This window comes from Mytilus edulis, chromosome 3, assembly GCF_963676685.1.
Source record: "Mytilus edulis chromosome 3, xbMytEdul2.2, whole genome shotgun sequence".
NCBI classification, from domain to species: domain Eukaryota; kingdom Metazoa; phylum Mollusca; class Bivalvia; order Mytilida; family Mytilidae; genus Mytilus; species Mytilus edulis.
The window spans coordinates 88,129,611-88,417,968 of record NC_092346.1 but is presented as its reverse complement, the minus strand read 5'-3'; the positions used below and the strand labels follow the sequence as shown (position 1 = coordinate 88,417,968).

At 31.9% G+C, this 288,358-nt stretch overlaps 9 protein-coding genes, 2 long non-coding RNA genes and 1 pseudogene across 14 annotated transcripts; 9 read left to right on the top strand and 3 right to left on the bottom strand.

Annotated features, from left to right (window-relative positions):
• Positions 1–11,462: 11,462 nt before the first annotated feature.
• On the top strand, positions 11,463–16,914 carry LOC139514660 (uncharacterized). Its single transcript, XR_011662657.1, has 3 exons — positions 11,463–11,536; positions 16,691–16,760; positions 16,804–16,914. It is a non-coding gene; the product is annotated as an uncharacterized lncRNA (long non-coding RNA).
• Positions 16,915–17,023: 109 nt separating this feature from the next.
• On the top strand, positions 17,024–20,017 carry LOC139514630 (zinc finger protein 852-like). Its single transcript, XM_071304078.1, has 2 exons — positions 17,024–17,821; positions 18,586–20,017. Exons 1-2 carry the CDS (start codon positions 17,161–17,163, stop codon positions 19,902–19,904), a joined length of 1,980 nt encoding a protein of 659 aa, XP_071160179.1. The 5' UTR covers positions 17,024–17,160; the 3' UTR covers positions 19,905–20,017.
• Positions 20,018–31,550: 11,533 nt separating this feature from the next.
• On the top strand, positions 31,551–56,461 carry LOC139514659 (uncharacterized; annotated as a pseudogene).
• A 6,473-nt stretch (positions 56,462–62,934) lies between these two features.
• Positions 62,935–69,315, top strand: LOC139514977 (gustatory receptor for bitter taste 93a-like). Its single transcript, XM_071304550.1, has 4 exons — positions 62,935–64,143; positions 67,345–67,413; positions 68,104–68,193; positions 69,035–69,315. Exons 1-4 carry the CDS (start codon positions 63,145–63,147, stop codon positions 69,131–69,133), a joined length of 1,257 nt encoding a protein of 418 aa, XP_071160651.1. The 5' UTR covers positions 62,935–63,144; the 3' UTR covers positions 69,134–69,315.
• Positions 69,316–108,556: 39,241 nt separating this feature from the next.
• Positions 108,557–113,060, top strand: LOC139514976 (uncharacterized). Its single transcript, XM_071304549.1, has 4 exons — positions 108,557–109,556; positions 109,911–109,979; positions 111,404–111,493; positions 112,705–113,060. The coding sequence occupies exons 1-4, from the start codon at positions 108,558–108,560 to the stop codon at positions 112,813–112,815; spliced, it is 1,269 nt and encodes a 422-aa protein (XP_071160650.1). The 5' UTR covers position 108,557; the 3' UTR covers positions 112,816–113,060.
• A 3,697-nt stretch (positions 113,061–116,757) lies between these two features.
• LOC139514643 (agmatinase, mitochondrial-like) lies at positions 116,758–125,866 on the bottom strand. Its single transcript, XM_071304096.1, has 8 exons — positions 125,676–125,866; positions 124,225–124,350; positions 122,536–122,720; positions 122,054–122,151; positions 120,875–120,977; positions 119,468–119,612; positions 118,770–118,864; positions 116,758–117,892 (listed from the first exon to the last, which is right to left on the bottom strand). Exons 1-8 carry the CDS (start codon positions 125,842–125,844, stop codon positions 117,794–117,796), a joined length of 1,020 nt encoding a protein of 339 aa, XP_071160197.1. The 5' UTR covers positions 125,845–125,866; the 3' UTR covers positions 116,758–117,793.
• On the top strand, positions 125,858–141,299 carry LOC139514631 (leucine-rich repeat-containing protein 63-like). 2 transcript variants are annotated; one of them, XM_071304080.1, is made up of 11 exons: positions 125,858–125,915; positions 129,261–129,960; positions 130,318–130,552; positions 131,084–131,172; positions 132,115–132,200; positions 132,837–132,920; positions 134,376–134,527; positions 135,038–135,124; positions 137,616–137,760; positions 138,104–138,198; positions 140,060–141,299. In XM_071304080.1, the coding sequence occupies exons 1-11, from the start codon at positions 125,895–125,897 to the stop codon at positions 140,289–140,291; spliced, it is 1,926 nt and encodes a 641-aa protein (XP_071160181.1). In that variant the 5' UTR covers positions 125,858–125,894; the 3' UTR covers positions 140,292–141,299. The 2 variants fall into 2 exon arrangements, with proteins under 2 accessions (XP_071160181.1, XP_071160180.1); XM_071304079.1 differs by lacking the exon at positions 125,858–125,915 and adding an exon at positions 126,522–126,608.
• A 21,966-nt stretch (positions 141,300–163,265) lies between these two features.
• On the bottom strand, positions 163,266–179,588 carry LOC139514632 (zinc metalloproteinase nas-13-like). The gene is made up of 15 exons (XM_071304081.1): positions 178,975–179,588; positions 173,337–173,448; positions 172,755–172,860; positions 171,829–171,911; positions 171,210–171,330; positions 170,745–170,814; positions 169,841–170,044; positions 169,144–169,288; positions 168,081–168,188; positions 167,178–167,318; positions 166,249–166,410; positions 164,994–165,245; positions 164,704–164,859; positions 164,254–164,385; positions 163,266–163,401 (listed from the first exon to the last, which is right to left on the bottom strand). The coding sequence occupies exons 1-15, from the start codon at positions 179,110–179,112 to the stop codon at positions 163,283–163,285; spliced, it is 2,049 nt and encodes a 682-aa protein (XP_071160182.1). The 5' UTR covers positions 179,113–179,588; the 3' UTR covers positions 163,266–163,282.
• A 4,985-nt stretch (positions 179,589–184,573) lies between these two features.
• On the bottom strand, positions 184,574–200,180 carry LOC139514657 (peroxynitrite isomerase THAP4-like). Of its 2 annotated transcripts, none has more exons than XM_071304113.1 (5): positions 200,067–200,180; positions 198,234–198,384; positions 197,529–197,638; positions 195,404–195,507; positions 184,574–185,595 (listed from the first exon to the last, which is right to left on the bottom strand). In XM_071304113.1, the coding sequence occupies exons 1-5, from the start codon at positions 200,080–200,082 to the stop codon at positions 185,485–185,487; spliced, it is 492 nt and encodes a 163-aa protein (XP_071160214.1). In that variant the 5' UTR covers positions 200,083–200,180; the 3' UTR covers positions 184,574–185,484. The 2 variants fall into 2 exon arrangements, with proteins under 2 accessions (XP_071160214.1, XP_071160215.1); XM_071304114.1 differs by lacking the exon at positions 200,067–200,180 and adding an exon at positions 199,964–199,985 and having other exon boundaries at positions 185,403–185,595.
• Positions 200,181–201,882: 1,702 nt separating this feature from the next.
• On the top strand, positions 201,883–218,510 carry LOC139514649 (sialate:O-sulfotransferase 2-like). Of its 2 annotated transcripts, none has more exons than XM_071304103.1 (4): positions 201,883–202,081; positions 208,630–208,769; positions 212,933–213,069; positions 217,799–217,934. In XM_071304103.1, exons 1-4 carry the CDS (start codon positions 201,973–201,975, stop codon positions 217,800–217,802), a joined length of 390 nt encoding a protein of 129 aa, XP_071160204.1. In that variant the 5' UTR covers positions 201,883–201,972; the 3' UTR covers positions 217,803–217,934. The 2 variants fall into 2 exon arrangements, with proteins under 2 accessions (XP_071160204.1, XP_071160203.1); XM_071304102.1 differs by having other exon boundaries at positions 201,885–202,081; positions 212,933–213,065; positions 217,799–218,510.
• A 16,895-nt stretch (positions 218,511–235,405) lies between these two features.
• On the top strand, positions 235,406–240,033 carry LOC139517716 (uncharacterized). The gene is made up of 2 exons (XR_011663190.1): positions 235,406–235,544; positions 239,240–240,033. It is a non-coding gene; the product is annotated as an uncharacterized lncRNA (long non-coding RNA).
• Positions 240,034–278,838: 38,805 nt separating this feature from the next.
• On the top strand, positions 278,839–283,256 carry LOC139515482 (uncharacterized). The gene is made up of 3 exons (XM_071305055.1): positions 278,839–278,964; positions 279,362–279,497; positions 282,133–283,256. Exons 1-3 carry the CDS (start codon positions 278,839–278,841, stop codon positions 282,960–282,962), a joined length of 1,092 nt encoding a protein of 363 aa, XP_071161156.1. The 3' UTR covers positions 282,963–283,256.
• Positions 283,257–288,358: the final 5,102 nt, after the last annotated feature.

The following is a 288,358-nucleotide window of genomic DNA, read 5'->3' as shown; positions in this document are numbered from 1 at the left end:
AGGTAAATCCATAAACATAGAAATACAATTTGTAAAGACATTTTAACTCTTTGAATAAGGCATTCATTAAGAATGTGGTACACAATTTTTCTGTTTTATTTATTAGAAAACATTAGTCTTGTTGATAACTTTAATAAAATTAAACATTTTAATTCCAGGGAAAGATAATCAAACTGGATATGATTCAATTTTGCCAGATTTTACATTTTTGTGAAATCTTTACCCTTATGGCATTGTCATTTTTAAAGTTAACTTGTTTACATACAACATTGGATTTATTTTCATAACAGTAGTAATACATGACAAATCACAAGTGTATGATTTAATGGCATATAGCCCATATAGTTTCATTAAGTAGAAGTAGCATAGCATGGTCAAGCATGGTCACATATGTTGGGTAAAAAGGGGGGGTACTGTCAGTCACCCAAGGGAGCAGAAGATTTTTTTTTTTCAAATTTGATATAATTCATAATAATTTGCCTTCTAAATTTGTTCTTTAAAATTAAGAAATTTAATAATTAAGATAGGTTTCATAGTAGTAATTCACTTAAATGTTAGTTAGTTGTTTAAGACTTTAGCTAATGGACCATTTTATTTCAATTTTTTAGATTCTAAAAGGGTATAGCATTAATGTTTAAAAAGTTACTTTGTGTAAGAATAACATATTAATAAATCTCAAATACAAATACTTTTTATTCAATTCCTTCAGAATAAAAAAATGAAAATATGTAAAATAGCAATCAAATGAAAAGCAAAACCCCTTGCTTTTATGTAAGTAAAACCTGTTTGTTTTTTTTTTCTTTCAATTTTCAGTAAATAGTATTAGCATTTTGTGTTCGTTCGTCAGATGATCTCATAAAAAAAAACCTATCTTAACGCCAAAGCAAAATGATTTTTAATTCTATCTCGGTTGTGATAAAAGTCCATTTATAAGGCAGGACATCAATGAAAAGCATTGACATTTGGAAATAATTATTAAAGCTATTAAAGGAGTAGGGCCGACAAGGGCCAATTTTGGCCTCAAATTTCAAGTTCATCTGACGAAAGATTTTAGACACTTTTTAAACACTAAAGTGTCTATTTCAGTTGATTCAATTAGTGTTTGTGAAAGACTTTAACTGATTTACTTATTAAAAATGCTCCGATTCTAGCAAATATGAAAAATCTATCAAATATGCCTAAAAATGTCACTTTTCAGATGGTTTTTGTCAAAAATGAAAGTGGCTGCATCCGTGTTCATCCACAATCTTTATGTATGTTATGTCATCAAATACAACTTACATTTCAATATTAAAAATGAACACAAATGCGGCCACTTTCATTTAAGACAGAAACTGCCTAAAATTTAACTAAAATTGTGAAGATTTCAATAATTTAGCATGACTTAATGATGCTAGTACCCAATATATGCGCATTGTATTGTCAAACACAGCCCATATTTATGTAGCAGAAGCTTTCTTCTTTCAAAAAAATATCTAAAAGATTACATTTTAACAATTTTGTAAAATGCTGTATTTTGGGGCCAAAAAAGGGTCTTACTGAACCTACTCCTTTCCGAATTTCATTTGGCTATCTCAAATTAATATTGAGGTTGCTAATAAATTTTTGTCACTTGACCTTGACCTCATTTTAAAACTAATGATCTTGTAAAGATTTCAGAATTATTTCTGTTCTTCACTCACTTTCATTAATTGGATAATAATAGTTGATATGTGCATGTGCAACAAATATATGCTCATTTGACATGTCTAAATTACAACATGGTCTTGGCTTCATTTTAAGACTATATATCTTGTTTATTTTTTCTGGATCAAGTTAGTTCATTAGGTATTGCTTACCTAATTTGGTCTATTCTTAAGGATGTACTAAGATGAAATTAAATAAAATCGAGAATGTTAAATTGATACTATAAGTTAAAAGAGCATTAGTTAAGGATCAAAATAAGCTAAAAATATTGATTTTGTATGGAGCTCCTTTTCAAGATATTGATATTTTTTAAATGGTGAGTAAAAGTTTGACTCTGACTTTAACGTTATTTGCACTGGTATTATTTTCTAAAATCCAAATAAACGAATTAAAGAATCTGCTTAAATTTTGGTAAATAATCTTTTATGAGAAATTAAAGTCTTATATGAAAAGAAAATGGGAGTTATGGGGCAAAATATTTAACCTTGTATTGAAGGAAGAAAAATTTATTTTGTTTAGCTAAAAAATATTATAAAGTACAGGAATAGTATATGGAAATTGTATATGTATGTTATAACTAAGTATACAATATATATGCCAGTAATTTTATATTAAATACCATATGGTCTAAGTAAAGTCATCTTCACTCATCTTCAATTGTTAGATCAAACTCATCCTTTTTAATTATACATGACATATTTTACATATTCAAAGGGCATTTCAGAAATATTTTATGTATTGAATATGAATCAATAAATGCTACATGAATAAAAAGAAATTTCTGCTAGTCATAATAGAGGAATAAAGAATCACAAATTGTTCCTTCTTTTATGTACAAGACATAGTTCTGATGATTTTTCAACGAATTCATTGTTTTTTCATACAATAAATGAATATCAGGAGAGATTATGTCAATTCATAAACACAACAAGAAAAACCCTGATCAAGCATCTTTTATTGATCAAGCATCTATTATAGGTCAACATTTAGTTTTCATGGATGAAGACAAGTGTCCATATGTCAAGCTCTGAATACATGTGGTTCTAAACAAGTTGTTAAGAAGAAGGTTTGAAAAAACTACATTATGTTTTCTTTATTATGTTCATGAAAATTACAGTATAGTTTGTTTTTTTAATAGTCAGATTCGTTAGACTCAAAATTAAACCTATTTATAAAGTTTTCCTATTTATTGTGAAGCTACATTAAATGGTTAATCCAAAGACCTAGTCCTACTCCTAGTACTGTTGCCTTGGTTGGTCATATTTTTAAGAACCCTAGATCAACTAGAGCAACTGCTCTGTTAAAATGAACTTAAAGAATCAGAAAGATGTAACTTGCAAACTATGAACATATTGAAATATCATAAATGTTTATTGTATCCATTTGATAACTTTGATTTTTATGCTCTAAAAGGGAATTCATAAAACTTCTAGATCTATTTACCACATTTTAAAGATATAAAGCAAATTGAAGAATTCATGATTTTACTTTCAGATAAATATATTTTTCATGAAACATAAAATTTTGTCTGACCAAAAAGTAACATAGCACACCAATACCAAACTCCAAGGAAAATACAAAACGGACAAGTGGCAAAGTGAAAAGCTCAAATATATATACTAAATTTAGTCCTGGTATCGATGATGAGTTTATTTATGTACATCATACAAATGGTGAACAACTGTCCTTATGTAGAAAGTGGTGGGTTACATCTGATTTTATAGCTAGCTCAACCATTCACTTGACAGTTGCAAAGAATTCCATTATATTGACAACAAGGTATGAACAAAACAAAGACATAATAGGTAAAAATGTATGTGTTATAATCTTAATCACTATAAAAACTGGAAATAGATAATAAAGAAACAGAAAAAGGCATATAGATAAAGCACAAAAAACAAAATGAAATACAAGAATACAAAAAGACCATAGCACAATAATACAATGAAGGGACGTGCAAGTACCGAGCCATGTCAAATGGATATCACAAATCATAAAGGCTAAACAGTAAAAATATTCAAATAGACAAATAAAAGAATACACATTATTAAGACAATAAGCAATGTTAGTACCCGTAATCTATACTTTAAGACCAGCATGTATTATTTGTAAAGTTAAAACAAACTATTTATCAATAAGGTCTTGATATCTTCTAATGATTTTTTTTTTTTAGAAAAGACAAGTCATTCTTTGATATACCCCCGGTTCAGACCCTGGTGACGTCAGATATTGTTATCTGACAATTGAATAATTTGATGAGCTTTTTTGTCTTATTGATGTGAATAAATCCTTACTTTCTTCCAGGAGTGGATCCAGCCATTTTAAAAAGGGGGGTTCCAGCCAAAAAGGGGGGTATAACTACATGACCCCATTCAAATGCATTGATCATCCAAAAAAATTCAAGAAAGACTTGTGTATTTTGCTCTCCAACTTGAAAGCCTATGATGGTTAAATGAGTTATTTGGAGTATAGCTTGGGGTTGATTCATTAGGTTGGGAAAAGTGTATCAGCTCCCAACTTTACCAAAAATATATATATAGTGTTTGCTATGCCCTGAAATATTTGCAACTGGAAATTAAGCAAACACCAATTGCACAATCATTTGCTTGTAGAGCATTCATTTACCTGAAGTGGTAGATCGCTGGCTTATGGTTTCTAGAAAACCGTTTTTAGTGGAAGAAGACGTCAAGTCTTCTGAAGACTTAAGGGGCCGACCATTGGCTTTGAGTCTCCGTATGCCGCATTCATTTCGTGTATTACAATTTCAAAACAACTTAGATTCCTGACACCGATTTTTACACATGATTGGGCATCTGAATCATTTAATTTGTAAATTATGATTGTAAAACAATCACTATCGTAAATATGACCCTTTTATTTATGGAAATTATTAGATTTCATCTCATCCACATGAACGTAATTTGTTTACTTGTAACAGGATGTTTTAACTGTAGATATTTGTATTACGCATGCGTGAATTTGGTATCGGTACAACTCGCCCTGTTTACAAGTTCGCCCTTGAAGTTACGAATTTGCAATCCTGCAGACAAGAAGATTTTATTTTTATATAAATAAAAAGGATATATAAAGTGTTATCTTTATTCATGGGTTTCCTTTGTCATGTGAATTAGATGCCCTTCGTAACATACATGTGAACCTCCCGTTTAGGAGAAAAAACTCCCGTGTATGAAATTTTTCAGACGCCATATTTGATCATTTCTTACTACTGTACGGGTGTAATTGACACCTGTGTTAAATTTTACCTGAACATCAAAGAAGATGTATAAGTATTATCTATACTTCATATGCCTATACATAAAACAAGACAAACACAAATATCAATTTGTCGACAGCCCGCCGTATTTGATGGACGCCGGATGTAATTTTATTATAACACATACAATATTGTTTCAAACAACAAATAATAAACATGTCGCAACTCCATGCTTCTATACACTCTCTCTTAAATTTTTCTCAACATTTCCCTCACGGATAGTCGATGCCGTCCAGGAAAAACCAATTTTTAAAAAATGGAAACCTGTATCCGACAACAATGCACACGCCTATCTCAGGAAAAAGGTAGTCAGACCTTACCTTATATAACGAGAGAGATGACAAACAAACAATTTTGAACAAAAATAAAATACTTCAAAATATATATATATATACATTATGACTTAAGTTTAAGTCATGCACGTACGAACGACGGCTAGAAAGTGACAAACAAATCAAACATACCTACATACCCGGATCTAAATCAACCCCTCTGATTGGACCATACGCATATTACCCATAACGTCAATACAATATTTTCCCGCTTTACTTCGAACCGCGAGAAAATATTATTATATGGCTTCACTTGACAGCTTGGGTGTCAAACATACTGGTAATCAACGATGTTTACCTCCGGCTAACTGCCGTTGTGTTATCAAAACGATGTGTATTGGGAATATTGAAATACTTTTTTGTTACTTCCCTTTGTTTTATCCTGTTTTCAGTTATTTTGCTTTTAAAAATGTAAATGGTAAAAAGACTATAAATGATTAATATTTTAATCAAATAATCATAAAAGGATGTTAATTAAATGAATTTAAATGATTTTGGACAAATAAAAAAATTAAAATTTATAAATTATTTTATTAATTTAGACCTCCTTTCAAGGATTAAATTGAAGTTTATATATTAAATTTGTTTAGTTAGAAGGCAACATACAATATTAGCAACTAGGCTGACAGTCTAACTTCTGCTAGCTTCATGTATAATTTTTCTACCGATTTAATATATAACTAGAATTATGCAAACAGACTTAAGGAAAAGGCATGTAAGTCATGTAAGTTCATACAAATATGACACTTTTTCTAGACAATCCAGATCTTGCAAAATACATCGCTAAAAATTGTAACCTTTAATTTTGTTGTTGTGCAGTAAAAACCCATATGGGAACTTTCAAAAGTTGGCAGGTATGTAACAAGTCTTACTATTTTTATGCTCCATTTATGGGCAATATGTTTTCTAGTCTGTTCGTCCGTCCTGCTTCTGGTTATAAAGTTTATGGTCGAGGTAGTTTTTGATGAAGTTGAAATCCAATCAACTTGAAACTTAGTACACATGTGTTCCTCTTGATATGATCTTCTTAATTACTGCCAAATTAAAGATTTTACCTAATTTTCATAGTCAACTGAACATAGAAAATGATTGTACGGATGGGAAATCCATGTACTTATGACCTTTTCTTGTTTGAAGAAAAAAAATACATTTTAACGATAATGGAACAAAGCAGCCTGGGTAAGTGGGGCTGCTTTTATGGTAATCCAAGTTACCTTTTATTCACCTTCTTCCACTTCAGAGCTATCAGCTCTTTGATTAATCCTGGCGCTGAATGCATTTGAATGGGAGCATATTGTTGGATCCCCTTTTAACTCTGGTTTGGGACCCCCCCCCTTTTTAAAATGGCTGGATCCGCCCCTGCTGGCGTGCAGTGTAAACACACTGGAGGGAAGTTGGGACCTATGCTTCACCACAGAAGAAAAATTACACTGTTGAGTAAAGAACCACTGTATAGCTAAACCATTTATTCCATTTATACTTTATACCAGCAGGCATTAAACAATACATGCAACCTCTACAAGCTTCTGAACGAATCTGAAATCTCAGAGCTCTGTGTATATTTGGGTTTGTATACTGTTGCCCTGAAAAGTGCACAAGTTAGAATACATAAATATTTGGAGAAATGAAGCATGAAATATACACAGTAATTGTATTCCCTATGAATATTTTCTAGAGAAAATATGCTATTAAAGTTTCCTAACTATATAGATTTTCGTTCAACACTTTTTCGCCTTTTGATTTTGGCGGTGGCATATTTTACACAGGTATGAAGTAAATATTGAAAGCTATGGAATTTGCCAACATTGTGTAATTAAACAGAAAAGCATGAAGGAAAAAGGATACATTCTAACGGATGGACAATTTCCACTATTTCCGTACTGTATTAAGTAAACTAGCCCAAAGTTTAATTCAAGAAAATGTTGAGCGGTTGTATTAAGATGTGTCTTTGAATTCTTTAATAATACTTTTAGATATTTGGATGATATTTTGGCTCTCAATAATGACGACTTCAGTATGTATATTAATGAAATTTATCCTGTTGAACTTACTTTAAATAAAGCTAATACTAACAATGACCACTGCCCTTTTCTTGATCTTGATATCTATATCACTAATGGAAAGCTGAATACTAAAATTTATGATAAAATTTAGTAAATGTTTTGACTAGTTTGTGATGATTTTTCATTTCCTATCGTTAATTATCCGTTTTTAGATGGTGACGTTCCCTTGTCACCATCTTACGGTGTTTATATATCTCAACTTGTACGATTCGCTCGTGTATGTAACAATGTTTTCGATTTTAACGAGAGAAATTTATGTATTACTGAAAAATTATTACACCAGGGTTTTCGATATCACAAACTAGTCAAAACATTTACTAAATTTTATCATCGGTATAAAGACATCATTCGTAAATATAGCTCAACATGCAGACTTCTAATACGTTCAGGTATTTCACATCCAATTTTTTATGGTAATATTCTTTATAAAGCACAAAGGTGTCAGTATTCACCTCAGAAACTTACAAAACCTTTGAATAGACTTATTAAGAAGGGATATAATTACGATACTGTTGTCAAGTCAGTAAAGATTGCATATTTTGGCGTTAATATTGAGTCACTGATAAGGTCTTTGCATCGGAACTAAACACATTTATTCTAAAATACAGTTGTTGGCATGACACGGGTTATGTACATGTTCTTCTCATATATGTTATGATGGTATGATACTAAACCCCTAACGGGAAGGATTGTGCCTGATGTTCATATGATGAAATCATAATCTTTCAGTCAGTTTAATTGAAGTCTGGAGCTGGCATGTCCGTTAACTGCTAGTAGTCTGTTGTTATTTATGTATTATTGTCATTTTGTTTATTTTCTTTGGTTACATCTTCTGACATCAGACTCGGATTTCTCTTGAACTGAATTTTAATGTGCGTATTGTTATGCGTTTACTTTACTACATTGGTTAGAGGTATAGGGGGAGGGTTGAGATCTCACAAACATGTTTAACCCCGCCGCATTTTTGCGCCTGTCCCAAGTCAGGAGCCTCTGGCCTTTGTTAGTCTTGTATTATTTTAATTTTAGTTTCTTGTGTACAATTTGGAAATTAGTATGGCGTTCATTATCACTGGACTAGTATATATTTGTTTAGGGGCCAGCTGAAGGACGCCTCCGGGTGCGGGAATTTCTCGCTACATTGAAGACCTGTTGGTGACCCTCTGCTGTTGTTGTTTTTTTATTTGGTCGGGTTGTTGTCTCTTTGACACATTCCCCATTTCCATTCTCAATTTTATTCTTAAAAATATAAAGACAAATAAAGCACCATATTAAAGAAAGGGTAGCCCTGGAGTCTTTCCAAAAGAGATTGGAACATCAATGTCCAATACCGTGACATGACGTTTCTCAATATACGAGTCTAAATTGAAAACTACGTTCAAACCTATGATTGTGTTGGATAAAGACCGCAGTTTTTATACGTGTGCATGTAAAACAAATTTCGTTGTAGAAGGGTCTAAAAACAGCACAAACAACATTTTCCAAAAGACCAAAAAAGTGAAAAAGTATGTTAAACAAAACGCATTTGACTAACAGGTCGAACAACTGATGTTCTTTAACCCTGCTGACTGTCATTGACGATTGCCAAATAAAATGATCACAAGATGTAACAAAATGGATCTTAATATAAATTTAATACTAAACAGAAAAAAATTAACTTGTGGCCACGATGTTATGCATATATACAACTCGTCTGAACATCAACCCAACAATGTTAGATCTGTAAATTTGCTTTCGCAAATTTTTTGTTCTTCCCTCGTCGGGAGTCGAACCCATGCTACTGAGATATTGTGACACCAAATCGCCTGCACTGTAGCCCTCCCGCTAGACCACACGACCAGCTGGACTTCATAAAAATGAAGCTTTCGGTGGCCGGGTGTTACCTTTCCACGTCAAATCTGAACTAGCGTCGTACTACAGTACATGATATATAAGGCATGAAGATGTTATTCTTACAGATCGGCTAAATTATCTATAGTAAAGGATCCTACAAATTTATGTAAGATACAGTCACAGAAAATAATTATATTTATAAGTACGTCTGAGCCAGTGACAACTCTACAACATATTTATCCATCGGATCACCAGCAGTGATGGTGATACATGGCTGTGTACATTATGTATATACAACTCGTCTAAACATCAACCCAACAATGTTAGATCTGTAAATTTGCTTCAGTTTGCAAATTTTTTGTTCTTCCCTCGCCGGGATTCAAACTCATGCTACTAAGATATCGTGACACCAAATCGCCTGCACTGTAGCCGTTCCGCTAGACCACACGACCACCTGGAGTTCATAAAAATGAAGCTTTCGGTGGCCGGGTGTTTACCATTCCACGTCAGTTTTGATCCAGCGTCGTACTACAGTACATGATATATAAGGCATGAAGATGTTATTCTTACAGATCGGCTAAATTATCTATATTAAAGGATCCTACAAATTTATGTAAGATACAGTCACAGAAAATAATTATATTTATAAGTACGTCTGAGCCAGTGACAACTCTACAACATATTTATCTATCGGATCACCAGCAGTGATGGTGATACATGGCTGTGTACATTATGTATATACAACTCGTCTAAACATCAACCCAACAATGTTAGATCTGTAAATTTGCTTCAGTTTGCAAATTTTTTGTTCTTCCCTCGTCGGGATTCAAACTCATGCTACTAAGATATCGTGACACCAAATCGCCTGCACTGTAGCCGTTCCGCTAGACCACACGACCACCTGGAGTTCATAAAAATGAAGCTTTCGGTGGCCGGGTGTTTACCATTCCACGTCAGTTTTGATCCAGCGTCGTACTACAGTACATGATATATAAGGCATGAAGATGTTATTCTTACAGATCGGCTAAATTATCTATAGTAAAGGATCCTACAAATTTATGTAAGATACAGTCACAGAAAATAATTATATTTATAAGTACGTCTGAGCCAGTGACAACTCTACAACATATTTATCTATCGGATCACCAGCAGTGATGGTGATACATGGCTGTGTACGTTATGTATATACAACTCGTCTAAACATCAACCCAACAATGTTAGATCTGTAAATTTGCTTCAGTTTGCAAATTTTTTGTTCTTCCCTCGTCGGGATTCAAACTCATGCTACTAAGATATCGTGACACCAAATCGCCTGCACTGTAGCCGTTCCGCTAGACCACACGACCACCTGGAGTTCATAAAAATGAAGCTTTCGGTGGCCGGGTGTTTACCATTCCACGTCAGTTTTGATCCAGCGTCGTACTACAGTACATGATATATAAGGCATGAAGATGTTATTCTTACAGATCGGCTAAATTATCTATAGTAAAGGATCCTACAAATTTATGTAAGATACAGTCACAGAAAATAATTATATTTATAAGTACGTCTGAGCCAGTGACAATATATATATAAGAAGATGTGGTATGAGTGTCAATGATCGAGACAACTCGCCATCCAAGTGACGATTTATAAAAGTAAACCTCAAGGAACGTATTTGGAAGGAAAATGAGGGGAAAAACACCACACCTCATGTGCTTATTTTTAAATAAGTGTTTTTGTTAGAAGAGATATACTAAATGTAATGATACTACGTTGTTGTTTTTTTTTCAGGATGGATACTCGAAATTTGTCTAAAAATTGGGAATTGTGTTTATATAGTATACACACATGAGGCTATTCTACTACGTTTTTTGTTTGTTTTGGGTAAATTAAGATTAAAAGACTTAATTTTGAATGATGAGCCTGCTGTGAAATAAATACAGTAGACATTGGTCCTTCCTCTTTCGCAGAAACTACAGTAAAAGTGCTAAATTCGAAAATACGGAAAGTTACGAAAAATATTATAAGACAAAAATTTGTATTTTATGATACTCAATGGGATTTTGGGCGAATAAAAAACAGGTAATCGTTATTTTCTCTTATCTCCATTGTTAAGGGCATTATTCTTTAATCATTTAACCCCATCCAAACCCTCCTATATTCAGAAATTTAAGATTTTTTATGTAGATCAATGTACAAACAAACGTGATAACTGACGAAAATTTAGACGTTTCCAATCCGAAGACCGAATAGATTTTATTTACATCTTCACAACTTCCGGATATTTTTTTCTCACAGAAACACAAGAACCAAAATTGTGAATCCATTATTTCAATAGTTGCATGTCAGGAAATTCAAAGATGTCATGCGTAAGAAAACTAGTGGCAGTCTATATATTGATATTATTGTTATTCCTTACATTACAGGAAATGGGACCCATGAATTTGAACGTAAATTATACTGATACTGAAAGATGTACTTGCATGTATCATGTGTATAGATTAATATGAGGCAGGCATTGCCTGTGAATGGGGATGAAGTCTGTATTATTTTTTTTTTAATTCAAACATGTTGATAAAAGAAACGGAAATACCGTAACGATTCCGATATTGGTTCTGTTGTTAGGGATTTAGTTGTGACGTTATTTAGGTTATGACGTTATATTCAATGTAAACAAAAAAACGCTGTTATCCAGGTAACGTCTTTTTCATATCAAACAATTATTAAAAATGATTGGGTGTTGATTGTTGATATGTTGATAAATATACATTTTATTCAAAGTCTCATGCAAACAAGACCGGAAACAGAAGTAGATCTGAATAAAAAAGTTAACGATTTTGAGTTCATTAGTAGAATGAAAAATTCGGGAAATTTTCCCGATTTTTTTTTTTAATTGATTTTTCTACCGTAATTGGGGACTCTGTCCCCATATTACATGGCATTATCCATATTGGCCCTGGTATCAGCCCAATCTCCTTACAGCGCTCGTTTCCTTTCCGTATACTTAGTACACTACAATACAACTATTTCTTTCTTCCCATCTAAAATTTCTATTTCAGTATTTGCTTTTCTTTATGTACTAGATTTCATGTAATCTTGAGCGTATTTTAGCGTTGTAAATCAGTTTGGAGACAAGTCCCACACAACGTGTGGCAGAGGTCATATTAAGTGTAGTGATATGAAGGAAGTACGAAACGGATGTGAGCTCTACGCCGGAGATTGGTATCAGCCCTAGACTCCCATATCAAGCCAGAAGGCTTACGGGAAGTTAAACTTAAGGGCTCGATATGGATTACATGGACTGATATGGATATTGTCCCCAAGGACTGATAACCAACCTAGACTTCTGGCTATTATTGGCCATACAAAAACGTACATAATGTATCAGTACAAAATATGTGATAAAAAGTTATAGTTTATTATTTTGAATTTTAGTTATAATAGTATGATTGCCAATGATACAACTCTCCAACAGACCCCCAAATGGCATACAAGTAAACAACTACAGATCACTGTATGGCTTTCAACAATGAGCTAAGCTCATTTCACATAGTTGGTTATTAAAAAGGATTGGGACAAACCCTTGGGGGGAGGGGGGGGGGGGTCCACTTCCTATATAGAAGGTGATAAGATGTGCAGCTGGAATAGGTCACCTTTTTCAAGCTTGAAAATATTTGAATCAATGTAAATAGGTAGAGAAAACTATCAGAAATATATGAAAATGTCCATAAAGTTACTACAACTTCATCTGTCATTTTTCTTGGTGTTTCAGGCTGTGTTTATCAATCTTTTTTCTCTCTCTTGACAATTTGGTATTCCACTTTTACATTACACACCACACGAATCCCAAACAATAAACAGTATGGGAAAAGGTATACATTTTTATACGACCGCAAATTTTGAAAAAATTTTCGTCGTATATTGCTATCACGTTGGCGTCGTCGGCGTCGGCGGCGTCGTCGTCCGGCGTCCGAATACTTTTAGTTTTCGCACTCTAACTTTAGTAAAAGTGAATGGAAATCTATGAAATTTTAACACAAGGTTTATTACCACAAAAGGAAGGTTGGTATTGATTTTGGGAGTTTTGGTCCCAACATTTTAGGAATTAGGGGCCAAAAAGGGCCCAAATAAGCATTTTCTTGGTTTTCGCACTATAACTTTAGTTTAAGTTAATAGAAATCTATGAAATTTTGACACAAGGTTTATGACCACAAAAGAACGGTTGGGATTGATTTTGGGAGTTTTGGTCTCAACAGTTTAGGAATTAGGGGCCAAAAAGGGGCCCAAATAAGCATTATTCTTGGTTTTCGCACAATAACATTAGTTTAAGTAAATAGAAATCAATGAAATTTAAACACAATGTTAATGACTACAAAAGGAAGGTTGGTATTGATTTTGGGAGTTTAGGTCCCAACAGTTAAGAATTAGGGGCCAAAAAGGGACCCAAATAAGCATTTTTCTTGGTTTTCGCACCATAACGTTAGTATAAGTAAATAGAAATCTATGAAATTTAAACACAAGGTTTATGACCATAAAAGAAAGGTTGGGTTTGATTTTGGGAGTTTTGGTCCCAACATAATAAGGGGCCCAAAGGGTCCAAAATTAAACTTTTGTTTGATTTCATCAAAATTGAATAATTGGGGTTCTTTGATATGCTGAATCTAACTGTCATGACTGTGTATGTAGATTCTTAACTTTTGGTCCCGTTTTCAAATTGGTCTACATTAAGGTCCAAAGGGTCCAAAATTAAACTTAGTTTGATTTTGACAAAAAATGAATCAGTTAGGTTCTTTGATATGCTGAATCTAAAAATGTACTTAGATTCTTGATTATTGGCCCAGTTTTCAAGTTGGTCCAAATCGGGGTCCAAAATTAAACTTTGTTTGATTTCATCAAAAATTGAATAAATGGGGTTCTTTGATATACCAAATCTAACTGTGTATGTAGATTCTTCATTTTTGGTCCTGTTTTCAAATTGGTCTACACTAAAGTCCAAAGGGTCCAAATTAAACTTAGTCTGATTTTAACAAAAATTGAAATCTTGAAGTTCTTTGATATGCTGAATCCAAAAATGTACTTAGATTTTTTATTATGGGCCCAGTTTTCAAGTTGGTCCAAATCAGGATCTAAAATTATTATATTAAGTATTGTGCAATAGCAAGTCTTTTCAATTGCACAGTATTGCGCAATGGCAAGAAATATCTAATTGCACAATATTGTGAAATATCAAATTTTTTTTTAATTAGAGTTATCTTTCTTTGTCCAGAATAGTAAGCAAGAAATATCTAATTGCAAAATATTGTGCAATAGCAAGATTTTTTTTTAATTGGAGTTATCTTTCTTTGTCCAGAATCAACTTAAATCTTTGTTATATACAATATACAATGTATATTCACTTTTTACTACCAACTGATAAATTAAAATAATCTTTACCATTCAGTGATAACAAGCAGTTTTTTTACATCTTAATATTTTATGATGTATTTAAATGAGTAGTTATTGTTGCAAACTCCATTAGAAATTTTAATTGAGATTAGTTTTGGAATAAGGGAAAGGGGGATGTGATTAAAAAAATTGGGTTCAATTTTTCTCATTTGAAATTTCATAAATAAAAAAGAAAATTTCTTCAAACATTTTTTTGAGAGGATTAATATTCAACAGCATAGTGAATTGCTCTAAGAGAAACAAAAATTTTAAGTTCATTAGAACACATTCATTCTGTGTCAGAAACCTATGCTGTGTCAACTATTTAATCACAATCCAAATTTAGAGCTGAATCCAGCTTGAATGTTGTGTCCATACTTGCCCTAACCGTTCAGGGTTCAACCTCTGCGGTCGTATAAAGCTACGCCCTGCGGAGCATCTGGTTGAAATCTAAATTACATGTATATGAAAAGGGTAACGGCCCCGGTTACAGGGTTGGGTAACAGAACCCCAGCAGCACCCTATCTACAACTAAGTATGGAAGTGCCCCCCTTTTCCTGGGGGTGTTTATACATGTATAGAGGGATAAGATTACCCTTCTATGGGAGGATATATTTCTTTAGACCAGATTTATATCAAAACAGGACAAATAAGCATTTTCTACTTATCATGACAGTAACCTGTACCAATTGATGTTAAATCCTGTCTAAACAAATATAAATGTATCTCTTTAGTTTAATAATATAGAAGGATTATCCCTCTATACAGGTATAAACACCATATAGAAAGTTTGTTCCCAACCTTTTAAATGACTATCCCTTTTATGAGGGGAACTTTTCAAGTGATTAAAAGATATTTTGTTTGTTAAAACACCTTTTAGTACAAAATGGCACATATTTATATTATTTGAAGAAGAACTATATACCGGTACATTTATGTACATATATATCTGGTATCATATGGTCAAAACATGTCCAATAATTTTGTATTATTCTATTACCTGTATATATGAATATTCTTAAAAATAAGTGGATCCCTCTTTTAGAAAAGTTGTTCCAAATATAATAAATTTTTCCCCTATTTTGTTAAAAAATTAATCTTTTATACAACAGCAAATTTAATTAAAATGACCCCTTGTCTGGGGACAGTCTCTCATTTCAGGGATATCCCTCATTTGGGCGGTTGTTCCCAACCTGTTAAAGGCTAGATATGACAAATATAAAACAATTCAAACTAGAAAATTAACCGCTTGACTTTTGTACAAAACAAGAAAAAAAATTGATATACTTGTACAGCAACAAACAGCAACCACTGAATTAAAGCACATACATGTACATTGTACATGTTGTGGGATTAAATTAGTTTGCTTGCGCCCCTTCTTACCTAGGACAGTGATGTAACAGCTAGTATAACAAAAGAAAAAACTATAAAAATCCAGAAAAAGACAACTTTCTAGGGGTAATGATATTGCATTCTCTAGATATTTATATAATTATATACATTTAATTACTAATCAATAGTTTTCATAATTTTACACTACATTCCCCCATTACATGTACTTCATTGCAATTTTATCGTTTTATATTATAGAGAAGTGATTTTTTTTCTGTTTTTTTTTACTTTCAATTACTTTCTCATACTTGTAGCCCCCTTCAAGGCTTCTGAAAGATTCCCTGCAGGGTCATGACCAGCATTTGAGAGAGAAATTAATACTGTTTACTTGTTTAAGTAATAATATGGCCATTTAATTATTTCCAGATTAAAATGGAAAATAAAACTTGGACCATTTACTCAAGACATATATCCATCCTATACAGTTCAGAAATACTTAACAGTTAATTTGATTCATTCAAAGTTTAATAAATAGCTTTTGATTATGTTACAAATTTTAGCATCTTTACATATCTCGGAAAAATATCATATTTGAAAGATGGTAGATTTATTACGAGACTTCTTTTGTGGGTACTAGACAACTGGGAACCTATACTATACCCGTAATTGCAAAGGTGACAATATAAGTTATAGGAATCAAATATTGCCATTCCAGTATCTACTCTTAAACATAATTAAAATCAATTAAACTTCATTTTATATTTCAGACACAAAATGCACAATCTACAACTTTAACACAGGTCTTATCAGAATGATTGTGTAGTATAATTAAAGGAGGTCCATTCGTTATCAGAATGATTGTGTAGTATTATTAAAGGAGGTCCATTCGTTGAGAAAATCATAATTGGATCGAAGAAGATTATATCTGTTGAAATTTTTATAATTAAGTATGACTTCATCAGTATTTCAAGACTTATAAACAACAATATAAGTGTGCTGCAATTATAAAGGTCCAATAGGAATAAACTGTATTTCAATCGCTCCATATATATTGACTACAGAGCCAGAGGTGAAATATTGAAAAATGGACAAAAGAGGAATACAAAATTTTCATGCTTTTGATTTAGAAAGGGACAATGATCCAGAATTAAATGGCATGAAATAGGAAAATGTGCCTATACTTTTAAGAAAGGCGATCCAAATCAAAAACTTTAAGGAAGATTGCTCAAAGTTAGAGATGTCTAATGATAATTCTAAGAGAAAATCAAAAAGAAAGAACCAACCTAGTCGAAGTATTGTGAAATATCATTGCTATGAAAATAGCACAGACTTTGAAAATGGACAACTACTCAAAGTACACAATCATGACAGTGTAACATGTAGCTATAGTGACCCTACTGATTCAGTATTGGAAATTAAACAGGAACCTGAAAGTGACAATGAATCTAAACTTCATTCCATTGACATAATTAATGATCAAAATGATAAAGTACCTGTAGATAAATATGGAAAAAAATCCGATTTCCATTCCATTGATCAAAATGATAAAGTGGATAAAATATATGGAAAAAAGTTCAAATGTAGTATGTGTGGTAAAAGATTTAAATGGGAAAATGGTTTAAAAGGACATTTGAAAACTCAACATGATCAGAATTTGTTTACTTGTGGCAAATGTCCAAAATCTTTTATCACAAAGGCTGATTGTATCGAGCATGGAAAGATTCATAGTGAAGAGAAACCTTATGTATGTGATGTGTGTGGAAGACGATATAAATTGAGAGAGTCATTGACAAGGCACTGCAGAGTACATGATACAAAGACAGCATATACTTGTCACGTTTGTGGTAAAGCATTTGCTGAAAATATTAGTTTTAAAAGACACCAGACTATTCATACAGGTAAATGAAATATGTACATGTACATTGTATTTTGTACATTGTATTTTAAGCAAAATAGCTGAATGAGCATGCTATTTTTAGATTCAATGTCATACTGTATTTAAAATATTTACAAATATAATACATGTGTATAAGGATGCTTATAAGTTCAAATATACTCTTGTAAAGCACTGACTGAATTAATATATTGTGAACTGTTGCTTGTCTTTTGACCTTTTTCTTTCCATAGATCTATAAATTATCCTAATTACTTGTAACTGATTTAGATCATATAATGTGTGCCATACATGTATCTAAGTTTTTATTGATATTAAGTTCAATTCCCTGGCCAAGGACTGAGTCACTCTATATATATTATAGAATAAGGAAAATATTAATATCTCTGATATTACTATTTATGAGTTAATGTGAAAAGATAAGATTAAGATATATCTAATTAGAGCAGCTGTTTAGAATTATGATAGAAGTTATAGAATAAATTTGGTACTGTGCATTGATATCAAAGTGAATTTCCACCCTTTTTTTTCAAACACATTTATTATACAATGTTAACTGTTCTATTTCTTTTCTAATTAGGCATCAGCTGTCTACATGTATTTGTACCTTACTGATGATGTAGCTTGGTCAGCCAATATCTATATGGAATGTAATTAAAAATATTTTTTGGGTAGAAATTTCTTTATTTAAATACAAATATAAGAAATAATATAAAATGTACTAAAATTATTAATTTAGTTTATGTTTCTATCAATATCTCATTATAGGAGAGAAGCCCTATGCCTGCACTGTATGTGGAATTGGTTTCCGTGATCCCAGTACAATGAGGAAACATCAGAAACGTCATGATACCGAAAAACCATTTAAATGTGAAACTTGTCAAAAGAAATTCACCAGCGAGTATGACAAACGAAAACATATCAAAATACATATTAAAAATGACGATCGGCAGTTCAAATGTGAATATTGTGGTAAAGGGTTTTATTTAGTCACAGCCTACAAAATACATCTCAAAATTCACACTGGCGATAAATCTTATATTTGTGATATATGTCATAAAGGGTTCGCAGACCCAGGGAACTTAGTGGCACATACACAGATACATACTGAAACCAAAGGTCTCCAGTGTGAGCATTGTGGACAGACATTCCGATGGCATTGCAATCTAAAACGTCATATGAATGAGGTATGTCTAGGAGGAAAACCTCTCAAATGCAATACTTGTTCTGAAGAATTTAACAACAAAGCAGCTCTTATTGATCATTCAGAAACACATCGAAAGGAGAAACCTTATAAATGTGAAATCTGTAATATTAGGTTTGCCTATCGTAGATCATTGGTCTTTCATGAACAAACTCATATCAATTATAAACCGTACAAGTGTCTTTTATGTGATCATGTCTTTGCACACAAAAAATCAGTAACAAGACATATGAAGGTCCACAATAAAGGGCAAGAGAATAAAGTAGTTGTAGCACATAGTAATGATAAAAATATATCAAACATTAAAGACATGATGAAGAAGAACATTGAAAAAGACCTGAATGAGTGTGAAAAGGATAAACAAGACCTGAATGAGTGTGAGAAGGATGAACAAGACCTGAATGAGTGTGTGAAGGATGAAGAATACATGAATGACTGTCAGAAGGATAAACAAGACCTGAATGAGTGTCAGAATGGTGAGGAATACATGAATGAGTGTCATAATGGTGAAGAATACATGAATGAGTGTCAGAAGGATGAACAAGACCTGAATGAGTGTCAGAATGGTGAAGAATACATGAATGAGTGTCATAATGGTGAAGAATACATGAATGACTGTCAGAAGGATGAACAAGACCTGAATGAGTGTCAGAATGGTGAAGAATACATGAATGACTGTCAGAATGGGGAAGAATACATGAATGAGTGTCAGAAGGATAAAGAATACATGAATAAGTGCCAGAAGGATAAAAAATACATGAATGAGTGTCAGAATGGTGAAGAATACATGAATGAGTATCAGAAGGATAGAAAATACATCAAAGACGAAAATAATGGTTTTGATGGTGAACAAACAATGTACATTTTGAATATTAAAAGTTAGGACATGAAGATAATGAAGTGATAAGGAAACTGTTTGATCAAAATGACATGGACAAAGAAATTTCACACCATAATATTGTTCATGAAGTAAGCACCTTTTTTTGATATTTATAAATGATATTGTAGAAGACATTCAAGCTCAAATTAAGCTATTCGCAGATGACACTTCATTATATATTATGGTTGACAATCCAACAGAAACAGCTACAATTTTAAATGACGATCTAGATAAGATTTATAATTGGTCAAAAAAATGGCTTGTGAATTTTAATGCCCAAAAAACTAAAAGTATGATAATTTCAAAAAAAGTAAATAGACCCTTTCATCCTCCATTAAATATGAATACCCAAGAGCTACAAACAGTTAGCAAACACAAACATCTAGGTGTCTTTTTTTCTAACAACGGATCCTGGAACGACCATATTGAATATATAGTTTCTAAAGCTTACAAAAGAATAAATATAATGAGAAAAATGAAAAATGTTCTTGATAGATTTTCACTTGAAAAAGTTTACATATCATTTGTTCGCCCAATTCTCGAATATGCCGATGTCGTTTGGGACTCCCAAAATCAGAATTTGATTGCTAAACTTGAAAATATCCAGCTTGACGCAGCGCGTATCGTCACGGGGGGTACTAAACTTACCAGTATAAACAATTTATATATTGAAACTCGATGGGAAAAATTATCTGAAAGACGACGCAATCATAGACTAATTCATTATCACAAAATTTTGAATAATAAAACTCCAGAGTATTTAAGAGACTTATTGCCTGATTCAGTAGGAAGTAGGCATGATCATAATACAAGACAAAGAAATAATATTACCCAAGTCAACACACGGACCCCTCTCATTTCATCCCTGCAACAACAAAACTATGGAACACTCTTAACTTAAACATAAGAAAATGTGAATCTCTATCATTATTCAAAAAACAAATTAGTACCCAAAATAGTAAGGTCCCAACGTATTATTATATAGGACATCGTTTTGGTCAAATTCTTCATGCTCGCTTAAGAATGGATTCAAGTTCTTTGAATTCTCACCTTTTCGTTCGTAATTTAGTAGACTCCAAATTGTCGTTGTGGTGATGTAGAAACAAATACTCACTTTCTGTTATCTTGTCCTATATACATTAATTTAAGACATGAACTATTAGATTCTATTTCAGTTCTTCCTGTCCAAGTAAACACAAAAACTTTGCTTTTTGGATCAACGGTACTCTCAGATGAGCAAAATAGTATTTTATTCAGTTTGGTGCAAAACTATATTATTAAAAGTAAACGTTTTTAAAACCCTTGATGTTAATGCCTCATCGCTCAATAGGAACCCAAGCATTTCACACTGTATAAATTACAATTATTCACGTTTATTTATTATTATTTTTATTTTATTTTTCTCATGAATTTTTTTTTTTTCTTCCTTTTTCACCTTTTTCATATTCATATATTTATTACAGAGCATGCCAGTACTTATATTTATGTATTGTTCAATAAGTGTATTATGTCTGTAAAGGGAGACAGATTTGTAAAAGCAAATTGCTTGTTTCTGAATCCCTAATATTATTTCATTGTATAATATGTTTAATGTTGATTTATCTGAATAAATATTGTTTAAACTAAGCACCAGTAAGTAATTATCAGTAAGAGATTTCTCTGAATATTTGCCCTCCTTATAAACAGCCAACCAGACTCATTGAAGATCATTGAAATCAGCCACGGAAATCATTGTAATTGGACACCAGATTACTGTCTTGCTAAGCAATAAGAAAGAGGGACAAACTTTTTTTGGTCACAATGAATATTGAATTATGCAGTTTAATGCAATCACAATAATATTCAAGCATATATACATAAAAAGGAAACATTCATTTTTAAAAAATCCCTGAATTATTTTATAATTATTTAATTTCATTTGAGGTGACTTATAGGTCCATTGGGCCTGGTGTATTAATATTTATCGTATATTATATGTTTATGATCTGTACATATTTACACATGTCACTATAATAAATAATTTACTTACTTTACTTTCTAATACAAGAAGAGAACTCAGCTGTATATAGAGATTATGTTTGTATCTCAGCCTTTAATATAATGGGAAATAACTCTATATTTTCATTGGTATAGTTTTGAAATACTACTAAATGACTTGAAATGACTTTAACTCTGCCAGAGAAAAATGTCATTCCTAATTCCAGACCAAAGTTAAATGTCATTCTTATTCCAGGCCAGAGTAAAATGTAATTCCTAATTCCACACCAAAGTTAAATGTCATTCTTATTCCAGGCCAGAGTAAAATGTCATTCCTAATTCAAGAAAAAAGAGGAAGGGAAGAAAAATGACATTAGATTGTGACTTTGAAAAAAAGCAGAATGTAAATATGAAATAAAAAACAGACACAAAATGACCAAAAGAAAAAGCCAATCAAAAACATTGTAGATAAACTGAAGAATAAACACAAATCCAACATAAAATCCAAATTAAACTCGGATGCTACAGAAGGGTTTCCAGATCATTTAATTTTACACCTAGTAAGGCTAGTTATGAATTACTGATTGATTGTTGGTTGATTAACGTCCAAATTTCAAATATTGGATGGTCACAGAAATTAAGCCATGCGACATGCCACCTGATGAATGTGGACATGCAGTATAAGTGATGGATTTAGGTAAAAGTAGAGTCAGAAACAGTTATAGCGGATGCTGGGAGGCAATGTAAGCAATGAATTCAAGTAAAAATAAAGTAGTTATAGTGAATACAGGCGACACAATAGCTTCTAGAAGTGCTAAACGCCATAGTGTTTTACTGTTTTACATTGGATAGTTACTTTAGTGTATTAAAAACTGAAACAAAGTAGATAAATGCAGTTCTGTTGTAGTTAAATGGTAAATAGTATAGTAAAAGGTTTTTATGACACCTATTACTTTTCTTCAGATGATATACGTCATATACTAATCGTCTTGTAGTCTTTTAAAAATAAGAATACAGACGTCACTATTTTGAAAATAAACTAAAGCTCACCATTAGGAATTTCAGTATCCAGCCATGAATATTAAATTGTTTTCCATTCGTTCAATGTGTTTGACATTTTGCCATTTGGCAAGGGACTGTCGGTTTTCAAGTTTACCTTGGAGTTCTTTTTTTTCTTCCTATGATTTTTCAAATCTTCACTTTGACTTTGGTTACGTTGATTTGAATTTTTGATAGACTATTTTTTATTACAGTTTTAAATCAAATTCATATAATTGAGAACAGGAACGGGAAATGTGTCAAACTGAAAGAAACAACACGACCAAAGAGTATTATTTGGCTTCTAAACAATAACATAAACTAGTTCATGGTGAAATTGCCGTCACACTTACCTCTAAACTTATAAATGAAGCACAATTTAAAAACCCACATGTCATTCCAAATTCAAGAAAAAAGAGGAAGGGAAGAAAAATGACATTGTATTGTGACGTTGAAAGAAACCAGAAGATAAATATGAAAGAAAGAACGGACACAAAATGACCAAAAGAAAAACGCCAATCAAAAAACATTGTAAGAAAACTGAGGAATAAACACAAGTCCAACATAAAAATCCAAAATGAACTCGAATGCTACAGAGGAGGGGGAGGACAGGGGTAAGGGAGACAGGGAGAAAGGGTGTAGGAGAAAGGAGAAAGGGGGTGGGAGAAAGGAGAAAGGGGGTTGGAGAAAGGAGAGGAAGGCTGGGAGAAAGGAGAAAAAGTTGGAGAAAGGAGAAAAATAAAATATCTCCTTTTAAAAAAGGATCTAATATTTCAAGAAAAAATATCTCAAAAGGAGGTGTTTTATTCTAATGGGAGAAAGGAGAACGGGGGTATGAGAAAGGAGAAGAGGGGTGGGAGAAGGGAGAAGGGTACCCCCTGTCCTCCCCCTCACAGAGGGGTAGTTCCAGGTCATTTAATTTTACACCTTTTTATGAATAACTGATTGATTAGTGTCCAAATTTCATATATTGGATAGGCACAGTAATTAAGTCATGCGATATGCCACCTGTTGAATGGAGATGTGCAGTATAAGTGATGGATTAGGTAAAAGTATTGACAGAAGCAGTTATAGAATTCAAGTAAAAATAAAGTAGGTATAGTGAATACAGGCGACACAATACCTTCTAGAAGTGCTAAACACCATAGTGTTTTACTGTTTTACATTGGATAGTTACTTTAGTGTATTAAAATCTGTAAAATAAAGTAGATAAATGCAGTTCTGTTGTAGTTAAATGGTAAATAGTATAGTAAAAGGATTGTTATGACACCTATTACTTTTCTTCAGATGATATACTTGTAGTCTTAAAAATAAGAATACAGACGTCACTATATTGAAAATAAACTAAAACTGAATCCACCATTTTCACCATAAGGAATTTCAGTATCAAGCCAAGAATATGATTTTTTTTTCATTCGTTCAATTTGTTTGATATTTTGCCATTTGGCGAGGGACTGTCGGTTTTCAAGTTTACCTAGGAGTTCGTTTTTTCTCTCCATGATTTTGCAAATCTTCACTTTGCCTTTGGTTACAATAAATTGAATTTTTGATAGACTATTTTTGATTCTATTCGTTTAAAGAGAGTTAAGTTTTAAATCAAATTCATATAATTGAGAACAGGAACGGGAAATGTGTCAAACTGAAAGAAACAACAACACGACCAAAGAGTATTATTTGACCGCTAAACAATGATATATACTAGTTCGTGCTGAACAACACACTTACCCATAAACATATAAATGAAACACAATTTAAAACCCAACTAGAATAACAAAGGCTTGATGTTTCCGACTTTGGACAGGCGCTTAAAAGAAAATCCGGTTGGGGGTAAAAATGTTTTCGCAACCCTCCCCTTTTCCTCTATCAAGTGTGGAACGTTTAAAACACACACACACATCAATACGCACAGTAAAACTCAGTGTAAAAGAAGTCCGAATCCGATGTTAGAACAGGTAAGAGACGTATAGCAGTTAAGTATACTGCACCGGAGGTCGTGTATCTTACTGACTATCCTTTCGGGTATAACTGTGCCGACATCACTTGCTAAATCATGCCCTGTTCTAACCAGTAAACATTAATAAACATTCCCTGTTCTACTGTACGTGCTGATATGAATTATCATTGATATGGTCATATTTATAAATTAAGTGTTTACAAAACTTTTAGAATTTTTGAAATACTAAGGCTTTTCTATCTCAGGAATTATAGAGTACCTTAGTTGTAATTGGCAAAACTTTTAGGAATTATGGTCCTCAATGCTCTTCAACTGCGTACTTTATTAGGCGTTTTTAACTTTTTTGGTCTTTTATAGAAGAAACGCGCGTCTGGCATAAATACAAAATTTAATCCTGGTTATTTATCTAAACAGATATATCGAAATAGTTATCAAAGGTCTACATTACAGACTCATCAGTGACGCTCAGTTCAAAAAAGTTATAAAGCCAAGCAAGTACAAAGTTGAAGAGCATTAACCCAAAGTTTCAAAAAGTTGTGTCAAATACGGCTCAGGTAATCTATTCATGGGATAAGAAAATCGAGAAAAAAAAAAGTTTAGTAACAGGTAATTTAAAAAAAATGACCATATTATAATTGATACCCATTTCAACACCGAAGTGCTGACTACTGGGATTGTACTCTGTTCTAGACACGCTCAGAATATATATACCCGATTCTAGACACGCTCAGAATATATATACCCAATTCTAGACACGCTCAGAATATATATACCCAATTCTAGACACGCTCAGAATATATATAACCGGTTCTAGACACGCTCAGAATATATATACCCAATTCTAGACACGCTCAGAATATATATAACCGGTTCTAGACACGCTCAGAATATATATAACCGGTTCTAGACACGCTCAGAAAATGTATCATCCTGTTTTAGACCGTATAAAATAGAATAGATGTGGTTCTTGACTGTATCTTAAACAGTTAAATAAACGATCCTATTCTAGACAAATACTTTGTTTAAAAAAGTTCCTGTTCTTACAAGCAGGGTATGATAAAGCGATCCTGTTCTAACCAGCAGGACATGAAAAAGGGACCCTGTTCTAGCCAGCAGGGCATAAAAAATTGACCCTGTTTTGCGGCGCACTCCTCGTTCCACTAAAAATATAGGAAGTAACCTCCGGGTTAATGACATCTTTTGAACATTAATCAAAATCTCTCCTGCAATTGTAAGTAGTTAAGTATCATGCGCTTTACAAGCAGACCCAAATACAATGAAAGTCCCAACTATGTACTGGCTTCCGAAGCTACACAAAACACCTTACAAATATAGATTTATTTCGTCTTCAAGCCATTGTTCCACTACTAAATTGTCTATTCTTCTTACCAGCACACTTGGTACAATTATAAATCTGATAATAAATTGTTCAAATAAGGCCTTCGAAAATAGTGGAATTAATTACTTTTGGAGTGTCAAGAACTCGTTGGAAGTACTTGATAAATTGCATGCTTATATTGGTGATTTTGAATCTGTTCAAAGTTTTGATTTTTCTACCCTGTATACCACATTGCCTCACATTCTCATTAAGAAAAAATTCACACACCTAATTAAATGGGCATTTAAAAAGTCATAATGTGAATATATATGTTCAAACTCTTTTAGGTCATTTTTTAGTAGCAATAAACAAAAAAACTATGTCAATTGGACATGCTTTGATACTATATATGCCCTTGAATTTTTACTAGATAACATTTTTGTTCGCTTTGGGAATTCCGTATATCGTTATCATGCTTATACATGTTATACCATCGTAATTGTCGTTCTCTATTTGGTAATTGTACAGACGTTATCATGCTTATACATGTTATACCATCGTAATTGTCGAAAATATTTAATGCTATTGTGACGGTAACGTGTATCAGTTTGATTTTTATAATACTTGATATTTTTTTTTGTGTTTTGTACTTCATAATCAGCGCCTACTGAATCTTAAAAAAATTGTTCTATTGAATTAACGATATTCTAATAGTTTGGTTGAGCATTGCTTGGTCAAAGCCCTGTCAATTTCTAAAGTATTTTGTTTTCATGACAAACATGATTATATATGATCATACATGGTGCATGACGGCCATCCGATATAGAATATATGTAAACTTGTCCTACAAATGATGACTTTTAACGTTTAGTTATGGTTGGTTAAGTTGTAAGGGTAGATTATATAAGATAAGATTTAAATAAAAAGCGAATGAATTGCATATACTATAGATGTTTTGTGTGATATCCACATATTATTTCATATTCGGTAAGTTTTAAGTTAATATAAATCATTTTAGTATGAATAAAATACGTTGTTTTCAAGTTGAGTTCGTTTCAGCTAAATGCAACTTTTGAATATCAATAGTACAGAAAGTAGATAATACAGATAGATGTTGAGTTCATCTGTGGAAAATTTTCAATCAAAATATCAAAATGATCAGAATATTAATCTAAAGGGTTTTTTTTCACAGTGACTCAGGTTTTTTCTTTATAACTTTGAAATTTGACTTTTTAATTAATTGTAAAAATCCTAGGATACAGATGTTGATTGTAAACTGCATATTGCTGCCAAACATACAAAGCCAAGTACTAGGTTTAATAGACAGAAGATACAACAAACATCAATTGAGAACGCGTATATATATTAATCCTTCGGCTAAATATGTCCTTGTGAGTTTGTTACCGCCATGCGCTTACATCGTCCGCAAAGAACAAGCATGTACTTTAACTGTACTACAGTTTGTCGATACGTATATTAAGGCATTGCACATCTACTAAATTTTATCATCGGTATAAGGACATCATTCGTAAATATAGCTCAACATGCAGACTTCTTATACGTTCAGGTATTTCACATCCAATTTTTCATAGAAATATTCTTTATAAAGCACAAAGGTGTCAGTATTCACCTAAAAAACTAACAAAACCTTTAAATAGACTTATTAAGAAGGGATATAGTTACGATACTGTTGTCAGGTCATTAAAGATTGCATATTTTGGCGTTAATATTGATTCACTTATAGGGTCTTTGCATCGGAACTAAACACATTTATTCAAAAACCAGTTGTTGGCATGACACGGGTTATGTTCTTCTCATATATATTATGATGGTATTATACTAAACCCCTACGGGAAGGATTGTGCCTGATGTTCATATGATGAAATCATAATCTTTCAGTCCGTTTAATTGAAGTCTGGAGCTGGCATGTCAGTTTACTGCTAGTAGTCTGTTGTTATTTGTGTATTAGAAGAGGAGAAATTGTCATTTTATTTATTTTCTTTGGTTACATCTTCTGACATCAGACTCGGACTTCTCTTGGACTGAATTTTAATGTGCGTATTGTTATGCGTTTACTTTTCTACATTGGCTAGAGGTATAGGGGGAGGGTTGAGATCTCACAAACATGTTTAACCCCGCCGCATTTTTGCGCCTGTCCCAAGTCAGAAGCCTCTGGCCTTTGTTATTATTTTAATTTTAGTTTCTTGTGTACAATTTGGAAATTAGTATGGCGTTCATTATCACTGAACTAGTATATATTTGTTTAGGGGCCAGCTGAAGGACGCCTCCGGGTGCGGGAATTTCTCGCTACATTGAAGACCTGTTGGCGACCTTCTGCTGTTGTTTTTTCAATGGTCGGGTTGTTGTCTCTTTGGCACATTCCTCATTTCCATTCTCAATTTTATCATAATAAATGATACGAGAAGAACATACTTTATTCTTACAGATTTAACTTTTTGTATTTGGATTCAACAAAAATATTTATATCAAAAAGCCAATATATATTATAACCATGCAACAGAAAAGTGAAAATTTTCAAATTCAAAGTGAGCCAGCATACAGAAACTTGGGTGCACGATTTTGAACTTATTGTGATGACCATGGTTCACCTGTTTTATTTTATTAGGGTTCAATTTATTATTATAAAGATTAAATAGATTCTGAATAAGAATATATCTGCGTACCTGAATAAGGTTGCAGGAGGATATAAGTGGAACATACGCATCGGGTAACAGGTGCATAGGCGACTGTGCGGTTAGAGTGCACAGGTAAACAAGTGCAAAGTAGTGTACAGCCGGAACAGACAGATGGTGCACAGGCCATGACAGTAGTGCATAGGTAGAATTCAGCAAAGTTTGGAATAGTGCACTATTTCAAACTTTGCTGAATTCTAACTATGCACTACTATCCTACTGGGCTGGTGATACCCTCGGTGACGAAACGTCCACCAGCAGTGGCATCGACCCAGTGGTGTAAATAGCTATCAAAGGTACCAGGATTATAATCTAGTACGCCAGGCGCGCGTTTCGTCTACATACAACTCATCAGTGACGCTCATATCAAAATATTTATAAAGCCAAACAAGTACAAAGTTGAAGAGTATTGAGGATCCAAAATTCCCAAAAAGTTGTGCCAAATACGGCTAAGGTAATCTATGCCTGGGGTAAGAATATTCTTATTTTTTTTCGAAAAATCAAAGTTTTGTTCTTTTGTGAGCAGGAAATTTATCAAAATGACCACATTATTGATATTCATGTCAACACCGAAGTGTTGTCTACTGGGTTGGTGATACCCTCGGGGACGAAACGTCCACGAGCAGTGGCATCGACCCAGTGGTGTGAATAGTTATCAAAGGTAACAGGATTATAATTTAGTACGCCAGACGCGCGTTTCGTCTACATAAGACTCATCAGTGACGCTCATATCAAAATATTTATAAAGCCAAACAAGTACAAAGTTGAAGAGTATTGAGGATCCAAAATTCCCAAAAAGTTGTGCCAAATACGGCTAAGGTAATCTATGCCTGGGATAAGAATATCCTTATTTTTTTTCTCGAAAAATCAAAGTTTTGTTCTTTTGTGAGCAGGAAATTTATCAAAATGACCACATTATTGATATTCATGTCAACACCGAAGTGTTGTCTACTGGGTTGGTGATACCCTCGGGGACGAAACGTCCACGAGCAGTGGCATCGACCCAGTGGTGTGAATAGTTATCAAAAGTTCCAGGATTATAATTTAGTACGCCAGACGCGCGTTTCGTCTACATAAGACTCATCAGTGACGCTCATATCAAAATATTTATAAAGCCAAACAAGTACAAAGTTGAAGACAATTGAGGATCCAAAATTCCCAAAAAGTTATGCCAAATACGGCTAAGGTAATCTATGCCTGGGATAAGAAAATCCTTAGTTTTTTCGAAAAATTCAAAGTTTTGTGAGCAGGCAATTTATAAAAATGACCACATTATTGATATTCATGTCAACACCGATGTGTTGTCTACTGAGATGGTGATACCCTCGGGGACGAAACGTCCACCAGCAGTGGCATCGCCCCAGTGGTGTAAATAGTTATCAAAGGTACCAGGATTTAATTTAGTACGCCAGACGCGCGTTTCGTCTACATAAGACTCATCAGTGACGCTCATACCAAAATATTTATAATGCCAAACAAGTACAAAGTTGAAGAGCATTGAGGATCCAAAATTCCAAAAAAGTTGTGCCAAATACGGCTAAGGTAATCTATACCTTGGAAAAGAAAATCCTTAGTTTTTTCGAAAAATTCAAAGTTTTTTGAGCAGGCAATTTATAAAAATTACCACATTATTGATATTCATGTCAACACCGAAGTGTTATCGACTGGGCTGGTGATACCCTCGGGGACGAAACGTCCACCAAGCAGTGGCATCGACCCAGTGGTGTAAATAGTTATCAAAGGTACCAGGATTATAATTTAGTACGCCAGACGCACGTTTCGTCTACATAAGACTCATCAGTGACGCTCATATCAAAATATTTATAAAGCCAAACAAGTACAAAGTTGAAGAGCATTGAGGATCCAAAATTCCAAAAAAGTTGCGCCAAATACGGCTAAGGTAATCTATGCCTTGGATAAGAAAATCCTTAGATTTTTCGAAAAATTTAAAGTTTTGTGACCAGGAAATTTATAGAAATGACCACAGTATTGATATTCATGTCAACACCGAAGTGTTGTCTACTGGGCTGGTGATACCCTCGGGGACGAAACGTCCATTAGCAGTGGCATCGACCAAAGATGAACTTGTGGAGAATCTGGTGCCATCTCATATGAAAAAAATTATAAAATATCGACGAAATACCACTTACCTTGTGTAACGTATACCACTTGTCAATAATTATTGATATAATTACACAAAGGTTTTTTTCTTCTAATACTTGCTTATAGGATTGACCATATCATATCATTTTGAAATAAGCACTCGAAGATAAAGATATTATCAAAATATTGATGTTACATTTCAATTTTTTAAATTGAAAAAAAAAATCCAATTTATAAAAATGATTACCAGAACAGATACATAATAATCTTGATACAAATATCCCGTAACATTGATATTGATGGTGACCATTAACGTTCAAAATTGTTACATCTTTCCTGCTCGGAATCATCTTCGCTAGCCAAGAGCTACGATCCATTCCCCTCCTCTCCTGAGGAGAGAGGAGTGGTTCGTTACCCTTGGCTAGCGAAGATGGCTCAGAATCTTTTCAGTCAAAAGCTTTTATCAGAGGAGTATCACCTTCATGTACTGGTTGTGCTGAAAAGTTAATATGTATATATACATTTTACATTCTAAAGAAATTATTCATATAATTTTTCTCACAGATATTCAGGAGCCACCATGACGACCAATAAATACGACTTATTATTACCAGATATTCCTTACAGTGGTGACAAAGTAATTATTGAATATGTATATGCCAATCATACTGGATATGAGTTTTGCTCTAAAACCAGAATTGTTGATGCAGTACCCGCGGCTGTTGAAGGTATGTTACCTACATGTTAACTGATAACAAAAATCTTACTGTAAAATTAGCCCTTTTTCTTCAGGTTTATCTGATCTGTTCCATTTGTTTATATAACTACATATTCTTTCAGCAACTATACTGACATTCCGTTAGTTATAAATGTAGAAAGTAGTTTTGTCGACTTGATACGACTTTTTGATAACTTTTAAAGGAAAGCTATTGTGAGCATTACAATCGTTAATCATTGTTATTTTGTCAGTGTACATTAATTTTACTGATATCCAAGACTATAAATTATCTAGTTTGTTTAATTATTATAGTTCAACGGTCAGTATCGCGACCAGCAGATATTAAATGTGGTTTCCAGGTCCTAATCGATTGTTCAATACTAATCTAATCATATGCATGCGACAAGAAGTCATCATTTACTAGTCAGAGTCAGAACCGGTTGGAAACCCACATAATGTCTTTTTGTAGCAATTTGTGAAAAACAATAGCCGTTTAGACACATACCAAATATTAATTATTTTTAAAACGTCATGGACAGTCAAAGAAGACATGACTTGTGCAATGCCAAAAAAAAAAAAAAAAAAAAAAAACCATGACAGGCGGTAGGATAGTTAGGAGTTAACCTCTATATAGAAAATGAACGTGGATGTGTATTTATCTGTTTGAAAAAAATATATTATATATGTTACAGTGCATTTGTATAACTAGGGATTAAGTAGAATCCCTGATTTTTTCAGGGAATATGTAGAATCTCTAAAATAATTAGTTACTATATATGATAAGGGTACCTTCAGATGTTTTTACTTCACACTTTATTTCTCTTTGGTTAGTCTTAACATCTGATAAATCAAATAATTAATTGGTGTAAATTCCTATACAGAAATGATACCAACCGACATTTACAAAATACAAATACAAAAATAAACAAACAAACAAACACAAAAAAAAACAACCATATTTTCTCAATGATAAGAGATACATATTTTATCTTTACATTGCGTGGAGGTGTTATTCACACAATATTATTAATTCAAGCTATTTACAATAAGCTTTAATACTATAAAAGCTCTGATACAATATGTGAAGGACAAGGTTATTAAAAATGTGGATAGTGTGGTAAAACAAATGTGAAGCATGTTGTTTTAATATATTGTGTTTAACATTTTATTATATTGTGCCTAACGTTTTAAAAGTTGGGGTTCTCATTTTGATATATTGTGCATAACATTTTACAATTTATGTTTATAATGTTATATGATTCATAGAATACATTCATTATTTGACTTGTATTCATTTTCTTTATAAATAAAAATTTTTCTTCATTTCAGGTATTATGTATAATCCCTGACGTTTTTTTTCTAGTGGTTATACATAATCCCTGAAATTTTAGTAATTATATATATAATCACACACTAGCCAGTGATTCTACATTATCCCTGAAAATTTCAGGGATTCTAAACAGATATATCATGTTATGGAGGGGTATTTGCGAAAAATACCAGTCAAGGGACTGGAAAATTCTGTCAAGGGACTGTAAAATTCTGTCCCAAGACTGGTATTTTTCGCAAATACCCCTCCATAACATGATATATCTGTTTAATTACACCGAATAGATTTGGATTGAAACTCTCTGTACATGTGCAGATAAATACTATGCAATTCATAAACATGTTTATGCATAATTTAGGGTATAAGTGAATATTATCATAGAACCGCGGGAATTATACATGTTCTAATACGCGTTAGCTCGCTTTCATTATGTAACGTCATATCCGAAATCTTTTGGCGGGAAGCTGCTCGCGAGGGTAAAAAAGGAATATCCAAAATGGCAAATACCATGGTATTTGAGGCAAATTCACCGGCAGTGGTGAAAAACAGGCAAATTCGTTTGAAATGAGGAAAACATATTAGAATATGCGAAAAATACACTGGCTATCAACCAATCAAAATCTTGCTTTCTTATATAAGGTGTAATTATACATAATCACTGATTATACAAATTCACTGTAACATATGAACATTTAGTTATGTTTTAATTTGCTTATGACAAAATCGATATTTGTACCAATGTAAACTATATTCAAAGTTCTGATTACCAACATTGGTAAGATAACCTTTACTAATGATTTGTTTAATAAAAGTTTGATGGATTTCTGCCCTTTTAGTACAATATTATCGTAAAATTTAGAATGTAAAATACTGTTTTTAATAAGTTTTCTTCATATGAAGCCAAATTTACTAATCAATTCTTTGTATCTATAAAAGAATTTAGTAAAAGCTTTAAGTAATTTATGGTAACGAAATCCCTGACTTAAAAGTTTACCAGTGAGGTATTGATTTCTTTCGTTAATATTTAAGACATCACTACACACTCTAGCATAACGAACAATTTGGGATATATAAACACCGTATGATTGATTCAAAGGAACATCGCCGTCTAAAAAAGGAAAATTAACAATAGAGGATGAAAAATTGTCTCTTAGTATAGAGTATTCCTTTAGAAATTGAGATGTCTTAATCTAGAAAAGGACAACTACTGCTGTTTATGTTAGATTTAGTTAAAGTAAGTTCCTTTGGGTAAATTTCTGTAGTATATTTAAAGCTTCACTCATATCTTCATATTTCCAGTAAGTATATCTAGTATGCTTTCCTTTTTCGTTACAGAAAACGGTTTAGAACTAGTTGCAGCAAAACATTTGCAAAGAGACTTTTCAAAAGTCCATTTAATTAGATATTGTGAGAAAAAAAGAAGATTGTGTGAAAGTATATAGAGTAGAGAGTAGAAAAATTATAACTGTCAACATAATTAAAAGGACCATCAAAAGCATGTATTTTGTCATAAACCTCTAAACGAATTTTTAACACTCCAAAATAATTAATACCATTATTTTCATAAGCCTTATATATTACAAAAGTTAATAACAAGTTCCTCGGTTGTAACGCAAACATTTGCGATATAACGCAAACCTTTGCGTTAAAACGCAAACATCTTGATTTCAATTATTCATTAAGTTTTGTATATATGGTCGTCTGTCATTAATTTCGGTTGTGATTTACTAGTAGATAAGTAAATAACCATAAATACAAGGCTAAATCATTATAATAAATATGCATAGGCATAAGGAAATACTTGAAGTGCAATTATACATAAATTAAGAATGATTTGTGCATCAATAAAGTATATAATTTAACAAGAAAATAGATATGGTAAAGGCATATTTTAATTGAAAGAGCAAATATAATATCATACAATTGTGAAACTTTCAAGTCAAATAGACAAAATGATCGTTCTGCTTTAAAATGAATTATTAATAAAGAATCCTTTTGTTTTTAAGTTTGATGGAAGATTTTTTTTTAAAATTTCAGAATATGATAACGATTCTTTGATAGAAAGTCATTGAATTTTCATTTAAATATAGTGAAGTATTTTTAAGATGCTTGGGTAGCAATTTGTACGGAGAGACAGATCATAATTCATTCTATACATTCATTGCTAAAGGGAAGCTTGTTTGAATCTAACTAACTTTACACAGTTCTCAAACGAGAGCTTACTTTGGAAGTATATTTATATTCGGTTATAGCTATATTCGCAGGGTTGATTTTTTTTCCGGTATAACCTCCATTTACTCAATGTTCTTTGTAACATATACACTAGTAGTAACATGGATACAGTTTTCGGGGGCCTTTATAGTTTGCTGTTCGGTGTGAGCCAATGCTCCGTGTTGAAGACCGTACTTTGGCTTATCATGGTTTACTTTTTACAAATAGTGACTTAGATTGAGAGTTTTCTTATTGGCTCTCATACCGAATCTACTTATTTTGTTCTGCTCATTATTAGTCAATGATATGTTCTAATTATTTAAGAATTTTACTTTAAAATGACTACAAAGGTGATAAATTTTAATATATTCAGCCTCCTCTATCAATAACTGTTGTTTCCTTTGAATCTTAAATAAGAAATAAGATAAAACAAATATTTGCGTTAAAACGCCAAGGTTTGCGTTATGTATCGCAAAGGTTTGCGTTTAACCCAAAAGTTTGCGTTGTAACGCAAATGTTTGCGTTATATATCGCAAAGGTTTGCGTTATAACGCAAATGTTTGCGTTATATATCGCAAAGATAGGAAGAAAAAATATGTGTGGCGCTAATACGCTTCCGTAAATATCAACAGTATTCATAATTTTAATCAAATAACTGTCTAGTTAATTTTCATCAGATTTTGCATGTTTACCCTATTTGTTTGCAGTAGGCTGACATAGCATTTTTAATTACCTGACGACACTATTTTAAATATATTATAGATGGAGGACGATATTTTGATACTTTCGTAAGAAAAGTTTTAACCTCACGGTCTTTGACGAAGTCTCCTGTCATGCCAAAACCATAGAGAACATATATAAAACTAGAAGTTTCACATTCACAATTGGAAGGAACATTGTTTTCTATACTGACATCTGATGTTACCGACGTATAGTTAAAAATCAAAATTCTGCTGGTTATTTTTATTATAAGAATACGAAATAATAGTAGGGGAGATATTTCGCTATGGGTGGTAGAGTCATTGAATATACTAGATAAGTTAATAAAATTAATAACTCTTTTAATATATTTTAATGTAAGAAAATGTCGTTTATTTTCATGTTTATCGATACTAGGCAACAGCCTGTTTATACCTTGTTAATTGTAGATTGTCCTTTATGGGATAATTACATGTGGGATGACGTTGAAGGAAAGCCTGATAATTTTAAGGAAATGATCCTCAAGCCAGTTGCCATGTTTGAAAATCCTTTTTTTCGAAGTCCACACAAGATAGTATTATGCGAGTTCTGGCTTAATATGGAGACACCATCAAGTAAGCCCTTATGAGATAACTAATATGTAATGACTGCTTTAATCGAAAGGATTTTTGGTAGTTTCAAAAATGATCTCTGCGTTTTTTCACGCTTTTTTACACGCCAAAAATATGAATTCGGAAATGTCATCTCATTCACATGAAACTTGAGTAACATAAAATTTTATATAACTTTTCGATTGAAAGCTTTGAAATGTTATGTAGAAGCTATGATATCACAACTGAATGAAAATGTTTGTTCAAATGTTATAAAAGTATTGTACTACAAAGTAAAACATAGACCAAGGACTAAGTATGATGATAAGAAATGTGAGATACATCTCCATGAAACAGAAACACAAAAACCTTTAACATAGTCTTCAATGATAGACTAATAAATAAAATTAAGAATGGAAATGGGGAATGTGTCAAAGAGACAACAACCCGACCATAGAGCAGACAACAGCAGAAGGTCACCGACAGGTCTTCGATGCAACCAGAAATTCTCGCACCCGGAGGCGTCCTTCAGCTGGCCCCTTAACAAATATATACTGGTTTAGTGATAATGAACACCATACTAAACTACAAATTGTACACAAGCACCGAACTTCAATTGAACTGATTGAAAAATAATGTCTTGATTATAGGAAATGCGATATACGTCTCCATGAAACAGAAACATAAAACACTTAGCGTAGTCTTCAATGATAGACTTAGTATGATTATAGGAATGTGAGACACGCCTCAATGACACAGAAACACAAAAACACTTAGCATAATCTTCAATGATTGACTTAATATTATTATAGGAAATGTGAGACACGCCTCCATGAAACAGAAACACAAAAACACTTAGCATAGTCTTCAATGATTGACTTATTATTATTAGAGGAAATGTGAGACACGCCTCAATGACACAGAAACACAAAAACACTTAGCATAATCTTCAATGATTGACTTAATATTATTATAGGAAATGTGAGACACGCCTCCATGAAACAGAAACACAAAAACACTTAGCATAGTCTTCAATGATTGACTTAATATTATTAGAGGAAATGTGAGACACGCCTCCATGACACAGAAACACAAAAACACTTAGCATAATCTTCAATGATTGACTTAATATTATTATAGGAAATGTGAGACACGCCTCCATGAAACAGAAACACAAAAACACTTAGCATAGTCTTCAATGATTGACTTATTATTATTAGAGGAAATGTGAGACACGCCTCCATGACACAGAAACACAAAAACACTTAGCATAATCTTCAATGATTGACTTAATATTATTATAGGAAATGTGAGACACGCCTCCATGAAACAGAAACACAAAAACACTTAGCATAGTCTTCAATGATTGACTTAATGTTATTAGAGGAAATGTGAGATGTGCCTCCATGAAACGGAAACACAAAAACACTTAGCATAGTCTTCAATGATTGACTTAATATTATTATTGGAAATGTGAGACACGCCTCCATGACACAGAAACACAAAAACACTTAGCGTAGTCTTCAATGATTGACTTAATATTATTATGCAACATATCAAGCATATCGATATGAGTCTATAAAAGAAGTAAATGAATTTAACAGATTATGCTAAGATCTGCAAAAATAAAAACAAAAACAAAAACAACGACTTTCCTTAATATATAAAAAAAGAATTTAAATATAAAAAAGACTTCTACTAACACGGCTAGATATTTGTATTATTTCTTTTATACAGCTATCAATACAAGGTATACGTGTAAGAAGACCATGGAGAGATTAAACTTTGATCCTATTTCTGGATATCGACCAAAACAACCTCATGATCCATGGTTTGGAATAGAACAAGAATATTTTGTCACTAGAGACGACGGTGTGCCTGTCAGCTATGATCCAAAAAAATATAACTACGAAAAATTAAGTAGGCATTTCTCCATGTACTTTTGTAAAAACTGAAGAATATGTATTTACACAGATAAATCATTGAGCAATTTCAGTTGTATGAACGCCATCAAAATATTACACGAACTGTGTTTTTAATCATAATTGGGAAAATGAAATTAATATTTATATTCGTAATCATAAGCTTTTAATTTTTCTAGTCAGTAGGAAAAATTAAATTATCACATAAGTTCATTGCAGATAATACTTATTTTCCTGTGAATATGTGTCTGTGCTGTGCAATGATACTAAACACCTAACGGGAAGGATTGTGCCTGATGTTCATATGATGAAATCATAATCTTTCAGTCAGTTTAATTGAAGTCTGGAGCTGGCATGTCAGTTAACTGCTAGTAGTCTGTTGTTATTTATGTATTATTGTCATTTGGTTTATTTTCTTTGGTTACATCTTCTGACATCAGACTCGGACTTCTCTTGAACTGAATTTTAATGTGCGTATTGTTATGCGTTTACTTTTCTGCATTGGCTAGAGGTATAGGGGGAGGGTTGAGATCTCACAAACATGTTTAACCCCGCCGCATTTTTGCGCCTGTCCCAAGTCAGGAGCCTCTGGCCTTTGTTAGTCTTGTATTATTTTAATTTTAGTTTCTTGTGTACAATTTGGAAATTAGTATGGCGTTCATTATCACTGAACTAGTATATATTTGTTTAGGGGCAAGCTGAAGGACGCCTCCGGGTGCGGGAATTTTTCGCTACATTGAAGACCTGTTGGTGACCTTCTGCTGTTGTTTATTTCTATGGTCGGGTTGTTGTCTCTTTGGCATTTTCCCCATTTCCAATCTCAATTTTAATGTGCAGATACAGTTATTTGACATTTTTCTCTATTCAGTAATTTACACAAAAATTGGACACCGTCACGATAAGAACATAGGAATAGAAAGGGAGCTATCTAACCGACATATGACTGCATGCTTGAATGCTGGAATAAAATTTGGTGGACTCGTAAGAGAAAATGGTCCTTCGCAGGTAATACTAGCATGCTATCATACTAAACATCATTTGTTAAAAGATGCCGAGTTGTCTGTATTCAGTGTTAATCCTATCGTCTTATTTCTCTACACTGATACTCTTTCCCAATATTTGGTTGATTTTAATACCTCCTATTTCATTCACACGGGAAAGAATATCATCGAATATATAAAAAAGAAGATGTGGTATGATTGCCAATGAGACAACTATCCACAAAAGACCAAAATGACACAGACATTAACAACTATAGGTCACCGTACGGCCTTCAACAATGAGCAAAGCCCATACCGCTTGGTGAGCTATAAAAGGCCCTGATAAGACAATGTAAAACAATTCAAACGAGAAAACTAACGGCCTTATTTATGTAAAAAAAATGAACGAAAAACAAATATGTAACACATAAACAAACGACAACCACTGAATTACAGGCTCCTGACTTGGGACAGGCACATATAAATGATGTGGCGGGGTTAAACGTGTTAGCGGGATCCCAATACTCCCCCTAACCTGGGACAGTGATATGACAGTACAACATAAGAACGAACTATAAAAATCAGTTGAAAAAGGCTTAACTCATCAGATGGACAAAAATACAAGTGGACGTAGCCCGGTACTAATACATCCCGACACAAAAAGACACAATGAACAGATCTGAGAGTACTCGCAGTTATCTGACAGCTAGTTCAAAGCCACTAAAAACTAATAAAAAAAATCATGCAACTAAGACTATTTAAAAATTGAATTCTTCTTTTTGTACATTCATTTGGGTGTTAAAGCGTTGACCGAAGTACATTTTGTTTGAAGCGCTTCATACTAAAAATGTGCGCCAAGTCAATGCTTTTACAACCCTGTGAAATTACTAAAAGAAGCATATTTATAATTAAAATTTTCAACGAGTTTTTTTTTTTTTATTTATTGTGCACTTTATTGTAGAAGCTCTTGTCAACATAAATGTTACAATTTATTTTTAAATGAAGGTTGATTTCAGAATAACGCGAGATTGCTGTTAGCCAATAAAAATAACGTATTATAATAAAAATTATATATAGTGTAATAATAAGTCGAGGAAACACGAACCACACAAAAAGCATTCAATTCTTAAATGAATAATGAACTTCATTATGCTTTAAATTTTCAGTGGGAGTATCAAATTGGACCATGTCCCGGGGAGACCATTGGTGACCATCTCAATATGTCAAGGTACATATTGCAACGTTTGGCTGAAATATTTGGTCTTCGTGTAACGTTCCATCCTGTGCCAGTACATGGATCACCACTCACATCCAGTGGCCATCTTAATTTCAGTACAAATAAAATGAGAGCTAAAGGAGGAATAACGTACGTATTAACAGACTGGTTTATAATTTCGTTAGTTCATTATGACAACAAATATGTAGCTGAAGAACAGGAATAATATCCCTAACATTAGACAATATAGACATGCTGGATAAGAGTAGACATTTTGCAAGGGTTTTTAACATCACTCCGATTCATTTTTCGCAATGTATTTATAAATCACATGCAGACAAGGGACACAATCATCAGATTGACATGTACATAAGGTAGTAAAAGAACGTAGCTGACGCTGTTTGTTATCTTTATCACGTGTTATAGTATTCTTTTATTTTTATTTTTGAATACTAATTTTTCTATTTAGTGTATGTTTTTGTGATACCGATTTTACGTGGCTTATTACTTGTACATCCCGTTATAGTGTTATGGTAAAATACTGTATTTTGGTCTTTTAGTTTTGTTTATATGCTTTGTCATTATGCCCTTTTGTGAATCTGTGTTACATATTTGTTTGTTTTTATAGTGACTAAGATTATAACACAATATTGACTGTTATACCCCTATTTTTTGATATTTTAAACAAGAGGCTTAATTGTTTTTTTGTTTGGTTTGTTCACGCATCTTTGTCAATGTATTGACATTTCATCCGACTGCCATACAAGTGAGAGGTTTAGCTAGCTACACAACCAGGTTTCATCCACCATTTTCGACATACGAAAATGTCTGTCCAAAGTCTATAACATGAAAGTTGTTATCCATTCGTTTGATGTGTTAGAGCTTTTGATTTTGCAATTTGTTCAGGGACTTTCCGTTTAGAATTTTCCTCAGAGTTCGATATTTTTGTGATTGTTTCTTTTCAGTACTTCGTTTGTTTGAATTAATCAGTTTATTAGCAGCTAACGTGACGATAATGAAAAATATACCATGTCAGGGATGCCACTGTAGAAATAAGAACAATCAAGAAAATAATACCTTCCCAATTCATCAGTACGATGAGGTGAAAACATTATGTAGTCTTTATTAATACATGTTACTGAGTTTTAATGGAACAAAATAGTGTACAGCGTTTACAATATTCTGTCATTATCATTCTTTAGTCAAGTTTGATTTTGTTTCAGGTTCATTCGACATGCCATAAACCTGCTTGCAAATTCAGAGCAGGATCCTCTGCTAAAAATGTATGATCCAACACTTAACCAAGAAAACAACGAGAGGCTTTCAAATACGAGTGGACATTGGCATCCACAGCTGCACAAATTTGTCTGTGATGTAGCTAACAAAGTTTTTACAACCGTCAGAATCCCACCGCTTGTTAATATTAATGGCTATGGCTACTTCGAAGATCGACGACCATCCTCTGCTCTCGATCCTTATGCAGCAGCAGATGGCATTGTGAGGTCATCAATATTCGGTGACTTTCTTAATCCTGGATTTGATTCTCTAAAAGATCTTTCAGTATGGGACTCCAATCCTTGATGGATGCCATTACAGTATGCCATAGCAACTGAACTTTCCATTTATTATATTATTATAATCATTATAAGAACATTGATATATATATATATATATATATATATATATATATATATATATATATATATATATATATATATATATATATATATATATATATATATATATATATTTACTTATACTTATGTACATCAATAAAAAAATATACCAAAAAAAGTAAGAAAGAAATTATCAAATCTGAACTTGATTGAAGATCATTGAAAATACTATTCAACTTTAGGTTGTAAATAAACTAAAATCAAACTATTATACTTATAAAAACGCAGAACTCTATATAACTCTATTTCGAGGTATAGTGCAAGCGGACAATCTTTTGTTTTTAATCTATTGAAAATTTCCTGATAGTATACCAATATATCATTATTCCAGGTGATAAAATATGTCCATCAATTGATTTCAGTCTACACCAGCCAAAATATATGAATTATTTTATATGAGAATATTACTTTACATTCTACAGTGGTAGGAAGAACTTTAGAATAAATGCAAAATTATTTCCCATAAAAGTTTCAAAATATTGTATATCTCAAAGGTTAATTTGGATGATGAAGCGACTTCCTCTTTCTAAACAAAGAGAGGCGTCTGATTCGCTCTGCGGAATGTATGATACAGATATTAGAATGTTAAATTCGGTGCCTCGTGTGATAGTGTCAGGATATCTGTAATTTTTAAATAACCCTCGCAACAACTATTTGTGTGATCTCTAAATAGTACAATGCAAGGCCAAAAGTTACGCATTATCTAACATACATCCTTTTCAAGAGTCAGTATAAAATTCTTGTCTTTACTTCCGGTCAGCCCAGTTTATAGCAAAGATAACAGTAGTATACCGGTGGTCATACGTCACAAATCGATTGAGAGAAAATAAATCTGGGTTACAAACCAAAACCGAGGGAAACACATTGATTATAAGAGGAAAACAAATGAACAGCAAAGAAAAAAAAACCGAAATGCAACAATAAAAAACATTTATGGCATGCAAAACCTTATGCTTTATGACAAAACATATCGCTGAACACTACGTCACAGTCGTGACATATATACAGCACAAACACACGCAATATAACATACAGAAATTAAAATTAAAAAAAAAGTCGACACAACATGCATACCACAGAACAACAAAGAACATATTCCATCAACGAAAAGCACCACAGGATATCAAAAACTGTGATGCGCTTTCGTAACTAACATATGCGATCTCGATTTTAATACAATAATTTTCACAATAGTCGTCCAAACAATTATCACGACAATGAGACATGGAAAGTCAATTTTATAATTATTTAGACTACAACCAATAAGATATAACAGAATATCCAACTAAAACCACAACAGAATCATAAACAATAAATCCGTTAATGTTGGGTGTACAAAACTTTCAGACACGCCACAAACCAATGCAAATTCACATGTATAACATTCATATTACGGAATATGACAATGATGGCATTCAAAGGCAATTTATAATTATTTGAACAACAAACGATAGGACATAACACATAATTCAACCGAAACCATTACAAAAACATCTAAATTAAAAACATGAATATTGGATGTACAAAATATCGAGACATATCATATAGCAATGTAAATTCACTCTCAGTATAACGGTCATATTCGTGAACAGAGCACGTTCGGAACTTAGCAGACATACGACATTGATGTTAAACCACAATCTAATAGATGGTAAAAAATTTTACGATCCACAGCTGTCACTGATATATTAAATAGAGATATCAGTGACCGCCCTGGATAGTAAACTTGGAATTAATAGTAAATAATGAAAATGAGTTATTTGTAGTGTATTTATGTTCTTCAACTTCATACTTTATTTGGTCTTTTAATTTTTTTTGATTCGAGAGCGTCAATGGTGAGTCTTTTGTAGACGAAACGCGCTTCTGGCGTAAGTGTAAAAGTTTAGTCCTGGTATCTATGATGAGTTTATTCTGATAATAAAAAGAAACGCGAAAATAATTGGAAATGAATGGAAAACGAAAAAAATTACGGATTTTGGAAATAAAGGTGGAGGGCAAAAAATTTTTAAAAAAAATGTCACTGATGTTGACCATCAATGTTCAAAACTGTTATTTCAGATTTCCGGCTTGAATCTTCCCAGTCTAATCCTGTTATTGTAATAAGAAATACTAGTAGTTTGGTATTCGCGTAATGTAAGATAGTTTGCTTACTCCCCTCTGACTCTGAGAGCTGATTCTGGGTTTTGCATGTTAGGGAAAACAAGCTGTGATCGATGCCTTGGATGGTGCATGACTATGCGGCCAATGTTAAGACAGGCTGGACTTTGTTGCCAATGAAGGGGCATGCGACTGACACCGATGAGATTCCAAATTCAAACTTTTTAATAATATATATATATAAAAAGAGAATTATAAACAGTTACAAACACCAATAAAATAAAATAAATATTTTTACCTTATTAATTATAGAATATTCTCTATGGGATAATTTCATGTGGGATGATCTTGCATGAAAACTTCAAGGAAATGATCCGCAAGCCAGTTGCCATGTTTGAAAATTCTTTTTTTTCGAAGTCCACACAAGATAGTATTAGGCCATTTCTGGCTTAATCGTTGTAAAAATAATTGAATTTGATGCGACTGTGAGAGGTTTAGCTGTCTGTAACACCAGGTTCATTCCACTATTTTCTACCTAAGAAAATGTCAGGAATATGACAGTTGTTACCCATTTGTTTGAGCTTTTGATTTTGCCATTTGATGAGGGACTTTCCTCTTTGAATTTTCCTCGGAATTCAGTATCTTTGCGATTTTACTTTTTAATATGAGTTTTCCATTAATAGCTTTCAAAAGTTATGTAGGAGCTGATTAATTATAAAAGTGTTCTCAGCCTGAGTATGTATAAAATACTAACCACTCATGGACGTGCAATTAATTTACCAAAACATTGTATATGTTCTAGACCATACGAGTATTTGGACATTACGTGTACGGACCAGACCATATGCGTAAACTCGTACGGTCCGACCATACGACTTTACGCATATGAGTATTCTGTACGGTCTAGTACGAGCTAGACCAAACATGTATTTGGACAACATGAGTTACTTTTAGACAAATATTTATCGAAATCTTTTATTGAGTTTTACAAATTTATGGTAAAACAATTAATTGAATAAATTGAAATTTAATATTTATTTGCATGATTGTCTATCTGAATCCTAATTTGGCACTCTCGAAATTTTCTGGTAACAAGTGCACAGTTTTGGAGTATAACACAAAATTTTGTCTTCTTTTGCTACTGGTTGGTATACAAAATTTAAGCTTAAAAAAATTGGTAAATAGTTTCAAAAGCGATAACCTCATCACAACGGTAGGAATAGTCTTAATTAAAGGAATTCTTAACTTATTCATTTATTTTTTCCTTTCTATCCGCTTCGTTGGGACTCAATTTTTGGTGGCGATGATACACAGTGATTATATTATACAGTGTATACTTAATGTACCGTAAAAACGTTGTAACAATGGACAGTGCGTGAAGCTCTACAGGACTACAAAACAAGGTCAATGTATACACACACTTTTTATACAATATACACATTATGTGATGAACTTTGCAAAAAGCGATCTGTTTTCAATTGATTTTAAATAATTACGAACTTTAACAGTTCGCTTTCTATAAAATTACATAGCACGATTGATCCTTGATCAATTCTCAATTCGCAATGCATTCAAATCACTATCTTATTTAATATGAATGTAAACAATCCGTTATAAGCATTATAAGGTAAACTGTCAATGAACTTGTACCCTTTTGTACATTTACATTGTACTTGAATAACTGGGTCGTCTTATATGAAGTTACCAACTGATAAGGTAAGCTTTTTTACGAGCATTCTAAGTACAAACATTGATATTTTGAATAATATTTACGCATTTAACTTGTTTTCACTTTCGAAAGTTGAGGTTTGTGATAGACTTTAATAATGAAAACTATTTATATACTGATGTCCATCGAACACAATGACGACATTAACTTATTTCTGACCTATATCGTGTTTATATTGTGTGTATCTGTCAAATACTTCAACTTTGTATTTGTTTGGCTTTTTAACTGTTTTGATCAGAGCGTCACTGATGAGTCTTATGTAGACGAAACGCGCGTCTGGCGTATTAAATTATAATCCTGGTACCTTTGATAACTATTTATCATGCTTCCCACAACAAGTGAGTGTTACGCTAAGCTATTAAACGAAGGACTCTATAAAAAGAGAGACGAAAGATGCCAAAGGGACAAAAGTAAAAAATATCATGACAACTCCATGGCTAAAAAAAACCCCACACAATATAAAAAACTATAGATCGAGCACCACGAATCCCACCAAAAAATGAAGGTGATCTCAGGTGCACAGGAAGGGTAAGCAGATCCTGCTCCGGATGTGGTATTCGCCGTGTATCTTATGTTAGTACAAATCCTTTGATAAGTATTATTCGGTAGTTCACATTCGAGGAAAATGGAACGGGATTGTAATTACTCCGATTGAAACATATCCCTTGTCATCCGTGAAACAGAAATTCTGTAAAAAGTCGACCAACTCTTGATTGTAAAATTTACAAAGGAACGATTTTGACATCACTACTTGGATGAGTAGCAACCTTCTATAAAGGAATTCGTGATAGGAAAAAACTTGCCCTGGTATATCATATTAAATGGGAAATACACATTACGTATGCAGGCAGTGCAAAAATATTGCTACATATCAATTGAAAAAAACGTTTTATATACACCAAAAGTTACGGTTCGTTTCGTTAATGCCTGGTTTTATTTTAATTGAGAACTGGGAATATAGAGTAATTGACAAGATTACTTGACTGCCATGGAATCGCTTTACAGTCGTTCTTTGTTAATTCGTCTCGAAAGAAGTATGTAAAAATACACAGCCTTATTGTGTGTAATGGAGACGCTTTATCCGGCATTCTATGACGAAAGAGTAATACGCATTAATTCAGCCTGTATATTCACAGTTTTTAACAGCTCTTTGTGAAAATTCTTTTTTTCAAGGAAATTTGAAAAAAAAATCTTTATAGCAAGCCATCATTATTTTTCAGCGGCTGTAATAGTTTCCTTCTCATCCCCCTAATTTTCAGAACATTACATAATTGATTATCATCCTTTAGTTGATGTCACTGCATGGATGTTAGGGAAACAAATCAATATAATCATTCATTTCATTAATTCACATCAAAATGTACTCCGGTAACAAAAACGAACACTGTAAACCATATATCGTCAGAGCTGTCCGATTTATAACGTTGTTTCTCTGAAAACATTACAACAAATATAATACGATATGAGACAATGAATTAAATGAAGAATACAACTGAACTACACAATTTTAAAATCTCATTTATAGAGAAAATTTATTTTCAAATTTCTTTTCAGGACATAAAGTAGTATCATGACAACTCACAAGTATGATTTGATGATTCCAGAAATCCCATACAGAGGGAATCGCGTTGTCTTAGAATATGTTTTTGTTAATCACACTGGTTTTGAGTTGTGCTCTAAAACAAGAGTTGTAGAAAAAGAGCCTAAAAGTGTTGAAGGTAAGCCGAAGATTTATTAAATGATTCGAACTTTTTTAAATACTCGTTGTAATAAATGTTGAAAAAAAGAGGGTTTGAAAGATGCTTATTTATCATTGTTTATATCACTCCAACCAGCTAAAATCAAATAAGGGCAAAAGGCCGAACTGTTCAACAATTTCTCTACACTGTCTAAATTGATCATGCTAGTTTTTTCATAGCATAATACAATGGGTGTGTTGTTATGCTAACCGTTTTAAGAATATAAAAAAAGTTAAATCACAAAAATACTGAACTCCAAGGAAAATTCAAAAAGGAAAGTCCCCAATCAAACGGCAAAATCAAAAGTTCAAACACATCAAACTCATGGATAACAACTGTCATATTCCTGACTTCGTACAGGTATTTTCTTATGTAGAAAATGGTGGATTGAACCTGGTTTTCTAGCTAGCTAAACCTCTCACTTGTATGACAGTCGCATCAAATTCCATTATATTGTCACCGATGCGTGAACAAAACAAACAGACACACAATAGGTAAAAATATCAAAATTAGGAGTACAGCAGTAAACATTGTATTTATCTTAATCATTATAAAAACAACAAATGTAACGAAGAAGCACAAAAAAGGCATGCATAAAAATTAACATCCTCTTTTTGCTTATATTTTACGATTTTATTTATCTATGTAAAATGCACCCATAAAGTTTTAAGTACTGGTGTAACCAATAAAACACTAAATACACAAATGACATAGATTTCACTTTTCAAACCTGACGTCAAATATACCTGTACCAAGTCAGAAATATGACAGTTCTTGTCCATTCGTTTTTGGTGTGTTTTGTAATTTGATTTTGCCATGTGATTATGGACTTTCCGATTAGATTTTCCTTTTTATACACATGAAAACCATGAACACGCCTTCTTAAGATGTCTGCCCCGCCCACTGATTGCAACAGATTTTTATGCAATTACTGGTTGGCTACAGACATAATTATAGTTTTATAAGACATTTTCCTTTTTGAGACAATTTCATTGGGTTGTGTACAGCGAACAATGTTATTTAGCAGATTACGAAGCAGCCAGTAGAATCCACGTTTACATCTGCATAACGGCTCAATTTTAATTGTGGTATTGTCAGGTTTCGGTTTTTTTCATAGTTTGAGGAAGAAAGACAACGAGGTCCAATGTGTTAGCCGGTACCAATAGTATATGTCACTTGTTACCTGCACTTACTTTGTATGTTCCGCCCTATTCAGGCGCACACCTAAACTGTATACTTGATTGACAGGACATAATCACACATAAACATTGTCACATGAAATAGCTGGTGTAGTAAGAACACCAGGACTGGCTCTAACAGCATAAAAAACCGAATCAACACGACATAAAAAAATACAGGGTTAAAATTATAAAGGCGTAAATACTCATAGTTACTTTTTGTGTATTCAGCACAGTTAACATATATCTATAAACTTCTGAACTGAATTCTTAGAATGTCCACTATGGGATAATTACATGTGGAATGATGTTCGTGGCAGACTTGAAGATTTGAAAGATATGATAGTGAAACCGGTGGCAATGTTCGAGAATCCGTTTTACAAGAGTCCACACAAGCTAGTATTATGTGACTTCTGGATATCAAAGGATCAACCTGCAGGTAATAACACATTAATGATATTCAGTAAAGCTTATACCCTAAATGAGGTCTCATATATATGGATTATAACATGGCATTTTTCATATCAGACCCCTTATAAGCCCTAGAGCCGACAGGCTCGAGGGATGATTTTGACCAAGGGCTGATAAGGTACAAAGAAGTTTTATCATGGGGTACAATGATACCATTATTTTCTATAACTATATAATATAAATATATATTCTCACATTTTGCTATAATGTAAAAGATTTTCTATATTTAAAAACCTATTATATACCCGTACAAGTTAATGATAGTGTAGAGTTAAAACAGCATAAAATTGAAAATTGAACATTCTATTTTAAACTTTTTTTCCCATATCCAATTTGAATATAAAACCCACTCTCCGAACATCAAGTTATTTCACCAGAATGTATTATTTTTTGTGAAACTATTTTTGAAAAGTAAATGTGAATTCTAGAAAAATTCTTTAAGGAGCATAATGAAAGAATCCGCATTTTCTTATGCAAATAACAATTGAATTTTCTACCATTTACACAAGCCTACCAATCGTTCCTGATTCTAAATTAAAAGAAAGATTTCATTTGCGTCATATGAAGGAGATACAAAAACATTGATTTATGAAAACATTTTTAAAAAAATACTCTTCAAAATATATTCTCTTAACACATTATCAAAATTTCGAATTTTATATTGACAGCAAATTTACGTTTGTATTTAATTTTAGTTTTGATTTCCCACTTGTTTCTTGAAGGCATAAATACAAGATATACCTGCCAGAAAACAATGGAGAAGCTTGATTATGACCAAGCTACTGGTTACAGATCCAAACAACCTTTTGAACCATGGTTTGGTATTGAACAAGAATACTTCGTGACTACAGACGATGGAATTCCTGTCAGTTACGAACCTAAAAAGTTTGATTATGAATCATTGGGTAAATGCTATTAACTATGTATGTTCTTAAAGCAAATCTATTGCTGTCCAGCAAATTCTCATTTAAATCATTTTTTTTTAATAGTCCTTGATCAGTGATTATTTTGGTACTGACTTATTAGACAGTTTAAACATTTTAACGATTACTTAAATCATTTGGACTTTAATTAATCAAAAATGTCATACGGAAACGAAAGAGGCAGTCGATATCAAAAGCATAATTAGGACTAACACTGACGACACTATGGAAAAAAACCTGCAACAACAACAACAACAACAACAACAACAACAACAAAAAAACGACGAGAAGACAGACAACAGTCTACAAAACATTTCAAAACCAACGCATGTGAAAACTAAGTTTGATTGTTTACCCTTAATATAAAACGGTAGTAGACAATTTTTAGTAATTTTCTGTTGAATCACACAATTCCTTTGCTGTTATTTTGAAAATAAGTAAATCAAATAAATCTTTGTGAAGTACCATATAGTAATTTCAAACTTATTCGACCGTCTTATTCGAGAATATTTTTTTTTTTATTAAATCTGGTTTGTTAACATTGGTAAAAACATTTCTAAGCCAGTTGCAAATAAGCAACGTAAAACCAAAAGAAATCCCTTACAACTTCAAATTTACAAAGTTTAAAAAATCAATTTTGAATTTTTGATTTTTTGGAAAATTTCAAAAGTATACAAAAGAAAAATTTTGTTATAAACGTCAAAAAGTAATAGTCTAATGATAATCCATAAGGTTCATAATGCATTTTATCGCGTTTTTGTTCATGGAACAATATGAAAAAGAAGATTTGGTATGACAAATTGCCAATACGACAACTCTCCACAAGAATCCAAATGACACAGAAATTTACAGCTTTAGGTCAGCTAAAGAAGGCTTCGATATATTAGTCCAACAATTTGCTGCTTTCTTTATAACACTGAACTTTGTTGGACTGTCAGACCATGTTATTATGAACTAAATAGTGCACGTTTCACGTGCATGTAAAAACTTCGTCTAAGTGAGAAAAACAACATATTCTAATGAGGCTACAGAAAATCAATTAGACCCTTACAGAAAAGTCGAAAGAATTATAAGGTTGATCACGTTTTATAAACCAGTTACATTAAGCCTGGACAGAAGCTTTAAGATACAACTGGCATATAAGAATCAAAAATTGCTATTTGGATAAATTAATCGGTTTTCAAGAGCTAAATTGGCAGCGCGTCATCACTATAATGCCTTCCATTATTACGATTGTAGGTTAAAATACACCATTAGATTGTATGGGTACATCCATTTTATAAGCATAACATGGTATTCAGAATTAAGAACATGGCTAATCCTGATTGGTTGATATGTGTGCCCGTTATTTTTTCAATATCATTAGAGATTTCGTGCATTCTGCATTATATCATAAGCCAAACAAATTATTTTCCTTAACCCTAACGGAAATGAGATGTCAACGCTAGGACGAGACACGTATTTTTAAGTGCAAAATTGATAGGCATGGGTGAATGGCATAAGTACAAAATACGTTATAAAAAGCAACGCGAACCTATATTTTTGGACTAAAAAATACTGTCCGAATAACTTTTCTGTAATTCTAGCAAGATTTCGTTAAAAAATCAACTTTCAAAAAGGCTAGCATTGTCGCCTATGGGGAAATGAATTCTTTATTCCAATCTGTAAAAATATAACTGGCTTAATGGGGAGATAATGTTGACGAAGTAGGATCCTGACTGTATACACCCGATTCTGCATTGACTTTCATAAATAATTTAGAAATCTTCCTGTTAATCTGTTATCATTGTAGTACTCGTCACGAAAATTGGTCATCAACATTCCAAAAATGTCGGCATAGAGCGGGAGTTGTCGAACCGTCATCTAATGGCATGTCTATATGCTGGTGTTAATATAGGTGGAAATATTAGAGAAAATGATGCATCACAGGTAATAGTAGTTCATATATTTTATTTGTCTTCTTCTTTAGCTTGACGAATGATGAATCACAGGTAATTACATTTTATACGTTTTATGTGTATTCTTCTTTAGCTTGACGAATGATGAATCACAGGTAATTACATTTTATACGTTTTATTTGTCTTCTTCTTCAGCTTGACGAATGATGAATCACAGGTAATTACATTTTATACGTTTTATGTGTATTCTTCTTTAGCTTGACGAATGATGAATCACAGGTAATTACATTTTATACGTTTTATGTGTATTCTTCTTTAGCTTGACGAATGATGAATCACAGGTAATTAGTTTTCATTTTTCAATTGTCTCCTTTAGCTTAACGAATGATGACAATTTCTGGAAAGATAAAAGAAATATTTCCTACAACCAATAGGTTGAATAAGTCTGACTTTCTACTTGTCTTTTTTGATACTGCATTATATCATATGTAAAAATCATGTTGAATTTGAGAATTTTTAAACTGATATAAAAAGCGATGACAATGGATAGGGTTAGCGTTATTCAAAATTAGGTTTAACCCAACGAACGTTCTATTTAATATTAAGTAAGTAATCAAGTTATTGACTTTGACGATCTTTTCATTTGCATTATCTGTTGAGATATTTGTTTGACTTTTTGGTCCGCAATATATATTTATATGTGTCTACATAAGTTTATTATGTAGTTTTTGATAGGATGTTGGCTCTTGTCCTTTATTGTTGTCTATATATTTATTTCAATCAATTGATTAATTAGTTATTGTAGCTGTATATTGCTAATTTCTTTACACTTCATGTACATTTATCTTTAAATTTTTCTCGGTTTCTTTAAATCATATTATTATGAATGTTGTCTAATTTTCAGTGGGAGTATCAAATTGGGCCTTGCTCCGGTGTATCTATTGGCGACCATCTCAACATGTCAAGGTATATACTACATCGTCTTGCTGAGATGTTTGGACTCAAAGTAACTCTTCATCCAGTTCCTGTACATGGATCACCGTTTACCTCGAGTGGACATCTGAACTTCAGCACCAGTCAAATGAGAGCTAAAGGAGGAATTAAGTAATATAAAATAATATCAAAATTTAGGGGATTTAAATAAACGCAGGTGTAAAAGTTACCCAATTAAACATGACATTTTGAATGTAACAAAAGTAGTACTAGTATTTATGGTATGTTCTCGAACAGTTCTTAATTTGCTTATACATAAATAGAACTTTGCTCAACAATGCACATTTAGTCAACTTAATAATTACAAATATATTATAGTTATTGACCAAGCAAGTCGGTATATACGATTTAATTTGCACGGCTTGGTGAGCCTTATTAACCTGAACGACGTAGGAGTTCGTGTTAAAGAGTCACACGAGCCGTGCAAATTAAATCGTATATACCGATTTTATTGGCCAATAACTGTTATAACACATGACGTCATCAATTTACGTGAACGTTGTAGAAATGTGGGCGATTTCCGCAATCCACGGATCCTTTGTAGGTCAAAGAAAGGGGGAAATATGACCTTTGTAAGTTTTAGATTAACTTTTTATTATGTTAAGACTAATTCTAAAATTGCGGTTTGATGGTAGATTTTTTTTAACGTTTCTGTTTAATCTATTCTCAATTTTTATTTAATTATTGACGATTAAGTCTTGACAAATTGTGTACTTTCAAAATCGGTGTATGAAAAAATCATAACTGAAAGGCCAATGTTATTGAGTTTGGATTAATTGCTTTTGAAATTCTTTCCTTCAATGATATGCTCAGAGAAAGATGAACCGAAGAAGATGTGATATTAACTAAATTTGAAATGTTAGATAAACAAAAAATACGTTTCTCTTTTTCAAATCTTTTACTCCCGAACCCCAAAAATTTCTACTTCTACTGTATTAATTTTAAAGACACGTCTATCTAAATGAAGTCTGATTGATCTCTAGCTAATCCCCCCTGTTTTGAAACAAACTTAAATATGATCCGGCCGATTCTCATTAAAAAGTGAAAATAGATTTTAACTGTGCAGTTCATCTGAGGTAGTTAATGCACACCTTTGCTGTGCATTATCCAGATTATAGCACAGTAAGAACAAAGATATTTTACCCAAATCATGCGTTAATGGGTTATTATGTTTGAATGAATGTTTATTAAGTTTATATCGTGCTGCAACCTTATAGCCTGTATGTGTTATTAAACAACAATTGTATGAACGGAAGATAATGTAATTCTTGGTTCCATCCCATATTCTGAAAGGTACACATAAGGGTTATGACCCCAACTGTAGAACTGTGTATGACGGCATTTTCAAAGTGTAATAATATAAAAAAAAAGAAGCAAAAGATGCACATTATTTTGTTTAAGTACAAAAATGGAATGTCGTTCACAGAAATTGTATTTATTGTCTAGTTACATTTGATAGAAAATGTGGATATTTTATCAACTCGAGTCTTTTTCTCACAGAAAATCCACGGAGACGTTCTTTGTAAACTTTTGAAACTTAAATTTTATCACTAGTTTTTCAATAATATAATATAGATTAGTGGTTTTAAAAAGTCCTAAACAACTTTTAAATTAAAAAAAAAATCCCACTCATGCAGAGTCATTAAATTCGTATGCACCCTAGAAGGTGTACATGAATTAATCCATATTTGTACATTTGTAATTAATTAAAACTAATATTGTGATTTATTGTGATATTGTTAAAAAGGAAAATCATTGCTAGCACTGCATAGAGTAATCCTGTTTCTATTTAGCACACAAATGTCATATATAAGTATACACAAGAATATGCTGTAGATTTTCTAAATAAAATTCATATGTTTTACTTTTTTGTTTCAATGCTAATTATTCAATCAATAAAGGATACATACTCATTAAACTTTGCTTGAAGATCCCTTAAAACATTTTGAGTCGTCATAATGTTCAGGTAGAAAAAAATAGTAGATCCCCCCTGTATTTGCCACACTAGTTTTGCAATTTCATTTAAACTTCCATTATAGAGTGTCAACTTACAATGGTTACCCTTCCGGAGCACCTGATATCACCCCTAGTTTTTGGTGGGGTTCGTGTTGTTTATTCTTTAGTTTTCTATGTTGTGTCATGTATACTATTGTTTGTCTGTTTGTCTTTTACATTTTAAGTCACTGTGTTTTCAGTTTATTTTCGATTTATGAGTTTGACTGTCCCTGTGGTATCTTTCATCCCTCTTTTAGAGGCAACAATAGTTAATCGATGTTCAAATCTCATAAATCTACCACGAAGATACAAATTAAAGTAAAACAAAAACTGACGGAGTCGCATGAACTTCAAAAGAATCGAGATCTGGTGCCGCGAAAGAGCAAACTTCTTCTATTTTAAATGCAATATCCAACAAGCGACTCAAAACCAGGAATATAGATAAACTGTTAACTACGTCAGATATTCATTAAAATGAAGGTGTGGGATATATGAAAGGTTTAGCATTTTATTAGTAAAACGAAGACTGCTGAAATGCTGCATCAATTAACAAATTTATAATCGTGACTGAAAACCTTATTCTGATATTAATGTCACAACTACAGACAGGGACAGTGATACGCATTATAAGTGTTTTGTGTTCTTGTCATGCGTTGGTCTATGGAATACGTACATTTATACTTACCAATGAAAAAACATTACTAGTTTATATAATAATATTCATAATTACGTTAGTGGCTTGTTTTCTTTTCAGATTTATTCGTCATGCAATAGACATGTTATCAAAATCAGATGAAGATGCTCTTCTTAAAATGTACGACCCTACACTGACTCAAGAGAACAAAGAAAGATTGACAAATACATCAAGCCCTTGGCATCCACAGCTCCACAAATTTACGTGTGATGCTACCAACAAAGCCAAATCATCTGTTAGAATTCCACCGCTCGTCATCGTGAATGAGTGTGGATACTTAGAAGATCGACGCCCATCGTCCACAATAGATCCGTATGCAGCTTCTGAGGGTATTGTGAAAGCATGTATTTTTGGGGATTTTCTAAATCCTGGCTGTGAATCTCTTAAAGATGTTTCTATTTGGGATAGCAATCCATGAAATAAAATATTTAAATGACGCGTGATTCAGGAACAATATGTATTACTCGTGAAGGAATCAATGAGTTGAAAAATGACACTAAGAAAAATAAATTTGAAATTTTTAATAGTTGTCGTTTGTAAAGCTCCACGATACTAGTATTTTAAATTTGTGACAACGTTTTGTTAGCATACTGTTTGAACAACCCATTTTTGTAAAAAAAAAATCCAATAGTAAGACGCATGCAAGAGGGGGGAACAGTTGATTTTGAAATAATAAGCCATGTTATTTCCGGATAAGGGGCGTTTAAGTTAAGAACCTTTTCTTTTCTTTCCCAAAGTACATTCTTTTCCTAGTGGTCCAAATGTTTTTCGTTCATAACAATACACGGAGTTTCAAAACCTACCTCATGACAAAGCATGTATTGTTTACATTTTGAAGGCAGTGCTATTACTAAATTTCATTGCAAATTTAATGAAATTTACATTTATTTTGCAAGTATGAGAAAATAAAAAAAATAACATTTCATAAATTTTTGGCGATCGACGCGTTTTTTCTGGATTTTACATTCACCAGGAACGCTTTAACCTTATGTTTTGAACGCAACGGATTTAAAAAAAAACGTTGCCGCGTTACTTATATACAAAATGTTAAAGGGGCACTAGCTACGAGATATATAAAAAAATCTAACATATTATTTTTTTTTGCTCAGTCATTAGTGAAATGCAAATAGTGAAATAAGAATTCGCTTTTAGCAGCCAGTATGGTTCAATTTTGTCAAAATAAGCTAAAAAACATTGATTATGAATTATTCACTTGCAAGTGAATAATTCGACCTCATTGAATCTGTTTTCATGTGAACTTTAATTTAACCCCATACCTTGAGATGGATAACACGTGAATTGTATGGGTATAGTTATTTAAAGGAAAAGAATGTCAACATTGAAAGTGAAACAAAGGTAAATCATTTGATTGACTGATTCGATCAACAAAATATCATTCTTAAACAGGTAAAAACTACGATAAACATTTATTTTTCATCTATAATACATGGATAATATGAAATTAAATAGACCTAGAAAATTCCAACAACACGAGATTGCTTAATTTATTTATATCTATATGGTCATCGTTTGACTTTAGAGGTCAACTCGATAGTTAATTAGATGGCAGCTAGACTAAAATACACACGAAACGAAGCTACGTGTGTTCATGCCTGTGCCTTGTTAATTGTTTATTTTAGACTTTTAATAATATGGATAAATGTTTTATATTGTTATAATTAATTATGAGAATTTGATTAAAATCGGTGAACATGCATTCGACAGCTTTAAGGAGAGGTGCGTTTTTCATGTTAATGAATTGAAATCTACCCACCACTGCCAGAAAGTGTATTCAGTAGACGTGTCCATTAGGTTAAATAAAATAATTCAATTTGTTGTATAAACCTATTGCGCAATACAAATTAATAATATATAGTTGCTTGATAAACGATTCACAAAATTCAGAAGTAGAAATGCATAAGTCTCAGGAAATCTGTGTTACTAGTACTTTAAATAGTTTAGCAATTAATGTCCATTAACAGTATTTCTCCGCACCTTGACAATCAATCCTATGGGGTTAGAATACTACATTGGTGTTTTTTTTATTCAATGCTTTCAAAAACATCAATTTGTCAACGCAAATAAACGAAAATTGACAACACATTACGAATGAGAGATATTGTTTTAATGTACGTTTTGTGTTTGTGCTTCCACTCACCATGTAATGACATTTATTGATCAAAACATTAGAAAAGTAAGCTTTTTATCGCGATATTGATATCTATTTGTGCATTGCGTTTAAGTTTACCACATCATTCTATATTTTCAACTTCAGTTTTACTGGTGCTTGATTTGGCTGTTAATGCCTTAAATGAGATACGTTATTTCAAGTATTAGGAATTGATTATAAACAACTCTTAACAAAATCAATATAAAATATTTATGTGAATGATAAGCGTTAGGAATATTTTTTTCAAGTCATGTTCCACATTTTAAATATATATAAAACAAATCATGTCTTATATTAAAAAGAAGCAAATTGGAATATTCTTTTGTTATAGTACCTGTATGTTTGCCCATTTATATGAAAGGATTTATATAAGGAAATCTAGTATTAAAAAAGTTTGAAGACACGTCAACAAAACAAAAGTTCAAGTAGCACAACCAATGTTTGATGTATCCAGTACGAAATTGTTGATTAATCTTAGAGTCTTAAATTATCAACAGAGTATTATATTAAAATACATTACAAATCATGTTCATTACCGAAATTGGTAGCTCACAAAATAAATAATTAAACACAAACGAAAGTTTAACAATACACACCAAATGAAATAGAAAAGAAAAAGAGAATTACAATACTACTAGTCACGTCACTTACAGTACAAATATAAATCTGTACTTTTACTGCGAAAGTTAGTCAAAGAATGTGTGAAAATGTTTAAGATTACAAAACCATTCAGTCATTGTTTAAAAGGTAGATGTCTTTAAGACAATGTGTCTATTGTGAAGGTTTTGCTTGGAGATTTTGCATCCTAATATTTGTATTCCATTGTTGTGTATAAAGTAAAATAACAAACATACAGAACCCGACGGAAAAATCAAATCGGAAAGTCCCATCTCAAATTGCATTATCAAAAGCTCAAGCGAATGGGAAACAATTGTCATATTCCTGACTTGGTACAGGCATTTCCTCGTGTAGAAAATAATTAAGCCTATGTTAATAGCTAACTAAACCTTTCACTTGTATGACATTCGCATATAATGCAATTATATATTGACAACAATGTGTGAACAAAACAAAACATACATAATAGGTACACATATAAAAAAAGGTACATAGGTCAATAGTTATCATAGGTACCAGGCTTATAATTTGATACGTCAGTCGCGCGTTTAGTTATAAAATTCATCTGTGAGGCTCATGTCAAAATAGTTAGAAAACCAAACAAGTATAATCTTGAAGAGCATTGAGGACCCTTTTTTTAAATTGTGCCAAATATGGCTGCACAGCTACTTGCATAGGTACAATTTTCGGTACCAAACAGCTGTAGTATTGGAAATCGTCTTTTAATATTCAGTCCTATTTTGTTACTTTTAAATCATTGTTGTTTTTAGGTGCCTGTATTTTAAAGTACTTGATTTGTACTTTAAATTTGAGTATTACAGTGTTTTGGTTACAACGTTACATTTTCAGCATTTTGAAAGTTTGTCTAATTCATTATGTTATGATTATCAACACATAGGATATTGTGAACACTGTTGCTATTATTTCCGTATCAAACTTTGTAGTAATTTTTAGTACAAACCAAGTACTGTAAAATACAGGTACCTTAATAATATATTTTTTCAAAGTCAAGAAATAGTACTAAATATTAAAAGTAAATTTCCAGTACTACATATGTTTAGTACATAAGTAGTACCTATGCAAAAGTAACAGTGTAAGGTAAACTTTGGCTGCTATAAGAAAATCCTTAACATTTCTTATAATTCATACGTTTGCAAAGGGAATTTGATAAGTTACAACATTAGGATCATATCTGCTATCAACCGTTGAACGCGGTACCAATTTTCTATATTCTCGTATGACAACAAAGTCACGAAATCAAATATCTACGAAAAACAGTTTTCCTCAATCTACGAAAATTATTATCCAAGAATTATTTTTGAATTCTCAGTTTCAAAAGTACACACAATAATTACATGGGTCTATTATTTTCAAGAAAATCAAAAGTCATTAATTTTTAGTTTCAATACATGAAAAGAGCTGTTTACCATAATTTATATAGCCAATTTTCAAGAAAAGAATGCATCAAATACACACATGTATGTTGAAGTAGAGATATGAGTGCAGTGGAATAAAGTTTGATATAGAACGGAATAAAGTTTGATATAGAACGGTCTTGACGTTTCAATTCGACGACAATGCTATTCCAATTTCATCATACCAATAATCCAAGGAGGGGGGATCTACGTCATCACACAGGGTGTCGGCGATAGAAATTGGACCACCATCATGTCGCTTCAAGGTAAGAATTTTACTTATTATGCCAGTTATATAAGGTTTTTGATTATACAAAATAGTCCACCAAAGACTATATAAAGTAGGAAAATAAATGAGCCATCACTCAATATTATTGGTTATCTCAATTTTTCAAACACTTCGATACTAGTTTTGGGAATTAAATCAAACATGCAGGATATCGGCAAAATTTTTCATTACAACATTTTGATTATCAAGAACCGCCTACTTTATCAACAAATGAACATGTCCGAATTCTTTATTGTACTCGGGAAAATACTTGTTACTCACAAATATCCGTCATTATGGTCGAAAAACGTCTTATTTTTTTAAAAATGGAAAAAGGATGTCGGCAACACATCGAATATCGAAGGATGTCGGGGACACATCATATACTATTTTTAACACATATGTTATTCAACATGTCGCTAGATCTAATTGCTTATTTTTTTCAGATAAAAACGTTGATTTGTTTTTGAACACTTAGCCACAGTGTTTGCACAGTTGGGGTTCATAAGATGATGACATTTCTAAAATAAAAAAAATAATCAAAGGTCATTTATTAAAGGATTTCGATTCAATTATTAAAGTAACATGAACGTTCATATCAAATTATTAATATTTAGTTGATGCAACGTATTCTAATGTGTAGTTGAACAACGTGTAGTTAAATAAGATTGTTTTTTTTTAATCTGGTGTCTGGGATGACTTTGCATAATTGTCTGGGTGGAATGCCTTTACCAGCATAGTTCCCCATGAGATCTTTTTGAACTGTAGAGACACGAAAGTTCGATTAAAAAGCCAAATTAACTATGGTATCATCTGAAAGTAAAAATGTAACGAAACGCACGTCTAGCGTATAACATATTAAACCTGGTACTTTTTGTTAGCTGTTATTAGTATATTTCTCTGTCCTATATTTTCTCCCATTTTTTTGTATTGTAATCCTGTCAGGTAAAGTTGTAATTTTAATGCTATTGCCATTAAAGCGGAAGGTTTGGCATGTCACAAAACCAGGTTCAATTCACTATTCTTTTTCTTAAAATGTTCTGTACCAAGTCAGGAAGATTGCCAATGTTATATAATAGTTCGTTTCTGTGTTTGTTACAATTTAATGTTGTATTTCTGTTGTGTCGTAGTTTTCCTCTTATATTTGATGCGTTTCCCTCAGTTTAAGTTTGTAACCCAGATATGTTTTTATTTCTCGATTTATGAATTTCCAACAGCGGTATACTACTGTTGCCTTTATTGAACACCTGGTAGATGCAGGGCCAGATGAAATGTCATATATATAGCGCACCAGATACATTTTTGGGTTGATGTTTAGACGAGTTGTATATATATATATATATATATATATATATATATATATATATATATATATATATATATATATATATATATATATATATATATATAGTATCAAAAAGAATTGGTCCAATAATTGACCCCTGTGGAACCCCTGGCTCAACTGAAACGAAATCTGATTTTCACCTACTAAAACTATTTTTTTCCCGAATATTTACCAAAAATGAATCCTTAAATTGAGTGCATAAAATGGAAGCAAGCAAGGAACACTAATCCGGTTTTTTTTATCGTATCTTTATAATCGTTGATAAAATCAAAGGACAATTACATTGTTAATATATTAGTGTGTCCCGACATCCTTCGATATTCGATGTGTTTCCGACATCCTTTTTCCATTTAAAAAAAATAAGACGTTTTTCGACCATAATGACGGATATTTGTGAGTAACAAGTATTTTCCCGAGTACAATAAAGAATTCGGACATGTTCATTTGTTGATAAAGTAGGCGGTTATTGATAATCAAGATGTTGTTATGAAAAATTTTGCCGATATCCTGCATGTTTGACCTAATTCCCAAAACTAGTATCGAAGTGTTTGAAAAATTGAGATAACCAATAATATTGAGTGATGGCTCATTTATTTTCCTACTTTATATAGTCTTTGGTGGACTATTTTGTATAATCATAAACCTCATTAAACTGGCATAATAAGTAAAATTCTTACCTTGAAGCGACAAGATGGTGGTCCAATTGTAATCGCCGACACCCTGCGTGATGACGTAGATCCCCCTTGTAATCGAGTCGGCTGCTATAACGATGAACATAAAATTCCTTGTACAATGTTTACATTATTCTACACAATTTCGACGTCTCTCTTAAGAATAAAAACTCATCCTAACTGTCAATTTTAAAGGATGTGATGATAACTTAGAAAACCGATTTTGAACATAATTTCTTTAATTATGTATGACATATATTGTTAAGACTTTATTTCTATAACCACAATGATGTTTAGACATAATTATACTAATCATTGATACCAGATTTTGTTTTACGACAGACGTGCAATCAAATCATTATAGGAATTAAAACAGTTCTAATGTTGACTTTTTGCTATTCATTATTGGATAGTTTATTAAGGTAAATAATTCCCTTTTTTATTGGAGATTAATTGTTTTTACAATTTTCGAAGATTATTTCATGGCCATTGTTTTCACGAGAGCACATAGGAAGAAGTTAAAATGAGTTAAACGTAATTGCTATATTACACATTTTTTTTTAAAGAAGTGAGGATTTATACTGTAGGACTGTGTACATAATATTTCCTTCACGATGAATGATATAACCAGAATAAAGCCTCTACACGATCCTAGTGTGCAATCTACAGGTATGGACGGAACAAAGAAAGAAATTGAAGAAGAAAGGGCAAGTGATGCATTCAAACCATTAATTCGATTTTTAGAAATTTTTGGATCTTATTCACAACGTCAGAAAAGGGGTAGAAAATATGCATTTACAAATCACTTTACATACTGTATACTGGTACAGGTATTAATTTTTGTTTTGTCCGCCAGATATTTAACAGTTTTTAGGAATGACTCAAGACAGTTGTACAAGACGATTGGTCTGATCGCATACCTTTATTATTATGCCAACGTTACGGTTTTCTCTTTCATATATTTCTATTCAAACTGTAAGTATTTGCAAACTTTTCTATCCACACTTAACAAATATAATGTGGACTATGGAGTAAGTTTTAATATTTCACATAAAAGAAAGGTGATCCGGAGAATTCTTTTGATCATTTGTGGGCTTTTACTGATTTATGCACTCATTTTCATTTGGAGCGTGCTCTACCTTGAATTGAAAGGTTTGCTTGTGACTTCAAATTTTACACCGTTCGATCAATCAAATGGAATAACGTTTTACATTGTTACAGTAGCCTTTGGTGTGTTAGGAATTCTCCATAATGGGATTGCGATATCAAACACTGTACTTTTACTTTTAAACACTAGCTTACTAAAACAAGAATTTAAGAACGTGACACGACGGATTCGTGATATTATCAATGTCCAGCAACTTGACGATCTAGAAAGCTTACGACTTCAACATGAATGTATAGTAGAACTAGTCAAAGTTGGGAACCTCATGTTTAGACATATCGGTGGAATGACGTATGTGTATGGAATACCAATGGTATGTCTCACTCTATATGGTGCAACCATGCGCAGTCTTGATACTGTTGATATTTGTGCTTTGGCTGGTGTTATGATGGTTGTAGTCATTGTTATGTTTGTCATCACTTTCATGGGAGCGTATATGTGTCAGGCGGTAAGCATATTGTTGCATAAGAAATTCGTTCTACCTATAAGGTCGCCATAACCTCTAACATACTGAACAGCATCTCCAAGTGGAAAATAATCAGATCTGAAAACCTAAAATAGCAAACACTATGAAGATACAATCTTAAATCAATATCTAGCAAAAATCCCTTTTACTTAGTATGTATATAGTATAACAATATTCATTCATTTTATAAAATACCTGTGTTTTCAAAGTTGGAATTTCAAATATTGTGTGATCCAAAGTGTATTTGGATTGATTTTTTAGTATAACGGGTAAGACTGAAAGAACATACATACAATGTGAGATTGTTTAGGTCCAGAATATAAAGAATCAAAATGAACAAATTTAAGTAAACTATGCGGTATGGGCTTTGCTCATTGTTGAAGGCCGTACGGTGACCTATAGTTGTTAATGTCTGTGTCATTTTGGTCTTTTGTGGATAGTTGTCTCATTGGCAATCATACCACATCTTCTTTTTTTATATTAAGAATCTTATCCCAACATACATATAAACGAACTATATGATTACAACTGCCATATTCCTGATTTGGTACAGGACATTTTGAAAAAAAAAATGGTGAGTTGAACCTAGTTTTATGGCTAGTTAAAACTCCCGATTATATGGCAATGTTAAAAATACCGCTAAAATGACAACATCATGTTACATGTTTACAGTAATACATAAATGAATAATACATAAGTGCACTTCAACATGTAAACCGCAGAATAACAACAAAGACCTTAAATTAATCTACTATAGAACACAAATACAGCACAATAGAATAATGAACTGTGTCTTACTTTCTACAAAGAATAATTGTATTTATTCTGGATTTTTAAGGGTACAGGTACCTAAATGGATAATCTCGCGGAATTTTACGGAATTTATATACAACTATAGCACGAGGAATTGCGCATGAACATCGAAACAGTTCTTTATATATATATAATTCGTCTAAACATCAGCCCAACAAATTTGGATTTGTAAATTTGCTTTCGCATTTTTTTGTTCTTCCATCACTAGGATTCGAACTCATAATACTGAGATATCGTGGCTTCGAATCGACTTGTACTATGCTCGACGCGCTAGACAACCTAGGCTCTACAATAATAAATAAATAAATTAAATAAATAATCTTTATTTCAAGAGGATGATCCCATTAGTTAAAACTAATCTTCCTGAGAATACTCAAAATAATAATAATAACATATTTATAAGTACATATAGTATCATAATGATATATTATACACAATATACAATTGTATCTAAATAATAATGAAAAAGCATATTAATTTGCACAATTGATGAAATATTTGTAACATTTTGTTTTAAAAGATACAAGTGTATTACTTACTCATTTTTATTTTATTTGGTTAACTGTTCCATATTTGAGAACCTGAATATGTAAATGTTTTCTTTAAAAAAAATGTTTTTGGTTTTGGAAGATTTAATAGTTTTTCATCAGCTGAACGTAAGTTATGATTTTGATATATAAAACAAATACCAGAGGGCCTAGAATAGAGCCTTGTGGTACACCAGTTGTTATGCATTTAGTATTAGACATGACGTTATTGACCTTAACTTGTTGGCTTCGTTCAAACAAGTATGACTTAAACCAGTCTAGTGCTTTCGGTGGCCGGGTATTACCTTTCCTCGTCAGTTTTTAATCTAGCGTCGTAACACAGTACATGATATATAAGGCATGAAGATGGAAGTGTTACAGATCAGCAGAATTATCTATTGTAAATAATACTACAAATTAATGCAAGATGCAGCCACACAAATAATTATATTATAAGTAAGTGTAAACCATTTCGACTCTACAACAGATTTATATATATAACGTTTATTTTCTCTGAGATATATAAAAAAAATATTCGAAAAAGATTTGTCCAAATGTATAGAATAAGCCACCGAATTATATTTTGGAGTATGAATAGTTGAATACAGCGTGGAAAAAGTGCAGAAAAGGCAAAAATATTCGTGACGTCATCGCTACAAATGTTTTTTTCTGATGTTTTTATATTTTACAAGGAGACTTGACTGATTTTCCAGCAACACAAACTCGTTTACCCCTTATGATTTTCATATTAATAAAACGTAAATTTTAGTGGCAATTACTTTAAAAAATAATAATAGAAGGACACGTTTTTGAGAAAAGGCAACTGCAACTATTTTTTTCAATTTCCCCAATCTTTAATAGTAACGTGCATCCTTTAGGTTTGCACTCATCCCTAACGAATGTTTTATTTGCTGTATATCGGAAAATTTGAAAGTAACTTCAATAAGTTCTCAATGTTCATATACAGTTCCAATAACTCAAATTGTGTGCAAAATTTCACAAAAATCCATGAGATTTCCCATTCGCTTACCTGTTACCTTAAATGTATTTCTGTGTTCGCAACAAAAAGTGATGTATAAATATAATATTCTATTATATGAGTATTGACTTTCCCACTTCTATAAGTGAACGATGAAGTGATGAAAACTTCATTCATGTTAAACAAATATTTTTAGAAGTGTCATCTTATGATAGGATTTTAACAAAAAATTATTATGTAGGAATATTCTACTATTCTAGATTGTTCCTTGGTATCAAATATGAGGTATACAGTTTTTTTATGAGAAAAAAAACAAAAAATGTTGGATAATATATGAAAAGGAAGATGTCGTATAATTGACATTGAGACAACTCTTCACAAAAGACCAAATGAAAAAAAAAGAAATAAACAGCTATAGGTCAGCATACTGCCTTAAACAATTAACAAAGCCAATCCCGCTTAGTCAGCAATAAAAGGCCCCGAAATCACAAATGTAAAACAATTCAAACGACGGCTTTACATTGTAAAAAGAGAGAAGGATTACTTGTAAAACAAACTCGGGTCATGTTTGACTCAAACGTAAAGGATTTGGTCTAGCTGAAGAAGGTACAAAATTATTATGTCTAAAGCTGTGCTGCTGAAGATAATACTACACGCACTTGCGTCCGTGTAGATAAAGTGACATGCACATTGCAATGGCCGGACAAATATTCATGCCACTATTCGTCCGGCTAGCCGGACAAAAAGTCACTCCGAGCTAAAATATGTGAAATCTTTTGTTCATTTCTGAAACTGTCCACTAACATTTTAAGCCTACAACAATACATTATATGTCTACAAAATTGATTTCAATTAACGTTTTAGGCACACGAGCCATTGGATGACCTATATCAAATAAATATGTCCAAACAATCTCCACAGATCATCAGTCAGGTAAGTTTTTGTTTCTACAAATAGTTTAAATGTATGTTTGAACTTTGATTCCAGTATGTATGTATATAAATAAAGTAATGAATAGTGAATACAAAGTTATAATAAAAAGTATATTATTGGTTTCTGATCTATTAAGGATATCTATATCCTAATTGACGTATGTTTCAGTTATGAATATCAAGTCAGTAACATTAATAACCAAACAACACAGAGTTATGGACAACGTGAAAAAAGTAAATAGAAAGAGCATATAAGTTTTATACATATTTCCCCTGCGTTCATTTGTGTTAATTAAACCTTTTCATAACAATTGTTAAATTAATTGGTATTTTTAATTTGTTGTTTGATATTTAAATTATCACTATTTACCTTTTAAATTCTTTCATCTCGGTTTCCCCTCGCAGTTGCGCTGTGAGGTGACCCAATTATGACGAGATATGTCATTGTTAAGGTCGCTGCATCCAAAAAAATATTAAAATAATAATATTGGATGACTAAATTTATTAGCAGTACATGTTTAATGTTTCTTCTACGATAAACGAGTTTCATTCACAAGAAAATTCACGTATGGTTCTTGTATGATAAAATCTAGCAATTCAGTTATTTTAAACCTATATCTAACATTTTAAGATTTAGAGTATTATATGACTATACTTTAAACGGTAATTTGTTGTCTATATTCATCCACAGATTCAAATATTCATATCCAGACTAACAGGTACAAACATAGGTATTAATGTGTATGGCTTATTTGTAATCGACCATTCAACAATACTTATGGTAAGTAACTGAGTATTGAACATAATTCCTCTCCTATAAAAATGAAAAAAAAAAAAAAAACATTACCTATAGAGCTATGCAAAGCAGACTATAAACTTAATGGTATGGTGACAATGACAACGCCGATTCTAGTAACTCCTTCTTCTAATACCAGCATATTGTTAATCTGCAATCAAATAATTCTGCAGTTTCATATGAAGGCAAAATATATATTATAAAGGTTTTAAGGATTAATAATAGAGAATATGTTAAAATATTTGAAGAATTCTTATGGTAATCGAGATAAAAACAGACTAAAATTTAATTTCAAATTCTTGATTTCATCATATCCTTCCCCGATAGGACATCACTGACGTCTTACTATTTCTCATATTATTGGGATTGAAACTCGTAACTCTACTTCAAGCTTGGTTTGAATTCAATTTTCGACAAAAAAAAAAAATCTTGATTCTCAATTTTAAATATACATGCTGTTTAATTTACCGTTTTGGATATTCAAGAAGGTAAAATTGAGTCTAAAATTGAGATTCGGGGTTTTCCTCCAACAGAATGCTTAAGACACATATAAACATAGAGCTAACTATGTTTTGACTTACTTGAACATTGAATAAGTTCAAGTTCAAAAAGTTTTCTTGTCCGGATTTGACTACACGTTTTAGATTTTTCGGTTTGATCAGCTCTTAAAAAATAATTTTCAAAAAAGAATTAATTGCATTTTTTCCTTAACAATATTATGAATATTTGAAATGTTTATTGTAATAACATGTCTAGTAGATAGTACAAATAAAAAGTATACATTTAAGTTATTCACTCTTATAAATGTATTCTTGTTTTATTTCAGGTGTTTGGGACAATAGTTTCGTATGCTGTAATTGTCGTTCAATTTTCTCTAACCCCAAGCTGTCAAACTGTCTCTATAAATTCAACATATGAATCATAATTCAATTTAACTTAAAAGCATATGTTTTTAGTTTCAAGTTTATTATGTTTGTTTTAATTTCAATGAAAGATGAGTATGATTGATTTCTTATCATTGTCAATGGAAATGTTGTACTTAATATTACAGTATTTTGATATAAAGAAGAAATTGTATTCAGTAAACTTTAAAATTAAATATGTAATTAACAGTTATCAAATGTACAAGGATTATTTAATACGCCAGACGCGCGTTTCTTCTACATGAATGAATGCAATTCAATGATCTTTATTCTCATAAACCAAATACATATTTAGAATACATACAATCTAACTCTCTTCATCTTGTAACAGTATTAAAACATTTGACTTTTTTACTCTTTACACTAGTATTCCACATTCCAAACTAAAAGACAAATTGAAAGAGTTGGTATTGCTTTGCTTCGTAAAAAAGAATGGCCAACGTAGATACAAGTATCTTGTTTTAGGGAGAAATAAATCCTACATTGTAAAGGATCACTCTGATTTCAACAAAAAAATCTCTGAAACTGATATTATCAAGATGCCTGATTTCTTGATTGACAACATATTTGTTACGTTCGGAGGACGTGTTTTTCAACAGACTGTCGGCATTCCAATGGGAACAAACTGTGCTCCTCTACTTGCCGACTTGTTTCTTTATTATTATGAGGCTGACTTCATACAGGAACTTCTTAGGAAGAAAGATAAAAAGTTAGCAATATCCTTTAACTCCACTTTTCGCTATATAGATGATGTTCTTTCACTAAATAATTCAAAATTTGGTGACTATGTGGAACGCATCTATCCAATCGAGCTAGAGATAAAGGATACTACAGATACAGTTAAGTCGGCCTCATATCTTGACTTACATCTAGAAATTGACATTGAGGGTCGGTTGAAAACAAAACTTTACGACAAAATAGATGATTTCAGCTTTCCAATTGTGAACTTTCTATTTCTAAGTAGCAACATTCCAGCAGCACCTGCATACGGGGTATATATCTCCCAATTGATACGATATTCCCGTGCTTGCATTTCCTATCATGATTTTCTTGATAGAGGGTTGCTGTTCACAAGGAAGCTATTAAACCAAGAGTTCAAAATGGTGAAGTTGAAATCATCCCTTCGTAAATTTTACGGACGCCATCACGAGTTGGTTGACCGTTATGGAATAACCGTTTCACAAATGATATCGGATATGTTCCTTTCGTCGTAACTTCAATCCCCTTCCCTTTCATGAATGTGACCTACCGAATTAGACTATTTACCGGATTTGTTATCACATCAGCAACACGACGGGTGCCACATGTGGAGCAGGATCTGCTTACCCTTCCGAAGCACCTGAGATCACCCCTATTTTTTTGGTGGAGTTCGTGTTGTTTATTCTTTAGTTTTCTATGTTGTGTCGTGTGTGCTGTTGTTTGTTTGTCTTTTTCATTTTTAGTCATGGCGTTGTCAGTTGTTTTAGATTGATGAGTTTGACTGTCCCTTTGGTATCTTTCGTCCCTCTTTTACAGAGAAGATATTACAATAATATGTATAAAATATATAAGATATAGCATGTGTGAAATACAAATTAATATGATAAATATTTACACAAATGATAAATAATCATATAGTTGTATTAACCAGGTGTATAGACTTTCACAGATCTTTCAGATTTTGGGATATTGCGCTACCTTCCCGTCTCAATGGGCAAACGGTTATTTCCACATCTAAATTTACATAAGGTTATTAATAGATTAAATGGTAGTACTGATTAATAGTGTTCAAATTTAAAAACATTGTTGTACTAAACATGATATTTTGCTCTCTTTCCCTTCTTGTAAACGACACCAGAAATTAATCACACGTGACTTGACGTTAACTAAAATCGGATATCTTTCCAATTCCCCATAGACCATAAAATTGGGGGTTGAATTTTTTAACCTCAATATATGTTTGCAAAACCGCAAATGAACTCTCTCAAGAATATCTAAATTTTCAAATCCCCATATCCCACACCAATAAGTTAGTATACGAACAATAGCCTTACCAAACATATCAAGTTGGCAGTCGATCGACAAGTTATTTAATCTGATTTTTTTTATTAAAGCATACATTGCTTTAATAGCCTGGTCACGTAGAAATTTTCTGGTGGAAAGAAATGAGCCACTTCTAGAAAATATAATACCAAGATATTTATAGCTACTGACTATCTCAATTTCATTTCCATCTATATTAAATAACAAGTTTCTAGGTATTCTACCTTTTGAAAATATCATAATTATCGTTTTATTTATAGTAATTTTCAATTTCCATTGTTTACAATATTCAGAAAATTTGTCCAACATACATGGTAAAGTATGGCTAGATTCAACAAGTAGTATTGTGTCATCAGCATACAATAACAGAAAAAATTAAAATATACAAAAAGTTCATTTCAATATCTTTTGTTACAGACTGAATTCCTTTAATATTAGAATTTATTCTAAAAATTCTACCAGACACAAGTTGGTTCCTTTTTCCTTTTTCCTTTTTCGATATTCAAATTTTGAAAAATATTACAAGTCCAAACTAAAAATTTGTTTTCCTTCAAAAAATATTTTCCTCAGAATTTTTTTTTCCTCAAATTTTTTTTTCCTCAAATTTTTTTTTTCCTCAAATTTTTTTTCCCTCAAAATTTTTTTTTCCTCAAAATTTTTTTTCCTCAAAATTTTTTTTCCTCAAATTTTTTTTTTCTCAAATTTTTTTTCCTCAAAATTTTTTTTCCTCAAATTCTTTTTTCCTCAAAAAGTTTTTCAAATTTTTTTTTCGTTTCCTTATTCGGTTTCTTTTTCCTAATTCGGTTTTCATTTCCTTATACAGTTTCTATTTCCTTATTCGATTTCCATTTCCTTATTCGATTTTCATTTCCTTATTCGGTTTCTTTTTCCTTTTTCAATGTTTATTTCCTTTTTCAGTTTCTATTTCCTTATTCGGTTTCTATTTCCTAATTGGATTTTCATTTCCTTATTCGATTTCCATTTCCTTATTCGATTTCCATTTCCTTATTCGGTTTCTATTTCCTTATTGGGTTTCTATTTCCTTATTGGGTTTCTATTTCCTTATTGGATTTTCGTTTCCTTATTCGATTTCCATTTCCTTATTCGATTTCCATTTCCTAATTCGGTTTCTTTTTCCTTTTTCAATCTTCATTTCCTTTTTCGGTTTCGATTTCCTTATTCGGTTTCTATTTCCTTATTCAGTTTCCATTTCCTTATTGGATTTTCATTTCCTTATTGGATTTTCATTTCCTTATTCGGTTTCTTTTTCCTAATTCGGTTTCTATTTCCTTATTCAGTTTCCATTTCCTTATTGGATTTTCATTTCCTTATTGGATTTTCATTTCCTTATTCGATTTCCTTTTTCGATATTCAAATTTTGAAAAATATTACAAGTCCAAACTGAATTTTTTTTTTTCCTTCAAAATTTTTTTCCTCAAATTTTTTTTTCCTCAAAATGTTTTTTTCCTCAAAATTTTTTTTCCTCAAATTTTTTTTTTCCTCAAATTTTTTTTTCCTGAAAAAGTTTTTCAAATTTTTGTTTTCGTTTCCTTATTCGGTTTCTCTTTCCTTATTCGATTTTCATTTCCTTATACAGTTTCTATTTCCTTATTCGATTTCTTTTTCCTTATTCGATTTTCATTTCCTTATTCGGTTTCTTTTTCCTTTTTCAGTGTTCATTTCCTTATTCGGTGTCTATTTCCTTATTCGATTTCCATTTCCTGATTCGATTTTCATTTCCTTATTCGGTTTCTTTTTCCTTTTTCAATATTCATTTCCTTTTTCGGTTTCTATTTCCTTATTTGGTTTCTATTTCCTTATTCAGTTTCCATTTCCTTATTGGATTTTCATTTCCTTATTGGATTTTCATTTCCTTATTCGGTTTCTTTTTCCTTATTATGTTTCTATTTCCTTATTCAGTTTCAATTTCCTTATTGGATTTTCATTTCCTTATTGGATTTTCATTTCCTTATTCGGTTTCCATTTCCTTTTTCGATATTCAAATTTTGAAAAATATTACAAGTCCAAACTGAAATTTATTTTTCCTTCAAATTTTTTTTCCTCAAATTTTTTTTCCTCAAAAATTTTTTTTCCTCAAATTTTTTTTTCCTCAAAAAGTTTTTTCCTCAAATTTTTTTTTTCCTCAAATTTTTTTTTTCTCAAAATTTTTTTTTCCTCAAAATTTTTTTTCCTCAAAATTTTTTTTTCTTCAAATTTTTTTTTCCTCAAAAAGTTTTTCAAAATTTTTTTTTCGTTTCCTTATTCGGTCACTCTTTCCTTATTCGATTTTCATTTCCTTATACAGTTTCTATTTCCTTATTCGATTTCCATTTCCTTATTCGATTTTCATTTCCTTATTCGGTTTCTTTTTCCTTTTTCAATGTTCATTTCCTTTTTCGGTTTCTATTTCCTTATTCGATTTCTATTTCCTTATTGGATTTTCATTTCCTTATTCGATTTCCATTTCCTTATTCAATTTCAATTTCCTTATTCGGTTTCTTTTTCCTTTTTCAATGTTCATTTCCTTTTTCGGTTTCTATTTCCTTATTGGGTTTCTGTTTTCTTATTGGGTTTCTATTTCCTTATTGGGTTTCTATTTCCTTATTGGATTTTCGTTTCCTTATTCGATTTCCATTTCCTTATTCGATTTCCATTTCCTAATTTGGTTTCTTTTTCCTTTTTCAATATTCATTTCCTTTTTCGGTTTCTATTTCCTTATTCGGTTTCTATTTCCTTATTCAGTTTCCATTTCCTTATTGGATTTTCATTTCCTTATTGGATTTTCATTTCCTTATTGGATTTTCATTTCCTTATTGGATTTTCATTTCCTTATTCGATTTCCTTTTTCCTTATTCTGTTTCTATTTCCTTATTCAGTTTCCATTTCCTTATTGGATTTTCATTTCCTTATAGGATTTTCATTTCCTTATTCGGTTTCCATTTCCTTTTTCGATATTCAAATTTTGAAAAATAGTCCAAACTGAATTTTTTTTTTCCTTCAAAATTTTTTTCCTCAAATTTTTTTTTCCTCAAAAAGTTTTTCAAATTTTTTTTTTCGTTTCCTTATTCGGTTTCTTTTTCCTTATTCGATTTTCATTTCCTTATTCGGTGTCTATTTCCTTATTCGATTTCCATTTCCTGATTCGATTTTCATTTCCTTATTCGGTTTCTTTTTCCTTTTTCAATATTCATTTCCTTTTTTAGGTTTCTATTTCCTTATTCGGTTTCTATTTCCTTATTGGATTTTCATTTGCTTATTCGATTTCCATTTCCTTATTCGATTTCTGTTTCCTTATTCGGTTTCTATTTCCATATTCGGTTTCTATTTCCTTAGGTAGCACTCCACAGTTAAAAAATAAAATTAAAAATGAGCCACAAAATGTTTTATCATCTCCTATTCCTGGATTTCTAATACATTAACCTAACTGTTTGTGTTGTACATGTGCATATGTATGTAATCAGTATCTTCCATAGATTAGATTTTTAAAAGTGAAAAGGGTGAAAATTAATTCCTTTTATGTGTATCCATGGCAACATTCTGCATTTATTTCCCATAAAATATTGCAAAAAGGGGGGTGAACATGTCACATTTCACCCAAAAATTTGGATCAAACTAGAATTTCAATGCCTTTGAGTGATACCTTTTCAGAAACTGTTTCCCTAAATCTTCCTAATGATCAAATAAAAAATGGGTGTCTTTCGCCTCATTTTTTCGTAAAATCCAATCACAAAGTTCGTGCGATAAAAAGTTGGAAAAAAACATTGCAATAATTGCCGGACCAGTGTATGGTAGGGACATGCAAATACGGACTGTCATACAGAAAACAGCCTATATTACATACATTACATAACCTTGATGTTCATATAAACCCAATACAAAGATTATCTTAATACTCAGCTATCCAAAAATGAATTTTATTGCACACTAGCTCTCATATTTGAAAAATTCACAGGGGCCAAAATGCGAAACTACACATCTAACTGTGGAGTGCTACCTTATTCGGTTTCTATTTCCTTATTCGGTTTCTTTTTCCTTATTAGGTTCCTGTTTCCTTATTTGATTTCTTTTTCCTTATTAAATTTTCATTTCCTTATTCGGTTACTATTTCCTTATATTTACAACTATCAAACATCAACACACACCAAACTGGATGTAATTGAAAGATATCTAGAGGTCAATATACAGTCTCGAACAAAAGACAAAAAAGGAAAAATATAGCGAGCTTTTTTGGGATGAAGATGTAGTAAAGACCGAACGTCAGTTTTAGTGGGATATACTTTAATGTTAGTCTTACATGTTGTTCTGGAACTCATTCCTCATTTATTCGTCAAGTGATCATCATTTTATATTGTTAACGTTTCATTGCGTACATCGCTTAATGTGCGCCAGTTTTAGGAGTTTTATACAGGACAGTGTAGGAATCCATGTTACTTTCCCCTTTCTCTGAATAACGAAAACTGCACAACTACAAGGAACATTCAGCGGACACGTTCTTCTTCTTCTTCCGGTAAGCGGCCACCGTCAACTGGTTGTCCAAAGGAACAATTCATGGCTAACCACAGCGTGAGTTACATTTAAAACATTACAAATTTTGTATTTACATCAGCCATGAACTGTTCTAATATCTTTTCTTATGTTATAAAGAAATTATGAACATTTTACCGTTCAAACTGTTCGTATCTGAGATGTTACAACTTAATTCCAGACAGAACCCGACGTGTGCAAGAATATTTATCTATTTATTATTATAAAGAACTTTAACGGCTTTATATATCTACGAACTGTTTATCCGTATATTTTATGGACTTAAATTATCATTGAACACATTGTAAAATTGTATTTATATTTGTATTTTCAGTTTTTCATCTTTTGGATTGGTAGTAAAATAAAAGTCAGCTCCTGATTGTTTTATCCTTACATTAACCCAGTCATCTTGGTTACACTCACTGGTCCGGCCAGTACACATGTATAGATGTGTATATATATCATTGATTCAGTGGCGATGGCAAATAGACACTGATAAGTCTTAAATAAAATTTTATAGTTTTGAATGTTTCTTCATCAGTTGACTAAAATTAAGTGGAGGTATGTTCTTATTGCCGACAAGAGAGGCGCTCTACCTATATTAATTTGTGCATAAAGCGATTGAAAGTTGTTAGATACTGAATGCTTTTACCACAAATGCGCCTAAGTTTTAATCTGTGTATATATACTTAAAATACGATGATAAAATTCATGTCTTGTTCAGGATTTCTGTCAGATCCAACCATGTAGAAGTCATGTTTGTGAGCTATGGTTTTAGTCGATGATGTTCATGAAGGACCTGTAGTACAAAGTATATCACTGGATTGAGCTCTCTGTCTAAGTGTATCATTAAAGTGCTTTGCTTTGAGCTGAGTTCATTGCGGTGCAATTCATTTTTTGTGAAATAAAGATTTGACAGACAACTCTCATGTACAAGGATTTGTCAAAGTAGTATTCATTCTATGTACAATGTATGTAATCACTGTGCTTAAACGGCCGTGGGTAACTTGTGTAACTTAAGTTACCCACAGCCCAAGATGGCGGACTCTAAACTTGTTGAGATGATAGTTGATACGAAATCTACTTTTTGCAACGTTTTTCATGATCTATGTAAATATTGAGAAGACTTTTGAATCAAGAAATCACTTGCCATCACTACATATGCGTTAATTTTGACTTCATTTTTGCGCAAGGCCAACTTTTAAAAAAAGCATAAGATGTCCGTAACTTATAAATCAAAAATAATCAGACTGTCCGTAACTTTATTTTCGGATGTGGGTAACTTTGTTTTCAAAACTGTAAGATTAACAATTTCAACACTTAAAGGACAATAAACACTATCAAACCCTTTAATTATTACATAGATTTATACAATAACGATATGCTTCAAAAAGAAAACAAGAGTGTCACGGATTTTCCGTTAAATTAAAAAAAAAATATTCCTGGGATAAAACGGGATTTTACGGTACGGCGAAATTGATCTAACATTCTTCTAGCTTTAAAGATTGTTCACTGATGAGTCCTTGGTCGGTGTAGCCGCGGAAAAATTGATATCCTTTCCTTTAAATCATGATATTCTGAATTGTTAGTCTCTTCACTATATCTAGTGTGATGTGTTGTTGATTTCGAGAAAAAAAAATGCCAATATCTAGGAATAGATGGAAGGCTATATTGTTAAACAGGATTTAGTTTATTATAGCAATAAAAGTAGATTTAAAAGCTTCTAAAAGTTTCATTGACCTCAGGGATTCAATAAGATCGGGTATCAAATCATACATATCTTCTTTAGAGGTTTGGACTGATATATCTATGTATTTCTGCTAAGGATTGTCCTCCGAAATTGTTCTTCTAATGTCATTTGCATATGTTCACTATTAATTGATTGATCGATTTTTGGTTGCTTAACGTCCAGTGGCAAATATTTCATGCACATCCAGACGGTAACAAGTTCACAATAAATACTATAGGTAGGTCTTGAAATAATAGAAGCCATCTGGGATGAAGATCGGGGAAATATGGACTGCCACTGGAAATTAATGGTATATCGGATAGGGACAGAAATTTTGCCTAGCTACAGGCCACCTACGGACCCATCAAAGAAGTGTTGCAAGGGTTCTTAACGTGCCCTCCTTACACGAGGCATCGGATTTAACGTCCCAAATCTGACCGGATGTGACTGCGTAGTTGATACATCCCGCACAGCCAAACGGACGCCTCACTTCGGCAAGCGTTTTACTGCCGGTCGGGAGAAGACCAAGTGACCATATTTCTATTCCCCAGTCACCCTTTGGGGTGTTCACTATTAATGTAATTTCTACAGTTGGAAATGGTGAGATTTATAACCTGCATGTCATGATTTATCATCTAAAACTTAAGCAGTAAACAATCTATAAAGTCAGTAGAATGTATGATTATACATTAATTTTGCCGTACAATTTTCTACATAAGAAAATGCCTGTACCTAGTCAGGAAAATGGCAGTTGTTATCCATTCGGTTGAGTTTTGGATTTTTCCATTTGATAAGGGACTTTCCTTTTTGAATTTTCTTCAGAGTTTAGTATTTTTGTAATTTTAGTTTTTAATGCCTGTACCAAGGCAGGAATATGGCCGTTGTTTTCTATTCGTTTGGTGTGTTAAATTGAGCTTTTGTCTTTGCAATTCCATAAAGGACTTTCCGTTTGAATATTCCTAGGAGTTCGGTATTTTTGTTATTTATCATTTCTTTTTTTTATAATTACATCTACGAATAAAGATTCTTTGAAAATTACTGACATCATGCTAAAGTTACGGACAGCCCTATTGGTATAAGGAAAAAAGTTACGGACGAGCTGTTTTGAAGTTACGGACATCATAAGTGTTTTGGAAAATCGTGCTGTAATCAATTATTTTGTAGTAATAAACCACGTTTCACATTGCAGAGTTTTCTTAAAAGATTTATATAACTTTTTAATTACTGAACATTTCTTTTGTATTCATTGTATTATTATCATATAGGAGCAAACTTCCTAACCGAAGCCAGGCGGCTCCATTTTGGGATGTAGGTAACTTAAGTTACCCACGGCCGTTTAAGCACAGTGATTACATACATTGTACATAGAATTAATACTACTTTGACAAATCCTTGTACATGAGAGTTGTCTGTCAAATCTTTATTTCACAAAAAATGAATTGCACCGCAATGAACTCAGCTCAAAGCAAAGCACTTTAATGATACACTTAGACAGAGAGCTCAATCCAGTGATATACTTTGTACTACAGATCCTTCATGAACATCATCGACTAAAACCATATCTCACAAACATGACTTACTTCATGGTTGGATCTGACAGAAAACCTGAAAAAGACATGAATTTTATCATCGTATTTTAAGTATATATACACAGATTAAAACTTAGGCGCATTTGTGGTAAAAGCATTCAGTATCTAACAACTTTCAATCGCTTTATGCACAAATTAATATAGGTAGAGTGCCTCTCTTGTCGGCAATAAGAACATACCTCCACTTATTTTTAGTCAACTAATGAAGAAACATTCAAAACTATAAAATTTCATTCAAGACTTATCAGTGTCTATTTGCCATCGCCACTGAATCAATGATATATATATACACATCTATACATGTGTACTGGCCGGACCAGTGAGTGTAACCAAGATGACTGGGTTAATGTAAGGATAAAACAATCAGGAGCTGACTTTTATTTTACTACCAATCCAAAAGATGAAAAACTGAAAATACAAATATAAATACAATTTTACAATGTGTTCAATGATAATTTAAGTCCATAAAATATACGGATAAACAGTTCGTAGATATATAAAGCCGTTAAAGTTCTTTATAATAATAAATAGATAAATATTCTTTCACACGTCGGGTTCTGTCTGGAATTAAGTTGTCTCATCGCAGATACGAACAGTTTGAACGGTAAAATGTTCATAATTTCTTTATAACATAAGAAAAGATATTAAAACAGTTCATGGCTGATGTAAATACAAAATTTGTAATGTTTTAAATGTAACTCACGCTGTGGTTAGCCATGAATTGTTCCTTTGGACAACGTGTCCGCTGAATGTTCCTTGTAGTTGTGCACATGACACGCTGAGCAGTTTTCGTTATTCAGAGAAAGGGGAAAGTATCATGGATTCCTACACTGTCCTGTATAAAACTCCTAAAACTGGCGCACATTAAGCGATGTACGCAATTGAATGTTAACAATATAAAATGATGATCACTTGACGAATAAATGAGGAATGAGTTCGAGAACAACATGTAAGACTAACATTAAAGTATATCCGACTAAAACTGACGTTCGGTCTTTACTACATCTTCATCCCAAAAAAGCTCGCTATATTTTTCCTTTTCTGTCTTTTGTTCGAGCCTGTATATTGACCTCTAGATATCTTTCAATTACATCCAGTTTGGTGTGTGTTGATGTTTGATAGTTGAAAATATAAGGAAATAGTAACCGAATAAGGAAATGAAAATTTAATAAGGAAAAAGAAATCAAATAAGGAAACAGAAACCGAATAAGGAAAAAAAACGAATAAGGAAATAGAAACCGAATAAGGAAATAGAAACCGAATAAGGAAATAGAAACTGAATAAGGAAACAGAAATCGAATAAGGAAATGGAAATCGAATAAGGAAATGAAAATCCAATAAGGAAATAGAAACCGAATAAGGGAATAGAAACCGAAAAAGGAAATAAACATTGAAAAAGGAAAAAGAAACCGAATAAGGAAATGAAAATCAAATCAGGAAATGGAAATCGAATAAGGAAATAGGAACTGTATAAGGAAATGAAATCGAATAAGGAAAAATAAACCGAATAAGGAAACGAAAAAAAAAATTGAAAAACTTTTTGAGGAAAAAAAATTTGAGGAAAAAAAAATTCAGTTTGGACTTGTAATATTTTTCAAAATTTGAATATCGAAAAAGGAAATGGAAACCGAATAAGGAAATGAAAATCCAATAAGGAAATGAAAATCCAATAAGGAAATGGAAACTGAATAAGGAAATAGAAACAGAATAAGGAAAAAGAAACCGAATAAGGAAATGAAAATCCAATAAGGAAATGAAAATCCAATAAGGAAATGGAAACTGAATAAGAAAATAGAAACCAAAAAAGGAAATAGAAACTGAAAAAGGAACTGAATATTGAAAAAGGAAAAAGAAACCGAATAAGAAATGGAAATCGAATAAGGAAATGGAAATCGAATAAGGAAACGAAAATGCAATAAGGAAATAAAAACCCAATAAGGAAATAGAAACCCAATAAGGAAATAGAAACCGAAAAAAGGAAATGAACATTGAAAAAGGAAAAAGAAACCAAATAAGGAAATTGAAATCAAATAAGGAAATGGAAATCGAATAAGGAAATGAAAATCCAATAAGGAAATAGAAACCAAATAAGGAAATAGAAACCGAAAAAGGAAATAAACATTGAAAAAGGAAAAAGAAACCGAATAAGGAAATGAAAATCAAATAAGGAAATGGAAATCGAATAAGGAAATAGGAACTGTATAAGGAAATGAAATCGAATAAGGAAAAAAAAACGAAAAAGGAAACGAAAAAAAAAAATTGAAAAACTTTTTGAGGAAAAAAAATTTGAGGAAAAAAAAAATTCTGAGGAAAAAAAATTTTGAGGAAAAAAAAATTTGAGGAAAAAAAAATTTGAGGAAAAAAATTTTGAAGGAAAAAAAAATTCAGTTTGGACTAGTAATATTTTTCAAAATTTGAATATCGAAAAAGGAAATGGAAACCGAATAAGGAAATGAAAATCCAATAAGGAAATGGAAATCCAATAAGGAAATGGAAACTGAATAAGGAAATAGAAACCAAATAAGGAAATAGAAACCGAAAAAGGAAATGAATATTGAGAAAGGAAAAAGAAACCGAATAAGAAATGGAAATCGAATAAGGAAATGGAAATCGAATAAGGAAATAGAAACCGCAAAAGGAAATGAACATTGAAAAAGGAAAAAGAAACCGTATAAGGAAATGGAAATTAAATAAGGAAATGGAAATCGAATAAGGAAATGAAAATCCAATAAGGAAATAGAAACCGAATAAGGAAATAGAAACCGAAAAAGGAAATGAACATTGAAAAAGGAAAAAGAAACCAAATAAGGAAATGAAAATCGAATAAGGAAATGGAAATCGAATAAGGAAATAGAAACTGTATAAGGAAATGAAAATTGAATAAGGAAAAAGAAACCGAATAAGGAAACGAAAAAAAATTTGAAAAAACTTTTTGAGGAAAAAAAAAATTTGAGGAAAAAAAAATTTGAGGAAAAAATATTTTTAAGGAAAAAAAATTTGAGAAAAAAAAATTGAGGAAAAAAATGTTTTGAGGAAAAAAAATTTTGAGGAAAAAAAAATTTGAGGAAAAAAAATTTTGAGGAAAAAAAATTTTAAGGAAAAAAAATTTTCAAGGAAAAAAAAATTTGAGGAAAAAAATTTTGAAGGAAAAAAAAATTTCAGTTTGGAATTAGGAAATGAAAATCCAATAAGGAAATGAAAATCCAATAAGGAAATGGAAACTGAATAAGGAAATAGAAACCGAATAAGGAAAAAGTAGCCGAATAAGGAAATGAAAATCCAATAAGGAAATGAAAATCCAATAAGGAAATGGAAACTGAATAAGGAAATAGAAACCGAATAAGGAAATAGAAACCGAAAAAGGAAATGAATATTGAAAAAGGAAAAAGAAACCGAATTAGGAAATGGAAATCGAATAAGGAAATGGAAATCAAATAAGGAAACGAAAATCCAATAAGGAAATAGAAACCGAAAAAGGAAATGAACATTGAAAAAGGAAAAAGAAACCGAATAAGGAAATAAAAATCGAATAAGGAAATGGAAATCGAATAAGGAAATAGACACTGTATAAGGAAATGAAAATCGAATCAGGAAAAAAAAACCGAATAAGGAAACGAAAAAAAATTTTGAAAACACTTTTTGAGGAAAAAAAAAATTTGATGAAAAAATATTTTTAGGAAAAAAAAATTGAGAAAAAAAAATTTTGAGTAAAAAAAATTTTGAGGAAAAAAAAATTCTGAGGAAAAAAATTTTGAAGGAAAATTTTTTTTTAGTTTGGACTTGTAATATTTTTTAAAATTTGAATATCGAAAAAGGAAAAAGGAAAAAGGAACCAACTTGTGTCTGGTAAAAATTCTTGTAAATCATTTAGATATAAGGAGAAAAGTAAAGGAGAAAGGTTTTCCCCTTTACTAACTCCTGATTCACAAGTAAAGATTTCAGAAACTTCTGAATTATGAACAATTCTAGATTTTACATCATCATACATATTTTTAATAATTCTTAGAAATTTTCCGTTCACATGATTTCATATCAGTTTGAAAAATAATGAGTTTCGATGAATAAAATCAAAAGCTTTTTCGAAGTCGACAAATACACAAAATAATTTCTTCTTTTTGCTCTTAAACTTCGTACATCATTTGGCCTTTTTAACGTTTTTAGATTCGAGCGTCACTGATGAGTCTTTTGTGGACGAGACGCGTGTCTGGCGTAAATACTAAATTTAGTCCTGGTATCTATGGTGAGTTGTTTTACAACCACTGGGTCGATGCCACTGCTGATGGAGATTTATTTCCCTGAGGGTATCACAAGCCCAGTAGTCAGCACTTTTTGTGCTGACATGAATTGTCATTGATATGGGTATATTTATAAATTTACTGTTTACAAATTTTTGATTTTTTTTTAAATGTTAAGGCTCTTCTGCCTCAGGCATAGCTGTATTTGGCAAAACTTTTAGGAATTTTCGTCTTCAATGCTCTTAAACTTGGCCTTTTTAACTTTTTTGGTTCGAGCGTCACTGATGAGTCTTTTGTGGACGAAACGCGCGTCTGGCGTATATACTAAATTTAGTCCTGGTATGAGTTTATTTACAACCACTGGGTCGAAGCCACTGCTGGTGGAGATTTATTTCCTCGAGGGTATCACAAGCCCAGTAGTCAGCACTTTTTGTGCTGACATGAATTGTCATTGATATGGGTATATTTATAAATTTACTGTTTACAATTTTTGAATTTTTTGAAATACTAAGGCTTTTCTATCTCAGGCATAGATTACCTTAGCTGTATTTGGCAAAACTTTTAGGAAATTTTGTCCTCAATGCTCTTAAACTTCGTACTTCATTTGGCCTTTTTATCTTTTTTTTTGGATTCGAGCGTCACTGATGAGTCTTTTGTGGACGAAACGCGCGTCTGGCATATATACTAAATTTAGTCCTGGTATCTATGATGAGTTTATTTTTACCCGTAATAATTCTAATAAAGCATATAATGCAAAAACATGATCTGTTGTGGAATAACGTTGTCGGAAAACCTGCTTGGTTTTCATTTAAGATGTTATAATTTTCAATAAAATTCCCAAGTCTGTCGTTAAGAATTGATGTGAAAACTTTCCCTAGACAAGACAAAAGTGTAATCGGCCTATAATTTTTTGCGTCTAATTTACTCCCCTTGTTTTTGAAAATATGTATTATATTTCCAATAAGCCAAGCCTCAGGCAAGATTCCCGTATCAAATACATAAAGGCAATCGCTGTTCAAAACGCGTAAATCTATGGACAAAAAACAAAATCGGGGTAACAAACTAAAACTGAAGGAAACGCATTACATATAAGAGGAGAACAACGACACAACATTAAAATGTAACACACACAGCAACAGACTAAGTATTAGACAAAATTCGATGAGAATAACAAATATAACATCAAAACCAAATACATGAATTTAGGATAGAAAAGTACCGTGACACGTCTTATAGTAATGTGAATTCACATTCAAATATAGGAGAAATCAAACGACACAACGGAAACACAACGTAAAAATGTTTCAGAAATTCAAATGAAACAGCTAAAACATGACGCCATATTTGAAAAACTATATCTCAAAAATAAGATAGAAATAGGATTGATTTAAGATTATAAAAGAACTAAATAATGATATTACATTTAAACACAATGCACATTGCAATACTAATTAATAGCAATTAACTGTATTAAATATATGTCCGGTTTGTTTCGTTAAATACAATATTAAATAAATGTACATAAATATCAACCATACAATCAAGAGAAGAAGCAATATACACATTAATAACTTGGTATTCACCCGGTGATTTATTATTTTTTAGTATTTTTACACTTTCAAAATTTCATCCCGGGTTATTTTACAATTCAAATTTTCATTTACTGTATCAGAATTTACATCGTTTTCTATCTAAAACTCATTTGCGACCTTATTTTTGTTTAAGTCCTTGAAAAATTCAAATAAGTTTTGCAGTGAAATATTGCTTTTTTCTCTTTTTCTACCTCTATTAAACAATTTCCAAAATTCTTTTGGATTTTTTGTTTTTAATCCCTTCATCTTTTTACTCATTTCAGTATTATGATTCTTAATATTAACATCCACCAGATGCGCATTTCCACAATACATGTCTCTTCAATGATGCTCGTGGCCAAAATATTTGAAATCCAAAGCTTATATAAAAGATAAACTCTGAGATTTTCTAAATTCTCGTCGCGCGTTTTTACAATCTTTATTGTACCAGTCTTTACTAAACTGGTTCTTTGAGCAAACATGGTTTTATCAAATGTTGATGTTCCGAATGTTGCCTTGGCAGATTCGGTTAAAGTATCACAAATATCAGTAACAATGTTATTCATATCATATTTCGCAACATCATTTACATCATTTACATAATTATGCACACAATCTATTACATATATTATCAACTTTATTTCTATCTATATTGTTCTTATACTCATTACATTTTTCATTTTTCCATTCATTAACTCTTTCGTCACCACAAAAAAAAATGTTTCTCTTTTATTTCATCATTTGTATACAATTGTAAAGACAAAGGAGAGTGTACATCTGAAAAAAAAAGTTTACAAAAATTTAACACTTCAAGTTTACAAATGTTGTATAGAAAGTGAGTAGAACTCAACGCATAGTAAATAACGCTAGAATTTCTACTAGTTGGACTACCTGTTATGTTGCTTCCATTCTACCGTCAAGAATAAACATTCTGTTATTTTTACAATAATCAATAAATGTTCTTCCATACCCATTTACTACAGTATCTATACTATTTCGAAGCCTTGGTATACCAAGGTCATCTAAAATATCAACACAACTTTATTCATTATAACCTGTGAAATTATTTTCAAAAGAATTATCCTTATCAATGATATAAAAATCAGACAAATTTCCCGTGCGACTATTAAAATCGCCAAGCATAATAATATAGTTTGTTTTACTACAAAAAATTCAAATTCGATTTCAGTAAATGCATCTTCTGATGTATATGAAGTATTTACCGGTGGGATATATAATTCCAAAAATAGCATTTTTTGGTAAATCTAAAACTTTTTTTGTCTATACTAAACCAAAGTACAAATTGGAAGTCTGACTGAATATATTTAATGTACTTGTCTAAATATTTTTTAAAACCCAAAGCAATACCACCAGATTTGTGATTTTCTAGCTTTTTTCTGTTTTTATAGTGAAAAATAAAATTATCACAATCGATTTCGTCTACATCATCTAGTTTTGTTTCTGTTAAACAAATAATGTCATGTTTATCTAATAATGACTTAAATTCCGGATACAAAAGTTTCGTTTTAAAACCACATACATTTAATGAAAGGATTTCAATAGTTTTATTGTGAACATCATTTTTTTTTATTTACAGGTAATGAACACGAGTGAAGGTCGCTAGTTTGTTTATACTGGTCATTAAGACTCATCAGTGACGCGCGTTTCGACTACATAAGACTCATCAATGACGCTCAGAACAAAATAGTTGTAAAGCCAAACAAGTACAAAGTTGAAAAGCATTGAGGACCCAAAATTCCCAAAAAGTTGTGCCAAATACGGCTAAGGGTAATTTATTCCTGGGATAAGAAAATCCTTAGTTATTTGAAAAATTCAAAGTTTTGTAACAGGAAATTTATTAAAATAACCATTTAATTGATATTCATGTGAACACAGAGGTGCTGAATATTGGGTTGGTGATACCCCAGTAAAGAGTAACTTGACACATTATTTTATGTGCGTATATTAATACTCTTCAGAATCTAAGCTGTCTGTTCGTCTGCTTCTCTGGTCATGTTGTCCTTCGTTTTCTTAATGTGTTTGATTAAACAATTGGTATCTTCTTTCTTTATTTTCAGCCCATGAAAACGTCAAAAATAAACAGAAAACACTACAGGGTGGTAATTATCGTCTTTGACTACACACGAGGGTCTCTCCCAGTCGATTTATTATTAGTGAAAAAGAATATGTTAAATATAAAACCGCTTCATAATTTTTTTCTAACAACTGTATTATTTTTGCACCTACATAATGAGCATATATATATATATATATATAACTGATACGCTATTGTAAAGCTTGTATTTCCTATCATGATTTCCTTCAAAGTGGGTTGCTGCTCTCAAGGAAGCAATTGAGTCAAGAGTTCCAAATTGTGAAGTTGATACCATTTCTTCGAAAATTTATCATCATTTGATAGACCGTTAAGGAATATCTGTTTCACAGATGACGACGGATATGTTCCAATTGTCGTAACCACAATATCGGTCTCTTTTCTGTCGAATGTATCCTACCGAAGTAGACTTATTACCGGGTTTGGTTACGCGCAATGCGACAGATGCCACATGTGGAGCAAGATCTGCTTACTCTTTTGGAGCACATGAGATCATCTCCGATATTTTTCGTGTTACTCAATATTAAGTTTTGTTGTGTTTTGAACTGTTGTTTGTTTTTTTGTCTTTTTTTCTTTTTTGTGATAGCATAGTCAGTTTGCTATCGACTGAAGAATTCGAAAGTCCCTTTGGTACACGATCCGTCTTAAAGCGGAGGTCAAATTGTATACATATCTTCCGGTATTTACCTTTTGGATACTATAACGAAGTTAATCATCAAATTATGCATGGGAACCGTTCGTTTGATTATTTTTTTAGCGTCAAGGATGAGTCTTATTAGAGGCATTCAACACGAAGCCTTGGCTCACACCGAACAACAAGCTATAAAGGGTCCCAAAATTACTAGTGTAAAACCATTCAAACGGGAAAACCAACGGTCTAATGTATATAAAATAAAAAAACGAGAAACGAGAAACACGTATAAATTACATAAACAAACGGCAACTACTGTACATCAGATTCCTGACTTAGGACAGGTGCAAACATTTGCAGCAGGATTAAACGTTTTAATGGATCCATACCGTCTCCCTTTTTCTGAAACAATAGCATAACATCACATCATAGAAAAACACACAAAAAAATCAATTGGCAGGCTTAACTCAATCAAAAACGTACATTAAAACACTATAAACGAATAAATTTGATCTGTGATAGTGCATGAATCAAACAGACCTTTTAACGCACTGGGTTAACACGGCCTTAATAGATTCTAAATATATAGATTTGCGTTTCTCTTTGTTATTGGTATTGTCAGAAAAATAAAGATTGGGTTTTTACAGAGTGAGACTTTTGAATAATTAAAATAATAGATTACTTTCTAAAAAACATGACACTGGTGTTGGTTATATTTATTAACGTGAAAAATTTACTTAGTTTTTGTATCATAATAAGTTTTTGCATGGTTTTGAAATTAGTTTTTATTATTTAAGTAATCTATTTCGATCATTGCAGAAGAAGATGTTTTTTAAGATAAAACAAGGATTCTGAGAGTTCATTTTGAGAGACAAAATGGAATTCTCCTTTACATTTTTTTTTCTAGAAATGCATTCTAGAGAGTAAAATTGAAAATATATTGATAAATCAGTATGCACTATTCGGTTGCCAATGAAAAAATCATTTCTTGAATCATTGAATGTAATTGACTAGAATATTTTTCATGTTATTATACTTAAATATAATTGTACGGACACTTGTGTCCAATGTATATTTTATTAGAAAAAAATAAGAATGTAAATTGGGAATATGTCAAAGAGACAACAACCCGACCAAATAGCAGATAACAGCCGAAGGTCACCAATGGGTCTTCAATGCGGTGAAAAAAAAACCGCACCCGAATGTGGACCTTAGCTGGCCCTCGAGCAGAAATGTGTACTAGTTCAGTAAAATGGACGTCATACTATTTATCCCATAGAACATATAATTAAACTAAAAGTTAAAAAAAAAACCAAAACATGCAAGACTAACAAAGGCTTAGGACTAATTAATAGTTATATAAAACACATGTGTTAGGATGAAGAATCACACTGAATCTTCCAGAAAGTATACTGAAGATGATATTATCAAAATGCTGGACTTATTGATCGATAATATATTTGTTTAGTTTGGAGGATTTATATTTCAACAGACAGTCGGTATTCCAATGGGTACTAATTGTGCACCCCTGCTAGCCAATTTGTTTTTGTACTCGTATGAAGCAGAATTCATTCAGAACCTTCTAAAAGACAAAAAGAAAAACCACCTTGCGAAATTCTTTAATTTTACTTTCCAATATATTGATGATGTTCTATCATTGAATAACTCATATTTCAGCCAATACTTACATCTCATATATCCCAGTGAACTTGAAATTAAGGATACTACTGATACTAGAAAGACTGCTTCATACCTTGATCTTTTCCTCAATATTGACGCAGATGGACGACTTCTCACGAAAATTTATGATAAACGGGACGATTTCAACTTCCCAATTATCAATTTCCCATTTCTCAGCAGTAACATACCCCCCCCCCCCATTCGTATGGTGTTTACATATCACAATTGATACGTTATTCTCGTGCTTATTCACACTATACGGACTTCATATACAGGAGTGTGCTCCTTACGCAGAAACTGCTCCAACAAAGTTATGAGGAGGACAGATTAAAATTGACACTCCGTAAATTTTATGGACACCATCACCAATTGGTGGATTCATACGATGTGTCTTTGACCAAACTAGCTAAGGACATTTTTACTACATGGTAGATTGTGGTTTGTCATTACGTCGTCTAATCTTTTAATTACCAAACGTGACTTATTCCCGATTGTGACTGTTTTGCTGAGTGTGAATTCGCATTACCATAAGACGTGTTACGGTACTTATCGATCCCAAATACACGTATTTAGTTTAAATGTTATATTTGTAATTCTCATCGGATTTTGTCAAATGTGTTGACGTCTTTTCTATTTTATTCATGTGTTATGGTAAAGAAAAAAGAAAAGAGAATCACCGCCTTCATTTATTAGATTTGATTTTGTTCAACGTAATCTGTACGATGTTTTACGTTTGAAGTTAGATTAAAAACAAACCGGACATAGCTACATAATACAGTTAATAGCTACCTTAGTTTGCTATTAATAAGTATTGAAATGTGCATTGTTATTAAATGTAATATCAGTATTTAGTTCAAATATAATCTTAAATCAATCCTAATTCTATCTTATTCATTCAAATGTGACGTCGTTTTTCATTTTTTGATATCTGTTTTACTAATTCAAATGTGACGTCATTTTTTGTTATTTTTTTACAATTTCGTTGAGGTTTAAACTTATTCGGATGTGTTGCATTTTGTCGGGTTATGTAATGAATTTCGGTTGTTTGCTGTAATTAGCTAATACTTCAGTTTTATCATGTAAATTTTTTGTATAGTCATTTTATAAAATTTACTGTTTGCAAAAGTATAAATTATTCTTAATGATAGGGATGTTCTGGTACCTAACAGAAATCCCTGGCCGTTTTTGGCACAACTTTTTGGAACTTTTGGTCTTTGGTCCTCGATGCTGTTCAACTTTTTCTTGTTTCGGCTTTCAAACTTTTGTATCTGGGCGTCACTAGTAAGTCTTGTTTGGACAAAATGCACTTCTGGCGTATTTAAAATTTTAAACTTGTTGCCTTTTGTTAGCTATTATTCGTGTGTTTCTTTGTCAATTGTGTTCTCCTATTCATTTATATTGTAGTCCTGTATTGTTGTGTTGTCATTTTAATGTTATATTTCACATGGCCATAAAAGAGGGAGGTTTGGCATGCCACAAAACCATGTTCAACGCACCATTTTTTCCTTTAAAAATGTCCTGTACCAAGTCAGGAATATGGCCATTGTTATATTATGTTTTGTTTCTGTGTGTGTTACATTTTAACGTTGTGTTTCCGTTGTGTCGTTTGTTTTCTCTTATTTTTGAGTGTGAATTCGCATTGCTTTAAGACGTGTCACGGTACTTATCTATCCAAAATTCATGTATTTGGTTTTCATGTTATATTTGTTATTCTCATAGGATTTTGTCTAATGCTTAGGTCGTTTCTCTGTGTGTGTTACATTGCAATGTTGTGTCGTTGTTCTCTTATATCAATTCGTTTCCCTCAGTTTTAGTTTGTTACCCCGATTTTGTTTTTTGTCCATGGATTTATGAGTTTTGAACAGCGGTATACTACTGTTGCCTTTATTTAGGCTCTAATCCTGGCCATAACATGATATAACTTGTAATTATTTTTTCAAATCATAGTGTGCATATATAAGGGTTCTTGATTAGATTCTTACCTGTCATATCTCATCTACTTGTTGTATACCTTCAGACTTGCTCACTCGTGTTTATGTTCATTTACTGTACAGAGAATTCGAATACGCTGTGTAAAGACTAAAGAGTAAACTACGACAGGGGAGATATTTTGGATTTACCTTTTACATTTTATATTTTCAATGAGGTCAAATTTGTATTTTAAAATAGCTCTTTTTTATTATCTTTTCTAAAAGCATACCCCTCAAAAATGCTAATTTTTCTATTTTAAATTATTATATCAGTTTAACAGGCAAACATAAGATAAAGTATAAATGAGCTTTTTGTTTAGTTTCTTTTTGTCGATGCAATTTCAGGGGAAATAAATCTTAATTTACAACCGTTCGTTGCAACGGTTACTTGAAACGGTTGGTTGTACGCATAATCGAGTACACACAATATCGTTTGATATGAATAGGTACATATTTACATGAAAGTATGCCAAATTGTAGCTAAAAATCATCTAAATACGTTTAATAATGATTCTTGTACGACTTTGCCCCCCGCAGAGCTATAGAAAAACAGTACATTAACGGGTGTTACACGGACTCTATTTAGACGATACACGGACTCTTTTTAGTTGTTACACGGACACTTTTTATGAATAGAATCCCTCGTGCATGAACAATGAGTTCATGGGCACTTTAACTTTCAATTAGATTTGAACTTTTTGGTTCACCGACATATTTCCTGTCTTTTTTTAATAAAATATTTACGTTATCATCAATATATTTTTTTAAAAACATTTCCAGTAAAATACTATTCATATCAATATACTAAGAGATTCGTACATTTCACTTCAAAAGGGGGTATGTTTTTTCTCCTAATAAAAAGAGATATTTTGATCCCAAATTTTATGAGAAAAAAATAACTATGGTCAAGCAGATAACAAATTATTGATCTACATGATTCCTGATTTTTCAAATACCGTATATCAGAGACATATAATATAATTGTATTATATGTCTCTGCGTATATATATAACAGTGCTAATTTAAATAAATAAATAATATATATATATATATTTGGTGATGGTGTTGTAAAGGTAAATAGTTAATATATTCAGAAAAGTACACACCCTCCCCCCTTTTTATGGAGCATGGACATGAATAGTAATTTTGGATAATGCCGAAAGTGAAGAAATGATGATACCGACGTTTATATTTCAATTAAAAAAGACAGGAAATATGTAAATCAAAATCAAATCTCATCAAAAGATAAAATCCCTATCAACTCACCAATGCACGATTGATCCTATAAATAAAAAATGTTCGTGTAATACATGTCCAAATAAGCAGCAACTCTTGAAGAAAATCATTCAACTTATGTCAGGCCTTAATTTTGGACGGTTGGCTGCGATTGGTCATATAGTAACACGTGTCAGTCAATTAATCGCGATCAACACTTGCAGAGACCGAGAATGATTATTTTTTTGTATTTGTCTTAATATATACAATAACAGAACAAAATCCTTTTTTCATAACATTTCACTCACTAATGAACTAGAAAATTCATTCTTTTGATACATTTATATTGTTATTGCATTTCATTATAAGTTGAATTCAAATCTATCAGGGGCGGATCCAGTCATTTTAAGAAAGGGGTTCCGAACCCAGGAAAAAAGGGGGTTTCAACTATTTGTCCACATTCAAATGCATTGATCATCCAAAAAAAAGGATTCCAACCCCCGGTACCCCTCCCCCCACTGAATATTAAATTCATGTATTTGACAGCAAACGTGCGATTTTCACAGAATGTTTAAAGGGGGAATGGGGAAATGAAATGGCACATCCTGCATTTTTTCATCAAAGTAAAGATCACAGCCTGTTTATTTCAAATCAATTAAGGCCCCTCCCGCTTTCCGTTTCACCCATAAAATTAAACATAAGCTTACTTGCCACTAAATATTTCTTTAGTATATTACATTTCAACGAAGATGCATTTTAAAAAAGTCTCAAACTTGATAACATTAACCTTATACTTTAAATGATTCCTTTGTTTTTATCAAATTATTAGATTCCTGATTTTTTTTCTTGAAAAAAAAATCCGTTGAAGGAAAATAAAAAAAAAAGTGTTTATTCTATAACTTACATTTACTGATTTGAGGCCATTTAAGTTTCTCAATGTTCAGTCTTGCAAAATGTAATACTTCTTCCTTGAAACGTCGTACAAGTCAGATACAAAACAAAAGTAACAAAAAAAAACAGACCGGAAACAACCTGCCGTATAGTTTTTCTGCACTTGTAGTCAGGTCAAGGTCCTCGGCTAGCGCCTGGGACCTTGACCTGACTACTCGTGCAGAAAAACTATCCGGCAACGGTTGTTACCGGCCTGTTTCTTTGTTACCTTTGTATTGTATCTAATACATAAAACATACATTAACATAAAGGGCATATATAAATTAATTTCAAAAGTTCAATGACGGATCCCAGTTCGTACTACGGTTGGTACCGTAGCAAATCGAAAAACCTCTATTAGAGGTTTCACGATTTGCCACGTATCAGGTACGGTTGGTACGTAACGCATCCGTTGGTGCTACTTTTGATGTATCATTTAAGGTTCATGTGGACCCGATGGCTAAAATGGCCGTATTTTCACCTCAAAATTACAGACTTACCTGCACGTCTGTAAAATATTTAAGGCATAGCATGCCCTAGATAAATAAAATTTAAATATGTTTCATGCTTTAGAAAAATAAAAACTTACTAGGATTTTGCAGTGCACTTTTTTTCATTCCTCCAGAAATTGCCAAAATAAACTAAGTTGGGAAAACAGGTTTGAGAACTTTCCCACAGGTAATAATTGAAGTGAACTGTATTGATTGATATGGACAATAGATACCTGACATTAATTGGTGATTTAAACTGTGTACCTGAGTGGACCATATAAAGGGAAACCCAACTGTTTGTTAATTTTATCATCTTCTGCACAGACGAAAAAAAAGTGCACGGCAAAATCCAATTAAGTTATGAATTTTCTAAATTATACAATGCATTTGAATGCTATTTATCTAGGGCATGCTATGCCTTGAAACTTTTCTAGATGCACAGGTTTGTCTGTACTCAGAGTAAATTTTGAGGTGAAAATACGGCCATTTTAGCCAAAGGGTCCACATGAACCTTAATTAATGCATGAAATTATTTTATTCATCATGATGAAATTTAAAGAATTGTTTTGCGTATCACCAAAAAACTAGCTTAACGATTTATTTGATAGCGATTTTAACGTTTCTAGAACACTATGTACATGATTCGTTATGGGATAACTTGGTTATGCATAAGTGTATGAATCAAACAGACCATAAACGAACTGAGTTGGAATTGACACGACCTTTAGTCATAGATTCTTAATATAGATTTGCAATTCTGTTTGTTATAGGTATTTTGTTTCGTTTATTTATAGAAAAAAGATTGTTTTCATACAGACGTATGAATAATTAAAACAAAATATATATATACACTACGTTTTAAAATACATGATACTGGCATTGGTTATATTTGTTGACGTGTCAAAATTGCGTAGTTTTCGTATCATAGTTAGTTCGTGCATGATTTAGAAATTAGTTTTTATTATTCATTACAAGTTATTTATTTCGATCAATGCAGCAGAAGATTTTTTTTGAGAGGATGAGGGGGTTGAGTTTTCCTTTTGAGTGAGAAAAGCGAATTCTTCGATATTTCTTTTCTAGAAATGCATTCTAGAAAGTATATTGAAAAACATATTGAAAAATCAGTATTCCCTATTCGGTTGGCTTGCCAATGAAAAAACCCACACATTTCTTGAATCATTTAATAAATTTAATTGACTTGAATAATTGTCATATAACTATACTAAAATACAATTGTATTGTTGAATATTTTATGTGTATCTTTTATTTGATATTTAATATGTACTTTTAATTTCTCATACTTCTAAATGATGATGTTTGCCAAATTGCAGAAAAAAAATTATAAAGGTTCCGCGGAACCCAGTGTCTCGCCTACTTTTGTCGAAGGCTCAACAAAAACGAGGAAAAAAAATAATAAAAATATTCCTCTTAATACTATTTTGATTGTAAGAAGCTTCTGTCCAAGTTTGGTAAAAATCCAGGGTAATTTATGAATCAAATAAATGTCTTAAAAATTTAACTGCAGACTGACTGCATGTAATGTTAACTGGAAGAAATAATAAGTCCATTTATAAGTAAAATACGAAAAACAGGTATAAAATTTGAACAAAATTCCTTCAAGATACTAGCTTTTGATCATAATCAAGCTTTTGTCCAAGTTTGGTACAAATCCAGAATAGTTTAACCACAGAGTGAATGTTATGTTTCCTGGTAGAAAAAACTAATTCTATTTATAAGTAAAGTACGGAAAAAACCTATTTTTGTTTTTTTAAGTTTAAGAAAATTAAAATTTCAAAAACGTTAACCACAAAGTGAATATTTGTGGACGACGCCGCCGCCGACGCCGGAATGTAGGATCGCTATGTCTCGCTTTTTCGACAAAAGCCAAAGGCTCGACTGAAATATAAGAATGGTATTAGGATGATAATTTGAACAACTAAAATAACCTATCAAAGAATGCCAGGAAATCTTCCTGATTATCTATTTCAAACAAGTTAGTTGATGAACGGTATTGTATATTGTTATGCATATTCTTAAATAATTGCTCAGTCGTGTTTGTACAATAAGTTGCATAAGCTGTTTTAAGTTTGAGAAGTCTCCATATTTGAACAGGTTTCGTATTTACATTTAGCATTATAGCATTATGCATTTTTAATGAGATCAATTTTGAATGTATAGCTCTTATTCTATTATCTTTTCTATAAGCCTATCCACAAAAAATGCCAAATTTTCAATTTTACACTATTAAATCAATATATCAGGCAAATATAAGATAAAGTATGCATATGCTATATGTTTAGCTTCTTTTTGGTCTGTGCAATTTCAGGGGAAATAAATCTTAACTACAAACCGTTCGTTGCAATGTGTCGGTAGAGACATGTATTGTCGAAATGCGCATCTGGTGCAGAAAAATTGGTACCGTTATTGTTATTACTTGCAACGGTTTGTTGAAAGCATAATCGAGTACACACAATATCGTTTGTTATGAATAGGTAACATATCTACATGAAAATGATACTAAAGTTGTAGCTAAAAATCATTGAAATACTTAAGATAATGTTTCATAAAACATACATTGACATTAAAGGCATATATGAATTAATTCAAAAAGTTCAATGACGGCTCCCAGTTCGTACTACGGTTGGTACGGTAGCAAATCGGGAAACCTCTATTTAGATGAAACGCACGTCTGGTGTATCAATTTATAAGCCTGATACTTTTGATAACTATCTACAAAACATTTTCCTTAAAGTCTAGGTTATGTCTATATTATAACATTCAGCATGTTTGAGAAATTACACATAAAAAAGATTTAATTTATGTTGACCTTTATCTTGTGAAAGGTAATGTATAAGTTTATCGAATATAATCATCGTATACTAATATTTTCATTGTTTATGTTGCAAAATTGTCTGTCTGATGGTGACTTTAGAAATAATAATGCATAGATTTCACCTTTGAGTTAAACTATTGGCATAGATTTCACCATTGTGTTAAACGTATTGATGTCATTCTTTCATCTCGATGACACATTTTACTAATGGAATTGTTAACAAAGAACAAATAACTATGTGGAGTAATAAATTGACTAGGTGAACTGAATCGTTTATCTTCAGTTGCACAACATATTTTTTATATGATAGTGTTCAATTGATAATTTTTCTTTTTGGAAATAGTTAAAACAATTCATAGAATTTTCACTTGATATTCACACTATTAAAAAAAAAGACATTTTAGATTATGTCCAGTCCTCACAATTCAGCTGTAAATGTCCAGCCTGCCGTGATTACATCTTCTCGGAATACCAGCCAAACAATGCTAAAAGCATCTGACATATACAGACCAATTCTAAGTATTCTAAGGTTTATTGGATCGTTTTATTTCTGTTCAACGAAAAGTGAGTTTACCTTGAATAGAGCTCTCCAGATTTTTTGCTACTTTGTACAGCTCATTGTGGTTTCTGGAACTATAAGATACCTTTCCGTTTTTCGAACTGCAACAAATGAAATGTACGAAATGGTTGGACTTGTTGCTTTCACGTGGTATTATTTGTGTGAGACTTCAAGTTCAATTGGACTGCTTTACCTTAATAACAAGCACATCAAGACTGTATGTAACTCTATTGATAAATATTGGGAAAAGTACGGGATGGAAACAAACGTACACAAGACATGTAAATTAGTTCGAATGTTGTCGATTTTTAGTGTTATATTCTCCATTATTTATCAAGTTATGTTTGTGTCGTCTTATTTAATTAACGGTGCAAATAACTCTTCTTTGGTATCATCACTGTTTACACCTTTCGAAGAAGAAAGAGGTGCAACTTATATCATAGTCTTTGTAATCATTACTGTGGTCAATATTCTCTATCACGAGATTATTTTTTCAAACATTCTATTTGTACTTATAAATATGTATATATTCACGACAGAGTTCAAAGGAATAAGAAACAAAGTCCGTTGTGCAATTGAAGAAAACAATCTAAAAAAGTTGACACAATTACGAATCCAGCATCAACATATAGCTAGTGTTCAGGATACAGCTAATTTAATCTTCCGTTTTACTGTTTTGAATGTGTATTGTTTTGGGTTACCCATAGTTTGTTTGATGCTTTATGGGGCAACTTCACAGAGTTTTGAATCTGCAGATGTCATTGCAATGTTATCTACACTAATTGGAGCAGTCATCGGTATGTTTGTATTGACATTTATGGGAGCACAGTTGAACCAAACAGTAAGTATATTTCCTAAATCCAGAATTCGAGAGAAGGGAATTGTTTTATTTTTATATCAGTATCTCAGTATTTAAGTTGAAATTGTTTTATTCTAAAACTCCCACATAATTACTTTTATAATCCATTCGTCTATGGTGACATTTGAGTTATTTAATAACCATTTTGCATCTACTAAGTTTCAACGACACTAGTTATATTCATCGCAATTTCATTTATTTCAGAAAAACATGATTTCACCTCATGCTTTGTAAAATTAGGGTACATATATTTTTGGAAAATTTGAGTATAAGCAATTAAGTAAGTTATAGGAGTTCAGTATTTTTGTGATTTTAATTTTGTTTCATAGATGATCCTCACACAACTTTTGTAACCAATTATAATCTGAGTTTATTAAATTTGAAGATTAAATGATATTCAAATGCTTAGGATATGATTGGACAACAGCTGTAAAGCTCGAGAACGTATGCGCCACATTAATTGAATTTAGAAGTACTATGCATAAAATATGTGGACGAAAACAATAGGTCGGTTTTCTGTTTCAGGCTCATGAACCTTTACAAGACTTATACCAGGTTGACACGAGTAAATGTTCAGACCGAACAGTAGCAGAGGTACACTGTTTCTGATATCTGTAGACATATAAAATCTGTAACGTGTTTGAAAACGTGTTCGAATATTTTGCATGCTTTCTTATGTTGTTTTTCAATGATAATTATACACGTTTAAAAGAGGGCAAACAGATATCAGAGGAACAGTCAAACTCATAAATCAAAAATAAACTGACAACGCCATGGCTAAAATGAAAAAGACAAACAGACAAATAAAAGTATACAAGAAACAACATAGAAAACTTAAGACCGAGCAACAAAAAACCACCAAAAGCTGGCTGTTAATCGTGATTCTGTGCAGTCCAATTCCTTGAGGATTAGACATAATATATAAAAATTAGCATTGTTTACTGAATTTTGTATACATGAGATCTTCATCGAATGAATTGTAATTAAATTCTATTGGCATAACGAGTAAAAAACTCTGCAAAGTGCGTCAAATACAACTAATATGAATTATAAACATTTTCTTGTAACTTATTAATTTCCAATTGATTCATTCTACTCAGTAACAATCAGTAATCAGGACTTTAAGGAAAATCCTTACATTAAATTGTTCTGTTATATTTTATCCATGTTTTTGGATTTAGTTACAGCTGTTTATATCAAGGTTAACAGGATCATCCATTGGAATCAACGTGTATGGTCTGTTTGTGATTGATCATAATGCAATACTTATGGTATGTTTTTAATCTTTACTACCAATTTGTTCTAATATATAACGTATGGAGTAAATCTGGATTTTATATAAAACATAAATATGTATGGAAAATTGCTCACACAGTTATAATTTGAATCAAATTTTAACTATTCTTAGACGAAATATAAAACAAGTTTAGTGAACACCAACAGTTATTTTTAGGGGATTTATGTTTCTTTTTCTTTCTACTCTTCTTTGTTTTTAACGGGTACAATGCCAATTCATATACGTCAACTGTAAACGGGTTAAATTATTGTTTACAAGATTGAATGATGAAAGAATTCAGAGTGTCTGTGAAAAAAATTATATTTACTTTCTTCGATATATTAGGTTCACGGTATATCTTAGTTTCTTAATGTAATGATGAATAGTGAAGGTACACATATGGCCTATCAAATCATCTTGGTTTTTTTTATTGTAGGTATTTGGTACAATAATATCCTATGCTGTTATTGTCGTCCAATTTAACCAGACAACTATATCCTGTCAGTGCGTTATGTTCAATTCTACAAAAGTGTTATAATGTCATGAATCAATAATAGTAAACGGTACTGTTTGCATTAAAAATTGAATGCAATGGTATAGATGCGATTAGTATAGACACTAAAAATTGCATTATTGAGTGGAAAGACATCATCTGACTTTGTAATGAATAAACTCATCATAGATACCAGGATTACAATTGTGTATGCCAGAAGCCCACTTCAGACTCAGAAGTTATGCTCGAATAAAAAAAAGTTTAAAAGGTCTAAAAAAGATTACATCTGATATGTATATTTACAGAATAATAATTATATTAAACATAATTGTTCATTCCAATTATAATCTTTTTTTTTGAGCAGATAAACAATTGGTTTTCTCCGGACACTCTGGCTTCCTCTACCAATAAAAAATAGCCGCCACGAAATAGCTTAAATGCGGTGCTTTAAAGTGGTGGCGTTAAAACACCAAAAATCAAATCAATTGATTTTGTGATTATCATGAAATTGAACTTAAGGTGATGGCAGATATCAATGGACGATAAGAAATTAAAAAAAAAAAACACTATCTACAAACAAAAAATAAAACCAACCCAAGACAAACAAGAGCCTACGAAACATTACGCAGAAAACTTATGATAAAGTCTTCTGATTGCGGTTGAGTGCTGATAAATTGGTATTTTAACCATCATTTTTCTTAAAATGTCCTGTATCGAGTTAAGAATATGGCTGTTATTATCTAAACAGTCTTTTTCTATGCTCGTAGTTCAGCTTTCTGTTGTCTCATTGTTTCCTCTTATAAATAATGTGTTTCTTTTCGGGTTTAGTTTGTTACCCGGATTTGTTATTCCTTAATAAAATGATGACTTTTTAACAGCGGTTTACTACAATTGCCTTTATTTTTATTCCTGTCGATCTCATTATAATTTGCCGAAAAAGCACGAACGTACACTGCATGACAACTTTGCTATATATTGAAATTATTTGAAATCAACGTAGTTATATTTGGTTCGACGTGTTTAACCTTACAGAATATTCGGGTCCTCAATCCTCTTCACATTAGTTTTTGATTCGACCTTTTCACTTTTTTTGTTTTAAGCGTCACTTATGAGGCTTTTGCAAATGAACCTCGCTCTCTGACGTACCATATACAGTCCTGGGCTGGTATGTATAAAACCACTGAAATTAAGATATTCAATCGTAATACTAATTTAGTGTAGGACATGTAGAAAAATTCGTCCGTTCGGAACAAATCTTGAGTAGCTTTATGCATAGGCCCAGGTATCTATGATGACTCTTTTAGTAACAATCTTATTTTCACAGATCTTTGTGAGTTATTTGAATGAAAGTCTGAAATGATTGTGTTATATTGTTTATTGTTTTTAAGTTGTTATTTGCGATTTTAATGCAAATATTATGCAAACAGGTAGAGTAAGATATTTGTTGATGGTTTTTATCTCCGATTCCCCCTGATATCATACTATTTACTTCCCTAAAAGGGCGAATAAAGATTGTTCCATCTGAAATGTAAACAATAACTATTTTGAAAGAAACACAAATAGCAGTAATAAACAGTATTTTGAAATTACAATTTATTAGACCCTTTTCTTAAGTGCAATCCCATCATTTGGTCAATTCCCAATTGTTGTTTAAATGGAAATGTCTGCAATTAACAGCATCACGATGATAGCAATGTAAACATCAATCAAAAACAGAATATTAGAGATATGGCCTATATTATTCTGTACTTGTAGTTAGCAAGGATTGATAATTAAAACCTTTTATTGGATTATTTATTTATTAAATACGAGTAACTTTGAGTAAAACATTAATTCAAAAGTTAGATATTTCTAGATTAAAAAAGTGCATTAGCAAATATAATTTTATGTTTATTTATCTCAGGTTGACATAATAATTACATTTTTTGTACGACATAAAAACATATTCAACGTATGATCAAAAAGCTTTTATTTTAAAAAATTGTCATTGTTTTAATTTGAAAGGTATGATGGATTTTTTGCTTTGTTTTATAAAAAAATTGAAAATCAATGCATATTTTTTGGTGAAAACAGACAAACTAATTAAACAGATAAATGTTTTAATTAATTGTCTAACATACGGAAGCGTATTAGTGCCACACATTTGTTTTTAATATTTCTTGCGTTAAAACGCAAACATTTGCGAAATATCGCAATCCTTTGCGATATAACCCAAACATTTGGTTTATCTTATTTCTGATTTAAGGTTCAAAGGGAGCAGCAGTTATAAATGGAGGATGCTGCATATATTAAAATTTATCTCCTGCTAATACAGCTCAATATAAATATACTTCCAAAGTAAGCTCTCGTTTGAGGAATGTATAAGGTGGTTAGATCTCAACAAGCTATCTTTTTGCAATAAAATAAATATGTTTTATTATTAAAATTATGTTCTCTCCTTTCAAATTGCTACCCAAGCATCTTGAAGTTACTTCACTAGATTGACAGACTGACATATACACAAAACTATATGAATAATCGAAATCAAGATGTTTGCGAAATAACGCAAAGGTTTGTGTTATTTCGCAAATGTTTGCGTTATATCGCAAATGTTTGCGTTTAACGCAAAGGTCTGCGTTATTTCGCTAAGGTTTGCGTTGTAACGCAAACATAGGAAGAAATATTTAAAAAAATGTGTGGCGCTAATACGCTTCCGTATAAAAACGCCAAAAATAATTGCATGCCATTGTTTATTACATATTTTTGGCTGATCTTTAGTATTCTTATGGACACAAATCATTTTCATACAGCTAGATGATTTGTCCCTTGATTCACATGAGGCATACTTTAGGCAGAGAGTTCCAAAGAACATTTAAAATAAGCTCTCTCTCAATACCACATTCCGTCTTATATATATACTATTTTTTATCAGAATAAATCAAAGTGAGGTGACTTTATTGATCATATCTACTTTCCGATATATCTACAAAAACGGACATATTAGATACAATCAACTCTGCTTCATATTTAGATATTAACAGTAAGCATTTTTTTAAATTTTCATGTGACTTTCAATTCTCTAGTTTCTATATTCATGAAGAAACATTTCAATATTTCACTGACAAATTGAGTCTATCTGCATTTATATCTATATCATTTCCGGATGATAGATATAAAAAAGCTTCAGGCAATAAATATTTCATTGAAAGATCTGCTGGCGTAGAAGTACATGAACAAAGTGTTCTTAATTGTGAAATAAGAGTCATACAATCCGTCGTAGAAAATGTGACAATTGCCACAGAATTTTTTTTTTTTTTTGTTTCACTTTTAACACGAATAATTCCACTTATGAGGCGAGAATAGTTGATATTGTTTGTGTTGTTTGTTTTCTCCTATATTTGAGTGTGAATTCACATTACTATAAGACGTGTCACGGTACTTTTCTATCCCAAATTCATATATTTGGTTTTGATGTCATATTGGTTATTCTCATCGGATTTTGTCTTAGTCTGTTGCTATGTGTGTTACATTTGAATGTTGTGTCGTTGTTCTCCTCTTATATTTAATGCGTTTCCCTCAGTTTTAGTTTGTTTCCCCGATTTTGTTTTTTGTCCATAGATTTACGATTTTTGAACAGCGGTATACTACTGTTGCCTTTGTTTATTCAGTTTATTTGCGTTCGGAGTGCTTTTATGGTTAAACCTTCATCAGGAAAGCTCACTTCTTAACCCTTTAAGCCAGTAATATCGAATTAGGTAGCATTAGAAAACAGCAAGACATAACTAATATCATCTAATGCTATTTTTGACTAAGGGAATTAAAAAAATAACTGGCCTAAAAGAATGATGGCTAACATCCAGTAAAGCAAAAAGTAAAATCACAAAAACAAATTAAAAACGGAAAGTCCCTAATCAAATGTCAAATCAAAAACTCAAACACATCAAACGAATGGACAACAACTGTCAAATTCCTGACTTGGTACAGGCATTTTCTTTTGTAGTCAATGGTGGATTTGACCTGGTTTTATAGTTAGCTTCACCTCTCACTTGTATGACAGTCGATCAACCTCCATTAAATTGACTACGATTTGTGAACAAAACAAACGGACATAGTAGGTAAAAATGTCAAAAAGGGGTACATCAGTTAACATTGTGTTATAATCTTAATAACTATAAAAAAACCTCCAACCATATGTAACAGAGAACCACAAAAAGGCATATAGACAAACCACATAAGCAACAATGAAAGACAAGAATACAAAAATTTACCACAGTAAAATAACACAATGACGGGGTTATAAGAACAGAGCCACGTCAAATGTATCAAAGGAACACAAAAAGACATATAGACAAAGAACATAACCAAGAATACAAAGTTATATCATTATTCCTCAGTTATCATTTTCTATATAAAATAAGTGCACAATATTTTCACTATTTTTCAAATTGAAAGCTTTGAACTATTGGACCGGTCAAAAATTTCAAACTATTTCACCTCGGTGAAACTATATGACCGCAAGCGTCATTATATTTCGCGGAATGTTAAATGCAGCTACGCGATTGGAGGATTTTGAAAATAACGCGGAGTAACGACGACGTGTTTTACGTATTGTATCTAGTATACGGTTGACGTCAGTGCAAGACGTAGCCTTATCATTTGAACATATCTATGAGGTTAACGTTATGGTTTGGTTTCTTCTTTTTAATATTACGATAGTTGATTTATCACAGCCATTTATTGTCTGTTGTCCTTTTCGATATAATAAAACACTTACTGACTAGATATTCGTGGAATAGTAAGTGTATTGTCACGCCTCAGAACAATAGTTGCTGCTCGGGACAATTAACTTACTACTCCACTCATAACCAGTCAATAAGTATACACTATAACCCCAAAACACAATAACGGGATGTATAAGTACAGAACCACGTTATATGTACCAAAAGAACACAAAAAGGCATATAAACAAAGGATATAAACTAAAAGGAAAGACAATAATATTACCATAGAACAATAAAACAATGACGGGATGTATAAGAACAGAGTCACTTCAAATAGATATCACCAAAAACAGACTAAAAACTATTATTCATAAGTACACATAAGTATAAGTAAAAGATTACTATATCACATTATTAAGATAATAAACAAAGTGAGTACCAAGAATCTATACATCAAGACAGTCGTGTATTATTTGTGAAGTTGATGCGGAATATTTATCATCAAGGTCTTGGTACCTTCAAATGAACTTGTTTAGAAAACAGACGAAACGTTCTTTGACATAACCTTGGTTCTTCAACTTTCTTCCAAAGCACTAGTGACTTTTTACAAAGTCTGAGGATTTGCAAGCTCTTGATTTCCGAATAAGTTGGGAAATGTATATTTAAAGTGGTGGAAATTGATAATTTCTAAATTAAAGTCGTCTCGTTTGTCATAGATGCTGGTACTCAGATGACCATGTATGTCAAATTCGAGGTGTAGGTAAAAAAAATGAGCAGGAGGACGTTGTGCCTATTGTTTCTGTAATTTCTAGATTTTGGGGATATATTAATTAGCTGTGTTTAGCAAGACTTTTAGGAATTGTGGTACTCAATGCTCTTCAACTTTGTACTTTATTTGGCTTTTTGACGTTTTTTGAATTCGAGCGTCACAGTAGTCTTTTGTAGAGGACACGCGCATCTGGCGTAAATACAAAATTTAATCTTGGTATCTATGATGAGTTTATTTAATGGAAACCCATCCGAGAAGTTAGGATTGTTAATGGAAAAAGCATCATAAATGTAGGATTGTTAATGGAAAAAGCATCATAAATGTGTCTGAATGTGAAATTAAATAACCTGGCTTCTTTGATCTTGTTTTCACAAGTGTATGAGGAAACTCTGATTCATGTGAAAATAAGAAGAGGTCGGCCAACAAATATGTAGTCGATAAGAAACTTTAGCATACTGATCACTTGTTCTCCTTAAAAGCATACTTTACCTTTATGTTCACTTTTACCAAAATATGACGTATGTTATCCCAAAGTCATAAATTTATACCGAATATGCTACCATTCGTATGCTGAAAAGCAATGTTGTACCAAATTAAATTATGATCCTGGTACCTTTGATTACTATTGACTACTTAATTAAGACGAATTTTTAATTTTAAATTGAAAATAGTGGTTCTTTTAAGTGTTTTTTATAATCCACATATGGTCAATACCACTACGCAAAAACTGTAGCATCAATATCTACTTTAAAACTGTTGACACAGGGGTATATCTCGCCTGTCGGCATAAAATTCAAAGAGAGATAATTTGATGGACAGCACTGATGTTGATCAGTTCAAAGTTATTAGCTATATAGTGTCAACATACTGGAATGTACAGTCAGTATTCTAACTTTATGGAATTTATCGTTACCTATTGTAAGTAGTTTCTATCAGACTCATTTAAGCATTGAAATTTGATTACTAAAAGAAAGTGACTATACCAAACCTACAGGGACAAGGAGTTTAGATAGCGGTCAAACTGTTATGTACCGATAGTTCTGCAACTTTATAGACAATTTCATTGATCTATCACATGGAGTTCATATCAAGATTACTTTAGCAAAAAAATAAACATTGATAATTGCTGATTAATTCAAACCGCTGGACCGTGACCTAAGGGCGGAGAATCAAAATAGTAATCAAACTTAAATGTCCTGATAGTAATGCAACTCATACAAACCATTGATCTTTCACAAGTTGTTCTTTTTAAACGACGTAGCTGGACAAGTAACATCTATGTCGAGCCTTCGCCGACTTTCGTCTCAGGCGAAATAAAAAGTAATATATGTTGTTTTAGATAAAAGTATTTGACAAAAGATGTTCAAATTCGAATTGAAGTTAGTTCATTAATTATAAAACGCCTTTCGTTAAAAAGCACCAAATTTATTTAAAAAAAAAAAAAAAAAAACACTTGAAAAATGTATATCTATCTTCATCAGAAACTCTAAGAACCAAAACACTTAATCAATTTCTTGTTCGAGTATATTTATTTTTCATTTAAACATGTTTTTTTGACTGATGTTCAATTAATTCCATGTTATAGTCTATAGTCAAACCTTTCCATAAAATCAAAAAAATATACACAAGTCAGATAACGTTGATAACTGAACATTCTTGTTCTTAATCTATTGTTATTGATGGCAATGACTTTGTACAAACCCTAATTTGTTTGTAATTCCGTATTTTAAACGACAGTATATAACTTCGGGTTCAATACTTTTTTGGGGTTATACTATGATTGTCGTAAACACATTTCGTAGAAAAGACGAAAACACTTCATGCTGAAAATGTGTTCACGGTCGACGCTTATTGTTACAATTCTATAGAATGACATAAAACAACTGTTTTATAACAGCGAAATTACGCGTTATATCAAGCTTTCCTTTGTATACCTATAAAGTTTAGAAACAGTGTCATGGAAATTATGAACATTGATCGTTGATGCATTTTTTGGGGAAAATAAGAAATAAATTTGATTGTTGTCTGCCAATCAAAAATACATAATCGTTCTGCAGCATCTTTGTAGTATTATTATTGATCCGACAAAGCTATGTTTACCTCTGTTCTGATCTTTATTATTGACATTTAAGGTAACCATAAAAGTCTTATCGATATATTAATTGGATCCTGACTCAGTTTTCGCCTTCAAGAACATTGCTTATCAGGTAAGACAATTTCCAAATAATTTGTCTTTATTGTTTCGGTGGCTTTTATTCATATTGATATTAATTTGTAAAATATGTGTTAAATAATTAAATGAAATGAAAAAAGATCTTAAGGTGGATCGGGACTATTCGAATGCGCATAATTTCACGCATAAATTACCATGCAAACGTAAAGTTTGTGTCGTATATTCCGTATTATTTTTTTGATTATTTTGATTGATTGAAAATGTTAAATTATTGTACTTTTGTCACTAAAAAACTATTATCGTTATTATGTGAAACTGTGAAAGACTCAAAATGACATCTCATCCAATTTCACAATTTTCCCGCCAAAATTTTGGGTTTCAAGGCAAAATATTTATTTATTTTTATCGGTTACCTATGTTTTTTATTTGCTCATTCTTTGAAGCTATACTTCAGCTTTTTATATAACAATTTTGGAGCAAGTGATGCAGAACGTTTTCTTTGATATTCTGATAAAACTTTGTCAACCTCTCTTTTTTCCCTATTATTTCATTGTAAAACGGTCCCTTTTACATACCTCTTTAAAAGTAATATTTTGATCTTAAATGGTCCGGGACCCTCTATTATTTTGGACCAATTTGATTCACCCTGTGTAAAGATTAAAATAACAAATACAGCAATTCTGATAGAAAGTTCGAATAGGCCCGAGCCACCGTAAGCTATTATTTAAGGCAATTTGATGTTTTCGAGCTTTTGATTTTGCCATTTGATTAGAGACTTTCCTTTTTGAATTTTCCTCGGAGTTCAGTGTTTTTGTGATTTTACTTTTTAACTTCATGCAAAAAATTAACCCAATTTCAACATATATTTTTGAATACTAGTTCGTGTCATTTGATTAGCATAGATAGCCAATAAATTCAACTTATTGATTTATGTGATGTGCACTATTTTACAGGAAGTTTGTTCGTAAACGACAATTGATTTCATGAATGGAATCACCATATGACGTTGATTATTTTTAATCTCAATATTTTATGTCAATTTTGTAGCTATGCAATAGGATTACATGGCTCTTTTCAAAAAGTCACAGGTTTATGACCAGAATCGACAGAAAACAGATGATGAGGATGTTCGTAGATCCAAAAATAAAGTATCAACTATGTTTACCTCAGTTTTAACCGTAATGAAGATAAGCGGTACTGTGCTGTCAACTGATAGATATTGTGGGAGCAAAGTCAAGTACATGTTGCATGTAATATTCTGCTGTATAATGCAGCTGATTCCGATATTCAATGCGTTTCGTTTTATTGGAGCATTTTTGTCGGCTACAGGTGAACTGAAATACCATATTGGAATTTTCTCATTTGTTTGGTTCTTTTTTCTCATCGAGTATATGGCTATTATGTTTCTGTATAGTTCTAAACAACTGATGACTTTCCTTGTAACATTTGACGAGTACCAGTGTGAGTATGGAATTCACTTCAAAAGAAAAAAATACAAACGTATCATAGATGTCATAACGATTGTGTTTTTTGTTGAAGTGTTAATAACAAACGGTCTTATTTCTGCATCATTTTCCTTTAATTGGATAAACCGAAGTTCACTATATGGAATGTTTTTATGGCCTCTTCAAAACTCAACAGGTTCAACACTCTATTTTGCTAGTGTTATGTACGGAATTTTGATGATCGAACCTATGGTTATTTGTAGCTCTGTCTTTTTGTTTTACTTTTTTGTTCTACAATGTATTAAAAAAGAATTCGAGCATATTTCAATCCGTTTGGTCCAGTTACGTAAACGGCCAACGACCCTTTCAACAGAGATGGAAGATATTCGTCAACAGCATCAAGTTATTGTTAACATTTTGTCTTCAGTAAACCCCGTATTACGTCACATTGCTGGAGGGTTTTATGCTATGGGTACGCCAGTTATATGTTTCATGATATATGGAATTTCATCCGGTACCTTATTATGGGAAGATGGTTTTAAGATGATTGGTACTATTGTTATTAACCTTGTTGCAATGTTTGCAATAACATTTAAAGGAGCTTCTATTAACAGCATGGTAAGTACTACTTGAAATCATTTTCCACAAGCCAATTCCAAAGCATAGTTCAACTTTTTCTTATCATTATAAAGAAAACTTTAGCAATTTAAACGAAGATTGTAATATTGATTAGTCAAATTATTCGTGTTAATCCGTGTCTACTTATCATGAATTGCGATCATCAGAAAAACGAACTATGAATGTATATTATTAATCTGCATTTTGATCATTTATATATATGTAATTAAACATTTCTTAGCTTCTATTTATATTTCTGCAGTTAAACATTATTAGCGTCTATTTACATATTTGAATGAAATGAAATTAATACTGTATAATATTTAGTTTTCTTTGAAACATATAATATTCTAGGCTCACCAACCACTCGAAGAACTTCATAACTTCGATATGTCGGTACTACCAGACAAGACAGTTCATCAAGTAAGTCATTTTAAACATTAATGAAAATCAAGAGAAAAGTGGTTTTTTTTGCAATCCAAAAAAAATCTGAAATCTGAACAAGGCAAAAAACGGATTTTGGCTTATTAGGTTATTGATTTCGTGTATTGGCAGTAGGTTCCATGTGTATCCATAAAATAACACATAAACCGTTCACCAATCTTTAACAATTGCAAAATTGTGTAAGTAAATAAAAAGAAGGTGAAGCTCGATATTGACAATGTTCACATTAGTTGTTCAGGAGTAGTGGTTCTTGAATTATTGGAAAATTCCATTATTGCAGCAAGTGAAGAACAGGTAGTACTTCTAATGATATTACAATTCTAATATGTTGTCGCTATTATATTATGACCATTTTCCTTTACCGTTCAAGTGTAATGGTCTTTCAAATCTCTTTAACAATATTATGACACGGATAAATTTAAACTAATGAAAGTCCGGTTTTCTGTCGTTTTGATAGCGTCTTGTTTTCGATTGAAGGTTGCATTTGTTGACATTGAATATAATTTGCTTAACGATATTTTTAACTGCGATGTTATAGTTCACTGTTGTGATTTCTATGTTATATCAACACACCTTTTTTATAAATTTCTTTGTCAAATGAAAGAATGTCCCGTTGGGTCTAATATGTTTGACAGATCAATAATTACTACTAGTTTATATGTTACCATGACGAAATGGCACCCGTTAATATATTTGATATACCAAAATAGTGACCCATTCAAGTACTTGTCAGTGTAATATCTTCATTAAGTAAGAGGCGCCAGACGTGATTTTAACAAAAGAGACAAATAAAACGTTTAAAATACTGTCCATGAAAATGCCAGGTAAAATCCATCAGTGACAAATATAGCGTCAGAAATAAATCTGTATTTTTTCTTCTCTACAAAATAGAATAGTTAAAAAATAAATAAATTTACCCTAAATGGTAACCTATTTGGGTAATTTCTAATTACTGTTATCTTTCTTGCATATTGGTATGTACCATGTTTATTATTGTCATATATATCATATACAAAATAATAGTATTAAACACTATAGATCTTTCACGCAATATAAGGAAAAAGGTAAAAAAAAAACATATTTGTAAATTGTTGCCTCTGACGTTTTATAGTATAGCTTATTGTTTAATTATGCATCAGCTTAAGAGTAATAGCATTGTAATGTTTTATACTGTTACGCTTTATATACATTGATTTGTGTGCTCCAAGAATTCTTTCAGGATATAAGATACGGAGTATCTTTAGCAGGAGATTGGCATCAGCCATATGCTGTTTCTTTTATTTTCATTTTGAGGTTCTTTTCTACTGGTAATATAAGATACTGGTGTTTCGAAAGATAAATTTTCCATTTTCTTTTTTTTTGTATCATAAATCTGAAATCAAATTTTTTCTTTTGTCTTTCAGATTGTAATTTTCACAAACAGGTTGACTGGTCCTCCAATTGGCGTCAGTGTTTACGGATTATTTGTAATAGACTACTCTACAGTTTTAATGGTAAGTAGGAGAACAATAATCTCAGTGTAATTGCTAGTACTTTAAGTGTCGACTATAGTTAGAATATCTATTCATTGACATTGTTATACTATCAACGTTTATGTCCGGCTCAGAAATCTGAATTTAACATTAGTTGTACCCCCAATATTTGCTTTAATGCATAACAGTATTTTCATATTTGTGCAATAATTTAATAATGTGAGCAAGGATCGGTGTCTGTTAGACATTTCTCAAAACTCAAAATTAAACAACCTTATGTCTAACACCTTTTTGTTTTTCTTTTCTCCTAAGGAAAATTCAAAACGGAAACTCTGTTATCAAATTGCACAATCAAAGGTTCAAACACATCGAAAGAATGGAAAATTAAATCTGATTTTGTAGCTAGTCTAACTTCTCACTTGTACGATAGTCGCATAGAAATCCATTATATTGACAACAATGTGTAGTAAAAAGGTTTTGTAGCTAGTCTAACTTCTCACTTGTACGATAGTCGCATAGAAATCCATTATATTGACAACAATGTGTAGTAAAAAGGTATAATAACAAAAATACCGAACTCCAAGGTAGTTGAAAAGAGAAAATAATTATATAAATTGGCAAAATCAAAAGCTCAAAACACATCAAACGAATGGAAAACCACTGTCATATTCGCATATCGCATATGTAGAAAATGGTCTTTAAATCTTTTTATTGCAAACTAGCTAAACCTCTCATTTGTATGAAAGTCGCATATTATTCCATTAGATTTGTTATTTAAACAGTTTGGGAAAAACAAAGAGACATGATAGGTAAAATGTCAAAAATTGGGGTACAGCAGTCAACATTGTACTATAATCTTTATCAATGTAAAAACAATTAACTATTCTTACAAAAAAATTCAAAATAGCATGTAGACACTTTATAGACAAAGTGTATAAGCAAATATGAAAGACAATAAACTTATTTCGCTTGATAACCTACCTTGTAACAATTTTCAAACTTCCTTTTGACAACTTCTTATACTTTCTATCGTCTACCTTATCTTGAATTCCTTTAATTCAACTATTTATATCGGGTTATAATTAAAAAAATAGAAAAATTCAAAAACAAAGATTTCTCACACGGAATTAAAAAGGACAAGGATCGAAGACAACAGACAACGTGAAAATGAGACAATAATAGACTTAACGTAAAACTTTGTATATATTCAAAGATTTATTTTCATCTTTCAGGTATTTGGGACAATTATAACATATGCAGTGATCGCAATACAGTTCACTTCAACTGGTTCCCCAAGTGACAACTGTTTATACAATCATACAAATGTGACCTTTATAACATAGAACGATTAGGAGCTGCCGTAACATGACATTAACAGATTATTAACAGATTAAACATCTTTATATGTATAATCTGTTTAAACACAATGGTTGAAATCCAAACACTAACGTTTGGTAATTTAATGTTTGTGTTTAAAACATCAGAACTTTATATTTGTGACAACCAAGAGACATATTTTATAAAAAAAAAAAAGAATATTTATCCTAACCTGCATGTTTTTAAATCAAGAAACTTTTCAACGCAATGTTTTCTGTAGGATAAAAATGAGTCAAGCACTTCATAAATTTGGTGCATCCAAAGAGCTTTTTGGGGTTTATTGTTATCTTGAATGTTCGAACTCATCCATTTGAAATATAAATATCTTCTTAGATATGTTTTGTATACATATGACCAAAAGTACCATAGAATAAACAGAAAAAAAAGGGAAGATATGGTATGAATGTCAATGAGACAACTAACCACAAGATACCAAAGGACGTCAACGTTAGCAATTATATGGTCATTTCAGGGTCTTCAACAATAAAGAAAAACATATATCGCATAGCAAGCTACAAAAGGTGTCTAATAAGACAAAATGTAAAACAATTCGAACGAGTGAACACTGCTGGTGTAGAACTATTACTTCAGGAGAGTATAATAAACGAAACCTAAGCCTAATCGTGATATAGTAAAAGAGAGTATAACAGTAGACACACCTACTAATTGGTTGTTAGTCACAGAGAGTATCATAAATGACACAACTTTTTATATAACGTTAGACTACAGCCTGTGTCGACATTACCACTGTGAACTGTGAGTTCTAGAGGGAATACGAGTCGACACCACTACTCCTTGAATGTTAGTTCCTTGAGTTTGATAGTCGACAACTTGTGGACAACTTGTGGACAGAAAGTATCATACCCCCATATTGTAATATATATAGCTTTTAAATTTTTATTCCAGTTCGGCCTTAGTTATCACTATTGAATTTAATATATACATATGCTGAAATCCATGAGTTGCACTTTGCTATCTGAAAAATGAAATTCTCTTTGAAACGAGATAAATATATTTTTGCCGATTATTAAGTCATATAAAAAAACAATAAGCAATAAATAAATCTGACTAGAACATTTTCCTTGTTTAAGCAGACAACAATTTCCTATTGGTATCTGTCACTGAGACACTAATGTCTTTGCGAGGCGGAAACCGCTTTGATAAATGCAGATTTATTGTCTTTTTCTTTTGATTGTACGAATATTTGTAAGAACATCGGTTTCCTTATCTGTCAACAAGACTCATTTAACGTTGCATTTTCGTATAGATCATGTTATGTTACTTTCAATGATATCTACATAACAGACTGTTAACGAGAACAATGGTAACCATAATATTTATTTGAGTGAATTGCTTCGCAACTGACACGATTGCAAGTAAAAATTTAAAGCGTATTTCCAGTTCACATATTTTATACATGAGTGGCAAACAACAATTAACAAAACCAAAAGAAAAGTACAACAAATAAAAGTAGATTGAAACAAAAAAGGAAAGAACAAGCTGAAATTATATTGACAAATAGCAAAATAATGCAGGACTTTATATGCCAGAGAGAGATGAAAGAATAAAACCCCCTAAATCTCCATGTTTAGTAGACCATATCAACGTATTTCGGAAGCCGAATGAGGTAATTGACCAAAAAGAAAGATTTCAATATCATCCCACTATTAATAGATGACATAAGACAAATCACAAGCCTTTTCAAAATAAAAAAAAATGTAAAATACTGCAAAACAATTTTTCTTTTGAGAAAAAAACATTTAAAAATCGATGAAACTGAGAAACATCCAAGAATATGTGAACTTCAAACTTATGATGTGCTGTTACACAAGAACCCACCAAACAACATAAGGTATAAAGAGCAAGACAAATATCCCACACCAATGCAAGGACTTAAGCCAAGCATCAGGCAGGAACTAACATTTGGATTAACATCAACCTCATAGATTCTGCCTTTACATTCAGACTTGGTGACAATCAAATAACCCAAACAATACCATTATACTGGGGAGTCGAGTCGGTTAACTCAAATTCAAAGACAACAGAGCAACAAGAGCTTTTCAAGGAAACAACTCATGGGAGATTGCACACAAGATAGCAACATAGTTCACAGATCGATAAAGGTTTATAGAAAACCAAAGACCTTGTGGGAGCAAGAACAAATAGTTAGGCCTATGGCACAAAGAGAATCAATTCTACTGGCAGAACGTATAGCAATTATTATGGTCCCCTAGTACTGCATTACAGAAAACTTGTACAACACGTACCATATACAGATCAACAAGATTTTCTCTGACCGTAAACTCGCTGTGTTACTTCTAATATTGAACTGGGGCTACAATGCCGTACTTAGAGGAATAAAATAAAACATTAAACACCTTAACATGCTTAAGAATACAAAAGTTATAGTTTCATGGACGCCAAGACATGTAAATATAACCAGTAGTGACGAGGCTGACATCCTTTCAAAGACAGAACTAAATGAAGTAATAGAACTACCAACGGAGAATGACGTCATAACACTGAATGACGTAAACAAGCAGCTTATAAGAGTACAGAAAGAAAATGACCAAGATAATGTGGAATATCTAAGAGAGGCCGAGACATGTACAAAAAGAACTACAAAACACTCAATTCTGTTTTATTTACCAACTAAAAGACTTTTCAGGATATTCGTCCAACTAAGAACTGGCTACACAGAACTATACTACAAGAAACGATTATGTCTATGTCATATAGCCATACTACTGTAGAGCACCAGAAACACTTTATCATTGGGTTAACTTGCTATGAGAACGAACTAGAAAATATATTCCATCAAATATCAAGAGATTTAGATCCGAAACCTGAACTTAGTAACCATTATAATCAGACTAGTAGGGGAAAAAACAAAAGTGACGAAAGTTATAGTTCTTACAATACCAAATTATATCGATAGAAGGTACAGATTGGAAACTGCAGTTCCTGAACCCCGATCTTAACTGGGACTATTATACTAGTATAATAGTCCCAGATCTTAACAAGTGCATATCCGGTAAAAATCACACTAAGATAATACGTTGATCATAAAGAACGAAGGAGTAAATTCTGCACATTCATGACATTTTTTGCGAAGATTGAAGACCAATAATTTGGAGAGACATTTATGGTATCAAAACAACATTTTGTCTTAAGAACAGAACACGAAAAGAAGCTGTAAGTCAAATTTGCAATGTCGATATGATTCTAAATTTCTTTGACAATATTTAAACTCATCATACCAGTAGACAGTTCAAACATTTTGTATGCCACGTTTCGTCTACAAAAAAACAAAATTGACCTTAGATGATTTTACCTTTTCTTTTAAAGTCCCTCAAGTCAATAAGCTTCACAAGTATTTGATTACTAATACATTCCAGTCTATCTTTTTGGTGGATTTGAGTTTTTCTGATGACAGTAAAGCCACTTCTGAACGCTAGAATTTTTCAGTTGTTATTTTTTCAGGAGTTACAGCCTTCACATTTAGTTTCAAACCACCAATCTAATTGTAAACATGAAGTCAAATATGACAGTCTTCTGTTTTTGAGTTTCCCTTTGATTAGGGACTTTCTGTTTTGAATCCACCATTTCCTTCACAAGAAATGTCTGTACCAAGCAAGGAATATGACAGTTGTTATCCATTCGATTGATGTGTTTGAGCTTTTGATTTTGTCATTTGATTAGGTTTTTTTCTGTTTAGAATTTTCCTTGGAGTTTATTATTTTTGTTATTCCAACTTATTAATTGTGAATCCATTTTGTTTCAGGTATAAAAAATTTGGCACAGATTTTTTAGTCAAAGTTGAACAAAGATGAGAACCTTCTTTCATAGACATGGCATACACTTCAGTAGCAAATCAATTCCTCTCCAGATAATAAATATGTCTTGTCTTTTATATAATAATTTAATTCATTTGTAAATATGGTAAAGGTAAAAATTATAAATACAATAAATGTAAAAATCAATATAAATTACTACTAATTAAAAATATATATATCATTATTGCATACATTTGTATATGGAATTGTACATCTTCATATAATATATATTGACTGACTAAAAACAAATTCAGTTATGCATGGTTGCTACAAATTCAGTGACATTTATCAAATAAGTAACATATCATACAATCAGGACAAAAAAGGTCTGTAACAATGCACTGGTTCTAAACATAGAAAACATTCAGTTCTCTAAAATAATATTAGGAATTACTTAAATTGATTCACTCTTTTTACTAATATTCTGAGACTGAATCTCCAAGATTACTTTAATGTACTGTTTACTTCTTTAAGAAATTGCTTAGTATAAAATAATGCATATGTAAATAAATAAATATTCTCTGTTTTACTTTATATGAACACTTTATACTTTTTAGTTACAAAATTATAACTGATGTTTATATTACAAAACTGTTGCACAATTACATCTGGTTAACTAGACTAGAAAATGGCAGCTTGAGTATATACTTAAAATACCCTGCTGTAACATATACAACCACTTGTTACTTAAAACTGTATGAGATTGCAGTCACCATAACATTCATTTTGAGAAATGTTTAATGAAAAATAGAAAACACTTTGTGGTTTAAGACTATATGATAGTACATTGTACTACCTTACATCTTTGATTTGATATCTAAAAAACATGAGATTTTGATTTCATCTTTTTTAAAGAGATCAAAATTTTCTGAATAAATCTTCATATGAACAATATAATATTTTTTTTAAAACCAAATAAATGCTTTTTTCGGAATATAACAAGGCAATATCAAATATAACAATATGTGGGTAGTTGATGAGACATAATAAAGCATACATCATATTTGGTAAAGCATAATCAGGGGAAGCTATGGTTTATTACTCCTGATAAGAATGGCACAAAATTATCATAAATGGCCACTGTAATATCGGGTTACTTTCTACCTTTCTACTTATATATGACACCTGGAAGAACACATAACATTTCAAACAACATATTAGCTCCAACTAAAGCTGTGGTACCTGTTGTATCATAGGGAGGTGAAACCTATAATGAAAATAAAGAAAAAAACTCAAATTCTATATCATTAATTATTAATTAAAAGCTATTGAACACATCAATTAGCAGTCTGTAATATTTATACAATTTTGCAAGTAACTATTACAAATGAATTTGATTGATTGTTGCTGTTTAATGTCACTTTGAGAAATTGATGGATGAAGACAACAACTATGGAAGACTTACTTGAAATCAGGAAATATGTGACATCTTAACACCCCCTCCCCTTTTTTGCAATATTTTATGGCAAATAAATGCAGGTTGTTGCCATGGACAAACCAAAAAGAAATCATTTCAACTACTGGATATCAAATCTATGGAAGATGCTGATTACACACATATGCAAATATATGACACAAACAGTAAGCATAATTTGTAAGAAAGCAAGAGTATATTGCTACCTAAAGCTCCTTTTTTATGCATCCCTGGTTCTTAAAATTCTGTTTTGAGCATGCCTGTATGAGAAGGTGAACTCAAAAACACCAAATTAATTAAGTAATATTGGTTTTTTTTTAAATAAAGAGTCTCAGTCATTCAATATTATTTTATTTGGTTTTTAATTTCAATATGTCCAAACTGCATTCAAAATCTTACAGAAATCTGTGACATACTGTGGATTCATTAATAGTTGTTGGATACTAATTTTCCTGGATTTCGTGGGTACAGGGGAACCACAAATCTAATAGTTCATCGAATTACAGATTTTCTAAAGGAATGTATGCAGACTTTGCCAAAACACAAAACAATGAAATTAAATTTCCATGAAAATGTAAGTTTTTCTCAAACCACACAAAATTGGTATCCACGAAAATAAATGAATCCACAGTAGTCCTTTCTTAGTGTTATATAACCTTGACTTACTTACCTCCACTAAATCTCCTCCAATTACATTTAAACCTCTACAGCCTCTGAGAATCTCTAGTCCTTGTATGACAGTTAATCCACCTACTTCTGGGGTACCTAAAAAACAAAACCATACATTGTAAAATAACATGTACTACATTCTTAGCTTCTGCCATTTATTAATTTTCAACTATCAGGTGGCTTAAAAAAAAAAATTCAAAAACTATGTGCAAGCCTATAAGAATGTGTAGTGAAATAGAATTATACTGAATTATCTACAAAAATAAAGGGAATAGTCTACTGACAATAATTGCTTTGGTACTGTTTATACACACTTTAAACACTTGCTGTTTCCTTTTAATAATTGTAAACTGGTTCTTTAAAATAAGTTGACAAAGTTGGCTGAGGCCAAGGCAAGGCATGATGAATTGTAAGTGATATATAGGTGTTTAATAAAACCAAGTTTTTATAGGAACATACTTATTGATATCTTACAATGTAGGTTTTTAGCATAACAAAAGAATAAATGTCTTTAAAAGTTTTTAAAAAGACACAGATAACATAGATCAATGACAGATTATGCACAGATAAATGGGTCAATGCCAAGTAGTAATTTATAAAATGGAGATAGGTAAATATTGATTCATCATCTCAAAAAACATACAGGGGAAATGTAAATTTAAAAAGAGGATTACCAGCATAGTTTACACTAATACTGACCTGTTCCTGGAGCATAACAGGGATCCAGTCCATCAATATCAAATGATATATAAACAGGCTTATCTCCCATCATTTGTCGTACCTCTTCCATCAGAGGTGTCAATGATTTATGCCAACATTCATGAGCCTGCACACACCGGAAACCCTGAAAACATAAAAAAAAATTGTTACCCAGTTGATTTAGTTGTTAATATTGTAAAAATATTCTAAAAAAAACCATACAGGAACCATCTAATTGACTGCTATTTCCTATATGTATACACTAGACACATTTCATTGAAGCTGTTTTGGTTGTCAGTTGTCAAATGTGTTAGACATGTTAGATGATCAGCTGCAACAGTAATCTATTAGGTGTCGATAGGATTTATGATGAAATTATCACAAAAATAAAACAGATTCTGAAGGGCATTAAATTGACCTTAAATTTGATGGTTAAATTCCAAAGGATAAATTATAAATTTTTCAAAATTTAAAGGGAGCTTACCAGTACTTTTACTAATAACAAGAATGTGTCCTCAGTACACGAATGCCCCACTCGCACTATCATTTTCTATGTTCATTGGACCGTGAAATTGGAGTAAAATCTCTATTTGGCATTAAAATTAGAAAGATCATATCACAGGGAACATGTGTACCAAGTTTGAAGTCAATTGGACTTCAACTTCATCAAAAACTACCTTGACCAAAAACTTTAACCTGAGGCGGGACAGAGGGACGGACGAACGAACGGACGGACGGACGGACGCACAGACCAGAAAACATAATGCCCCTCTACTATCGTAGGTGGGGCATAAAAAGAGTATACAGTTTCTTATCAGTATTTTGACAAATTTTAACAAGAATATATAGTTTGTAGTAAATTGATCAAAGTATACCCCAAGTGTGTTACATGTGAAAAACTGCCAGAATCTGAAGGTTAAGGTTCCATATTTCCGGACTGACTTATCAGTAAATGTTCAAAATCATTTTTTACCTTACAACAATTGTGTAATTTGTCAGGCAAATCAATCCATGGATACTCTAGCTAGTATGTGACGCATGAAAATTTGACTTAAATCTGATTTTTAAATGAAAACTCTTGGGAGGACAACGACCACAATTTTTTAAAATTTGAAAGCGATCAAGCTTTATTAATACTTTCATCAATCCCAAAAACAGCATAAAGTTTTGAGCAAATTAAAAATATAACATGATTACAAAATAGCAACATGTCATAAGTATTTGCTCAAGGATTTAATAAAAGAAAAAAAGAAAGTAACCCATATGTCATTTACATTGGTCAAGGAACAGACAGACAGCACAATAAATTTAGTTATTTAGTTAAGTCTTGCTTATAACAACTTAGTGGGTTAATTCTTCAGAACTGAATTTCAGAAATAATGATGATGTAAAATAAACCTGCTTTACCTGTTGTTTAGCCCAATCATAATCAGAAGTACTATAACCACTCCCCCGTAATCCAATCTGAATCACTCTTTTACCATCTAAACATCCTTCTTCTATTGCACGCCTGTCAATCAAAATTAAAATTGTTGATATAACATAAAACTTAAACACATGTGATCCCAGATTAAAAAAGTTTTTCTTATTTAAATCAATAGCTCAATCGACCTTAAATAATAATTAGCGCTGTAATGGCAGAAAATATTTTGCTGAATAATTTTAATCAATATACAAAAAACATAGGTCTGGTATTTTCGTAACCCTCTTTTTAATGTTTAACTAAGAAGACCTAAAAAGCATGTGTTGCTCACCTTGATTTATGTGCATCTTGCAAACATTATGTAGTATAAGGAATTGTGTTATGATTTCCAATGAGATAACTAGACAAAATGACTTAGATGTTAGCAACTATAGCATAAAACCTAATTTGTGACTAAATCTGTTTTTGATCGATCTTGTACTACTGATTATTTTTTTCTGCTTAGTTTCTCTAAAATGTATATTGACTATAATGTTTTTCAAAAACCCAAAAAGGGTTGGCAGTCATCATCCAAGGAATACACCTTATTCAAGGGCAGTAGCTCAAATAAGAAATGGCCTGACTATCATGGTTATGTTGACCAATTTGCTGATTATTTTCACTGTTCAGAATTTCTTGTTATCTTTTATAATGTTTGCCCAGAAAACAGGAATAATCATTGGAAATATTTTAACATATATATATGTGCAACAAGATACCCAAATGATAATTGTGGCCAAGTTCTTTTTAATTGGCCCAGTAGTTTCAAAGTATAAGATTTTTGTAAAAGTTTTAGTATGATGAGGATAGAAAACAGACCCCAAGTAATGAAAATAGCTCACTTGGCCCTGTCAACATATATTTGTTCCAACTAACAGAAGTTCAAATTGAAACTTTGTTATAAACAATGTCATAATATCTGTGACTGTTGAAACAAATATTCTATACTTTTTATTCCGTTAGGAACATTTACTGTAATATTTATTCCAGTGGAAATATATTCCAGAATATTGTTGCTATTTGCAACTGATATTATGAAGGAACTTCTATTTTGTGACAGCCCTTTGTAGTAATATCTGTATGTAGAATTATTAGATAGTTGACCATTTTAAATTTGTACATACCTGAAGGGAGTACCATGAGCGATCTTTTCCCCCAACATAAGATCGTTTGTATCAGAGTGAGCATCGATGTGCACCATTCCAACTGGTCCATGTTTCTCCTGTCACAGTAAAAATTTTAAAAGAAATATTAATCTCCATTTTAACATCAATGGATGACAAAAATAACTCTGAATTTCATGCATAAAATCAATCTTATATTATATGGAAATTTTCCTTTTTATATTCTATCTTTATATATATCACAGTAAAATTATTTTTCTAATATTTTATAATTCTATAAGCATCCTGGAATTTTACCATTAATTCTATACAGCATGATTCTTAGAGACTGTTTTACCCCCCACCCCCACCCCCCTTTTACCCTTTTCCCCCCAAAAAATATTGTGATTTTAATAAATTAGTTATGACTTAATATAATTTAAAAATCAGAATTGGACAATATATAAAGTAGGATAAAAGAAATGTGTTATTTTAAACAGTACCTTAATAGCCTGTAGAATAGGATAGGTCATTGTATGATCTCCACCAAGAGCTAAAGGGATACACCCTGTATTAATGATCTTCAAAAAATGTTTCCTTATATCTTCACATGCTTTGGGTAAATTGTATAAGTTTATGTTGACATCACCTACATCAGCAATTTGGAAAGAATCAAATGGTGATGCTCCTAAAACAGATAGAGAAAACAGTTTACAGAATCTACCAATTTACTAGATGTTACTTCATCTTTCAGTTCTCCTAGTAGGCTGAACAGATCAAACACTAACATTTACCTAATACTGGCCAAGTTTAAAATACAAAATAATCACCTTATTTATAATTTCCAGTAATTTTGAAAAAGAAAATAAGTAAGTTAATTTCAGGCATAGCAATGCAATAACATACAGATTCCAATTGACATTATTGAGGCCTTACAGATATATTTAACATTTTCCTGTCAGATACCTGCTTTTCTTGTTAACTCATTTGGTTTTTCAGACCAGTAACATCTTCATGGCACCCACTCATCAACACTGAAATACTCATGACAAATTAATGCAATATATTAACAAAATCTGTTAGGCCAAATAAAAATATATGTGTGGTTCCAGTAACCAAAAAAAAAAAAAAAAAAAAAAATCCCTACCTACCTACCCTAACTTTTTTTCAGATGTAACTGGAACCACACATACTTTTTTATTTGGCCTTAGATAATAAGCATTCTAACATGATGTCCTTCAAACGCTTTGAGTACACACCCTTGGTAAAATATGAATATATTGTCAGGGCTGTTCCAATTGTACTCCCACATCATATGTTTTTTTTATGAATGAGATATATGATGTCATAGAACGATGACGTAAGAATATAAGCATGTTACGAGAAAATACATGCTTGCCAAACCAAAAATCATCACAACAAGGAAATGTAAACAAACGATGCTTAAATGTGGCATAAACCATTTTTTTAAAACATATAAGACATTATAAATAAATTATTATTTAAATTATAAATCCAAAACTATATGAACATGCTATTGTAAATACTTTACGTATGTCATTTATTCAGTTCGCTCTGTTCTTTTTATGCCAATTTAACAGTGCGTTTATTTATGGGAACGGCAAATATTTGCCTCCACATAGAGCGCTTCAATCCAAAAGAATTGCCATATTTGTCCTATTAGAATCGCTCAGGGTAAAGTATTTGTCATAAAGGGCCAACCCGTGGTAAAATCACGATATATTCAAGCCCCCATGAAATATTTCTTAAGTAGTCAATTAGGGGGAACAATTCAATATTTTAGGTATTAAATACATCATGTACATCCCAGAAAAGTTTTCAAAATCTAATTTTAGCGTATGTATTTTATTGAAAATTGGATGATTATTTCTCTTTGCAAGATAAACATAAAAATAACAAGATGTGGAATGATTAATTGCCAATGATACATTAATTTCCACTGACGATGGAAGTTTTTAATAACATTGACTGGCTATACAGCCCTTGCAAGGTCGGTACATTACCCAACAGAGTTGGAAAGACATATATGTGTAAGAAACATAAGGTCAGCATATGCCTACAACAATGAGCAAAACCTACTTTGTATAGTAAGCTACAACATTTCCCAGCATGAAAGAAACTGATGTATTTTGTATGAGTGCTTACATGCATGAGCCATATAAACTTCTAACCTGTTGAATTGTTACATTTCCTTATTAAAGCAGATTCTGCTCTGATTTGTCTAGGTCCATATCTGGTGCCAGATCTATTGGAGGTCCCTATATCCAATGGTACTCCAACAAAACATGCATGTAGGCCTGTAAGGGCAAATAAAACATGTAAAATTTAATTTAGAGTCCATTTTAAAAAAGATAAAAAAAATAGTTGTTTATTTTTGAGAAATGCTTGGTACAGTAGTTGTCGTTTATTTATGTAATTTATATGTGTTTCTTGTTTCTCATTTTTTTTATATAGATTAGATATAGGTTAGACCGTTGGTTTTCTTGTTTGAGTGGTTTTACACTAGTACTTTTTGGGGCCCTTTATAGCTTGTTGTTCCGTGTGACCCAAGGCTCCTAGTTGAAGACCATACCTTGGCCTATAATGGTTTACTTTTATAAATTGTTATTTGGATGGAGAGTTGTCTCATTGGCACTCATACCACATCTTCCTATAACTATTGGCCCCATTGTTAAATTTATTTTTATTTTAATTAATTTAATGATCATTGTTGATTTTATTTTAAAATGCTGATTAGATATTATGTCTAAATGTTAAAAAAAAAAAACTTTCACAGTTACAAATTAAAATCTCAACCACTAAAGAGATATGACTATTAGAAATTCATTTTTTTATATTCAGAAATCATTTTCTAATATAAAAAAAATCATGTTCTAATATTAAAGTCACTTTCTAATATTAGAAAATACATTTTTTTTTTATATTAGAAAACTATTTCCCGAATTTTTCATTGTACTAATGAACTCAAAATCGTTCAAATTTTTTTTGTTGTGTTTTGAAATCCCGGACCTACGCAGAAATGTACAATGTACTTCCTTTTTCCGGTCTCGTTTGTATGAAACTTTGAGTAAAATATATATTTATCAGTCTAGTATAAAATAGGAAGGAACGTGCAATACCAATTTCATTTTTAATAATTCCTTGATATGAAAAAACGTTACCTGATGATAGCGTTTCTTTGTTTACATTGCATATGACGTCATAATTTAAATAACGTCACAACTAAATCCCTAACAACAGAACCAAAATCGGAAACGTTACGGTATTTCCGTTTCTTCTTTTTTAAACAAATATTTAATTTACAAAAAAATAATTCATACAGACTTCGTCCCCATTTACAGGTAATGCCTGCCTCATATTATTAGAAAATGATTTTTTAATATTTGAAAATGATTTTTTAATATTAGAAAATGATTTTTTAATATTAGAAAATGATTTTTAAATATTAGAAATTGTTTTTTTTTAATATCAGAAAATGATTTTTTCGAAGGACGAACTGGCATTAGGTCAAACGTGAATCAGGGCGTTCGGACCAAGCCCTGTAAGTCCGAACATGTATGAGGACGAATAGACCCGATTCGTCATCTTGTATGATTTACGCCTACGGGTCAACATTTTTTACCTTCTGCTGTTTCCTGTACTGGCAGTCGCATCATGGATGCAATCCCTCCTGCTCTTGCCATACTGTGACCGGAGAGAGGTTCGTTGAATTGATTTAAACGGTTGCATGTTGAAAATAAACGTGAATTTACTTTCAGAGCAGAAACCAATGACCTAATTTTCAACCCCATGTTAACTAATTCTCGCGATAATCTCGCGTTTTCATGGCTACAGCGTCAAAATGGCGCACAATGGACCCACGGTAAGAAACAAAGATCCAAAACCTATAAAAACATCTACAATATATCTTTAACACACATTAGTTAACTTTGATTGCAAAAAAGAAATTATATTTTAAATTCTCTGTAACAAATGTTTTTCATTTTTGGTTTTTAAAGGTTCTTACAACATGTACAAGGGGAGAGAGTTTCAAATCCCTTCAACCTTTTGCAGGTGAATCACAGTGATTAAGTTTAACGATTTTTAACGCGTATTACCAAAACAAGTAGTGTATTTAACATGCTAAGCACACTTTAATATGAGGAAGCCGCAACCTTAAATTGCAGCTTTAAACTAAAACTAAGATTATGTCCTTTATATTGATTGATTATTGGTTGCTTAACGTCCAGTGGCAAATATTTCATGCATGTTCAGGATGAATGTCCTGGACATAATTTTTTTGTTTAAAATTAAATAATAAGTTCAGAATGCAAATGTTTAGGGAAAGATTGTTGAACTTTGTTTTGCTTTGACGCGTTTCAAGGCTTCAAAGAAAGTTTTTAAAATAGCCTTCCTACACGTCATAATTATTTGAACTAGTATTTTTCGATTTTTCGTCATCTTGTATGATTTACGCCTACGGGTCAACATTTTTTACCTTCTGCTGTTTCCTGTACTGGCAGTCGCATCATGGATGCAATCCCTCCTGCTCTTGCCATACTGTGACCGGAGAGAGGTTCGTTGAATTGATTTAAACGGTTGCATGTTGAAAATAAACGTGAATTTACTTTCAGAGCAGAAACCAATGACCTAATTTTCACTATAGAACCGCAGTATGAATACCAAGGTCTAGTATCAGTCATTAGAGCCCCTGACTATTGGCGTAACATAGGCAGCTCAAAATCCAGAACAACAGCCCAAATAGAGGAAGGAAAACAAATCATCTCGGAACAACTCCAATCTCAAACACCAAACACAGCAGTTGCTTTTACAGATGGGTCATGTTTAGGAAATCCAGGCCCCTGCGGTGCAGGAGCTATAATTTACATTAATGATAAAGAAGAAAAATTAAAAAGACCTGTCTCTAACAAAGGATCAATCTTGCTAGCTGAACTTATAGCAATAAAAATGGTTCTGGATTACATAGAATCTTTTTCAAAAGAGCAAATTAATACTTTAACTTTATTTTCGGACAGTCAGACAGCATTAGGTATCTTAACTCTCAATTGGAAAAGTGACAGCTATCATCAAACCATTAACGAAATCAAAGGGAAAATAAAAAATTTAAACGAACATGGATTTTTAATAAACTTAAACTGGACACCAGGACATGCCAACATAAAAGGAAATGACGAGGCAGACTCCTTGGCAAAAGAAGCTGCTAAAGAAGCAGAAACACTAGCCGTTGATGATATAGTGTTTACAAAACAAGATGTAAAAAAAGCAGCCAGAAATTCTGTTACAAAAAAATGGCAACGCAGATGGGAAAATAGTGATACTGGACGTCACTATTTCAGATTTCATCCTGAAGTTAAAGATAAAGTTAAAAAAGACTTCCCGTCAAAAAAAATGTACAACATAATCAACAGTTTACGAACAGGTTATTCTAAATTAAATGCATACCAATTTATAATAAACCAGCACATCGACACAGAAACCTGTCATCACTGCAAACAAAAAGAAAATGTACAACACTACCTTTTTGAATGTGACCTGTATTCAGATGCCAGAGACAAATTATTTCATCAAATATACTTCATAACAGGACAAATTCCAACAGATCTAGACAATTTATTAACAATCAATTTGCCAAATGCAGAAAATATCAATCAACTATTAGCGGAGTACATAGAGGAAACAAACCGTTTTAGTGGATAATTTGATACAAATTTCTTTAAATTTTTTATATTTTTAATTTTTCATGCCATTTCAATAACCTAATAAACCATTTTTTAAATTTATTTCACTTCATACAATAATTCTATAATATTTTTAAAGCGCCACCTACAATATATAAGTACTAAGGAGAAACTACAATTGTGATAATTATTTTACAAGAGAGGATAATTTACAAGAGAGATTACTCTGTCATCACGACAAAGATTGAAGATATTTTTCTTTAAAAAAATATTCTGATTCACAAATTGATGGGAAAAAAAACTCTGTTTAAGCAGAGCACAAACAAAAATATTCTGAACCCAGATTTCCCCCATACCTTCTAGATTGTTTTGTTGATAATCTAAAGATGTTGCTATTTTCTAGGATGCTATTTAAGATTTAAGGGGAGAACTCTGCTCAGCAGTATATATGTTTTTTTCTGATCAGTTTCTGTTTGTGGGTTTCTACATCAATTTCATGTACAGACAGTCATAACAGTACTAATTCAGAGTCAGTTTTATGTAATTTCTTGCAATTTGCATTTTTAGCTTACACTACTTTTCAAGTTTTTATATGACAGCAAAATAAAATTGAGAATGGAAATGGGAGATACATGTGTATGTCAAAAAAATTTTTTTTTAAGTAATCCTATCATTGTCGCTTTTGTTGTCCGAAGACACTTTTGGTTTCTGGACAATAACTTTAGTTTGGGGGTTTTCTCCAAAAATTTACCATTTTTACATTGATTATTTCTCATTTTTATATTAATGCAACAAAATACTGATAGGGCTAAAAATATTTGTGATTAACAATAAATGTAAACCATTTGTGAGAGAAAAAGAAGTAACTCCCACAGAAATCAAAGAAATACGCAAATAATTTCTTTTGAAAAATGAGTCAAAAGAGGCAGGTGATGTGTTACAATGCATAAAGTAATTGGTCAAAAGTTTTTGACATTTTTAACATGTTTAATTCTTATCTGTTGCCCCAAAAAAATGTGTAGAAGTATATGAATTTATTTTCTGATACAGACGGGAATTCCCTGAATTTATAGTCCTGACAAAATGTCAAGATTTATTTGTTTGCAATTGTTTGAAGCCTACATGTAGATTTCTTTTTTAAAGACTTTCATTTTACGGGTTTTAAATTTTTCATTGAATACCTTTGTTATATCACAAGCATGTTATTAACATCCATGACATCAATATCAGCTTATATCAAATTTATCAAACAGCTCTACCAAACACAAAACCTAAATTTTTCTAATCTATCCACATGACAATGCTCTGTGTTGGAATTTAATCACAGAATGATTAAAAAACAAATGTTCACGCAACATTTTCATCACCCATTTCTCAGAAACTACGAAATGTATATATAGAATGACTATAATCAAGGATTTGTATAGTCTTACTATACAAATCCTTGCTATAATATAGTATTTATTTTGCAGAAACTCTATTTATTATTTATGTATCTGCTTTAAATAAATATTGTCAATATTTTTCAGGTTCTTGTAACCTCAAGTTCTGAAGAAATAAAGAAAAAGAAAGGAGGATTTAAATTGCTTAGAAAACCAAGAGCACCAAAATTACCACCCATTCCTTTTCCCCCTTCCCCAGATCCAGCTGAGAGACCATTTTATGAAAATTATGATTTTGAAAATGAAGAATATGAGACTTATAGTTCCTTTCAACAATCTCCACCTCCTAGTGCTGTACCAAGTTTGATATCACCCCCACCCTCTGAATCAAATCCAAGACGAGGAATTAGTCAGCGAACTTTACATTTATATGGTTCTCCATTGAGTCATGTGAGTTACATTGCCAGAGAGGATAGAAAATATGTTTTAGACCCGCTGTATAGAGATAGGACAAGCTTGGGAACTTATGTAGATGGGAAGTCTCTAGTCAAGCCTTTCAAACCAAGAGGTCCAGATGGATTGCCAGCAAGACCCCCAAAACGATACAATGAAGTTCCATTTATACCCCCTGGAGATCCTCAGGATGAATTTCACTACTACCAGCCTCCAGCATTTACTCTTGAATCTTTTGTTGGAGAATGTGCAGATGTAATGAAAATGCCTCTACCCAAGGTCAGAGAGGCTATAATTTCAAAGCATAATTATAAAAAGTTGACAAATTTATTGGCACGCAAGCATATTATACAAAGCAATGAAGAAATGCATGTGAAAGAATTTACCCCTGAAGGTAAGTTGTCACTTATATTGTACATGTTTTTGTAAATGAGCCCAACGTTACCCACTCCTAATTGAAACTATAACATTAATGTTACTTTTAATCAATCTTGATGTAAAAAATTATGGAGATGTGGTATGAATGAGACAACTATCCACCAAAGTTAAATGACTCAGGTATGTTACATTTTGCTACATGTAGCTACATGTATATTACTCTTTACGTCCAATAAGCAAGACCATATCTTAAACCGTATGCTATAGAATGCAATAAAATTCATCTGTGACCCATAGACATAATGGAAACAAATGCATGTAGCCTTGATAATAAAAGAAAATAAGTACACTTATATTATTATTATTTTTTCAGATCAAAATATACCACCTACAGAACCAAGAATTCCACAGAGACAGCTTCTGGTAGAAATGGCTGCCATGATTAAACAACATGTCAGGGATTTGATGGGTACAGAGGTAAAATCTGTGATACGACCATTAAAGAAGTACAGTCCTCAGTATAATGATGCCAATATTCCTCATACTGAGATTATTTTGTACGAGGACGAAGAGACAGATTTGACCAGAAGTTCATTTCAACAAAGGCAGTAAGCTTTAAATTTTATGAAGTAATAGGGCATTGTGTTGATACACAACATTCATATTTTGATCAGGAAGAGTAGCATTCACCAGTGCTTGTCTGTTCAACTGTTGAAAAGATGTTTTACCATAGACACTTCAATTTCCTTCTTCATTGCAACTGTCCTTTGTCTAATATGCTTTGCAACTTTTACATAGTCGCAATATTTACTTGTATTAACAGTAGTAGGTAATCAGCCAATCATGTTGATATTGAAATTAAAAATGTGTAAAAAAAAATATGTGGGATACATGTATATATGTCAATGAGACAGCAACATTACAACACAAAAAAAAAGAGAAAAGAAAAAACATCTCGAAATCAATTTTTAGTCTTGCATTCATTTAATTCATGAGAGCTGACATCTAAATTCAGAAAAAATGCAGTTTCTGATTTTTTTGTATATAATTGAATTTCAGGAATTTTACATTCTGTATACATAGTAACATGCCTTTAAGAAATTTATATTTCCAAAGAGATAATTATACTTTAATTGTAGGGAAACTGAGGTACCAAGTGCAGATACTATGTTCCATTCTGCAAGGTCAAGATACTTCCAAGGATCTGGGAGGAGCCAATCACCTTTCAGTATGTTAAATTTCTATTCTAACAGCTTTGCCTTAATAAGGACTTAGTAAATGTGGAATATTTACTAGTTTGAATGAATTTTGAGTCAAAAGATTTATGTTGGAGAAATTTACCAACCAATTGTTCAATTCATTCAAATCATGACATTTTCAATTATAGATTGTTTGATTTCCTAATTTTAAACTTTTTAGAATGGCTATATGTCATAATTAAAATATTGTGAAATATTTTGTGTCCAATCTCTTTTTTTACACAAAGGGACAGGTTGGAATAATTCTAGGGCCCAACATACATTGCCCAACTCTAAACAGAAATTTACAATAAATAAAGTTTATGAAAAATTCATAGTCACAGTCAACTTTGAATAGATTTTTTTTTATCCACAAATAGACTGAAAATGGTGAATGCAAAAACCAGCTAGATAATATGCTTGAACGACATCTATTATGTTAACATGTCAGTGGAACACTTTGTACATGCAAGTCCTCATTTCCCATTCATAAATGTGTGTCATATTATTTACAATCTTCATCTTATATTGTACAATCAAGTTATTTTACTTTTTACCATAAAATCTATCAGAAAAAATTAGCTAATTTGTACATATATAATATGATCAAAATACATATTTACATATTGAGAGTTTCAATAAATTGAATACTTATACTGCTGCATGCTCCCTTCCTCCCACCCCCCCCCCCCCCCCCCCCACCAAAAAAAAAGAGTCAGAAATGAGGTACAAATGTAGCAACGAACAATGAAACACCATGGTATTTATTTAAAAGAAAGAATAAGATAAAAAAAAAACAACAGTATGGACCGATATAAATCAATTAGCTATAGGCACCTTCAAAGTATGAAATTTTTATTTATTTCAAATGTTAATATTTTTATATACAATGGGAAGATGTTTAATGTACATGTATTAACTATATTTTTCAGCTGCACCAGGAGATGGTGTCATATCTCCCTCAGAGCTTGCTATACTGGATTGTCTTATTAATGGTGGAAAAATTCTTAGTTTGAAGGTATTTACTTAGTGAAATAGAGAGAATAAATTTCAAAATGATCTTTTTTTAATTTTAAACCTGCCAACATTTGAAAATTTATTATGAGTAAACTGTGGTCTGTTCTATGGTCAGGTTGTTGTCTCTTTGACACATTCCCCATTTCCATTCTCAATTTAATATGCATGTATAACAAGAATATATTGTAAATATATTACTTATATGAAAACTTGAATAAAGGTTCCACTTATTTTTTTTTACAATTAATACTTGCATTTAATCATTTACAGAAGGTGGAATTAAGCATGTAGAGAAAGGACAGTAAAAACTGTGATCAAAACATGTTTGAAGAAAATTACATTGATTTTTTTTTAAAGTCAACAAGAAATTTCAATTTACTTTACAAAACTTGACACTTTTTACATTGAAGCAGTTCATTATAAAATATTAAGAATAAAACCCGTAAAATCTGCAGACTACAAAAGAAAATAGACAAGTTCTAATCAATATTTAAAGGTTCCAAGAAGTTCTTCTGACCAATAAACTCTTTACAATACATCCATAATTCATAGGATTTTTAGAAATATGGTGTTTAATGTTGCATAATACTTTTTATTTTAGTTGAAGTTAATAAGGAATGATACTTTTTCTTTGTAGGCTCACTTTATAGCACAAGTACCTGACCTTTCACCTTTGATGAGGACTGTCACTTATATAAATTTATCTTTCAACGATTTCTCAGTAAGTATAGTCAGAATATAACTTCATATCTGTACTAGCCTGTGGAATGTTTTTAGGCAATATATTTCACAAGCAAAACATAGCTTGTCACACTGAATTTAGATTTAGACCTTGTTGTGTTGAATCTGTTGAACAGTCAACAATATTTGAAATTTTAAAAATAATGACGAAGAATTATCACATGTATAAGTAGTTACAAAGGGTTAAACGTGGTATACTATTATGAAAATCCTTTTTCTAAAGTTTATTATAATAACAATTTTTCCTTTCTGATTCTGATTTAAACACTCTTTCTTGAAATATATGATGTTATTGATGTTCTTGTGAACACTAATGGATGGAGGTGTTATATTTCATCAGTGTTGCTAGAACTATAATTGAAAAAAACATTGAATTTCAGTTATGTCTATGACATAATTTTCATAGATTTTTTCGTCATCTGCTTTCCATTTATTATCACATTGAATTTAGAATCAACAAGTACATAACAGTTGTTATTGTCTGATCAAAAATACATTTCAATTGCGTGGTTGTACTATGCGCACAATTTTCTAATTCTAAATTTTTTGTCCAATTAGAAAAACAAATAAACCATATTTTGTTTTTAGTTTGCACCATGAGACTTTAGAATATTTATGTAGACATTAGGAAAATAGATGCTCTATTTAAACCATATAAATTATATTTATTTGCTCCACTCTTAAATGTTAAAATTCTCTGCAAGCCTCACAACAAAAATTTTAGTTGAAGTTTATCAGAAAAAAGTGGTATCTGTAGTGGAATCAGATATTTTTTTTGGTGAGAATTTCTATTTCAACTATTTCAATTATCTTTAAAATTCATAACCAGAATCAGCTAGGATATTTTACTTTTTGTCTACTGTTTGTATATGAAAGTTTAGTCATTGTTTTCATATTACCTTTGCGACTCATTTATCTATTTGCCTTGAATAGTCTTGAAGTATAGAACATGATTAAGCTTTATCTGCTACTGAAACTTTTTTTGATAAGATAGCTGTCATCTTATGAATTTTAGTGTATGTCCAACTTTCTGAATACAAGGTAATTATTTTGTGCTTTCTAACAAGAAAAAATGGAGATCTATAATTGCCATATAAAACAAACAACTTCAAAATTCGATGCAATTAAATTTGCCTTGATTACTTCATTTTGCTTTATATTTATACCATCCTTTTGTTTACCAAATTAATTTCATTTTAAATGTTTCAGAGAAAGAAACTGATTTCAAATAAAATATGACATTGGCACTACCTAAATTTTTGATCTGTCAATGTATTCTATCAGTATGGTATGTTCACGTTAGATGTGTATTCAATTATCATATTTAAAGAACTTGGAATGTCTTGTTAAGAATCTGTTACTGTTCCATTCCTGGAAAAAAAACTATATTTATGGTACTGTTCTACAGCAATACATATTTCCTTTTGTTTTACAGCTATTTCCAAGGGAGATCTTAGGAATTCGACAGTTAGAGGTGCTGAAACTAAGGAACAATCCCCTCAGAGAACTTCCACCTGATATTAATAGCTTACAGAACCTTAGGGTACTGGTTGTATCCTTCTGTTTGTTATCATCTCTTCCATTGGGGTAGGAATACAAAATAAATATATACATTTCAACACTTTATTTTTTCAGTACACCTACAATTATTTAGATTAAGTCTGATAATTTTGAATCTCTTAATTGGAGTGAGATACATGTTTTGCTGATATCCTTTATGATATATAGTAGTTCATATTGTCAATTTTATTTAAAAATGCAATCTTTATTATAAACTTGTCCTGTTAAACAGTTAGTTATTTCAAATTCTAACATTATATAGACTCCGGGCTGTTCCATAAAACATACATGGAACTTAGGGAAGGCACTTTAAAAACTTTTGGTAGGTTTCAAGTACAATTGTAAATATGAAAATGTAAGAGAAATTCTAAATAAGCCTTCATAGGTGTTTAATCAATTTTAAAAGTGATCTCCTCGGTACCATGTATATTTATAAGGAACATCTCTGGCCTGGTTAAAAACTTGACAATATTATTTTGTATTCAGTGAAGTGAAAATTAATTTATAGTATTTTTTAATTTCATTCTTATTTTGCAGATTATTCTCCTTGCCAAAATTAGAACATCTTGACATATCTTACAACAAGGTGACATTTATTCCTATTGAAATAAAATACCTTACTAGGTGAGTTGTATGTAGACAATTGAATTTTTATAATATTTATAGATAAAATAATTGAAAAGATTATCAATTAAACTTTACAGTTATGTGTACTATCTGCTTAAGAATTTATATATAAAAAAGAGTATGTGGTATGATTGCCAATTAGACAACTCTCCAAAAGAGACAAATGACACAGAAATAAGAACCTATATGTCACTGTGCAGCCTTCATCAATGAGCAAAGCCCATACCGCATAGTCAGCTAGAAAAGACCCCAAAATCGCAAATGTGAAACAATTCAAACATGAAAACTAACTGCCTAATTAATTGAATGCTTGTTTCCTCCATATATTTAAGTACTTCTAGAAAAGCACTAGACATTAATAATAACAAGCTGTGGTATGATTGCTAATGAGATACCATCAGAAACCAAATGGTAGCAACTATTGTGGATTTGTTTATTTTCATGGGTACCAAGTTTTTGTGGTTTGAGGAAAACTTGCATATTCATGAATATTTAATTTGTGGTTTTGACATAGTTTGCATACATTCCTTTAGAAAATTTGTAATTCGCTGAACATATGAATTCATTGTTCTCTTGTACAAACGAAATCCACAAAATTAGCAACCAACAAATATTGATGAATTCACAGTATAGGTCACTGTACAGCATTTAACAATGAGCAATACTCATACCTCATAGCAGACATTATAAAATGTAAACAGTGATGTCACTAAGTTTTGAAGAAGCAGGCTGAATTTCTAAAATAGGCGACAAGTACATGCGGACGGCGAAGCCGTTCGCGTCGACGAGCTTGCTCGTCGCTACTACGGCGGGGGGTCTGGGGCCCGCTCAAGGGCCCCAGGATTTTTTTTTAAAATGGTGCAAAATCCTGCATTCTGGGGGTGTCCTAGACCCTTATTCAGACCTCTGAAAACATCATTTTTTACTGAAGATAATGTAAATGATTAACTAAAATTAGCAACATGATGGGTAAATTTTCTGTACATGTGATCACATCATTGATCATCTTGATGGACCAATATACATTTTTGTGCATTTTCCTGCAGGTTGACTGCTAGTAAATATTTTTGAACTGAAAGAATCCAAAAATCTTAGTTTGAATAGAAACATATTGTCTCTGGTTTGAATTATCACTTGAATAATTTAGTTTTAAATGAAAATTGTAATTGTGACATTGAGAACATTATGTTTTAATTTTATATTAAAAAAGTGTTGGTTTTGTTTTTACAAAATTAAAAACAATATTCACTGACTAGTAGTCAGCTGGAGCTTCGATTTCAAAGTTAAAACTGTTACAGAGGTGCTATATTTTATAAAATCGTATGCTATCCCAAGAACGTATAACTAACATAATATATGTCCTTGGCTATCCCCAAAAAGATTTGAAAATTTAGACTAAAATTCCTGCATTCTGAGCATACCTGAGAGTGATTTAGATGCTTGGGAAAATGTTAATTTTGTCTTATTTTTGTTGTTGACTTCAATCACATTGATTTTTTTTTTAAATGAGAATCCGTAGTCCTGGCAAGGCTAATCTATATTATATTTTTTTCTGGGAAGGTGTCTTTTGTAAGACAACTAAGGAAGTCTGTTCTTGAATATATGTAAATAATACACAGGCAAGTGCCTGTGAAATAATAGGTGAAATATTATAATTTTATTTCAAAAATAATCGAATTTATTAAATATCTTGATCGATTTATTTGCGTACGTACTTAGTGACAAATGACCCCCTTTTTTCTCATATAAGACTTGTACACGTATTTCAAACATGTTGTCAAGCTATGTCGTTTTATTTTCTCTTATTTGTTAACTGTTCAGTAATCAGTAAACTAAAATCCTTTTGAACTATAAAAGATATTTTTAAAAATTATTTTTTGTGGTCGACAATATTCTACTTTCGTTATTGACCTTCATTCTCTGGACACCACGTGGTCGTGGGCTTTGAAATGTGAACTTCAAAAGGTGCTGTTTTCCAGATTCTTGACAACATTATATATATTATACTTTCTTTTATTTGACTGATATATATATATTAATTTCCATAACATGCTATTGTCATCTTTGGCTTATTCCTTCTCTTGAAGCAAAAACCAAACAGGGTCATAATGTCCATCGGAACATCTCTCTTTTTATCCTTGCAAACATTACAATACTTACCGACTTTAAATAGACGACCAATCAGCGGACTGCATTTACGTGAACTATATTTAGTCCTTGTTTATCGTGACTTTAATCGTGGAAGCTGATGCATTGAACAATTATTTTTTAATATTAACCTGATTATCTTTTTTATCTTATTAATTTTTTTTACTCATGCAAAAATAGCCGGCGGGAAAAGGACAATAACCGGCGAAAATCGCCAGCTGCCGGCTTCTAACGACATCACTGGTAAAATAATACAGATGAGAAAACCCACTGCCTGATTTATGACTTATGTACAAAGAACAATAAAAAAAAAATATATTGCTAATTTTTTGTTTTAAAGGTGTTTACGAGAACTGAATTTAGAGGGAAATCAGTTACCAGCCATGCCTAGTGGTGCATTAGGATTAGAGTTGGATTATCTCAATGTCAAGAATAACTTTATGCATCCTTTATTCTGGAAGGAAAATACACAAAATCAACCACAGGTATTGTAAACATGGATTGTGCATTTGTTTTTCCTATCCAACCCTACAATGTGAAATTTCATTTGCAGTCAGATTAAAGCAGCTTGATATATTTACTAGAGGGAATCTGTTTGCTTAAAAACAGCAATACTTCTCTAGCATAAGATGGCAAGACCAGCAATGTTCAATATCTAAACTTTTCACCAACTGGTACCACTGAAAAATATGAAAAGAATGTACAAAAGTAAAAAACTTAATTCCTAGACAAAGGATTTTGATTTACAAACAATAATCTTCAAACGTATTTATATATCTTAACAACTACCTCATCAAGTGTAATAAATTAACTTGATTTTCTCTTCAGAGACTGATTGACATGGCAGCGTTAATGATGTTTAACTCAGATCTACATATGCATCCAGAACACTACCCAGAATCTGTCAACAATGTACTAGCTAGGTAAGGAATTGTGGTACAGACATTTGATAAGTAGCCAAGATACAAAATGAACTAAACCTCCCATCCATAACAATTCTGAAATATCAAGACCAGAAACCAGGGGTCTGGAAACAGTTATATTTATTAGTTAAGACTGATTCAGATTTCAAATGAATGAAATAAAATTGTGAATTTGGATCAAGTTAAATCTGGAGATGAAGAGATAGGACTATTAAATTTCATTTTCAAAACCTTTTTGTCAGTTATTGCTGATTTGTTGATATCAATATTTAGATTCTTTCCCTTTAAGAAAACCTCCATACTGTATTGTTTGATAAACCTTGAGCTCAGGGCCATGCAATGCTCTTAGGGATATCAGGCTAATACAATCTAAAATATGTTGATTACTGCAATTTTGATTAACAGAAGGAACCTGTATCTTATATTCAGACTCATTAATATTTTATAGTCAACTTGAAATTCCAGTTTTTATAAGCCTGTCTAAGACGGGATGTATTATGGTATACGGTTGTCCGTCCGTCCGTTGTCCATACTTCGGACAATTACTAATAAACCGCTTCCACCAACTTTCATGAAACTTTGTTGAATTGTTTATATTTACTGACGTAAGCTCCCTTTAATTTTTATAAATTTCAGATTTTTCGTTTCCATGTTATGAATTTTTGTGCTTAAAAAGGGGGGATTTTCCAGTTCATGAACAATAACTTAAAAATGCTTCCATCAACTTTAATGAAACTTTGGTGAATTGTTTATATCTATTGATGTATGCTCCCTGGCAATTTTGATAAATTTCAGATTTTTAGTTTCCCTGTTATGAATTTTTGTGCTTAAAAAAGGGGGGATTTTCCAGTTTTCAGACAATCACTCATAAACACTTTCATAAAATTTTATGAAACTTTGGTGAATTGTTTATATCTGTTGACTCTACCTTTCAATTTTTATAGATTTCAGATTTTACGTTTTTCTGACAGTTATAAATTTTTATACTTGAAAAAGGGGATTTTTCAAGTTTTTGGACAATAACTCAAAAACATGTTCACCAACTTTTATACAACTTTGGTGAATTGTTTATATCTATTGATGTAAGATCCCTTTTGATTTGTATAAATTTCAGATTTTACATTTTTGGTGTGATGCAGTCTTATTCTTTAAAAAAGTGAGGCTTTTTTTCCAGTTTTTCGGATAATAAATCAAAAATGTTTTCAGCAGTTTATGATGAAACTATGGTGACTTGTTTATATCGATTGAACTAAGAACCCTTTTTTTTTATATAATTTCTGATTTGATGTTATACAGTTGTGGAATTTTTCTTATTTAAAAAAATGTTGGAAATTTATTTGTTGAGTAATCATTTAAAGCATAAAAACAAGCATAAAGGGCAATGGTTGTATCATGCGCTTATATCACAGCTCTTTATTATTTCTTCTTCTAAAAATGAAAGTAGTATAACAAATTCTTTAGGAACTGCAAGTTTTAGTCAAACTCAAAACTGCTGTTTGCCACAATTTTTCATTGAAAAGCAGGTACAAAATTTCATGCGGTTCAGACCGTAAAAGTGATTTCTCAGGTTTATTTGTGTTGTGACTACTGGTATGTCTTTTTACAGTTTGAAAAAATAACTGACTCTGAAGTCCTAATAAATAAACCAAACTCATGTCTAAGTATTTCCAGATCCTTGTCTGAGACCCAACATTTATTATGAATAGCTTTATAGTGTTATGTTACATATACTATGTTGCTAAGAGAAGTTTAAGATTTATCTTGTTACTGCTGGAATATTGACAAACTGATCATTTTGCATATAAAATTTTGTTAAGGTGTCATTACTATCCTTAAAAATATTTATTTATTTATTTTTCAGTCGATCTGTTTGTGATTGCTGTCAAAGTGCTTTGTATGGACCAGGACTTAGAATAATTCGACCAGTCAGCAAGCTACATGGAATTAAGAACCTACCATTTATATTTAGGGCTTGCTCCCCTAGCTGTTTACAAAGTTTTAAAAGCAGTAAAGAAACATTATCAGAAGTTTTGTATGGTGTGAAAGATCGGGAATATGAATATGAAGATGAAGAACATCGTGAGCACATGTGAGGACTCAGCATAAAATTTATATTTTATAATCATGATCCATGTAACAAAATATAAAGTTTCCAGCTGGTCAAATTAATTTGTTCATAGTAATATATTTTATATCCATATAAAATTGAAACTCAGATGACAAAAATGGGTAGTTGTTTTTTAAGCTTCAAAGATCGGGCCTGTATTGGCAAAAACAAAATTTGGTAATATATAAGAGGCATTAGATGGAGGGTATACAATTTTTGAAAATACAACTATTAGTGAGTACTCTTTCAATTAACTGGTAATTTAAATTAAGGAGCTAAGAAAGTTCCATTTCATTACCTATCCTTTTATATCTAATTAATGAATAGGAACAATTTGATGACATTGATGAATAATTTGTTAGTGAAGAAAACCTGAGAGTCCAAGCAAAATCATTGTACTCAAATGAGCAAGTGACAAATACTCAATTACATAACAGAAGATCTATACCAGTGGCCAGTGTTTCCTTCTTAGTATGCTTTAAATAATACATTTTGACCATAAATTTTTCATTTATAAATTATGTAACTATAGTGAAAGTCAGGGTGGAACTCCCTTCTCCACGATAAACTCAAATGGTTTTAGCTTTCCTGAATATGCTCATTTTGGTTTAAGATACTCCTTAATGATATATTTTGGCTATTCAAACTTTTGGCCTGTGGTGTGTCTGATGGAGGTTATTCAGCAAACAAAGATTTTGCTAACTAAAAAAAGTTACATTCTAGTATGGATATGATAAAGTGATGTTTAAAGGTAGATATCCTTTATTGAACAAGACACTCTGTACCAGAGACTTTTTGAATAGTATGTTTGTATGTATGAATGCAGGTGTGTATGGCTATATGAATGTATGAGTATATGAATGTATGAGTATATGATGTATGTTTTCAGTTGATAGAATATGAATGAGTGTATGTTTTTAAGTATAATTTATTTGTTTTAGTGCTGTTCAATGGAAAACTGTGATATATTTACATATTAAAGTTTGAATATTGTAATTGTTACTTTTGTATTTTTGCATTCCCTGCATTGTGATATTAATTTTGTAAAAAAATGAAAATGTTAAAAAATAAACATATGAAGACTTTTCCAGACCATTACAATAAAATAGGAGATTTTGGTAATACTTCCAAACACTCCCCTCTAAAAAACAAAACAAACAAAAAACACAACAGACAACAGTCTAATTTCCAATCAAATCACATCTCTTTATAAGACTTTGGTGGATATTTCCATTGTTTACAATTATACCACAGCTACTGAGCTTATGTAATATAGTCAGTGGTTGGATAAAATGATTTAATTATGTAATTACAAAGTCAAGAATGTTTCTAAAGTTCAAATGTTCGAATGTTCACAAACTGTCTTTAAAGTTGAATTGTTCGAATGTTCAATATCTCACACGGACACATGATCGTATAGTGGTATAACTGTTCAGTCCTGTTGGAGTACATTTGGATATTAAGTACATGAGTTCCAGCCTACCCACAAGGAGGGGGAGACCTTGGCGGAATCTTTCTGAGGGAATCTCTTGTACCAATCTGTCTGCTGTTTGAGTCCAAACTGGATCTTATATAGTTCAGAGGGGTCATCCATCAGCTTTCAACAATAGCCATAAATGTCAACAGTTTATAGAGTAGTCTAGCTATTAAATAATACATGTACTAGGTTGGTCAGTGGACATTGTCATTTACTGGCCGCAGGGTATATGTCTATAATATTCGTGCACATTGTTATTAAGTGTCTAAAGGATAAATGTAGTTGTTTAAGTTATGCCATGATATTTGAATACACCTTGATATTTATAGATATTAAACACATTGTGTTACACTTACATAGCGCCCTCACTTTAAACTTAAACTGAAAATTAAAAGTGCTTCATTCACATTTTTTATGCAAAGTATATATCAAGTAGTCACATTGCCAATTTACTGGCCATTTACTTTTTAGCTCACCTGGCCTCAGGGACCAAGTGAGCTTTTCTCATCACTTAGCGTCCGTCGTTGTTGTTAACTTTTACAATAATCTTCTCCTCTGAAACTACTGGGCCAAATTTAACCAAACTTGGCCACAATCATCATTGGGGTATCTAGTTTAAAAAATGTGTCCAGTGACCCGGCCAACTAACCAAGATGGCTGTCATGGCTAAAAATAGTACATATGAGTAAAATGTAGATTTTGGCTTATATCTCTGAAACCAAAGCAATAAGAGCAAATATGTCATGGGGGGTAAAATTGTTCATTAGGTCATTATGTATCTGCCCTGAAATTTTCAGATGAATCGGACAACCGGTTGTTAGGTTGCTGCCCCTGAATTGGTAATTTCAAGACAATTTTGCCGTTTTTGGCTATTAGCTTGAATATTATTATAGATCTATAGAGATAAACTGTAAACAGCAATAATGTTCAGCAAAGTAAGATCCACAAAAAAGTCAACATGACCAAAATGGTTAGTTGACACCTTAAGGAGTTCTTGCCCTATATAGTCAATTTTTAACATTTTTTTCATAAATTTTTGTAATCTTTTACCTAAATCTTCTCTGAAAACTACTAAGATGAAATAACCAAAGTTGTACACAATCATCATTAGGGTATCTAGTATAAAATATGTGTCAGATGACCCTGCCTGCAAACCAAGATGGCCAACATGGCTAAACATAGTTTATAGGGTGAAATGCAGTTTTGGCTCTTATCTCTGAAACCAAAGCATTTCGAGCAAATCTGCCAGGGATTGAATAGTTCATTAGGTCAAGATCTATCTGCCCTGAAAATTTTCAGACCATTTAGGCAACCCCTTGTTGGGTTGCTGCCCCTGAATTTGTAATTTTAAGAAAATTTTGCAGCTTTTGGTTATTATCTTGAATATTATTATAGAAAGAGATAAACTGTAAGCAGGAAAGTAAGACCTACAAATAAGTCAACATGACCAAAATAGTCAATTGACCCTTAAGGAGTTTTTGCCCTTTATAGTCAATTTTTAACAATATTCATAAATTTTGTAAATTTTTACAAAATATTTTCCACTGAAACTTCTGGGCCAAGTTCATTACAGATAGAGATAATTGTAAGCATCAAGCATATTTAGTAAAGTAAGATCTACGAACACATCATCATCACCAAAACACAATTTTGTCATGAATCCATCTGTGTCCTTTGTTTAATATGCACATAGACCAAGGTGAGCGACACTGGATCTTGAGAGCTTTTAGTTAATTGTTCTTGAGAAAATTATGCCACCAGACAAACACTATTTTCATCTCAATATTTTATAGAGAACAATCAAAGAACTTCGTAAATATTGGTCGCTTGATGTCAGTAATTTGTCCCAAAAACTTTGAACTCTAAATGTATACCTCATACAGTATAAAAGATATTCCATATCGTTATGATGCTTAATGTCATTCTTTCAAAGGAACACCAGTCCTGTTATCTGCATTTTAGATAAAATGGTAATAATTGTAAAATGCCATGCCAACAGAGTACATATAAAAATTCTAACACTACCAGTTAAATATATTTAATAAAAAATGATGTTTTAAATGATTTTAAGGTAGAGATTTTAAATGACGATATACAAGATATCATGTGGTTGAAATTTAGTAATAACGAAGATGTTTTTTGTATATGTATTTGTTACTTACCCCCTGGAAATTCTGTGTATAATGACTTTTTTTTTTAAATTTTTTACCAAATTACTAGAGTAAGTATATATGTATCAAAATATTGGTAAACTATATCTATGTGGAGTCTTTAATGCTCGATGTGGTGATATGCAAGTCTTTATTGAAGGTGTTGATGATGTGCAAATAAGAGATGTCACTGATGATGTTTTAAATAGAAATGGGGAAATGCTTATTGAATTTCTAGTAGATTGTAATTTGTGTATGTTAAATGGTCGTATTGGTAAACAAGATTATACAAATATTTCCTCGAAAGGAAAATCAGTGGTAGATTATATTCTTACCCCACATGGCCAAATAAATGATGTCATAGATTTCCAAGTTCATACAATGTCAAATATTATATCTCTATTCGATTTAGCTGGTTACGAATCTATTCCGGATCATTCATTGTTAGAATGCACGATATCAAAAGAGGGACGAAAGATACCAAAGGGACTGTCAAACTCATAAATCTAAAACAAACTGACAACGCCATGGCTAAAAATGAAAAAGACAAACAGAAAAACACACGACACAACATAGAATACTAAAGAATAAACAACACGAACCCCACCAAAAACTAGGGGTGATCTCAGGTGCTCCGGAAGGGTAAGCAGATCCTGCTCCACATGTGGCACCCGTCGTGTTGCTTATGTGATTACAAATCCGGTAAACAGTCTAATTCGGTAGGTCATATTCATGAAAGGGAATGGGATTGTAGTTACGACGTAAGGAACATATCCGATATCATTTGTGAAACGGTTATTCCATAACGGTCAACCAACTCATGATGGCGATCGTAAAATTTACGAAGGGATGATTTCAACTTCACCATTTGGAACTCTTGGTTTAATAGCTTCCTTGTCACATATGCCGAAAACACCGATACAGTTGAACAATTAAGTGGAAATGAACGATTAAAAGCGCCGAGAAGGTTTAGAAATGATGGTTTACGAAACGAACTATTTTCAGATGAGCCTATGCAAAATCTTTTACAAGATACTATTTTAAGATTAGAACATGCTTTAGATCGGCGACGTGACGTTGATTCGGCCTTTAAAGAACTTGTAAAAAAATTATTGGTTACAGAAATTGAACTTACTTGTAAAGAACAAAAGCAAAATATTCAAAATAAACGTCATCATAAAAATAACCGAAAGCCATACTTGAACAAAGAGCTTCAAGATTTATGGGATAAAGCATGCAAGGCTGAAAAGGAATGGACGAGTTGCAAAACGAACGCTAAATCGACGTTAAGTAGTATATACGTGCAAAGACGGAAAAACTTTGATACATTTAACAGGAAATCAAAACGTAGGTATCAAATAGAACAGCAAAACCAGTTACATTATCTCGAAGGACATAATACGAAAGATTTCTGGAAATCTACAGGGAAGCCAGGACGAGCAAATGAACGTAAAACGCAACGTATATATCAGGTTCGAACGGAAAACGGTGACATAACAAATGACACTGATACCGTGCTCGAAAGGTGGAAAACAGAGTATGAATCGGCATTCGATAACGTCGACTCGTGCAATAATTATGATGATACGTTTCTAGCAGATATCAAAAACAAAGTGCGAAATGAAAACAACTACAGAAAATATATTGATGTTAGTGGCTTAAACCGTGAAAGGATGCAGTGTATAAAGCAAAGCTAGGTAAAGCCATTGGTATAGACGAAATACCCAGTGAAATATTGCGGAATGACAATTGCATTGACTTGTTACATAAACTAGTTAAATTTTGTTTTACCGAAGGACAAGTGCCGGAAGAATGGCTCACAAGTATAATTACTCCGATTCCGAAATCCAAAATGGATCCGTTGAACCCGTTAGAATACCGTCCCATTTCAATTATATCCATACCATGCAAAATATATGCAGATATATTAAACAAAAGACTTAATTTTTGGCTCGAACAAAATGACATTTTAGCAGAACAAAACGGTTTCCGAAAAAACAGAAGTTGCTTAGATCATCTCTATGTGTTACAATCAATTATAAAGAACAGGAAACTTAAAAAGAAAGACACATTTGTTTGTTTTATAGATGCAAAGAGGGCATTTGACAATGTGAACCGTCATATGTTGTGGCATAAATTAATGAGTATAGGCATAAATGGGTTATTTCTAAAGGCTACGCAATCTTTATATGATGCTACTAAAAGCGCAGTGAAGCTAGGACATTATTTGACTGATACTTTTCCTGTTAATTTTGGTGTGAAACAAGGCTGTAAAATGTCGCCTTCACTATTTTCTATTTATGTGAATGACCTAGCTGAAGACATACGTGCTCTAAATATTGGTGTTGACATTGATGATTTGAATGTTTCAATTTTGCTATATGCTGATGATATTGCACTGATCGCGCCAGACGAAAAGAGTCTTCAAAATATGTCAAACTGTATTCATTCTTGGTATGAAATGGAGAATGACTTTAAATGAGACCAAGACCAAAATTATACCGAGATCAGACTTCAATTTTAAATGCGGTGATATGCCTATTAGATTTGACAATGCGTACAGATATTTAGGATTACATATAAACGGATTTATGGAACACAAATATACGATCCGAGAGATAACAAAATCTGCAAGCCGGGCGCTTTCTGCAGTATACACTAAATTTTTATCATGTGGAGGGATGTCATTTAATGTTGATACAACTTTATAAAAACTCTTATTGAACTCGTGCTATTATATGGAGCCGGATTATGGGGACACAACAACTGCAGAGAAGTTCAAACAATTCAGAACAAGGCATGTAGGGCCAAGTGAGCTTTTCTCATCACTTGCGTCCGTCGTCCCGTGTCGTCTGTTAACTTTTACAAAAATCTTCTCCTCTGAAACTACCGGGCCAAATTATACCAAACTTGGCCACAATCATCATTGGGGTATCTAGTTTAAAAAATGTGTGGCGTGACCCGGCCAACCAACCAAGATGGCCGCCATGGCTAAAAATAGAACATAGGGGTAAAATGCAGTTTTTGGCTTATAACTCAAAAACCAAAGCGTTTAGAGCAAATCTGACACGAGGTTAAATTGTTTATCAGGTCAAGATCTATCTGCCCCGAAATTTTCAGATGAATCGGACAACCCTTTGTTGGGTTGCTGCCCCTGAATTAGTAATTTTAAGGAAATTTTAGTGTTTTTGGTTATTGTCTTGAATATTATTATAGATAGAGATAAACTGTAAACAGCAATAACGTTCAGCAAAGTAAGATTTACAAATAAGTCAACATGACCGAAATGGTCAATTGACCCCCTAAGTCAATTTTCAACAATTTTTATAAAATTTGTAGATTTTTACTAACATTTTCCACTGAAACTACGGGCCAAGTTCATTATAGATAGAGATAATTGTAAGCAGCAAGGATGTTCAGTAAAGTAAGATGTACAAACACATCACCATCACCAAAATACAATTTAGTCATGAACCCATCTGCTTCCTTTGTTTAATAGTCACATAGACCAAGGTGAGCGACACAGGCTCTTTAGAGCCTCTAGTTATGGGGAGTTCATCAAATGCTTCAAATATAGCGGTTTTAGGTGATATGGGTTTTAAAACAAAAAAATAAGCCGAACTGTTAGAAACGTACCGTCTAATTTTGAGAGTGCGATATACGTATGACTATAGAATTACACACAAGGTCCACATGTGGGGTGGGGTATGAATATTTCTCGATCGTGGGACAAAAAATGTTTTGAAATAGCTCATAAACTTGGAATATATGATATCATTGATAGCCAATATTCCAACAGACATAAAATGTATGATATTTAAACAAAATTGTATGGAATTGAAAAACAAGAATGGGTTGAAAAATTGTATCAAGATAGAAATGAACCAAATGGTAACAAGTTACGTACTTATAGACTTTATTAAAATGTATTAGAAACAAGTTCATATCTCAAAAGTGTAAATGATAGACAACATAAACGTATTCTATCTTATTTTAGAAGTGGGTCTCTACCTTTAGCTATAGAGACAGGTCGTTACACCAAGCCGAAAACTCTTCTTAATGACAGAAAATGTAAATATTGTACAGATGATTGTGTAGAAGACGAAAAACATTTTTTTAATGCATTGTGAATTTTATTCAGATCTGCGATGTGGTCTATTTTTAAAAGCAAGTGCAATTAACCCAAATTTTTACGATTTTAATCATTACGATAAATTTATTTTTCTGATGTCACATGACTGTATACTACGGAAGCCGATAAGGGCCATTCAAAAAAAAATAAATTATGTCGTAATTACGACATAGCATGTATAATATGTCGTTATTACGACATCGCTATGTTGTAATTTCGACATAACATGTCGTTAAAACGACATAACATGTCGTAATAACGACATCACTATATATATATTAAAGAATATGTATTATGATTGCCAAGAGACTAAATGACACAGAAATTAACAACTATATGTTATCATAATGCCCCCAATAATTAGAAAAGCCCCCGCATAGACAGCTATAAAAGAGGGACGAAAAATACCAGAGGGAGAGGCTCCGAAATGCTGTGTGGCAGACAGTGTTAACATTAATTAATTATTAGCTCCCTTGGTAAAACTCCAAATTTCATATTTAAAGTATTTCATTGTTGATTAATCTACATGATGCTTAATAAGTATATATTTGTTAATTGCATAGCTTTTGCTATTTGAATTCATTGGTTAAAGATATTTATTCATATTGTAAAGTTTAATATTTGTATCGTTGCAAAATCTTTGGTCACCTTCTTTGGTTACCTTCTGTGAGAAACTAATATAATTTATAGATCCTATTTAAATAGATATTGACCGCGGAAGGGATCCAGAGTCAGTCAACTTCTTTCACAAACTTTCTATTTGTGAGGACTGCCTATAACAAGCGCTAACTACATGCCTTCATGTAATAAGGGTGACTTGAAATATTGATTGCACTCTTTCTACTTTCAAACGTTGGACACGATGTTCCTACAACCTCTAGGATTTAAAACAGAATCTTCGAAATTTCATCCGCAAAACAAAATAAAAATGTTAGAAAACACGAACCAATATTAAAACAAATTCAATATATGTTTCACATTATGTTTTTACAGCTCTTGATCATATACTAAGTAATATCTAGTATATTTGATGATTAGATTAGCAAAGCTATGTGAAAAAACCGGATGTCCAACGTTACATTTATAAAAAAACTGTTTTAAATCTTATGTATAGTGATCCTATTTCTTATTCTCTGATCTTCTTGATACTTGGCAGGAACAACGACATGTGTCGGTTCTTTGTGGCGTTAAAGCCGTTATTTTTGCCAAATTTTATTTGACTCGGTGGCTTTATATTAAGCGGGAATAAGAAAAATGTCCAACGACGTTTTTCGTTATCTCAACGACTGAAAGTGAATTTTGTAAGTAGCAGAAAATGAATAAAAAGAGTTAGACAATAATAATATCTAACAAAAGTACAAATATTTGCCTCATTGTTCGTGAGTTCAAATATTGCTGATTCAATAAAATCTTCTCTACACAGTCGTTTTTCAAACGGTAGCCATTTTGTCCAAGTTGATATTTCATTTTTCAAAGCAGTTAACGCGTATTTTTTATAATTAATCAAAACAAAAGTTAGATACACGAAGAGTAAAAAATGCCAAGATTCTTTTCTTATTAACTACATGTTTGGGTCTAAAAGGAATAAAATGCTTCCACACATTACAAAACAGTAGCCAATTTGTCCAAACGTCGAAAGTTCGAAAGACGATAATTTCCGTCGTTACATGTGCTAAAGTTTCAATTAAATGTTCATGATAATTAAAACAAATCGTGTTATGAAATTTGGAAAAACAGGTTGATGATTGCTGCCGATAAAAAGAATAGCGTATGTTGCTATAGAATCCACTCGGGGACATAGGTTCGACACAGGTTAAATTTTGCAATTTTTATTAATCGTTTATAGCTTTTAACAATTTATTTAAAAGAATGGTGAAATGGGAAAGCCATCTCATTACATGAACTTCGTCCAACTTTTGCAAAGACAAATTTTAGACACCAAGACAGTCCTCTAAATGTAATTCGAATTGAAATTTATGTTGTGGAAGTACTCCATAGATCATTTAAAGTTGTCACTTCAGTAAGGTGCAATCACCAATATTAAAAGACTTATACCAGTTCACGGAGTGTTTTACTTCGCGATTTGTCCTGCTATTCATGTTATTACTGTCGTGATGAAATTAATTCCTGTACTAGCGAAGCCGGAACTTTTTGTCAATATAAACTTGTGCATGAAATGGAGGTACTGGTAATTGAAAGACAAATCCCAAACAGCCGCGACGAAAACCATTTCATCGAATTTTAAAAACCCGGGATTATTTAAGCCGTTTTCGCGGACGATCCAGGAGTAGATTACTATATTCTAAAATGTATATCAGAAATTAAACACTATAGATGACTTGCGGAAATAATTCTCAAGCCAAGGTTCAAGTAATTGAAGGGGTGTATTTCGACAACTTATGTGCCAGGGAAAATACAATTCTATTCAAATTTAACCAAAGGTAAAAATGTTCGACTTACTTGCAGAGTGTCAGATATATTTGTATTGGGGTTGAGTTAAGATATAGAAATTTTACAATGACAGATGATATGCACCTTGAAAGTTAAACATCATATGATAAAAGTTTCGTACATCTAATAAAAAAATCTTTTTATGGAAAGCTGTACCACATCTTCCTATATCTACTTCCGTCCCATCTTTCTTTCCCACATTACTTGCGACAGTAATGCATTTTTACTTGAAATAACTTAAAGGGTAAACATTATTAAATAGATTTCAACAACTTGAGGTAATTTATGATAAAATGAGATCACAAAACGAACAGAACCAGAATCAGAAATTTTAAAAATTTTGTAAAATAATAAATAAATCAACCAACATATAAAAAAACGAATAAAACTTGCAAAAATTAATTAAAAACCCTCTTCGACGCCGCTTTATATGTGTAACGTCGTGTTTTAGGAACATCGTGAGCAATCGATACGTCCATTCCCCCTCATTACAACAACCCATAGAGTTGTGCGCTTCTTTAAAGAGAGTTGAAAAGCTTAGCTTGCTTTGATAGTCCTGCATGTCTAACCTTGTAGTTTCTAGTCGATTTCTTATTCCTATCGATATATGTGGTGGTGTTTAACGACCTTGACTGGCCTTTCAGCCCTCGCACGGTCGGCTCGGTGCCCGAAGGCGTTTGGTGAGCTTTAAATATTCTGGAGCCATTGGTCAGGAACAGGTAGTGGAGGTCGCAATATGGAGGCCGCCATCTTGGTTTTGGTGAGTTGTTTTTGGTTTTTGACTATTTTGTTGTTTATTCTTCACTAACGGCTGCTTTCAGGGCCAGTTTGGTCAGCTTGGCAGCCCGCTAGCCTCGATGATGGAGTACTGGTAGATGATCTCGGACGTAGTTCGAAAGATGACAGGAAGCATTATCAGGACCAAAGCCGTGAGGCAGTGAAATGAAGGTCGTATCACCCAACAGCCTAGGATACAGCCCTCGGACGCTAATCGGCATAACACTCCCCATAATACAATGGTTTTGGAGTGCATGTTAACGCGGGTACGCCAACTACTACGTCTATCTGTACGGCATGGATCGGTTTCTGTCATCTTAAGTAGTAAGTCGTTGATATCTAACTGTAAACCCTCATCGAAGATAGCGGGTAAAGGAGAGCTGGCCCAGCACGTCCGTTCAGCTGTAATGACTGAGACGTGACTGATGAATGATGATTCCTATCGATCAGGATCTATAAAATATATAAGTTTCTCACAGAAGGTAACCAAAGAAGGTGACCAAAGATTTTGTGAGGATACAAATATTAAACTTTACAATATAGATAAACATCTTTAATCAATGTATTCAAATAGCAAACGCTGTGCAATTAACAGATATATACTTATTCAGCTTCATGTAAATTATTTAACAATGAAATACATTAAATATGAAATTTGGAGTTTTACCAAGGGAGCTAATAATTAATTAATAACACTGTCTGCCACACAGCATTTCGGGGGCTCTCCCTCTGGTATCTTTCGTCCCTCTTTTATAGCTGATTATGCGGGGGCTTTTCTAGTTATTGGGGGCATTATGATATGACCTATAGTTGTTTATTTCTGTGTCATTTAGTGTCTTGGCAATCATAATACATATTCTTTAATATATATAGTGATGTCGTTATTACGACATGTTATGTCGAAATTACGACATAGCGATGTCGTTACAACGACATATTATGTCGAAATTACGACATAGCGATGTCGTTATAACGACATGTTATGTCGAAATTACGACATGCTATGTCGTAATTACGACATAATTTTTTTTTTTGAATGGCCCTTATCGGCTTCCGTAGTATACAACCCTTTTTAGCACAATCTTTATATTTTATGTTTAATCGCAGAAAATATTGTATATAACAGTATGTTTTTTTTTTTTTTTTTTTTTTTTTTTTTTTTTTTAATGAAATTTAAAAGTTTTATTTATTAATTTGTAATGAATGTTAGAATAAGTTTTAATGCAAAAGTGTCTCATAAGTCAGTCATGGCTGGATACCGATATTTTAACTTCGATTTAAATTTGTATTTGTGTTTTTATACTAATATTATGATGTATGATATTGTTCTGTATTGGTATGTGACACTATAATAAAATATTCTGTCTGTCTGTCTGTAAATAAACCCATCATAGATACCAGGAATGGCATTTTTTTAAATTTACGCCAGACGCGTGTATCGTCTACAAAAGACTCATCAGTGACGCTCGAATATTAAAAAAAAAATAAAAAAAAATAAAGTACGAAGTTGAAGAGTATTGAGGACCAAAAATTCCGAAATGTTTTGCCAAATACAGCTAAGGTAATCCATTCCTGAGGTAGAAAAGCCTTAGTATTTCAAAAATTCAAAGTTTTGTTAACAGATGATTTATAATTATGAACATATCAATGATAACTCAGGTCAACACTGAAGTGCTGACTACTGGGCTGGTGGTACGCTCGGGATATTAAAACTCCACCAGCAGTGGCACAAATGTATATACTATTAACAAGCAGCAGTCCAAAAGTTGGGTAACTGGTGATCCGAACCTAGATACAATTCTTTGACCATTAGAAATTAAATCTATGGAAGATTCTCATTCTATAAGTATATACATGCATAACCCACATATAAAGCCTTCTTTGTTAGACAGGAGGAGAAAGAGGGTGTTTAAAAATTATTAGTGTCAATTTTCAGTTTTTTCCCTAACTGTATATTGCTACCAATAACAAATCCGTTTAAGAGTCTAATTCGGTAGGTTACATTCATGAAAGGGAAGGGGATTGTAGTTACGACGTAAGGAACATATCCGATATCATTTTTGAAACGGTTAAACGGTCAACCAACTCGTTATGGTGTCCGTAAAATTTACGAAGAAATGATTTCAACTTCACCATTTGGTTCGTGTTGCTTATTCTTTAGTTATCTATGTTGTGTCATGTGTACTATTGTTTTTCTGTTTGTCTTTTTCATTTTTAGCCATGGCGTTGTCAGTTTATTTTCGATTTATGAGTTTGACTGTCCCTCTGGTATCTTACGCCCCCTTTTTTACATGCTGAACGACTGATGTACGTCGAACGCGCGATCTAGGTCATAGCTATTGTTTACATAACCATGTGCCTGTCATGATAAGGAATCGGTCCCAGTACTTAAAATCGTATAATAAACTAGAGGCTCTAAAGAGCCTGTGTCGCTCACCTTGGTCTACGTGCATATTAAACAAAGGACACAAATGGATTCATGACAAAATTGTATTTTGGTGATGGTGATGTGTTTGAAGTTCTTTCTTTACTGAACGATTTTGCTTCTTACAATTATATCTATAATGAACTTTGCCCATTAGTAACAGAGAACTATATTTGGTAAAAATTTACATAAATTTACCAAATTAATGAAAATTGTTAAAAATTGACTATAAAGGGCAATAACTCCTTAAGGGGTCAACTGACCATTTTGGTCATGTTGACTTATTTGTAGATCTTACTTTGCTGAACATTATTGCTGTTTACAATTTATCTCTATCTATAATAATATTCAAGATAATAACCAAAAACAGCAAAATTTCCTCAAAATTACCAACTCAGGGGCAGCAACCCAACAACCGATTGACCGATTCATCTGAAAATTTCAGGGCAGATAGATCTTGACCTGATAAACATTTTTATTCCATGTCAGATTTCCTCAAAATGCTTTGGTTTTTGAGTTATAAGCCAAAAACTGCATTTTACCCCTATGTTCTATTTTTAGCGGTGGCGGCCATCTTGGTTGGTTGACCAGGTCATGCCACACATTTTTTAAACTAGATACCCCAAAGATGATTGTGGCCAAGTTTGGACTAATTTGGCCCAGTAGTTTCAGAGGAGAAGATTTTTGTAAAAGATTACTTTAATTTACGAAAAATGGTTAAAAATTGACTATAAAGGGCAATAACTCCTAAACGGGTCAACTGACCATTTTGGTCATGTTGACTTATTAGTAGATCTTACTTTGCTGAACATTATTGCTGTTTACAGTTTATCTCTATCTATAATAATATTCAAGATAATAACCAAAAACAGCAAAATTTCCTCAAAATTACCAATTCAGGGGCAGCAACCCAACAACCGATTGACCGATTCATCTGAAAATTTCAGGGCAGATAGATCTTGACCTGATAAACATTTTTATCCCATGTCAGATTTCCTCAAAATGCTTTGGTTTTGAGTTATAAGCCAAAAACTGCATTTTACCCCTTTGTTCTATTTTTAGCCGTGGCGGCCATCTTGGTTGGTTGACCAGGTCATGCCACACATTTTTTAAACTAGATACCCAAAAGATGATTGTGGATAAGTTTGGATTAATTTGGCCCAGTAGTTTCAGAGGAGAAGATTTTTGTAAAAGATTACTTTAATTAACGAAAAATGGTTCAAAATTGACTATAAAGGGCAATAACTCCTAAACAGGTCAACTGACCATTTTGGTCATGTTGACTTATTTGTAGATCTTACTTTGCTGAACATTATTGCTGTTTACAGTTTACCTCTATCTATAATAATATTCAAGATAATAACCAAAAACAGCAAAATTTCCTCAAAATTACCAATTCAGGGGCAGCAACCCAACAACCGATTGACCGATTCATCTGAAAATTTCAGGGCAGATAGATCTTGACCTGATAAACATTTTTACCCCATGTCAGATTTGCTCTAAATGCTTTGGTTTTTGAGTTATAAGCCAAAAACTGCATTTTACCCCTATGTTCTATTTTTAGCCGTGGCGGCCATCTTGGTTGGTTGACCGGGTCACGCCACACATTTTTTAAACTAGATACCCCAATGATGATTGTGGCCAAGTTTGGTTTGATTTGGCCCAGTAGTTTCAGAGGAGAAGATTTTTGTAAAAGTTAACGACGACGGACGCAGGACGACGACGGACGCCGGACGCAAAGTGATGGGAAAAGCTCACTTGGCCCTTCGGGCCAGGTGAGCTAAAAAGCAATACATGAGGTTGTTAAATCTTATATATAGCTTTTTATGTTTCCTTGTTACATATTTGTTTATTTTTATAGTGATCAAGATTAAAACACAATATTGACTACTGTACCCCTATTTTTACATTTGTACCTATTATAAAATTGAGAATGGAAATGGGGAATGTGTCAAAGAGACAACAACCTGACCATAGAACAGACAACAGCCGAAGGTCACAAATAGGTCTTCAATGCAGCGAGAAATTCCCGCACTCGGAAGCGTCCTTCAACTGGCCATTAAACACATATATATACTAGTTCAGTGATAACTCCAAATGATACACAAGAAATTAAAATTAAAAATAATACAAGACTAATAAAGCCCAGAGGCTCCTGACTTGGGACAGGCGCAAAATTGCGGCGGGGTTAAACATGTTTATGAGATCTCAACCCTCCCACTATACCTCTTGTCAATTTAGAAAAGTACCTACTATATCTGTTTGTTTTGTTCACACATCGTTGTCATTATAATGGAATTTGATGCGACTGTCATACAAGTGAGACGTTTAACTAGCTATTTTCTACATAAAAAAATACCTGTACAAAGTCAGGAATATGACAGTTGTTATCCATTCGTTGAATGTGTTTGAGCTTTTGATTTTGTCATTTTTATGGGACTTTCCATCTTAAATCTTTTTTCGGAGTTCAATATTTTTGTATTTTACTATTTGATAACTGTGCTTTAAAAGATCTATCGTAATTATCTTGCCCCAAATATGACACTGATCTTATTGCTCAATGATAGTAATAAAATATTTAAGATATATAAAGACATACATTTACATATTTACTATACTATATATAAAAATATTAATTTTCGCGAACCATTTAGGTCACGGAAATTCCAAAATATGGCATCAGTAAGGAGAGTTGTGCAAATAATGTGAATACACAGAACCCCCATCCAAATTATCTTTAGCTAAAAGTATTCATCATTTTCTATTTTATATGTACTAACAACATTCCATTTTTCTATAATTTCGATTAAAATATTCCAAAATCTGAGTTAAAAAAAGTCAAATGCCCAAAATAAACATTGTCTGATTGGTTGAAGTACTGTGGCGTCAATGATAAGCATAGCAAGCCTCGATGTAAAGCACACGCTTCACATGAATAAGGAGAGTTTTACAAATAATGTGAATACACAGATCCTCCATCCTATTTATATTTTGCTGAAAATGTTGCAATGTTCATCATTTCTGTTTTGATTCTGCTAACAACATTCCATTTTTTCTTTAATTCCGATTTATATATGTGGAACCCGCAATAAAAATAGATGGCCTCGATGATTTAAACGCAACGCAAAAAATTCCGTTGACCCTGAATTCAACGGATCGATAATAGCATCATCACCATCAACAAAATGTTTACCGTTATCTTTGTGAAATTTCAGTTATATAGTTCTTTAATTAGAGAAATTTTGGTAAGTATTACTTATTAATGTTAAGGTTCTACTGATGTGCTCCTCTAGACCTTTTTGACGGTCCGTTTTATCCCATTTATCTCAATATTATCTCCGATGACAGTAATGTCAACCCGACCTATTCGTGTCAAAAGTGAAAATCGCATCGATTTATTGAACTAATTTCTTCTTAAACTGTGCATGCATTATTTCTGTATTATATGATAACCAATCACATTCACGTTGCATGTTTGCATGAAAATGGTCATGTATTAGTGAATTGTAAGGGCGATGCAACTTGAGGTCAGTGCGCGATCACGTGACATTATTATTTGTAAACAAATTTAAAACATGCTCCCCGCGTAACACGTGTCTGAATTATCCTTTCAAAGTGTTATGAATCTTTCAATCACTATTTTATGAAATATTTCTAGGTTTGCATATCAGTAGTCAAAGTGAATTAAACGTAGTTCTTAGTTGTGTTTTTTTTATATAGAATTAGAAGGTAAATCTACATAACATGCATATTAAGGGGGTCTCATTGGGATGGGGGGGGGGGGGGGGGGTGGTGTTCTGATCCCAGATCCCACTTACTGTTTTGTCAGATTCCCATATCCCGCTTACACTATTTCCATGAGCAATTTTCATTTTTTTGTCATTTCCGGGGTCCTGCAGAACCCCATTTCCCGTTTTCACGACAGACCTCATTTCCCGTTTTCATGACACAATAATTTGACTTTCACGTTTCACGCTTGCGAAAAATTGTCAATATTGGTCACGCTTAGACCCAATGAGAACCACACACTAGTCAGTATTTAACTTCACCCAAAAAGATGACTCAACTTCCCTCTATATTTAAAACCTGCATACTAATTTAAATAGCATTTGCTCCCCTTGAACATTATTTGGCCCCTTCCGTGTCATTTCCCTTTAAATTTGCTGAAAAGTCATACTTTAATAAGTCCATTTACAGTAACGGCTAATATTTGATTTTACCATCTTAATTTCAATTTTCATATTGAACACATTTGACCATTCAATATGAGTTCCCATGTATTTTTGTCATATATGAAGGAGGTTTTAGGTCATGTTTTCCTAAACACCTTATTGCTATTTGTCTGTCTGGATTGTTAAAACCACAAAATCAAATATTGATGAATATGCAAGTTTTCAACAATCCCGGAACATTAACAAAGATGTGTGTGAGAGGGTGAAAATTACCCTTCTGATGTACTGATATTTTTAGCACCCCAAGTGAGAATCTAACTCAGGACTTTCAGCACTGTAGCCATCGGTCTTAACCACAAGATCACGAACTCACATTTGATGAACTAATTTCTTCTATATTAACTGTACGTGCATAAATTCTGTATTATTTGATAACCAATCACATTCACGTTGCATGTTTGCATGATAATGGGTTCTGTATGAGTGAACTGTAGTGTATTGCAAAATTAATGCAAATTGTGACGTCAGTGCGCCTTCACGTGACATAATTATTTGTAACCAAACCGGCTTCTCATGTAATGTAACGGTTTATTTCGTCCTCTGTGATATTTTATCCTGAGGATAATTTGTCCCGGTAATTTTTTTCCAGGCATGGTATTTCATTTCACAGATTGATTTTTCCCAGAGGAGTGAAAATCTATCAGATTTCTGTGTTATGCGTTTAGTATGTACGGGTATATATTTGCCGTATTATATTTCACAGAACCGTGTGAAAAAGAGTCCCATTAACTACTATGTAAGTTACTCTTAATCAATATATACCTGACTATAATTATAAAATGTTTACAAAGGTAAGCAACTGTCTAGGGCCAGGTAAGGGAGGGGAAAAATTAGTATTAGTACTATTTCGCAGAACGATAAACAGATGCATAGACAGACCAAGGGGGTGGGGGAAATTTAGCTTATGACATATATGTAAGAAATCATTGAAGCTTGATGGGAGTGGGCAACCCTCTGGTCCATCAGAGCCCCCACACCTTTTTGAAAAGTTCTGGATCTGCCACTGAGATTTGCAGGTTTTCTTAGTAAAGATACCTTAAAATATCACAAACTGTGTGCTTTCCAGACCATAGTTTACATTTTTTTTCATATTTTGCCGTGTCAAAATGACCTAAATTTAAAGGACAGTATATAGACCCAAAAATGGTATATCACATTCTACACATCAAGATTTTAGCAGGAAAGACTGCCATTGGAGTTTTTAACCATTGTGACTTTTTAATTTGATCTACTCCACTAATTAAAGTCGTTGAAGTAGAATATTTAATGTAGGTTTGTCCACATTTTGGTATATATTAATACATGTTTAGAAATAATGTTGAGCCTGTTCCTAGATGCCTGTTATAGACTTCAATATTTATTGTTTATTGAAAATAAATGGAATCAATTCTTTCAGAAAAGTTTAATTCTATGGAAATGTATCCCCCCTTTTATAAGTTGAAAAGGCTACATAGAGGTCAATATACAGTCTCCAACAGAAAACCAAAAAAGGAAAAATAAAGTGAATTTTGGAGAATTATTAAATGTACATGCATTTGAAATATTTAAGATATATTGTTTCAATTTTTTTAGTTCTAGGTTCCACATAACTACCATTTTAGAAAACGATTTCAATGCTAAGTCTATTAGAGGGATATTTGATTTTCATTGGTTGTAAATATGGAATCTTATTCAGTGGCAAAGGAAATAGACACTGACAAGTCTTAGATAACATTTTATATTGTTTTGAATTTTTCTTCGTCAGTTGACTAAAATTAGATGGAGGTGTGTTCTAATTTCCAACAGAGGAGCAATCAACCTATATCAATATGTGCATGAAGCAAATTGATAGTTGCTAGATACTGAATGATTATATCCACAATAAAGGTTTAACCTGTGCATATATACTTAAAACAAGATAAAAAAAAGTCATGTCTTTTTCAGGACTTCTGAATCCAATCATGTAGTATGGAATGTTATTGAGATATCATGGTTTGGGTGGATGGATGATCATGAAGGACCTGTAGTACAAAGTATATCACTGGATTTAGCTCTTTGTCTAAGTGTATTATTAAAGTACTTTGCTTTGAGCTCAGTTCATTGTTATGCAATTCATTCTTTGTGAAATTAAGATTTGACAGACAACTCTAATGGACAAGGATTTGTCAAAGTAGTATCATCTCTATGTACAATGTAAGTATTCAGGAGATAAAAGCATTCTATTTTGATTTGAACCATACATTTTATAAAAAAAAGTGGGAACAAATTTACCGGACAATGCTACTCCCACTACTAGCAATATGATGCTAGGTTGTTTTAATACATCTGTATTGCCTGCTGATGACTCGGCCCTGAGTGTAAACGGTCCTTCAATTAGGAGGGGAAAAAATTATAAGGCCTATCCAGTCTAAGGGAGCTACCATTTGATTTTTATGGGGGGAGCTAGGATGAAATTTGAAAAAAAAGGCAGGACAGGATTTTGAGTAAAAAAAAAAGGCAGGATGAGTAACTTGGCAAAAAAAAAAAAGGCAGGATGACAATTGTTGTAAAAAAGTCAGGATAAGCTAAGAAAAAAAGAGGCAGGACCGAATAGACTGAAAAATAAAAAGGCAGGACAGAGATTACAACTAAAAAAAAAGGCAGGACAAAATTTTTCATCCTAGCCCCCCCCCCCCCCCCCATAAAAATCAAATGGTAGCTCCCTAATCGATTTCTAAAACTATACTTCATTGCACATGTTCAACATTTTTATACAACCACAAAAAATTTGGGGTCGTAAATTGGTATCCTGTCCGAAAGATGGTTTCTGGATAATAACTTTATTATAAGTCAACAGAAATCAACAAAATTATAACACAACGTTTATAACCACAAAAGGAAGCTTGGGATTGATTTTGGGGGTTATGGTCCCTAAGGTTTAGGAATAAGGGGTACAAAGGTGCCCAAAACAAGCTTTAATCTAGTGTCGGCTTAAAAAGTTGTGTATAAGTATTTCAATTGTTCTGAAATTGTACCACAATGTTTAATACCAAAAGTAGAAGATTTGGATATATTGTGTGGGTTATGGGACAAACAGTCTAATAATTACGGACCAAAAACAAACATTTTTGTAAATTCAAGACCCTTAATTGGAGTTTGTCCAGAATGGTTCTTGAATTACCTAATACCAATGCTTTATGAAATCTTCTTTGAAAATTGGAGTTATCTTTCTTTGTTCAGTCAACTTAAATCAATTATACAATATACAATGCAATATTCACTTTATTACCAACTGATAAATTAAAGCAGTCATTAATAACCATTCAGTGATTGCAAGCACTTTCTAGGGTATGCCCTTTTACAAATGGAAAAATTATACATTTTTTTAGTTTCTGATCTCTTAACTGAAGTTTGTCTCCTCTAAATGTTTCTCATTTCAGAAATTAAAAAGAAAATTTCTTTAGATATTTTTGTTTGAAAGGATTAATATTCAGCAGCATAGTGAATTGCTCCTAACACAAAAGCAAAACAAATATTTAAGTTCATTAGACCACATTCATTCTGTGTCAGAAACCTAAGCTGTGTCATCTATTTAATCACAATTCATACTCAGAGCTGTTTCCAGCTTGAATGTTGTGTCAATACTAGCCCCAACTGTTCAGGCTTCGACCTCTGCAGTCGTATAAAGCTGGGCTCTGCGGAGCATCTGGTCCATTCATTTGTTTTTTTTTCAATTTGTGTGAATTAACATAGTTACAGTAAATGCTAATTACTGCACTTTCATACCACAACAAATATTGTATTGGTACATGTATCACTCAAATGTGTATCCATATAACAAAAAAAATGAAAAGGAATAATTTTGCATTACCTTTTGAATACTATGACTTTTTAGATATGTAGACATATTAAGACTCATTAGTAGATGTTGATAATATTGGCTTAAAATGCTTGAAATTCTATCAGATTACTTTTGGAGCAGTTATGAGTTTTGAAATTAGAAAGATCATATCATATGCAACAAGTGTAGTAAGTTTCAAGTTGATTGGAATTCAGCTTCATCAAAAACTAATTTGACCAAAAACTTTAACCTGAAACTCCCACTTCCATTTTCTATGTTCAATGGACCGTGAAATTGGGGTCAAAAGTCTAATTTGGCTTTAAAATTAGAAAGATCATATCATAATGAACATGTGTACTAAGTTTCGAGTTGATTGGACTTCAGCTTCATCAAAAACTACCTTGACCAAAAACTTTAACCTAAAGCGGGACAAACGAACGAACGGACCCACAGACCAGAAAACATAATGCCTATCTACTATTGTAGGTGGGGGCATAAAAAATTTAATAAATAACACTCATAATGCTCAGATTGGTTGTCATCGTGCAACATAGTTAATAACACCACATAGAAAAAACATAGAACTCATTTTGTCATAAGACACTGTCAAACATCCATACATACTATCCACACTCATCTGTGTCCACACTTGTTTTATTAAACAATAATCAATAACAATAACATGATAAATTAGTCAATGATTGAAATGTATATTATATATGTACATTGTCGTAAAATATAAATTATTGTTTTTCATAACTCGTCGACCTTTTCTCCTGTTTCCTATAGAGATTGCATATAAATATATATCCGACAATATACATCTATTTGGTATTTTTTTTTATCCTGTAATTTACATGCGGCACTTAAAGGTTTAGTGCTTCTTCTTAAGTTTCTAGTGATCCTTTATTTATTGAAGATTATTTGCCGGGCGTCGACTTTAAAATTAGATTTATAATTTACAAGGTAACCAGAAAAAATCAAACAAACTAAAAATCAAAATAGTATATTATGTACATTTGAAAAATAGCCTTTAGATAAAACTATATACATTTAATATCAATAATAGATGATGTTAGAAAATATGGTCACGAGCAAAAAACCCTAAATTGCAACTATTTGCTATGGGAACGGTTTTCAATGTATATGAACTGAACGTGGATAAAATGAATATTTACAATTGTCTTTAGCTGTCTGTACATTGGCCTAAATGAGTGTGGATTGCTAAAATCTGGTTACATTGCCTAGTGGGAATAAAAGGTTAAATGTAGGGATATTTGTTTATATCCGAAAAGTTGCCTCTGATTTTTCAAAGAAATTGACATTGTGTGAGCGTGAACTGCGAAGAGGATCCCAAAATGAACGGCTACATAAAAATAAATATTCACATTCCCATTTGTTCAACATGGAAGCAGAGTAACAGGCAACTTTAATTGCACAAGACGTAAAGATAAGATTTATGTGTGCCTATTATTTGTACAATAGAAGAGTAATTACAGGATAAAATACTAGCAGTATATTATAAACATTTTTATTAAACAATAATCAATAACAAAACCAGCATCAACGATAAACTAGATAGAGTTCCTATGAGTGTGTTTGCATTGTTCTCTGTGCTTGCTTGAACGACTTGTTCTGCGGCTTGTCTTAAACCTGAAAAATAAAAGTTACATACATTTCTTCAGAAATTGCCTTAGCTGTGTTAAAATCATCAATGTGACAAGAATACTCATACCAAACAAAGTCGGTTATGTATTCTGTATTTGCTGTAATGAACTAAACATAGATGACTTGTCTCGTCTGGATCCAAAAAACAATTTGGGTTTCCACATGAATATATTTTCAATAATGGTAGAAAATTACATCTTTCCGGCATACTGAGATGCATTGCATTGAAATCAAGTCTCATAAAGCTGCATGTCAATTTAACCTCAAAACACAGTGGTAAAATATTTAGAAAATCAATCAACAAGTAAAACAAAGATGGAATTATATGCGACTGTGATACAATTGAGAAGTTTAGCTAGCTATAAAAAAAGGTTTAATCCATCATTTTCTACATTTCTACATAAGACAATGCCTAAAACAAGTTATATAGGAATATGACAGTTGTTATCCATTCGTTTGATGCGATATGGCTTTTGATTTTGTCATTTGCTTAGGGACTCCGTTTAGAATTTTCCTCGGAGTTCGGTATGTTTGTTACATCACTTTTTTTTTGTTCATTCAAATAGTTAATTGTGTTTTTATAACCATCGGAGCACCATGCCGAAAATATAAATGAAAAGTTATTGTTAACTATGTCATACATGTGACATAAAATCACATTTGAAATACATTTTACAAGAAGGCATTCATTGCTGCATAGTAATTCAGACACGTATTTGAAAATGCTTTCATATTATCTACTCTTGAACTTGTACATATGATCAAATGTTTGGTTGAAATTAAAAAAACCTTATAGTTTGAAAGGGTTATTTTTATTTATCTGAAATATGTATTTACCTGTTGTACATCTTCTACAAGACTTTGCACATCGTTTCAACATGAACCCTGGATTTATGACACAATGTTGATGTTCTGCCCAGATTGGACACATTTCGGGACTTGTCCATGTGTCTTTACAATTATTCATGACTAAAAGTATAAACTAAATCATTAAACGTTTGATTGTTTTACTGTATTAAAATATAATCCAAGTGAAATTATTGAATTAACATTACATAAAACTTGTTTTGTAATAAGATAAACTTTTTGCTGAAAGGACCAGACATAAACATTTATATTTATTTTTCTTAAAGAACAACCAAACCCTCCAAACTTACAGCGTTCTCTGGATTAATATTTATCAAGAACCTCGATCTAAACCCCAAAAGATGATTGCAATTTGTCAATGATGTTGATCCTCAAAAGACTACCAAAATGCTAATAAATGTTTTATATGGACGGACATACCTGTTTTTTCTGTCACACCAACTCCACCATCATTGTCCTGGCATACCTTACAGGAAAGCATACAATTAGCCTCCATAAAAGTTGGATTTATTGTGCAATGTTTGTACCGCGCCCAAACATCACAATCTTTATTTGGATAACGGTTGACACAATCCGCTAAAAAACAAAAAAAAAATTGTCTTTTGTAGATTATTTATTAATAGTTCAATGTGTCTAAAATAAGAGCAACAAAAAAACATATTTGTTAGAGAAAAAAACGTTTTGAGAATTAAAAAAAATTGGTATCTTACCGACTGGTTTCCTAGTTGTAGGTTGTGTAGAGATCACAGGAGGTCTAGTTGGTCGCCGTGTTGTCATTGGTCTTCGCGTAGGAGTGGTTGACCCAGATGGTTTGACTGTATTTACAGTTTGTTCATCGAATGGACATGTAAAGCACGCCTTTCTACAGTTCAGTGGCATCCACCTGTCGTTTATGATACATTCCCCTTTCCTGCCCCATACTTCACAAGCTGTGTCATTATTATGAGCATTCATACACTGGGCTAAAATTAGAAATGAATGTATCATCAACATTTTACAATTAAACAGCTCCCTTCTGTCTAAATAGAAATAAACTGCATTGCACATGATATCATTTAATGTTTAAAAAGGATCTTGAAAAGCCACGAGCCATTTTTGGTTTTTGCAAAACATCTTGAAAGCGTTTAAATCATTGTAAAATATTAAAGTTCCATGTGAAAATGGTTAAACATTTGGTAAACACTTATATTTCTATAAAAAGAAATAAGAGACGTATACGCCGAGTTTTAGTGGCGTAAAGTGGAAGTGCTTACAAAGAAAGATTTTAAGTAAGTATACGCAGATTTGATTTTTTTTCAATTTCAAATAAAAGAGTTCACACGAGACATTTTCCTAATTGGGACATATGATTTTAACGCTGAGCTAGATAATTTTCCCTGTATTTCTAGTTTCACATGCTTAACGTTAAGGAATTGACTTTCCATTTAGGATAAAAATATGTTGAAGATACAAACCACGAGAAAAAAATCTACTGACAACTAATTATCTCTTAACACAGCGAGATCAGATATATTGACTTGATAGACATGTAAATAAAGTCTAAGGAAATTGCTGTAATCTAGAATAGAAAACATTCAATTTTTTTTAGACCAAGCTCAAATCGATCAGAGTTTTTGAAAAAAACCTTATATCGAACTCGTTTCGAAAAACTACTTTTAAAACTTTACTAACTTTCGTGTTTTACTAGAACATTCAATGAATTTACAAAAGTATGTGTAAATGACTTTTACATTTCATAAACCATGACTTTATTGTTATTCTGAAATTATTCACTGATAAAAAGGTCTTACAAAATCATGAAAAGGATGAACTGGGTTTTGAGTTCTAAACTTGTAACTGCAGAAATCGTTAACGTGTGATGTCATTTTAATAACATGTTTACAAATTGTGACTTGAATAGAGAGTTTTCTCATTGGCACTCATACCTCTAATTAAAGTCTAGAATTATATAGACACTGTACTTACTCTGTGGAGGTGTACGGTTAATGGTGAAATCATTGCAATAACCACACGATTTTCTACAGTTCTTTGCCATGAAATGTTCAGCAACTCTACAATCTCCGACTTCGTTCTTCCATTTGTCACAAGTGGCATCATCGTATGTGTTTTCACACAAGTTATGTTGTCCTGAAATAGTTAAGTTTAAACCTTGTTTTACTTGAAATAATTAGAATACGATTACAGTGTTTCACATCCTCGTCTTCAAGAAAGGAAATCAAATGAAGAAAGAAATATAGTTAAAGTCATGCAACTTTCAATTTTTGTTCGATAAAGAGCAGACATATGTGGGAAGCAACTTTGATCGTAAACTTTCAACATATGAATAATTTAACTTATCTTTATCTTGGGTTGCATCTCTGTCAACCATAGCTGACTAGGGTTCTTTTAAAATTTGATGCTGTCTAATTATGCCCCACCTACGATAGTAGAGGGGCATTATGTTTTCTGGTCTGTGCGTCCGTTCGTTCGTTCGTTCGTCCGTCTGTTCGTTCGTTCGTCCGGTCGTTCGTTCGTCCGTCTGTCCCGCTTCAGGTTAAAGTTTTTGGTCAATGTAGTTTTTGATGAAGTTGAAGTCCAATCAACTTGAAACTTAGTACAAATGTTCCCTATGATATTATCTTTCTAATTTTAATGCCTAATTATATTTTTTATCCAATTTCACGGTCCATTGAACATGGAAAATGATAGTAGGAGTGGGGCATCCGTGTACTTTGGACACATTCTTGTTTTTGGTATGCATTTAGCTTCCATAACAATTGCTATCATATATTTGTAACAATACATAGAAATACGAATCCCACCAAAAAAACAGGTTTGATCACAACTTCTCCGGAAGAGTAAGCCAACCCTTCGCCACTAATATACCAACCCTCGTGATGCATATGAATAATTACCTTGTGTGTTTTTCTGTTCTTGAGCACAAGCTTTTTCACAGTTGGGTTTCATATAACCTGGATTTCTTTGACATTCACCTTGTCGTGACCATATGTAACACAGCCAGTTTTCTCTATCAGTCCCTGCATTATTGCTTACAGCTGAAATGTGACAAACACGAGGTCTGAGATATAAGTTCGAGGACAACTTCTGAAATTTCAGACTTTTCAATTGAAGTAGGTTATATTTATTTTTTGTTTAAATCATATGTATAACGCGCTACCAGATACTTTTTTCTATTGCTTTACATTCCATTTGTGTTCCTCTTTTCAGTCTAATCATTAAGGTTAAAAGGGGAGGATTGAGATGTTTTTTAAATAGTTAAGCCCCGCAACATATGCATGGGTTGATGCCACTGCTGGTGGACGTTTCGTCTCCGATGGCATCACCAGCCCAGTAGTCAACACCGAAATGAATATCAATTATATGGTCATTTTAATAAATTTCCTGTTGACAAAACTTTTGATTTTTAAAAAAACTAAGGATTTTCTTGTCCCAGGGATAGATTACTGTAGCCGTATTTGGCACAACGTTTTGGAATTTACAGTCCTCAATGTTCTTCAACTTTGTACTTGTTTGGCTTTATACCTATTTTGATATGATCGTCACTGATGAGTCTTATGTAGACGCGTCTGTCGTATTAAAATATAATCCTGATACCTTTTAACTATTTACTGCCTTATATAATTGATTTATTAAAAATTTTCTATAAGTCACACGATTGACAATTATTAATGAGGTGCTTCCCTAAAGGACTGTGTTTTGAAATTTTCTAGAACTGCTGAGGTCATATAATAGGACATGTACTGTCCATATTTCTACTTTAACTGATAAATCTTCAGCTAAGTAGAATTGGTACCTACATGTATCTCGTGTTGTTCCACTAGTACATTCTTCTGACCCATCAGGGCAGATGCATTTACAATTCTGATCAAGATAACCCTTCCCTGCGCATGTCACGCCATCACACTCTGAAAAAACACACAATTATCGTTTTATATGACTTTATCTCAAAATGTTTTGATTTCATGTATTTTTTCGTCGTTACCTTATGTTATTGAACTTATCGATGCATTCTATTGGTAAATTTACCAAGTCAGGAATATGACAGTTTTTGTCCATTCGTTTTTGATGCGTTTTGTTATTTGATTTTGCCATGTGATTATGGACTTTCCCAATTGATCTTCCTCTAAGTTCAGTATTTTTGTGATTTTACTTTTTACTCATTGATATATTCTTTTTGCTTTGTCCTCGGAGGTTTCCTATACAAGTGTGTACATTATGTTTACTATTACCTGAAGTCTCTTTAACACAATTATACATTCTATTTGCTATTACCTGAAGTTTCTTTACCACAATTTGAAATTAATTAGTATTTTAATTTTCATTGTTATTAATAAATGTTATATCAGTATTAAAAACCTAATCTTGAATTCTATCCTTATTCTATCCTATTTTGAGGAAATCTTACAAATTCATATGTGACGTCACTTTGTACGTGTATCGCTTTGGCTAACTCAGCTGTGAATTTTATGTGCAGGTTTAGGTTGTTGTATGTATCCGTGTTTATTCTGTAGTTAGTCACCCCTTCGGTTTTATCATGTATATCTATTACAATTTATATAGTCATTTTTTATAAAACTTTACTGTTTGTGTTTCTGTTGTGTTGTAGTTCTCCTCTTATATTTAATGCGTTTCCCTCAGTTTTAGTTTGTAACCCGGATTTTTTTTTCAATCCATTTATGAATTTCGAACAGCTTTATACTACTGTTGCCTTTATTTATACATTCTGTTGACCTGACGTTTCTTTAACACAATTATACATTATGTTTACTATTACCTGAAGTTTCTTTAACACAATTATACATTCGGTTTACAATTACCTAATGTTTATTAACACACAATTATACATTATGTTTACTATACCTGAAGTTTCTTTAACACAATTATACATTCTGTTGACTATTTCTACGTCAGTAAAGGACAATTCTTTGGCATACACCCGGCCAATTTCACTTTCTCTACTTTGATCCTTGGCACGGATTGTTTGTTGTTGATTCCCAGAAAAAGCCTGAAAAAAAAAAACACAACAGAAATCTGAAATAAAGTACATTGAGCAAACTTTAAATTTGAGACTAATTTGTCATGGTAGAATAAAATGTACTTTTAAAGCAGTTGTGAAATCTGATTTGAATATCATATGATTATCATTAATAAATAGTCTGATTTGAATATCATATTAGTTATGAATAGTCTGATTTAAAAAAAACAAAAAAATAATTCAATTCCAGATAAACCATGTGTACGCTTTTACACCGTAATGGTATCATTTGTATTCCCCATAAAAAATAATTATGAGTTCAGCAAATATATAAAAGTGCACCTATTATGATTAAAAGTGAAAAAGTATACAGAAGAAAAAAAAACCAGACTGGGTTATGAGTCCAATTGCATAATAATAATCAAATTAAGAGAAGCTTAATACTGTATATTGAAATAGATACACATAAATGCATGATCATGTATGTATACTTTTGCAAAAAATGTGTGTAAAGCAGAAATATATTCATGTTATATTTGGAATTATCATATAATTATCACCGTAAGAAAAGTTCTAACTTACCTTAACTCCATAATGCATAACAGAAGATAATTCATAATCTACATTATGACTTTTTATAGCAGCTGGATTGTACTTCTGGAACCATATTTTCATGCTTGGTTCTACGTTTTGATACAGGATAGTAATGTAGTTATCACGTATAGGACGTTGATGCTCATGAACTACTCCAAGAGCATGTGCAATTTCGTGTAGATACAAGCCTTTCTGTAAAATAAAATAAAATTTAAATAGTTCATGCAATGTTCCAATATATATCATAATTATAGTGTTGAAAAAGAGAGACGAAAGATACCAAAGGGACATTCAAATTCATTAGTCGACAATAAACTGAGAACGCCATGGCTAAACAAGGTAAAACAAACCAAAAACTGAGCAATACGAACACCACCAAAAAAACAGGCGCTCCAGAAGGGTAAGCAGATCCTGTCTCACATGCGGCACAATGACCATTTCATCGAACTTTTCGTTTTATTCATTAACGGTGGTAAATTAAGTTATTCATTCAGATGGCTTTTCTCCAGTCAGTCAAACATTAACCGTTTCTAACGGTTACAATACAATCATGTACTAGTATCATGTTTTAAAATCAGTTATTGCAACATCTTATATGATCTTACATGTAAACATTTAAACTTTGAACTGCAATTCATAAAATTTTAATGTTATTCTTGGCATTTGAATTAGGAATTTTGTCACACTCATGCGTTCAAAACAATTCATGGCGTGAAAACAAAATATTACACAGCAATTTGAAAATTCTGGAAGCTGTGAAAAATGCAAGAACACTATTAGTGTGTATAATCGAAAAAAACAAAGTGCAGGAACTTGATAAATGGCAAAAACATAATTTAATTTAGAATAAAAAAAATACTGCATATGGAGATAATGAGTTTAAAATACTTACAAATCTACAACCGCCTTTGTCTAGGTTAAGAATTTGCATGCCTCCAACCATACCAAGTTGAGAATTGCATCTTAAAAATAAAAAGTATGTCGGTAAATAGTTAATAGATAATTATTCTTGACTCACTTCTATAATGTATATACGTTTACACATTTTCTCTTTTGATTATTTTATTAAAATTGGAATAAGTGTTCAGTTCAAATAATTTACCTGTCTTATTCAGATATTATAACATAACATTTAAAGGTATGGAGAATTTTTTTTTTTAATATACGTCAAGGACATCATGTGTTGTTTTTGTATCAAGCATCGACAGTGTCATGCTAAATGTTGACGATTTTGCCAGATTTCTTAGTCCGTAAATTACTCTACTTGAAACCTTCAATACTTAGGCGGTGTGTGTTAACTTCTAAGAAATGACAGCAAGACACTATTTAAAGCAAACATTTCACAGTTACTTCTTACCCTAATCCATCTTGAAAGTATACATAGTTTGAATCAGATGGTCGAGCTTCGTGGAATCGAACACATGTAAACTTCTCCCATTCTCTCATAGCTACTTTTATCATCCATTGTTCATATCCACCTTTAATTATATAAATATTAAACATATACATTGAAATGTTTACTTTGGCAAAATATATCAATCAAGTTTAGAAAAATATAAAGACTGTAACAAAAATATCAATGTTTTCCAGTTTTCGGGATTTTTATCATTCCTTATAGGTACTCATTTATGTTCGCAGTCTAGAAATTTATTTTCTGGAATCGTTTCATGTTTAAAGATATGAATGAATAAAATGCAAACAACATATTTTCTCTAATAAAGTGAAATATATATATATACCAATATACCGATTTTGTAGGAAAATCACTGTTGATTGTCCTAAACAAGGTTTTCATCACTTATAATGATTGTTATAATTGTTTGTGAACGTATAGTTCACGGAAAAGCCAAATGCTGTGGTACTGTAAAATTACTCTTTTGTGTAACTAAAGCTTTAGGTGGCAACTGTGTGCCGTTAAATGGTACGAATAGTCCAATTCAATATTTATCAATATACCATCAACATTATTTACTTACTGAAATGATTAGGTGCAAACTTGTATGGAACCTTGCCACCTGTCCAGTAAACAGTCTCATCGCTTACAGCTTTTCTTTTTGTTCTATAAGTAAGAAAATTTTATTTATCTAGATTCAATAACGAAAGTGTATACAATAACAAAGACAGAAACATTTGGTGAAAGAATTCGAAGCAACAATATAAACTTGTACATTTTAAAAATAATAACCAGTGTACTGAACAACAAAATGGAGTTATAGTAACAGTTAACTTGTTCTTTCTTTGTAGACACCTCAACCTTTTAGAGTAAAATTTTAAATCTACTATTTTGTTACACTGGAATCACTGCACTACAGGGATTTTTACAAAAAGGTTGTCTTCTGCTATATCATCTAATGATTTTTGTGCATTCAAGTAGATATTGTGCATTTTATTGTCATGTACTGATTTCATGTGTGTTTAAAAAAACCCCATATTGAACACTGGTTTTGTCATGTGCTCATTGTGTGTGTATTTTTAAAAGAACATATTGGACATTTGTTTTGTCATGTGTTGATTGTGTGTGTATTTTTAAAAGAACATATTGGGCATTGGCTTTGTCATGTACTGATTGTTTGTGTATTTTTTTTTAAAAGAACATATTGTGCGTTGGTTTTGTCATGTACTGATTGTGTGTGTATTTTTAAAAGAACATATTGGACATTGGTTTTGTCATTACTGATAGTGTGTGTGTATTTTTAGAAGAACATACTGTGCGTTGGTTTTGTCATGTACTGATTGTGTGCGTATTTTTAAAAGAACATATTGGTCATTAGTTTTGTCATGTACTGGTTTTGGTATTCATTGCACCGCTTTAACCTTCAAACACTTCTCTAGATATCCAAGCTTAATATATTCTTCTATTCAAAGTTTTTACATCAACATTCTTAATAAGGGAATACCTTACCTGGTAGAGTTACCATACATTGAATCATACTGTTTCTTTGTTAAAACCATATCCAATTCAGCGAGTGTCCGGTTTGGGTCTGGTAAAGTCAAGCTAGCTGCAACTCCTTAAAAAGTTTTTAACATTTCAATATATTGTATTAGTTTATGATAAATCAGGACAATTGGTTAGATTTGAGTCAAGATGGAAACACAATGTTATGCTTACATATATTTAAATATATATATCTGATACAAAATTAATTTACTCCGTTAAACATACTCTTCATTATGTAATGCAAATATATTGATATCCAAATTTATTAAGAGAGCCAATTTCTTTTAGGATTCTTTCTGTTTATGTTTAGAATGTTATCTTCTACCGCTGACAAAATCCATAAATAGTAAAATGTCAATGAAAACATTTAAAACTTAAATAAAGTAACACATCATTTGACAAGTATAAGATTTATAGTAATAGGTTTTTCATCCTTTAAATACTTTTTTCCGTTTTAAACACTTTCTGATATTCTCCTATAGTTAGCATTTAAAACAAACTTCCAAGATATTTTTTTACCAAACTTTGTTTAATGAGTCCACTTACTGTTTGTACCGCCCATTGCTCCAAGTATAACCTGGTCAATTGTCAGATCATTTTTAACATCTACTCGATCTCGTTGTCCATGTATACAACAGCCAAGGCAAATAACGACTACCTGTAAACAGAATAAAACAGGACTGTCAAATCAATCTGTAGCAACCGTGGAAACTGCTATGTCGATCTTAAATTGTTCTGATTTCATATAATGGTGACTTTTTGAAATGTTTTATTTCATTTTGTATCCCGTTTGCCTTATGCCAAGACTACTAGTACACAGACGTGGTCTCGGGATAAGGCATAGAGATTGATAATGTTTAATATACAGATTGCAATATATCGAAGATTTTGATATTCAATTATTTAGTAAAAGTAGAGAACCGACAAGGAATCACTGATAACTTATAATCATATATAGTTTTGAAAACTTGTGAAACTAAAATGATGTGAGCATTCATTCGAACATTTCATGTGTTCAGTTTCTGTGTTTTTTTGCATTGTCATTTGTTTTTGTTCACCTCAGTATTTCTGTAATATATGTATACGAACAAGAAGATTGCATTTTTAACAAGAAATTACTAAAGTTAGTCATATATTGTGCAAAACTATTTGTTATGAATTAATAAAGGCAACAGTAGTATACCGCTGTTCCAAAGTCATAAATCGATTGAGAGAAAACAAATCCGAGGGAAACACATCAACTATAACACTTTTGCAATTTTCCCTATTGTGCAGTATAGTCAGTGCCAAACATAAACCAAATTTGTTTGTTGGTTTTCTTAACTTTAATAAATAATTAATGTACAGTACCTGGTCAAAGGGATTCCTCACCTGCATTTTTTCGCTATACATTTTATATAATAACACATATTTTCAAAAAAATATTTTGAGGGCTTTTATGGTTGGATTTTTATCATAAAGGCAGCGACGTAGAATTGTCTAAAATATGTTTGTTTCTTTGGTGATAGTTTTGTCTTCTGGTGTTTTTGTTTTCTCTTGATGTGAACACATACAATAAATTTTTATAATTTAATTTGGTTGAGTATTATATATAGCGAATTTCTGAACAGAAAATAATATTTGTGTTTATCTTGTGAAAAAAAGAAAATGATCCACAAAAAAATAAAACCAAATAAACCTGTGACAATTCTGCTTCTATTGGTACCAAGTTTCTTAAAATCAAACCAAAAACGACCAAAAAATATTTTTTTGAAAAAATGTAGTTTTATATACAATATATAGTGAAAAATCTCAAGTAACGAATACTTATGGTTATTGTATCTGCAAATGGGTTCATAGATATTGCTTCGATATTTATCTATAAAAGCATTGTTATTATTAATTGATTCTAAACATTCCTAGTTTCTTTAACCGATTTATATCACTGTCATATTATAAAAGTGTTTGGTGCAAACAACAAAGTTGATTTTGACTGACTTAATTTATGTAAAACTATCTGGAAGTTTGGTCAATTACCATAACTATACCTTCCTGCGGATCCTTGAGAAATACAATATCCGTAATGCAGACAACATTTCCGCCCATTATTCAACTCTTAGTCTTACATATTTCTGACAATTTTTTTTTTTAACAAATGATTTAGTTAATTGCATAGTTTACTGAACGTATTATCGGATGTAATATATTTTTCAACACGGGGTTCATATCTTTTTTTTCTTTTTTTATGACATACGAATCGACAAAAAATATAAATATACAAATTTAATAATACAGGTATAAAAGACACGAAAACATAAGATATAAAATGGACTTATTCGTGAAAAATCTTTAAGGAATTTCTTGAACACTTATGTCTTCACAGTAGTATACTTGAACCATTAACATAACTTGTTATTTTCCTGATTCCAAAAATACAGAACTTCTCTCTATTTGATATTACCATTGTAAATGGGGAATCCCTTTAGTTAGAGTTTGTGAATAAAGAGCATACAAGTATGCTTGAATGAAAATATAAGACATGGTAATCAAACAGACGAGGTGCATAATTATTACAGCTTTTGGTAAGAGAAACAATGTTAGCATGGGTAGTTTCTGCAGTATAAAGAGAAGGGGGGACTAAAAAGACTGTTATTGAATACGTCTATATTTAGATTTAAAACATCTGTTTTCTATCGTCCGATTTGTATTTGGTAAATTATAGAGAACCTTTATCTTAATCATTTCCTTCGCCACAGTGATGATCCTCAGATGAGTTTAACTATTTGATATTAGAGAAATGGTAACAGCTTTAATAACAAAGCAACCTTCTAGTTTTGATGAAAGTAAAGCTGTCAATACTAAGAAATCTTTGATCAGAACAACTTTAAAGTAAGGCATATACCATTTACATGAATTTAGACTGTATAATCTGGAATGTAGTGAAAGTTTCATTTCTATAACATGTATAATGATTGTGTATTTCAACATGCATTTGTTAAACAATCGTTTGAATAACTAGCGATCATGGTAGGTGACAAATGCATAAGCACGGTCCTTTGGTCGTTTTAAACTTAGTTTATTTTACGATTTACAAATTTGTTGCGTCCGGTGCGCTTTTTGGTGTCACTTTCCAAGAAATAAAAGCTAAATTAAGCTGACTTGGAAACAATTACAGGAAGGCTTGGAAACAATAACAGGAAGGCTTGTAAACAATAACAGGAAGGCTTGGAAACAATAACAAGAAGGCTTGGAAACAGTAACAGGAAACGAGAGCTAGAACGAGTTATTTTTCTATTTTAAAAACCGTAGATTTGCATGTTGGCCATATTATAAGACAGTTGTCTATTTTACTTATAAATGTATGTTCTTTATGTCGATGGGTAACTGTCCTTTGAGGTATACCCAACATATCCTTCTATGCACGGCGACCATAATTGATGCATAGGTGTTGACATACACTAATGACTGATATATTCACTAAAAGAAGCAGTGCACATAATGTATATATTAGGTTACACTTTCCCAACACACGACAACCTTATATATCATCAAATGCGTACGTCCAAATAAAACGTAAGAAACTTTTCTTTTAACATACAGATTCTCATATAAATACCGATTAAACGCAATGGAATGTCGACACTCAATTTAATTCTATAACAGATAGTTAAACATTATTATTATTGCTTATAAATAAACGTTATGATCAATGAACGGTAGCTAAGGCTGCCCTGTGATATGCTTGTGATATACAGACATAAACTGTAAAATCTTGTGATTTTAATTGGTAGTTAAAATATGTATATGAAAATTCTGAAATGTGGTATGATTACCAATGAGAGAACTATTCACAAGAATGAAATAAAGCGGATGTTAGCAAATAATGGTCACAGCTGACATCTTTGAGTGCAGTTCCCGAAAAAAAATATTCTATTAAGTCAGCATTTTTTAAATGTTCTATATCTTTATGTAATGCACAAAATATAAAGTAATTCCGATGTCTGGTCATGAATATAAAAAGATTAAGATAGCCTTAATAAAGCATTGCAGTGATTCATTCAAACGCAGGGCGACCATCTGCTATTAATGTTTTTTGTAGAAATATTTGATTACCGACAGCAAACGGTATCTGGTGAGTGCTACCACTTACATTGACTTGTCAATACATGTAATGTTAATACTGACACATACTGAATGAGTCACTCTACATATTGTAAAAATGGACAAGAAAAGAATGTGATCAAATATATAGTTAAAAGATACCAATAATTCAGGTTTTTTTCGTTAAATAATCTTTCACTTAAATGTTCATTTTACTTTTTATATCTTTTTACTTCAAAACAAGATACAAAAAAAACCCCTTAAATACAGTTGATAGTCGATAAAAGGTACACGTAGGGATTAATTAGTAACAAGAAAACAGAACACGAGAAAACAAGTATTTTACACGCTTTATATTTATTTTGTATGAGAAATTTTCTGAATCCTTATATCGATCTTAAATAAACACTATAATAAGACTACTCCACTTCAAATTAATCACTATACTGGTGCAAACAAGAAGTTAAAATGACTACCAAATCCTGTCTGTGTTTTGTTAGATGTCATTTTCTGCGTTGTTTCGATCTGGTGAGTTAATATGAAAAAGAAGATGTGGTATGATTGCCATTGTGACAACTCTTCACAAGAGAAAACAAAAACCTTTTTATAAATTTCTACAGTTTTTTTCTTCGTTCAATTCCACCATTATCCCAGTTAGTATAGTGGAGAATTGGCACCTTCAAACATGTTTAACTCTATTTTTATTATGTTCCTGTCCCGGGTCAGTGGTTGTTGTTTCATGTTTTTCGTAAATATTTTTGTTATAAATTAAGCCGTTAATTTTCTCAGTTGAATTTTTCATATTTTTCAATGTTGGCCTTTTATAGCAGATTATACGGTATGGGGGTTTACGCATTGTCGAAGGCCATATGGCTGCTTATAATTATTTTGATTCAATTCATTTAGTACGATAGTTATCTCGTTGTCAATCATACCACATCTTCTCATATTTATACCAAGTTTTGTACTGGAGTTTGTTTACAAGTTATGTGATATTTAAAAAACAAATATAATTGCAAAAAAACGTGAAATAACGTGAAAAGGAAGAAATCTTAAAACTGCTACATTGTAATAGGTTAGTCTTGATTGCCTTAAAATAATGGTATTCTTTAAAGTTTTAAGAGCCAATTCAAGAGACAACTGGTTAAAAAGAATTTTACAGTACAAGGACAAACAAATCAAACATCGTTTGAAAGCACGTCAGATTATGGTTTAAAACAATTACATATTATTACACTAAAAATGACCCCACTTGCCTATTACAGTTGAGTGGGCTGTATTAGATCGACGTTCTGAAGTTCGATAGGTCTAATTAAGAACTAATTCATTTCAAGCACCTCTATTAAGTTGTCTTTCCGAAATTTTATGACCTTATCTTTTGAAAAAGTGGATATATATACACAGATTTAATTCATTAAGTAGTTCATAAAATTGACAAATGAGGAAAGGGTACAAAGATAAAAATTCGTAAAATTGATAAAAATAAGTAAAAAAAAACAAAAATGTATAAAAATAAGAATTATTACCTAAATTAATTCTTTATTTTAATTTGGCAATGCCATAAAATGTACCTTTTTATTTTAGTTGTTCGTTATTTTTATGTTGGCCAAACACAATTACGCTTCAAAAATTACTTCACGTTCTAATACACGTTCTTTTCTTGTGATTTTTTGTTATAAGCCCTATAGTATGGTCACTTGTATTCTAAAAGTTGGAAATAATTGTTGAATCCTACATTTTGTTTATTACAGGTGGCTTTTAATTTTGATGCTGATTATTGATTTTGATTACAAATTTCAGTTCAATATTTGACATTTCAACTATTTTAAAATGCAACAGAAACTATTAATGATTCTGAATAAGGAATAATTGGTCAACTGCGTCAAGTCCAGTGGAAAATATGTCATGGATATTTTAGAGGTTATTGTAATTTGAAAGCGACGTGAAGTAGTTAATACATTTGTAAACACAACTCCTCGTCTTCAAAGCAATGTTTTTTTATTGAATTTAAAAAAAGGTAAGTATATTACAACAGTTATGAAAGTTTTATTGTTAATACAAAAGAAGGAATAAAATAAAGTGTGTTTTAATTCCTGTGACTTACCGTCAGTTTTTCAATCCACATCTTTATTATCCAAGTGTAAAATCCAATATGAAAATATTTACTTTTATTTGATTTTATATATGTTGCTTCCTTAAATATTTCAAGTTCATTTAAGTTCTTTATCCTGGCTGAAAACATTCATTGTGAAGGAGTAGCGGCTAATTGTTTATTATCTATTACTAATGGCATGTGGTTTAAAATGAGGTAATCACTATATACTACTCTGTATCTTTTATCTCCGGATACACATCTTCCTTTTTGTCAGAACCTTTAGTCAATGTATATTCCCTTATAAGTGTACGTTTATTGTAATATATATTTTATTTATGACCAATTTCTTAGTAAAGAATTGTTAAACCTAACACTAATAATTCTTAAAAGACAACGACACTTGGTACTCATGCGTGATCCACTTGTGAAAAAAAAACCTGAAATGTTGCTGCATTTTCTTTATTTTTATGCATAATTGCTGAATGAAGAATGAAGAGAGACAGAAGATTCAAATTCACAAACCGAAGACAAACAGAAAATACCAGCAAGAAACGCGATGAACAAAAGACTAACAACAGTCTACACCAGCACAACAAAGAAACCCGCAGACGGAGCAACACGAAAGTAACATCCAGAGATAAGACTTTAATTGATTCTTATATCATCCTGATTTCATAAAATTCGTAAGCCATCGTCCATGTACATTTTCAAACCCTAGAAAAGTTCTGAATTGTGACAGTAAATATTTCACTTCTTATTTCAAAGGTATAGCTGTTTTATTAACCCATCAAGGTATAGGTAATGAATCAAACAAATTGAAATAAAATCTTGTATGAGATCTTATTAGAGTGTATAATGGTCAACACTTGGCGTCTGTCTTGATTTTACAACACACCACCCTGCCAAAAGTAAAACTCAAAACTAAACAGAACAAATACAAACCGTTTAGAGTCGGTTTTTTTTAAAACCTTTTTCTTAAAATAAACCATGTCCCTTTGTGGATAAGCTCTTTGGTCTCCGTCTTTGTTTGCAGGGATACGAGCTTCTATCATATTTTCTTTAATTAACAACTTATGGGATACCTCCTTAAAACACCAAACAATAGATATATGTGTATAAAAAACATGCATTTATCAGTATTTTTACATTCATCTACCTTAACAAATTCAGTCTGAAAAGTCATCCAGAGCGTTGTCCTTTTTTTTTTTTTTATAATTTCATTATATTAAATTCACAAAAAATGTTCAAATAAATTGGGCAACGTTTGAAAAGCGATTGTTAATCTCTGCCCTACAACTTTTCTTTAATTTTCAAAACAAAAGTTCAAAAAGAACGTATTTCTTTCTAGTTTTCAGTTATTATACTAAAGATAACTGTTGTCTATTAGCTCTTTTGTATATTAAACTCGTACAATACAGTTACAATCATCTAACCAAAATTACATTCGTGCATGTACCAATAAATTAATAATGACAGATTATTTGACAATATACAAGAGCCAGAACACTGTCATTTTGTTTAATCTTGAAAAGTTAAGGAATGTTCCTCGTTGTCCTTGCCCTTTGATTAGAGAAATCAAATTTTACCATTTTGCCGAGCGGGGAAGGCAAAAAGAATGTATAATAAGCTGTGAAATGGTATATCATATAGGCTTGTGTTTAACAAATGCACTTAATTTCTTCACAATGCGTAATTTGAAAATGACCCACGACTATGATGCTCGGTTTGCCGAATCATTTTTTTTTGGTTTATGCAACTGATATCGGTTTGCTTATACTGGTATTGCAGATTACAGAAACGCACTACCAACACCAGGTAAAGCATTACAATATAGTTTTACAACACTGACTATACGCAGCTACTGATACAACAAAGGCGTCGTCGCTGTTAATTGTTGACCATTAAGGCATACCATGTCACTTTTAGATCTTCGGCAGCTTTAAAGTGATCAGACAACGTTCATTTATGTGACGACTTTTCTGGATTCCAGATGAATCTGGACATACATTTTAAACTACTTGCTACCATTTAAGACCTTATCATAAACCCTGGATCGGTTTTAATGTGATTTGCTGTCATTGCCTCGAATGAATGTATTGAACACATTTGACACCTTATGCAAGAACAATTGATCTTTGGTGGTCTATGAATGTTTATTGTATTCTTTAAAAGAAAATCAAACTGACTTAATACTTGCAAATTTAATGTTCATTATAGTTTTCTTCCGTCATTTAATTACTAAATGCAGACTTATTTGAAATATAGGATCTCCAGCAAATTTAACCTATTTTTTTATTAACTTATTTGAAACATACATCGCAATTTCCTTAACGGGCGTTTTCAAATTTATCCGGTACGAAAACCATTGTTTTTTGTTTTCTAAAATCTCAAGCATGTAAATCCTATTTTTATACAGTTTTGTTTTATACATCACATTTTCCTGTACGTAGAGTTTTTTCAGTTCAATCAGGAGAGAAAATCATTTCTAATTTGTAATCTCAATACCAACTATAACACTTAAATTTGTTAAAGTAATAATTTTTAAATGTTATTTTCAAAATTGCCATGTTTTGTAAAGTTGTACTAATCTGTTGTAAATAGCACACTATATCTATTTCAATTTGACAGTCTCCCTTAAAATCTATTATTTTTTGTACATGTTTGTACGTTAATAAATGACTATAATGTTCATTGCATTACTTTGTTATATTATACTTTACATGTTATAATAGAGAACAGAAACGGGGAATGTGTCAAAGTGTCAACAGCCCGATCAGTAGCAGAAAGCAGCCAAAGGCCAACAGTGGTCGTCAACGCAGCAATTAATTCCCATACCCGAAGGCGGGCTTTAGCTGGTCCTTTATAATGGATACGAGTCTAGCGAAATGGAAGCCACACTAAACTTAGAAAAAAAATGAACCACTATTAAAATGAACAGTACACAAGACAATCAAAGGCTAAATTCCGGACAGGTGCAAGAATATTTTGTGACATCTCAAACCTCCACCGTATCTCTCGCGCATGTGGACTGAAAAAAATCAAAGCAATACGCAGTAAAACTTTGTTTGAAAGAAATCCGAGTCCGATATTTAAATAGGTCAGAGAAAAAGCTAAACAAAATGACAATGATCAAAACCCTTTTTGGGTCTTTGGGTAAAAAAAATAAACAATTAAACTTGGATAATGATCTGAGTGAAACTGTCGTCTATGGGTCTTTTATTTGTTGTTCATTGTGACTAAAACAATAAACATACAAGCGATAAAAGTTGATACTATTAAACATAATGATTGAGAATGTTGACATGTGACATGAACTTATATTGCATCGTAATGTACCTTATTTACATTACAGCATTAACCAAGAGGAAAAAGTTTCAAATACATTTAAATTCAATTACTGTTACAGGTCAATTTTTCGGCTAACAGTAACAGTCTGACTGGTGGATATGTGATTGCTACAACCTTAATGGAAACCAAACGTGTTGTGCCAAGTATTACACATCTCTGTAAATATTGCAGTTTTTTAAAAAGTAATTTTTACTTTTCAATGAGGAAACTGTTTATTATGATTATACTGGGATATAATGGGTTATTTGTTTGGTTGATACCCGTGGGTAAATGTGCAATAAAAGTGCGAAAGTAAATTTGTGTCAGAAACGCCATAAAAAAATAGAATATGCAAAGTGCGGGTAAATGTCCTAAATAGGATTTATTTTACACAAAAAAAAACCATGCAGAGGACATAACATGATTCACAAACTAGGGATCGATGTCATGCGCCATCTATGCCAATTGGAAATGATTGCGTATCCATATATCACAGAAAGCCAAACAACATGAATCTAACTGCGAGAAAAATAGTCCATGTGTCCATAGTTCTAAAACTAGGTTAATCATCAGTACCAGATACGGGGCGCCGAATGGGACTCTTGTGGTTTTGTACTCAAAATTCAATTTTGTACGGACAAAAGTGACTTTTGTTCAACAAAAATAAGTTCAGTTTAACAAAATTTGTATCATACTACAAATTTAAAATTTTGTCATATAAAATTATCTATCAGCGGACAAAAGTCACTTTTGTCATGACAAAATTCATTTTTGTTACACAGACTTGAATTTTGTTACCTAATTTGAAAATTGGGCGACAAAAGTCAATTTTGTATTCAAATTAGTTTAGTTTGGTTTCTGTGAACTAATTTGCATACAAAATCGACTTTTGTTACACAAAATTGACAAAAATGAATTGTCTCAACAAAATTGACAAAATTGACAAAATTGAATTTTGTCTCAACAAAATTGACAAAATTGACTTTTGTCTCAACAAAATTGACAAAATTGACTTTTGTCTCAACAAAATTGACAAAATTGAATTTTGTCTCAACAAAATTGATTTTTGTCTCACGAAAGTCAATTTTGTCTCACGAAAGTCAATTTTGTCTCATAAAAGTCAATTTTGTTGTTACAAAATTGAATTTTGTCGTCACAAAAATGAATTTTGTCGTCACAAAATTCACAAAATTGACTTTTGTCTCAACAAAATTGACTTTTGTCTCAACAAAATTGACTTTTGTCTCAACAAAATTGACTTTTGTCTCAACAAAATTGACTTTTGTCTCAACAAAATTAACAAAATTGACTTTTGTCTCAACAAAATTGACAGAATTGACTTTTGTCTCAACAAAATTAACAAAATTGACTTTTGTCTCAACAAAATTGACAAAATTGAATTTTGTCTCACAAAAGTCAATTTTGTCTCACAAAAGTTAATTTTGTCTCACAAAAGTCAATTTTGTCTCACAAAATTGAATCTTACCTCACACAATTGACTTTTGTGATTTAATTTCCATATCAGGTAACAAAAGTCAATTTTGTATGCAAATATGTTTATATTTGCATACCTTTTAGACAAAATTGACTTTTGTCATGACAAATATGAATTTTGTCTACAAAAATGAATTTTGTCATGACAAAAATGAATTTTGTCTACACAAATGAATTTTATCATCACAAAATTGAAGTTCTCACAAAACAAGTCTGTAGCACATAGTTTTGTAAGACAAAAATGATTTTGTTATGACAGAATTGAATTTTGTACAAAACCACAAGAGTCCCATAAGGCGCCCCGTACCAGATGCTTGTTGAACATATTTATCAAAATATATTTCACTGTTTACAGGAAATGTGGAACATGCTGCAGATATTTTGTCCGTCCAATGTTATTTCATTACTGGTGTCCTAGATTTTACAACACAGTTGTATAACTTTGTGTTTTAAGCATAAAGGTTTCTTTCGAAGCTATTTATGTTTTAAAATTCTGCAAGATCGCCAAGATGAGCTGAATAGTTGTTATTTTTACTATTAGAAGTCAATACGGGTAATGGACGTCAATTACTATTAATAATATTACAGAGGCGGATTTAGGGGGGGATCCCTTTGAGAAAAAAAAATTGGTTCCTTATAGCTTATGCTGTATAGCCAGTCAAGGTCGTTAAAAACTTCCATTTGTTGGTTGCTTATATAGGGAATCACTGAAGCGTGATGAAATAGGGCCCCCTCTAAGGCAGCCTTGGGGCCCCCACTTATGAAAATTTCTGGATCCGCCACTGTATTATTCATTATTATTTTATAATTCAAAACAATATTGTGCTCGTTCTGACATAATAGAAAACCGCTAAACAGGATAGAAACAAGTTCTTCCCTATCACATATAACAAACGATTGAATAAAAATACAACGCACTGTTCATCTTAATGTATCAGTCATTTGGTTCAAGTGTTTCCTAATCAACCGGAACATTCACAAGTGTTTTATCGTGTTCTTACACACGACCATTCCTGTATTAAGTTCGATTTGAAAATGTAGCTAACCGAATTAATGCATGCTTTAACAAAATGAATGTATGATAAGGATGGTGTTATAAATTGTAATTCAAAACATAATAAATGAATAAAACGGATTTTCACCGGTGAAAAGCGGCTATGCATAACTTATTTTGAAGATCTCATTACAAGATGTCTGATTCGGGCATAGAAGAGTAAGTTTTTTCCCTCCAGTAGTCTGTTATAAACAGATTAAACCAAGAGTCACAGATACTAGTGTAATCTTAATTGAAACATAGATGTCATGTGTTATAAATGTCCGTATGTTGTCCTGTTACTCCTCTGTCCACGGTTACGTCGAAGGGTTTGGCACCTGAAAACAGGTTTAATACCGCCGCCATCCGTTATAGCCTTACCTAGTCCGGAGCTGTAAGTAATTTGTTGTGGTTTGTTGTATTCGAATCCAGTACTTAAAATGTTGATGTTATTTAACGTATATTCATTATAGGTTTTGTTTTTACTAATACCCATGATAATTATTATCAATTTGGTGCATACTACAAAGCTACAATAAAATTTTCCTTTTTTTTTTTTTTATTAAATATGCAACTAAACAAATAAAAAAAAACTATATACACAAATTAAATGCAATGGAATCAACAACATAACATCTTGGTTGGAGGTAAGTAAATCAATCGAGTTAAACCTTTTTGTATGTTATTCTTAGATGTTCTGTCATAGGCGTGTTAACTGTTTCCATATAAAGTATTTGTTCTAAAGTATCACCATCTCTTTTGAAGTGTCTGGTCACCTGGCAATGATAATGTAAAATAAAAAATTAAACTAAAAATTACCATACAAGACCACCCCCTGTTTATTTTCATTGTTATTATTATTAATTTTTTTTTTACAGAAACATGATAAGCTATAGTTTCTAAATTTAGATTATCTCCCTTATACCATGCATACCAGGGATTGGTGTGTAGTCTTATTTTTTATTATTCGATTATAATGCAAGTATATGTAAAACAAATAGTTTATATGTCACAGGTTCTGTTACATTTTGTTTTGTTGGTTATTCATATTGACTCAAATGTGTTTAAAAATAGCAAAAAAAAAAAATCACAATTACACATTGGTTGTTGGAATATAAATGGTCATAAAAACAAGGGCTTTGACAAATACAGTGACCCAAGATTTGTAAATGAAATGTGTCATAAAGATATTATTTGTTTGATTGAAACTCATAGTTCTCTACAAGAATCCCTTTCACTTGATGGTTTTATACCAGTTCATCTTACTAGACCTAAAGGCACTTATAAACGTTCAGGAGGAATCTCAATATTTGTGAAATCAGAGTTACGACCAGGAGTAAAATTTTTGGAACATGTAAATAACGATTACATATGGCTGCAATTGTGCAGTAACTTTTTGGGATTGAAGGATAATATCTTTATTTGTTATATCTATAATCCTCCAGAAAATTCTTCATATACAAAATCTCTACAAGAAGATATTTTTTACCTTATTGAGAAAGACATTTCCAAATACTGATACTGGAAAAATTCTATTAGCAGGGGATCTAAATGCTAGAACTGGTACCCAGGTCTTAGACTTTATAAATAATGATGAATCACTTGATAATATACTAGTTTTTGATAAAATTTCTCGAGATCTTAACCTTCCTGTACGTTACAGTATGGATGAGGTATTGTCCACACGTGGTAAACGTTAAAATGAGATTTGTATTTAATCTGGATTGAGAATATTAAATGGTCGTACCCCTTGTGACTTTACTGGCAACTCACTTGTTATACACCAAATGGTAGCAGTGTTGTTGACTATTTTATAGCCTCTGAGAACCTAATGGAAACTATCTTATTTTTTAAAGTGCACAAATTTTTGGGCGAGCTTTCAGATCACAGCCAAGTTTCAGTAATGCTAAAAACATATTGTAAAATTAAGAATATTATAATGTTGATGTTAAGACACAAATCCCCACATCAACTTATATATGGGATGAAACTTCACCTCAAGAATTTCAAACTGCCTTATCATCAAATAAAATACAAAATAAAATAAAAGAAGTTAATGATAATGTTTATGATAATATTAATAATTGTGTTTCTGATTTAAATTCCATCATAACAGAAGCAGCTAACATCTCCCTTAAACGAGTAAAACGCCCAAAAAAGAAAAACCCAAAACATTTAAATAATATAAGACAACCTAACTGGTTTGATATTTCACTTACAGGCTTAAGACAACAATTAGATAGTAAGGAAAAATCCTTAAAAAAATTAGTAAAGATCCAATTGTTAGGACATCTTATTTTCGACTATAAAATTTGCACAGAAAAACTAGAAGTCATAAATTAAAGGAATTTAGACGAAGTGTAATGGATGAGCTTAACAACCTTCATAAACAAATAACCCTAATAAATACTGGAATTTACTAAAGGATTTATCTAAAGATACAAACAAATCTGCATCTCAAGACATTCCATGTAATTCATGGTTTGATTATTTTAAAGAGCTAAATAAAAGTAAAATTAATACAACCGATAACAATTTTATTAATAGATTTAAGCAATTAGAAAAGGAAAAAACAATCTCAGAACTTGACTTCCAAATTAATGATAAAGAAGTAATTACAGCTATATACACATTAAAAAATAAGGAGTCAAGTGGCTTAAAAATATTTAATCATATTCTTTTAACTGGCTATGTGAGCAAAAGGATTTATAGTGCCAATATTCAAAAGTGGTTCTACTGATGACCCCTCAAATTACCATTGGAAGTGCACTAGGAAAACTATTGGCAAATATTAAACATAAGGCTAGAGAATTTTTTATCAAAGAGAAATATAATATGTAAAGAACAGATTTGTTTTTGCAAGAAAAAAAGAACAAGTGACCATATGTTTGTTCTCAACATTAATAGAAAAATATACTCAAATGGGTCCTAAGCTTCTCTTTTCTTGTTTTGTCGATTTCAAAAAGGCATTTGATACAGTTTGGCATATGGGTCTCTTCTATAAACTAAGACAATATGGCATCAGTGATTTATATTATAATGTTATTAAAAGGTAACACGATACCGAATGGCATATCTCCCGATTTCCAAATTTTTTGGCATACATGTACTTTGAATCGAGTTACATCGTAATATGTAATAAAACATGGGGGTCACCATTTTTGTTTTTTTTGTAATTTTCATAGGAAAACGTCAATTTTGGCGACAAAGGACCGATTTTGGCCTCAAATTTCAGGTTCATCTGACGAAAGATTTTGACCACTTTTTAAACACTTAAGTGTCTATTTTATTTGAATTAATTAGTTTATGTGAAAGATTTTAACAGATTTAGTCATTTAAAACGATCCGATTCAAGCTCAAAAATGAAAAATCTACCTAATATGCTGGAAAATGTCACTTTTCAGATGGTTTTTGATAAAAATGAAAGTGGCCGCATCCGTGTTCATCCTCAACCTTTATATATGTTATGTATTATCATAAAATACAACTTACATTTCAATATTAAGGATGAACACGAATGCGGCCACTTTCGTTTTACACGAAAACTGTCTAAAATTTAACTAAAATACTAGAATTATGAGGATTTCGGTAATTTAGCATGACTTAATGGTGCTAGTACCGGATATATGTGCATTGTATTGTCAAAAACAGCCCATATTTATGTAGCAGAAGCATTCTACTGTCCAATAAATAACTAAAGTTTTACATTTTAACAATTTTGTAAAACTGCTATATTTTGGGGCCAAAAAGGGGTCTTACTGAACCTACTCCTTTACTTAGGTATATAGGGGAAATGCCCTTTTTTCGGCTTACCTTTTTTTAGATTTTCGAATGGATGGCTATTTTCTTATATACGGAGAAAAACAAAAAACTAACATAATATCCAGGATTGCATAGTGAATCCATACACGTAAAGAAACTCATATGTCACCATCCTTGTTTTTGAAATAAATGGCTTCAAAGTTGATCGATAGGCCTAGAATTTGACCAAAAACGTGTGACGTTATATGGTGTACGGAATATAACGTTATTCCTTCTCAGAGAATTGGAGAAAAACATATGTGTCGGGATCTGAATGAGTATATTTTATTTTCATTTCCCCTGTCGACTGTCGTAAAGTTCCGAGTAATGCAATATAAAATTCTACTGAATCAGATATAATTTCAGTTCGTCCTGCACATGGAATTTCACTCATATGAATTAATATTAATATCGTCTGATTTTCACATCAAACGAGATATACTTGAAACTTGCGTGAACAGGTTCCATGTGAATCTTATAATAATAGTTCATGCATAAATCACCGGAATTTTGCACATGTTAAATTCACGTAAATATTTGAAATTAAATTATTTAAATAATATCTTTGTTCTAAAATTTGATTAAAACTTTAAAAAATACCTTCAGATTTTTGTTAAGTTAACGTGAAAATTAAATGAAACATTTCACGTGAGATTCATCCGAATTACTGATTTTTAACTCCATCATATTAGACAATGGTGGTATCATCACTGCATCCCGTGATGCAGAAATATAGTGTTTAAAAAAAAATGATTCATTTAACAGTTTTTAATTGTTCGGTTTGATGGTTGTTTAATGTTCAGTGGCAAATAGTTCATGCATGTTCGGGACGATACAATACAATGTTGATACTCCATACCAGCAACACCAGCGCAGCCGGAGTAAAATGAAGGCTAAAAGACAAACAGACTCCGGTCTTTAGAATAGGTTAGTCCAGTCCGCAATATTCAGACAGGATAGCCGGACGTGAAACATTCACATATCATCATCAACGGTCGAACGGACAAATGTTGAACAATATGATGATACGTGCTCTATAAGTAATTTGGTGACAATGCATATTTTTGAATATGCAGTTCATATAATGGAATGGTAATTTGGAGATCTGAAATGTAGTAGCAATGTAAGAAGGCTAGTATTTCCGTCATTTCGTCTTTGGTGGAAAGTTGATTAATTGGAAATTTTACAGCATCTCCTTATATTTCATTATATTTTGAATTTTCTAGAGAAGAGCAAAAGTTTTAAGACTTAAACTAATATTTACCAAGAGACTGAAATGTTACTGTGACAATTATACTACACATACTCAAAATTTTCCAACGTTTACTAAAACAAATTAAGTGTAAAGATACTATTCCAATTAGCATTAGTCGCGATTTTCTTGATGTCTTCAAGGTGTTGATGTCGTTTAATTAATGCCCAGCTGTTGCTATATCACATATCTCCATTTATCATTCTATCAGCCAACGTTTGTACAAATAACATGAACATGTACACAATTTTTTTTTTATTTGTACTTGTACTTTTACAAATAAAGTCTCATGTTACCCCACTTCCATAATGAGAAAGCGGTAACGTAGATATTTAGTTTTGCGTAACTGTTCAATTTTGGTCTTCCTCGCGGTCTGCGTTTAAACTTCGGAGTGTCTATTCGTCCGGATAGCCGGACGAATAGTTAAAAATCTCTATTCGTCCGGCCATCCGTCTGCGGATGCGCAAATATTCAATATCAATAAATGTATCATGTGACGGGGAAAGTGTCCCGGATGAGGTGTCGGATAACTCACGTGGTGTCGGATTTATACACTCACGCGTATATGCAATGGACGTGTTGAGAATTGGAGATCGTGATTCATATTTAAAGATGTCATAGAGAAAACCAGAGAGAATGTGATTGCTTTTATATACAAATGTCTATAGGAGTGATTCGAGCGTATACATGTTAACTGTGATGAATAAGCCTGAAATTAAAGAGAAATTGATGATTTACCCCCATTTACCTGATATAGGCAAAACGCATTCGGAAAAAATACTATATCAAACTTGCTTGGATGCATTATTTTTTAGTTATACTACAACGCAAATCTATGAAAATACTGATGACACTGATATGCCTGGACTGGGATTAAGACACCAGGGTTTGGGTATCCCCCCTTTTTCTGTTGTATTTAATCAAGGAATTGTATATTTAAATTTAAATATACAATTCCTTGATCTAACATACATTTTTTTTTCTAAAAAAATCTTATTGAAAACACAATCCTATTTTTTGGTACAGGTTACACGTGCCTGTCCTTCTCAAATTTCATATGAATTAAAAATCGCCGAACAATTTAAATGAAGAATCGTGCATAATCATATGAGGACCTTACTTTAACCAAACTTCACAGAAACTATAAATTCAGGATCTTTTGAAATCATAGGCCCGACTATTTATCTTACAGGAAATTCAAAGGCAGAACAAAAAAAAAAGAGAGAATCATATTTGCACCCCCCCCCCCCCCCCCCTTAACCAAGTTCCTTTAGAATATTAGAATAAAAAAAAAAACCGAATCAAATGTATAGTTTTTTTTGTTTTTATAAGAATTAAATTTTTTCACAAAACGAGGTTAGACAATATATTTTATAACAACCCGTGCTTCATTCAAAACCTTCAAAACACGATGTTATATCTTCATCATTATATATTTAACCGGACAAATAGCGAAAAACCGTAAAAATGCTATTTGTCCGGCTTGCCGGATGAATAGACATTTTTGACTATTTATCCGGCTAGCCGGCCGAATAGCCACTGCCTTTAAACTTTGTCGAATTTTTTGAAAAAATTAGAGGCAATGATTTAAATTTTAAACTAAAGTTCCAAGTGACGGGTGTAAATTGTAGGATTGATTGCTTTCATTATTGGTTGGTTAACGTCCAGTGGAAAATATGTCATGCATGTTCAGGACGAGAACAAGTTAACAAAAAATACAAAAGTAGGTTTTGCAATAGAGGCAGGGCATCCGCGATGATGGTCGGAAAAATTTCAACTGACGCTATACATGTATATATATACTTGTTCTAAAAACTAATTTCAAGAAAGAAACCTTCCGGGCCTTTTCCGACGCCTAGTATGCGAGCAATATGGCCCTCAGAGCCCTAAAAGGTAACTTTATTAATTTTCTTTCAGTCGTTTTGTCTCGCAACTTGTACATGTACATTATTTCCAACTCAAAACTAAAAAAACCCACCGAATACCCATGCACGAATATAAAATCTAAATGATTTCAAGATCTAGCTTTTTTACAACTCTCTTGCCGTTTGAATAATAAAAAGTCATTCGTTTGCATGTAAATTTCGAGAAAAAATTATAACGGAATCAGGGAACACGGAACCGGTCTGACTACAGCCAGCCCCAACTATCAACTTGCGTTTGTAGACGCAAGTGGATACTCGGGGCTGGCTTTATTCAGACTGTAACGGAACCTGAATTTTGTTATTTTATTTCTGCCGATTCAAGTGCCCATGTATTTCTCAGCCTTCGTTAATTTTCTAATGCTTCATTCCGATGTTGCTGTCCGTCCTGAGTAGACCTTGTTTATACGATTACAAAGCTGGCACTGTATTTTAAAATATTTCCAAAACTTTATCGAATTTACTCTGTACAGACCAATGAATTTCAGAGACTGTTTACACATGGAACACAGGAAAAGTTATTCGGCTAAATAACCACTTTTTTTACATTTCATACAAACAAACTATTTTCTGTATGATGTTCAACGTCTGCTTGTATTGTGCTTTTCCCCCTAATAATATCCGTATTCTCATCCAAAAAAATTTCAATTCGCCGAGCGGTGTTTTTGATGACCATTTTAAAACGAATTAATAGTTGTAAAATTCCCCGTTTTCTTCACACATCATCCTAAGCTTCTATAAATTAGATTTTTACTTTCAAAACAAAATTTCATGGGAATACGGTGTGAATCATGAATAAGTACTTATTGCAAAAATAAACCAAGGTTTACTTTTATAAATTGTTATTTGGATGGTGAGTTGTCTCATTGGCACTCACACCACAGCTTCCTATATCTATACCAAGAATAAAAATAAAGTGATAAAACTGTGTCTGTTAATTATGCATAAGAACATATATAGATAAAGCGTGCAGATGCTTAAATATCAAAGAAACAGAATATTTAAAAAGTAAAGTAATACTTTTTAAAGATTAACAATAAGCAGAATGATTGCCGGAAAACGACAAAACAATCTATGTCAAATAACCGCTACGTATTGCATCAAAACACTCGGCACTCTGCATCTAGGGAAAGTTACCGTTAAAAATGTCACACAAAACCCGCTGCATTGGCTTATATGTGTGAACGATATATTCGATAACGACAGGAACGATAACTCATGGCGTAACGTCATTCGGTATTAATTAAAAGCATGTATAAAAAGACGTGAGTTGAATGTGAGAATTAGCAAATCTCACATGACAGACTCCTTCTCATCAAATATAGGGGTTCGCCAAGGGGATAATCTCAGCCTTAACCTTTTCAAATTATTCATTAATGACCTCCCTGAAATATTTGATAAAACTTGTGACCCAGTTCAACTTGACTCAATTAAGTTGAACTGCTTATTATATGCTGATGACGTAGTTTTGCTGTCTGAAACTGCAGAAGGCTTACAAAATAGTTTAGATAAGTTAAGCCTGTACTGTAATAAATGGGAATTAGAAATTAACTTTAAGAAAACAAAAAGCTTGGTTTTCAATTGTACAGGAAAAATAAATCGTGCATCTTTTAAATTAGATAATTGTCCTATTGACAAAGCTAGACAGTACATACTTAGGGATAAACTTCAGTACCTCTGGAAGCTTTACAGAGGCAAAACATGATCTATATAAAAGAGGGCTAAAAGCTCTTTTTAAAATTTATAAAATATTTGAAGGTCATAAACCCAAAATTAAAACTTTACTTCATATGTTTGATCACACAGTAAAACCAATTTTAACTTATGGGAGTGAAATTTGGGGGACTTTAGATTCAAAAATGTTAACTGAAAAAGAAGATAGTTATTTTGAAAAATTATGTAAAGAGCTGCAAACAGAATCAGTTCATTCAAAAATCAGTAAATTTTCACTGGGAGTAGGAAAGAGAAGCATAAATATGGCAGTGATAGGTTATTTATTGAAGTTATAGTTAATATGTTTTCATACTTATCACGTTTAACAAGTACAGAGGACAAATTATTGTCTGAAGCTCTCCTTGTATCAAAATCCTTATCAAACCATAGTAAGAAAAGTTGGTTTAATTCTATGAGTTCATTAGCAAAATATTTAGACATAGATGATAGATTTATTGCAAGTTTTTAGTATGAAATCAAACTTGAAAAGATTTATTTTAAACAAACTAACTTTAAAATTAAAGTATAATAAGTTGTGGTATTCATCTTTAAACGATGACAGAAAAAATATGTCATTTGGAAATAAACTTAGAACTTACAGGCTTTTTAAGAGAAATATATATTTTGAACCTTATTTGGCTATAGGTAATAGGAATCTGAGAATTCAGTAGACAAAATTTAGAATTAGTAACTATGATCTAGAAATAGAGAGAGGTAGATACAGGGGACTTCAGGCAATGGATAGAATTTGTAATCTTTGTAAAAATGAAGTGGAATATGAACTCCATTTTTACTTTATACTTTAAAAATGTTCATCTTTGGAAAGTGAGAGAGTTTCCATTATTTTCAACATTGTCAAAAGTTACAAAAACTTTCACAATTTAGATCATCAGTCTATTATAAAATCAATTTATTTGGCTAATGTCCAATGAAGATAGTCACATTTTTAATCAAGTGATATATTTATAATTTAAATATTGCAAAAAACAACACTATTAAAAAGTAAGTAAATTTATATATTTTACTGTCAAAAAGACAGAGGCATATTTAGATTTTTTAATTTTTGCTTCTTATTGTATAATTATAAATCATAAAAGCACCAGGGGAAAAACCAGAATATTTAAATTCAGATTCCCATATTTTTTAGGGTCACTGTATTTGTCAAAGTTGAAACATGATACATTGTTTTATAAATATACTTTTCTCTTCATTGTAATCATTGATTTAATTGTATTCAAATAATTGTAACCGTTCAGTAATCATTTGTACCAAATTTAACTTGTGATTATTCTGCCTGTAATGTCTTTAATTGACAATACAATATATTTGATTTCATTTGATTTATATAGAAAAGTAAATCGTATTTGCAATATTTATAATTAATAAATTTACTTCTTTATTGGGTAGAGGATTTTTCAGAATACAGATACGGATAGTAAACTGCACATTGCTAGAAAAACATGGAAATAATTATGCCAACTTTAAAAACGTTTATAATGTAATACAAATAGACAGGAAATACGAAAAAAAGGTTTGAAAAACATTGATAAACAAAATTTTAATTAGCTGACCGAGTCCTTGTGCCGTTACATCCACATCATTTGAACTTTGGTGGATAGCTGTCTCACTGGCATTCCTACTGAATCCCTTTATTTTTATGAAAAACAACCCCAATATATAATTTTACATATGTTGCAAATCAACGGCCAGGACTCGATATCATTCATTATAATGTCACGAAAGAGCACGACGTTAGGTACATATAAATATTTGACTATTCGTACCAGCATGCGCCGGGTACGCGCAGACACTGTTAAATTTTGTCTTCCGTTATGAATCTACTCTGATTGCTCTAGATAATACTCCAATGTGATGCATAGACAATTCATTTCATACCTTTTTTGTTGCAGGGTCAGAACCAAAGGTTAATCGACCGAGACTTTGAGATTCAACTTTTATTTCAGACTCTGTGAATGTCCCTTCTTCTATTTCACATATACCTAAAACAAAAAGGGATAACTATGTTAAGATTTGAGAGGTGAACAATTGCTTGACGATTTGATCCATATTGTAAAAACTGTGCAATAAAATAACATGGATGGCATCCCCCCACGGTATCGGGATCGTTCGCCCTGATTACATGTTCGCCGTAGGTTTGTTCGCACTGAGTTTGTTCGCCCTGATAGTCCGTTCGCCCTATATTCATTTATGATATGTATATGTTACATCAATGAACGAAATATATATATATAATATTAAAATTTCGGTATATCTATTAAAAGTTAAATACAGAATATTTGCCAAATTATAATTAATTTATTAAAATTCTTGTCTGCATTGTTACACTTTATTTTATATGATTACTTTTAATTACTGTTGATTGAATATTGATTGCTGATTTAGGTATCATTTGAAATCTTTGATCACTGATTATATTTCCCAGTAACGTAACTACATGTACACAGATACAAACTTGGTCCTCAATACCTTGAAGTCACAATATCTTGTAGTGACTGAAATGTACAGAAACGTATAACCTAGTAGCAGATAGCTTTAGACAAGTTAACATGATACATCGTAAATATTCGGCGAAATTGTAGACTGACTTCAACACATTCAATTATATACACACAACGCAACACTATACTAAAAAATAAAATCAGAGCGAACGGACTCGGGGCGAACAGGTATTAGGGCGAACAGAAACTAGGGCGAACCAGAATCAGGGCGGACGGACCCGGATTCCCCCCCCACCATCTGTTGTCACTATATAAGAACTTCCCATTAATTCTGTTGTGCATTTATACAGTACGAACTACATGCGATGCTAAGTCCCAAGGTAAATGTACATGATTTTGCATTGTTGTAGATGACCAATTATTCAGCACTTCATACACACACCTAGTCCGAGATTACTCTGACGTCCAACGGCTGTTTTGCCAGACAAGCTGGGGCCGTGGGACGTCAGAGCTCGTCCCATATTAAAGTGGATATTTGCCCACCCAAAATAGATGCGCTGCTTCGTCGCTTCTGGTGCCGACTGACGGCCTTGAAATTATATAAAACGGGCATCAATCTGTTCATTTTTCATTTATCTCTTCATTTATGTAAGTTTCACCTACCTGTCAACCTTTATTTTCTCATAATTAGACAGTTTTCACAGAGCCCCATCGATTTCGGCATTTTGCCTTTCATTTTCAAAGATTATCACGTGACCACGAGAAAACAGTGATGATTTATGCAAATGACCATAATGTAACACCTCGTTCATTTACGATGCAAGTTATCAAAATGTCCGAGAGCTTCCGATTGTAACGTAGTCGGAACTAAATGCTTCATACCGATCTCCTGTAAAGGAGGTGACAAATCGTGGTTGGCTTCTAAATGTTAAACCTCGATCTCCTATAAAGGAGGTGGAAAAATATAAATATTTGCATATTTTGAGTCTCGAGACCACGAACTCTCTCGTAACTTGACGTCCATTTGAAAGTGAAAGTCAAAATGCCGAAATCGATGGGTCACTGTGAAAACAGTCTAATGAGAAAATAAAGGTTGACAGGTAGGTGAAACTTACATAAATGAAGAGATAAATGAAAAATGAACAGATTGATGCCCGATTTATATAATTTCAAGGCCGTCAGTCGGCACCAGAAGCGACGAAGCAGCGCATCTATTTTGGGTGGGCAAATATCCACTTTTTAATATGGGACGAGCTCTGACGTCCCACGGCCCCAGCTTGTCTGGCAAAACAGCCGTTGGACGTCAGAGCTATCTCGGACTAACACACACCATGCATAGTGCAAAATATGGTCCGCTGAGTGTGTGTTTTTAAACTTTTTTTTGCATACATCTTTTTACGTGTTTTGTGTGTATAATAAGCAAGTTCAGTACTTCATACACATACCACGCATTGTGCAAAATAACCCAATGAGCATTTAAATGACTTTTATAATTGAAATACTTTCGAGTAGGTTATACAGATACAATCGGTGAAACACAGATTGATTTTGTTAAGACTTACCAAGATTCTGCGCTATGATGAAGGCTATTTGATCACAGTCTGGTTTGCGACGGATAAAACCAACCTCCCTGTGCATTGGTTTGTTTGTCTCTGGATGCCAAGAATATGCCCTTAAAAGAGAAATAATCTCGGACAGTAACGTATCTAGCTACGTACAATGAAATACAAATGTTGCGTTTTATTATAAACAAATAGATCCGTCTTGTGAATTTTGGTATAATATTTTGTTCTACAGTTGTTTACAAAAACACACACCATTTCTATGTTGTTAATAATGAAGTGAAGATGCTAAGTACTTACTTGAAAAGTAGGGTGGACCTTTGAACAAATTATTAACTACTAACACATACTAGTGCATGTATCACAATAAACAGGTAACCGTCCGATTAAAGTTTTTTTTTTTTAGAATCTCCTGTTTTTTTATTAAATTTAAGTTTGCGTTCGAATATTCTAGTGTACTCGTTTTGTGTCACAGCTGTTATGAGTCCAGAAAAGTGAGCATATAAAGTCGATGTATACTAGTCACTGGTAAATGATTTTCAACAATTCGTTATCACGAGTTACTACAATCTTTCTATGATAAGTAAGCGTTTTTGTTTTTGATTTTATTTTACTTGTGAATGACTATTAGTTGTAATTTGTACGTCACTAAACTCCCTTTAAATAGATGTTATCCTACAAACGGGATTTATTCAGAATACTTACGAAAACTGTATATTAGGCTGCCCAACATGTATAAATTCCAATTCTTCTACATAGTTAAAGTCTGTAATAGTTGGGTATTTGCCTTTACCAACTTCACCTCGCCATTTCCCTAACAACCACGATAAAGGCTTTATAAGTTCGTGCATCCTTTCTTAAATAGAAAATTAACAATCGGATTTCATAAAAACACATTTTTAAATACCCCAGTCGGCTGACAGCTAACGTTATATTGCCCAAACACTCGCAAATAACATTATTTTGGGAATGTTTTGAACATGAAATGGATTATGGTGCATCATCTTTCTCAAATCGGCAAATATTGTTTTGAATTGCAAAACAGGAACATTTTATATGATCAAATCAAGAGAATTACTGAACATTTTAAGCCGATCTTATAATAGATTAACAATTTATTGGAGCATTTATCATATCCATGGGGCAGATGATTTTTTAATGATGGAAAATTCAAATAGTCATACATGAACAGCAAATTTTGAACACATTTGAAGGACTTTAAAAAAAAAAAAAAACTTTAATGTGGTATAAACTAGAGGCTCTTAAGAGCCTGTGTCGCTCACCTTGGTCTATGTGCATATTAAACAAAGGACACAGATGGATTCATGACAAAATTGTGTTTTGGTGATGGTGATGTGTTTGTAGATATTGGTCCACCCCTGTGACGCCATATTACTTTACTGAACACTCTTGCTGTTAACAATATATCTATCTAAATGTATCTATAATGCACTTTGCCCAGTAGTTACAGAGAAAAACATTTTGTAAAAATTTACCAAAATTTATGAAAATTGTTACAGTTTACCCCTATGTTCTACTTTTAGTCATGGCAGCCATCTTGGTTGTCAAGCCGGGTCACCGGACACATTTTTAAAACAAGATACCCCAATGATGATTTTGGCAAAGTTTGGTTAAATTTGACCCAGTAGTTTGAGAGGAGAAGATTTTTGTAAAAGATTACAAAAATTTAAGAAAAATGGTAAAATTGACTATTATAAAGGGCAATAACTCCTTAAGGGGTCAATTGACCATATTGCTCATCATGACTTATTTGTTGGTCTTACTTCGCTGTACTTAATTGCTGTTTACAGTTCTATAATAATATTGGAGATAATAACCAAAAGCACCAAAATTTCCTTAAAATTGCATATTCTGGGGCTGCAACCCAACAACCTGTTGTTCGAATCATCTAAAAATTTCAGGGCAGTTAATTAGATCTTGACTTGATAAACAATTATAACCAATGTCAGATATGCTCTAAATGCTTTTGTTTCAGAGTTATAAGCCAAAATCTACATTTTACCCCATTGTTCTATTTTTAGCCATGGCGGCCATCTTGGTTGGCAGGCAGGTTCACCGGACACATTTTTGAACTAGATAGCCTAATGATGATTTCGGCAAAGTTTGGTTAAATTTGGCTTAGTAGTTTCAGAGGAGCAGATTTTTGTAAAAGTTAACAGACGAAGCCGGACGACGGACGACAGACGACGTACGCCAAGTGATGAGAAAAGCTAACTTGGCCCTTCGGACCAGGTGAGCTAAAAAAATAACGTACATTGTATTTCCATGTTATAAGGGAGTTAACTCGATTTCCTTAAATTTATTTAAGGAATCACAACGTAAACAAACATTTGTTTTTAAATTAGCAACTACGCCTTACGTATTAAAATGTAGCAATAGTGATATGCAAAAACATATTAAAGATGGATATATACCATGCTATAAAATTGTCACAACATTAAGACATCAACTTTCATAAAGTTACAAAAAGAATAAACAAAATGTGAAGGACAAAAAAATAGGTGATGGAAAACTTACTTCCCAGTTGAGACATCACTCACTCAGGAAAAGATACGAAAACTATCCGGATTGAATTAACAATGGTGTTGAGGGACTGTTACATGTATAAATTATGCGTGACCATCTTCATCGACAATACCTCTTTTATTCTACTCACTATTCAAAATACGTTAGATCGATAAGAAAATTGATATAAAGAAGATGTTTTATTTCGATTAAAGGGTCTCACAAGGAACATGATAGTACAATTTAAGACAATGATACGACAATAATAAAAAGAAACAACAAAAGTCTAGTGATCTCTAGTATATATAATATATACACAAAGAAAAGATAAAAACAGTTTGAACATCATGAACTACATATACATGGATATCTATTCTTCTTCTTTTGGGGGGGGGGGGGGGGGGGCTGTTTGTTTGTTATCTATATCAATCACACTTGCATTATAATTGCATTTTTGAGTATTAAATTTTCAATTCAAATTTCGATATCGTCCCCTAAGCAAGATTCGAACTCGAGCTGTAGAGAAATTAGGTGGTATATCATCCACTACTGTTTCTTTTATTAACTAAGCTTTGTACTAATCTAGAATAAAACATATAGGCATACTTACTTTCTTCGCCTTTTCTTGTTGTGTTTTTCAAAGGATATGCATTCGGGAGTGATAGGTGCCTTTCCTCATTGGGTGTTTCTGAGGAAATGAGTTCGGTATTTCTCGTTTAAAAGCATTTCCGAAGACATTTTTGTGAAGTCTTTCGGTAGTTGGTGTGCCTTTTCTCGTTTAGCGTTTCTGATGACATAATTTCGGTAGTGAGAGGTGCCTTTCCTCGTTGGCCGTTTCCGATGACAAGATGGCAGTGGCTTGGATAGATTAGTTTGTACATATCTGAGCGATATGTGTATTATAATGCCTCCGCAGTAGAGGAGGGTGGAATTGAGTGTTAACCTTGCTAGCTCCGTCTGTCCGCCGCCCCGTCCGTCCGTCCGTCCCGTCTGTCCGCCCCGTCTGTCCAAAAAAAAAGAAGGTAAACGTTCTCTAACTTAACTTTTAAGAACACAATGCTTAATTTCATTACCACAAAACGCATCTATCAAGTTCGATATTGTGTGGCGTCATTTTTGCCGTTCATAAGTTATGCTCCTTTATAAGAATAATAATTGCTGAATTTTCGTTTTCGTTTTTGTCTTACTTCAGTTTGACTCAACCAAATGTTCTAAAACTAATAAACAATGTGTATTACCACAAAACACAGATCAAGTTCGAAATTGGAGTGCGTCACTTTTACCGTTTATACATATTGCTGAATTATCTGTTTCCGTCCTCTAACTTTTTGCATGTTTCATGTTCCCCTATCGGTAATTTGACACGTACAATAAGAATTGTGAAGGAAATTAGATGAAAGTTTGGTAAATAACAGAGTTACGCTACAAAACACACATTTTGATAATATGTCGTTTAAAATGTCTGTTGACTGTACTTGAGGATTTCATTTTTAATATTTGATGTATTTTAACCTTTTATTCGGATTTTAATTATGAAAATTGACATTTCTAGGGAACTACCAACCAAAGAGTTTAATATTCACATATCTATGGAAATTTGTTTGCAATTATTCCACAACTAATTTTATGAATATCATTCCTCTTTTAGAAGTTTAAATTACGCTGCATTAAAACCAGCACTGTACATGATTGATAACAAAGCATATAACAATGCACTCTAAAACAATTTGCGCAATCTGATCACGTAAAAGATCTATCGCTGCAAGCATATTTCTAAAATTACCAGGTTGCTCTGTCAACAGCAGTTGTGATTTATGAACAGTATAATATAAAAGAATATCGATAGCTTCTGTTTTATATTGTTTTACTTGAAACCTAAGCTTACTCATTCTTTAAAAATCTATTTGTGCATTTGTACATGGAATTTGAAACCGTGTGTACATGCACAGAGAACAAAGCCGTTGGAATGACGAGGTCCAAATGTATATTTGTGTTATCAATATTAGGATTGCCTCTATCTGTAAATGGTAAGTAACTTGTTTTAAGCAAATTCACGATTTGAAAGGGGTAGGAAATATCTTTCGGCAAAAAAAATAAAAAAATATATATATAAAATAAAAAAAATAAAAAATAATAATAAACAACTAAATACATGTTCGTGTAAACTTTTGGTTGACTTATCCTTATAGTTTAACTTCAAACAATGTTAAAACTTAAACAATTACATTAATTAACACAAATGTTAAATCCCTACATAAGATCTTAGAAATATCATTGTGGTGAACATTTGAGTTTGCACTTCTATTCTGTGAGTTAACTGGCGAGTCGAAAACAGATATCTTCTAGTTAAAAAAGTAAAAACATCAATACTCAATGAAACTTAAAAAATATTTATCAAATTTTAAATTAATTCAAATTATAGATGTAAACTGTGTGCATCGTTTAATTTTTTTTTTCATTATGCTTTGCCTCGATGTTAAGTTATCTGGTAAACTGTTGGTGTCATTTTATTTTGGTTTTTATTTTGGTTTTCCTAATTTATTCGTTTATCCCAGAAACGCAGTTACTCATTTCACAAATACATTTTACGGGAATAATACTGATTGATATTTTAGTCTTAAATGCATGATTTTATTAGTTGTTATTGGCTTTGAACTTTGTTGTTGGGAAATATAAGTACCATGTCACGTCTTGTTCCACTCTTTATTTTTTTAGATGTATTTTTGCTTTGTATGAGTTAAGTTCAACTGATCTTTATAGTTTGTTTTAATGTTGTACTATTGTTTCGGGTCAGGGGAGGGTTGTCGCCTTCAAAATAATTGAACTCCGCCATGCACATTCTGTATGTGTTTGTCTCAAATCAGGAGGCTGCAATGCAGTGTTGTCGTTTGTTGCTGGATATCATACTTGTTTTTCTTTCATTATTTTGTACATAAATCAGACCGTTTGTTTTCTCGTTTGAATTGTGACATTTGTCATTTAGGGGCTTTTATAGCGGACTATATGGTATGGGTTTTACTCATTATTGTAGGCCGTACGGTGACCTATAGCTGTTAATTTCTGTGATTTGGTCTCTTCTGGTGAGTTGTCTCATTTGCTGTCATACCACATCTACTTATTTTTATAGTTGCCCAAGAGTACCAATTTTCTTATTTTTATAGTTGTCCAAGAGTACCAATTTTCTTATTTTTATAGTTGTCCAAGAGTACCAATTTTCTTATTTTTATAGTTGCCCAAGAGTACCAATTTTCTTATTTCTATAGTTGTCCAAGTGTACCAAACTGCTTTGATACCGGCAATATTGAGTGATACATTTATTGAGACCTTGCCAGTCAATTAATGTAACTGTACTATACATTGAGATTGCAACTCCCGGAGAACACAGTGTGGGAACGGAACTGTACGATTTTCTAATAATTTGGTCATTCGGGAGACTGTCAATCGGGGCTCCGACATTTGCAAAATAACAAGTTGCTTGATGGAAACTTTGATGAACTCTTATGCTACTATAAAACGTTTCTGTTTCAAGTTTTGATAGCTAAAACATTCTTTATGTAAATATGAACCAATAAAATAACTAGAAAGGTATATGCATCCAAACGTTTTCCTTAGAATGGTGGAGCTCCGTGTAAAACAATCAAAATTGTCACACAACAGCGATAAAAAATGTCAAATAAACATCGAAATATCAATGTTTGCTACCTGAATTTTCACATGTACCTTTTCTGATATATAGTCTTACCTGTCTGAAAGTTTCAAAGCCATTGTCCCAGTAGAAATTCAAATATATTTATTTTCTCCATGTCGGATATTTTTATTGACTGTACAATCGCTTGCAAGTTTACTGTAATATCACTCGGAGCCTTCCTGTACAATCGCTTGGAGCTTTTCTTTTCATCGTTTGGACATCTAGACTACTAAGAAAGGAGGGTAACCTACTTTACCTTGTAATGACTTCACGATCCAGCTAACAAGCAAGCTAGTCAAAGGTATTACATTTACCTACACACTCATTGCATTTTGCTGTAATAGTTTCTAGTGGCATATGACTAATTATAACTCTTAAGTAGATAATGCTTACTACTATCTCTTCTGCCACATTCATGATCAGTTTATGTTTTCCATGATATTTTTGTCATATAAGTATTTTTTAAAACTACTGCAATCCAATACAATATATGTCTGGCATGATTTTTCTCTCCTTTTTCTGTTACGATTTAATAACTTACAGTTAGTTATTTGGTATTGTTATCAATTTTTTTAAACCTAAATTACACACTCAAAAGTGTTAATGATGTTTGAAGCTTTTATTTGAATGGATGCAGCCTGCATTAGCATATCCGGTATGCGGGGAGAGGGAGTTTAAGGTGGTTGAAACCCCATTTTATAGAATTTTTTTAATTTTGTGGACGTTTCATGGTGTTCCGTGGTTTGGACCCCCCCTTTTTTTCAGAAAGGCGGGATCCGCACCTGGTCTGATATCGTCAATGATAGTATTAAATGATGATCCGATCATTCAACAGATTTGTTTTAGTTTGGTCTTGTACTGTGCTAGTTTTGGGTAGAAATGAGCGCACAAATATTTTTTTAACCCTGCCAATTTCTTTATGTACCTGTTCCAAGTCAAGAGCCCGTAGTTCAGTGGTTGTCGTTGGTTCATGTCTGTCATATATGTTTTTCGTAATTTTTTTTATTATGAATTAAATTAAATTCGAAAGGTATTGATTCTTATTTTCATGTCGGGACCTTTTATAGCCGACTATAATTGCTTAAATCCATTTATTTTTTGAACTTTGACAATCATATCACATCTCCTTATTTTTATATAGAAAATATAAATGTGGTTTGATAAAATGATGTTCTCACTAAAAAAAAACTGTTTCGTTCATTTGTCGGATGCTATAGTTGGGAATATTGAAAAGTTTCTGAATCATGACATTGATATAAAAAAAAATCATGTTGAAGGATTTTGTGTTTTCTCTGTCTTTCAGATAATAAGTCCTCTCCCATCCTAGATAAAATTTGATTTACTAGAGCTTTTTCTACCAGTAGCTATAGCTTGTAATAAACAGACATATCATTTGAAATTATACGACAATTTATTTTAATATCATGCTTATTTACATATACGTGTCTTTTCTTGGATCAGGGGTTAGCTACCATCATTCCTCTTTCGAATTCCTTTACCAAGTTACAATATCCCGATCCTTTGATGAAAAATTCTTTGTTGTATTGTTCAAATATGTATTTATCATCTTTTTTTTTAATTGCTGGTAAATAATATATTAATTAAAATTAAAAATTTAGTTACCCTTCTAGAGCATCTAGTCACCTTTCGGTAAAAATAAATATTTATTTTGTACGAGGATTATTTTCATTTTTATTTTAGATTATATTCTTAACATATTTTGTACTGTCTTTTTCTTTTTGTCTTGTATACGTATTCAGTGGTTGTTTGTTTATGTGTTACATATTTGTTTTTCGTTCATTTTTTGTACATAAATAGGCCGTTAGTTTTCTCGTTTTACATTGTTATTTCGTGGCATTTTATAGCTGACTATGCGGTATGGGCTTTGTTCATTGTTGACGACCGTACGGTGACCTATAGTTGGTAATTTCTGTGTCATTTTGGTCTTTTGTGGAGAGTTGTCTCTTTGGCAATCATACCACACCTTCTTTTTTTATATCTATATTACACATTTTGTTTTTGTCTCTGACATAGTCACCTTAAAAGGGTTCCTTGATAGAATTTTAATTGTCAAAATGACTGGTTTTGTGCTTATTTTCACTTCAAATACCATAGATGAATATAATAGGACAGCAAGAAACAACCAATGCAATGCATATGCAATGCATGTGCAATGCATTTAATAAATTTGGCCAAGCAATTCTACAGGAAAGCTCCAAGTGATTGTACAGGAAGGCTCCGAGTGATATTACAGTAAACTTGCAAGCGATTGTACAGTCAATAAAAATATCCGACATGGAGAAAATAAATATATTTGGATTTCTACTGAGACAATGGCTTTGAAACTTTCAGACAGGTAAGACTATATATCAGAAAAGGTACATGTTAAAATTCAGGTTGCAAACATTGATATTTCGATGTTTATTTGACATTTTTGATCGCTGTTGTGTGACAATTTTTATCGTTTTATACGATCAAACAAATAGACCTTTTATAATTTGTCGCTGCTGAGTTTTCTAGCTAGAATCAATTTATGTACACCCTACCCTAAAGGAAGTATGCACGCTGTTGTTTGTTATCATCCCTAATGGTTATTTATTTTGACTGAGATGGTAAATACTTCGGAAAACCAAATTATTCCCGGTTGGCCTTTCCTTAATAAGCATGCGTTGTCTCTTTCGCATCTACCCAGTTTCAGAAATTCACAGACGAGTTTGAAAATCAATTTCGAAGATAGAAGTCCATCAAATATTTGATAAGCACTTACGATGGCTGTTTTAATCATGATGGTATTTAATATACTTGAAAACTAATTTAAACTGAAATATTAGGAAAATATATTTAAAGTGTCCTTGCAGGTTAGATCCCTAGTGACATAAAATTATAGAGGTGTGGTGTGAGTGCCAATGAGACAACTATTCACCAGAAACAAAAGAAACCGATGGAAACAACTTAATGTCACCGTACGGCCTAATTAAAACAAACAATTGACGATTATTTGCCAATTAAAACAGACATACCTTACATGAACCAACGACAGCCACTTAACTAGAGGCTCCTGACTTGGGACAAACGCGTACCGAATGTCGCGGGGGTGTGCACTTCTTATTGAGGTAGATGTTTAACGTACATACTCACACGGTTACAGCCTGCTATCACTCTGAATTATAATTGGTTAGCACTGGTCGGTTGAAAAGCAGTACCAACCATTCGTTAGTCTGTTTAAACCACACATACTGTAACTAGGGTTTTAATTTACAAAAAATTAATACGGAATCAAATAGGCAATAAAAATAATAAGACAAACGACAGCATGACAAAAAAAAAAAAAGAAAAAAAGAAAGACGAACAAACAGTAATCTAAAGACTGAGAACATTGAGTTACAAAAGAAGTAAGAAATACAACTGAATATCAGCAACACATTTACACAACCCTGATATAAGATCTGATATACCCTCGGGTTGAAACCAGCGATCAAGTTGAGCATGAGGTGGTACTAGAAAATCACAAACCGAAAGTACATTTCCTGAGTTTACCTTGGTTTTAGTTTGGTTCGTGATTTGAAATCTTCAATTCACTGTGAAGTGTGTCATAGAATGTTTTTTTTTCTGTTTGTCCTTGCATTTTCTGTTTTTCGTATACTCATTATTTTTATTGTCTTTGACATTTTCCGTTCGTCGATGTAAAGAAAAAAATCCTCCTAGTAAATTAAGCTTTCAATACGTGAATGTGCAAGTGAAACTTTTTAAAATTTGTTTTCTTTTTTATACAATAAAGTAAAAAAATATAATGGATAAGCAAAATACTTAATAGTTCGACCCGATTAAAGTTAGAACACGTGTAATACAGTATATATTCAGTATATAAATAATTAATAACCATGATAAATCACTTCTCCGTAATGTTTGACATTAAACACAATCTCCTATTGCGATCAATAAAATATTTGAAATCAATGCCTATTGGGTGATTACAAGCCTTCAAGTTGGTCCATTTCTCATTAATATGGAGTCATTGCAATGCAGTTTTCATAACATGTCGATACAATTTATATTCTAGATTCCATTGCATTTTTGTAGTCCTTTGAGGAAATGAACATTTTGCTAAACAGAATGCGTCTTGTTTAGATTTCTACGGAAGCTATTTATTAAATTATTTGAAGTTTAATATTAATGCTAGATTTACCACTTCCGAGAACGATACCTTTACCACTCACTGTTATCTCATTGTGAAAGCAAAAAATAGCAGATAGCTGTTACAATTATAATGCACTCTCTTTGACAACAAAGCAACAACCAGTTGAACTGGTATTGTTTTTGCTGGCAATAAATAAAATGACCCCAATGATAATGTTGATTTAGAAAGAATTTGATGGTAAATAAACTAATGAAACTTATAGTATTTGCAATCAAATGAAATTTAAAAAGGATGAAAAAGACTTTAAAATTTTCAATTAAGAAAAGAACCTATACCATTTCTATAAAAGCATTGAATGAAAAAGCTCTCGAAATCCGGCTTTGACAATTTATGCCTGGGGTAGTTGATGGAGACTCGGAAGGGTACAAAAATCTTACTGTTTTGAATAATTCGACGTTTTATGAATTTGCTAATTTGCGGGAAATGAAAAAAATCAATAGCAAATATGGCATAGAAAAATTAACGATTTTATATTTCAAAATAATATCCAGAAAAAAAAGTTTTCCAGAATTGTTCTTTGTATTTTTATTTTTTTTTTTATAAAAAAGTAGTTTTTATGTTAGTCAACCATGATAACAGAAGTAACCTTTAAACCGTAATTACTACAATGTATTTTTCATTCAATTTAATTGATAAATAACAAATTGGTATCCCCCCTTTGGTTATTATAATAAACATTTTAATTTCAGGTTTTAATTTTATTGGTTGCTATTGGAATGACGAGAATAACACACTGAGTGATCATTATCCACCTGCTCCAACAACAATACAGTGCTTCCTAACATGCATCAGTGCTAATAAAGGATACACATATGCTGGTACACAGATGGTAAGATGATACAAACCTATGTATATTACTAGACTACCGAGTGAAGTCCCCTGGCTTGAATGCTACCTTCGCTCTATAACGATTAGATTTGAGACGTATTTATCAGTCTATGTATATTACTAGACTACCGAGTGATGTCCCCTGGCTTGAATGCTACCTTCGCTCTATAACGATTAGATTTGAGACGTATTTATCAGTCTATGTATATTACTAGACTACCGAGTGAATTCCCCTGGCTTGAATGCTACCTTCGCTATATATCGATCAGATTTGAGATATATTTATCAGTCTATGTATATTACAAGACTACCGAAAGATGTCCCCTAGCTTGAATGCTACCTTCGCTCTATAGATAACGATCAGATTTGAGACATATTTATCAGTCTATGTATATAACAAGACTATCGAGTGATGTCCCCTGGCTTGAATGCTACCTTCGCTCTATAACGATCAGATTTGAGACATATTTATCAGTCAATGTATATAACAAGACTACCGAGTGATGTCCCCTGGCTTGAATGCTACCTTCGCTCTATAACGATCAGATTTGAGACGTATTTATCAGTCTATGTTTAATACTAGACTGCCGAGTGATGTCCTCTGGCTTGAATGCTACCTTCGCTCTATAACGATAAGATTTGAGACACATTTATCAGTCTATGTATATTACTAGACTACCGAGTGATGTCCCCTGGATGAATGCTACCTTCGCTCTAAAACGATCAGATTTGAGACATATTTATCAGTCTATGTTTAATACTAGACTACCGAGTGATGTCTCCTGGCTTGAATGCTACCTTCGCTCTAAAACGATCAGATGTGAGACATATTTATCAGTCTATGTATAATACTAGACTACCGAGTGATGTCTCCTGGCTTGAATGATACTTTCGCTCTATATTGATCAGATTTGAGACACATTAATCAGTCTAGGTATACTACTAGACTTCCGAGTGATGTCCCCTGGCTTGAATGATACATGCACTCTATATGATGGAGTTTCTTATCGACAACATATTTGTTGAATTTGAATGTAGACTTTTTCAACAAATTGTCGGCATTCCTATGGAAACGAACTGTGCACGTCTCTTTGTCGACCTCTTCTTTTTTCATATGAATCGGAGTTCCTTCAGATACCTGCCAAAAACAAGAAGATCAAAGAAGCCAGATTATTTAATTTCACATTCTGATATATTGATGATGTTCCTTTCATTAACAATCCGAACTTTTCTGATGGGGTTCTATTAATATATCCCCTAGAACTAGAAATTAAAGAAACAACAGACACGGCTTCCTCCGCCTCATTTTTAGACTTATATCTCGAATTTGACATACACAGTCATCTCAGGAACAGAATCTATGACAAACGAGACGATTTTAATTTTGAAATAATAAATCCCCCACCTTAGTTGCAATATACCAACTTATCCTGCATATGGGATATACATTTCCCAACTTATTTGATATTCAAGAGCTTGCAGCTCCTACTCAGACTTTGTAAAACGTCACTAGTGTCTGATCAAAAAAGTTGATGAACCAAGGGTATGTCAAAGAACGTCTCGTTCTTTTTCTAAAAGAGTTCATCGGAAGGTACCAAGACCTTGTTTATACATATTCCGTATCAGCTTCACAAATAATACATGATGGTCTTCAAGTATAGATTCTGCGTACTGACGTTGTTTATCATCTAAACAACGTGTTAAATTGTTCTTTTATTTGTCTTTGTTCTATTATTAATATTACTTTTACTGTTTGGTTTGTTTTGTGTGATATCCATTTCACGTGGCTAGGTACTTATACATCCCGTCAATGTGTTTGTATTATCTTTCATTTTTGCTGTTGTGTTTTGTATATATGCAACTTTTTGTGTTTCTTTGGTTCTTATAACGTGACTCTCTACATTAAAAGATTCCGTCATTATGATATTGTTCTATTATACATTTGAAATACTTTGAAAGACAAATGACAAAATTATTTTACTCGCGTAATGGTATTAACCATATGTGGATTCTTAAAAATTCTAATGAACTTCTGGATAATTTTAGATCCTGGTCTAATTCTGAAATTAATTCTAACATAACTTTATTTTTTATTTTTTCCCAATGTGAAATTAAAATTATTTTGAATAAACAGTGAACGACAAAAGTTCTTCTTATGTGACTTTTAATTTGTTTGACGTCAGACACGCGAAGCAATGAATGTGGTTTTTAATTTGATAGATGCTTTTGTGTTTTTTTGTAAATGATTGTTTGTTTTGAGATTGTAACACAGCAATGGCTGCTGTACCCATATTTTGACTTTTATTTATTATGTCTGTTTTGTTCACGCATCGTTGTAAATATAATGGAATTTGATGCGTATGTCATATCAGTGAGAGGGTTAGCGCTATAAAACCAGGTTCACTCCACCATATATTTTATTTGCTTATTTGTAAACAAATGCGGGTCCACGAAGAACCCAATCAGAACGTAGACATCTATTTCAGCATGTTTTGAATCTGATCCAAAGCCTGTAATTTAGTAGTTGTATTGTTTTGTTCTCTGTTTTATTCATGGTTTATCGTTTAATTTTTGTCATTTATAGGGACAAGATGATAGGTACCAGTATAATCGTCTGATCGGTAGTTTGATCTTTAGATTTACCTTTTATCTTTTATCTTTGTTATTTCCGGTGGGTGATGAAAACATATCAGCAGACTCATCCGGTCTATTTTCCCCTTAGTTTTTGTTTGTTAACTTCAGGTTGATTACTAGGATTTGACCATCAGTAAACAACTATCGCCTTAATTTAGGCCATTGTGTTTTTTTCCGTTTTGAATTGTTTTACAGATTTTTTATGTATGCAAAAGTATAACAAAAACCTAACTTTCAGGAAAATTCAAAACGGAAAGTTCCGACAAATCATCAAACTGTTCCAAAACAAACACTTCCAACAGAACAAACTCGTTCTTTTACGACCCAAGGCCTGCCATTAATTTAGAATAAAATGTAAACATCTCGATGCTTGGAGAGACAAAAACTCGTTTCTCATACAGTTATTGAACAAACATATTTGTCGTGTTTGTTGATTATCTCTAAAAATCATTATGTTCATGGCTTAGTGTTTATATTTTAGTCTTTTATCAACCGAATTCCAAAATAATCGGCCAACAAAATATATTTTGTTATGTCACAATGTTGACTGCTGTACCCCTATTTTTGACATATATACCTATTAAATCGCTGTAAAAATAAATGGCATTTGATGAAACTGTCATACAAGTGAGAGGCATAAGCTAGCTATAAAACCAGGTATAATCCACCATTTATTGCCATTTGATTAGGGACTTTAGGATTGAAATTTCCTCGGAGTTCAGTATTTTTGTGATTTTACTTTTTATCCGATCAGATTTATATCTATATCGATTAGATTTGAGATATATTAATCAGTCTATGAATAACTCTAGACTGACCAGTGCTGTCCCCTGGCTTGAATGATACCTACACGCTATATCGATCAGGTTTTAACTTTATCAATCTATGCATAATACTAGACTACCGGGTGATGTCCCCTGGCTTGAATGCTGCCTACACTCTATATCGATCAGATTTTAGACATGTTTATCAGTCAATGTATAATACATAAATCGCTGAAAATACTTCATGCTACAACAAACAACATCAACCATCAACACGAGACTCCTGCCCTTAAAAAAAAAAAACCCAACAAAGTCCAAATAGTATAGGTACAAAATATAATGAATTAAACAAGTTTTATAGGTACAACACATAATGAGGTTTTATAGGTACAACATATAATGAGGTTAAACAAGTTTTTTTAGGTACAAAATATAATGAGGTTTAACAAGTTTTATATACACACTCATTCCCAACTCCTGTGGTAATCCAGACAATATGTAAACATAAAACACCCCTACAAAAAACCGGCACCATGCATTTACTTATGGGATGACCACTTTTTGTAACTTATCTGACGAGACGTATATATTACTTTTCCAGTCCATAATAATATATTAGAAATTCCTGTCAATTAACAAGTTGTTTCTGTTTTTATTTATAGTATTTTTTCATTGATTACCTCCGATGCATTTTTCTTATAAAAAATGTAAGATTAGTGTGCACTTATATTTTACTTTCCGTTTACCTTTTCTTATATATTTGCAGGACCCACTTTCATGTGTCTGTGGTAAAAGCATTTATAATCTAGAAGTCCAACCAATTGATTGTAACGTGCCTTGTCCTTCAATGTCAGGTGACATTTGTGGAGGTCACTTTAGATTGGCTGTCTATAATATTAGTAGGTATTGACAGATTTGAATATATATATTTGTACCAATTGGCACTGCAATGAAACTGATAAATCTTTGCATTGGAACTGAATAATGTCCTTTTCAATTTTAACGCTTAGTTTACTACCGAAAATTTACCTGATATTAAATATATAAGAAGATATGGTATAATTGCTAATGCGACAAATCTTACATAAATGACATAGCAGTTAAAACAGCTATAAGTAACTATACGACCTTCAACAATGACAAAAACCCATACCGCATAGTTATGAAACAATTCAAACGAGAAGACTAACGACTTAATGTATGTTCAAAATAATGAACGAAAAACAAAACTGATATACAACAACAAACGACAACCACTGATAACAGGTCCTGACTCGGAACAGACGCCTACAGAATGTAGAGGGGTTAAATTAATTTGTTTGTGCCAAACCCTCCCCTCACATGTGACAGTAGTGTAACATTACAACAAAAGAAAACACTATAAAAATCAGTTGAAAAAGGCTTAACTCATTAGATCGATACAAAGCAGAAAAACATCTAACAGAAACACAGACTGAATGGGACAAGGCATTTGTACATAACCACAACAAAAACTTAAGTACAGATCTGAGAGTACTCATAGATTGAGTGTAAAGACGTCAGAGAAAAACATTACCGTGTGCAATGCCACGACACGGGTATTGACAGGAAGTAGAGCCATGATACAAATAAAAGAAATTTTCGAAGATCTAAATACAGTGTTGAATTGGTAACCTTTTAGAATAAGTTTATTTAAAGGGTTCAAAAGTTTAACCTGATCGTATCTAAATTTCCTGGAACGGTAAACACCATCTCCGTAAAAATAACGCATACGAGCATTCAGACATAGTAAACTTAAAAAAAAACCCAGTCAGTATTGTGATGATATACTTAAAGAATCAAGAATGGTAACCTGTTCACAGCTTTGGTTTTGCTCTTTATCGATAGTTTTTTCATTGGCACTAATACCAAATATCCTTATTGATGGTTACTCAATAGTTACGAAGAGCAACAAACTTATAAGGAACAAAATCTATACAAATACACAATGAGGATATTGGAAAAGGCTAAAAAGCAATGAGCACATGGTAGGCATGGTAATTTTTATATGCTTTCGCAGCTGCCTTTTTATATTCTCATTTTGACTTTGGGATGAATTTTGTTTATAGTTTTTGATTTTGCCATACTGGATCTATGCAATGACTCAGGTTTTGCAGATGGTGCTGAAATCTAATTGAAGACATGTCATGGAACTAATTATGTGTTTTTAAAACTTTATACACCATATTAATCTTCAACTGCCAAACTTTGGCATGTTATTTGCTCTTAAATTAAGAAACATTGGTTGAACAACCCCCCCCCCCCCTTTTTTTTTTAGATATACACGTTAATATAGTTCCTTTATTAAAAAAGAAATATAATGATTTACTATTTATGAATTTATTTGAAAAAGTATTTGTTCATCAACCAGTTGATAAGAATTTTGGAAGTATTTGATTAGTATCATGTGCTTGTGTAAAGTATTGTTCAATGACATTTGGATCAATATATCTTAGTTCTCCCACACTTTTTTGAACTGTTATTACTCCAATTCTTTCCATAGGCAAGTAAGAGTCGGAATTATCAACTTTCATCATTTTCAAATAATTACACTCAAAGGTGTAAGTATTGATTGGATACAACCCCAGTCTTATTTCACCATTGGTTATATCTCATGACCTGTTACATAATTAAATAGACACAAGTTGTTATACACCTAACTGAATACAGAATTAAAGGCAAAAGTAGTATACTGCTGTTCGAAATTTATAAATCGATTGAGAAAAAAGCAAATCCGGGTTACAAACTAAAACTGAGGGAAACACATTAAATACAAGAGGAGAACTACGACACAATAGAAACACAAACCTCAATAGTAAACCTACAAATGTATTATTTATTATGATCATGGAGGTAGAATTTATTTTGATCTACCCTTCATTAAAATATTCTGTTAATTTTTCTACCTACATGTAGCTGAATAATTTATCAGATGTGGTTTTTGTTTCAAAGAAAAGACAAAAAAAATAAAAAAGATATGTACAAAAAGTGCAAGCAAATTTTATTTCACTTGTATTATAAAATCAGTGTCCTTATATCTGACCTTGGTGGTAAAATGAAATGTCAATATAATACTTCCATATTATGATCTACACTACATTAACATATTCTGTAAATTTTTCCAGCTAGCTAAATTCTGAATCAGATGTGTTACTTTAAAAAAAAAGGTTTAAAAATGAAAGAGATATAAATAATAAATGCAAGCAAATTTTAGTTCTCTTGTGAAATTGGTGTCATTATCATCTGACATAAAATCAATAATCAAATTTTAATTGATAAAGTACAATTAACAGACATTTGGTTGAAACAAAAAAAACAAAATTGCATAACTCTTACCTGAGCATTTTCCGCATTAAAATGTATTTGTTTGTTGTCCATTTATATCCCATTAATTTACTATTCAACAGTAATTGGAAATATCTCAGCATTAGGTATTTGTACATTAAAATTTGAATACAGGAAATGCATTTTTTGATTAATGAAGATGAACACCAATTTAGATTAAAACATAGTTATTGTTATTAATTTTTTTTGTTGAGGAAGTGCATTTCCAAGGCCTCTTTCTGGAAATTAAATCATTATCAATGGCATGTAAAAATATATTACTTGTTTCTTTTCTTGTCAATACCATTAAATTGCAAATATTTATTAAAATCTGATAGTGTCTCAAATTAAAATATATCAACATATATATAAATATTTTCATCAATATTGCGAAATTCCCTACCTTTGGACAATAGCATAGACATTTTACAGTGAGATTGGAAATGAAAAGAGAATCACATTATTGGAAATAGCATGGTCAGAAAAAATATCAAACTAGCTATGAATATGACTGGATCACAACGTCACTGATACTTTAATTTTTCTATTCTGTTATCTGTCTTTCTGTTGGATAACTGTATTAAGCTTCAGTAAAAACTCGTTAACATACAAACAGTTCCGTAAATAAAAGAATACATACTAGCTATTTTTATTTTAAAAAGTAAGATATTTCGGTCGTGATAAAAAAATCCATCAAACGAACGAATTGAAAACATTACAAATGAACGTATAAAAACAATTACGTACTATACAATGTTCAGATAGCCTGCCGTTATACAACATATAGCAATACACTGTCAGATAGCCTGACGTTATACAACATGTAGCAATACAATCTCAAGATAGCCTGACGTTATACAACATGTAGCAATACAATGTCCAGATAGCTTTACTTTGTACAACATGTAGCAATACAATGTCCAGATAGCCTGACTTAGTACAACAAGTAGATATACAATGTCAAGATAGCTTTAATTTGAACAACATGTAGCAATACAATGTCTAGAAAGCCTGACTTTGTACAACATATAGCAGTACATTGTTCAGATAGCCTGACATTATACAACATATAGCAATACAATGTCCAGATAGCCTGACGTTATACAACATGTAGCAATACAATGTTCAGATAGCCTGACGTTATACAACATGTAGCAATACAATGTCCAGATAGCCTGACGTTATACAACATGTAGATATACAATGTCAAGATAGGCTGACGTTATACAACATGTAGCAATACAATGTTCAGATAGCCTGACCTTATACAACATGTAGCAATACAATGTCCATATAGCCTGACGTTATACAACATGTAGCAATACAATGTTCAGATAGCCTGACATTATACAACATGTAGCAATACAATGTCCAGATAGCCTGACGTTATACAACATGTAGCAATACAATGTCCAGATCGCCTGATGTTATACAACATGTAGCAATACAATGTCCAGATAGCTTTACTTTGTACAACATGTAGCAATACAATGTCCAGATAGCCTGACTTAGTACAACAAGTAGCAATGCAATGTCCATATAGCTTTACTTTGAACAACATGTAGCAATACAATGTCCAGATAGCCTGACTTTGTACAACATATAGTAGTACAATGTTCAGATAGCCTGACGTATACAACATGTAGCAATACAATGTCCAGATATCCTGACGTTATAAAAAATGTAACAATACAATGTTCAGATAGCCTGACATTATACAACATGTAGCAATACAATGTCCAGATAGGCTGACGTTATACAACATGTAGCAATACAATGTCCAGATAGGCTGACGTTATACAACATGTAGCAATACAATGTCCAGATAGCCTGACGTCATACAACATGTAGCAATACAATGTCCAGATAGCTTTACTATGAAAACCATGTAAGGATTTAACCCGTTTACCTGCACATGCACCTCTCCTTTTGATAGCAATGTGAAACTAAATTAAAATAACTCGAAATAAACACATGCGAAGCCCAGACAAACAAGATTACCTAGTACCTCTTACTTTAAGCAAACAATATAATAAGGACTGTAAACTATACGGAAAACAGCATCAAAATGTTCTAGTTACTACACGAGGTACATTTGAGATTAGTTTTTATATTTGATAAATTCTATTAAGAGAAAGGTATAAATATACGAGAAATATGAACGACTCTCTAATACATTCTCCCTGACAGGGCCTTAGTTAGTATACCGGGATAGTTCTAACATACAACTTTTCTACACAGTACTGTCTAAGAACAATTCTTTATTTAAGATATTATTTTATCGTTACAGCTGACGAATCAATACCAATAATTATATCACAAAAAGGAACTACAACTTCACCAACATCTACAAACCAAGCAGAAAATCTTGATTGTATGTGCCCGTGTAGTTTTACGACGAGTAAATGGGATTTTTTGAAAGACATCAACATAACTAAAGACCAACTTAATGAAATCTTAAAATCAGAAGTGGATGAACTTCAACAAAACTTAACTGTAGATGTTAAATCTACCTCTGCCTATAAAAATACAAAAAAGTCTGCTTCTGATCGTCGCACATCATCTATGTTGATGGGTCTTGCTGGTGGATTCATTATTTGCATTCCTATAGTACTGATTATTTCGTCGGATATAATTCATGTTTATAACAGCATCAATACTAAGACCAGACCCCAGGGTTATTAACGTGAACTGTTTAATCGACATACAACATACTTGTTCTTCCAAGAACTAGGTATTAAATGTGTAACAAGATATTGTATTCTTGACACAAAGTAGCACTATAAGGTTGGGTGCTTTTCAGACAAAACAATATTTGAAAAATCTTAAGAGCAGATAATTGATTCATTACCTTCTTAAATACACTAAATCATAAAGCACTTAAAAATCTAAAATAAATGTTATTACTATAATGTCGACTAAGTATATAATCAGTTAATTCTATACGTTGGAGATGAGTGAGTTTGACTTTGCATTATGAATAAATAAACCGTAAAACTGAATTTAAAAACTTACCCTATCCTTTTGGCAACCAAGTATAGTATTCAGACTGAGTATTATATATCATGATTTACGTAATGCAGCATCTTACAATTGAATATATTGTTAGTTTGTTTTTGTTTTTGTTTTAAAATTGAATATTCACCTGTGGACTTTAAAGTCGAGATTCAAACACCCCACACAAAATATGTTTGGTTGTTATTTTATTAGTAAAATGTATTTGAAATTAATAAACTTTGATAATGATAGACATAGTTCCTTTTTATTTTGCGAATATGACCATAAAAAGTTTATTGAAGTATCAAGACAAATATTGCATATAACGTTGGTCACGTGGGTGTTCGCTGCAAATGCTGAAAACCAAGGTTCTATTCACTACCATGTCAAAACAAACATGTATTAAAGTCATAAGAAACCTCAATTCAAAAAAAAATAATGCATACGTTTTTGGATAGTTTTCATTATAAAACTTATGTACATATACTTTTTAATTTATTCATATTTAGAAGAAGTTTACTTTATTTTAATTGCTTTCTGGAAGGAAGCAATTCCCCCGACATATTTTCCGTATGCAAAGTGACCTCAGTGTGACCCATCTCGTAAAAATCCGGTGATCACAATACGCATGGATGTCCTTAAAATAAACTATTATCTGAATATACGTGTTAAACACGTGCTCAATTTCCAACCTTTTATGTTGATTTTTTGTCGATTGTTGACAAACAGGTGACAATCGTTAAACTTCGGCTTCAAAACACGAACTTTAATTACCTGCCATATTTTCACAACAACACTGACCGATTGAAAAAAAAACTTAACGATTATACGAAATTTACACGAAAAAAATGATAAATTCGTGCACAGAAGACTAAGTTTATGATGTTTGTATGCATTGGTTCAAGAATTGGAAGAACATTATTTTTCACCGGTCACTCGTTTCTTATGACTTTAAAAACGGCTCGTCAATCAGCAAAACTTGTCGGACTTACCCGGTTTCTATGCAATTCTAGTCTCGATTACCCAGACGCATATTTAAATATAGCGTCTGGGGTGATTAACCGGACTGGTCCAATATTTATAGGGGGCGTAACAAATAATTAAATATAGAACATATATACAAATAGCACTTCCGTTATCCCCAATATAATTTTTTTAAAACAATAGTAAACAGTGTAGTTGTAAATGTACATGTATATATGACATTCTTGTAGCTTACTCTATGTTGATCTATGTTGGCCAACTTGCTGATGGGAAATTTCAATGCAAACGTGAAGTCAAATAAATAGAACTGCTAAAAAAAAACATTTCACACGTATTCATGTTCACAGAGTTCTTGTCTGAAACTGAATGATTTATAAACATGTATAAATAAAGATCTAGAGTCAAAATTAAGCTTTACTTGGCCGTATTTTATATTCAGATTTCGGATATTTTTTTCGTTGACTAAAAGTACTGTCTTTATATAAGTTTTACTCTTATTTTTGGTCATGTTTTTATCTAATTTTTTATTGATCATTAACTATAGTTTTCTAGTTTTTGGACGGTTGTGTCACCCCTGGTTTTCCCATTACCTGGGTACCGCAGACGGCGGCATCCAAACGCCTGTCTCGTTTTATTCTGAGGCCTAGGTACGGCCCTGTGTTAATATTATAGCACTCGTCATTGGCGGACCCCCGCCCCCCCCCCCCATTTTTTCCGTAGGGAAACACTGTAGCATTAGTGAGTGTAATTCCCCTCCCTAATTACAAGTTCTGGATCCGCCACTGTTTGTGTATAGAGGATACCAAGCTCTCTGCACGCTTAAAATGAGTCCCTAGGTGGACCGTTATACTTAAATCTATTATATTTTCTTCAATACAATATTGTACCCTTATTTTTAAGTGAGTCGTAATTTCTCCAGCCTGTATCCCGAACGGACTATAAATTCGGTCCTCCTTTTTATAATTATTGTTAATTTCTTTTCGTCCTGAACATTACCATTATTTACCACAAGACGATAAAAAAAGTAACCCAAGATCAAACTATTCTTATATTATTGCACACCTGTCTACTTTTTCTATTATCTTCATACTATAAAATACCACCATTCTCCAGCTTCTATTTTCTATTCTTTGTATTGTATCACATCGTCCTAAACATGCATGAAATATTTGTCACTGGATGTTAAGCAACCAACCATTAGTATATTGTGTCACTGTTAGTCTCTATTCTTTATTTTTCATCCATTTTGCCTTGTTTTGTCTCATTATTCTCAGTTCCTTTTTTATATATTATATATATATATATATATATATATCTGACGCACTTACCTTACAAAAAAGCACACATCAAATTACGTCTATGTAAAGAAAAACATTGCATATGTAGAAAAACTTCCTTAATAAGTATAGTTAGAATAGTCTGAATGTTTCTTAGCTGTTACACCAATAATTGCCTAATCCTTTTGGGAAGAAAATATTTAGGAACCAACCTTCACACAAAACCATCATGAAACCCAATACTCTTTGAATGCATGTTTGAATCATTCACATGGAAAAGATGGAATGGGATTTATCCGTTACTGCATAGTTACTTCTCCAACTCTTATAATTTCCATCATGTATAAGCATGCAATAAAGAACAGCTTCACAAGAACAATAAGTTCTGCTCTGAACCTTTTATATAAAAATAAGGAAATTGGTATGATTGCTCACGAGGCAATAACCCAGCACAATTCAAATAGCATGGATATATGCAAATGTGATCACTGCATGGCCTTCAATAATAAGAAAACTCCCTTATAGTCAACTATAAAAGGGCCTGACATGAAAATGAGATACAATTCAACCGTAAACACTAACTATTTTTTTAATTGTTCATAAGATTTTTAATTTGTTAATACAAATCTAATTTCCCTAACATATCTGACGACAATGAGTTTCTTGATATTTGTTACATTTAACCAATATACGTCTGTGTTTTTTTTTTTCGCTTTGTGGCGGCTGTCAAAATAATATATACCCAACATTGTTGGTACTGTGATCTATTTTTACTGATTGATGCTTCAGTAATTAAAAAAAATCTTTCAGTTTGAATCTTGTTTATGTTTATGATACAATGAAAATCCTGAGTATTACATTTTTTTTTTAATTCTTCACATTTTACACATAAAATCTGTGTCCATAAATCATCATTGGTTTGTCTACAAAAGAAAGTAAATATTAAAATCATATCAATTTTTAGTCACCAGCATAGCATATATATATATATGAAAAACAAATTGTTTAAAAAAACATCATAGAAATATATTGTATAAATTATTGTCCTGGGGCAAGCTGAATCCAGCTTCAGGGTGCAAGATTAATTCGCTGCGTTGAAGACCCGACCCATTGGTGACATTGGGCTGTTTACTGCTCATTGGTTGGGTTGCCCAGTGTCTCTTTGACACACTCCCTGTATGTATTCTTTATCCAAACCATGCATGGATTTTTCTCATTGTTGAAGATCATACAGTTGCTTATAATTGCTCACGTTCAATTCATTTGAACTTGGGCTGATAGTTCTCATTGATATTCATACCGCATCTCCTTATTTGTGTAATGTTGAGCTTTTGGCAATTTTATCTTCAATTTTTGTTTTAGTCTACATGATAAACTCTTAATCATGATGATGTCTACTTTTCGTAGTTTATGTCATTTCGGCGTCATAGCAGTTTTCCATCAAGTATCTATAAAGTGAACGATACTACACATCAACCCAAAATGTATTCATAACGTATAGGACTGTTCGAGTGGTCCCAGTCTACATAACAATTGACATTTATTGTATAATTATAAATTATGATAGAATATATCTACTCGGTGTATCAGGTTGCATTGCAATTTATGTTACATTGTGTGTTGTTATAACATCTTACCAAGGTTTGATGTGCTGGCTTTTCCTTCGCGTCCATGCCCATCTAAACCATGCTGTAAAGTTTTTTCCATGAATTGTATGTCGTCACAAAAATATATAAATAGCATTCAACAAAAATCGGTACACTCGGGCTTTGCAATAATATTATCGTAATGTCATTTCTTCCGAAGAAAATAACCAACCTCTTGCCTGATTCGTCTTGGACATTATCTCTTACAACAAGTTAAAAAAGCCGATACTATTCCGAATGTTATAAATGACCATTTTTATTTCACTTCTCATCCAGACGCTCTACTTTGAAAAATAAAGCGGCTGGATGATCGAGACTAATGCAATTCTCGCAGGTTTTGTTTGTAAACTTGACCTGTATCTTCTTACTCGATTTATGAGACTTGGACATCGATGAATTATTATTGTCTTTATTCTTTTGCCCTTTACAACCTTCTATCATTTTTATACTTAACATATAATGCATTGTGATAGGCAATTGTTCAAAGTTCAAAAATAGTTACCTCCCTTTTACCAGAAAAAGCTCCGACCGAGTTGAAGAGAAAAAAAACCCAACACTGACATACAAAACATTTACATGCATTATGCGATTTTATTATAACAGACCATCTCAAATTCAAAGTTATGTTTTTTCGTGTGTTCATGCTGCTTATAATTCATTTGATTTTGTTTATGATTTTGCCATTTGATAAAGGGATTTCCGTTTTGAATTTTCCTTGGAGTTCGCTATTTTTACTGAAGCCTTTTTACTATTGGAAGGCTTATTATATCCTCACTAACTGTAATTTCAAGAAACGGTGTTGTGTTTCTGTTGTGTCGTAGTCACAGGTATTTGGGGCATTGACCCCCCTTTCTTTGACCTAACTAAAAAAAAAAAATTGTTTGGTGTTTTTTTTTATTTACAATTTACTACAATGTATAAACATATATCAAGTCTCAACAATCCATTGCTAGTCGATTACAATAAATATTTTACTATCCATACGAGCCCCAAGTGAAAAAAGAAGAAGGTAATTACCTTCGATGAATGACCTACTTTCACTTTGGAGGATCAGGTCAGGAAATCGATAAAAATTTCATATAAAAACTAACTTACTTTTCATAAAAATTACATCCTTAGATTCCTGAGATATTTTTCTCGACGTTTAAATAGGTCACATGGTAATCTGCGGCGGTTTTGTGTCTTGTTTTACTGATTTTGTTCTACAATTGTCGTCCGTTTGAACCTCGATTCACGGAAGTGAAAATACAGCGCCATCTGTGTGGTCTTTCGCTATGTTGAAATAACTTCGTTTGACTAAACTGCTTTCCTGTTAACTGGTTTTTTTGGATTTATAAAAGTCCACCAAAAATACTTTATTCGAATATCTCTTACCTTTTCTTATAGCTACATTGCATTGGAACCCACCTGTAAAACTGGTAAACAAAAATAGGGAAGCAGTTTATATGTTTGTTATGATTTGTGTTATTAATACAACGGTTTAAATAATTCTAAATTGTGCACTTTTTATGTCACAGAATGTTTCGTCCTTTTTCTAACCAAAATCATCAGCCACGACCTTGTTGAAAAATATCCCATATCAACTGCACAAAATACACGATGGTCGTATCGATCTAAGTACTGACTTTTTTAATCATCTTAATAACGTGTTATAGTATTTTTTTTGTTTGTAATTGTTAATCAATGCCTTAACTGTTTTCTCTAGTTTTGGTAAAATTTATTTCACGTTGCTCGGTACTTATACATCCCGTTATTGTGTTATTGTGCTATGGTAAACTTAATTTTTGCATTCTTGTCTTTCATATTTACCAATGTGCTTCATCTATATGGCTTTTTGTTTTCCTTTGTTGACATATTTTTTTGTTTCTATAGTGAATAAGATTATAACACAATGTTGACGGCTGAACCCATATTTTTTCTTTTTGCCTATCATGTATGTTTGTTTTGTTCACACATTGTTGACAATATAATGGATTCTTGTGTGATTTTCATAGAAGTGAGATATGTAGCTAGGTACAAAACCAGGTTTGATCCACCATCTTCTACATAGGAAAATCAGGAAAATGATAGTTGTTGTCCTTTCGTTTGATGTGTTTCAGCTTTTGATTTTGGAATTGGATTAGGGACTTTCCGTTTAGAATTATCCTCGCAGTTCGGTATTTTTGTTATTTTACTTTTCGCATATTTTGTAATTTCTTTTTCCACTTAAATCTTCTGATTAAGGTTTTGATAAATATTAATCCTTAATTTCCTTAATTAAGCATCAGAATTTGCCTCGTTTCCAACAGGTAACATAAGAAAATTCTATGCAGAAAATATAATATTCAAAGATCTAAATCTATATGAAATGGAATTGGATTACAAATAAGAAGCGGAAAGTGAAACTTACCTCCACAGCGTCGATATGGACACGTAGTATATTCCCACTAAAATAGAGTTTGTACATCAACTTCAAATCTTTATTTTCGTTTAAGGATGCTCGAGGGTACCAAAATATCAGAAAAAATTTTAAACATTTTTTTTCATTATTTATTTTAATTATTACACTATTAAATGGTACTTTATGTAATGGAAAAATGGAAAACAATCTACCAAAGCAATCGATTCGTTTTAGCCCCAGATGAGTTTTAAAATGTTGGTATTATTGAAAAAGCTCCAAATTATCTCCCTTTGGTGCAAAAAAAAAAAAATGAAATATCCGTTTTAACTCATCGGTGACCTATATTTTTTATTATTATTTTCAAATAAGCTGTACTTAAGTGCATATGATACAGTTACAGGGAAGATAATGACGTTGCTAACGTAAAATGTTATTTTTTCGACGTGAAACAGTTACATATCGGGAAACGATGCATTTTTCGACTGATTTTTATCATTCAAACTGATTTAATTTGAAAACGAGTGCATGGACCCCTATTTTTTTAAAACATACAAAATTTTGTTTCATTTTGCAGGGAGATTATGTGGACCAAATTTTTTAAGACTGTAAATAGTGCAATTTTTTTAATTTTGATAAATCTACAGCAAAACATGACGTTGTTTTCTCAATTTATGACCAATTTTTAGGAAATACAGAAATTACAAATTATTTAACAAAAACAATTGTGTGTTTATCTTTTAAAACAAAAAAAGTCATGTATTTCTTTCGAAAGGGAAAATACGGCCACAAATCCGAATTTTGAGCAAATATACAAAATTTCGACCTCATTTAACTCAAAAAATAGCACATGAAGGTATATTTTTTATTACATATTTTAGTTATCCAGGCAAAAAATAGCCAATATGGAAATTTTCATCAAACTGTAAAAACGGGATCAAAACTGTAGCGTATGCCCTTAAGCTAAACAATTGCAAAATTTAGACGATTTCTGTAATTGAGTTTTTTTTAAATTTCAATATAACCTATATTTCTCCTATTAGTTCAACAGCAAAAATAACATTAACAAAAAGACCCTATATTTTTTATTTTCTTTTTCTATTAAGTATATGATTAAGTTCGTTTATAAATTTTGAAATTATTAAGAAACTAAGGTTTCAACTCCCTCAGGCAAAGTTGACTTTAGATGAATTTGACTATCCATTTTACGTATTTTTGTTATATAGCTCTTCAAGAAAGAGGGACGAAAGATACCAGAGGGACAGTCAAACTCATAAATCGAAAATAAACTGACAACGCCATGGCTAAAACGGTTTCGGTACTTATACATCCTCGGATTTCAAATGTGTGGCTTTGAGCGTTCCTGATGAAGGTAAATCCAGAAAAGTGCTTCGGACGTATTGAAATTATTAAACGTGTTGTTTTCAATTTATTTTTGATTTCTTATTTGGTTTGTTACCGATACAATATTACGAAATTTAAGTCAATTTCTTTTTTAAATTATCGGACAAAATATTTTTTAGATTCCCTGCGGAACTTTTTTGAAGAACCTAATTAATATATTGAAGGATTTGAGTTCAGAATACTCTTCAATTTATAAGTTGATTTGGCCTTTTCCAATCGAACGTTACTGATGTAGACAAAGGCACTTCCGGTGCACAAAATATTTGCCTGGTTTCTTTGATAATTGGTTTTTAACTTGAAATCGACATGTTTAGTGTATTATAATTATTTCAATTTTCTGATAGATCAGTACAATTAGAGCTTACTTTCTATTTCATCCAAACACATATTTTTCAAATTTTATTTGATTAATTTAACAATATAATTTTTAAAAAAGTCCGTCATTCTTAAATGCATATCACCTGTGGCATAATGTTGATCTCAGGGATTTTTAAAATGTCTTCCCATTTTTATGACTTATTCTCAATTAGGGGGCAATTTTTCTTCGCTTCAATTGGCAACATATCGATGGTTTGAAGCCAGGCTGAGTCGAAAAAAAATCTTTAAAATGTAATTTGAAACATCTCCGGTAAGCATATACCCTTTAAATTCGAGTGAAGACAGTTTGTTCAGATTCGAACTCATGTGGTCAAAAGGGTGACGTGTCTTCCTGCGGACTATTAAATTGTGGTCTAGTACGTTACAAATACGACTCGGTGTGCGTCGTGGTATTTTATATATCCAGATCAACATACTAGATCCCGATTTGGGCATTTTGACTTAGTGATGTTCGCATTACGAATGATACATGCACAGCATAAGAAAGTTATCCATGGCCTACGGTCATAAATATTTACTTAGAACTCGAGAGTGCATATTTGTATTGGTCGAAACACCAACACCCAGAATTTTGATTGCTTGACCAATGAAGTTTGAAGTACGATAATCACTTATGACTGCAAAGTCAGAGCTTTCTCCTTCAGCTTTTGGTTTTGTTTGCTATCTTGATTTTTTACCTTCCAAGCGATTGGATAATCGGTAAACCAATCTTGCCGAAACTTTGTGTGGTTAAATTGTTTTATTCACGCATATCTCAAATCCTTTTTTTTATGGATAGAGTATCTTAATGGTGAAATATATTAACGGTATTCAATAGATAAAGGCAACAGTAGTATACCGCTGTTCAAAATTCATAAATCGATTGAGAAAAAAACAAATCCGAGTTACAAACTAAAACTGAGGGAAAGACATCAAATATAAGAGGAGAATTCTCAATAACTGATGTCATTGTTCTCTGTTGTATGCATACATAGCTATTTTAGCACACTTTTAACCAATTTGTAAGTTAATTTAGAGGAAGAAAATATTTTTAGTCGTATCTTTCCTAGATTAGACTGTATTTCGTGGAATTGTAATTACCAGAAAATAACGGAAATGTTTGCATGATAGGAAATTGAATAAAGGAAATACAACAGGAAAACCTTGTCGGATCCATCAGGATGATGCTTGTCAATTTAAACCAGCATTAACAATTACAATAGACGTTTTAACTTGAAATTCGAATAATCTGTAGAATTGATGTTATTTGATAAACATATTTTTTTTGATAAAACATGCATCAATATTTAATATTGCATTTTTTTATGATACATAAAACCCTGAACTTACAAATGTAAGAGTCTGATTCAAAATAGGAACTGAATATAAAGTCAGATTTAGATCGTTCTGACTTTTTTTAGTGAGATTATTCTAGTAACTGTTGTGATAATAGATAAAAATGAAAAAATCCCATGCAAGACAGAGATACGCCCTTCTAAAAGTAAACTCCATGGAGACATTGAATACAAAAAATGGGTAGTAAATCAATGCAAACAAACTTTTAATCATATGTATACAACTTGCTATTCTCATTTAACTGTTAATAATTCTTGACAACCTATTGCTTTACATACAGTAATATGGTTTGAATATAATAATGAAAGAGAATTAATTTGATTTAAGAAAACTTGTATTGTTAACTATCATTATATTTTAATGCCATGATAAACTTATATTTTAGTTTTATCGATCTGCATATTGTTTTTTAACCTGTATTTGCATGAAAGATTTTTAAATTGTGTGGTATCACCACTTTTTCCCCGTCGGACACTCATCAAAGGACAACTTTCCTAATAAATTTATATTAGTATCGTTGTACAAATCTTAAGATATACATGTAAAACATGTGATGAATATATAACAAACGGTACAAATGCAGTAGTTCAGCAAACATACCAGGCATATGTAACATGTTTAACCCCGGCACATTATTCTTTTATTAATAGTTTTTTCACATTTGTTAGTGGATACATCAAATACCGGTACCTTATCCCGGCCTCGTTAACCGTTAGTAGTATATAATAAATTTTGTTAGTACTTATTAGTTTAATTTGTCTGTAAAACATACATTTATAAATTATAATATAATCCTACTAATTGTTAGTCAATTACAAATAGAAAAAATTACAATATAAGCATATATAATTGCGAATCATTCACATTTATTATTACGTAATTTTGTTCCGTATTTGACCTTTACTTTTACATCCTCACTATTGGATACAGGTGGCACGGTAGTATTTGCATTCCAGAATTTATGTTGCTCTTTTGTGTACCCTACTTAGGTTAATGTATCTAAACAGTGTGATTGGAAAAAAAATATAGTATTAACTGAACATACTTTCCCAAACTGAGGGATGAATCAGGTGTAGAAAAATATAAAATAATTTTACATACAGATGAAAATGAATTTTTGAGAATTTTTTTAAATGTTGTATTCACTGCACCATAAAAGACATAAAAGTACTAGTGGCCCTAGGTTTTTAAAAATAGCAAAAAAAATTAAACGGTCACGATACATATTAAAATTCATTTCTGAATAGTATAATGAAAGTACTTCAGTTAACTGTGATTGTAGAATTTGTTTGCAGTGTTAAAAAGTGTTATAATAAGATTTATGTCATTATAATGTCGATCTCCTATTTTATATCCAAAGACTATATCTATTAAGTTCATTTTCTTACAAAATTTTATGATATTCATTATTTCTGTTATTTTATTCCACAAGTCTTTTAAAAATTCACAATCGATAAAAAAAAATGTTGATAATTGTCTGTGCATTCGCATAAAGCACACTCTGACGTATTAGATCTTTTCCATTTTAAAAGATTTTCTGTGTTCGGCAATATATAGCTTAATAATTTCCATTTATAAACTTTAAGTTTGTTTGTGTATATTTCTTTGTTTGTAAATGATAAGGAGTGTCTAATTTGTAATGGGTTTACGCCTAATATTCTTTGCCATTTTATTATTCCAATGTGCGGAGTTATTTTGTTTTTTTTTATAAATTATTGATAGACGGTTTTGTTATCAAGATCTGCTAAATTTATTTCTGTTTCATTCATTTTAATTATTTTTTCGTTAATACTAACTCGGGTTATAACAGATTTTATTGTTTTTAGGATATCTATCCAACATTTTGGAATAGCTTTTTTTAGTATTGATAGTTCGGCTATCCAGTTGTGTTTTATTTCTAACTTACGCACTATTGTCTTGTCGTTGATTTGACCGTTTTCGTCAATAATTTCATTAATATAGATTATATTGCTTCTGATCCAATTGAGCATCAATAATGGTTCATTTTTTATTTGTATGTTTTTATTACCCTATAATTTCTTTGCGTATTTCTCTAAAGTTAGTGGGTAATTTAGTTCGACTTCCACATCTCCGTATCCAGCATTTTACAATATCAAGATAAAATTCTGGTAATTCAGTTGTAATTGTAAGTGGTTTTAAAATTTTAAGTTCTAAATTCTATTTGAAGATAAGGGAGTTTTTTCCATAGTTATCAAAAAAGAATCTCGGAATAATTGACCAATTTTCATCTCTTGACTCCATTAATCTTGATACCCATTTAATTTTAAGTGTATTAAAGTAACTGTCGATATCTATCATATTGAGTCCTCATTTACTGTAAAAGAGGGACGAAAGATACCAAAGGGACAGTCAAACTCATAAATCCAAAACAAACTGACAACGCCATGGCCAAAAATGAAAAAGACAAACAGAAAAACAACAGTACACACGACACAACATAGAAAACTAAAGAACAAACAACACGAACCCAACCAAAAACTAGGAGTGATCTCAGGTGCTCCGGAAGGGTAAGCAGATCCTGCTCCACATGTGGCACCCGTCGTGTTGCTTATGTGATTACAAATCCGGTAAATAGTCTAATTCGGTAGGTCACATTCACGAAAGGGAAGGGGATTGTAGTTACGACGTAAGGAACATATCCGATATCATTTGTGAAATGGTTATTCCATAACGGTCAACCAACTCGTGATGGAGTCCGTAAAATTTACGAAGGGATGATTTCAACTTCACCATTTGGAACTCTTGGTTTAACAGCTTCCTTGTGAGCAGTAACCCTCTATCAAGAAAATCATGATAGGAAATGCAAGCACGGGAATATCGTATCAATTGGGTGATATATACCCCGTATGCAGGTGCTGCTGGAATGTTGCTACTTAGAAATGGAAAGTTCACAATTGGAAAGCTGAAATCATCTCTTTTGTCGTAAAGTTTTGTTTTCAACCGACCCTCATTGTCAATTTCTAGATGTAAGTCAAGATATGAAGCCGACTTAACTGTATCTTTAGTACCCTCTATCTCCAATTCGATGGGATAGATGCGTTCCACATAGTCACCAAATTTTGAATTGTTTAGTGAAAGAACGTCATCTATATAGCGGAAAGTAAAGTTAAAGGATATTGCTAACTTCTTATCTTTCTTTCTAAGAAGTTACTGCATGAAGTCAGCCTCATAATAATAAAGAAACAAGTCGGCAAGTAGAGGGGCGTAGTTTGTTCCCATTGGGATGCCGACAGTCTGTTGAAAAACACGTCCTCCGAACGTTACAAATATGTTGTCAATCAAGAAATCAAGCATCTTGATAATATCGGTTTCAGAGAATTTTTTTTTTTGAATCAGAGTGATTCTTTACAAAGTATGATTTATCCCTCCCTAAGACAAGATACTTGTATCTACGTTGACCATTCTTTTTTATGAAGCAAAGTAATACCAACTCTTTCAATTTGTCTTTTAGTTTGGAATGTGGAATACTTGTGTAAAGGGTAGAAAAGTCAAATGTTTTAATACTTTTACAAGATGAAAGAGAGTTAGATTGTATGTACTCTAAAAGATCTTTGGAATTTTTAAGTATCCACATCTGATTCACGCCACCTCTAGAATAGGCAGTTTCACAATAACTCTGAAGCCCGTCTTTGATTGCTGATAAAATAGATGTTAATAACTTAGAAAGAGGTTTCGTGGAGCACTTGGAAGACCCAGCAATATACCGTTGTTTGTAAGGACACTTATGTAGTTCAGGTATCCAATACAGTGATGGAAGATCCAGTTCTTCATATTTGGTTGAAATACCGTAGGAACAAAGAACAGACCTATGATTATCCAGGATTTCCTCTTTGGTAAGTGTCGTGAGGGTATATGTTGTGTTTCCAAGTGAATTGTCTATACCTAATTCGTTTATCAAGCAATTAATGTAGTGACTTTTACAGACAAAAACGATGTTATTTGGGGCTTTGTCTGCGGGGACAACAACATATTTATCATGGAGGTCGGATAAGTGTTTAGCAACATTTCGGTCTTTAAAGATTGACGTAACATGGGCACTGATGAACCCATTCAGTTTCTTAATTCTGATTTGTATTAACGACCTCACTGCCTTAATCCATTCGGATAGAGTGTCTACGTCTTCCTTTTCACGTTTAGCCCATTGCCTGGCATAATCCTCGACTGAATCCATCAAAATTTTAAAATTGTATTTCCAATTGATGGATTTAGGCTCACGATATTTCGGACCTTTCGATAACACATTTCGTAGAGAAGAGTTATTAACAATGTTAAGGTTACCGGTAATAACGTGGCCAGCAGGATTATATGTGAATTGGGAACTAGCACAAGTGCAATCAGGAGGTTTAGACTTGAAGTCGTCAATATCGAGATTCTGCAAAACGCGTTTGTAATTGAAAATTTTAGTTGCAATAGGTTTGGTATAGGTATAAGAAATTATTGGTACAGACTAGTCTTTGAAATAAGGAGGTATTTTCGATTGAACTAATTTATGATGAAGGATATTGTCTAGGTTGACGCCATCGAGACCTTTGTTGGCAAAGGAAAGATTTAGAAAAGATCTTTCCTCTTTTTCATCTTTTCCAATGCGAACTGGCTTGAAAAGTCTGTGACTTGTAATATCCGAAATTATAGCTTGAAGTTTGTATTGGTTTGAATGAGGGTTTGTAACAGTGGATTCCAAACATAAATTGAACAGAAAATGAAGTTTTGAAAGGGGTAATGAATAAAGTTTCGTGCGAATAAGATGAATACCTAACGGCTTTTGTATGAATGGCAGCAAGTCATTAATAGAGACATCATGCAGAGAAGGTGATGTATAATGACGATGACCATGACTGCGTCTACGTCGTGGAGTCGAGTTGAGTCGAGTTGTAATCTGCTTTGAGAGTTGACCTTTTTGATTTGTCTTGTTTACCGTTCCAAATGAAATAAAAAATTTCTCTTTCTAGATTGTCGCTGTACGTTTTATTTATGACTGTCATATTTGCTAAGTATGTGAATTGTGGAATAATAAGTGATTTGATTATAAGAATTTTACCGATGATAGTAAGATGTCTGTTTTCCCAAGATTTCATGAGTTTTTTTGCTTTTTCAGACTTATTTTCCCAATTTAGTTTTGCGCATTCTGCTTTATTTGTGCCGACATACAATCCTAACATTTTAACAGGTTTATTTGTGAATTTTATATTACCTACTTTATCTTTACAATTTTTTAGTTTACCTATCCAAATGACTTCTGTTTTGTTTTTATTTAATTTAAGACCAGAGAATGTGCCAATTATTTCAATAACGTTTAATGCTGCTATAATTTCATTTTTTGATTTAACGTATCATCTGCTAACTGGGAAATTTTCAAATTATGTTTTGAAAAGTTTGATTTCAAAACCTTTAATGTTATAATCATTCATTAATTTACATGCCATGATTTCAACTGCGATCACGAAGTTCATGGAAGAGCAGGGGCATCCTTGACGCATCCCCCTTTTTAGACTAATTGGTGCAGAAATCCATCCATTATTGAACACTGAGCTATTTATATCAGAATATAACGTCTTGATCCAGTTAATAAATGAACTATTAAAGCCGAAATGTTCGAGAGTTTGGTACATAAAGGTTCATTTTAAAGTATCAATTGCTTTTGAAAAGTCTAGAAACAAAATTGCACCTTCAACATTAAATTTGTCGGCGCAATCTATGATGTCTTGAATTATTCTGAGATTGAAGCCAATATATCGTTTTTTTACATATCCTGTTTGGTCTGCATTTATTATTTAAATTTAGTACATTTTTTTTACCACATTATTTATGTATGCGCCTGTCCCAAGTTAGGAGCATGTAATTCAGTGGTTGTCGTATGTGTTACATATTTGTTTTTCGTTCATTTTTTTTATACAAATAAGGCCGTTAGTTTCCTCGTTTGAATTGTTTTACATTGTCAAATCGGGGCCTTTTATAGCTGACTATGCGGTATTTGCTTTGCTTATTGTTGAAGGCCGTAAGGTGACCTATAATTGTTAATGTCTGTGTCATTTTGGTCTCTTGTGGATAGTTGTCTCATTGGCAATCATACCTCCTCTTCCTTTTTTTATATATATAATGAAGTACGGCAGATGGGTTTGGTCTACACAAGACTCGACAGTAAAGCTCATCGGAAGTGGGAAGGTCAAACCAATAGCGAAGTTGAAGAGCAAAAAATAGAAAAATAACAGAAAACAAGTGGTTTCAAAAATAAAAGAAATGGCATTAGTATAGTATACATTTAAGCAGTTACGTCAATTTTTTGTTCATATTCATATGCAACATATATAAATGCGATTACACTGTTTTCTTTTTTTTCTTTGCCTTGAGGAACTTCTGTATATTTACAATGGCGTACATAACATTTACGAGAATCACTATGAATATATCACTAGAAGTATGATCTGATTACACTTCCGCAATATTTGAGTTCACCCCTGTGGTAACACTGTCCATTTTTCGTATAACTTTATTTTTCGAAGAATCTCTATGTTTGTCAAGTTTTTTGCTTTCCTTCTTCCACAGATTCTGTGACATACAGGTCTACGAATCGACTAGCCAAAAAGCCTATGTTTCCTATTCGTCTTGTTCTGCAGCTAGACGAGTCAAGAGTGACGAGATAATTTTCAAATGAAATTGATTACATAGAATATTTTTGTGCAGTACCATTTTTTTTCAAATTTAAACAAAACGAATACATCAGCAAGAACTTCACTTAATGCAAAACGGTAAAAATATTAGAGAACTGATGATACGTACCGATTATCAGGTTGTCTGTATATTTATATTGACATTATGTATGTAATGCCTTATTGCAGAATGTGTATATGATTTCTGATCGCAGAGTATGTGTGACGTTTTATCATACATACATTTAATATCTTATCAAGATAACCAATATATTGTAAAAAAATACAAATTCAGTTCTTGCTAGTGGAGAAGAAACCGCTATCCTACCGGAACACAGATATTTCGATGGGGTTTGGGTTTTCAATTTTACATGCACATTATTTAATCGCGTGTAGTCTGGTAAATTGTTTTATGACTATAAGTTCAAAATGGCAATTTGTCAAATTATAAATGCAGTACAGTCAAATTAAGCAAGACTGAAAAGCTGATAAAATGGTTCCTCGCAGGAACATTAACTTCAGTTTGTTTTTATTTGTAAATATTGTTACAAAGTCTTCTTTTTCAACCGTACAAAAATACCACAATTCTTGTTTATCCCTTTAAAACATATAATTGAATTAGTAGATGTATTGTTTTTAAAGTTAGCATGCATCAAACTGGTAAACCATCCTCATTATTGAAATTCATTTAAAAGGTTTTTGTTAATATTTATTTGCTCACATAGCATCCAAATCAAGTGTTTCAAAGGTAATACAATCTTTATAGTCAGGTTTCAAAAAAGAATTTAAATCGTTATTTCGATTTTGTATCTGACAATCTGACAGATTCATGCATATTCTGTTACAAGTAGGCTATGTTGTCACAAGCGTTTATTCATATCTAATAAAAAGATGGAAATATTCTACAAATCTATGATTATTGCGTACTTTACAATATATCTTGTTGTTCTATCGGACACTTCCAATACTGGTAAGTTAGTATATTTATAAACTAGAATGCTATGAATCAATAGCAAGGGTGTGCTAAGATAAACAACAACACGGTAAATTAACTCACCATAGATACCAAAATTGCATATCTGCACGAATTTCGTCTACATAATGAAACCAACTTAAGTTCCCACTAAATCAATCAATGAAATTCCACACGAAAATGATAAGACCAAATAAAGAAACACCAGCTCATGACAAAAAAGGACAAGATCAAAAGAAACACTGAAATTCTAGAAGTTTAACAGTCCGAAATATAAATTACTTTTTTTGTGTAGTCCTGACTATATAGAAATTGTTTATCTCCATTAGTAGATCTTCAGTAACTCAAATTTAGCGGCTAATATATCATGCGTATTGATGATATGTAGCGCTCATTAAAAAGCAGGATAGGGATCGGATTACTCAGAGCTTAGATAGATATTTTACAAAATTTCTCTCCCACTGGTCAGTTCGAACGGAAAATCGTATGTTTTCTCACTTTTACAGAATGTTAACAATCTACCATGTTTTCTTGATTTAAAGTTTTTTGAACCAGATTAAAGAATTATATCAGTGACCACATATAAAATCTTTTGTCTTCTTATAATGAAAAAATGTTTTTCAACAAATTTAAAGTATTCAAGAAAAATTATCTGGTTTAGTGCCCATAATGAATTTGTGCTGAGGAAATGAAATATGTGAATTAAAAAAATTAGTGTCATCAATATAAGTTAGAATTGAATTAATAAATGAATAGATAGCAATAGTACATTTTACAGATGTCAATACCGACCATGCAAGGGCTGCATAGCCAGTCAAGGTAGTTAAAAACTTCAATATATATACATATGTTGATTTGATAAAATATTTGGAGAATTGCACGTATATTGGTTTGCTTCATTTATGAGACAATCGAATATATACGTCACTTGTTTAAATTTTTAAAACTTACGAGAAATTAACCAGCACAAACGCAGGTATGAAGAATATATATTTAAAGGACGACAATTTTTTTTTTGAGGAGTCGAAGAGAATTTGAAATGTATATCTGGGCCTGGAAAAGATTGAAGTTTCCGATAGAACTTATTCTAATGAATACCTTAGTATTGTTCAACTTTGTCCTATTGTCCATTCATGATATAATGATATAATACTAAAACCAAGCGAGTGTTTATACTAGATTTATTCATTATCTAAATAGATTCTACACACAATTCTCATATTTATTTTCAAATAAACTCCCGTGCCAGTAATATAATCGGCAAGGAAGACTTAGTATTACTTTATTAAGCTTAAAACATGCAAAGATTCAAAAGTGTTCTAGGAATATCTTGCTCATACAACAACAAGAAAGAAGGAAAGATAAAAGGTGTTTTCTTGACATCTCGGTATTCTATATTAACTCCATACATCTTTCTTGACATCTCGGTATTTAATATAAACTCCATATATCTTTCTTGACATCTCGGTATTCAATATAAACTCCATATATCTTTCTTGACATCTCGGTATTCAATATAAACTCCAAACATTAATTCAGACATCTCTGTATTCAATATAAACTCCATACATCAATTCAGAGATAAGCCTGTTTTTGTATAAAACTTAATTGTTTGTTAACCTAGTGTAAAAAAGATTTTACTTTCAAAACATAATATGCAAACTAGGAATCTACAAGAATCGAGAAAAACAACAAATCCTAAAGAAAGAAAGAAAAAGTGTAACAACTTAAAAGAATATACCTTTCTTACATTGATTTTTTTCAGTCCGGTAATCTAAATTAACTTTCGTTTGAAACACTTATGTATAAAATTGGTATTGAATCTTTTAACGTGAATTGAATGCAGAGTTTAAGCCTGGCAGACAATTAAAACAGAACAACTAAATATGGACCATATTAATTAAATGTCATTGATCATAATTATGTAGAAAAAAATAAATTTACCTATTTTAAAATTCCAAACCAGTCAAAATAAAAAAAAACAAAAAAACAAACAAATTCTACCTTCACTTTATGGACCCTGGTGAGTGATCCACTCAATGTATTTGATTTTATATATATTATTACCAAAAGGACAGTTTAAGGTCGTTTTGGATTATAGATAGATAATGAGATTTCTCTACCCCTCATAAATAATTTCTTCACTATTTTATTTTTTCCATTTGTTTTGTGTGTGTATGTGTGTGTGTATTTGTAAATGAATATATAAATCTCTATATTTATATATGTTCAGGTCACAACATGGTCACAATTAATATGCCTAGTACTACTTACAGTATTCTTTAAAATATCAACCAGTACTGTAAATCAAATGAAATTTTGGGTGCTGGTAGGATATAAAAACATCTATCCCAAAAAAAAAACACTCTGATATTGACAAAGAACACAAAATGTTCTGAGTATTTTTTAAAAAAAATAATGGGCATCTATTTATCATCCGTCCAGATCAAATTTCTTCCATTACTTATGTTTAAATGGATTTAAAAATCAAATAATAGAAGAACAATATTTTTTCAAATAAAATTTCATGCATCACTTGTGTTTAAATGAATTCCATAAATTAGAAGGAGTCATTTTATTGGCCTGAAGTTTCAATGTCGAGTAACATCAAAGACGAATGGATGGTACACATTGTTTGTCTTCGTTAGGAGATTCGACGAGGTCAAATATCGGATAAAAACTTAATGATAGTACAATAAGAGATGCAAAATACATTTGTTTTACATACAGATTTTTTAATGTTTCGATGAAATCGATTCAATAGTTATGAAGGGTTACAAATACAAAACTCCGACTCTGTTGTATAAATATCACAAAGTGTCTGTTTTGCTCCAGGAAACATAGGTGCACAATATCATTAAGCACTGACATTTTCCTATAGAGGCATTGAAAGTTGAAACAAGGAAACACATTTATAACAAAGACGTAGGAATTGTCAGTGCTAAATGGGATATATATTTCAAAATACATTTCCTGATACTCAAATTTAACTGTTGATAATTGCACATTAACACTACGTTTTATTATTTCAAAGTAGTTATTCAATGATATTTGCATCGTATGTTTAAAGGAGTATTGTTTGTACGAATCTTATAATCAATGCAGAAAGTTATTGTATATTAAAAACAATATTAAAAACCATGAAATAAAATAATTACTTATACAAATATATATACCAGGCTTAATCTCTTGTATGACGGATGCGCGGTGCGTACTCAAAAGACTTAACAGTTACGCTCTAATAAAAAAGTAAAAGCCAAATGAAGTACAGAGTTTAAATGAAGGACCAATAGCTCTAGATCTGAAAGGTTTTGCCGAATACAGCAAATATGATTCTTTCTTGGGGGAACCTATCCTTTAAATTTCAAAAAATTCAAAGTTTAGTAAACTGTTGATTTTTCAATTATGACCATACCAATGATAGTTGATGTCAATGTAACACAAAAGTGCTGACTACTGGGCTGGTAATATTATAGAGGATGAAACCTCCACAAGGAGTGAAATGAAGCTAGTGGTTGTAAATAAAGTCATCATATATACCAGGCTTAAAATTGTGTATTTTTTATCAATTTTCATGCCTTACTCATTCACTCGTTTTCGTGTTGAATATATTTGAAATATTGCAAGTGTTGTTTTTAAGCGACCACCAATGATAATCATTAAATCAACTCTTCATTGGATTTTTTTTGTAGCGTGTTCGTGTCCCTGCAATACTGTTGGTAGAACCTGGCAACATTTACTCAGTTTAAACATGACGGAAGAAGAATTAGTTATTTACCTACATGAATATCTACAAGACCTACAGCAAAACATTACTATTGATCCTAAAACCACGTCTTCATACATCAATTCCAAAACCTCAGCATCAGACAGTCGTTCTTCCTCTGCTGTAATTGGCTGGTTCGGTGGAGTAATGATGTGTGTGCCAATAATTATATGTCTGTGTTCAGATTTCTGCCGATGTTCTCATATCAAGAAGTCTAAAGAAGAATAATCAGACTATAGATGGGTTTGTTTAGTTTTGATAATGATAGAAACTTGTTGTTTTGAACTGCACCATGACATGAAAAATAACAAAATCAAGTGAAAAGGAAAAGAAAAACTTGTATTCTGTTGATTTTTAATAAATGTACCCCTATCGATCATTATAGAAGGAATACTTCGATGATACTTTGTTGTTCTCTTAAAGAATCAGAATGCAGATACCATGATTTACAGGGTCATTCATATAAGATAAATAAAGGCAACAGTAGTATTCTGCTGTTCGATGAACTACTTGGATGATACTGTGGTTTTCCCTGATAGAATTGGATGCATATGTTAGAATTAACAGGATAATTTTTGAGTAGACAAATAATTAACTTCGAGTCATAAATAGAGGGAAAATTAACTCTTTTACAATTTCACGCTTGAAACAAGTATTATATAGTTTCTCTGCAAGGAAGTTTTGTAAAAAGTTACAATTAAAACAACTATCATTAATGCAGATTATTTTTATTATTGATTATAAAACAGGGAGGAAAAATACTAAACTACATTATTCAAACTTATAAGAGGAAACTTCTCTGACAACGCCATGGCAAAACAAGAAAAAGACCAAGTATACAATACTCAAAATAGAAAACTAAAGACAGAGCAACATGAACACCACCAAAATTCTATCTTCATCATAGATGCATTTGAAAGGTAAACGAAAACTGCTTACCACGTGGCACCCGTTGTGTTGCTCATGTATATATGTAAGTACAAACTCGATGATACGTCTGGTTTACTTGTATCCTTGTAACAACATGTCTCTATTAAGGACATCGTTATAGAAAAAGGCGAAGGCAATCCCTGGAAAATCGTACCAACTGGGAGATAAACAGGCGTTAAGGGAATGTTGCTATATATAAATTGAAAGTTCATAAGTCGGAGACTAAAATTACCTCTTTTGGCATAATGTTTTGTTCTCAAGTGAACCTTATTGTTATTTTCTAGAGATATGAGGCATACCTAATTAATTGTATTTGCTTTCCTTTATTTGAAGTTTGAAAGGATGGATGTATTCAACGTAGTTACAAAACTTTGAATTATTTAGTGTGAGAACATCATCTTTTGAGACGAAAGTGAAGTTAAAGATAACACTTATTCTCCGGTATGGAGTACGCTTCATATTAAATAAAGAACCAGTCGGTTAGATAAAGTTTGATTCAATTGAAATTCTGATTGTTTATTAAAAGGCACGTCCTCCGAAAGAACCAAAAAATTATGTTGTCAATCAAGAAATCAAGAAGCTTGATAATATCATGTTCAGTTAAGTTTTTTGTTTGAATCATAGTGATTATTCTTAAAAGTACGATTTATCTCAGATACTTGTATCTGCATTGGTTATTCTTATTTGGTCGAAATAAGCGTAGACCTACTCTATCAATTTAAAGTTGAGAATAGGAAATGCTTGTGTAAAGTAAAAAAAAAGCAAATGTTTCAATACTTTTGATGATGAAAGGGTCTTAGACTGTATGTATTCTTATCGATCTTTGGATTTTTTTAATACCCAGATCGGGTAAAAAAAGGTATTTCTGAAAACCGTTGTAGCCAGGCTTTGATTGATGATAGAATTAATATGTACAAGTAAGAAAGATGTTTCGTGTATTACGTAGAAGACCCAGTGATATAAAGTTGTTTGTAAGGAGTCGCAGGTAATTTATGTATCAAAAACTGTGATTAGCAGAAGTAAGATTCACTTGTTCATCTTTGATTGCAATTACAAAGAAACACCGAACAGACCTATGATTATCCAGAATTTTCTTTCTGTCATATTTCGTGAGGGTTAATGCTGAGTTTCAAAGTGAATTGTAAATACCTAGTTCATTTATAAAAACGTTTATGTAGTGTAATTTACATACAACAAGTTTTTAGTGTTAACTTTATCTGTGAGGACAGAGAATCAGGATGTCTTCCCACTGAGATCTGAGAATGCAACTCGTAGAAAAAGTTATATACTAGTAATCCGGAGTCAAAAGTCGGTTATATGAAAATAGTATATCAATATAATAGAGTAGGTTTTACAAGGTTAGACTACAGTGATGAAGGGCTGACAATTTGGATGGTCACTTGTATGCCTATACAAGGTGCAGAAATTTTGCCTCACAACAGGCGTACTATGAAGCATAATAGAGTTATTGTCAAGTTTCCTTAGTCGAGGGAAAAGTGACTTTCTCTGAATGAAACATTCAGACCGGACATAACTGGAAAACTAGTCCCGCACTACCGAACGGAGGCCATGTTGAAAGAACACCAAGGTAACTATATTTCTATACCCCAGTCTCATTTAGGGTTTACTGTAGTTAGATCATTCAATTTTGTTCTCTATCTGTACTTATAATGTCATAAATTAAAATATAACTAAAAGTCAAATAAAACGAGTTGCTTGAAATTATAAAATTTAGGGAATTATTGAACCAATGTATGCATATACTGAAATAAGTCCTCGATACATGATTTTTTTTACCTTCATTAAATATGTCGTTTGTTGCGAACAGTTACCAAACGCGACCTTTATAAATCTCAATATTTAATTATGGAGTGCACGATAAATGAAATGATCTATATGTAGTGCATAAATTTTATTTTTCTTATCTGTCAGGCGATTCTACTTGTTTATTAAACTTTATCTGATTAGTTGTTTAATGATTTGGTGTATTATGATTTTTCTTTCAGAATCAAGAAACGCTGTTAACGACCAGGATTGTTAAAACTTTCATTTTAACACGTTTTTGTCCTACGTGAGTAACTAAATTGCGGTTTCGGAACTACCAACGAGATGTTTTTTTTCAGATAGTTACGCAGTTAATAAAACAGATAATCCACCCGGTGGCATTCTTATCTACATATAATAAACACATTTAAAAAATGATAATAATACATTATCAAAAGGGTAATACAGAATCTATAATACTAAAATTACGAGGTCCAATTTGTCAGCCGTCATCGGGTAAAAACGACAAATCAAAGAATTCAACTCTATATATCACTAATATAGGACAATGGTGTAGATTAAAAAGTACACCACTCCAGACCCTTTTGTTTTCCACATAATTAATATTGCCAATAATTAACAAGTTCCGGGTCGAATCCGAAACCGATACCAATTGTATATTCACCTGCTAGCTATTACCTTATCTGTACGTTTCGCATTTGACAGGCTCACCACCAAACGGTGTATTTAGGATTTTGCTATATACACGGGTCATAATCAAAGGGCTGACACTACTAAATTCAATCATTGTCAAATTGTTCCCTATTGTAGTTTTATTCAGCAATCAGCAAGACTTTCTAAGATAACTAATATAGGACAATGCTGTTGATTAAAAAATACTCCATTCCTGGATAGCCAGGACCTTTTGTTTTCCAAATAATTAATATTACCAATAATTGATAAGTTCCAGGTCGACGGGTTCAAACAAAAAGATTTGAAAGCAGAGAAAACTTTGTATCTTATAACCGACATGACTTTATCAGATGATAATACTAATTACTAAAATAAGGCTAAGGCATAGTTATATACTTTAATTCAGTCACGGACCCGCGATATCACGGGTGTGTACTTGTGATAACTATGATTCCATCATTTTGCAATAATTAAATTCTGCAATCGAGTAAGTGGTTGTCTCTCCTTCGCCAAATTGCTCATTTGTTGTATTATACGACATCATGTAATATATTCTTTATTCTGCACTGTAAATTCTAAAATTTACGTTTATTTGATTTTTTAGTGATAAATAAAGAATGGGGTATTCATATTATTGCAAGGACACTTAAATATGACCTTAGACAACGTAATCATGCATACATCTTAAAAAAAGTGTTACTAAGTCTGAAAAAGGGTAATTGTTATGTTAAAGTTCGTTTCTGTGTGTTTTACATTTCAGTGTAGTGTTTCTGTTGTGTCGTAGTTCTCCTCTTATATTTGATGTGTTTCCCCCAATTTTAGTTTGTAACCCGGATTTGATTTTTTTTCTCAATCGATATATGAATTTCAAACAGCGGTATACTACTGTTGCCTTTCGTAAGTAATATCTAAAAATTTGTATCAACCGACAATTTATTTGTTCCCAATATCAGTATTATATTTAAGTACTTTGAACAATTATCAAGCTTTTGATTTACGAAACAAATTCTTCGTAATTTACAGCATACATTTCTGATTATGTTCTTCAATTAATTGGTAAAATTGCGCAGTTCCTTGGTAAGACTCTATAACGTATGCACAAAATAAAAGTTAAAGAACTAGCAATATAGTCCTTGTTTTTCGTTTAAACACCATTAATGAAATAGTGAAATAGTGATTAAATTTTAGCAGCAAGTTTTGTTCAATGTTGTAAAAATAAGCTAAAAATCGTCACTTGTGAACTATTCACTTGTATCGCAAGTAAATATTTTTAACTCTTTTAATCCATATTCAAATGGATTCAACAAGTACCAAGTTTGGAAATACCAACGATATTTAAAACCTATCGTGACCTTGATATGTCAATACAGAAAAACTGATGTTGAGGTGAGGACGTGCATATTGACAAGTGAGACGAAAGGACGATGTTTATCGAGAATAAACATCTCGTTGGTACTTCCGAACTTCAATTTAATCCCTTAGCTAGGTGGATTTACGCATAAATTAGGCATGTTCAGTTATTAAAAGGAAAAGATTATCTAAATTGACAGTAAAACAAGGGCTAATCACTTGATTGACTTGTTTAATCCACAAGCCTCGGTCACACCTTACCGGATAGCACGAACGGACGCCTAACGGATGAAGATAAAAGTTTTCCGTTGACAAAATTGTTATCCGTTGGGAGTCCGTTGATGTACTGACCGAATAAAACGGACGTGTAACGGATGTATAACGGACACACACCGGATATGCAACGTACGAGAAACGGACACGTACCGGACAGAACGGGTGTCGAACGTACATCCAACGAACGAGTACCGCATAAAACGGACACCTAACGGAAGCGTCCCAGATAAAACGTATGAACAAGATATACGGAAAAATCAAAGGCGACAATTATAATACATGTAAATCGCATAAATATTCAAAATGTTTCTGTGTAACTAGTTTTGGTTTGTTCTTCAAAATTCCACCAAAGGGCAGTGTCTGGCCTAAATAAGAACTGCTTGATTGTGAAGACATGCCTATACTCTAAGATCGGTTATGAATAATAAGAATTCATGAACCTTAAGAAATCTGACATACCAATAATTGGCATTTCTGACGCGAAATTTTCAATTGGCATTTATCCAGTTCAGATCTGTTCATCATCCGTTTTATCCTTTGATACATGGAAGAGTATATGAAATACACAATTTAGACAGTTTTTGAGGATGTATAGCACAATTGCACGTCCATGTTGGAATAGAACATTAAACATTCCACTAAGGCAACATATCATAGTTTCGATATTTGATAAACAATTCCTGGGGTCGTGTTTCCAAGGGTGGTAACCATGGGAAAAAAAAGTAATTTCACATTTTTTCTAGTTTCTACATTAAAAAATGTTATTAAAAGTAAACCAAGAACTTATTTAATCTTACATTACCTTTTATTTATTATTTACAAGAGAAATACAACCTAATTGCAAATAATAGGTATGTTACTTACGCAGTGACATACCTACGACATCTATGGTTATAACATACCTATAATTATAAAAGCAAATATAAGAAATTTGAATAAAGTATAATGATACAAATAATTTCTTTAGGAAAAGGGAATTGTTTTGCGATATTGTCCTTTGTGAACGGTTTTTTAACATTGGTTCGGTAAATAACAAACTATCCATTTTCCTGTCTTGGTAACTAAAACGGGACACATGTTTATTAAGGAGTTACATGAGCAAGTTATGTTTTTAAAAGACCATTTAAAAACACTAATTATATAACAAAGATGTAAACTACAATGTATTTCATTATATTTCAATAACTGTTCGTAAATCAATCTGAAATGTATTCATAACATGAGTGATTCACTTCAAACGAAAATACAATATTTCTTATAACATATGTTTTCCAGTGTGTGCAAAGATTAAAGAAGCTAAACTAATGTCAAATGATCTTAAAATAAAAAATAAAGGTTGAATATTAATATTATACTTGAATTACCGGCTAAGTTACACACGTGGCCTTTGACTTTTTTAAAAGTAAGTCCTTTCTTTTTTAAAAATCTTCAGAAATGTTATTGTCTTCCCGTTCTGTAATTCACCGTTAGTTTTTCGTATATAATGACCCTGGGAAATAATAAATCCATATAGTGCTATGATCAAAATGACAATAACAAATCAAATTATCGCTAGTACTTTAGCATCCGAACAATGAAAGTGGAATGGATAATCCGGGATGAAAGAAAAAGCAAATAAACAGGGAAGTTGTATTCTGAAAGAAAAAAAAATAATTCACCAAAATCATTTACAAAGTGAAATTAACAAATGGAAATGCATAGAAAATATATATACGAAAACAACTTCAATCATTTGTCTAAAGCATGTCTCATGTCTGACTTCTTTTCGTGTGCTCCATAATCATATGTTGATTGTTTTTGAGATCATATTCGGTAAATTTTGACAATAAAACATAAAATATAAAAGTTTTGAATACAGGACTTTGTTAAGTACATACATGCATCGGTTCAAGAAATTCAGTAGTAGAGAATTGATAAGAAGTAGTGGATTCGTAAACGATAATCAACGAGCGACTTTAGTCGCGAGTTGATTATCGTTTTCGAATCCACTACTTCTTATCAATTCTCTAGCTTAACCCATTTCTAGTAAAACGACTATCTGTTTCATGATCTGAGAATGAATCAACGGAATTTCATGAACATAACTTCGTATTTTGTCTTTTTTATTCTCTGATAGCTGGAAATGATTAGATCCACACGGTTCACATTTTTATATAACTTAATATAAGTTAAATTTAACTTAAATGTGTTATCTTCCCTTTTTATTACCAGATTTTATATTTGTAAATAATTATTTCATTCTAGGTTTAAGCATTACAAATAATCTATATTGATTAGATTTTAGTATTTATAATTCATTCAAAAGACATATAATTAATAGACGTAATTTTTTAAATCTTTTTTTGAAAGTTGAAAAAATTTGACTACCAACATTTAATATTTACATATATAGTATTTAGCAACGGAATGAACAGTTAATGTCGTCAATATCTCCCAATTGATTAGGTTTACAACACACATTAAAAATGACTTAAACATTTTAAATCTTATTGAAGTGAAAATGTCACAGTAACATCACTTCTCTAGAAACCAGTTGATGATAAGATAGATACAAGTGATTAGTCTTATTTAAAAAAGTATATATAAATTTTGTGTAAAATGGTTCCCTTTCATTGTCTTTTGATTATTGTAACATTATTTCATTTGGCATCCATCGACAATCAGTTAATGAACTAGTATTATTTGTGGTACTCATTCTGAAACCCAAGCAGACTTGCTCTTATTACAAATGTACAATATATAAAGTATTCAATTTTGCAGAGTATCATGTAAGCTGTTCATAGCCGTGATCGTCTAGTCGTTGGCATGGTAAAAAAAAAATATTGTGATACCAACAGTGCCAAGTTCAAGCCTAGTTTTTTGCAATATTTTTCTCTACTAAAAAGTAAAAACACAAAAATACTGAACTCAGAGAAATCAATTCGGAAAGTCCATAATATTGTTTTTAATCTTAGGGGTATCTTTATTTCATTTTTACTATAAAGTTGACGACTTTGTATCTAGGTTTGCCGCCAAAGAAGTAGTTTTATAGTCAAAGCTTATCACTCTTTATTAAAATTAGAGTCAGTAAGATGTTGATTCATATAATCAAACAAAGAAAAACTAAGTGATCATGGTAGGATATCATTTTAATACTAAAACCAAAATTAAGCATTTGCCATGATGAAAAGGGAAAGGCCTTGTACATTAAAAGTGATAAGTGTAATGTGTACATGGATGTTTATTTTTATTAAGGAATTGTACTAATAAGTAATATTTACAATTCATTGATTTAAAAATCACCTGTGTAGATATTTTATTAGATGACATAAAGACTGAAATACAGTATATTGACATGCATTGACAGATATACGATATAAGAGTGATATTTAATTAGTAATTTATATCGGCACTCGTGGTCTAGTGGTATCATGCATAGACTACAGACTTTACTGACGAAAATACGCGCGAGTTCGAATCTTTCATTTGTCACTCGTTTTTGAGAATATCACATGCCGTAAGTTAAAAGTTTAAAGTTATGATATAAGTTATCTTAAGTTAACATGGTGGCCAGTGGATTCTTGAAAAATAATCCACTGTTAGAACAATAGACTGACGTCAGAGAAATGGGTTAATGATGATTATAAATACAAAACAATCGTTTCATATGACTTTTTAACAACTCCCGAAACCAATGTCACCATTATTTATTAATTTATTAAGAATACATGTATACAATTGTTTTATCATTAGCTAATCAAATCATAACACGGATAAAAAAAAAATTATTAACAAAACTAATTATCTATTTTTATTATATATATCTGTTTACAATAACTTATGCAAACGTAAATTTCATGATTAAAGTATAAACTCCAATAGATTCTCTATAACAAAATAAATAATACACCTGATTATACATGAATTTACGTTCAACAGATTAAGCATTTTACATTCAGTTTCCGATTCTTCTGCAATTGCTGAAAGGTATCCAGATACACCATTTTAGTTTATGCAGGGGTTTCCACAAAGATCACTGCGGTGGGGCTTGTTTGGGTCGGTATGGCGTTGTACTCTTTCCTCCCGGGAACAAGTATAGTTGACCTGACCACAAATCGAGCATTTCAACCTTTCAACTCTGTAAGGATTACAGGCGGTAATGCACTTTTTGCAATCTTGAGCGTAGTATGCCTGGAAATAAGCATGTGTTTGTTTATGAAAATGAAACACAATTGAAACTGTCTTTTGTATCGCTTTAAGATAGGAATAATTATGAACATTCAGAATTCAAAATGGTTGTATGAAAAATCGACAGAAAGATTTATTTATGTATATAAAAAAAATGTCGACGATATGCATTTCATCTGCCGAGCTTTACTTACACTGTTAGTTCCTTGAACGCACTGGAACTTTCCCATTGTGCTCCACAATCAGAACATCTGAAAAATCTACGTTCACTTGACATTCTGCTTGTTTTCCTTCTAATTAGCCGAGCTTCGAACGGATAAATAGATGTTGATAGATATATGCAAAAACAATTGTATATCTCTTGATTATTTAAAGATAACAATTTATTTTATAAATCTACTTTCCGTTTCAATTTATAAATCACAGAGTAAACGCTCCACCTAAATATGCATTGATTTACTTGTATTATTGTAAGAGTTTAGACAAAATCAATCATCACAGGAACTCGACAAATTGAATTATACCAGCAGAACTTTAAGCAACGCAAAGTAAACGCTAAAATAATATTTTAAAACTGTTTTCTCTTCATTTTTATTAAATAGAGATGCAACACTAAGTCGAGTTTAATCTTATTTTGTATATGTGTCTGTCCAGAAATTCAGAAACCCTGCTCTAATGATAAAGTTTTCTCATATTTTTTTTTCTTTCTGTCTTGATTATACTTCCTTTTATTTTTTAAAAGGGTAGATTTTATTTTTTTGTTGGGTTCAATGTTAATTTATTTTTTACTTATTCGTTGGAAGTTTCTGTTTGGTTGAGTTTTACTCTTAATCACTAATGACTACTAATACTCATATGATAGAATTTTGAGTTATGATAAAAGACATATTTAATACTAAGTTTTTATCTTTTCTAGGACATTATTTAATTTATTTGTTTTCAATTTAAAAATTTCTTTTTTAATAAAAATAAAAAAAAAGAATATATGAAATAGTCAACCTGATGGTTGATAATAGGTTACTATCGGATATTGAACGTTTATTTTGTTTATCTTCTGCAGTGATAAAAAGATTTGTTCTGTGTTTGGAGACTGATGTTTTGAACCTTTCTGATAATGTGGAAACCCTGGGTTTAAGGTATTGGACAATATGACCAAAACCACTTGATTTCTTCCATGTTCTTGATTACATAAGGATAAATGTGTTATTTGGCAATGATATTCATTGTTTCATAAATCTTTAGACTTAGATCTTAAAGAAATGAGAAAAGCTATAAAAGTACACCAAGTCACCTAAAAAAAAGGCAATGCGTAGACTGAATTGAAAATCGCGCTGTATTTACAAATTTACTCAATGTTACAAATAATTTCAACTGTACCAGTTTTTACTGCATACTATCAACTGTACTAAGTTATACTACATAAGATGAGTTTTTTTTTCAATTTAAAATGTTTCTTATAGGATTAAATACAAAAGACTTTTATGATAAGTTTGAAAGTCAGCAGCTTAGTCAACAAAACAATAACTTCTAGATAAATGTGTTCAATCTTTATATCAGTAATTCTCAACTACTTTTTTTCATTTTTGTGAATGTAGTGCGTCCGTCTATTCGGTAGTCCTATCGTTAATCTACTCTGTATCCGATTAAAAGGTGTGATAAAGGTTATTTTAAATGAAGTTTGGTCGCATCAACTTTAAGCTTAGAACATATAACATAGAAATTTGATAGTAACCTTATCCCAAATAAAATTGTGGTCACATTAAACTGAATCTTAGTGCACATGTTTATTGTGAGGCATACTTCTTAACAGCAGTACATGTATGATGATTCTTTTACATTTCGTTTTTGTAAAAGGACGAGAACCTTTGAAAGTCAAAAGGTAAATAATTCGCGTCAAGAAATATCAGTCTACTAGACCCTGACACACTATACAACTGAGCTGGTGCATATCAATGCTCTGTCGAGTACATTGTACTTAAAAAATACCGGGTCGATATCATAATTTTGATTCACTACCTAATAAAATACCGAATGTAAACTTGAGAATGTTTTGATAAACTTCCCCCGTAATACAAAGAAACAATACTTATTTAGAAGTATAATATTTAAATGTTGGCTGCAATTAAACAGAGCAGTGAAAACAATCAATATGTCAGGTGAAGAAGTATCGTAAACTATGAAATTAAATCTTATTGCTAGTTAAATACAAATTTCATATTCATGATCCACATTCAGTGGACGCCGTAAAAGAGAGCAATACCAAACTGCAGTGAGCGTTCAAAACAAATTGTCAATCATATTTTAAAAAAACACTTTTTGAATAACATCTTAACACAAATGATGCAAACATTTATTCTTACTTATCTAACATATGAATTTCTATCAGGATTTCATACATATTATGTTGAAGGTAAGTTTGATATTTTTTAGAATTTGTTTATTTAACTTGATAAATTTTGAAAATAAAAAAAGAATTTTGTATGATTTTCAGTAATATTTTACATTGTCGCTCTGTCTAGTTTACTTTTTTCGATACGATTCGATTTTTACATTTAGATCAAAGTGACCAATTGACGGGTATTTCGTGTTAAAACAAAACTTGAAATCGCAATTATTTCGACTGAGATTAGTTCTTCCATTACTTTTCAATGTTCGATGTTTTGAGTCATCCTTGTCAATTCAATTTGATTTTAAGAATTATTTTTAAAATTCCCTGAAAGATTTCAGGGACTATCAATATAACAAAAATTCTTTGTTTGACAAATCAAACTGAATCAAATACAAATAAATCATCTGTCTTACCCCTTTATTGTTTAAAGTGGATATAAAAGAGGGACAAAAGATACCAGAGGGACAGTCAAACTCATAAATCGAAAATAAACTGACAACGCCATTGCTAAAACTTAAAAAAGACAAACAGACAATTAATAGTACACATGACAGAACATAGAAACCTAAAGAATAAGCAACACGTACCCAACCAAAAACTAGGGGGTGATCTCAGGTGCTCCCGAAGGGTAAGCAGATCCTGCTCCACATGTGGCACTCGTCGTGTTGCTTATGTGATAACACATCCGGTAAATAGTCTAATTCATTCCCTGTCCACTCATAAAATCTTATTAAAATGATAAGTTTTTCAATTACTATTCTATTTTTAACTGTATTAAACAGCAAAGCCCAAAAACAAAAATATTAAAAACAATTATTCATGATACCAATAAAAATGTGCACAAATAATGTAATTTGCTGTAAAATATAGTTGATATATGTAAAAAAATGCCTGTTCAATGTTTATGTGATAATACCGATTCTGCATGTTGATTGTGTAATGGAGAGAAGACAGATAACAAATGGACATTAAAACTCACCAAGCGAAAATAAAATGACGACATGGCTAAAAAAAACCATAAGACAAACAACAGTACACAAAACACAACAAAGAAAACTAAAAACTGTGTAACACGGACCCTATCAAAACAGGGGGGGGGGGGGGTCAAAGGTGCTCCGGAAGGGTGAGTAGATCCTGTTTCATATGAGGCACATTTTGTGTTGCTTATGTGATGAGTGCAAACCTGGTGATAAATAATATAAAAAAAATCAAAAAATGTAATAGCCATCGTTCATTAGAGAACAGAAATGATAAAGCCGTTTTTGTCCAGATAGTACACAAAGGAATCCCATGTGTCTGAATCACTGTACTAATATGTTACCATTAGGTTTATTTTAAACTTTTTTTATTGTTGCAAAAAAAAAGGAATAAGAACACATGTCCAATGCAACATGATATAAATGTTTTTAATTTCTAATTATACAAATGTATTGTACCCTATCCACGTATTGAAAAGAGACTTTTAATAATGATGTTACAACAAAGTTATGATGACAAAAACACCGTTTTCATCATAAATCACATTCACCATTCATTATAAAACCTTAATGAAATTTAAAACACTAAACACTGATTAGTCTTTTTTTTAAAGCTGAGATTATACTTGATGCTCGTCTTAACAACTTACAATGTTCACTCTATATGGAACGCCACAGCTGTCTTATGTGGAACTCTGATATTACTTTATGATGTTTTATTATTACTTAATGATATTTTGTCTCTACATAATATGGTTTTGACATTACGAAATGATGTTTTGATATAACTCAATATGGAATAGTCATTACCTAATGATATTTCGATATTACACGATATGGTTTCGTATTGACTTGATATAGTTTTGTCATTTCTCAATATGGTTTTGTCATTACTCGATGTGGTTTCACCATTATTTAATATGGTTGTGTCATTAGTCAATGTGGTTTTAACATTACTTGATGTGTATGTGACTTAACGTAATGTAGTTGTTTCATTACATGATGTGGTTTTGTTAATTCGTAATGATGATTTGTCTATTCATTATATGGTTTTAACATTACGTAATGATGTTTCAAAATTTGACGATTTTACACTACTTGATGTGTTTGTTTCAATATTTGATGTGGTCTTGTCATTCTTTGATGTGGTTCTGTCATTCTTTGATGTGGTTATCCCATTACTTGATGAGGTAAAACCACGTGACCAATTCGGAAAAACCTGTTCTATTTATTTTTAGAAAGATTTCCATGTTGGATGTGCCTTGCATGCGTGGGGCCATCCATCTAATTAGTGTTCAAATTAAAGTTCGAGTTACTGTTTGAGTTATACTTTGACTCGGTTAGTTTTCGAATTCAAGTCATGCTTAGAATTAAAGTTCAGTTAGCATTGAGTTTCGAGTTGGACTTTGAGTTTGAGTCACATTTAAAGGCAGAGTTCTAGTTACAACTTTGAATTTGAGTCACTTCTTGAGGTAGAGTTTGAGTAAGATTCGAATCAAAGTCTCATTTAGATTAATTAAGATTTCGAGTTAAAATTCGAGCTATTATATATGTCTTTTGAGCTCTTAATTAAATTTTCTATCGCGGAACAAGGGCTTTTACTCGGGCTTCCGAAAAGAAGGCTCCGGGATATGCGTACTAAATAAACAATGTTGCAGTATACAAAACGCAACATAGGAGTTGAAATAAGTTAGATGTGGTGTGATTGCCAATGAGACAACTATCCACCAGAGTTTAAATGCGGTGGATGTAAAAAAATCATATATAAGCAACCGTACAGCCTTCAACACTCCGTATAGTCAGCTACAAAAGGCCACCATGCACTATGTGAAAAAAATCTATTTTTTAACAGATTTCAATATGTTGTTTGTTTAATTTGCTTTGGATGGGTATCGCTAAAGTTAAAGTTCAAATTAAAGTTGGAGTGATTGTTCAGAGTTGGTATGAAAAAGGGGAACGGCAGACAATAATAAAAAAATTAAATCTTAAAAATGTTACAGTATTTCGGACATAATTGGGATATCCCCAAACCACTTGGTCCAGTTATTTGATCCGAAGTTCTCAAATAGAAGCAGTATTATAAAAAAATTGTAAAATAGTCTACGGAACGCTGTGTCTTTCCTGATATTGCTGCTTTCAGTGTAAAAGCGTAATGTTGATCGGCTGTACATTCATCGGTCAAAAAACAAAATTAAAAATGTTTTTCTGTAGATGCTTTTTCTCGATATTGAGGAAAAACTCCTATTCAAGTTTTAAAACACTTCATGGAGGTAATAAATTTATCATGTCAAAACAGTTTAACTCGGTTTTATTTAACTAAAAAAAAAAACCTGTATGGTTTTCAACAATGAGCAAAACCCATACCCCATAGTACGCATGAAGTCAGCCTCATAATAATAAAGAAACAAGTCGGCGAGTAGAGGGGCACAGTTTGTTCCCATTGGAATGCCGACAGTCTGTTGAAAAACACGTCCTCCGAACGTAACAAATATGTTGTCAATCAAGAAATCAAGCATCTTGATAATATCAGTTTCAGAGAATTTTTTGTTTGAATCAGAGTGATTCTTTACAAAGTAGGATTTATCCCTCCCTAAGACAAGATACTTGTATCTACGTTGGCCATTCTTTTTTATGAAGCAAAGTAATATCAACTCTTTCAATTTGTCTTTTAGTTTGGAATGTGGAATACTTGTGTACAGGGTAGAAAAGTCAAATGTTTTTAATTCTCTGATCTACCTCGCACTAATTGAAAAATATACTTTTTAGAATATCTGTTTCACATGTGACGACGAACATGTTCCAGTTGTTGTAACCATAATACCTTCATCTTTTACTCGAATGTGAACTTCAAAATAAAACCAAATCACTCGGTTTGTAATTTCGCGAATAACACGACGGGTGCCACACATTGAGCAAAATCTCCTTACCTTTCTGGGGAACCCGAGATCACCCCGATGGATTTAAATTACCCAATCATACCGATCTATTGAGTCAATCAATTGAAACTGTTTTTTAAGCCACCGCAACTTTACCGCAACCGAAAGTTGGGGGCATAGTGCTTAACCTCTGTCCGTCCGTCATTCCGTCCCATTATGGGTATATAGTTATTCCGCCTGCCTCCTCCAACAGTTTGAATCCTAGGAAGTTTTCTCTTTACTGTCTGTTTGTACATACATTGAAGGTGTGCTGCATGTGGTCAGGGTTTGATTTTTATTAATATGTGCTCTTTTGGGAGAAAGTTGAACTTTGTCATTTTGGGAAATTTACTTGCATAAGTAGGGCGTTTCTAGATAACTCCTCCTACAGTTTGAATGCTAGGAATTTACCACTCTGCTAGCTGTTTGTACATGTATTGAAGGTGTGCATGTGGTCAGGGTTTTTTTCTTTTTATTAATTTTCCTCTTTTTGGAGAAAAATTGAACTTTGTCCTTTTTGGGATATAAGCGGTTAAATGAGTGGAGTGCGGGGGCATCACTTTGTCTAGTTTACATTTGTTTTTCTTGTGTTGTGCTGTTACACTACTGTTACAGTCCGATGTTTGCTCACATACATGTTAAACTCCGCCACGTGCACTTTCTTAATGTACCTGCTCCAAGTCAGGAGCATGAAGTTCAATTGTTGTCGTTGTATACATATGTGTCATATTTGTTTTTTTTTGTAAAATAGACCGTTAGTTTTTTCGTTTTTTTTTCTCATAGTGCATGGTGGCATTTTGTAGCTGATTATACGGAGTGTTAAAGGCTGTACGGTGGCCTATATATGATTTCTTACATCCACTGCATTTAAACTCTGGTGGATAGTTGTCTCATTGGCAATCACACCACATCTAACTTTATTTCAACTCCTATGTTGCGTTTTGTATACTGTAACATTGTTTATTTAGTACGCATATCCCGGAGCCCTCTTTCCGGAAACCCGAGCAAAAGCCCTTGTTCCGCGATTGAAAATTTAATAACGAGCTCAAAAAGACATATAAAATAGCCAGAATTTCAACTCGAAATCTTTTAAATTAATCTAAATGAGACATAAATTCGAATCTTACTCAAACTCTTCCTCAAGAAGTGACTCAAATTCAAAGTTGTAACTAGAACTCTGCCTTTAAATGTGACTCAAACTCGAAGTCCAACTCGAAACTCAATACTAACTAGAACTTTTATTCTAAGCACGACCTGAATTCGAAAACTAACTCAAAGTTTAACTCAAACAGTAATTGGACGATCAATGCATTTGATTGGGGACATATAGTTGGAACCCACCTTTTTAAAATGGATGGAGACGCCTCTGAACCCGAACTTTAATTTGAACACTAATGAGATGGATGGCCACACGCATTCAAAGCACATACAACATGGAAATCTATCTAAAAATAGAACAGGTTTTTCCGAATTGGTCACGTGGTTTTACCTCATCAAGTAATGGGATAACCACATCAAAGAATGACGGGACCACATCAAAGAATGACAATACCACATCAAATAATGAAACAAACACATCAAGTAGTGTAAAATCGTCAAATTTTGAAACATCATTACGTAATGTTAAAACAATATAAAGAATAGACAAATCACTATTACGAAATAACAAAACCACATCATGTAATGAAACAACTACATTACGTTAAGTCACATACACATCAAGTAATGTTAAAACCACATTGACTAATGACACAACCATATTAAATAATGGTGAAACCACATCGAGTAATGACAAAACCATATTGAGTAATGACAAAACTATATCAAGTCAATACGAAACCATATCGTGTAATATCGAAATATCATTAAGTAATGACTATACCATATTGAGTTATATTAAAACATCATTACGTAATGTCAAAACCATATTAAGTAAAGACAAAATATCATTAAGTAATAATAAAACAACATAAAGTAATATCAGAGTTCCACATAAGACAGCTGTGGCGTTTCATAACTCTATTATTTTAAGGTTTTGCTGTCCACATTCTGTTTTGATTCTGGCTATACAATTTTAAATTACATCTATCCGACTAGAACTGCTAAAAATTTAGTCATAACAAAAACAGAAGCTTCTTCTCTTTGAATGAACTTTGAGTATGAATCACTTGTTTACATATGCTTTATTTCTACAACATTTTTATACGAGCCTTGTATTCTTGATACAATATATCAAAACGTTTGCGTTTTATTTCATCTGTATATTGGACTGGAAGCAGTATTTATTTTTGGAATTTTGGGTCTTCAATGCTCTAAAATTTTGTACTTGTTTGGTTTTATAACAATTTTGATCTGAGGGTAACTGATGAGTGTATCGGCGTCACACATCAGCGTATAGCTCTGACGTACGCCGGGCGTGTTAAAAAATCATGTACGCTTTTAATACGCTGGTAATTTTGGATGCATTCAACCTGTAAATCATATCTTTACCGTGTGAACAACGAGCTTTAAGCGTAAATTGGGAGTACGAGAAGCGTACCTAAGCGTTTATCGGACGTTCAAGTAACGTATGTTGGCGTATGTCTCACGTTTGTCTAACGTAGATGGAATGCACGCTACGAAGGAACAAAGTCTCTTGGACATATTTGACACGGGTCCCGGTCGTATCTGGGACGATAATCCATTTTTTCGGCGTGTGTAGGAGGGTTAATTATGTGGTGTTTGTTACAAACACACCCGCATACGTTTTAGTGAAAGTCGAACGAGCTTGAAGCGTATACAAGGTGCCCTAAACATATCTGAAACTTATCTGTAGCATTGTCAACGAACTTGTAGCGTATGTATTACGTGCGTGTAGAGTACAGGTATACGCTTGGCAAACGCTTGAGCTGAATGAAATTTTATTTTGTTGAAATATTTCGAAAAACTAAGGAGTTTCTTGTCCCAGTAATAGATTGCCTTAGCCGTATTTGGCACAACGTTTTGGAATTTTGGATCCTCAATGCTCTTCAACTTTGCACTTGTTTGGCTTTATAACTATTTTAATATGAGCGTCACTGATGAGTCTTGTGGAGACGAAACGCGCGTCTGGCGTACTAAATTATAATCCTGGTACTTTTGATAACTAATTAGACTGCATAAAAATTTCCTGGAGTTATAGCGTTCGCCAAGCGTATACCTTTGCATTTCGACGTACTTGAAACTTATGCAACGCGCGTTTAACGATTGCTTAGTGTTCCTCTTTCGTGCAACTAACGTATACAGACTTTGTCGGATTTCTCTATACGTCTGGTGCACGCCGGTCTATGCGCCAATGTGTGACGCCGGCATTATGCTGTAGACGAAACGCGCGTTTGGAGTATCAAATTATAATTCTGGTACCTTTGATAACGTTTTACACCACTGGGTCGATGCCATCGCTGGTGGACGTTTTGTCCTCGAGGGTATCACCACCCCAGTAGTCAGCACTACGGTTTTGACATAAACATCAATTATATGGTCTTGCTTTTTAATAAATTTCCTGTTTACAAAACTTTGAATTTTTCGTAAAACTAAGGATTTTCTTATCCCAAAAAGAGATTACCTTAGCTTCATTTGGCACAACTTTTTGAAAGTTTGGGTCCTCAATGCTCTTCAACTTTGTACTTGTTTGGCTTTATAACTATTTCTATCTGAGCATCACTGATGAGTCTTATGTAGACGATACGGCGTCTGGCGTATTAAATTATAATCCTGGTACCTTTGACGCAAAAAAAAATCTTATTGCGTAAATGAAATACATTTATTTTACTGTCTGGTGCATTTAAAATTGTCCATCCCTTGGTAGTTTTTAATATATTATTATCAGAAAAAAACACATAATAATGACCCATTTTCAAATTTTGATTCAACCCATTCTGGCTATATTTATAATGCTCAGAAATGTTAACTTCTACCGTCTAAAGTAAGTTTGTACAAGATCAAATGCCATATCATGCATAAAAACAAAAATCAATTCGTATAAACCTGATAAAAAATAATAAAATTAATTGAAAAAATTAAATTATATGTTTTGTTTACTGTTGTTTTTGATGTAGGGAATATGAAACATTGAATAAGAGTAATATGTTCAATTGATATATAATTAAATGTGAAAATGGTAGTCAATATGAAAGATGTGTTGTTAACAAGATGGCAAAGAAACTGACGCTTGATATTTATTATACAGTTTAAAGTATACAAAAAAGAAAAGAAACACAAACTCTTGGTCGATTATAGTAATTATAACAGTCTTGCAATCATCGATTAAATTCGTTTGCTATTTAATTAACACTTTAAAGTAAGATTAATCAATGAATTTTTTTTTTAATAGCTTTGACAGTCTCAAGGTGTTTCGTTTTTATTTGAGTTCACGTGTACGTTCTTATCAGTTACGTGGACGAAATTTTTCGCACTTTATATATTAAAGTTCTAGTCCTTATAATAGAACATAGTGAGTATGTTCGGAATTCATTGTCTCGTGAGTTTGATCTTATTTAGTCAACACTAGATACCAATATATTTTTAGAAGATCTTGGGTTGACATATATAATTGCCCATTACCAAATAGTTTTATTTTTACTCATATGATAATGATGATGTTGGAATGGTTACAAGACATCTTTACAATTACCTTTTACTTCACTCTTTCATTTTTGAGGTTGATAGGTTCATAATCAACAAAATATCTATCCTAATTTATAGGATAAATAACCCATAGTATAACAAGGTTAAATCGAGATTTTTGCTCTTCGTTGGGATATGACAGCGTTGAACGAAGCATAATGTGTAGGAAAAAGGTTTCTACAAAATATGCTTGTTTATCTGTTGAAATAAAAAAGCTAGGTGTTGCCATCTAAAGAATGGAAATTTAATAAAATACGAAATTTTGATTAAATGACTAATATTTCTTCCCTTTTTATCTCTAAAAGTAGCAAATGAAGGTATATTATTTTTTTAAATTTCAGAATTTCTTAGGTGAAAAATAGCTTGTATGCAAATTTTCGTAAAACAATCATCATAGGATCGAAACTATTTTGTATGCCCTCAATCGATTTATGACTATGGGACAGCGGTATACTGATGTTGCCTTTATTTCTAAAAATCTAATGTTTGTAAAGTATCATATATACATCGATACGACTCCAAATAAGGCTTTGAATTCAAGTCTTTTGTTTGTTTTCCAACACTTTGTAACATTGTCATAAAGATTATAGACAGTTATAGCTGTTGTTATTTATTGGGAAATAACATATCATATCGAAATGGCTCACGAAAGTTGTCTATCTCTCTAAACTACGGAATCTCATGATCTATCTATGTAATACAAACTTCCTCGGTATAGATGTATTACTGGATCACAAATACAGTCCATGATTTTGTTTCATTTTTGATGTGACAATTTCCAACAATTGTTTAGAATAATTGTTGAAGTATGCGACAACTATTTACTATCGACCAAGTGACGTAGGTGTGAGCAGTCTTCATAATCGAGTCAAACTCATAGCGTATAGTAAACTAAACAATAATAATAATAAACCCAGACATGACAAAATGTAAAACAATTCAACGAGTAAACTTAACTTTACTTTTTATAAACAAAACAATGATAGAAACAAAATATACAAACATGTACACGTACAAACATAATGTGGCAGTGTTAAACATTTTGCAAGCTTTGTCCTTTCCCTAACCTTAGACATTGATTTAACAGCACAACATAAGAAGTTTGTTGAAAACGGATAAACATGTCACCAGATCGATATAAAGCACAACCAAGAAACAAAATACGATCTATCAGTACACTCAGTTACTAAAAGATAGTTTAAAGCATGAAACAACTTATCAATAGATCAATTTAAAAGCCTAGATTTTAATTATCAGTACACATCCAATGGATTTTATGTAAAGACGAGAAAAAAATATGACCTTATGCAATGCCATGATACAAGTATTGCAATGATATAGGACCGCAAGTGTTCATGACTGTATAGAAATACATATTTAGCTATGTTTTTATTTAATAATGAAAAACAAATCGTTGTTAGCATCGTTAAAACAAAAATGTAAGATCTTATTACATTTTGTTAATTGGTAAACTTTTACAGTATCGATGAAAGCATTTAGTAAAGTTTAAAATAATATGTTGTTACAAAATACCGGACAAAATAATAACCAGTTAGAAATCTATATCGTAACTATAGCAAATGTCAAAGCGAACGATTTTGGATATAAAATCTTCGTAAGATTGGCAACAGAGACATCATCATCAGTGTCCATCTTTCGATTTTAGTGTAAATACTGTATACATAAGCCAAACCCAAAATTTAAGTATCGACTAGATGTAGGAAAGTAAGTGAATCTCACAACTATAATTTGGTCTCAAGACAATAACAATCAAAACCAAGGAGTAAACAAAGACTCACAAAACAAAATGACATTTACACCAACAGTTATTAATAATAAATAAGAAACAACACGAACTCCACTAAAAACCGGGAGTGAACATACCATTATATTGTTTCCAAATCAGTCTGATGTCTTGACAGTCCAACTTTGTAGAGAGGCAGTCTGTATTGAGTTGCACGTACCGACTCCATATAGATGACGTCTCGTAAAAAGAAAGAAGTGTTAATATGCAGCCTATGATGCATACTTTAGACCAAAAAAGTTAAATGTAGGTTTGGCTTTTCTAAAGGTGTTAATTAGTTTTATTTTAATGTTATATTGCTTAAATTATTCTGACCAACAAGTAGTATCAATTATCTCGCAAAGAATCAGACCACTATTGGTCAAGTTAAACATGTATTTCGACTTGATACTATCGGGCATTACAAATTAAATTAAAAACCGACGCCAACTCAACATCACAATCGGTAACCGGTCGGAACCTTACAGAAAGAATGGTCGATAGAAGAAATAACCAGTATCTAACGACAACTAATTAATGTTTATGTTGCAGACAAAAAAGCTTTCTCCATCCAAATTTAGACGATTATTTATAATTGAATGTATTAAAACAAAAATCTCGAATGAAAACCGGAATTGACCGTAGACGTAGAAAAGTACACCAAGTATTTTTCTTTTCCTCAAAATATCACAAACCAATAACTTGCAAGTAAACTGGAAATCATTAGATTTTATTCATATTCAGAAGAAATATGTTAGCGCAAATCATGTGAATGATTTTTTCCAATGGTTACCTTCCGTTAAAATGAAAAATCTATTCTAAGCTATGATCGGATTTGTCAAATTTAATAACAAAATGGTGCCTAAAACAAACGAAAAGTGAAAGATACAAGGGGATTTTCAAGTTCATAAGTCGAAAACATAATTGACAATGCCAGGACAAAACAAACGAAAGATGACGAAAAGACGAACAAAGTACACAAAACCCAACATAGAAATCTAAAGACTGAGTATTATAAACCTCATCGATAACCGGGGAGGATCTCATTTGTTTTAAAAAAAAAACCCAAAAAACCGGAAAGGTAACAAAAGATTTACCATTAATTTGCATTATATTACTCTGTTAGTATGTATTAATGCTTAGCTGCATATATGTAGCAACAGTGATTGGAATTTATCACACATCTACATTGGTTGTTTTACTATGTTGTATATCTTATTCAAGTGTGCAAGCTCGGAGAGCCTTACAGCATTTTAGATAAGTTTGATATCTGTATAACGGTATCATAGAGATAGCAGATTTATTTCACGAAAACAGATTTATTCCATGAAAACAGATTTATTCCATAATTGTAGCTGGTATTGATGAACGTAATAGAGATAAAACATAACGTTATAGTCGTATGCAACCTGATCAAAATCTGTGGCTTTACCTATCACTATCATTTTCCTTTGTTTATTGAAAAGGCTTTACAGTTTGGGGATGTTATTCGACAGATGATAACAATGGTATGGCAGCCTTTCAAAGTGTACCTAGTACTGAACCAACGACCGTTTCCTGCTTGGAAAAATGCAAGAATTGGAATTACCACTTTGCTGCTTCAAAACTTAACTCATTGGTTAGTAATGATCTTTAAGGACAGAACGGGACTCCTCACAAGAATGAAATTATCCTTACACATGTCCTCTCACTTTAAATTCAAAATATTGTTTATTTTGTTTACCACAAGTATCGAATACGAGATAGTGTTATATCAATATAATATATTGATATAACACTATATATATATAAAAATATATATATAAAAATAGAAACATATGTTACTATAATATAAGTTTATGTGTCTATGTACAAAAAAATGTATGAAAACGCATGTAGATACATGTATGTGAATACATCTATCTGCAAAGGTCTTTATATATGTGAACATGTATGTTTGTAACTATAGCATATGTGTGAATGAATAAATATGTAAGTGTATATGCATGTATGTAGGTATGTAAGTTACGTATGCATGAAAGTGAAGTATAAAATTAATTTGGAAAGAAAGGGGGGGATAAAAGTAAAAAATAAATAGTTTTTAGAAAATGTTTATCATGTATCCTATTATATCTCACTAGTAGCCAGATTTAAGTCTGAAACGGTCATTTTGGTCTGATCAAGTCTTAATCGACTTAATTTACCGCTAGAGAAAAACGTTAAGACCTGTTTAGACACTCAGACTCTGTTAAGATATATTGTGTTCAGTCAGATCAGTCGTGTCAAGATAAATAAGACAGATTCGTCTAGCATCCAAATAAGACTTGATTAGATCACGTTCAGATTAAATAAGACCAAAGGTGAACAACTTGTCTAGTTGCAGTAAGATCGTGTTCAGTTGTGTTAAGATTTTAAATATTTTGAATAAAACGGGCGACACTTTATCTGTTTTTATCAGGGGTTACTCCCCCTTTATGAATATAATCTCTATATCTTGGATGATATTCTTTTGTGATCTTTTAATATGACTGTATATCTATTTAATTAAATAAAGTATGCAAACTTTAAAAACAATTCATTTATTTCCGATAGAATCTTTAACATTTCATTGGTTATATGAGAAAAGATTAATTGTTGTAACCGGAAAATTTGTCATAAAAACTTTACAGTCTCACATAAAGTAGTCCTGTATGTATGCATTCCGCCTCTAAAGATATAATGATCAGTATTAAATATATCTCAAAGATGTTCTTAAACATTTTTTGTTTCTAATGTAGAGTAATAGTTCTTATCTATATTTGGTCAAGAAACGTATATTTTAAGTATATGATTTACTTTTTATTTTAAAATTGTACACAGATGACAGATGCTTGGTGAAAGTTATTTACATTTTAATAAACGGATTATTTAAGCAGTCAACCGAAACGGATGAGCATAAACTACCTAAATAATTACGCATTCGTGTCACTGGACGTATAATGAATGAAGTTCCACGTTTTATCTTTAATATAAGATGTATAAGGTTAAACCGGGTTAAATTATTACATTTACAAATAAAACATTATTTTATATTTTTTTTAATAAATGCAACAATTATATTAGCTTTTTTTTTAAATTTAATTGACAGTTTATATTGACCATTATATACATATAAAGACCGATGTCGATAACTCATTTGAATTTTTTTTTTCGCCATTTTTTTTTAGCACGAATTAAATACAAGAGTAAATCATATCATAGAAAAATACCAAACAACGTTAGTTAAGACACGATTGATAAAATCTAATGTACGGTTTATATTTCTGTTTCGTATCAGATATTTTGAAGCACCAGTGTTACTACTCATTTTGAAAAACAGTGAGACGCTTACTTGCTATTTCGAAATTGACCAAAAAGCTATAAAATAACGTAGCGAAATGACCGTATTTATAGATTAGACTTTTGTTTTTCATTTTTAATTGTTTTACACTTGTCGTTTTAGGGACCGCTATAGCTTGCTGTTCGATGAGGGTCAAAGCTCCGTGTTGAGGTCGTACTTTTGACCTCTTATTAAATTATACCATGTGATTTGAATGATGGAGAGTTGTTTCATTGACACACATACCACATCTTCTTATTTATATTAACTGGGAGCAGTTTACAACATTTTCATTTAGATAAAAAAAAAATATATAAAAATTCAATAAATCAAATGGATTTGTACCATATTGTTACATTCAAAAGTCTTTAATTTTGATTGATAGTATACATTATACGTATTGCATTGCTTCAAAAATAATGTCCAGTGTCAAATATTACACATCGATGGCCACTTAGATTAGTTACTTTATAGAAATTCATTTCCTTGGATGAAAGTACACGCTAGTATTTTGTCCTTTAAAGTTAGTCTGTCTGTTTAATATTTCAGTTTAAGGAGAATTCTTCGTCATTTGCAAATAGACAAAAAAAAAAGTAAAAAAAAATTTGCTTACGATTGCATTCAGGCAGAGAGAAATATGTTTTATTTTATTTCAGATGATTTAGAACAGATATAAAAATATTCTTAATCTTTTACAATCTACAAATATAATTTGATAATGTTTTTTATACACACGGTATATAAAATGCTTGTAGTATTCCGTTACTGGTTGTACGCTCATATTTAAATATCTTTCCGTTTAATAAGAAAGTGAAAAAACAGTTATTGGAATTCACCTGAAAAAGAGTAAACGAATAGCGGCTATCTAAATTATTTTTCAAATATCGAATAAACACATAAATCGGCCACGCTTGCAATTTGTTTTTTACTGACAGGTGTCTGCTGGTATTCGATTGGACATCAGTATCAATGTAGGCGTAACAACCTATCATATTTATCCAATCAGCTGTCTTGTATAAGGTAAAATTTATTTGATGACATACGGTCCACATAGTTTAGTTTTTTTTAAGTTGATTGCAATAAAAATTATTCATACACTCTAAAACAAACAATATCCTGCCCAAAAATGACTTACAAGACACTATATTATACTTTTAAAAATAACTATATTAAATTACAAATTAAGACAGCGTAAAAATAAAATAATAACATTAATACAATTACAGTACTATTTAACGGTAGAGCTCAGATTTAACGGGGACTATTATGTTATTAGAATGATAGTCCCAGCAAGTTAACAAATTGATCATCAAAAGGACGGTTGTGTTTATTTACTTGTGCACTCTATTGTGGGACCTCGTGTCATCATGAATGATACATTTTATTGTGTATTTAAATTGATTAAGGAATAACGCAAGATTGCAGAGAAGCCAATTAGAATAACGCATTATAATGAAACATATATCTAATGTTATTATAACCAGAGACATATAATACATTATTATATGTCTCTGTTATAACATTGTACATGTCCTCCTAATGATACATCTAATAGTTGCCACTGGACATTGAAACAGCTAACTATAAATTCATCCGTCATATTCTTAGTTTTGTTATAATGTGAAAATCCAACAACATGATGATATAATAATTATTGCAGATTTCACTAGGGAAATACGTGGGAAATAATTGTAAACAAAACTTTACCACTCAATAACATCCCTACGGCACAAATTAAAGTTTAGCCTTTTCACATTGATATACGTTATTTTCATAAATCTATTCTAAATAATTTTAAACAATTTTAAATCAAACGGTATTTTTTCTTATTTGCCATAAAAAAAACAACAATTATTTGCATTACATAACAGATCGATTGTTTTTCAATGGTCGGTGCCTGTCAGCATTTATAAAACCGTGTTTGCCAGAAAGAAAGCTACATAGAACAGGAAAACAACAATGTATTAGAAATACTTCAAGGTCCTACGTGTATATTCTATTTTCTGTTGTAATGTGGTGTAATGCAAAAAAAAGTTAATTCCTGAATACTGATTTTTACCCATCAAGCATTTGGGGTTAATAACAAATCTATGGTAGTCTCTTCTTCTTTACTCGCAAAGTATTCGACTAAATCATGTTTTATTAATGAAAATTGCTCATTGCTGGCGAATGTTAAACATTGATCTCTAAGTTTTCAATTGTTTAGTTGTTAGGTTAGTGTCTGATCTCGCAAACCTGATATTTTATGGTCATTATTGTTTGCATCCAATTGCACCAATGCATTAAAAAGATATAAACGCGACACCGTACGTTATTTTACATAAACTATTAGTATTTTCTTTCTTTAACGAAATACGAAACCACTTCTCGCAATTCGCTTTGGGGTTATTGCGCTTGTCTTTTGACAAAAAATAGCCTTGTTTCAAAAACAAAACGTATAAGAGTAATATTTAAAACTGAACTAGAGTGAAGAGATAGGAAGTTGGAATTTCGAATTTTAATTGAATGTTCTAAATCTTAGTGTATTTCTGATATATGATTGTACAGACTCAAACATATCTTTGTTTTTCTGAAATAGATAGATAGATAGATACTTTATTCTCTAAAAACTAAATACAAGTTTTCAGAGAAACATACATTATAATTACAGATACAATAGTTGAAAGGAAAGGTCACCGTCACCAGCCAATGAAAGCAAAATGGATATAGTAGATCTTTCTAATTTTGAAAACAATATTTCTCTTGCTTCGTTGATAAAAGGGCACTTAAGAAATAGTGAATACTATCCTCAACAGGATGACCACAGCTGCTTGCGGGATTGGGTTTAATATTGATAAGGTTTATATCTGCATTTGAATAAATGTACCATATTTCTCAACTGCACTGGTATTAAACTGGTAACCGTAACTGGAATTACGACTATCCCAATATGGCGACGGCAGATATATGTAAAATTTTTACAGCCATTTTTTCTCAAATGTAGCATGTTTTTGTCAAAAGTTACTCAGCTGCAAGGTTTTTCTATACCATTACATCATATTTGAATCGTAACGGTGCACTGGAATTGTCTAAGCGCTTTGAACATTGCCGTTGACAAATTTTGCCAACATCTGTTACAGAAGAAGGTTGTCAAAGTTGAGAAAAACGCTTGGTACTTTTATATACTTTGTGGAAAGATAGAAAAACACTATAATTTTCGTCAGAACTCAAAGACTCGTCACCATAGAACAATACATAAATTGTAACATTGACAACAAAACATTGATTTCATTTATCATTGTAAGCCTTTGTGAATAAAAATTGTTATAATATAATAGATGAATAATGATTGTTTGATATGTCCCATTGTCTACTGAATATTTTTAAGATCAATAATTTAAAATTTGTATACCAAACTTTTAAAATTTTACTCGGCGTTTATAAATAGCATTGAAAGTACAACATCTTATAAACGATAATCATTGATAAATGTAAATGAGCCACTCTTTCTCATGTTGAGATGGAATATGTTCGTTATTTGATTTAACGAGTTTAACAATCAAAACCCCTGAAATATCGTCTCATGACAAGAACGAAAAATGGCGAAACAGAACTTCCAACAGCGGACAAGGATTTCTTATTATACAATATTCTTTCAATGGATGTTTTAAATGCAATGTAGAACGTATCAATTAAGACATTTCGTATCCATTTTGAAATATGAAGTTACATGCATGAAGAAGTTTGTCTGACGTATAAAAATTGAAATAAAGCATGACGGGAGTTAAGAGAAAAAAGGCAGTATGGCCATCTTGCGAAATAGAAAAGTCATGATGACTTAATGAAAAACAAGTCAGGATAAATTAATAACTAAGAAATGCAGAACAGAATAGAGTGTAAAATTAAAAAAAAAGCAGGACTACATTTACATTGAGATATCATTGAAGAGGGGCGTACATCCTCTACGCCCCCTCTGAATCTGCCACTGGATATCTAGTTTCGCTGAAAAAGAATGAATTTGCGCAACAACTTAATTACGCCAATTCTTATTTTACATGCTTTATTGTAAAAACTGCAGCATTCATTTGCGCCAATAAAACAACCATTTAATTGCGCAAATATTATAGACTTGTTTTCAGATGTTTGTTCTTAGTGCATTGATGAGGTCCTTTCCGGTATTGACAGGTACAAGCAAAGGGTCTCCTTAATGCACTTAGAACAAAATAGTGCACTTAGGACCTGATGGGGTGATAGAACTGACAAAAAAACATGACATAAAATGGAGACTTTCTTAAAGTACTTAATTTCAAATTTTATAATCATATCTTTAGTAATTATATTTAGTTATTTAACAGTTGAAGTCAGTATTCTAATGTAACATGTACGTGCAAATAAGTAAATCGTTTCGAGGTAAATATGACACAACTAATAAAATGGAAAATGGAAATGGGGAATGTGTAAAGTTCCATTTATTGGCGCAATTCATATTATAAAAAAGAAAGAAGAGATGGGCGCGATTCAAACCTTTACAATTTGACAAATTACAACTGACCGTTTTGACAAACCAGTAAATTCTTCGTCCGGGGATATGCAGCTGACATTAATCTTCCTTCAGTAACTTTACAATACCCAGCCGTGTCATTTCCGTATATTGTACATGTAGATAGCACGTGTGATACATGTATATACACCAGAAATACCCATTCAAGTGATTTTTATTTTTAGAAGAACTCCATATCGGGTAACATTAAATATACATACACATAAAATTACAATTGAAAAAAAAAAATGTTAATAATAAGTTCAAATGTTGTTTTTATTAAATGCACCTACAACATGTAAGTACGTATTTGTAAACTTATGTTGTTACTTTATTTCATATAAATTTTATTTTTCTCGTTGTGTTGCTTGTCCATTAATTGACGTTTACGCTATATTTTTTGTTCGGTATTTGTGAAAACCTTCTCATCTATCAATTTCACAAGAAATATAAAATAGTCGTAAGTCATGAACACTGAAGTTTAACTTGTTATCAATTTTTCGTATACGCTAAAAGATAGAATTAAATGAAACACTTTAAAGCTGTTTAAATCATGCAGTGAATTTTCAAAAATATAGTTTTGAAAAACCGGTTATTTTTGTTTAATACTTTTTCTGTCCCTTTTCTTGAAAATTAGGACGCGTGTCACTGGTAAATATAGAACTAGTCAACTATGAATAATCACAAACAACAAATTTTTGAATCTTTTATCATTTGTTCTGTTAAATCAAAGACATGACTAGAACATGTATTCTATTATCCGGGATAAATTATTCACAATAATAAAGACATAAGGGATGATTTAGAAATGGCATGTTGTGTATACACCTATCTATTGGTGAACACTTATATGTTGCCCACTAGCCGTCCTTGGTGTGGTCCAACATTTGGTAATTAGACTAAAACAGCACTAGGGATTATGGGGTCCTCTTAAGGACTGGATCTTGATATCTACCTGTAATTCACCTGTTCTTGACCAAAATATTGTTAAAAAGGTATATATTTTTTAAAGAAATAAATATTTTTTAATAGTCTCCCAAAATTGTAAAAGTCCATATAGTCTAACACAGTGATGTAATTTTTTATTTTATATGTGCATGGTATGATAGACAATGAGACAACTCTCTACAAGAGACCAAATGAAATAGAAGTTAACAATTATACATAAAAAAGAAGATGTGGTATGATTGCCAATGAGACAACTATTCGCAAGAGACCAAATGACACAGACATTAACAAATATAGATCACCGTACGGCCTTTAACAATGAGCAAAGTCATACCGCATAGTCAGCTTTAAAAGGACCCGAGAAAACAAATGTTTAACAATTCAAACGAGAAATATAACGGCCTATTTTATGTACAGTATAATGAACGAAAAACGAATATATTACACAGCAACGACAACCACCGAATTACAGGCTCCAACACTCCCCCTTATCTTGAGACATTGGTGCAACAGAACAATAAAAGAACTGTACAAAAACATACATAAACAAGCAACAAATAATCTAAGACTAAATTATCAATCACTACACATCCAGTATCCGTTACCGTACGGCCGGAAGCAATTTTTTGCTTTTTTTCATAATTTTGTTCTCTATTTTTCATATTAATGTATTATAGATTACAATGTTGCGATCTTGAATAAAAATTAACATTTAATATTTTGAGAGCTATTAAGAATTTATATATCTTGAGTCATTAATCTTATATAAAAGTACAAAACGCAGCTTATTATCACCTATACAGTTTAATTCAAAATTCTTAGTCAACTTGTCCAAAGCTTAAGTAACAAATCGAAAATACTAGTGGTGCACAATATTCACCAAGCCAGTTCCCACAGTTCAACACTATATAGATCATGACGCGACGTGATGTACCCAATTTGTATCAGCTCCGTTTTCGAGGAAAAAGTGAACAGATATACGACTGACTATTTCATCTGCCAAGACAGCATACCACGAAAACTGGCTTCGGCTCTAGTGATGTACAGACAGAACGACTAGATAGATATATGGTTCTTCGCACTAGAAGACAATCGCTTTTGGTGACTTTTTACATAAATAAAACTTTGCTGTTTTGCATCGGTTTAGATTTTAACATCTACATGTAACAGAAATACAAAAATATATCAAGTAATGGAATAAATTACTAAAATGAGGTACAGTCAGTGAACATGTTACTTTCAATAAAAAAATATCTTTTAAAAAAAATAATTTCGAGATTATTTCTTCATAATTTTTTATGAAATTTTCAGTTTGATTAGAATTTCCCTTGTTTATTTAAGGATTTTTTTGTTGAATAACCTTTTTAATTTTGTAAATCAAATATGGCGGATGAAAATAATTACGTAACCGTTTCTGGTTATACTCGACCAAAAATATATGGTTTGTTAATGTTTTGATATAAATATTTTTTAACAATATCCCCCTTTTTACAATATTTGAGTTAAGACCTGATATAGGTGAATTACAGGTAATTATCACGATGCCAGTCCTTATGAGGACCCCCTAATCCCTTATGTTGTTTTAGTCTAATTATCAAATGTTGGAGAAACGTGACTATGTGATTTTTGCGGCGTTTTGCATTTGCGCCGATCTGCATTTCATTTGCGCCGATTTTTTCTTTCATTTGCGCCGATTTTTTTTTTCATTTGCGCCGATTTTTTTACAGGTAAATTACAGGTAAATTACAGGTAAACAGATATAAGAGGATATGGTAATAGTGCCAATGAGATAACTTTTCATCCCAGTCTTTGAAGATACATCTCCAGACCTTTACTTTACCGTACTCGTAGATCTTCAGCCTCGGTCTTTCGGTCAACTGCCAGATGGTTATGTTCTTTCTGTGTTTTGGTTTGACAATAGTCTCCCAATCAGAATCCGTTGTGACTCTGGCTTTACAAGATTTAATGGTACATCGGTAAGATATGTTATTTTTCTGGACAATGACCCTCCGATATGTATGGCTGTCGAAGATTAAAGAATTGACTCATCAGGTCGTTACAATATGTCCATCGTGTTACAACGAATTTCCAGAACAATTAGAATCAAAATAAACTTAAAAATGGTTTACTTTCATAAATAGTCTTCCAATCAGCTTGGATGGAGAATTGTCTGATTTGCATTCATACCACGTCTTCCTATATCTATTAAACATAAGTGAACAACGTTTATAATCAGATATACCAATAAACCTTCAAGTTATAGTACATGTAAAAATATTAACTTATTAACTTATTTTTACCTGTAAATCCAATTAGGAGAAATTATAAAATCGGCGCAAATGATAAAATGAAATCGGCGCAAATGAAAGAATGGAAATTTTCAAAATCGGCGCAAATGTCATACGCCCGATTTTTGTTGTTTGGTTGCGAGTGTCTCGTTGTCGTTCAACCCACTATGATCTCCTACAGTTTCAATATATATTTTTCTTAAGACTTTGCTCAGAGGAAAGTAATAGAATAGGTTTGGATATACATTTTGAATCCCCAACATTTTATTTTAAACTATTAATTTTGAAGACGTGTGTTGTCTAAACGAAGTCTAAATGGTCACCAAATCACCTGTTTATTGTCTGTTTGGGTTTATTATTTTAAGCATAAAGTTTATAAATCCATCTCTGAACACACATTATACATGTATAGCATTAAGTCAAAGTAAACATTAAACTTATGAATGGCGGAAAAGAAATATCTGAAAAAGATAGATGGATGTTGGATGTGTACGGATTGATAGTTTAGTCTTAGTTACATGATTTTTTTTTAGTTGTTAGTGACTTTGAACTAGCTGTCAGATAACTGCGAATACTCTCAGATTTGTTCATTGTGTCTTTTTGTGTCGGGATGTATAAGTACCGGGCCGCGTCCACTTGTATTTTTGTCCATCTGATGAGTTAAGCCTTTTTCATCTGATTTTTATAGTTCGTTCTTATGTTGTACTGTTATACCACTGTCCTAGGTTAGGTGGAGGGTGGGGATCCCGCTAACATGTTTAACCCCGCCACATAATTTATGTATGTGCCTGTCCCAAGTCAGGAGCCTGTAATTCAGTGGTTGTCATTTGTTTATGTGTTACATATTTGTTTTTCGTTCATTTTTTTACATAAATAAGGCCGTTAGTTTTCTCGTTTGAATTGTTTTATATTGTCTTATCGGGGCCTCTTATAGCTCACTATGCGGTATGGGCTTTGCTCATTGTTGAAGGCCGTACGGTGACCTATAGTTGTTAATGTCTGTGTCATTTTGGTCTTTTGTGGATAGTTGTTTCATTGGGAATCATACCACATCTTCTTTTTTATACTATCAGTACACAATTCTATCAACATGTGTTTGGTGTCCATTTTACAATATATTGTTTAAGAATTTAGTGTTTTCTTATTCATTCTGACATCTGTGTCCATGGCTGTTAACAAGAAATTGCGAAGACGTTATGCTTATCTGTTCACCTTTAAAAATGATTTTTCAACAGAATATTATATCTATAAAATTGTTTAATTTTTTGTTTTTCTTTGCGAAAACAAAATGGCCCTCAAGCTAAATGTCATCGTCATCGGCATGTATAATAGAAGACGATAAACACTTTAGAATATACACCACCTGCTGGATCTTTTTACCTGAGCACATATCTCGTTACGTAACAAGTATGAATGTAAAATTCTCGATATGGTACATGTATATTCAGCCGAATATACACAGTATCTCTGGACTGGGGTATTTAAGATATTTTGATCTGATAATGAAACATGTAAATATATTTGTGCTTTATGTAAAAAAAAAATGCATTTAACCATTTTATTTTTAAAACTTCTTTAAAATAAGTTGACTTTGAGCATATATTAGGTGAATATTAGATTAAATTTGGGAAGTCGTGTATATCCCATTTGTCAAGTGAGAAATAAAAAAAATATCAGCTGGGTTTAAGAGTTGCAAATATTAACAAATTAAATTTATTTTTTATTTGTGTTCCTCAATAGTGTTTGCTGAATATATGTTTTCTCGAATGCCGAAAAGTGAAGAGTTTTTAATACGTGTAAATCCCGAATTCACACAAACGACGTTTATAAATGGTCTGTTCAAGAGTTAAGTTACACTTTTCAAAATATTTCAGACACGTAAATAATATAGGTTATTAGTGCTAGCTTCACAAAGAAAATATCCACTGACATGCATAATATCTAATGTCATGGGCCACGCATGGACTGGACTGTCTTTTTTATAGGGATGCCCATGTGGCACATCAAAGATAATAAGATTGATTTAACCATTGTACTTTAGAATTGCAACAAATCTTAAATTCTGAAAATCACTTGAATACATTAACCTGTTATCTTGTCGACTTTACAGCTTATTTCCTAATGCTTGTAGAGTAAAATTTTGATAGGCTTGCTTGCTCTGTTGGTATAAACATGAATTCAAGCTTTGTAAATAACATTGACATCTTCAAACAATGTAGAGGCACATTTTAATCTGTACATATTATATTTAAATTTGATTGGATATTATCCCAATTACAATTGTAAAATATACAAACTAAGCAATCAAGCTAACAAAAGTCTCGCTTTACATGCATTGGGAAATTAGCTGTAAAACTAACATACAGATAGCCGTTATATCCTGAGAAGAGATCACGATGAAATTTGAAAGTTAAACAAATCTTATAGTTTTCACGGGAACGAATATTTTGTTTAAACGTTGTAGTGATCAGCTCATCAATGACGTAATTTAAAAAATAAGACGACAAGGTCGAAAATAGTCATAGACGTCTTATAGCAAATAAACTCATCAAAGATACCAGGACTAAATTTTGTATATACGCCAGACGCGCGTTTCGTCTACAAAAGACTCATCAATGACGCTCAAATCCAAAAAAGTTAAAAAGGCCAAATAAAGTACGAAGTTGAAGAGCATTGAGGACCAAAATTCCTAAAGGTTTTGCCAAATACAGCTAAGGTAATCTATGCCTGAGGTAGAAAAGCAATTATAGGCAACAATACGGCCTTCGATAACGAGAAAAACATTGCCATATAGTCGACCGATCATTAAAAGGCCCCGACATAAAAATGTGATTTTTATTAAACAGAGTGAATTCATATAAGCTTACAGAAAAACCAAAAAGTCAGTTATAAATAAAAATACGGATAAACAATTCTTTTTTTTTTTCAGCTATCTTATGATCAAAAACAAGCTTCTGTCCTAGTTTAGTAGAAATCCAGGATAGTTTAAGAAAGTTATTATAGTTTCAAACACTTTAACCACAAAGTGAATATTTGTGGTTTGTGGATCGCTATGTCTCGCTTTTGCAACAAAAGTAGCAGGCTCAACAAAAATGTAATAAACTGTTATACTTTGCGAAACATGTGTATCTTCTATGTCAGTATGTGTTGGTAAACAAACTCTATACATTTTTTACTATTTTAAAATATCTTTATAAAATATTACTAGAAAACTTAAAAAAGTGATCTCACGGAACAAGCAAACGAAATTAAAAGAAACAAAAATAAGTAGAAAATACACTTTTACATAGAAGTAAAAACTATAGCAGACAGAAAAGCAAAATAGTTACGGCAGTAATAACTATACCATAAAAAATAAGAACAACATAAAATAACATAATATATACATTTTTAATAAGTATACTAGTCTATTCAAAACGGGTCATGGTTGAACGAAAATGAATTTCTATAGATTACAATCAACTGAGTGTGGCGCGTGTCGATAGAACATTAAATAACTTTCTAATTACTTAAGATATGATTATAAAACTTGAAATTATTTATTTCTAAAACGTTAACTTAGTTATGCAATGTCCTTTGTGTCAATTTTATCATTCCATCAGGTCCTTAGTGCAATTTTTTGTTCTTTGCACTAAAGGGGTCTTTTGCGGTATTTCTACGGACCCCCAAAAAAAGATTTAAAGGACAAAATGTTATTATATGGATTGGTGTTTTTTTTTCGGAAAATGTTTCTTTTGGCAAATATTTGAAAAAAAAAATCTCAACTTTTACATATTCAATACATTTTAGGTAAACACCTAGAGTTACAAATATACGACCATACATTTTTGATAGAAAAAAATGCATTTTCAATATCGTTTATCTTTTTAATAACTATACTAAATTTGCGGTTTTGTGACATGAGCATGTAGTTTAAACAATGTCGTCAATAGTGTTAGAAAGAAGATATCAAAAATGATTTAGAACCTTATACTACACATACGGAGGTACATGTATGATACCATGACAGGTGCACGTATGATATAACTGTGAAATAGCCATTGTAATTGCCACGTTATTTTATGGATCGTTGATTTTATTACCTTTGGATTATTGGCACGTGCCATCGAACTTAATCTTTATAGACCGAATATTACGCATACATACGTTACTTTTACAGTTTAGAAGGAGAAGACGAAGAAAAATTATTTATAATAGTGCAATCTGAAAAAAACAAATAAATACATATTTTATATCAAATAAGTTTTTTATTCAAATGAAAGAAAGGATAAGCGCATTTACAAAAAGATGTACTAAGACATATACTCGATGCTGAACTTAAAATTAGGTTATATTGTTTTAATCTATGAGGATCTGGAGGGGGGTCCTTCATTTCTGTATTCTTTAATGTTTAGTAGGCAGTGTTTTTTCTTTATACTTTTTGTCTATTATTATCAATTCGTTATATTCAAGCACCTTATTATTCTCCATTCTTTATATTTTTTTCCATTTTCTCTATTATTCATATTTATAGCCGATCATTCTCTTTTCTGTAAAACCTATCGACATCCTTCTCTTTCCGATGGTATGTTATTTATAGTTTTAACACTCTCACTTCACGGCCTTAGAGCAGTTTCAGAAGCTTAGTTCAAACGGAGACATGGTTCCCTGATGCGGCCTGATGAGGATAACGAAATTAACGATATAAATTATCTGACATATAAAATACTTGTATTTTGCGTTGATCGTTCCAGATGAAGTATAATCCAGAAACATGATTTGGACGTATGAAATTTATAAGATGTTGTTGTCACTCTTTTGTTAGTGTTACGTCCAAAATTTGCAATTACTTTTTTCAAAGAATAAGTAGATAAATACATAAATTAACACCAGAAAATAAAAAAAAAATAAAAAATCAGAAACAGTTATTGGCGAATAATTTATTTCTACAGCAAAACAAGCTAACAAAACTGTATAATATATAATTTATTCTCTTACACCTTAAACAAAGACCAACAGAAATAAAAAGCCAACGAATGATTTTATGTTTAATAATTCAAAATAATATACATTTTTTATTCTAGCATTTATAATACAATGTATCATCCACATAAAGGGGCGTAACTCCTAATATCATTCTAACACACTAAACGGATCTTAACCCGATCTGAAAGTTTTGAAAGATACTTTTTATGATTGGTCTTAATTTGTCCAAAACAGTCTTAACAGACTTGATTGAACGCTAGAGCCTTCCATCTTGATTAACTTGACATGACTGAACAGACTTGACATAACATATCTGAACAGTGTCTTAAAATCTGAAAAGTCTCAACGTATTTCTCTAGCGGTAAATTAAGTCAATCAAGACTTGATCAGACCAAAATGACCGTTTCAGACTTTAATCTGGCTACTAGTGTCTGTACAACAAAGAGTCCGTACATTTTAATATGTTTATTGATTTTTTCTTTTTTTATGTGAAACTTTAGGAACATATTATATATAAGAATAATAAGGATAATTCTAATGTTTACAATATAAAGGTCTCAGACAGGTCACAGACTGTTCACCTGTAATAAAATTGGGGTCAAATTTGTAAATCAAAATTCATGACAACAGCTTATAAGAAACAAACAAAAATCATATGTTACTTATCATTCTTTAGTATTAACAAACACTTCCAAAGAATTGTATAAATCAAAAGGTATGAATTAACCAAAAATTAACAGAAACAGTAACCACGCTGTATCTCATTCATATTTTCACATGTTTCAAAATTCGATTAAAGAATCGATAACGGATTTTTCTCCGTAAATTTCACGACACAGTGTCTGTAACATCTTTAAGTACTTCGATAAGATTTTATATAATAGTATGTTTATTTATGAAGTAATTATAGAAAATAGAAATGTATTAAATGGCTATGTATAAAATAAGATAAGTTTTACTGTATATTCTCCCTGAATAACAGATATAATTGTATGTAACAGGAATTCTTGATGGAATGCTGTACATTAAGTAATTTGTTAAAACAGCAAAGAGTGCAATAAAGAATTTATGAATGTTTAAAAAAAAAAAGAATACGAGAACGTGTTATAGCTTTGATTTAAACAAATAATTGACAACGATAACTTAATTTTATGTCAAGGCAGATGTCATGATTTTCTAAATGTGACCTTTCCATTTTTATGTAGCAAGATCAGAATATGGATTTTAAATTAATATTCAATGAAAAGTGTTACCTATTATAAATATATTGACAATATAAATACGTAAAAAGGCCTTAAGAATATATATCTTATTAGTTGTAAGATCGTTACATACAATGTGAAAGAAGTCTCAGTCCTAGGAGCACGACATGTAGACAATTGTTATAATATTTCGATAAAGTTTCATAACTTTGTAAATAATAATCTAAAATACATGGAGGGACCCCGTGCCAATATAATATGTAGGTTCCTTGTTTTTTTAGAAGTATGACTACCCCGCAACTCTGCTTCTAGCAAAAGGGTAAACTCACATAAAATTCTATACTCCGTGGAAAATTCAAAAGGAAAGTCCATAGTCAAATGGCGAAACCAAAGCTCAAACACATCAAACGAATGGAGAACAACTTTCATATTCCTGACTTGGTGCAGGCATTTTTGTATGTAGAAAATGATGAGTTAAACCCGGTTTTATTGCTAGCTAAACTTGTATGACAATCGCATCAAATTCGATTATATTGAAAACGATGTATGAACAAAACAAACACCCTTTTATCCAGTCACTGTTAAAGGTCCAATGTCTACTCCAATTTTCCTCCCGGTCTTGTTGTTTTGCAGAGTTGATTTGTTCTAGTCATAAATATGGTTTTGGATTTTTCAAATATTTCGGCCCAACTTCAGAGACATTGGTTTTAGAAATGAATTTCCGGTGCAGTAAGAATTGATACCGTTAAAGTTGTTTCAAAAAACGTTTAAATGAGAAGTGATCTAGTCGACATTAAAGCAAAAAATTTTCTATTATACGCCAAATAATTAAGAGGTTATGATAACATAAATAAAGATTCATAATTGACAAAACAAAAAAAAGAGTAATGTTTTGTTTTAGGGTACATTTGAGTGCTACTGTGGAAATGATATACAATTTACAACACAAGCTTCTGGCTTGGAATGTGGATTTCCGTGTCCAATTACCGTGACTGATGCATGTGGAGGACATAATCGAATAGCTGTTTATAATATACGTAAGTTGAAATTAATATTAAGGTTGCACGGAACTGTAATTTTTATACTTTATATATTAAGTTCAAGATGTCTAATGAGAATTCGATCTACAAATAATTATCTTTTGATCTGTTGTTGTTAAGATATGTTTGGTGCACGTATTAATTAATCAAGATATGTTTGGTGAGAGCACTAATTTGTCGAAATATGTTTAGTGTTGGTACTTACTGGTTGACAAATGTTCAGTCAGATTACTTATTAGTGGGAATTAAAAATAGCTAAAGTAAGTTTCCAAACATTTTAAGCGGGATGGACTATGGTATACGTTGCTAGTGAATATATCGAATGGTAAAATATATTACAATTAAGATTATTGTAAATATGTATAACGTCACAAAATTTTATATTCCCTATAATGATTGTAAGTAAGAATTTTCCCACTAAGCAGCGATATATGTCAAGGAAGGGGGCATATATCAACTCTGTGATTGTGCTGTGTTAATGAACCGAGTCAATTATATCTGTTAACTGCTAATAAAATAGATTTTCAACGATTATTGACGAAATTTGAAGAGAGCTCTAGTTATGAGATTTAAAAAAAAAAACAATTATGATTTATTTTGTTCAATCATTAACTAAAGTGAAATAGTGAAATAATAATTCGATTTCAGCAGCCAATATTTATAAATTTTGTCAAAATAAGCTAAAAAAAAAATCGATGATGCATTATTCACTTGAAAGTGAATTATAGTTCGACCACATTGACTCCGTAGTCATGTGAACTTTAATTTAACCCTTTAGTTAGAGAAAGATAACGAAGGAATTGTGCGTGTTCAGTAGTTGAAATAAAAAGACCTTGAAAGTGAAACAAAGTTCAATAACTTTATTGTGTGATGCAATCTACAAAAACTCATTGTTATATAGGTAAAAATGAAGTTTAAAATATATTGTCAAGCTATAATATGGAATTAAAAAAATCCAAGTGCACAAGTTCGATATCTATTGTAATCTTTATTTCTAATTTAATTATATCGAATATTTTACCATCGGCAGTGTTCGGAGGTTAACTCGATAGTTAATTAGATTGCGTCTAGATTTAAATTTACACGAAACGATGAGACATATTATCAAGCCCATGTCTTGTAAATTGTTCATTTTATAATCTGAATTAATGTTTTAATATGTTATAAATCAAATATGAAATTTTGAGTTCAAAAGTTGAACATGAATTTGACAGCTAGTGCCTGTTTTACTCCAACTTGATACACATATTAGACTATTTGTAATGAAATATGCATAATAATCACATAAAATTCACATACCTGTCAGAATGATATATTTTAAAAGAGGGACGAATGATACCAGAGGGACAGTCAAACACATAAATCGTAAATAAACTGACAACGCCATGGCTAAAAATGAAAAAAACAATCAGACAAACAATAGAACACATGACACAACATGAAAACTAAAGAATAAGCAACATGAACCCCACTAAAATCTAGGTGTGATCTCATGTGATCCTGAAGGGTAAGGAGATCCTGCTCCCCATGTGGCACCCGTGTTTAAACTTAATCGGTATTCAAGAGCATGCAATAACTACACAAGACTTTGTAAATCGTCTCCAGTGTTTGAGCACAAAGTTGATGAACAAGGGGTATTTCAGAGAACATCTCGTCCTTTTTCTAAAAAAAGTTTATCGGAAGGTACCGAGACCTTGTTGATTAATATTCCGTATCAACTTCATAAATAATACACGATGGTCTTGAAGTATATATTCTCGGTACTGACGTTTTTTTGTGTATGTCTTTTTGTGTTTCTTGGTTACATATGACATGCATCCCGTCATTGTGTTATTGTTCCATGATAAATTGTGTGTTCTTGCCTTTCATTTTTGCTAATGTGCTGTTTGTTTGTTTTTTTTAATGATAAAGATAATACCTATACCAAGTCAGGAATATGATAGTTGTTTTCCATTCGTTTGATATGTGTGATGTGTCCGTTCGTTTAATGTGTTTGGACTAATAATTAACTCATGAGCTACGCGCATTCGTGGATTAATGTGTTGTTCGATCACTCGTTGAACATTTTTCTATATTTGATAATCAACGTGTTGTTGTTTTGATGCTTTTCATTAGTCAAATCTCCAGTAAGGCGTCAATTTCCTTGTTTTTCCTTGAATTTGCTATTTTGCATTACGGACCTTTCAAGTAACGTCAATAGAAAGAACACATCTTATTTTGCAAATAATTAAAATACATTAAAAATATAAGTGTTGACTTGCTGAAATAAAAGATGTTAGATTGATACTTTAACAAGATAATCACTGTGCTTAAACGGCTGTGGGTAACTTAAGTTACCCACAGCCCAAGATGGAGCCGCCTTGCGTCGGTTAGATACTTTTCTTCTATAGAATAACAATACCACGAATGCATCAATTAAACAACTGGATTTAAAAGTTGTATTAATCGTTTAGTAGAGTTTATATTTTAAGAACTATGCCCCGTTGCACTAAAAAGAACGTTGGACAAAGCTGAGCAAAAGTGTTCGCCCAAAATGTATCAGACAAACGGGAATTAAACATCATTTATTTTCAAATTGTATCACCTGAAGATTGTACGTTAGTATGTATTTAAAATTTCCTTACAATTGTAGAAGGCGAATTTTTGCCCATAGTTCTACCTGTACTTGAACCCGCAACAGAAGTGTCTGCATCTACTGTACAACGTACAACAGAAGTGTCTACATCTCAAGTAAAACCCACAATAGAAGTGTCAACATCTACAGTAGAACCCACAACAGAAGTATCTACATCTACAGTACAACCCACAACAGGATTATCTACATCTACAGTAGAACCCACAACATTCGTGGCTACATCCACAATTGAAAAGCTATCCACTACCAGTGCCGTGAATGATATTACGAGTATAGATGACGATAAAACACCCACTGTTTCAATAGGAAGTGAAAAAACGTCACCGTCAACTACATTTGTACAGTCAACTGAAATTAGTACAAAAGTAGCTGAACTGCCAGTTTCTACTTCGGCTAAGTCTACTTCATTAAAAGAAACTATATCTACGCACATTACTAAGTCAAGCTTGTTAATTTCTACAACAGCAGTAGAAATGGTATCTTTTTCTTCAAATTTTAAAAATCCTAATATTTCTAATCAGATGCAATGTATGTGCCCGTGTGCATCAGTTAGTTCTAAGTGGAACTTTCTTGCTAATATGAATATGTCAATTGCTGAATTGAAAATATATCTGAATGATTACTTAGATGAACTTAAACAAAATCTTACCATCGATAAGACGAAGACATCAGCATATATCAACACAAAAATATCCACCCCAGATGATCGAAAGTCGTCAGTGTCGATTGGATATTTTGGCCTTTTTTTAGTTGGTATCCCAATAGCATTCATACTGTGCAGTGATGCAATGAGATTTGCGATGCAGATTCAAAAACGCAAACTATAAAATGAAATCAGCTAGATATTTTATGAACTTATGAATACACATTTTATTTTCTGATTTTGTTGTCTGTGCTCTTTTTAGTATTTTTGTTGTCAGTCGAAATTTATTTGTCAGTTTTTCAGATCGTCCAGAAATAGCAACATGTACATGTGTGAACAGATAGCTTTTTAGTCAACAAAAATACTAGTGTCAAGCTATCCAGCAATTCTCATCCTGCAATTCTCTTGCGATAAAGCTATCCTGTAATTCGTCATCCTGCAATTGCGTTAAAAAAAACTACTTGGGTGACAATTTTATTTTTATTCAAAATCATGGTTTTTGACTTGTTTTGTTTGAAAAAAAAATACAAATAAATATAAACATTTTTTATATTCATTGCGCATTTATAGCTTTAGTTTACAAATTCCTAACTCATCTTTTTCTAATGGTAAATTCTAGTTATAAAACTGTGAAGATGAGTTAGGAATAGTGAAATAGAAGTTGATACGTTCTCCATCGTGTTTCGCTTTAAAGATGTCATGAGTTATATCCTCAGCCTAAGCCATGTGTTACTGTAATTTGAATTTCAAAATGACTTAGCGACGTTTTTTTCGAATCACATGACTTTGATAACCAGTAAATTCCAGCGAAAAATATCTTTATAAGTAAAGAATTGTCGTATAAGACTAAATACTACACTACACGGGAAATGAAAAAGTTCACGTAGTCTAGTTTGATTAATAATTTAAAAAAAAAAAGAAAAAAAAAAGCCGAAGCAAAGGGATCCGCCGGAGGTTACGTTTCATTAAGGCCCAAAATTTCGTTCAAAACACGGAAATAAATCCAAATTCTAAAATATACTTTCTGACCCTTTTGTTTCGGTAGTTCATTATGCCTACGGATTATAGACTGTGCGCATATAAATAGCCATTGAATAGTTACAACAGGAGGGTAAACAATTTCTGGGGTAAGCATTCTTAAAGGCCAAAAGTTTTGGCCGAGACATGGAAATAAAGACAAAAATCTATAAAATACGCTCTGACCCATTAATTCGGTAGTTCTGTATGGCTAAGGATTATAGAATCTGCTCTAATCAATAACTATTGGATAGTACTACAACGGAAGTAAAGCGATGTTCTTGGTAGGTTTTATTAAAGCTCTTAAATTTCATCGATACATGGAAATAAAACCAAATTCGTTAAGATATGCTCTAGGATCACCAACTTTCAAACGAATTGTCTATGTTCTTAATTGCTAGGGATTATAGACTCTGTTTCAATGAATAGCTATAATATATATAGTACTTCATCGAGAGAATTAAGAATATCTAGGCTAAGCTTTCTTTAAGGCCACCAATTTCGTTCGAAACACGAAAAAGCCAAATTTGATAAAGTACGCTCTAAGGTCACCCCCTTTCCAAACAATTGTCTTGTTAGTTCTTCATTGCTAGGGATTATATACTCTGCTTCACTAAATAGCTATTATATAGCACTACATCGAAACATGTTTTAAAGCCAAATTCGATAAAATACGCTCTAGTGTCACCCTTTTTCCAACCAATTGTCTTAGTAGTTCTTAAAGGCTAGCGATCATAGACTCTGTTTCAATGAATAGCTATTATATATACATATGAAGTGTAAAGAATTTCTGCGGTAAGCTTTTTTAAAGGCCAAAAAAGTAGGTTCGAAACACGGTAATATATCTAGATTCGATAAAATAGTCTCTAGGGTCGCCCTGTTTCCAACCAATTTTCTTAGTAGTTCTTAATGGCAAGATATTATAGACTCTGCTTCAATGAAAAACTAGTATATAGTACTACATCGAGAGAGTAACGAATTTTTAGAGTAAACTTTTTTAAAGGCCAAAAATATCGTTTAAAACACGGAAATAAATCCAAATTCGATGGAATAAGTCTAAGGGTCACCCACTTTCCAAGCAAATGTCTGGATATTTCTTAAAGGCTAGGGTTATATGCTCTGATTCAATAAAAAGCTATTATATTGCTCTACATCGGGAGGGTAAAGAATTTCTGGGGTAAGCTTTGTTAAAGGCCCAAAATTTCTCGTTCGAAAAACGGAAATAAACCCGTAATTGATAGAATAAGCTCTAGGGTCACCCACTTTCTAACCAATTGTCTGGATAGTTCTTAATAGCTAGTGTTTATAGACTCTGCTTAACTTCACTGAATAGTTATTTAGAAAGTAGTACATAGGGAGGGTAAAGAATTTTGGTTGTTAGCTTTCTAAAAGGCCAAAAATATCTTCGAAACACGGAATTAAAGCCAAATTCGATAAAATAAGCTCTAGGGTCACCCACTTTGCAGCCAATTGTTGTGGTAGTTCTTAATGGCTAGGAATTATATGCTCCGATTCAATGAAAGCTATTATATAGTACTACATCGTGTTGGTAAATTATTCCTGGGGTAAACTATGTTAAAGGCCCACCATATCGTTCGAAACACGGAATTTAAGCCAAATTCAATAAAATACGTTTTAGGGTCATCCACTTTCTAACCAATTGTCTGGATATTTATTTATAGCTAGGGTTTGTAGACTCTACTTTACTGAATAGCCATTATATAGTTCTACATTGGGAGGGTAAAGAATTTCTGGGGGGAGCTTTCTCAAAGGCCAAAAATAGCGTTCGAAAAACGGAATCAAACCAAATTTGATCAAATGCGCTGGATAGGGTCATCAACTTCCCAACCAATTGTCTTGGTTTTTCTTAATAGACCTTTTCAACAATTGTCTACATCTACAGTTGAGCACGACTACGACAAATAAGATGTGAGGGGTCGTCTCAAAAATAAAAATTGAAAATAAAACTGATTTTATGCTTGAAATTTATTTCCAACAGAGTAAAATGGTATGAATCTTTAAATTTAGAAGTGAAACACAAGGATCATCTAATTTTCTGTACAGTGAAAAAAAAAAACATAAGAAAAAGCAAATGAAAAAAACCCATAAAAAACAGCGAAATCTGATCGACTAAAAATGAATCAATTATGAAGGCGAAGCATAATTTCCACCGTGTGAAGGAAAGAATATATTAACATTTTCAGGACTTGGTTCAGGCGCACAAAACATGCGACGGGGTTTTACTAATCTAATTATTAAAAAAAATCCATTATGCATGATCATAGACAAAATTTAAAAGAATCATTAGTACAAGATTTTTTTAAGATTATAAAATGGCAAAGATTTGTCAAGGAAAAAAGAAACAGCGGAACAATTTCTGACCCGTTGACAACAAAATAAAATATAGCATTGACAGTGTACCATATAAAACCAGCGATACTTGATCAACCATTAAACTCTATTGCTAAACAAGCCCCGCTTCTTGCAAGAAACTCAGAGGTTATTCTCGAGAACAGGGGAATGTCTCTACGATAAAAAGGACAACGTCAAAACTCTGTTGTTTTTTTGGAACACCGGCAATTATATTGGACAATCAGTTCGTGAGGACGACCATATAATTAAATGAGAGGAAAAAATAAGTCATTGGACACCCAACCCCTACTTAGAAGTATCCAAAAAGAATTTACAATGACAAAAGCTCTAAAGTAACTAGTATGTTGAATTATAAATTCCATACGCAGGTATGTACTGCTTAAATGTTGATACATCTCCCCTTATTCAAGAAGGAAATACACCAATTTACCAATTTTTTAATCAATTCAACGTGAAATGTCGTGTAAATACATGTAATAAGAATATTGTATGATTGAGAAATATTTGTATTTACATTTTATATTTTTTATATCTTCTGTAGCTATATATAACCGCCAAACGGAATTTATATATTGTAATGATAATCAGACGTTAACCGTTGACAACACTAATAAAATAATAAACAACTAAATACATGTTCGTGTAAACTTTTGGTTGACTTGTCCTTATAATTTAACTTCAAACAATGTTAAAACTTAAACAATTATATTAATTAACACAAACGTTGTATCCCTACATAAGATCTTAGAAATATCATTGTTGTGAACATTTGAGTGTGTACTTCTATTCTGTGAGTTAACCGGCGAGTCGAAAACAAATATCTTCTAGTTAAAAAAATTAAAAACATCAATACTCAATGAAACTTAAAAAATATTTATCAAATTTTAAATCATTTTTAATTATAGATGTTAACTGTGTGCATCATTCAATTTGTTTTTTTCACTATTCTTTGCCTCGATGTGAAGTTATCTAGTAAACTGTGGGTGTTATTTTATTTTGGTTTCCCTAATTCATTCGTTTATCCCAGAAACGCAGTTACTCATTTCACAAATACATTTTACGGGAATAATACTGATTGATATTTTAGTCTTAAATGCATGATTTTATTAGTTGTTATTGGCTTTGAACTTTTTTGTTGGGAAATATAAGTACCATGTCACGTCTTGTTCCATTCTTTATTTTTTTAGATGTATTTCTGCTTTGTATGAGTTAAGTTTTTTTTAACTGATCTTTATAGTTTGATTTAAAATTGTACTATAGCACCATTGTTTCGGGTCAGGGGAGGGTTGTCGCCTTCAAACTAATTGAACTCCGCCATGCACATTCTGTATGTGTTTGTCCCAAATCAAGAGGCTGAAATGCAGGGTTGTCGTTTGTTGCTGAATATCATAATTGTTTTTCTTTCATTATTTTGTACATAAATCAGACCGTTTGTTTTCTCGTTTGAATTGTGATATTTGTCATTTAGGGACTTTTATAGCGGACTATATGGTATGGGTTTTACTCAGTATTGTAGGCCGTACGGTGACCTATAGCTCTTAATTTCTGTGATTTGGTCTCTTCTGGGGAGTTGTATCATTTGCTGTCATACCACATCTACTTATTTTTATAGTTGCCCAAGAGTACCAATTTTCTTATTTTTATAGTTGTCCAAGAGTACCAATTTTCTTATTTTTATAGTTGTCCAAGAGTACCAATTTTCTTATTTTTTATAGTTGCCCAAGAGTACCAATTTTCTTATTTTTATAGTTGACCAAGTGTAGCAAACTGCTTTGATACTGACAATATTGCGTGATACATTTTTTGAGACCTTTCCATTCAATTAATGTAATTTTTTTTTTATTATTCTTTGCCTTGATGTGAAGTTATTTAGTAAACCTAGGGTGTCATTTTATTTTCGTTTTCCTATTTCATTCGTTTATCCCAGAAACGCAGTTACTCATTTCACAAATACATTTTACGGGAATAATACTGATTGATATTTTTGTCTTAAATGCATGATTTTATTAGTTGCTATTGGCTTTAAACTTTGTTGTTTGGAAATATAAGTACCATGTCACGTCCATTCAATTAATGTAATTGTACAATACATTTATTTAGATTGCAACTCCCGGAGAAAGAGTTTACATAAGACTGTGCTGGCTATTCTATACGACCAAATGAATAGACCTTTTATAATTTGTCGCTGCT

What these genes read in the sequence shown, in the direction of transcription:
- LOC139514630 (XM_071304078.1), top strand. Translation starts at nt 17,161, where the DNA reads ATGTCTAATGATAATTCTAAGAGAAAATCAAAAAGAAAGAACCAACCT. An exon ending in ACACCAGACTATTCATACAG is followed by an intron (nt 17,822 to 18,585) that starts GTAAATGAAATA and finishes ATCTCATTATAG; the next exon opens with GAGAGAAGCCCTATGCCTGC.
- LOC139514977 (XM_071304550.1), top strand. Translation starts at nt 63,145, where the DNA reads ATGAATGATATAACCAGAATAAAGCCTCTACACGATCCTAGTGTGCAA. An exon ending in GAGCGTATATGTGTCAGGCG is followed by an intron (nt 64,144 to 67,344) that starts GTAAGCATATTG and finishes TTAACGTTTTAG; the next exon opens with GCACACGAGCCATTGGATGA. An exon ending in ACCATTCAACAATACTTATG is followed by an intron (nt 68,194 to 69,034) that starts GTAAGTAACTGA and finishes GTTTTATTTCAG; the next exon opens with GTGTTTGGGACAATAGTTTC.
- LOC139514631 (XM_071304079.1), top strand. Translation starts at nt 126,567, where the DNA reads ATGCAATCCCTCCTGCTCTTGCCATACTGTGACCGGAGAGAG. An exon ending in GAAAGAATTTACCCCTGAAG is followed by an intron (nt 129,961 to 130,317) that starts GTAAGTTGTCAC and finishes TTATTTTTTCAG; the next exon opens with ATCAAAATATACCACCTACA. An exon ending in GTCAACAATGTACTAGCTAG is followed by an intron (nt 138,199 to 140,059) that starts GTAAGGAATTGT and finishes TTTATTTTTCAG; the next exon opens with TCGATCTGTTTGTGATTGCT.
- LOC139514649 (XM_071304102.1), top strand. Translation starts at nt 201,973, where the DNA reads ATGGAATTTGAAACCGTGTGTACATGCACAGAGAACAAAGCCGTTGGA. An exon ending in CATATGCTGGTACACAGATG is followed by an intron (nt 208,770 to 212,932) that starts GTAAGATGATAC and finishes ATATATTTGCAG; the next exon opens with GACCCACTTTCATGTGTCTG. An exon ending in ATTGGCTGTCTATAATATTA is followed by an intron (nt 213,066 to 217,798) that starts GTAGGTATTGAC and finishes TTATCGTTACAG; the next exon opens with CTGACGAATCAATACCAATA.
- LOC139514657 (XM_071304113.1), bottom strand. An exon ending in CAGCCTAATATACAGTTTTC is followed by an intron (nt 197,639 to 198,233) that starts GTAAGTATTCTG and finishes TTCTCTTTTAAG; the next exon opens with GGCATATTCTTGGCATCCAG. An exon ending in CTGACCCTGCAACAAAAAAG is followed by an intron (nt 185,596 to 195,403) that starts GTATGAAATGAA and finishes TATCATTGCCAG; the next exon opens with GTGACCAGACACTTCAAAAG.
- LOC139515482 (XM_071305055.1), top strand. Translation starts at nt 278,839, where the DNA reads ATGGCGAAACCAAAGCTCAAACACATCAAACGAATGGAGAACAACTTT. An exon ending in TTTTATTGCTAGCTAAACTT is followed by an intron (nt 278,965 to 279,361) that starts GTATGACAATCG and finishes GTTTTGTTTTAG; the next exon opens with GGTACATTTGAGTGCTACTG. An exon ending in AATAGCTGTTTATAATATAC is followed by an intron (nt 279,498 to 282,132) that starts GTAAGTTGAAAT and finishes TTACAATTGTAG; the next exon opens with AAGGCGAATTTTTGCCCATA.
- LOC139514976 (XM_071304549.1), top strand. Translation starts at nt 108,558, where the DNA reads ATGGCTCTTTTCAAAAAGTCACAGGTTTATGACCAGAATCGACAGAAA. An exon ending in GAGCTTCTATTAACAGCATG is followed by an intron (nt 109,557 to 109,910) that starts GTAAGTACTACT and finishes ATAATATTCTAG; the next exon opens with GCTCACCAACCACTCGAAGA. An exon ending in ACTACTCTACAGTTTTAATG is followed by an intron (nt 111,494 to 112,704) that starts GTAAGTAGGAGA and finishes TTCATCTTTCAG; the next exon opens with GTATTTGGGACAATTATAAC.
- LOC139514632 (XM_071304081.1), bottom strand. Translation starts at nt 179,112, where the DNA reads ATGTTTTCAGCCAGGATAAAGAACTTAAATGAACTTGAAATATTTAAG. An exon ending in TAACCGTACACCTCCACAGA is followed by an intron (nt 165,246 to 166,248) that starts GTAAGTACAGTG and finishes TTCTAATTTTAG; the next exon opens with CCCAGTGTATGAATGCTCAT. An exon ending in TGGTGTGACAGAAAAAACAG is followed by an intron (nt 164,386 to 164,703) that starts GTATGTCCGTCC and finishes TTATACTTTTAG; the next exon opens with TCATGAATAATTGTAAAGAC.
- LOC139514643 (XM_071304096.1), bottom strand. Translation starts at nt 125,844, where the DNA reads ATGGGGTTGAAAATTAGGTCATTGGTTTCTGCTCTGAAAGTAAATTCA. An exon ending in CTATTCTACAGGCTATTAAG is followed by an intron (nt 122,152 to 122,535) that starts GTACTGTTTAAA and finishes TTACTGTGACAG; the next exon opens with GAGAAACATGGACCAGTTGG. An exon ending in GCTCATGGTACTCCCTTCAG is followed by an intron (nt 120,978 to 122,053) that starts GTATGTACAAAT and finishes TTTGATTGACAG; the next exon opens with GCGTGCAATAGAAGAAGGAT.